The sequence below is a fragment of the Wyeomyia smithii genome, chromosome 1, assembly GCF_029784165.1.
Source record: "Wyeomyia smithii strain HCP4-BCI-WySm-NY-G18 chromosome 1, ASM2978416v1, whole genome shotgun sequence".
In the NCBI taxonomy this organism is placed as follows: domain Eukaryota; kingdom Metazoa; phylum Arthropoda; class Insecta; order Diptera; family Culicidae; genus Wyeomyia; species Wyeomyia smithii.
In genome coordinates, this window is record NC_073694.1 from 79,030,025 (window position 1) to 79,246,041 (window position 216,017).

Consider the following 216,017-nt stretch of genomic DNA (forward strand, 5'->3'; position numbering starts at 1 on the left):
TATTATTATTATTATTATTATTATTATTATTATTATTATTATTATTATTATTATTATTATTATTATTATTATTATTATTATTATTATTATTATTATTATTATTATTATTATTATTATTATTATTATTATTATTATTATTATTATTATTATTATTATTATTATTATTATTATTATTATTATTATTATTATTATTATTATTATTATTATTATTATTATTATTATTATTATTATTATTATTATTATTATTATTATTATTATTATTATTATTATTATTATTATTATTATTATTATTATTATTATTATTATTATTATTATTATTATTATTATTATTATTATTATTATTATTATTATTATTATTATTATTATTATTATTATTATTATTATTATTATTATTATTATTATTATTATTATTATTATTATTATTATTATTATTATTATTATTATTATTATTATTATTATTATTATTATTATTATTATTATTATTATTATTATTATTATTATTATTATTATTATTATTATTATTATTATTATTATTATTATTATTATTATTATTATTATTATTATTATTATTATTATTATTATTATTATTATTATTATTATTATTATTATTATTATTATTATTATTATTATTATTATTATTATTATTATTATTATTATTATTATTATTATTATTATTATTATTATTATTATTATTATTATTATTATTATTATTATTATTATTATTATTATTATTATTATTATTATTATTATTATTATTATTATTATTATTATTATTATTATTATTATTATTATTATTATTATTATTATTATTATTATTATTATTATTATTATTATTATTATTATTATTATTATTATTATTACTATTATCATTATAATTATAATTATAATTATAATTATTATTATTATTATTATTATTATTATTATTATTATTATTATTATTATTATTATTATTAGTACTATTACTATTACTATTACTTTTATTTTTACTATTACTATTACTATTACTATTACTATTACTATTACTATTACTATTACTATTACTATTACTATTACTATTACTATTACTATTACTATTACTATTACTATTACTATTACTATTACTATTACTATTACTATTATTATTATTATTATTATTATTATTATTATTACTATTATTTCTATTAATATTATTTTTTTTTCCAAGTGGAAAAACGCTTGTGTAAGACGACTTGAAACTTTCATCTTAAATTGAATCTAATGACCTTTTATTTATTCAAGGAATTATAATTGCCATGTCCATTGATGTGAGTGGTTCCCTTGGTTCTGTGGTTAGCGATGTCGGTCGGCTAACACTCCCACACGGTTGTGATATCGGGTTCGATTCCCGATCGAGTCGAGAATCTTTTCGAGCTGGAAATTTTCTCGACTCAGCACTGGGGCACTTATCCTACACAAGCAAAATGTGCCAAAAACAATATCGATAACGAATTCTCTCAACTAATCTAGTTGAATTAGCCCCAAGGCTAAGCGTGCGATATTGTTTGTTGTCCATTGATGTGAACTTTTGTAATAATTCTAATGACCCTATGGTTCCTGTAGCTTTTGAAGGCTTTTGAAAATACGGGTGCTCATAGACAAATTTTGAATAGTGATAAAAGTTGTACATGATAGTTCTGGTATTTTGTCATTTAATTTGGAATAGCATATTGTAACCAATGCTTCTACGCGATTTGTCTACCTTTTTGAGCTTTGAATGCATGAACTTTGCCAAGTTTTGAATTGAATAGGTATATTTTATTGCATTGCGTTGACCATGAATAACACAGTGCAACAAAAATTGACTTGTTTTCTGCCTTGGCTTCTATATATATTTTTTTGTGTATTTTTATGCAAAACTGAATTTCCCTGAGTTTGAACTTATTTCAACTTAAGGGGGAACAATGGCGCCATTTTGAATTTTTGAGAAACCGGTAATTTTTGTGGTTTTTTCGACGCCATTTTGTTTTGAGGCCAAATATCAAAATTCTAAGAGTTTGTCCACATATTAGCATCTTTTTACCCATCTTTTGAAAACAAAAAAAACAGATCTTAAATCGGACAAAAACTGAGCTCAAAACGGTGATTCTACGAAACCGGGTTTGGCATAGTTTTAGTATATTTTTCACAAAGCGAAATAATATCGATTATATTTGAGCATTAATGGTAATTCGCTAATATCCTAAAGTGGTAGTCAAATTATATCTTATTTTGAGTAAATAAGTCTCAGAAATCGAATGTAGGTGTCTGATCTACGTAAAATGTCAGCAGATAAATCTATTTTAGTATTGTAGGGGAATTGGGGAAAAATCGACATTTTGCTGACATTTTACGTTGATCAGACACCTACCATTCGATTTCTGAGACTTTTTTACTCAAATTAAGATATAATTTGACTACCACTTTAAGATATTTGCGAATTACCATTAATACTCAGAAATAATCGATATTAATTTGCTTTGTGAAATATACTAAAACTATGGCAAAACCGGTTTCGTAGAATCATCGTTTTAAGCTCAGTTTTTGTCCGATTTAAGATCTGTTTTTTTTTCGAAAGATGGGCAAAAGGATGCTTATATGTGGACAAACTCTTAGAATTTTGATATTTGGCCTCAAAACAAAATGGCGTCGAAAAAACCAAAAAATTACCGGTTTCTCAAAAATTCAAAATGACGCCATTGTTGCCCCTTAAGTTGAAATATGTTCAAACTCAGGAAAATTTATTTTCGCATCAAACTTCATCAAAAAATCATACATAGGAGCCAAGGCAAAAAAAATTGTTGCACTGTGTAATACTCGCGCTATTTTATTCCATTATCGCGTCTGTAAATTCGAGTTAGGTTGCGTCGTTACGGTCAAACTACTCTATATCGTAGACGGAACGGTTTTTTGGAAAGCATGTTATTTTCGTATCTTGTACAAAAATTCACACGTTTGACAGCTTTCGTCTCGGTCCAATGAACATTTATTCGAGCTAATCTTAGTACAACTGCAAGGGACTATGTTATAATAACGAAGGATAGAGGAAGTACAGTTTTCACCGTGTCGCAATTCGAAATGGCTTACCAAACGTTATTGATAACGTATGCCAATACAAAAAAGTGGATTCATATGCCAAGAGATCGTGAGAAGAAATTATCATCCATTATGATAATTTAAATCAACAATAATTGGCATCGGATTCAAACTTCCTTTCGCTTAGATTGGTTCGGTTGCGACTATTCTAAAATACTAGCATTAGTTTTATCGAAGATTCCACAGTTATCGTGAATGTCGACGTCGTCGGTGTATGTCGAAACAGGCGTGTTACGATAAGAGAAGAAATTATCATACATTATGTTAATTCAAATCAACAATAATTAGCATCGGAATCAAACTTCCTTTCGCTCAGGTAGGTTCGGGTCTACTACGATAGGCTGAAACACATAAGGCTGAAACTCGAAAGGCTGAAATCACGAAAGGCTAGAAACTACAAAAGGCTGAAAAACACGAAAGGCTGAAAATTCGAAAAGTTTCTTATTTCCGATTTCATCATTTGTATGAACTATTCAGAGATGCCAGATGTTTTTGAAAAATGTCTGCGACTGCTCGAAAAACCGGAAAAATCTGCTTGAAATCTGAAAAAAATCTATTCGTGATTCGAAAAAATTTCGCTCGCGCTGGTAAAAGTCTGTAAAAATCTGCACACATTTTGAGAAAAACTGCGCAAATATAAGGAGACTCTGACAAAAATCTGCAGAAACTATGGAAAGTCTGTGAATATCTGCAAATCAATAAAAATTTGCACACGAACTCTAAAAATCTGCATTTTGCAGACAAATCTGCACATCTGGTATCCCTGGAACTATTTGTGTTGATTATCAGACTGTCGCCACATACATAAGACATACGTAACACTGGCGTTTTTTGCCTTTCTCCTAGAAAGGTATAGCAATCACTTGCAAAATTGAAGATATAAAAGGGCTCCAAAGGGCCGAATGGCATATATCACTCGACTCAGCTCGACGAGCTGAGCATTTTCTGTATGTGTGTGTGTATGTGTGTGTGTGTGTATGTGCAGATTTTTATTCTCACTCACTTTTCTCGGAGATGGCTGGACCGATTTTCATGAAATTAATTGCAAATGAAAGGTCTTGTTGCCCCATAAGACCCTATTGAATTTCATTGTAATCGGATTTTTAGTTTAGAGGTTATGTTTAAACATGTGAAAACCATGAAACATCAATATCTCAGAAACTACACAACTGAACAAAATTGGTCTCAAAATAACGGGCTACCTAGAAAACCCTTAAGTTTTGAATTTCATAAAGATTGAACTTGTGGTTCAAAAGTTATGAAAAGAAACGTGTTCTGAAGACTGTTTAATCTCACTCATGTTTCTCAGAGATGGCTGTACCGATTTTCATAAAATCAGTGTCAAATGGAAGGTCTAATTGCCCCATAAGACCCTATTGATTTGTTTTGCAATCGGACTATTACTTTGCCTGTTATGTTTATAAATGTGAAATCCAGCTATGCAAAGGAACATATTCCTACTTGGACTCACTCACTTTTCTAAGAGATGGCTGACCCGATTTCCAAAAAATTAGTGTCAAATGAATGGTCTAGCTGCTTCAGAAGACCCTATTGAATTTTACTGTAATCGAACTGTGACTTCATTTGTAATGTGCCGACTTGTGAAAATCACGAAACTTCATTATCTCAGAAACTACACAACCGATTTGATTATTATTATCAGATGAGCGGGCTAGTTAAGGGTTAACTGATGAATTATGATTGAACACGTGGTTTCAAAGTTTGGCTGCCCTACACGTTCCCATTTCATTTGATTATAATCGAACTTAAGCAACCGTTATGTATTAAATTGTTAATAAAACAACGAAAGTCTATTATCTCAAAGATTACATGACTTATTTAAACATAACTAGTGTCATACGAACGAGTCATCTCTCAAACTTACAACTAACAAACTTCATAACAATTTGATATGTGGCTCAAAAGTTATGGAAAGAAGAGAAATTCAAAGACTATTTAAAACTATACCTGCTTTGATCGATATATGTGGCCTCAACATAATTTAAATGTAGTGTCGTACTATTTGAACGTTCCAAGGTCATTGATTCCTTGCGGTTTGTTTGAAGTCTGCAAATGCACGACGAATCGGCCATAGGATAAGATCAAAGTCAAATAACAAATCGTTTAAAATGATTGGTTTTATCGTAATGACAACATCCTCGTCTTTTGGCATGTGTACATCGCCTTAATTCTGAATATATTCATATTGGGTGGTATTCTGTCATTATCAGCAGACTTTCTGGCATCAATCTGACACCGGAAATACCCATATTGGGAGGTATTTAGTTATTTTGGTTGTTTTCCAGAAACTAAAAGTGGTCGTCTTCAAATTCAAAATAGTGTCCAGGGTCAATGTTTGGTTTCTATGCATCATCTCGATTACGGAAATATCCATATTGAGTATTATTCGGTCATTTCCAACTGTTGCCTATAAGTTGCCATTTAGCAATTCAAAATGGTGCCTGAGGTCAATTGTTAGCTCCTTGCATCATTCTGGTTCCACAGATACTCATATTGGATAGTATTTGTTTATTTTAGGCTGTTTTTCACAAACCGGTAGTCGCCATCTTGGATTTCAAAATGGTATTTAGGATACTGGTTAAAAAAAACTCATATTGGGTGATATTTGGTCACTTTGGACTGTTTTTCAGAAGCCGAAAGTCGTCATTTTGGACTTTAAAATTGCCTGTGAAATCAATTTCTGTCATCTGGGCGTAATTCTGGTTCCGAAAACATTCATATTGAATGGTATTTGGTCATTTCCGGCTGTTTGCCAGACACCGGAAGTCACCATCTTAAAATTCAAGATTGTGTCTGTGATCAATTTTTAGCTTCTGTGCATCTTTCTGGTTCCAGAAATACTAATTTTTAATGGGAATCGTCCATTTCATGCTGTTTACCATAAACCGGAAGTTGCCATCTTACAATTCAAAATGTTGTCTGAAGTCGATTTGTGGCTCCAGTGCATCATTACGGTTCCGGAAATACCCATATTGGGTGGTATTTGGTCATTTGCCGCTGTTTTTCCGACACCGGAAGTCGCCATTTTGGATTTCATGTGGTCGATTTTAGCTCCTGTGTATTATTCTAGATCCGGATATTATTATATTGGGTGGAAATCGGCCATTTTCGGCTGTTTTCCAGAAACCGGAAGTTGCCATCTTACAATCCAAAATGTTGTCTGAGGTCGATTATGGAACATATTTGTTACCATTAAAAACATTCACCTGCCAATATGGTTCCATTTAGTTGATTAGTTCGCGAGATGTGCAAAAATTTGTGAAGAAACATGTACTTCTAGAAGAGGGAGGGGCGTCAAACCATTATGGACATATTTGTTACCTCTAAAAACATTCACATACCAAATTTGGTTGTATTTTCTTGATTGGTTCTTGAGCTGTGCGAAATTTGTGTTTCATTTTTATGGGATCCCTCCCTTATAGAAGAGGGAGTCGGGTTTCAAACCATTATGTACATATTTGTTACCACTAAAAACATTTACCTGCCAAATTTTGTTCCATTTGGTTGATTAGTTCTCGAGATGTGCACAAATTTGTGTTTCATCCAACTATTATGGACATATTAGTTACCCCTTAAAACATCCACATGCCAAATTCGGTTTCATTTGCTTGGTTCTTGAGTTGTGCAGAAATTTATGTTTCATTTGTATGGGACCCCTCCCTTCCAGAAGAGGGAGGGGTCTCAAACTATCATAGGAACCTTTATCGGCAGCAAAAACCCCTACATACAAGTTTTCACCTCGATAGGTTCGGTAGACAGACAGACAGACTTGAAAGCATTTTTAAATGTAAAGATTACAACATCAATATTTTAGAACCTAAAGAGTGAATATGCATTTATTGGATTGAAGCGTTCATGTAAATCTATTTTTACAAATAAAAAATTGAATGAGAAAGGCTGGGTCTGACCGCTAGGTGGATTGATTTAGGTTTTTATGATACACGTTGCGCCATTGGCCCTGACACAAGTAAAAGAGATTTTTAAGGCTGTTCGCACCTACGCGAATTTTCATATGCAATTGTCAAAGCAAAAATATTTCCTTCCTTCACTTTCGCAAGTAAAAACCAAACCAATATCAACAGAGTCGTCAGGGCCAATAGTACTTCGTACCTCGTCTTGTCCAACTGCTCGACAAATAATGAACAAAATGAATTTTCTTTTTCTCGGCTTTATCGAGCCCCAAAGAAAATCCCATAAGGAACTGTCAAAAAGTTATTTACAAAATCAATGCAGCAATTTTCAAGTAGGAACTGTTGCACCATTTTTGTATGCCACCAGTCTGTGTGCGAAATCACCCCTGCAGAGAAACAACACTTTCAAGAAGTGTCCTTTTGACTACTCTATACTACGGAGTAGTTTAACCATAATAAAAACGCGTTGTTCAGATTACACAGTTGAGTTCTTTGCTTCGTAATTCCCTTATAAATACCCGGGTTTGATCCGGTTTCGTCGTTGTCCGCCCAGAGGTTATGGGCAAAGACCACGTAAGAAAGGTGGAATAGTTGAAATCCGCGTGAAAAGTCACGGAATGGTTCGTGTTTTCGGCGGTTGATTGCGTCGTGAACGGTAGGCTGGATTCCTGTGAGTAGCAAAATGGTGGACTCGTAACGTTTTGCACTGCAGAAGTTAAACAACCACAACTACCAGTCGTGGAAGTTTAAGACGGAGATGATGCTGATTCGGGATTAATTTGGCATGTAATCTCAGCGGCGGCACCGAACCCAGTGACAGAAGCTTGGACGGAGGCTGATTTAAAAGCTCGAGCGACAATCGGACTCTGTATTGAAGATGATCAAACCAGCTTGGTGCGAAATTGTGCTACGGCAAAAGCAGCTTGGGATGTTTTAAAGGCATACCACGATAAGGGATCTGAGGTGTATTTACTAAAGAAATTAACAAATCTGGAACTGGGTGAAAGCGACGATATGGAACTGCATTTACAAACGTTTTCGGATCTTTTACAACGGATCGTGGATGTTGGTGATGCAATTCCGGAAAAGTTGCAAGTTGCTATGTAGCTTTGTTCACTGCCAGATTCTTCCGATTATTTGACAACGGCGCTAGAGCAGTGGCCACGGGAAGAGTTAACGCTGCAGCTAGTTAAATCGAAATTGTTAGCGGAATCAGAAAAGCGACGGGAACGAAGCAGTGCCGCTGGTTCGAGTAGCGGACAAGCACTGTGAATAGAACATGGAAGGAAGCCGACTGCGAATATTAGTAAACAAAATGTTGAAACACGTTCTTGTTTCCATTGTAAGTAGCTGGGACATCTGAAAAAGGATTGTCCAAATCTCGCAATGGATTCGGGTATGTCGAACCAGTGAAAAAGAAAGCGGACGAGCCAAAAGTCAAGCTAGTGCAGGCGGTATCGGAGTGCCCGCTAGTCTGGATGGTAGCGCAGGGTGATCCGAACAGTTGGTTTGTTGATAGTGGTGCATCGCGGCACATGATGGGTAATGAACAGTTTTTCACAGTGCTTCAGAAAACAAGCGGAACGAGCGTGATGCTAGCCGACGGAGAAAAGGTTGAAGTGGCAGGATTAGGTCACGGGACAATAATAGTCGTGACTGATACTGGCGATTCCATTAACATTGAACTGAGCGAAGTGTTATACGTGCCGAAATTGACAAGTGGTCTTGTGTCGGTGAGTGTCCTTGCCAAGAAAAGTTTTGACCTAGTTTTTAGCGAAGACAGATGTGAAATTCGTAGCCGTAACGGAGCGGTACGTGCATTAGCCGGGCGAAATGGATCCCTGTATCGTTTATGCGTTCCGGAACAGGCAAGGCTTGCTGTCCAGTCATCGCATACGTCGAATTGTTTGCACACATGGCACAGACGCCTTGGACATTGGGATCCAGACGTTGTACGAGCCATATATCGTAACCACCAAGCTGAGGGGATGGTGTTGGTGGATTGTGGACTACGTAAAGTTTGCCAATGTTGTTTCGAGGGAAAGATGTCACGAACACCGTTTCCAAAACAGGGCGACAGAGGTTCGAATGAAAAGCTGGACATAAGTACATGCTGATCTGAGTGGTCCAATGCAACGCACGCCGAGCGGAAACCAGTATTTCTTTTGTTTAGTTGACGACTATACCCGCATGGCTTTTATTTACCTTCTGAGGAAGAAATCGGATACGGCAGCGAAGATTAAGGACTTTTTTGTTTTTGCAAGACCCAAATCGGAAAAACGCCCAAGGTGCTGCAATCTGATGGAGGTGGAGAGTTCACAAAGAACGATCTGCAGAATTTCCTGAGAGCAGAAGGGATTGTTAGTCAGTTTAGTGCCCCCTACTAGCCACAGCAGAATGGCGTTGTGGAAAGAAGAAACCGGTATTTAAAGGAGATGGCACTCTGCATGCTATTGGAGGCGAAGCTTAATTAACAGTACTGGGGAGAGGCAATCCTTACGGCAACATACATCCAGAATCGAGTTCCCTCTAGAAGTATTGGAATGAGTCCGTATGAAAAGTGGTACGGGAAACTACCGTCGTATGAGCATTTTCAAATATTTGGTTGCGACGCATGGGTTCAAATTCCAGCTCAAAGGCGCAAGAAGATGGAACCCAAAGCACAAAAATTAGTTTTCATAGGATAGTCCAATGAACATAAGGCGTATAGACTGCTAGACAAAGACTCCGGACGTATTAGAATCAGTCGAGACGTAAAATTCCTCGAGGATTGGGGCATGGATCGTAAACCAGAATTCGAACAGAATCGAGAAGCAATGAAATCTGATGTTGAACTGGAGCCGTTATCCCCCTCAACTGCTGCGCCAGAGACATTGAATGAGATTGAACAGGATGACGAAGAAGAGGATTTGGCCGGGTATCAATCTGCTGAGGAACTTTATAACGGTGAAGAAGAAGAAACAGCTGATAGTGATCACCGCCAGAATCCACGAAGATCGACAAGGGGGACGTTGCCCGCACGCCTCGAAGGCTATTTTGTTGGTGTGGTAACGGTTGAGCAAGTGGAGCCCTCAACGTACAATGAAGCGATTACCTGTGCCGAGAAGGACGAATGGATTGATGCGATGAATGCTGAGTATGACTCTAGTATCAAATGATACGTGGGAGCTCGTTGACCCACCAGCTTCCCGTAACATTGTCGGTAGCAAATGGGTATACAAGAAGAAAATCGATGCAGATGGCAACATCGAAAGAATGAAGGCCAGACTCGTGGCTCAGGGTTGCAGTCAACGATACGGATCCGATTTCGGAGAAATCTTTGCTCCGGTTGCAATGTGTTCTACCTTTCGTGTGCTGCTGACTTTCGCAGGTTACCGAAAGATGCACGTTAAGCATTTAGATATTAAGTCAGCATATCCCTACGGAAAGTTGGATGAGGAAGTGTATATGCAGCAGCCTCCAGGATACGCAATAGCGGAGAGTGAACGAAAAGTATGCAGATTGAAGCGGAGTATATACGGTTTGAAACAGGCCGCAAGAGTTTGGCACAAGACGCTGACGGATATCCTGAAGCAGCTGGTATTTGAACAGTGTGGTTCTGACTCGTGTCGGTACAAGAAGCAGTGCGGAAAGCGGGAGTGGGTGTATCTGCTAATTTATGTGGATGACCTGCTTGTGGTATGTGCTCAGGAGGAGGAGATACGTAAGGTTGAGATAGGATTACAGGAGCTGCTGGAAATCACTAGGTTGGGGGACATTAGAAGTTTCCTTGGCATACGCGTGCGGAAAAATTCAGAGGGCTTTTTCGTGATTTCTCAAAGTGCCTTCATCAAAAGAGTCGTGACACGTTTCGGGATGGAGAACGCGAAAGCATCGAGATACCCTATGGACCCAGGGTATTACAAGGTTACTACGGATAGTCCGAAGCTAGATAGCAATGAAAATTACCATAAGTTGATTGGATGCACATTGTACCTGTCAGTTCACAGTCGCCCTGATATCTCAGCCACCGTTGGAATCCTAAGCAGAAAAGTTAGCTGTCCATCTATGGCCGATTGGACTGAAGCCAAACGATTGGTTCGTTATTTGATATATACTATAGATTACGGGTTGGTTCTTGGTAGAAACGGTACAGATTTACAATTAATAGAATCCTGTAGTGGTAATTTGTTTCATCTGAGAGGAGCAACCGTAACATGGGTGAGTCGCAAACAAAGCTGTGTGGCTGTCTCCACCATGGAGGCCGAATACGTCGCCGCCCTGTCTGAGGCTACGCAAGAGACCATTTGGTTGCGACGTTTGTTGAGTAAATTGAACGTTAAGCAAAAACGAGCTACTGTCTTCTTCGAAGACAACAGAAGTTGCTTGGATTTTATCGAATTAGATCAGCAGAAAAAGAGGTCTAAGCACATAGAAACACGGTATCATTACACAAAGAACTGTTGTATGTCTGGTGATATCGAGCTTCAATTCTGTGCGTCGGAGTTTATGATAGCTGATATCTTGACTAAGCCACTGGGATCTACCAAGGTCAAGAAGTTTGCTGCAAAGATGGGGTTGGTAAACATACCAAACGAGGAAAAGATTCGGGGTTAAATTCGCGAAGAGGAGTGATGCGCCATTTTTGTATGCCACCAGTCTGTGCGCGAAATCACCCCTGCAGAGAAACAACACTTTCACGAAGTGTCCTTTTGACTACTCTATACTACGGATGAGTTTAACCATAATAAAAACGCGTTGTTCAGATTACGAAGTTGAGTTTTTCTTTGCTTCGTAATTCCCTTATAAATACCCGGGTTTGATCCGGTTTCGTCGTTGTCCGCCCAGAGGAACGAGACAAATGCGGGGCTGCGCAGGTACGCTGCCTTGAAAAACAACTCATACAGTGATTTTATTTGGAGCGTGGTGCCATTCTAGTAGTTCATTTTGTACCAACTTTTTTGGAAGATAAAAAGATCCTGAGTGTTACGTATGTCTTATGTATGTGCTGTCGCCAACACCTGTATATTTTCATGCGATGATTACCGCTGAAAATCTTCCGGTCTATCTGCATTTAAATATAAGTTTATATTAAAAATACATATAATATCTGCATTTAAATATAAGTTTATATTAAAAACTACATATAATGCAACACACTCGTGGCCTTTGGCCAACTCGATTGTTCGGGGAGAATGCTGTCCTTACTCGCTACCGCTCGTTCGGACGTAAACTAGGGGATCACCCCTATGTTTGGAATAGACCTAGGAAATCCAACAGATCAGTTGTTTTAGTGCACGTTTAGTGCAGGCCTTGGGGGCCGCCACAGTCCATTGCCCTCGATTATGCGGTAGAGCCGCATCCGGTATAACACCTGTGGGTACGAGAATACGAATACCTATGGGTATGGGCATACGAAGTGGTCTAGGGGTTGTGAGGTTTGAAGACTAGGCCGTCGATTACAAAACTGTCAGCCTTTTATGATTCAGCCTTTCGTACATTCAGCCTTTTGTGCATTCAGCCTTTCGTATATGATACATACTTTTCAGCCTTTCGAGTTTCAGCCTTTTGTGTTTCAGCCTTTTGAGTTTCAGCCTTCCGTTACTAACCCGGTAGGTTCGGTTGCGAATATTTTAAAATACTAGCATTAATCTCATCGAAGATTCCAGTTATCGTGAACGTCGACGTCGTCGGTGGATGTCGAAACAGGCGTATTACGATACGAGAAGTCCGGCGGCAGCGCATCGTTTACCAAAGCGAACCATGCTGTAAACCCCATCCTTTTATCCAACATCCCAGTGATTTCTTGGAGCAAAATATTATCTAGTAAGGGATTGTAGGCGTCTTGTCGTATCTGTAGTATATTATTTTTATGTGTAAAATTGACACTCGATTCAATAAAATTTAAGGAAACCTATCCCAAGCAGAATTTTAGGGCGGGAATAAGATTTGCCTTTTCAAATTCTCATGATATTAGTTGCAAACAAGCAGTTGCAAACATTTTTCAAAAACAACTGGCATCTCTGCTTTGTTCCGACAAACACAGGTATACTAAATGTGCAGATTCGTCTGCAAAACACAGATTTTTGGAGTCCGTGTGCAGATTTTTATTGATTTGCAGATATTTGCGGTTTTTCCACGGTTTCTGCAGATTTTTTTCAGAGTCTCCTTATTTTTTTTCTTCATAAATTGTCTCCTTATATTTGCACAGATTTTTTTAAAATGTGTGCAGATTTTAACAGACTGTTGCCTGCGCGAGCGAAATTTTTTCGGATCACGGAGATTTTTTCCAGATTTCGAGCACATTTTTATAATTTTTCGAGCAGTTGTAGACATTTTTCAAAAATATCTGGCATCTCTGGACTAGTGATGGGAAATATGAAATATTAGAGATTGTGTTATAAAGTGGTCCCCGTGGCTCTGTGGTTGGCGATGTCGGTCGGCTAGCTCTTCCACACGGTTTTGATATCGGGTTCGATTCCCGATCGAGTCGAGGATCTTTTCGAGCTGGAAATTTTCTCGACTCAGCACTGGGGCACGGTGTATCGTTGTACTTATCCTACACATACAAAATGTGCCAAAAACAATATCGATAACGAATTCTCTCAACTAATCTAGTTGATCGAGACCGCTATTAGCCCCAAGGCTAAGCGTGCGATATTGTTATTGTTATAAAGCGAGCCTATGGCACCCCTATACCGAGTAAAAGTGAATGACAATGAACTCATGTCCTGGGCTCAAATTAATTTGTGCCCGCTGTCAGCAGAAAGATTAAGATGTATGAAAAGAAGCGGTGATATGCTATCTCGCTTTTACATATGTTGAGATGTTAGCCCTTGAAACATGGCGTAATGCCAAAGGGGTGTTATAAAAAAAAACGCATAGAGAAAAGCAGTAAATATGGCAACCCTTTGCTAATATTTTATTTTGAACAATTCTGGCTACCACATTTATTTTCGCATGACTTCATTCGCACTAGAAAGTGTAATGAAATTTCGAAATTCTGTAATGATATATTACTGAGTTTTAATGCTTTTTCATACAATTATAATAATTTCCAATGCATCACTCATAACATGAGCATAACGAACACATTTTTCGTGGGAACCATAATTGCACGTGATTCACAGAATTTAAACTGATCGCAACACACATTCTGTACGAAAAGTAACACGCATGAGTTTGTTTACTTTGCACACTTGGAGCCTCGATTTGACGGTTCACTTGGAATTTTCGACCTCACTCTTTGCGTATCTGTTCATAACACCGTCTGTAGGAAATATCAAGAGGATGGCAGCCCTATCTAAACTCTACACGTTTGACAGTAGGCAACATATCGGGGCTTTATTTAAAAATAAAGCCCCGAGCAGGGTAAAGTCCTAGAGATAAAGTTTGGACGACTGTCACTGAAAAGCTCCAATCGATCTGTCAAAACTCGTTCCAATCGAACATAAGAATGTTTGATATGTCAAGTTTGTCTTAGTAGATGGGAAGTATTGTGATTTAGCAATATCAAAATGCGAAAAAAGAGATGAAACTCTAATATAACAAAAAACAAAACATGGAATTCCAAAAATCTTCACGATATTTTATTTTTTGAATGGTTACAAAAATCATAACGCCATAGACCTCCTTTCTATTGTAGCTGATCTTTTGCTTCTGATTGATTTTTAATTTTGTTTTTCCTCACTGTTGACAACTGGATGACATTCTGAGTTACTACGGCTGTTGGTGATAGAAATTTGGAACGGACATTGGGTAGCTTGTTTGGAGTGAGTGTGATCAATCGACATATTATCCGGTGTCTCACTGAGCCACAAACTTATACACAGGTCCCGGTAACTTTTAGTCCTTTTTCATTCTCCGACGCGAAGCATAAATCATCGTGATTAAAGTGGAACTGCAAAACATTTTTTTTATTCGGATTGATATTTTCAAAACGCCAAACTTATGCTACAAAGACGTGTCGTTTCTGTTATTAAAAAATCCTCCGGTAATTTACAAAACTCAAGACATTTTCGGCGATGATTTTTATTGGTGGGGAATCAAAAAACAGCTTATGTTTTCAAAATTTCGTGATGTTCGATTTGAACACAATAGAAAACAGCACTTCATTTTTTCACTGCTATATGTAGCGAAACAAACTGAAACAAAAAACTATGAAACTGAAAATACGACATAGTCATGTAATGACTTTTATTTTTTGCAATGTTGCTAGTTCTTTGGAATTTTAGAATGGCTGCCAGATCGACGAAAATTCAGTCGGCCAAACTTTACCTCTAGGCCTTTAGAGCAGGGGGGATCTATCTGTCAAACATCGTGTAACCAACATATTCGGCAACATGGCTTTTGTTTCGGTTTTTGTTCTTTTTGGTCATGAAATTGATCGATGTGAAATATTATAGATTGGAACGTTTTTTTCATCAAAACTCGAGAAACTGCGGAAAAAAACAAAATCGGAGCGGAGCAATAGCGTTAACAATAACATCGATAGTTTCCGAGCCATTATCGATAATTTCTGCAGAAGGTGCGAGGTCGCAAAAGCAAGGATAATGTTTGTTCACTTGTAAATTTTACCGAAGTCTGTTCGGCCAGTAGAGAATTGGGAACAATAATTGGCCATTTTGGATAACTACTATATGATATTTTGCAAGTGCAAGAAATAATTCGCATACTTTGTACCACCTGAACTGCCGCCTGTGACTTAGGGCATCCTTAACGGTGCGCTTCTATACCCCGTTTGGCAGCGCTCTATCATCACTTCATACCGTACTAGAGGTGGGCAATCCGCTCACGAACTGATCTAAAGAGCTGGTTCTTCAAAGTGAGTGAGTGATCTATCGCTCTTTTTTAAAGAGCGGTAACTCACCCCTTACTTCAAGCAAAAAGCTGAAGCTGATTTTGCAAGCGAGAGCCATATGAATGCTTTACACCCCAAGCGCAAAGCGGCGTGCGACACTGCAATAGAACTCCCAGAAAATAGCTGCCGCCGGCTGCCTGCTCTCCTATGCATAACCATCCACCAGCCGCGGGAATAAAAAATAAAATCCACTTGCCACAGTTCACACACAGCACACGGGCTGGCTAACGCCGGGACGCACACGAAAAGTGGAACGAAAAGACGAAAGAACTGGTTCACTGATCTTTTGAATCTATGCAGACAATCCGCTCGCGAGCTGATCAGAAAATCAGTTCTTTAAAAGAGCTGAACAAAAAAGCCATCGAACGAATCAGTTCTTCTGAGAGCGAAAGATTTCGCTCTTTCAAAGAACTGAATCTTTTGATCAGCCTGCGAGCGGATTGCTAGATGAGTGAATCAGTTCTTTCGTTCTTTTCGTTCCACATCCATTCGTGTGCGTACTCGGCGTTAGCCAACCCGTGTACCTGTGTATGGACCGTTGCAAGTTGTTTTTTTTTGCATGCTCTTGCGGCTGGCTGGTGACTAAGTGATGAGAAATGCAGGTCATGCATATCAGGGCAGACGTTTGGTGGCAGCTTGTTTCTGGGAGTTCTATTGTAATTTTGCGCGCGACCTTGCGCTTGGCAAATCGGGTGTAAAGCTTTCACCTGGCTCTCGCTTGCGGTGTCTGATAATTAGCTACACTGATAAAAAAACAAAAATTATGGAGGAACGAAAAGAGCGAGTGAGCTGTTGAAAAGAACTAGTTCATCTTAGTGAGCGGAACCGCTCTGATCCGCTCACTATAGTGAACCATTTTTCCCACCTCTATACCGTACCGGTCGCTGCTAAACGCGCTAGAGAAATAGCAATGAGAATAAAAGAGAGGTGAGGAGGAGAGTAAATTTTTCTAGTATTAGTAAATGCTTCAAATGTAAACAACTAGACGAACTCAATGGGAAACCCAAATAGCTACGTCACTATTTGGCATCAACTATGTGCAGAGGGGGTCGAGGAGAGGAACGCGTACAAGTGTTGGTAAGTTTCCTTTTCACCTCTCTTTTATACTCATTGGAGAAATAGTAGCCGGACCTCCGGGAAGCATCATGCTCTTAAAATTTGGCAGCCCGGTAACAGCGCTGCTAAAGGTTTATGCTGGATGAAACGTCAAACAGAGACGATAGCAACGACCGATGTGAAAACTGGTGAGTGCGTAAAATAACCGCGCTGTACACAGTCGCCATAACAACTTATTGCTGATTGCATCTGAAACGCGAATTACAGACAACTTGCAAGCAAAATGCAGATAACGTGCACGCTAGATTGATCGTATACCAGTCAACTAGAGCAAACGCGACAGAATGCCTTCGTTAATCGTATCTATACATCGCGTTCACTCTCGTATGCTGGTATACGACAAATTTGACGTACAAGTTGTTTGCATTTTGCTTGCAAGTTGTCTGTAATTCGCGTTTCAGCGGAAATTTGCAATAAATAGTAGCGCACTGTTAAGGATGCCCTTATCGATAACTATCGCTAGCGCTAAAATTCAACGATATCATCGATATGGAGCATTTATCGATATTAACGATAAATATCGATAACTTTTCCATCACTACTCTGGACTAGTGATGGGAAATATCGCCCAGAAAGGACATCGATAACAATCGATAATTCCGGGACTTTTATCGATATTATCGATAAGTATCGATAATTTGACAGCTAACGTTTGCGGTGAAAAAAATTTTTTCAGATGATGAAAAAAAACTATTTCAGATGGCGATGAAAAAAAAAACTATGACAGATAATTGAGTTGGATAAATTTCCCATGGAAGGTTGTCATGTTAGCTTCCTCACAAAAAATATAACGTCCTTGCGTGCAGCCTTCCGACAGTTAACCGGAACATTCGCCATGGCGGACGAAAACATGCGTGTAGCCATGTTTTTAAGCTGTTTCTTCGTTTTTTTTATTTCCTCCTCCGTTTTCGAGACAAAATTGTTGGAATAGATCTTGCGCTTCAAATTTGCCCAGAAATTCTCGATGGGAAGCAGCTGGGGGACATTGAGCGGATTCGCCGACTTCGGTACCACATCAATATTCAGCCGCTCCAACTTCTCCAACGATCGCTTCGAATAGTTGGCCGACGTCAAATCTGGCCAGAACACCGTGTCTTCGCGCTTATGGTATTTCTTGATGAACGACGCAACTTCTGTCAGGCACTTCGTACTCAGGGATGCCACATGTACAGATTAATCTGTATTTTACAGATTTTTGGCCGAAGTAACGGTACAGAATCTGTATATACAGATATACAGATTTTCGTCGAAAAGTACAGATTTACAGATTTTTCGAAATTGACATTAATTTTAAAAAACAATCCAAATCGAACATATTTTCAACTCCTCACACGTTTTAAGCTAAAAATTTCGTTTATGTACCATAAAAACTCAAAAAATACAAAGTTCTTTGTGTTTAAACAACACAGATTTTTTTTACAGATATTTTTGTTCCAGATACAGATGTTCAGATTTTTTCAAGGGAAAACACAGATTTAAATGTGGCAACCCTGTTCGTACTATAAATTTCCCCGTTCACGGCCAGCCCGGAGCGAAAGAAGAGCAATTTTGACATCCCTTTCTCGCTGATTGACAGCAACAGCCGCACCTTCTTGGGGAACTTGGTCTGTGAAATAAACCTTACCTCGATGCTCACTTCCTTCGTGGGGGAGGTAAAATACGAAGAGCCCTGCTAGTCGTTGCCATCCAGGGTGAGATAGGTCTAGTCGTCCAATACCACTGCCGCGTCGCGATTCGCCGGGAAAATTGACTTGACCATCTTCAACCGCTGTCGCTGCGTCATTGCCTGCAGCTCCAAGACCAGTGGACGGGACTGCCGCTTCCTACATGTATGTCCATGTTCTCCAGATGCTTTTTCACTGTTTTAAAGCACGCACCAATCTCTCTGCCAAGTGCACGCAGCGATTAAGCTACTTTTCCCTCGGTCTTCCTCTTCAGCATCCTTGGAAGCTTCTTGTCGCTCAGGGTCGTTGGCCATCCGGAATCGGGCTTTCTTTCGATGCTCTGATCGTTGTCCAATAGTGTCAAGATGTTGTAGATGCCAAAACCGACATACCCGGGGTCCACAAAGTGTCGCACGATGACCGTTTTTGACGCGGCGGGGTACCGTTCTTTGAACGCGCACACTTCTGAACGGAGTAGCTTCACTTTTTTCGCCATCACAGTTAGAGTTTGACTGATAGGGCTGTCAATTTTTTTTTGCTAACTCATGGGTTACTATGTTTGATTTTTTTTACCGCAAACGTTATTCGACAAATGCAATTTTGCTATATAAATTTGTTAAAAACAGAGACAGTGATGGCTCAAACAGAATGGATACGTTGCGTTGCGTTGACGTCAATGTGACAGTAAATGTATGGGCTAACTGTCAAATTGCCGCAAACGCAGCCGCAACGTATCCATTGTGTTAAGGCCTTGAATGACAAATCTTACGATACTGCAAATGAAAATTCAAACAACCGGACGAGTTAAACAGTTTGTTTTGGAAAGTCTTCGGGTTTTACGCCGAGAGTGCTTTCTACGGAGTAGTTTCAAGCTGAAGTTTATTTTGAAGGTTGTATAATAAGGGAAATAATTGGAGCAGGCAAAATTCTGTCAATTTTTAAATGGCCAAAACTACACGAAAAATGAATCAATTCTGACAAAACAGGTTTCATTTTACTGGAAAACTGTCCTAGTTTCCTAGTGTTACTTGAGAACTGGACGTGACCAAGGTTCACTGGAAATGTTTCGGATTTCCGGAGTGTGTGCCAAAGTGTACATTTTTGCAACGCGTAGAACTTTTTATGATATTCTGTTTCACTTAGGTTTATATGTTGTCAATAAATAAGAATTTATTTCGGGTTCATTGGTAGCCAAAGATTGGAAATTCGCCAAGGAATCATCGAGGTATGAATTTATTAAGTATGGGTGTTGATTTTGGCGGTTTTTTCCCTGTTGGGTACTAATTTTCTTTGAGCTTGCAGCACTCTAGCAGAATTCAATCGAACATTGTGGGTGTGTAGGTCATAGAGCAATTTATCTGGATTAACATTTAAATAGATCAGATTATTTTCACACGGATTTTCTCTAAAAGGTTATTTATGCAGATTTTCAAATTAACGTGGTTTTTACGCGAATTTTTGAATTAAAGCGGTTTATCAAGCGGATTTTTGAATTAACATGGTTTTTTCACGAGGCATGTATCCCCCGCGTAAGAAAACCTAACTGTATTTGAACCTTTTTCTTATGAATCAATATATCTTAGTAAAAGTTATCTGAACTTTCCTTCGAAAATATAAAAAAATGAGTTTAAGATCCTACTCTGAAAACAATATAATTTTAAGAACAAAAAAGGATTTTAGAAAATATCGGTGATCTCAGATTTTTTTGAATGAAGTATTTTAGATAGACAATTTAGTTGCCTAAAACGCTCTATGCGTTGCAAAAATGTACACTTTGACACACACTCTTGAAATCCGAAACATTTTCGGTGTAGGTAGGTCATACCAAGTTCCCAAGTAATACTAATATAATACTGTTTTCCAGCGAAATGAAACCAGTTATCAAAATTGATTCATTTTTCGTAAAGTTCTGGCCATTTAAAATCCGAGAGAATTCTATTTATCTCAATTATTTTGTTTACCTCCTGTATACATCAGGATACTTTTTTGGCGCAACAATTTCGTTGATTTGGATTTTTAGTGGAACTAAAAATTGTTTGTTGGGTAACAGATACTTTAAACTTAAACAGTTCCAAGTTAAACTAAACAATTACCAATAGACTGCCGCTATGCATGTCCATCATATTATAAGAGTTGGCGAGCCAAAAAAAAATGCATTTTATTACAATTTCGTATCATTGCTTTTTATGAGATAGTGCAAAAAGTTTGGATATTTTTTCAAAGTTCTCCAGTACTATGTTGTCGAATTCATCTGTTCTTAGGAAACTAAAAACTATCAATACCTATTTAGTTACCTATATTTCTCAGAAACTCAGTGACACCCGGGGCGAACCGTTACACCACCCCCAACAATGCTAAATCTTGTCGAATAGCAGCACCCAACAAATACCTAGCGGCAAAAGCAACTCCTGGGGTAGGGTAGGTGAGGTCTCCTTCTTTTGGGTCTCCTCCAGTAACCAGCCGCACTGACTTGTGCTCACCCTTATAATATCGATAATTATCGTTAACGTCAAAAAATTAACGATAATATCGATGACCAGCATTTATCGATATTATCGATAAGTTTCCCATCACTACTCTGGACTCTGGACAAATAAAAACGTCGTCGAATCAAACGGATGTTTTATTTACATGTTTAAGATTTTCAACTTTTCGTGTTTCAGCCTTTTGTATGTTTAAATTCTGTAGCTGAAACTTCTATGTTTGTCAGGTGATTTGTGGATTCATGTTTGATTTTCATCATCATTCAGTAATATTGCAAAAAAGCATCTACTATGTTGAAACAGTTCAAATAGTATATATCAGTTTGAAATTAACCAATGCGTCTTGCAAGACAAGAGTCAAATTTTGTCGATTGATAAAATGCTACCTAAAATTTAAAAATTTTTCGCCAAATTCAAACAATCTGGGAAATTACGAAATCTTCACAAGCAGTGTTAAAATCGAATGTTTACTGTAATGAACCACAGATTAAAAAAGAGCGGCACTTCAATGATTGTTGAAATCGTAGTCGAGGTTTTCTTTTGCATACTCAGTTTTATCTGATTCTCATCAAAACAATTACAATTAGGTACACTTGCATGTTCAATCAAACACGAATAATAACTGTATTTTTGACCTAATCAAATTTATCATTCTGTGTTATACAGCAGGTAAAACTTGTTGGAAACTGTCATAATGGTCATAATCGTGTCGGTGCGTATTGTTATCTGTGATACGTAAGCGCTTGCAGGATTAGATGTTTATTGGAATCTAACGTTTATTAGGCGTGTTGCTATAATTAATAGTTTATAGAATTATTTTCGTTATTTGAGATTAGTAGAAGGCTTTTGCATTTCGTTCCATACAATGGCAAAAACTAAAGCGAGTGAATCCGAGAACGGTGAAAAAATCGCGGAAGCAATGCCAGCCCCTAGTTCATTGTCGAGTAATATGACACAGGATAATGATAACATTTCTACCAGAGTTGGAACCAGAACGAAGGTAAATATACGATAAAATTATAATTGCAACTAAACGCAATACATCTTCCAGAAAGCCAAAGTGGTATTTGATCCTTCGGATCATTATATCCCACGAAAGCGAGTTAGGAAACCTGAATCAAGTCTCAACGATCATCCAGGACCTACTGTTTTAGGCAGCAGAATTGATGGCAATCCCTCAAAGTCGCCAATAAAAGCAGATAAAAATGGTGAGAGTAGTTTGGGAACAAAATCGCGCCTGTCACTTAGTCCCTCGGTAGCGCCGAAGTCTAACATCGTTAGTACGTACAAACCGAAAGTATTTGGCCCAACTCCACCAACAGAAGGAAGCAGCCGTCCGCACGTTGCTTCCAGCGGAATGGGTTCAACTCGAAAGCAGGAATTTAAACGTGAACCTGTATGCGATATGTGTCATAAGGCTGAACAACAACGACGTGGCTTTAAATTAATTGATTGTTCGAATTGTGCTTTCAGAGGTACATATTTCTTTTAAATATGACACACTTATTGATGTAATTTGTTTCATTGATATTTGCAGCTCATTCGAAATGTCTCTGTGCTCATCCGGTTTATTCGAAGTTTCCAATTAAGCTTAATTTTCGCTGCTTTCAGTGCATTGAATGCGTTGTGTGTGAAAAATCTTTACGTGGCGTAAGTAAATGCGAACCGATATTAAGAAAAAAAATCATTATTTTACCAAAAACCATTGCAGGGTAATCTATTATTTTGTTGCGACTGTCAGAACGCTTTTCATCAAAATTGTCATGGTCTATCAAGGCATGATATCAGCACGAATGGGAGGTGGATTTGTAAGCGTTGTACTGACGAAAGATACCAATATACTAGCAAACATCCACTTTTACCGTGTCAAGAGAAACGTTCTACTACGGTGCAACATATTGAACCGGAAATGCAGGAGGCTGTAGACGATGAAGGTCATCAGGAATTTGCTGGGTTCACTGATAATGAAATACGAAAAGATTCATTTTCCTTATCAGATGGGACGGTAAACGAAAACTGCAATAATCTCGAAACTATTAAAGATGAATCCAGTGATTTTCAACAAAAGTTGGTTAATGAGCTGAATGTGAACGACGAAAACACTCAAACTACGACAAATAAACTTGATCCTCGTCTCGAAAACTTTGAAAACGTTGAAAGTTGGAGTTGTGACGATGTTTTCCAGTATTTCCAATATTACTTTCCTGACTATGCTTATCTTTTCAAAGAACAGGTACTTTTGTTGATAGTTCATTGTAGTTATTATACCGTTTTAGCTTATTTGGTTAGTTTCCCATAAAATACACTGCCTAAATTGTTATTCGTTCTGTCTATTTTGCAGGAAATTGATGGTCCTTCATTAGTGCTGATGCGAAAATCTGATGTCATCACAGGATTTGGGTTGAAACTTGGACCAGCAATATCACTGTACCAACGCATTGTTATGATTCAAAATAAGGATACAGATTTTAGATTAACGTGGCTTTAAGCCTTTCATTTGTCGTACGTAATACAGCTCAATAGCAACAGGTAAGCATTTTGCTTCTTCAATTTTGTGACCTGTAATTTTGTTTGCTTCCATCAAAATAATACAATAAAAAAGTAACAAATAATTGTTTTCTATAAAAATTTTGCAAAGAGAGAAGTTTTCTATGAAGAGTTACATTGCTGGTTGAATAGTTTTCTCATGTGAGATATCGCAAAAAGGAAACTGGTTATATTAAAATAAATTATCAATGCGCGGGAATACGTAACGCGTAAAAAACGCATAATTTCATCCATGATGAGTAGAATATGGTGTAACGGTTTAATCAAACAGTAGGCGCGGGATGAGGGAGCGGTTTTTTGCTTAGGAAGGTTGGAAACGAAGTATCACTATGCAACAGGAAAAAATTCCTAGCGTATTTACGTTTCCTTGCTCATGTAAAAAAGAAATGTCCTAATTTTCAGTGTTTAACTTGTGAGGTGCTTTTGAGAAGCACAAATATTGATAGCAAGGTATGTAGCATTGTTATATTTACAACACAAATGCATCTAAATGATAAATAAGTTGATGCAATTTTTTTACAGAAGCTGTTTATAAACAAACTTCTTCGCAATCAAATCTGTTTCCGTTTTTTTTATACATCATGGTTTAATCGTCGTTTTCCTCGTTTCCAGTCGATATTCGAGCATACTACGATGGGAAAAAATCGAGCAAAAAAAATGGCTAGAACAAAAAAACTCCAGAAATCGCGTGTAAGATTTCAAATTCTTATTCGTTTGGAATGCTAACGACATCTTTCTGCAACTTGCGACTTTCACCACTTTAGTGATGACAGCGCTGGATTATAGTCGAAGCTGCCAGATGCATGAAAATTCTCACAAATAGTAGAGTTGCTGTTTTTGCAACGATTTTTGTGAGGTTTGTGTGTTTTTTCATATCAACACTAAAACAAACAAATTTATCGCAAATATAAACTGGGATTGAATAAAATTGTCGATTTTGTACAAATTACGACTGCTCTAAAAAAACATTAAAAAACGGCAACGCTTCTTATTGCAATAATGTCGATAAGAGCTGGAAAACTATCGATTTTATCGAATCATTGATCACTAAGTGTTCTTAGCGCCACCATACTGCGTATTGCGACAGGCTAAAAAACAGTTGCGTCTTTTTACACATGAAGCAAAATTAGCTTGAATGTCTGTTATCTGTGATTAAACTAAGCGTTTCACGTCTGTTGTAGTGAGGTTGAATCGCAGTGGAAAGATCCTTATAGAACAAGCTGGCCAACCATTACGGATGTGTTTAGCAATAGTTTGTAGAGTTGTGTTTATTAACGTAGCCTTGCGCAATGCTGCGAATGACACCGGAACCACAGACAAACAAACGTGCCACTCGATGACGATCTCATCGACCAGAAAAATAACGATAATTTTGAAATTTTGCTTAGTGGGCAATAATGCCGCTAGTGTCGCTATAAGCAAGCGTGCACATTCATTATCAAAGACAAAAACCATCAGTTGCTATTTGATGAAATGTCAAACTGTTGTTTTTTTTGTGCTCGATGGTGAATGTTCGTAATAATATTACGAAGATGATGAGTGTTTCGAATGCGGACTCAATTGGTCGGCCTCGGAAGACGAAGCGTTTTGCCTCGCTTGTTAAACACGTCGTAGGACGCAAGTGTCGGCGTGAACCACTACTCAATTTTATTTCCGATTGACCTGAAATTTTGGACAGGGTGTTTTTTCGGGCAGGTAAACATTTTGTATAGGTTTTTTATTGAGATGACCATTTTGGTTTGCAACCTACACGATGCGGAAAGCTCAAATTCTCACAAGATTGGCCAATATTATTCAATAAACCTGGAAGGTTTGAGCAAGTCTGCTCGGGAGTATTACCAACTATTTTCTCGTTTCATTCGGTCGTTTATAAAAAAACATTTTCTCCTTGCGGGACGTGCCCAGTTTTACGGAATTACAAATAAATAAACATATAAGGATGAAAAAAATCAATGTACGCACAAGTAAACAAAACCTGCAAAAGAATTATGTTATCGATAACTTGGGAAAACAGAAACAAAGTTAAAACAAAGTTTCGTGAAATGGAGGGAACATTTTATGAAGTAGAAAGAACGTAGCTCATTCCGGAAACGATTGACTGACGGATAAGTTGGTTATTACTAAATTCGAAAAAAATATGCGAAATACATCACAAACAAACATTTTGCCAACGCTGGCTAGTGACGGTCTCCAGAAATTGGCAACTGCCGGTGTGAAAAAGGAATAGTGGAATTGGTAATCCCCATTAGCAACGACCGGTGCGAAACTCGGTTGCTATCCAAAATGGCAACGGCCAGCGTTGTGAAAATAGCAACTCAAATGGCAACTCACCGGTGCGCTTGCTCTTAGTGGTCAATGATTTGATTAAATCGATAGTTTGTCCAGCTCTTATCGATATTATTGCAATAAGAAGCGTTGCCGTTTCTAATGTAGAAATTTTGGGCAGTCGTAATTTGTACATAATCGACAATTTTATTCAATCTCAGTTTATATTTGCGATGAATTTGTTTGTTTTAGTGTTGATTTTAAAACAAAATACACAAACCTCACAAAACAGTGTTATATCGCTGCAAAAACAGCGACTCTATTATCTGTGAGAATTTTCATGCGTCTGGCAGCTTTGACTATAATCCAGCGCTGCCATCACTAAAGTTATTAAAGTCGCAAGTTGCAGAAAGATGTCGTTAGCATTCCAAACGAGTAAGAATTTGAATCTTACACGCGGTTTCTGGAGTTTTTTGTTCTAGCTTGGATATCTGTTATCTGTGCTTGTAAGATCTTCTTCTAGATTTAGTGCTGCTATCACAAATTTTTCCTTCGGTTGTTTGGTTCGATCAATCAGTCGGGACAACAGATCTGCACAACCGAATTCGTTTGTTGGTATGTACTGGATGTCAAAATTGTTATTCAACATTGTCAATGCCAAGCGTTGTAGTCGGTTTGCAGTGTGTATTGGAATGCCTTTCTTGGATTCGAAAATAGAGAGTAACGGCTTGTGGTCAGTCAACAGCGTAAAATGACGTCCCAATAAATATTTATGAAATTTCGTCACGGCATGGACTAGCGCGAGTGCCTCCTTTTCAGGTTGTCCATAGTTACATTCTGCGGGTGTAAGCGTCCTCGAAGCATGTTGAACAGCCTTCAGTGTGCCATTGGAAAACTGATGAAAGATGACCGCACCTATCAAGGTGTTCGATGCATCTGCAGCTACAATGATTGGTAGTTTCAGTGCATAGTATGTTAACAATAAGTTTGATTGAAGTGTTAACTTAAACCACAGATAACAGACATCCAAGCTAGTTTCGCTTCATGTGTAAAACGATTCAACGGATTTTTAGCATGTCGCAATACGCAGTATGGTGGCGCTAAGAACACTTAGTAGTCAACGATTCAGTAAAATCGATAGTTTTACAGCTTTTATCGATATTATCGCAAAAAGAAGGGTTGTGGTTTTTAATGTAGAAATTTCGAGCAGTCGTAATTTGTACACAATCGACAATTTTATTCCTTCCCAGCTTATATTTACGATAAATATATTTGTTTTAATGTTGATTTGAAAAAAAAACCCACCTTACAAAATCAGTGTTATATCATTGCAAAAACAGCGACTCTATAACCTGTGATAATGTTCATGCGTCTGGCAGCTTTGACTGTAATCCAGCGCTGCCATCTCTAAACTGGTAAGAGTCGCAAGTTGCAGAAAGATGTCGTTAGCATTCCAAACGAGTAAAAGTTTGAAATCTTACACACGATTTCTGGAGTTTTTTGTTCTAGCTTGGATGTCTGTTATCTGTGCTTAAACTAATCGAAGGCTTTCTGGCATTCTGAAGATCACTGCCATTTCGTTTCTTCAGTTTTTGGCCCATAGGATGACGCAGTACGTGTAAGTTACGCACAAATCTTCCGTAAAAATTGATGGTGCCTAAATACGATTGCAACTCGGCAATGTTGGTTGAAGGTGGAATTGCTGCGATGTTCTTTACTTTCTCTGGATCTGGACAAAAACCTTAATTGTCCACAATGTGTCCCAGGTAACATAGTTGTGATTGAAAAAAATGGCATTTTTCAGCTTTAACATGGAATCCATACTCCTTTAGTCGAAGAAAAAGTTGATTGAGTGATGCTGCATGCGACTTCGTATCTCTTCCAAATACGATGACATCGTCGATGAAAGATCTGAGACCGGGTATGTTTGCAATCATTCCATCCACTAGGCGCTGGAATGCACCTGATGCTGATTTTACCCCAGGAGCAAGGCGATTGAATCGAAACAAACCACGATGCGTATTGATAGTAAGCCGTTGTTTTGATTCATCATCAACTTCGAGTTGCAAGTACGCATCAGAAAGATCAATGACGCTGAAGATGGTGCTGCCATTAAGCTGAGCAAATATTTTTTCCGGGGTCGGTAGCGGATAATGATATGGTTCTAATCAAAGATAACTAGAACAAGATACATGACTTTCATATTTTTCATACATTTTGAACACAACCGATTTCCGACGGTTAGTGCTGCCATCTGATGACTTAAATTCTCATAAAATTGTCGCTATGAGCAAAACCGATTTTCGTGCATAGGAACCATTCAAATATTACATAACGCGGAATTTGGCAATTTTCAATACCCACCCACCCCCATGTAACGCAATTTTACATGTTGGCCACATGCAATATAACGCTCCGCTGAATATCCCTCCCACCCCCTAGAGCGTTATGTATTATTTGAATCATCCCATAGTCCGTCATCGATCGTTGAGCTTATCAAGATTGTATATGAAAAAGGTATAGCAGTTTGGTCAGCTCAACGCTCAAAAACTAAGTAAATGCAATTCCAACACGCTATGTACCTACCAACTCCTGTAAAAACCTCAAATAAGAAACTAAACCGGATCTCATATATTTGCAATTTCATATGTATTTTCTTGACAGTAAGCAGTCTACTAGGTGCTGCTGAAAGTTACTAGCCAGCTTTTTCTTTTTGACGCCAAGAACATTTATTTTACGCTTATATCGCACGAAATTAAGTCTCCTGTGTATCCCACCAAATAATTTTGTTGTATAACAGTTTGTTAAGTTTTAGTTCAGCCGAAATCTGCGTAATTGCAGCTTAACAAGCTATTCGCGGCTATGAAGGTGCTGATATTTGTTTGGTTTTTGCATGAGGAAAAGAAGGAAGGAAATATTTTTGCTTTTGTCATCACAAACATTTTGACAATTGCATATGAGATTTCGCCTAGGTGCGAACAGCCTTTAAGGTGGAAGTGTGTTGAAGTCAAAAATGGCTGACTTCGAGGCACCACGTGGTCGACTTCGAATTTTCAAATGCATACCACTCGGTAATAGTTAATGCGTCACTTGTGAAAACTTATCATCATGTTTGTTATGGTAACGAAAACATAAGGTAGTGTTTTCGTAGATAACGCATTAACTATTCCCGAGTCTAGTGGCACTGAAAATTCGTAGTCGACGACGTGGTGACCACGTGGTGTCTTCTACACATTACCACCTTAAAATCTCTTTCAACTTCGTAGTCGCGAATAAATCAACAAAAATGTCTGATGGGATATCAGCCTTGGCTAAAAATTGGATCTATCATAATTTTCCTAGTTCTGAAGTTCAAATCCAGAAGTCGCACAGTCGTTTTTAGTTTTGCGTTAAAGCCACTGTCTTACACGGCAGACTAAAAAAAAATAACAATGCCGATGCCACCTGGTTGCCTAAATCACATGAAACAAATAAGCTATTTCTTAATTAAATAGAACCAAGCGCATAACTCTGTACAACATATATTATGCTTCGTTAGACACGCTCACACTTTGCTGTGTGGACAAACCATCAAAAACATGAATGAGACTAGCGCCACTACACTGTAAAAAATCGACAAGTTACTGCGAAGTGAATTCCGCTTACAGCTGTGCTAATAGATGAAACATTGCATGCATATATACGTGGAATACATTTGCGTTTCAGTTCACAGTACAAAGGTGCTTATTACGGGAGTCACTTCACGGTGAAATCAGAGTGAAGTGAACAAAATCCTATTACGGGACTCACGTAAGTGAGAAAAACGTCGCAAAGCGACATCTGCCGTGGAATCTGGGTTATTATGAGAGTCATATCAGTGAAGTGAGAACGGAAAAAGCGACGTTTCGCGTGGAATTATTTCACGACCATTTTTAACGGTGAAATGATTCCACGAAGATGCCATAAGTCTTGAAGTTGATTGATTTGTGATCTAATGGTAAATATTGGATTTATTATTCAGTAACGAAGCAAATCAGAGTTTGATCCGTGCCTTAAAGCGGTCAATTTTTAATTTTTTTGCCCGATGAAAAAAATGCAAACTAGTTCAGGAAATTTTCGATACCGAAAAAACATTTTTTTTATGCCGAATGTCTTAGAAATGCAGAACACGTCAAGATGGTGTTATCTAAAAAAACGACTTTCTGGGACTTAGAGATTTTTGAGCTGGGAAACAATCTCATTTCACTTGTCCTATTCTCAATTTCACTTCACTGTCAATCTCACCCCACGGAGGTGGAATCGGGAATAGGTCTAAAAAAGTAAAGTGAGCGTGAGAGTGAAATATATTTCACCGTGAAGTGATTCCCGTAATAAGCACCAAAATCAAATATTTTACACTTCAGTTTGCTATGTCATGCATACCGAAATCAATCTTCTTACATTCAGATTTCAATACTTACACATGTCAAATACCAAAACACGTTAAAATACTGTGGATTCCAATAAAAATCTATATGGTTCGACATAATAGAATGATTAGGCTCCTTTATTCATATGTAAAAAGCATTAGAGATTAACGTGCGATTCATTTTCGGTGTGTCTTTCACGGCGGCTTCATGGAAATAAGCCCGATACCACCGGGTTGGGTGTAGCACCATCGCAAAAACGAATTCAACGTTAGTGTAGAGATAAGTGACTTTTCACCTACGCACACTAGGAAACGAGTAAACCCGTGTAAAGTTACTTTTGCTTCCTCCAAACTGTAAATCATCGCATCTCGTTGCTTCGACTTTTATCACTTTTTAACATTTTTGGTCGATTATGTTCAGCAGCTTCTTCCGATTTCCGATCACAAATGAAAAAAATCATTCAGAAACAAGTTTAAAATATATAATGAGTGTTCAACTGAATATTTGTCCAGCTGCTTAAAACATAGCATTGCAAACAAAACAGCTATTTGTAAATATTTTCCTCAACTAGTGGCACTAATACATTCGTACCAAAGATAACTAGAACAAGATACCTAACTTCCATATTTTTCATACATTTTGAACACGACCCATTTCCGACGGTTCGATCGTTGAGCTGTTCAAGATTGTATATGAAAAAGGTTAGCAGTTTGGTCAGCTCGACGCTTAAGATAACATGCAGATTATTGCGACTTTTACCCCAAATTGGACTACCCCGAAATACACGATTATCACAGTCGAATCTCGCACACGATTTCGCAGTTTGGGTGATGGGTATCGATACGGCGTTATCTAAACGCTTGACAGAAATATTTTATTATATAGGCAAACAAAATCTCTATCATGACTGCTACCTTGGTAGGTTAATGAAAAATCACTCCAGCAATGGTTAGTGCTTGAAACCTATATATATTAATAAAGTATCCAGCTTTTTACGAGCCATAATGGCGGATGCTATAATGCAAAGTTCGTAATAAATTACTCACCCTTTTGACAACTTTGCTTACGTCAATTTGAAGTCTTCATACAATTTATCGAAAGAAAAATATATCTGGCAACAGTTGTGTTGCCAATTTTTCAGAAATCGCAAATCTGACGTAAGCAGAGAGGTTCGCATATTACGAACACGCATTATAGAGGCCGCCATTATTCGGGTTATTCGCGTTGAAAGAGATTTTGAAGGCTATTCGCACCTACGTGAACACTCATATGTAATTGTCAAAATGTGCGTGATGACAAAAGCAAAAATATTTCCTTCCTTCTTTATCGCATGCAAAAACCAAACAAATATCAGCAACACCGTCAACGCGAATGGTGCGTAAAAAGCTGGATACTTGAAACCGTGAGGTCTGGTATCGATACAATGACAATTGAGAAAGTATCGATACTCAGTATCACCCAATCAATCATGTAACACTTAGTTTTGTTTCGATATTCAACCTAATTTTCAACTAGAGCTGCTCAAAAATATATACTTAATGTTGCAAATGAAAAACAAAACAAACAATGAACCCAAAAAAACTGCCACTGCGCTACTGAGGTGTCAATTTGATAGAGCGAAATAAGAAATTGGGCAATGAATGATTATCACAGAAGTCCAAATAGTCATGCAAGGGGCAATAATGATATTGTCATTTTATGCACCTAATGCCAGAGTAGGGGTATATATTGAGCGAAAGCAAAGCCTTGGTGCTACATTCCGATTCGGGACTTTACCTTCTGATTATTTATACACAGACTTCGCAGCCGACTGTTTAGTGTACAGGACAATTGCGGGGCTAGCGCTACGATCCTACTGACACTAACAGTCTCTCCCGAGTCGAGACTCGAACCTACGACGACTGGCTTGTTAGGCCAGCATCGTACCTCGAGACCATCTGGGAGAGTTACTATATATATTGAGCGGTTATATTTATTTTCAGGTCCCATTCTACCAAAACCTAAAGTTTGATATATCTCAATCCAAGGTTTCAGAACCATTGTGCATTTGGTCAGGTTAATCGGGGCACCCGATTTTTGCTTTATTAACCTCGGCAAGAGTGCAAAACTTGGCTGTAGAACGTGCTCTTAGCGGTTATCAGGAAGTTCTAATGGTACGCTTAATTTTAAATGATGCGCCCATAATTCTTGATTCTTCCGGAAAGTTTCATGTTTGAGAACTAAACATTTGTACACATTTTTATCATTTTTCGGATGGTAGCATCGTACAGTCGTCCACATGGATACTGAAAAAATTGTTTCACCCTTCAGCAGCCATGTCTTGCCCTTGTCGTCAGTTGATTTTGACGTTAAGTATACATTATATTAACAGTGTATAAATTAGTTCGACTTTTGCTCACGCGCAGGGTTTAGCGTACGATTTATTTTCAGTGTATAGCGGGTATTTGTTTTTAGCAGCTGGACAATTATTCAGTTGAACACTCATTATATGTTTAAACTTGTTTCTAAATAAATTTTGACGTGGGACTTCGTCTTTGTTTACTATGCTGAGATGCATTCTGTAAAATTTGAAATTAAACTGGCAAATGTTGCGTCAGATTTCAAACGTTAATAACAGCATAACTACATGATGGATAACAATATCCAATATGTTGTTGGATAGATGAAATGTGTAACAATTTTATAACACGCTAGTTATCATTATTATTTCACTGCTCAACGGTGAAAATCGATAAAAAGTTACAGAGAAACTTACGCGAACCAATTACATGCGAGCATTCCTAGCACAGACGACGTGAATGGACACCACTCGTTCCCCGTGTTATTCTCTGTATCGATATCGATATAAAAATTGACAGAGTCTCCCCGTCCCAATAGGTCAATTTATTTTTGCTTCCATGAGCTTAGACTAAAATGATGTCTCGAAGGTAAAAGTTTTCCGAAAAGTTTGAAACCATCCCCAGTCTTGAGCAATTTCTAAACCTGCTTTCAAAACCTAATAAAAACTGATGTCTTGAAAGAAAACATGCCGGTAAAAGCAGTACCAGTACCAGTGGAGTAAGGAACCGCAGGTCTCTCGTCGTCTATGATTGCAGCGGTACTCTTCTATTCGTACATTTCAGCGGTACACTTCTATTCATACTGCAGCGGTACTATTCGTATTGCAGTGGTACACTTTTGTTCGTACATTTCTATTCGTGTGCAATCCAGGAAAAACTGCAATGCTGCTGTTGATGGTGATTGAAAGTTTATCTCATGAATATGATTACCACATTCAACAAGAATTGTAAATTTTCGCAACGCATATTTATTCAATTTCATCTTCGATATTCACTAAATAATCGTGACCGGATAGTATCGAAAGAGTAAATTCCACATATACACATTTATAGAAGAGTAAGAGCCGGCGAATGCTTGTGAATTTTTGGTTTATTTACTAAGATTCATTAGAATCTCTTTTAACATTTCTAAATTGTTAGAAGATATATCATTATTCAAAGCTTTACCATAATAAACGTATGTATATTAGCCGTCTTCGTAATACAGCGAATGTAGTTGTAAATAAATGCAAAAAACTGTCAAGCAAAAAACAAAAATGGAATTGTTGATTGTTACATTTTTTTGCTGGAACTGAATAATTTTGTTAGACATATCTTCTTATGTTTGCCAATGTAAGGGCTTCTATATTATTTTGGAAGAAAGAACCATATTATAGATTCGATTTAATCAGAGTTAAATAAGACAAAACCATTTATTATAATAACGTAAGCATTATTGGATTTGGTTTTAGAGGATATAGAGTTAATTCTGACTTTGACGCATTACGAGAAATTCTTGGTGCTTTTTCAACAAGAATGATATGCTTGTGCCTTGTCAAATACATGTTGTTTGTACAAAAATACAGGCTAATACTAATATCGCCAAATGTATACGATATTCTTTCGAGTGTTGTTGAATATATTTAAAAAAAATGATTTTCAGGGGAGGCTGAAAATAAAAATACGTACAGTCGCTAAGCAAACACCTTGATTCTGTCTGCAGGCTCTGTATTTTTTGTAACAAAAAATCCCCTAATTACAGTGTTTAGTCCCACATCACCATTTCATACAACCCTAGGGCTGTATACCTTGTAGTATTTTCATTCGTGATCAGAAATCGGAAGAAGCTGCTAAACATAATCGACCAAATATGGTAAAAAGTGATAAAAGTCGAAGCAACGAGATGCGATGATTTTCAGTTTGGAAAAACAAAAGCTTACACGAGCTTACACGTTTACTAGTGTGCGTAGGTGAAAAGTCTCTTATCTCTATAGCGGGAAACAGGAGGGACTTTTATCAGTTGAAAATCATTGTGATAAAGCCATTTTGGAGCATTCTTAATTCATTGTTTAAAAATCAAACATGAAAAACGTGTGAAAATAAATATATCCCTTATAATACCTGATTGCAATACCTCTCAATGTCTTACCTTTCTTGTCCGTTTGGCTCGGATTTTGACAAGGGGATGGCAACATGCTATCTCTTTCTTTGTTTAATTAGTGAAGTCCCAAGTAACAATCTGGCTGCATTTAGAAAACCTCATGTCGAATAAATGTTGCACAGCGGCAACCGATGCTGAATAAACATAATGCTGATATACGTGTTGAACAAACATTGTAAACATTTGTTGTCGTCGCTTCTAATCAACAACAACATTCTTCACTTAATGGTCGCTGTTTAATTGCCTTCGCGGAAGCGAGTGGGGAATATGCATTGGTTAAAGGTAACTAATAACAAATGAACATGCATTAAAATTCATATGCTATTATATAAAAGAGAAGTTTTGTATGTATGTATGTATGTATGTTCCAGCATAACTCTCGGAGGCATGAGCCGATTTAAACCAAACTTGGCATACGTGTTCTTTGTACAAAGGAAGTGGTCATAGAAATATTGAATAGGGGGAGGGGTCACCCTTAAAGAAGGAGGGGGTAAAATATAATAAATTTCCATACATAATGGAAACATTTCATTGAAATTTGGTGATTTTCGGGTTTTTGGTCATATTTGGAGGCCGGAAGTAGATGTCCAGAGACCGAAACATGATGTTCGATGCCATTTTCAATCCAAGATGGTGACTTCCGGTTTCTGGGAAGCCATTTAAAACTGTGGAAAACGCTCACAAACCCCCCAATGTTGGTATTTTTGGAGCAAAAATGTCTCTTAAGAACCGGTTGTCGGTGTCTGACGATACTTTGAAACTTGGGTTGCCGACTTCCGGTTTCTGGAAATCTGCGAAAATAATAATTGAATTATATACAGAAAGGTCGCTTTTTACGCGGGTTGCTTTCCTTCATTACTCAAAAACGGTACAAGATATCGACCTCATTTCAATCACGTTTTCCGTTTTAGGCCTCGAGTGATCATATATCAGTTTTCAAAAAAAATCAGAATTTTTGGTGTGTATACTCAAAATTTAAAATACTGAGTTTTGGTCTCTAGATTGGACACTATCATGTTCAAACGAGGTTTTAACGTTTTATGACGGTTTACTTTGTTATATTTGCAACTCAAAAAAGTCGTTTTTTACGCGGGCCCATACAAATTTGGAACGCATCCCCCGCGTAAAAAACGACCTTAGTGTACTTGGCAATATGGGTATTTTTGTAATCGGAATGACGTCGTCATACGAAAATCGATCATATATTTCCAAATATTGGCCTTTTTTTGAAACGTAGTGACGTGTGTTTGCAGCCGAAAATCGGCTTTCGTGCTATCTCTTTCTTTGTTTAATTAGTGAAGTCCCAAGTAACAATCTGGCTGCATTTAGAAAACCTCATGTCGAATAAATGTTGCACAGCGGCAACCGATGCTGAATAAACATAATGCTGATATACGTGTTGAACAAACATTGTAAACATTTGTTGTCGTCGCTTCTAATCAACAACAACATTCTTCACTTAATGGTCGCTCTTTAATTGCCTTCGCGGAAGCGAGTGGGGAATATGCATTGGTTAAAGGTAACTAATAACAAATGAACATGCATTAAAATTCATATGCTATTATATAAAAGAGAAGTTTTGTATGTATGTATGTATGTATGTTCCAGCATAACTCTCGGAAGCATGAGCCGATTTAAACCAAACTTGGCATACGTGTTCTTTGTACAAAGGAAGTGGTCATAGAAATATTGAATAGGGGGAGGGGTCACCCTTAAAGAAGGAGGGGGTAAAATATAATAAATTTCCATACATAATGGAAACATTTCATTGAAATTTGGTGATTTTCGGATTTTTGGTCATATTTGGAGGCCGGAAGTAGATGTCCAGAGACCGAAACATGATATTCGATGCCATTTTCAATCCAAGATGGTGACTTCCGGTTTCTGGGAAGCCATTTAAAACTGTGGAAAACGCTCACAAACCCCCCAATGTTGGTATTTTTGGAGCAAAAATGTCTCTTAAGAACCGGTTGTCGGTGTCTGACGATACTTTGAAACTTGGGTTGCCGACTTCCGGTTTCTGGAAATCTGCGAAAATAATAATTGAATTATATACAGAAAGGTCGCTTTTTACGCGGGTTGCTTTCCTTCATTACTCAAAAACGGTACAAGATATCGACCTCATTTCAATCACGTTTTCCGTTTTAGGCCTCGAGTGATCATATATCAGTTTTCAAAAAAAATCAGAATTTTTGGTGTGTATACTCAAAATTTAAAATACTGAGTTTTGGTCTCTAGATTGGACACTATCATGTTCAAACGAGGTTTTAACGTTTTATGACGGTTTACTTTGTTATATTTGCAACTCAAAAAAGTCGTTTTTTACGCGGGCCCATACAAATTTGGAACGCATCCCCCGCGTAAAAAACGACCTTAGTGTACTTGGCAATATGGGTATTTTTGTAATCGGAATGACGTCGTCATACGAAAATCGATCATATATTTCCAAATATTGGCCTTTTTTTGAAACGTAGTGACGTGTGTTTGCAGCCGAAAATCGGCTTTCGTGCAAATGTTTATAGAGAAGTATTTCAAAACATCCAACCTGCTTTGATCCGTTTTGGTACGATTTCTTGACATATTTCTTGCATAATTTGATAACGGAGAGTCCAATCTAGCGTTTTGGATAAAAAATATGTTTGAAAAAATTGCTGAAGCTCAACTATTACCGAATAAAAATTTGGTTAAGAGCTTCGATCAAATAAGATAAGAGCTACTTAAATCCAGCTATTTATTTAAAAAAAAGTTTTGTATGTATGTATGTATGTTCCAACATAACTCTCGAATGACTGTACCGATTTAACCCAAACTTGACATACGTGTTCTTTGTACAGAGGAAGTGGTCATAACTATCAGAAATATTGGGAAGAGGAAGAAGCAACCCCCAAAGAAGGAGGGGGTCTTAATTGGTCAGAAAATCAAGTTTTTTCATGCATTATGGGAACTTTCTGAATGAAAGCGACAGTTCTTAGGCCTTTGGTCATGTCTGGAGACCGGAAATTGATTTTCAGAGACCGGAACATGATGTCGAAAAGAGAAAGGGGCAGCTATCAAAGAGGGAGGGGTCTTAATTTATAAGACAATCAGGTCTTTTAGTGCCCTGTGGGAACTTTTTGAAAAGGTATGATAACCTTCATGCCCTCGATCGGTCATGACCAGAAGTTAATGTCTAGGGACCGGAATATGATGTCCGATGTTTTTCTAAAACAAAGGCGGCGACTTTTGGTTTCTGGAAAGCTGTATACAACTGTAGAAAACGTTTACAAACCTCCAAACATAGGTATTTCTGGAACCAGGATGACCTTTAGGAAGCAGAAATAAAAGTCCAACGACATTTTTTAAATTCAATATGGCGACTTCCGGTTTCAGAATTTTATGAAAAACGAATATATGTTCTGCAATAGGTATATTTTCGATATCAAAATGACGTCCAGAATCTAAAATTTTTAAATCGTGCATGGCGGATTACATTTTCTGGAAAGGTTACTAGAATACAGAAGAAGGCTTGGACGTAATATTGAAAGTGTAAAACTGAGTAAAATGGTTAATGTCAATATCAGAGCTGACTCCCCAAAACCGAAAATTGGTGTACGAACGTTTGGTATAGTGAGGGTTGTTTTTCCGCATTGGAAGTTATTCAAAACTTGAGGAAAATGTGGAGATAGTGCCCGTATATCTCCAAATTGTTAATTAATTCATGAAGACTTCTGTTCAACTATAAGGATGATATTGATATTGTTCACATAAAAAAGTAAAACGAGAAGACATAGCAAGCAATAATTTTAACTATCAGAAATGAGCTTGGGCTATTGATTATGTAATTTGGGTAATTTGAGTTTATTGTAAGTTAATCGATACCGTCGAAGATGCTGATGAGGCTATCCATTTTCCACCGGAATTTTTGAATTCACTCGACCCAGCTGGAGTGCCTCCGCATCGATTGTTAATCAACGAAAAAGGTGGTATATAAGCAAGTTTATAACTAGAATAGAAATATTATTTGAAATGATGGGTGGGAAAAAATATATGGAGATATAGAAAATTATAGAAAAAGCAGAAACTTTTACACGAGCAAGGCCGGGTACATTCAGCTAATATGCTATAAACGTGCTATAAATGCTGTATCAATTCAAGAACAACTCAGTAACACTCAAAAGAGTGAGTGTATAATAAATGTTGCACAGTAGCAACGGATACTGGATAAACAACGTTAAGTATGCGCTTAAGCTGTCATTATTTTCTCTGATTTTCTACAAGCAGCTAAAAAGTTAAGTTTATACATCTTTTGAGCACTGTTTAATTTTTTGTGACATTTTAGGGTACCATTAAATAATACAATTGTATAATATCCGACTACCAACGAAAAAATTATGTTCAATAAATCTGATTTTAAAAATACTACAAGGTATACAGCCCTAGGGGTTGTATGAAATGGTGACGTAGGACTAAATGTATATATTACACTAAGGTCGCTTTTTACGCGGTTTTATTACGCGGGTTTTTTTACGCGGCTTTTTTCACGCGGATTCCGGAATTGACGCGGTTTTTTTTACGCAGATTCCGGAATTTACGCGGTTTTTTACGGGGATTCCGGAATTTACGCGGTATTTTTTTGCGCGGATTTCGGTTTTCCTTCACTCGGAATGCAGAATTAACGCAGGTATTTTTACGCGGATTCCGGAATTTACGCGGTTTTTTTAGGCGGATTCCGGAATTTACGCGGTTTTTTCACGCGGATTCCGGAATTTACGCGTTTTTTTTACGCGGCACGTATCCCTCGCGTAAACGTTACTTGAAAATTTTACCCTAATAGTAGTTGTGAAAATTCTCATAACTCTTATCTTCAAGCATCTATAGTTCTGAAAAGAACCGATACCATAATCTTAAGAATGAAATTTGTGCTATAGAACGCTGATGATCGCACCACCACCGGTAGTATTAAATATTTTGTTGGCCGCGCATAAAATTTGCTCTCCGCTGTGCCCTTCAGTAGCTGTGCCAGTAAAATATCCTGCAGCGTACGATGGTAACTGTTGCTGCCGTATGAAAAATAAAGTTAACATGCTCCGCACTGCTTGGAAGTTGACTCGTATGCAGCTCTCGTTTTTCAATTCCGCGTACCTCTAACAGCTATACTCCACTCGCTGTTGTGTGACAAACTAAACTGAAGCTGAATTTTCTACACGCAGTCTTTTGTATCGAGCTCAGAGTAGATTTTTGCAAATAGGGCGGGGCTACGTAGCTTATAGAAAGAAAGAGGAACAAACCAAAACACCTTCGATACTACTGAGTGATTTTCATAAGCATCAAAAGAAAGTTTTGGTCTCCCGATGCGAAAATCACTCTGGTTCTTAGATGAACTAATTTTCGTTTCTTATGTTTGACTGATAACGGTGTTCGAGTCTGCACAAACATACAATTAAACCGGAAAATCACTCATTTTAGCAGTGAAAATTTTTGAAATGATGGTTATGTCTTGTTGTGATAAACTATTCATAGGCAACACTACCGTTTATCTTTGGTGCGCCCTGGTCGTTATTGTAAAAATGATTATTGAGAAATAGATGGACATTTCACACTAGTAGTAGTTGTGAAAATTCTCATAAGTCTTATCTTCATCATCTTATAGTTCTGAAAAGAACCGATTTCATTATCTTCAGCTCGAAATGTATGCTACAGAATGCTGATGATCACACCGCCACCGGTAGCATCGATTATTTTGTTGGCCGCGTATAAAATTTGCTCTCCGCTGTACCCTCCAGCAGCTGTGTCAGCAAAATATCCTGCAGCGTACAATGGTTATTGTTGCTGCCGTGTGCAAAATAAAGGTAACATGCTCCGCGGTGCCTGGAAGTTGACTCGTATGCAGCTCTCGTTTCTCAATGTCGTGAAGCTTTAACAGCTGCACCGCACTCGCTATTGTGGAACAAACTAAACTGAAGCTGAATTTTCCACACGCAGTCTTTTGTATCGAGTTCAGCGTGGATTTTTACCATTAAGGCGTGGCCACATAGCTTATAGAAAGAAAGAGAAACAAACCAAAACATCTTCAATACTACTGAGTGATTTTCATAAGCATCAAAAGATAGTTTTTGCTTTCCCGATGCGAAAATCACTCTGGTTCTTAGATTAACTAATTTTCGTTGCTTATATTTGACTGATAACGGTGTTCGAGTGAACACAAACAAATTAAACCGGAAAATCACTCAATTTAACAGTACAAACTCTTGAAATGAGGGTTATATCTTGTGACAAACTATTCATAGGTAACACTACCGTTTATCTTTGGTGCGTCCTGGTCGTTATTGTAAAAATTATTTAGAGATAGATGAACATTTCACACTAGTAGTAGTTGTGAAAATTCTCATAACTCTTATCTTCATCATCTTATAGTTCTGAAAAGACCCGATTTCATTATCTTCAGCTCGAAATGTATGCTACAGAATGCTGATGATCACAGCACACCGATAGCATCGATTATTTTGTTGGCCGCGTATAAAATTTGCCCTCCGCTGTGCCCTCCAGCAGCTGTGCCAGCGAAATATTCTGCAGCGTACGATGGTAACTGTTGCTGCCGTGTGCAGAATAAAGGTAACATGCTCCGCAGTGCCTGGAAGTTGACTCGTATACAGCTCTCGTTTCTCAATGTCGCGAAGCTTTAACAGCTGCACCGCACTCGCTATTGTGGAACAACCTAAACTGAAGCTGAATTTTCCACACGCAGTCTTCTGTATCGAGTTCAGCGTAGATTTTTACCATTAAGGCGTGGCCACGCAGCTTAGACAAAGACAAACAAACCAAAACACTTTGTTGAGTCAAAATATGTAAGCAGTGGAATTTATTTTGTCCATGTTATTGTTATCTGTGCTTGGGAAGCAAGCCAATAACGAGGGAAATGTATGGGAAAGCTTGACCTTGGAACTTTTCACCTCTTTCCACCATTAAGCAGTAAAGCAACAATGTTGAACATAATATCAAATAATTGTTACACATTTTATCTATCCACCGACATATAAATGACTAAGATGCATTAAGTCGTTCGCTTGCTATAACCGTTTGAAATCTGACGCAACATTTGCCAGTTTCATTTTCATTTTCACAAAGTGTAATCAGTATAGAAAACAAAGACGTAGTCCTACGTCAATATAAGAAAAGTGGCACATTTCATAGACGAGTTAAACAAAATCGTGAGGAATGGGAGCTTAAACTCAAACAGCTCTTCACCTCTTCTGCTGTTCATACACAGGAGTTTTCTAAAGGGCCAACAGTTAATAATAACAAGGTGAGTGTTTTGTTTTCATAAGCAAGAAAACTAATCATAACTAAAAATGTAAATGTTTTAGCAAATCGCTACAACAGTTATTGGCACAGCAGAACTCGATGAGGACCAGGCTGATAATTTTATGTTTCCCGGAAATAATGATTCCTTTTTGGACAATCAAACTAGTGATGGGAAACTTATCGATAATATCGATAAATGCTGGTCATCGATATTATCGTTAATTTTTTGACGTTAACGATAATTATCGATATTATAAGGGTGAGCACAAGTCAGTGCGGCTGGTTACTGGAGGAGACCCAAAAGAAGGAGACCTCACCTACCCTACCCCAGGAGTTGCTTTTGCCGCTAGGTATTTGTTGGGTGCTGCTATTCGACAAGATTTAGCATTGTTGGGGGTGGTGTAACGGTTCGCCCCGGGTGTCACTGAGTTTCTGAGAAATATAGGTAACTAAAAAGGTATTGATAGTTTTTAGTTTCCTAAGAACAGATGAATTCGACAACTAAGTACTGGAGAACTTCGAAAAAATATCCAAACTTTTTGCACTATCTCATCAAAAGCAATGATACGAAATTGTAATAAAATGCATTTTCTTTGGCTCGCCAACTCTTATAATATGATGGACATGCATAGCGGCAGTCTATTGGTAATTGTTTAGTTTAACTTGGAACTGTTTAAGTTTAAAGTATCTGTTACCCAACAAACAATTTTTAGTTCCACTAAAAATCCAAATCAACGAAATTGTTGCGCCAAATAAGTATCCTGATTTATACAGGAGGTAGACAAAATAATTGAGATAAATAGAATTCTCTCGGATTTTAAATGGCCAGAACTTTACGAAAAATGAATCAATTTTGATAACTGGTTTCATTTCACTGGAAAACAGTATTATATTAGTATTACTTGGGAACTTGGTGTGACCAACCTACACCGAAAATGTTTCGGATTTCAAGAGTGTGTGTCAAAGTGTACATTTTTGCAACGCAAAGAACGTTTTAGGCAACTAAATTGTCTATCTAAAATACTTCATTCAAAAAAATCTGAGATAACCGATATTTTCTAAAATCCTTTTTTGTTCTTAAAATTATATTTTTTTCAGAGTAGGATCTTAAACTCATTTTTTTATATTTTTGAAGGAAAGTTCAGATAATTTTTACTAAGATATATTGATTCATAAGAAAAAGGTTCAAATACAGTTAGGTTTTCTTACGCGGGGGATACATGCCTCGTGAAAAAACCATGTTAATTCAAAAATCCGCTTGATAAACCGCTTTAATTCAAAAATTCGCGTAAAAACCACGTTAATTTGAAAATCTGCATAAATAACCTTTTAGAGAAAATCCGTGTGAAAATAATCTGATCTATTTAAATGTTAATCCAGATAAATTGCTCTATGACCTACACACCCACAATGTTCGATTGAATTCTGCTAGAGTGCTGCAAGCTACCAATGAACCCGAAATAAATTCTTATTTTTTGACAACATATAAACCTAAGTGAAACAGAATATCATAAAAAGTTCTACGCGTTGCAAAAATGTACACTTTGGCACACACTCCGGAAATCCGAAACATTTCCAGTGAACCTTGGTCACGTCCAGTTCTCAAGTAACACTAGGAAACTAGGACAGTTTTCCAGTAAAATGAAACCTGTTTTGTCAGAATTGATTCATTTTTCGTGGAGTTTTGGCATTTAAAAATTGACAGAGTTTTGCCTGCTTCAATTATTTCCCTTATTATACAACCTTCAAAATAAACTTCGGCTTGAAACTACTCCGTAGAAAGCACTCTCGGCGTAAAACCCGAAGACTTTCCAAAACAAACTGTTTAACTCGTCCGGTTGTTTGAATTTTCATTTGCAGTATCGTAAGATTTGTCATTCAAGGCCTTAACACAATGGATACGTTGCGGCTGCGTTTGCGGCAATTTGACAGTTAGCCCATACATTTACTGTGACATTGACGTCAACGCAACGCAACGTATCCATTCTGTTTGGGCCATCACTGTCTCTGTTTTTAACAAATTTATATAGCAAAATTGCATTTGTCGAACAACGTTTGCGGTAAGAAAAATGGACAAAAATTGCCGATTTTTCATGGGTTTACCTTCAATCGCACTAACGAAACTACTCATGCATCATCAATCATAGTAACCCATGAGTTAGCAAAAAAAAAATTGACAGCCCTATCAGTCAAACTCTAACTGTGATGGCGAAAAAAGTGAAGCTACTCCGTTCAGAAGTGTGCGCGTTCAAAGAACGGTACCCCGCCGCGTCAAAAACGGACATCGTGCGGCACTTTGTGGACCCCGGGTATGTCGGTTTTGGCATCTACAACATCTTGACACTATTGGACAACGATCAGAGCATCGAAAGAAAGCCCGATTACGGACGGCCAACGACCCTGAGCGACAAGAAGCTTCCAAGGATGCTGAAGAGGAAGACCGAAGGAAAAGTGGCTAAATCGCTGCGTGCACTTGGCAGAGAGATTGGTGCGTGCTCTAAAACAGTGAAAAAGCATCTGTAGAACATGGACATACATGCAGGAAGCGGCAGTCCCGTCCACTGGTCTTGGAGCTGCAGGCAATGACGCAGCGACAGCGGTTGAAGATGGTCAAGTCAATTTTCCCGGCGAATCGCGACGCGGCAGTGGTATTGGACGACTAGACCTATCTCACCCTGGATGGCAACGACTGGCAGGGCTCTCCGTATTTTACCTCCCTCACGAAGGAAGTGAGCATCGAGGTAAGGTTTATTTCACAGACCAAGTTCACCAAGAAGCTGCGGCTGTTGCTGTCAATCAGCGAGAAAGGGATGTCAAAATTGCTCTTCTTTCGCTCCGGGCTGGCCGTGAACGGGGAAATTTATAGTACGAACAGGGTTGCCACATTTAAATCTGTGTTTTCCCTTGAAAAAATCTGAACATCTGTATCTGGAACAAAAATATCTGTAAAAAAAATCTGTGTTGTTTAAACACAAAGAACTTTGTATTTTTTGAGTTTTTATGGTACATAAACGAAATTTCCAGCTTAAAACGTGTGATGAGTTGAAAATATGTTCAATTCGCTCAATATTTAATGAAATAAAATTTGGATTGTTTTTAAAAATTAATGTCAATTTCGAAAAATCTGTAAATCTGTACTTTTCGACGAAAATCTGTATATCTGTATATACAGATTCTGTACCGTTACTTTGGCCAAAAATCTGTAAAATACAGATTAATCTGTACATGTGGCATTTCTGAGTACGAAGTGCCTGACAGAAGTTGCGTCGTTCATCAAGAAATACCACAAGCGCGAAGACACGGTGTTCTGGCCAGATTTGACGTCGGCCAACTATTCGAAGCGATCGTTGGAGAAGATGGAGCGGCTGAATATTGATGTGGTACCGAAGTCGGCGAATCCGCTCAATGTCCCCCAGCTGCTTCCCATCGAGAATTTCTGGGCAAATTTGAAGCGCAAGATCTATTCCAACAATTTTGTCTCGAAAACGGAGGAGGAAATAAAAAAAACGAAGAATGAGCTTAAAAACATGGCTACACGCATGTTTTCGTCCGCCATGGCGAATGTTCCGGTTAACTGTCGGAAGGCTGCACGCAAGGACGTAATATTTTTTGTGAGGAAGCTATCATGACAACCTTCCATGGGAAATTCATCCAACTCAATTATCTGTCATAGTTTTTTTTTTCATCGCCATCTGAAATAGTTTTTTTTTCATCATCTGAAAAAAATTTTTCACCGCAAACGTTAGCTGTCAAATTATCGATACTTATCGATAATATCGATAAAAGTCTCGGAATTATCGATTGTTATCGATGTCCGTTCTGGGCGATATTTCCCATCACTAAATCAAACCGATACAGACTTTTCTGATGAAGAGAACGTGCATGATGTCACTGAAGAATGTGGTCAGCTGTGGAAAATAACTGAAATGGGTCTGCGAGAATGGGCTTTTAGGTTCAACATAAGACACACCGCTCTAAAAGAACTACTTAGTCTGTTGCGATGTCAATATAATGATTCTAGTCTTCCAATCGATCCAAGAACTTTACTTGAAACACCTAGAAAGGCCAGTGCGTTTTGCTCGGATTTAGCTGGTGGTAAATATTGGCATCAAGGGCTTGAAACGTGTCTAAGAACATATTTCTATGACCTATCAAATAACATATCACTTAAACTCAATATAAATATGGACGGTTTGCCTATTCACAAAAGCTCAAATTACCAGTTTTGGCCGATACTTGGAAACATATACGGAATGGAGCATATTCCTCCGATGCTAATAGGAATATTCTATGGAAAAAGTAAACCATCTGATATTCAAGAATATCTAACACCATTCGTTGATGAAATGATTCCACTTTTGAAACACGGACTAAAAATTGGTGGATACATCGTTAACATACAGATAAGATGCTTCATTTGTGATTCTCCTGCTCGTGCTTTTGTCAAAGGTAATGTTGCGCAATTTGCACCCTTTTAGATATATGCGCAGAAAATTTATGCACAGTGATTTTTGCTCACTCTCTTCCAACACTCACACAGACGAAGCAGACGAATGCCATGGATGCGCATCGATAGCAGACAGATACATGTGCTTGGCAAAAGTGAACAAACATTGTGCTCCGGTATTATGAAAGATTATTTCTATAAAATCAAGCTTATTACATGCAATTAGCTGCAACAAGTAAGTAATCAAACACGTATTATCGTTGGAACAAATTTCTTACTGTTTCTGCTTAAAAAATCTGATAGGAGATAGGATACGTTTCTGAAATGAGCTCCGAATCAACAAATCAACGATACCATCTGGAAGAAGACGAAAATGATTCTTCGTGTTCGAACGTAGAATATTTTAATTCACCCGATGGAAGCATTGACTGCGATCCTCGTTGTGATCTGCTTGGTGGTGCTGAAGAGGTGGACTACGATCTAGATCTGGATTCGGAAAATTCGTGTAACGATGCTCCGGTAGTTGGTGGGAGTATTTCGCAAGATAAACTGCCCGATGATCTTTACGGATGCTGGTTGCTTGTTGCTGTTCGAGATTTTAATGGACACTCTTCTGGGAGGGAAATCGGCAAGTGGGGTGTTGCAGGCAACACACCCGGAGAATTTCTTCATCAGTGCTGGCTGATTGCACAAAAATTTCTGAAACGAGAAGTGATATTCAGATGCAACGAAAGGGGTGAAGCTGTACCCGCGTGGGGTAAGGAAAATCCGCAGGAAAAGGATTTCGGACGATTTGCGTTGTTCTACGATAAAGCTAATCATCGATATTATCCCGTTGAGAAAGTAACAGCCAACATTTTACAGCATTGGAAGAAGAAGGAGATGCATTTTTTTTGCACGTTTCTTCCCTCTCCGTAGTAAACAGAACTGTTTTTAAAACAGTGAAGAATGTTCTTCTGGAACCTGAATCTAAGGACCGAGCTGGAACCGCATCGAACAGAATAATTGACGATTTCGCAAAAAAAAACTGCTCCCATGCTTATGGGAGCTCTTGGCAGGCTCAAGGTATTGCTTGGATGATGTGGGCTAATGCCCTATACGTTGCCGAACCGTGTCGACGAGAAAGTTTAATCGAAGAGGTGCCACTGGTACACAAAATTAAACTCTATTCTGCCAAAGAACAACCGACAATCCGAGCGCTGAAACGGAGTTTTTCCATGGCTAATAGTCTGAACGCCGGTTACCATGACGAGGTTGTCTTCACTCGTAGTGCATTTAACGAAATGCAGACAATTTTTCAAACTCTTTGGACTAAATTGGAGCAGCTGAATTGAAGCATTAGAAATGCGCGACACTATGTTAGAATCATTTATTTCTGCAGCAGAGGAAGCAGTCCGTACGGAAGAGACCAGCTTTTCAGATCAGCTTGCAGCCCGTGTTGGAGAACAAGATGACGTTGATCATGTTTAAAATTGATCAACTCTGAACTTCCTTTCAGTTTGTCGTTTGAGTCTTTCAGTATAATAAGTGATGTTCACATGGGCGTAGCCAGAATTTCAAATAGGGGGGGGGGGCAAGCTCTTCAAAATTTTATAAGTAAAAAAATGGTACACTAAGGTCGCTTTTTACGCGGTTGTTTTTACGCGGTTTTTTACGCGGCTTTTTTTACATGGATTCCGAAATTTACGCGTTTTTTTTCGCGGATTCCGGAATTTACGCGTTTTTTAAGCGGCACGTATCCCCCGCGTAAAAAGCGACGTTAGTGTGTTTTGAAAAATAGAAATAAATACTAGTTTTTAGTGATTGTTACATCAAGGCAACCAGTGAAAAGTTGTCCTTGACATTAGAGTGGAACATCATCGAGTTTGTCTTCGACGAAGAAAACGGAGTTACGTTCGGACGTTGTTGTTTAACCGCTACCAGGACCTCTGAACCGATACCAGGGCTGAATGATGCGGCGAAGGTAAGTTTACTCCTCCGGAAGCTGGTCACCCATTAGCACAGCCGCTATCTCAACTACATCCTGTCAAAGTTTCCCAAGGACGTGAAGATTGAAGACACAGTCAAGATTCTCAATAAAATCTTCGGGCATCAAACGTCAAACGTTCCGGAAGCGGTTCATGTGTCTTTTCACGATTGTCGTTGACCATCTGCCGATGAACACTCAGCAAGCAGAGAGCACTCAACCGCTGTTCAAATATTGTTGACCTCAGCCAGGTTTTCAGCCGACGTAATGTGCTGAACGAGCGTTCAATCGTGCATGTTTCCATAGTAGTGCACTTTTAACGGCTTTCTCAGTCGCAGGGAAGAAAGAACGGGCTTTAGCTAGCAGGTCTATAAGATCCAACTCTTCCAAGTTCTTACGGTTTGCTCTCATACTGCTACAATGCTAATACAAAACTTCCACCTCTCCAACAAAATTGTCAACTTCATAAAAAATTACAAAATTTTCGGTTTTGCGCGTGAATTCTTCCAACGACATGCGTATTACATTAGCGGGATGCAGCAAGGACAACGCGTAGGTAGGTGCATTATTTTCATCGAACCGTGTTTCCAGTGAGGTTACAAGAGAATCAAAGTAAGGAATTGTCACAGCTTGGTTCCAGTACTCCAAGCTAGTTGATGCAGGCGGATTTGGCCGGTACTTTTGCCGCTGCAATATCCTTGGTGGATCAACTGAAAATCCTGTGCACTTCCACACAACATAGCGCAAGCATTTCAATCAATTATTTTTGATCTGGCTGGTACTTCACACAGATGTTTCTATGGGCTAAAGATGTCGTTTTGTGCTATTAGAGTTACTGAAAACTAAATTCTGCACCAATGTCAACATTTAAGGGGGGGCTACCGCCCACCCACCCCTGCCCCCCTCTGGCTACGCCTATGGATGTTCAAACTCAATAATAATAAAAATTTTATAAGCATTATGTGTTTATAATTTTATTCTCTCAAATGTACATTTTCCACCTTTTATCAGATAGTGTGTCGCGTCGCTTTTCCGAATTTTCTTCAAACTCAAGAAACTTTAAATCTCTTTCAATCTCAACAGTAGGGTCGAAACGTCCACCCTAAATATAACCACATTTTCGGAACAAATTTCCCATCGGATAGTCAGAGAATTGTTGCATGATACCCGCTACACTCAAGGCCAAATCCTGATTTGAGCATTCGATGTAGGATCTTCTAAGGTGCTGCTCAACGATGCCAAAAACAACCTCTATCGGATTGTAAAATGTACAATAAGCTGGTAAAAAAATTGGGATTATACCTAGGGATCGCAGATAGTAAACGATCATGTGGTCGCAGTGTGTGCGAGCGCCATCAAGTATCCTAATAGAGTAGGTCCAAGGGTATTTTTTCACATCCGTTGAATTGGCAATGAATTTTCAATCATTCTGTGCTGAAGACCTCTTTCATGCCGTCATGGCCAATGAAGCATAGAAGGGATACTCTTGGTTTCCTTATAAACTCTCCTCGAAAAATCAAACGTTCTCCTCGTACTCCATAGCCACGTGTCCTCAATATCCCCTGATTATCACAACTGAACTCGTCAAGGAACACCAAGTTTTGATAGTCCCACTTAATCTTTTGAAGCTCCTCGCAAAACCTCAAAACGTCGTCTGTCCGGATCTGAAAAGCTCTACGCTCCAAAGCTTTCCAGGAAAGTCCCTCTTGATGCAGGATACGGCACACAGATGATGTTGATATGGGGATGCGGAAAGTTTTTTCGAATTCTTTTTTGGTTTCATCCAAGTAAAGAGTTGGTTCTCGGAGATAAAGTTGGACAAGCCGTTGTCGTTTGTCCACTCCAAATTTTTTTGAGTCTCGAGTGTACTGCTTTCGAGAAAAGCATCCGCTTTCTTGGTAGTTGGAAATCCAGTTAGTTGAGTTAGTTGAGCTGTTTCTTGATAAATATCCATGCTCAAAATACATGGGAAATTGTTATCAAATTTATTAGTATTGTAGAATGTAGTTTTACCATATGTACTGAAAAGTCACTATTTGACAGATAATTCAGTAGTATTAGTGAGAGCGGAAAGTTAACTGTCATTCAAATTTCTTCTAAATAATCTAAGAATTGCTGCAAGGGACAATACTTCAAAGAAATTACATATCTTTACATCCGAAAACATAGTTTCGAGTAAATGCAACTCATACTGTATTAACGATATACAATGTAAACTAGTAGTAATCAAATATAGGGAATCAAAATTGGTTTATGTTCCATTGCAACATACGTTGCCCCAAAAAAGATATGTATAATGTAATCAATGAAAAAATAAATAAAACTGTAATTATAACCATTGGAATCAAATTTATTAATTGAAAAAATAACTTTCTAACCTATAACATTCGATTTTTTCAGCCGAATTGTTTCTCAAAATAAATAGTGTACTTTTTTCATTGAAAATTATTTTTATTAATTTATTATTTCCATTCAAACTTTTTGTCATTTTTCCATGTTTATTATTTTTATCAAAGAAGTATGATATATGCTTCAAAAACTCGCTGGGATTCTGGCTAGAATCCGAAAGGTGCCAACAATTTCAATATAATCCTACTTGTATCTCTTTTTTTCAGAACGTCACAAATACTTAAAAATATATATTTTTGTCTCAGTATCCATTTTAAAAGAATTGATGATTGCGTCGCTCATTACAATAACTAATCAATCATGAAATCAAAAGATAACATATAAACAGCAACATTTATTAAGGTCTAAAATCCTAACTAAATCTAAATCCTAACGACCAGAAAAAAGTGTAATTGGGAAACTATTTAAAACATTGCAAAACATTGCTGCTGTTTGTTTAGTTCAATTGCCTTTGATCTCGGTTCTATTCTTACATTTGTGTAATCTTAAATCGTTTTGTTATGCTTGTTATCTTATGCATATAAAGAAAAAAAATTAATTGTGTCGAAAAAATATTCAAAATAGGAATGTTTTCATATCACGGTCTTTTAACTGAAAGACTCTTCTGAGTCACTCTTTGGAAGCTTCGATGTTTCGTAACCTTCTTCGAATTCGTTTCCATTACCTAAAAATGAAAAAAAAAAAATAACAGGAGGGTTGTGTGCAAAGCCACGACCGCAAGGATGAAGTAGAATACTTTTACAAGAAATATAACCCGGCTGCTTGCGTATCAGTCATTTTTTCATTTGGTGTTCAATATCGAATAAGATACCGATCATATCTTGGCGTTATCACTGACAGTGCGAATAAAATATTCTTTGTGATGAAATAAACAGTGAAAAGCATGGTGTGTTGTCGAAATGAGTCAACTTTTCATTGACGGTATTTACGCCCGCTATCGCACAGAAACTGCATTTCACTAAAGTGCCTCACTGCATCAGCTGCTATCGATGCTGCAACTGCTACGCTATCCGCAGCCATTCTTATTTTTTGGCCGCTAAAAACGCTGCTATTGGTATCCGCTGTCCCTGCAACAGCTGGCCCAGCTGCTATGGATGTTGAGATTCGCTGCAACTAGTGCGTTATCCATTGCTATGCCACAGCTGTGGCCGCTATCCGCCTGGTATCCACTGCACTGCTACTGCTGTTGCTAAGGGAGGACTGCTGTTGTCGCTGTCTAGAACTATTATAAGCGGCTTCGACTGAAACAGGCTCTTATATAGGGATGAAAAAGCTATCGATAGTTATCGATAGCGGTAAGAAATCATTGATAACTATCGATAGCCATTTTAATCGATATTTCCTATCCTTACTCTTATACAGACAAACAGCACATTCAAATTGCAAGGTCTATGTTTCTGTCGACTGTGCTTGGGAAGCAATCATATTAACGACCAATCAGATCAATCAGATTTTAAATTTTGGTTATGTGAAAAATTAATTTTTATGCTGATAATAAAAGCTTTCCGGATGTCGTGCTCATGACTGAAGGAAAAGATAATTCAGTACGTTCTGATACACGGAGATGAAGCCAAATATATATCTGCTCCAAATTTCACCAGGTATCCAGAACGTTCTGCTCAAAATTTCGCTAGGTTTCCAGAACGTTCTTTTCATTGGATGCATTACTAGTGTGCCCGCTATCACTCAGAGACAGCATTTCATTAAAATGCCTCACTGCATCAGCTGGCCCTGGTGCTATCGATGGTGATATCCGTTGCCGCAGCTGTGGTCGCTATTCGCTGCCATTTGTATCTACTGCCCTGCATCAGCTGGCCCTACTAAGATTGATGCTGAGACCAACTGCAACCGCTGCGCTATCCCCGTTGCCATTGGTATCCGCTGCCCTGCATCAGCTGGCCCTGCTATCGATGCTGAGACGCGCTGCACTATTGGTTGTCATACCAGAGCTGTGACCGCTATCCGCTGCTAGCGATGCTGGTTTTTTTATTTTTTTTTATTTTATTTATTTTTTTTTTTAAGGGGGGATTTGTTAGTAGCTTAAGTATTTATGATAAATATTAGTAAATAATGAGTATGTGTGTCCAATCACAAATGGTGACTTCTCAACACTGTTAGAAATTTGTAATTTTAATTGTTAGGATTTGTTTGCTTTCGCAATTAGGACTTATCATTCGTAGGGATTTAAACCTACTTGTCAGAAAAGGGGAAGTAAACTTACAACTAACTTAATTGCTAACTTATTGGCTATAAAGAGAGCTTATCGTAGCAATTGAGGATTGCAACGATTTTTGTCGAAAATTGTTAATAATTTTATTTGACATAGCTTCTAATGGTTCAACACCATTAAGTCTATGTAATTCGAGTGTACCAAACCAAGGAGGACGCTTCAAAATCATTTTCAGAATTTAATTCTGAATCCTTTGGAGCGTTTTCTTCCTTGTTGAACAGCAACTTGACCAGATCGGTACAGCATAAAGCATTGCTGGTCTAAAAATTTGTTTGTAAATCAAAAGTTTGTTCTTTAAACAAAGTTTAGAATTCCTGTTAATGAGAGGATATAAACATCTCGTATATTTCATGCACTTGGTTTGTATACTCTCAATGTGCTCTTTGAAAATAAGTTTTTTATCATAAATTAGTCCCAAGTACTTAACCTTGTCGGGCCAACTTAAAATAACCCCATTCATCTTGACAACGTGATTATTGTTTGGCTTGAGGAAAGAAGCCCTAGGCTTATGCGGAAAAATTATCATTTGAGTTTTAGAAGCATTGGGAGAGATTTTCCACTTTTGCAAGTAGGAAGAAAAAATATCTAAACTTTTCTGCAATCGACTGCATATGACACGAAGACTTTTTCCTTTTACGGAAATGCTTGTGTCATCGCAGAACAATGACTTTGTGCATCCTGGAGGCAAATCAGGAAGATCTGAAGTGAATATGTTGTACAGGACTGGACCCAAGACTGAACCTTGAGGCACACCTGCTCTGACAGGAAATCTATCAGATTTTGAATTCTGCTGGACAACCTGCAGAGTTCGATCAGTAAGATAATTTTTTAAAATTTTGATTAGGAAAATTGGAAAATTAAAAGTTTGCAATTTCGCAATCAAACCTTTGTGCCAAACACTGTCGAATGCTTTTTCTATGTCTAAAAGAGCAGCTCCAGTGGAATAACCTTCAGATTTGTTAGCTCGTATCATATTAGTAACTCTGAGCAATTAATGAGTTGTGGAATGCCCATGGCGAAATCCAAACTGTTCATTTGCAAAAATTGAATTTTCGTTGATGTGTGACATCATTCTGTTAAGAATAACTCTCTCAAACAGTTTACTTATTGAAGAAAGCAAACTGATTGGTCGATAACTTGAAACTTCAGCTGGGTTCTTATCCGGTTTTAAAATGGGAGTAATTTTTGCATTTTTCCATAATTTGGGAAAATATGCAATTTTGAAGCAGCAATTGAAAATTTTCACTAAAAAATCCATTGTGCTCTCAGGGAGATGTTTGATTAGTATATTAAAGATTCCATCGTCACCAGGTGCCTTCATATTTTTGAAATTTTTAATAATTAATTCAATCTCATTCAAGTTAGTTTCAATTATTTCTGCAGGTAAAAAATTCTGGGAAGAAATTAAATCAAATTGACGTGTGACTTCATTTTCAATTGGACTCACAAAATTCAAATTTGAGTTATGAACACTCTCAAACTGCTGAGCAAGTCTTTGAGCCTTTTGTTCATTGGATACAAGAAAACGTTCACCATCTTTTAAAACTGGAATAGGCTTTGAAGGTTTCTTAAGAATCTTCGACAGCTTCCAAAATGGTTTTGAATATGGTTTCAATTTTTCAACTTTAGTCTCAAAATTTTGATTTCTCAGAAGAGTAAATCTATGTTTAATCTCTTTCTGTAAATCTTTATAAATAGTTTTAAAAACAGGGTCACGAGAACGTTGATATTGACGTCTGCGGACATTTTTCAAACGAATTAGAAGTTGAAGATTTTCGTCAATTATTGGTGAATCAAATTTCACTTGAGCCTTTGGAACAGAATAATTCCTGGCATCAACAATTGCACATTTTAATGCTTCCAAAGCGGAATCAATATTCACTTCGTTTTGCAAATCAAGCTCATTATTGAAATTTCTCTCAATATAATTTTTGTATCTTTCCCAATTAACCTTGTTATAATTAAAAACTGAGCTCATAGGGTTTAAAACTGATTCATGTGATAAAGAAAAAGTTATTGGAAGATGGTCAGAATCAAAGTCAGCATGTGTGATCAAATCACTACATACATGACTTTGATCTGTCAGCACCAAATCAATTGTTGAAGGGTTTCTTACAGAAGAAAAGCATGTAGGACTATTCGGAGACAAAATAGAATAGTATCCTGAAGAACAATCATTGAATAAAATTTTGCCATTGGAATTACTTTGAGAATTATTCCATGAACGATGTTTAGCGTTAAAATCGCCGATTATGAAAAATTTCGAACGATTTCTGGTGAGTTTTTGTAAATCACCTTTAGAATAATTTTTGAGCTCGCGTGTGCATTGAAATGGTAAATATGCTGCGGCAATAAATAAAATCCCAAGTTCAGTTTGAACTTCAATTCCCAAAGTTTCAATAACTTTCGTCTCAAGATGGGGAAGAGCACGATGTTTGATTCGGCGATGAATAACAATTGCAACTCCACCGCCGGAACCCTGAATCCTATCATATCTATGAACCACGTAATTGGGATCATATTTTAATTTTATGTTAGGTTTCAAAAATGTTTCAGTAATAATTGCAATATGCACATTATTTACTGTTAAAAAATTAAAAAGCTCATTCTCATTGGCCTTCAATGAGCGAGCATTCCAATTTAATATTTAATTGTTTTATTTAAAATCAAAGCTAAATTTTAAATTAGAAACAATTTTAATAGTAAAATTTGTGCCTATTTGAATGGCTTCAAACATTGATTTTGCCTGCAACATGGCGTTCATAAGATCGAACATTGCCTGTTGCAAAAAAGAAAGTTTACCTGCCGTAATAGGCCCCAGGCAGTTGACATTAGAAAAAATATTTTCGGCAGCAATATTAGCTGGAGTAATAGGTGTACAATTATTTTCTAGCGTGTTTTGCTTACCCATATTAACGGTCATTTTCGAACTACCAACACTAGGCGGTATAATGTTCGAACTACCTGTAACCTGTGCATAAGTTAAACGGGTATGCAAAGGAGTAGGTAAACTATGCGTCACTGGTACGCTTGGAGAATTTTGTTTTGAAGTTGGTTTTAATTGAGAAATTGAATTTTGTTTACCTTGCCTTGCCTTAACAATTGCTAAACGGACTGGGCATTGATAAAAATTTGACATATGGTTGCCGTTACAATTCGCACAGCGAAAATTTTTACTCTCTTTCACAGGACATGTGTCCTTTTTGTGAGAAGAGTCTCCACAATTAAGACATTTTTGGTCCATGTTACAGAATTTGGAACCATGGCCATAACATTGGCAAGTACGGCATTGGGTGATATGCTTTTCACCTCCGCCATACTTCCTATAAGTTTCCCACTTTACACGCACATTATACAAAGCATGTGCTTTTTCAAAAAATTTTAAGTTGTTAACCTCATTGCGGTTAAAATGAATTAAATAATTAACAAGGGAAATTCCAGTTCTCTGACTGTTTTCGCCTCGTGATTTTTGTTTCATTAGAATTACTTGGGTAGGGGCTATGCCAAGTAATTCTGTTAAAGTAAGTTTGATCTCATCAACGGTTTGATCGTTGGTGAGACCTTTCAAGACAACCTTGAACGGCTTGGCGTTCTTGGTGTCATATGTAAAAAATTTGTACATCTTGTCAGTTAAATACTGAACAAGACGATCACGACCCTTTACTAATAATATAATAATATAATAAGCGGCATTCACCTCTACGGCCAATTTGATAGGTAACTTTAACGTCAGAAACAAACGTTGAAAGTTCCTTTTTGAATATATTAAATTCAGAAGAAATAGTTACCACAATAGGTGGAATTTTCTCCTTTTTTAAAGATTTTATATTTTGTATAGTTTCATTATTGGTAACTTCCATTTCACCAGCTTCTTGCTCAGGCAAAATATCAAAAGGATTGTCACTACAGACACTCGATGTGTCAGAAAGAGATGCCTCTCTTTTCCTCCCCGCAGCGATGCGAGGTTTCTTTTTCCGTCCAGCCATTTCAGGTGATACGAAAAAAGTTAAAACAAATGTTAAATTCAAAAGTAGGTAGTCTTGAGAAAGACTGATGGGAAATAACTTTCAGGTAGTCTTTAAAAGACACACTGACAAAACACAAACTTTGAAGCTATAGGCAGTCAAAGACCAGTCCACAAGCAACCGAAAAAACGTCTGATCTGTAGGACAGTTCAAGACGCACTCATAGCGATGCTGGTACTGCTGCTGTATCCACTGCACTGCTACTGCTGCTGCTAAGGGAGGACTGGTTGCAGTCTAGAATTATAATGAGCGGCTTCGGGTGAAGCAGGCTCTTTTATAAGCCAAATTGCACATTTCAAATGGCAAGGTCTATGATTCTGTCGACCGTGCTTGGGAAGCAATCATATAACGATCAATCAGAGGCCGAATTTTTCGTTTTGACAATGCTTGACTATTTTCAATAGTACAATAGTTTGAATAATAAAATTACAATTATCTGCATTTGGGAAGAATCTTAGAAGATTTTCCAATCTATTGCTGCCAGAACGAAGGAAATCCGTCGAAAACTAATCGATTTATTAGCATTTGAAATTGGACATATTTTTCACTTTTTTTCGGTTTTAGATTTTCATTTTGCATCCCTATGTATCCGAACTTACTGAGAGAAGTATTCTACTTCAAAAAGTAATTTACATTGACCACTCACAACAACAAGATATCATTACCATGAAGTGAAGCGTTGTTTTTTTTTCGTCCTTCGATGGACGGTTGAGGATCGCAAGCCTTTTGCTTCACATCTTTTTTTAGAGTTCCGTGTGATGGACTTGAAAAAATTTTCCATTAATTTGATGTTAAAGCTAGGATTGATGCTTTTGACGATTTCAAAATATATTTGCAGTACGTTTTTATACAAACGTAAAGCGTATTTAGGTTTTTCGTTCTTACTCGCGCCCGTCCATGAAAATTCCAGCATCAATTTTCTATCGAATAAATAATCGACGAGCTCATAACACGAGTTTTGACCGTTAACTGTGTCCGAGACTGACCGAAAGTCAGTCCCGATTTACAAAAAAAACATGCATAATACAACAGTAAAATGAATGGGGAGTAAAAAAGAGTTCGATACGACCGTTTAGATGAAAATAAGTTATCTAGTAATAATTATCAATTATTGGGATTATTTTTTAGTTTGAATTGGTGATGAATTTATGTGGAGCGATTTTCTGCTAATACGAATTCAAGTCAATTTTTTTTCTTGGTTCGCTTCTTCGTAAATCTATCCGCAAAATCTTGAGTATCGAAAAAACTTCCATCAGAATCCAGGAAATCGTTCCAAGAAATCTCCAAAGGTGATGCTCGAACCTCAAATGGATTTGGATCATCTTGACATTTGTCGTCGGATGAACCAACTGCAGTCCCGGTTTCAGTTTCTTTATCCGAGTCCTCACCGGATAAGCTCTCATCGGTTCCGTACATCATGAGATTTTCCAACGTCGACATTTCTTAAAAGGTTCTCATGGACATACACTTCCTAACAGCGAAGGATTGACAGTTTTCCACGGCAACGAATAACAACACGTCAACACGCACTATAGTTTCAACATGGCAATGTGGCTGACTTGCGGTTACTTTTCTCTTCGGTGTATCATAAAAGGTATATATATATATATATATATATATATATATATATATATATATATATATATATATATATATATATATATATATATATATATATATATATATATATATATATATATATATATATATATATATATATATATATATATATATATATATATATATATATACCCGGTACTGCGTGTATCTATAGATATCAGTAGCAATACTCAGAGAGAGAGATATGCGAAGAGAATGTTGTGCGCCAAACGAAAATATCAAAATTCGAGCCAAACGAACAAGAAAGGTAACACATTGAAAGGCATTGCAATGAGGTTTAATGAGGAATATATTTATTTTTACCTTTTTACACGTTTTTAATGTTCTATTACTAAAACATGAATTGAGAATACTCCAAAGTTGCTTCATCACAGTGATTTTAACTGGTGGTTCACAAACCCTTTGGGGACCATCCATAATGATGTCACGCGTTAAGGGGGGGGGGGGGAGGGGGTTTCAATTATTGTGACATTTTGTGACATATGGGGGAGGGGGGGTTATCTTGAGTGTGACATCACATTTAAACTCAAAAAAAATAAATAAATAAAAAAGTCACATGCCTAACCGCAGAGTTCAACTCAAAACTATTTATGATATTTTCATCATTCATTTATAGTTTTTTTTTACTCTCGCTTATTTTCCGTCGGTCTTGTTCCGCCCCTTTTATTGTGCCAATCACCAACGCCCAGGGAGGCGGCTCCACTCAGGACCCTAACTTACGACCCGTTGATTAACGGACTGGCGCTAACGCCAACTCTCTCATGCGATTGAAGGCGTGATCCTAGAGATTTTTCGCCTCAGAAAATCTCCCGGTGTCGGCTAGAATTGAATCTAGACTAGTTGGGTTGGTTGTGAGTGGATCACGCCACCCCACAACCATCGACACCTATGTCGGCGTTGGGATTCGAACTTAGGCGTCGAGCGTGGTTGGCGGAGACGTTACCAACCATGCTAGGCCCCCGCCTGTTCATTTATAGTTCAACGATCCCTTTTTTTGCTTAGGATTTGCTTTAGATAAAATAAATGACAGTTTTTTTTTCACGTTAAAAATCATAATGTTCGTTAATTCTGTTTTACCGTGCATGTTCGTTTATGAATGACAGCGCAATTTCATTAATTTTCAGTGTCTCTCAATCCAATCAATACCAAAATTGTGACAAAACGTAAATAAAAATGCTTGGCTTTTGTAACATGTGGAGAAGATTTGGATTGCGAATTGATTGAAGAAGAGGAACTAAATATTGATGGTCTTTCAAAAATCAGCAATGATGCTGCAGTTACAGTCTCGGCTTTCTCTGTCGTCGATATGCGTCTCCATCAACAGCATCCTTTTCTAGTTATCTTTTATAATCTTTTTTTTTTTAGTTTCAGTTTTTCTTTCAGTAAAATCGTTCTCATCAAGAAAAAGTAGGAGGTTGTATCCAAGACACGACCGCATGATGACGTAGAACTACGTACACTATTAACAGATGCATTGAGTGTTTCATTACCTAGTTACACAACTGTTTTTATCAAAGTTTTATAGCGCTTTTTTGGCTGTATTGAGCGCTATAAAACTTTGATAAAACCAATATTTTTACTTAGGTAATGAGTTATAATGTCTACTAATGAAGGGTTGTGAATTTCTTGAACCGGATTCAGCAGTTAGCAGATCGTGCCGAGTTGAAAACCATACACAGCACACACACACACAAATCATACCATATCATAGACACACACACATCATACCATATCATTATACCATACACACATACACAAATGATATCATAACATTTTTTTAAATCACAATTTGCACAACTGCACTTTGTTTTGTCATTTAGTTTCTTTGCTTATCTGATTAGATCACCCATATAACAAATTTTTTTTTTATATAAATGATATGTGAAAATAAAACACAGTTTTTTCGATGCGTTGGTTTGATGTAATCCTCATTGACCAACTAACCCCGTAACCAACTAGCCCTGTTCTACCCTATCTTCTTCCCCGCCGATGTTGTGAGAAAAACTATCTTACTCATAAAGCCATTACCACGTGGCTTGAATGATGACTATATTGAATATCACTCACAAACTCTACTGCTAAGCAATATTCGACGCAGATGATTGAAGTAAGCGTTGGTTAATTCATTACGAATGAGGTCCCGGTTAGTAAAAATTGGCACTGTAGGTGCAACAATATACCACCAGCACATGAGCCTCAAACGTAAGAATGCTTCAAACTGATTGACTGTTTTTTCGGTCGATCATGAATGCAAACGAAAAATGGTACGTGACTGCCGACAGAAGATTGTACGGCGGACTTGAACGCCGAAGCGGCGGTCCTTTTGCGGAAAGCAACGTTGCACGCAGCTCGTTTCTTATTCGCTCTGCTTTCAACCGTTCGTTGAAATTGAACGTGCTGCAGGTACAAGTTGAAATTGAGCGAAGGATCGCACAAAAAGGAGAGCTTGTAACTGACCGAGAAAACGTTCAAGCGTCTTTATTGAAAAGGATTTTTCAAAGCCCTGCTCCCAAGTAAGAGTGAAATCACTGTGGACAGATTCTGACGCATGCTGCTGAAGTAACCGCAACATAATTTGAAATAAACTTTTTACTGCCAGATTATATTAGCTTTATTAAAATAAAGAACTTAGGCCCTCTTCAAAGCTTTGGATTGTTTTATCATTATACAAATAGCGTATCGGCAGGCAAACCATCTATTCCTATAAAGTTTCATAAAAAACAAAGAGGCTAAGACTAATTACTGGTGGAGTTGGTACGAATTTTCTAAGGATATCGGATATTTTGACATAAAATGGACATAACTCAAAAATGCCACCAACGATTTTTTTCAAAATTTACCCATCATAACGAAGAAACTGGCATTTACCGTTTTCATGGTACTTTTTTTGATAAAAACGTTCTCAGGAGCACCGTGTCATTTTTTGAGGAAAAAACTGATTTCTCTCCGCCGGGATCGGGTTAAGCTATTGGTCATTATTTTATTGGAGGTTTTGAAATGTGAACGTATAAACGACAAACCGGAAGAGGTTTGACGCTACAGATTTATGTAATGTATATCCATTTCAAACATCTTTTCAAGGGGCGGAGAGAAGCTTCTCAGTAATACGGCGATTGAAAACGGAGCTCTGTAAGGTCAGCACGCAGGATCAATTTTCATGTCTAGTTCTCCTCAATATTTTTTGCTTGTATAGTTTTTTTCTTTTAAAAAATTCATTGGAAAAAATCAAAAAAACAATCCGCACCACGGAAAGATGTTTGAAATGTAATAAAAATCGAATTATCATAGTTTGTGTAATCAAAAATATGAATATTATATACCATTTTGTTCCTTTAATGTTCTTTACCCAATGATGTGTAACCATAGGCGCCAACTTTGGCAAGTGCAAGAAGTAACATTATAGCTTATTTGCTCAAAACTTGATGCAATACGGTATATTGAATACAACTATTCTCTGGAAAATTCTTGGAGTCTAAAAAAACTTGTGTGAAATGGGATCGCTCTTTGCGACATTTGAAAGCTTTTGTATTCGAAAGCGAAATAAAACAATTTTGGGCGATGATTTAATGTTATTAAAATGAGCAATACAGCAATGGACTAAAAACATTTTGTTTTGCTTCGCTGAAAGAGGTTTGCGTTGAGGCTGTGGTTAAGATTTTCAACACATTAGGAGAGTCAATCTCGCTTGAAGTGATCTTTTTAGTTGTATTTGTTTTTTTTTTTTGTTACGATACTATACTACACAGTTAAAAAAAAATAAGCGTTAACCGCTTTGGATATTTTTTTCAATGAAAAATTAAGAAGAATAGAGCTCCCCTAAGATTTTTCTTAGTTGCGCCTATGTTAAAATTATATGACTGTAGAGTATCTCATCTACGAAAAAAAGTGCAAACAATATCAGCAAAAGAAAAACTTTACTAACAGTTAATGATAGTTTTCCTCACTGATAACTATAAGTAGTTACTGGTGGTATTCCCATCCCAAGCATAGTGCATTCTTCATTTCGCTTACGCCCATTACCAACGTGGCTTCAGTCGCTGCTGGTGATGCGACATGCAAATAGTCGCAAGATAGTTCTGATGGTGCACCTCGAGTGCCAACTTTTACTAACCTGGACTTCACCCTAAACGAATCAAACTAAGCAGCTAATTGAAATCGTATATATATATTTTTATATATTTATATATATATATATTTATATATATATATATATATATATATATATATATATATATATATATATATATATATATATATATATATATATATATATATATATATATATATATATATATATATATATATATATATATGTATACATATATATATGTATACATATATATATATATGTATACATATATATATATATGTATACATATATATATATATGTATACATATATATATATATATATATATATATATATATATATATATACTAGCTGACCCGGCAAACTTCGTCCTGCCTATTTTAGTGTTTAATTTAATAATTTTAAACATTTCAAATTTATTGATTCCTTGCGATTGGATTATATCGTTTAAAAATAATTGGTTTTAGCGGAATGGTGAATCCTCAACTTTTGGCTTTATACATGACCTCTATTCCGGATATATTGGGTGCTTTTCAGTTATTTTCGTTGTTTTCCAGAAGCTGAAAGTGGTCATCTTCTAATTCAAAATGGTGTCCAGGGTCAGTGCTTGGGTTCTTTACATCATTTCGATTACGGACTTATCCATATGTAGTAGTATTCGGTTATTTTCGGCTGTTTTCCAGAAGTTGCCATTTTTCACTTCAAACTGTTGTCTAAGGTCAATTTATAGCTCCTTGCATCATTCTGGATCCGGTGATCCGGAACCGTAAGTCGCCATCTTGGATTAAAAATGGCACTTGGAAACAATTTCTAGCCCCTGAGCGCCATTCTGGTTTAAGAAACACCCATATTGGGTATTATTTGGTCATTTTCGGCTGTTCTCTAGAAAATGGTTGTCACCATCCTCGAATTCAAAAGGGTGTCTGTGGTCGATGCTAGCTCCTGTGTATCATTCTGGTTTTGAAGATACTCATTTTGTTTGGAAATCGGCAATTTTTGGCTGTTTTTTAGAAACCGGAAGTTGCCATCTTACAATTCATAATGGTGTCTGAGGTCAATTTTCAGCTTCATTCTCGTTCCAGAGATACTTATATTGGTACTTTAGGCTGTTTCCAGACACCGGAAGTCGCCATTCCACAATTCAAAATAATGTCTGAGGTCGATTTGTGGCTTCAGTGCATCATAACAATCCCGGAAATACCCATATTGGGTGGTATTTGGTCAATTGCAGCTGTTTCTCAGAAACCGGAAGTCGCCTTCTTACAATTCAAAATGTTGTCTGAGGTTAATAGGTCGATTTGTGGCTTCAGTGCATCATAGCAATTCCGGAAATACGCATATTGAGGGGTATTTGGTCATTTGCCGCTGTTTTTCGGGAACCGGAAGTCGCCATCTTGGATTTCAAAATGGCATTTGGGAACAATTTCTGGCCTCCGTGCGTCAATCTGATTAAAGAAACGCTCATATTAAGTGGTATTTGATAATTTTCGGCTGTTTTTCAGACACCGGAACTTGCCAGCTAACAATTCAAAATGTTGTCTGAAGTCGATTTGTGGCTTCAGTCGTCGATTTGTGGCTTCAGTGCATCAACAATCCCGGAAATACCCATATGGCGTCGTTACAAATTACGTAACGCTAAAAACCTAGATTTCAGACCCCCTCCCCCCTCTATGTTAGATATGACTCCCCCCCCCCCCTAAAGTTACGTAACACTGGACAACCTGTCCCCCCGTCCAAATTTGCAATTTTGAGCAAACATCTCAGTTACGTAACGGGCTCTACTACCCCCCCTCCCCCCTTTGTAACAATAAGTAACGCAGACTTATCCCCCCCCCCCCTTCATGCGTTACGTAATTTGTGTACGACGCCTATTGGGTGGTATTTGGTCATTTGCCGCTGTTTTTCAGAAACCGGAAGTCGCCATCTTGGATTTCAGAATTAGTCCTGTGCGCCGCCGCCGACACTTTTACGCACGCCGACGATTTTGAGTCTGCGCGCCGCCGAGAAAATTTTTTACGCGCCGATAATAATTATGCAGACTGGATTTTTTCACGATTCGAGAGATACCATGAATCACAGCCAATGAGTGTAAATTATCCTGAATTGTGAATATTCGATACAGCATTTCACATCAAGAGTATTAAGTTGCATCAAACATTATACGCAATATTTTAGAGGTGGTAATTAGAGACTCGCCGATACACGCCGCCGCCGATGAAAGCCGACGGCGTCACGCCGGCGCGCCGACCGCCGCCGCCGATGATTTGATCGGCGCACAGCACTATTCAGAATGGCATTGAAAGACAATTTTTGGCCTCTGAGCGTCATTCTGGTTGAAATGGTCTGGTTCTAGTCTGAGGTCAATTTGTGGCTTCAGTGCATCATAACAATCCCGGAAATACCCATATTGGGTGGTATTTGGTCATTTTCGGCTGTTTTCCAGACACCGGAAATCGCCATCTTACAACTCAAATTGTTGTTTGAGGTCGATTTGTGGCTTCAGTGCATCATAACAATTCCGGGAATACCCATGTTGGGTGGTATAAGGTCATTTGCCGCTATTTTTCAGAAACGGAAAGTCGCCATCTTGGATTTCGAAATGGTATTTGGAGACATGCCAAAAGAAGGAAGGGTGTCGAAACATTATGGACATGTTTGTTACATCTAAGAACATTCACCTGCTAAATTTGGTTATAGTTGCTTGATTGGTTCTCGAGCTGTGCGTAATTTGAGTTTCATTTGTATGGGACCCCTCCCTAATAGAAGAGAGAGGGATGTCAAACCACTATATTTGTTACCCCTAAAAACAATCACCCGTCAAATTTGGTTCCATTTAGTTGGCTAATTCTCGAGATAAGCAGAAATTTGTGTTTCATTTGTTATGAACCCCTCCCTCACAGAAGAGGGAGGGGAGTCGAACCACTATGGACATACTTGTAACCTCTAAAAACATTCACATACCAAATTTGGTTGTATTTGGTTGATTGGTTCTCGAGCTGTGCGAAATTCGTATTTCATTTGTATGGGACCCCTCCCTTGTAGAAGAGGGAGGGGTGTCAAACCATTTTGTATATATATGTTTCCCCTAAAAACATCTACCTACCAAATTTGGTTCTATTTGCTTGGTTAGTTCTCAAGGGGTGCAGAAATTTGTATGGGACCCCTCCCTTACAGAAGAGAGAAGGGTGTCGAATCAACATGGACATATTTGCTACTCTTTAAAACATCCACATGCCAAATTTGGTTCCATTTACTTGGTTAGTTCTCAAGATGTGCAGAAATTTGTGTTTCATTTGTATGGGACCCCTCACTTCCAGAGGAGGGAAGGGTGTCGAACCAACATGGACATATTTGTTACTCCTGAAAACATCCACTTGCCAAATTTGGTTCCATTTGCTTGGTTAGTTTTCGAGATGTGCAGAAGTTTGTGTTTCATTTGTATGAAACCCCTCCCTTACAGAAGAGAGAAGGGTGTCGAATCAACATGGACGTATTTGTTACTTCTAAAAACATCCACATGCCAAATTTGGTTCCATTTGCTTGGTTAGTTTTCGAGATGTGCAGAAGTTTGTATTTCATTTGTATGGGATATAACTACAATATTACAGTTATGTTACCCCAATGTAACATTGTAATGTTACAATGTTATGTAAAAAAGTGGGAAATAGAAACCTTCCACTTACTTCCAGCTAACGTATAACTAACATAACATCATAACACTGTTGCGTAATAATCTATAATCTGTTTAGTTCATTCATTTTGTAAGTTTAGTTTAAAGATAACATATGTTACATCAAACAATTGAGAAAATCAACTATTATTCAAGTTATGAAATTAAAAAAACTAAATCGTTAGAAAACAATTTTTCGAAAATAATCAAATAATGGAGAAAAAGTCTTTAGATATTAGAGAAAACAGCTGTGCAGTGGATCCGTATAAGAAGCGAGATGCATATTTGTTTTCGAATAAGCAATCAATCCACGCGTTTTCATGATCTACTGAACGAGTTTTTATGGCAGTTTAGATAGTTAATTAGTGTCTTAGTTACATCTTGAACTTCAACTCGATATTTCAAAAAACAACTTATTAGATTAAATACCAACTTCAAACAGTCCAAAATGCATTTGAAAGTAGCTATGGGCCAACTAGTTGTATTAAATAGTTTCGTTGTTCAAAACTGCTAGGATAATTGTTAGGCTACAATACAATTTTACTGCCGCTTCAAGCACAACTGTCCCATATTCTGTGCAAACCTTATGGACGCTGGGACAGTTATGCTTGGAGTGGCAGTTTAGGTGTCAGGTGAAGCCATATAAATGTTCCACAGAGCAAATCGCTTTATATTACTGCTGCGTAATACTGTCCCTGGTAGGCATAGACAGGCTTAGGGGGGCCATGGCCCCCGGGTTCCCACACTTTGAGGGCCCCATAAAGCTTCACTTCTCATGACTCAAGCTTATAGGTTTATGTAAAGGTCTACGCACATTAATTGGAAAACTCACTCGTGAAGCGGAATAATAGCATTTTCGTAAGGAAAGCTAGACACTAGACAGTAGACAGGACTCGTATTTATCATAAAAATAATAACTTACCAATTCTAAAACGCAGATTTTGTCCAACACGAACAACCACCAACGGTAAGTCGAACTCTATCTGCGCAATACCATTTTCATCTGTTGATAATGGTTGTTGTTCTGGAGGTGTGCAAACTAGCTGCGTCAACGCTAAGCTTGTGACGTTGCATTGCATAATACCAATGGTAACGTTCACGTCAGACTCGTCACTAGCTATGTTTAAATTTTCGCCTTCTATCACTAAAGTATCACCTTTATAAAATTTTTTAAAACTAGGAAACGAGAAGTAGACAGGATCTTCGACATACACAATTGAGGATCTTAAATTTTGAAAATGCTTGTTGAGATTTTTAACAGATAGCACGTTGTCCATTACAAAACTGAGTTGGAAGGATATCTGGTTTTCATGCAGCTTCGTTGCAAACATGGACTTAAGTCCATTTGCCGTAGTATGTAACAACGATGCAGTTGTGTGTAATTCATCGGCTTGCAAAAACTGTGAAGATGAAAAAAGGGAATCAGTGGTTTGATATAACGCCTTTGCTGTCGATAATAATGCTGATTCTGTCGTTATTGCGTTCCGATGATTTTTAGATCTACTTTGATTGAAACTCGCAATATTTCTGTTCATTTGATCAACATGTTTTATGTACGACAACAATCTCATATTCACTGCCGGTGAAGGACACTCCATTTGATTCGTATTCAGAACAGTGCAGATGGATTTATTTATTCGTTCATCTTCATAATAAATCTCCACTTCCGGTTTTTTAATAGAATCCAAGTTTGTTCCATGCACTGTCATCATTCTGCCTCCGCTAATAAAACTTTTGAGCGGTTTTATCTGCAAAATTTTTGGATCGACAGTATAGTTGAAAACGCTGCATGTTTCATAGTAGCTATGGTAATGAAAGTTTTTGCGGTGTATACTATTTTGCTGACTCTCATCACTGCATTGTAATGTCCGATTTGCTCCATCTATAATTAAAGTCAACATACGTATATGTTCGGGGGAGCGTGCTGCGGATGTTATACACGTTAAACGCCCAGAAGAAGCTTGAGTAATATTGATGTGGCATGTATAGTCGTCCAGGAAGGCGGTGATTTTTGACCCAATATTGAGAAATTTACCGATAATTGATACTGTCGTTCCTCCTGATTGCGGTCCCATGGTAGGATATAATCCAGAGAGTTGAACGTTTTTGTATTGAAACTGAACACTCGATTCAGTATACCCAGCTTCATTCCCTACTCTAATCGAAGCTGTTATTTCTTCTTGAACAGCACCTGTGCGACACTCAATTTTAACAGAAATCTCATAGTTGACCAGTTCACATGGAATATTTCCAATCCTGATTTTTCCTTGCACATCTTCTTCTCGAATGCCCAAATTGCTTCCTTCGATTGTCAATAATGTTCCACCTTCTATTGGACCACTTAAAGGCTTAATAAGATCAATTCTAGGTTTCGGGCATTCGTTTGAATGTGTATCGTAAGAACACGTCTCATTATAAGCACACTGATTGTTACACCAGGTGCATTGGTATTTTTTGCTTCGTGTCACACATAAACTACAATCTGCATGATCCCTATGAGACCCAAGAACGTCGCACTTGTATAAAATAATTGAAACAGTATCGATGTAATGGTTTCGATTCCAGTTAACATCAACTTTTGCTTCATACTCGTTTATGTTTGCTTCATAGGAATACTGAAAATAGAGAATGAAAAACATTAAAAAAGATTAGTAGTACATTTCTCGAGAAATTTATACATTTTTGAGGAATTTGTGTCTTGGAAATATCTCATATATTTTATTAAAATGAGATAGAAAATATTAATATCTTTTATAATTTCGGAAATACTTTTAAAACTTTATAATATGACTTTCCAATGTTTTGGAATTGAGCTTGAGCTTGAGCTTGAACGACCGTACATTTCGTAGTTGCTCCTCCGTGATGGATCTGAGCTAGTGAAATTGCACAGGGAACCACGTATATGGCAACTTGGGATTAGTTTACCATCTTCATCAAAACGAACAAACGATTTAAACATCGCGACTGCGCGCAAAAATATCTACCACCCTAAGCATCTAAGTATCTATATAAATTTTGCAATCCCAAATACCTTCGAGAAAGCAAACGCACTAAAGTAAAAGCGGTTTTTTGGAAGGTATACATTGCGTAGCAATGAGATTAATCAAGATATTTATCGAACGAATGAAACCTACTCTGGTTTGCAACGTGCTTTGACAGAACTAACGAAAGAGCAGTCTCCTCGCTATATTCCTCAACGCAGACGCGCAAGAAAACGACGTTTCGCACCGATAATCTCATACCTGTCAAATTTTTGAACCAAAACAATTACTGAGTAAAAAACTGGCAAAGTTCCATGCATTCTTACCCAGAAAACTTAGAAAAATGCGAATATGCATAACGAACAAATAGAGTTCTAAGTTTATTTACACAACGCCAAAACAATCGCAATAAAATTTTAGTTGTTATGGTCTATTGTCCCGTCTACCAACAAGATTGTGTAGATGTGTGTAGCCAAATTTCTCCAAAAGCTAAGAAAATCACAAAACAACAGCATATAGTTGGGTAAAATATCCGTAACCAGACTTTCTATGGTAGGAAGCGGTTAGATACCTGTCACGAGAATGTTTATACAAGAAAAAGTCCAATTGGTTTCATAACGGCCAACTTAAAACACCGGGTGCATAGAATATGCAACACAATTCAATCCATTTCCCATACCGATACGAGCCCACCGCGCACACGGGACAATTAGATATAATGAAAAAATAGAATAAAAAACTTATACTACACTCAAAAAACAAGACACATGATCTTCATAAACTGTTGATGATTCGTTGTTTTGCTTTCGTCTTGATTAGAAGCAAATTGTTTATCTCCGTTTGATTCGCAAAATAACAATACACGAGTTATCGTACGGGTGTTTTTTTTTTAGATCAGTTCTTGAGCTGCGCGATAACAATAGCCTGCAGTTTATAGGCAGAAACATCTTCTGCACACTGGTAGGGGCAGGCTACCCCGCCAGTGATCTGATACGCAGCTGATATATCAGCAAGAATAATTCTCCCGCACCGCTGTTACCCCGTTAGCAGCACGGACAATCATACGATCGAGCGAGTGGAAGTCAACTACAAGTGGCATCTACAAGGTCGAGTGTAAGATACGGCCACTGTGTCACAACACGAAGCTGGATCGTCATTGTTTGTTCTGCGGACACACTCGATTAATCCAACTATCAGCCGTGAGGTCGTGACTTAGACGTTCGGTGAAGTATTCACTTTAGAATTTTTATCATTATTATTAATATTATTATTATTATTGTTATTATTATAATTATTATAATTATTATTGTTATTATTATTATTATTGTTATAATTATTATTATTATTACTATTATTACTATTGTTATTAGTATTAGTATTACTGTCTTTTTTTTATTTTGATCCATTGTAGTTTGAAAAATTGTTTTTAAAATTTAATATCAACTACTTGATCCCCCCACCCCCCCACATTCGAATATTTATCGTTTGTGTGCGGTAGAGCGTAACGCTCCCGCAAAATGGACGACATGCAGGTGCAACTATTCCTGGATGTGGAAACAAATGGGGAAGAGATTGAGATCTCCCCCATCAATTCCCCTCTACCTTCCCCGCTACCTAGCCCCGTATCAAGGGTACCGGCAACACGGGTGAAAGCTTACCCAGATGCTTCGAAGTTTCGTAGTTTTCTTTAGGCCCATGAAGAAGCCTCTTAACATTATACAAATAGGCAAGGACCTGGCAAAACATTTTTCGGACGTAACCGAAATTACAAAGGTTAGACCGAACAAACTGCGAGTTGTCGTGAGTAGCTTGAAGCAAGCAAACGCAATTGCTAGCTACGAGCTCTTCACGAGAGAGTACCGCGTGTACATCCCTGCCAAGGACGTGGAGATCGACGGTGTGGTTACCGAAGGAAGCCTCACGGTCGATGACATTTTGCGTCACGGGGTTGGCTGCTTCAAGAACCCCCTGATTCAAGATGTAAAGACACTGGATGTCAAGCAATTGCATTCAGTATCCATCGAAGAAGGGAAGAAGAAATTCTTTCCTTCGGGTTCCTTCCGTGTAACATTCGCCGGATCCGCACTGCCGAACTACATCTCTTTGGACAGGGTTCGTCTGCCTGTACGCCTGTTCGTACCGCGGGCCATGCATTGCCAAAATTGCAAGCAGTTAGGTCATACAGCCACCTACTGCTGCAACAAGGCACGCTGCAGCAAGTGCGGAGGCAATCATGCTGAGACCGCTTGCAGTGAGGATACTGAAAAGTGTCTTTACTGCGAGGGAACTCGGCATGACCTTTCGGCGTGTCCCGCGTACAAACAGCGCGAGGAAAAAATTAAGCGTTCCCTCAAGGAACGATCAAAGCGCTCTTTTGCAGAAATGCTTAAGAGGGCTGAGCCACCCTCGACAGGAAACATCTCTTCCTTTTTGCCGACCGATGAGGGTACATCTGACGATCTCGTCGAAGGGTGTTCTTATGCCTTGCCTGAGGGGTCTAGGAAGAGGAGAATGCTCAACTCTCCTAATCTTTCTCGCAAAGGTCGTAAGATAACCCCTAGCGGAATGACCAATAAGACAACACAAAAAGGAAGCGGTGAAGAAAAACCGAAGCAAGTGCCCCCCGGTTTTAATTTCAAATTAAACCAGGAGTACCCACCGCTTCCTGGGGCACCAAAAACCCCTCGTGCACCCATTTCTCGATCAGAAGACATAAAAAAAACAGGGTTCATAAAATTCTCTGATATTGTGGACTGGATATTTAAAACATTCAACATACCAGATCCCCTACAAAATATTCTTCTTGCCCTTCTCCCTACAGTGAAAACCTATTTGAAGCAACTCACAGCAACTTGGCCCCTCATTTCAGCTATCGTATCTTTCGATGACTAATACGTCGAAAGAGGTTAGGAATTTTTTCACTGTGTTACAGTGGAACTGCAGAAGTATCATCCCCAAATTCGATTTATTTTCACATTTGATAAACACATACAATTGTGATGCGTTCGCGCTCTGTGAAACTTTTCTCAATTCAAATGACCAACTTAATTTCCACGATTTCAACATCATTCGTCGAGATCGAGACTCACACGGTGGAGGGGTACTTTTAGGGATCAAAAAGTGCTATTCTTTTTTCAGAATCGACCTCCCCTCGATCTCGAATATTGAAGTTGTTGCCATTCAAACGAATATGAATGGAAAAGACCTTTGCCTTGTTTCATTATATATTCCCCCATCCGCGCGGATTGAACAGAAGCAATTCCTTGATATAGCAGAATTGCTTCCCGCACCTTTTTTGATTTTGGGAGATTTTAATTCTCACTGTTCGCTATGGGGGTCGCTGTAAGACGACAACCGATCCTCTTTAATCTGTAACTTAATCAACGACTTCAATATGACACTTTTGAATACTGGGGAAGCGACACGTGTACCTAATCCTCCAGCACGTAAAAGCGTGCTTGATCTATCCCTCTGCTCGACATCACTAGCGTTAGATTGCCAGTGGAAAGTAATCAACGATCCCCACGGTAGTGATCATCTTCCAATCGTTATATCAATTGCTAATGGTTCAACTCCCCCGAACCCAATCAATATTTCCTACGACCTTACACGTAATATTGATTGGAAGCGTTATGAGTCTATTATAGCGCAATCTATCGAGACTCACGAGGAACTTCCTCCGGAGGAAGAATACGCGTTCTTAGCTGGCTTGATAATCGACGCCGCGACTCTAGCTCAGACGAAACCGATACCCGGGGTAACGATTAGACAGCGCCCTCCCAACAAATGGTGGGACAAAGAGTGCTCTGAGCTGTACGCGCGAAGGTCCGCGGCGTATAAGGACTACCGGGAGTACGGCACTATCAACCTGCTTCGAAAGTACGAGGCACTGGGCAGGCAGATGAAGAGCTTAGTAAAGGCGAAAAAACGCGGGTACTGGCGGCGGTTCGTAAACGCGTTGTCGAGGGAAACAGCGATGAGCACTCTTTGGGATACCGCCGGGCGCATGCGGAACCGTGACGTTTCGAATGAGAGTGAGGAGTATTCAGATCGCTGGATACTCGATTTTGCCAAAAAGGTCTGTCCAGACTCTGTACCGGAACAGAAAACCTTTCGCGACGCGTTATTAGTAACTACGGAAGAGCCTCCATTTTCGATGTTGGAATTTTCAATGGCTCTCCTGTCGTTCAACAATAAGGCTCCAGGGTTAGATAGAATAAAATTCAACCTGTTGAAGAATCTACCCGACTCTGCAAAAAGACGCTTGTTGAATTTATTCAACAAGTTCCTTGAGCTAAACATTGTTCAGCACGACTGGAGGGAGGTTAAAGTCATCGCTATTTAAAAACCCGGAAAACCTGCCTCTGATCACAATTCATATAGGCCGATTGCGATGCTCTCTTGCCTCCGGAAACTAATGGAGAAAATGATCCTCTTACGGTTAGACAAATGGGTCGAAACAAACGGGTTACTTTCAGATACTCAATTTGGCTTTCGCCGGGGCAAAGGGACGAACGATTGCCTAGCGTTGCTTTCTACTGAAATTCAACTAGCCTTTGCTCGAAAAGAGCAAATGGCTTCTGCGTTCATGGATATTAAGGGGGCTTTTGACTCTGTCTCTGTAGAAGTTTTAAGCGCGAAACTTCATTCGCAGGGACTTTCACCAAATTTGAATAACTTTTTGCTCAATTTGTTGTCAGAAAAGCATATGTATTTCTCACATGGCGATTCGACAACTTCCCGAATTAGTTACATGGGCCTCCCCCAGGGCTCATGTTTAAATCCTCTCTTATATAATTTTTACGTCAATGACATCGATGAATGTCTTGCAAATTCATGCACGCTAAGGCAACTTGCAGACGATAGCGTTGTATCCATTACTGGTAGCGAGGCTAGCGATCTGCAAGGACCATTGCAAGATACCTTAGACAATTTGTCTGAATGGGCTCTTAAGCTGGGTATCGAATTCTCTCCGGAGAAAACTGAGTTGGTCGTTTTTTCTAGGAAGCATAACCCAGCTCAGCTGCAGCTCCTACTAACGGGTAAAACGATCTCTCAGGTTTTAGTTGCTAAATACCTCGGGGTCTGGCTCGACTCTAAATGCACCTGGGCTTGTCATATTAGGTATCTGACACAAAAATGCCAACAGAGGATTAATTTTCTTCGTACGATTACCGGAACTTGGTGGGGTGCTCACCCAGGAGACCTTCTAAGGTTATACCAAACAACGATATTGTCAGTTCTTGAGTACGGCTGTTTCTGCTTTCGCTCCGCCGCGAACACGCACATTATAACATTCGCCGGATCCGCACTGCCGAACTACATCTCTTTGGACAGGGTTCGTCTGCCTGTACGCCTGTTCGTACCGCGGGCCATGCATTGCCAAAATTGCAAGCAGTTAGGTCATACAGCCACCTACTGCTGCAACAAGGCACGCTGCAGCAAGTGCGGAGGCAATCATGCTGAGACCGCTTGCAGTGAGGATACTGAAAAGTGTCTTTACTGCGAGGGAACTCGGCATGACCTTTCGGCGTGTCCCGCGTACAAACAGCGCGAGGAAAAAATTAAGCGTTCCCTCAAGGAACGATCAAAGCGCTCTTTTGCAGAAATGCTTAAGAGGGCTGAGCCACCCTCGACAGGAAACATCTTTTCCTTTTTGCCGACCGATGAGGGTACATCTGACGATCTCGTCGAAGGGTGTTCTTATGCCTTGCCTGAGGGGTCTAGGAAGAGGAGAATGCTCAACTCTCCTAATCTTTCTCGCAAAGGTCGTAAGATAACCCCTAGCGGAATGACCAATAAGACAACACAAAAAGGAAGCGGTGAAGAAAAACCGAAGCAAGTGCCCCCCGGTTTTAATTTCAAATTAAACCAGGAGTACCCACCGCTTCCTGGGGCACCAAAAACCCCTCGTGCACCCATTTCTCGATCAGAAGACATAAAAAAAACAGGGTTCATAAAATTCTCTGATATTGTGGACTGGATATTTAAAACATTCAACATACCAGATCCCCTACAAAATATTCTTCTTGCCCTTCTCCCTACAGTGAAAACCTATTTGAAGCAACTCACAGCAACTTGGCCCCTCATTTCAGCTATCGTATCTTTCGATGACTAATACGTCGAAAGAGGTTAGGAATTTTTTCACTGTGTTACAGTGGAACTGCAGAAGTATCATCCCCAAATTCGATTTATTTTCACATTTGATAAACACATACAATTGTGATGCGTTCGCGCTCTGTGAAACTTTTCTCAATTCAAATGACCAACTTAATTTCCACGATTTCAACATCATTCGTCGAGATCGAGACTCACACGGTGGAGGGGTACTTTTAGGGATCAAAAAGTGCTATTCTTTTTTCAGAATCGACCTCCCCTCGATCTCGAATATTGAAGTTGTTGCCATTCAAACGAATATGAATGGAAAAGACCTTTGCCTTGTTTCATTATATATTCCCCCATCCGCGCGGATTGAACAGAAGCAATTCCTTGATATAGCAGAATTGCTTCCCGCACCTTTTTTGATTTTGGGAGATTTTAATTCTCACTGTTCGCTATGGGGGTCGCTGTAAGACGACAACCGATCCTCTTTAATCTGTAACTTAATCGACGACTTCAATATGACACTTTTGAATACTGGGGAAGCGACACGTGTACCTAATCCTCCAGCACGTAAAAGCGTGCTTGATCTATCCCTCTGCTCGACATCACTAGCGTTAGATTGCCAGTGGAAAGTAATCAACGATCCCCACGGTAGTGATCATCTTCCAATCGTTATATCAATTGCTAATGGTTCAACTCCCCCGAACCCAATCAATATTTCCTACGACCTTACACGTAATATTGATTGGAAGCGTTATGAGTCTATTATAGCGCAATCTATCGAGACTCACGAGGAACTTCCTCCGGAGGAAGAATACGCGTTCTTAGCTGGCTTGATAATCGACGCCGCGACTCTAGCTCAGACGAAACCGATACCCGGGGTAACGATTAGACAGCGCCCTCCCAACAAATGGTGGGACAAGGAGTGCACTGAGCTGTACGCGCGAAGGTCCGCGGCGTATAAGGACTACCGGGAGTACGGCACTATCAACCTGCTTCGCAAGTACGAGGCACTGGGCAGGCAGATGAAGAGCTTAGTAAAGGCGAAAAAACGCGGGTACTGGCGGCGGTTCGTAAACGCGTTGTCGAGGGAAACAGCGATGAGCACTCTTTGGGATACCGCCGGGCGCATGCGGAACCGTGACGTTTCGAATGAGAGTGAGGAGTATTCAGATCGCTGGATACTCGATTTTGCCAAAAAGGTCTGTCCAGACTCTGTACCGGAACAGAAAACCTTTCGCGACGCGTTATTAGTAACTACGGAAGAGCCTCCATTTTCGATGTTGGAATTTTCAATGGCTCTCCTGTCGTTCAACAATAAGGCTCCAGGGTTAGATAGAATAAAATTCAACCTGTTGAAGAATCTACCCGACTCTGCAAAAAGACGCTTGTTGAATTTATTCAACAAGTTCCTTGAGCTAAACATTGTTCAGCACGACTGGAGGGAGGTTAAAGTCATCGCTATTTAAAAACCCGGAAAACCTGCCTCTGATCACAATTCATATAGGCCGATTGCGATGCTCTCTTGCCTCCGGAAACTAATGGAGAAAATGATCCTCTTACGGTTAGACAAATGGGTCGAAACAAACGGGTTACTTTCAGATACTCAATTTGGCTTTCGCCGGGGCAAAGGGACGAACGATTGCCTAGCGTTGCTTTCTACTGAAATTCAACTAGCCTTTGCTCGAAAAGAGCAAATGGCTTCTGCGTTCATGGATATTAAGGGGGCTTTTGACTCTGTCTCTGTAGAAGTTTTAAGCGCGAAACTTCATTCGCAGGGACTTTCACCAAATTTGAATAACTTTTTGCTCAATTTGTTGTCAGAAAAGCATATGTATTTCTCACATGGCGATTCGACAACTTCCCGAATTAGTTACATGGGCCTCCCCCAGGGCTCATGTTTAAGTCCTCTCTTATATAATTTTTACGTCAATACAGCAAGCAAGCGACCAATCAGAGGACGTTATTTTTATTTCAACAAGGCTTGATAATTTTCAATAGTGCAATAGTTCGTAGATTCAAACAACATTTTTCTGCATTTGGGGAGATGCGTGTATAATTTTCCAATCGATTGCTGCAAGAATGAAGAAAATCGGTTGAAAACCAACCGACCTATAAGCATTTGAAAAGGGACAAATTTCGTCCCAGTTTTTCAGTTTGCATCCCTGTGTGGTATGCTAAAGTAAAACGTAGCTCTACGTCAAAAATGCATTCCTAACAAATTTCTCGATTTTCCATCAATTATTTCCAGGGGGTGGGGGGGTTTTAAAAACATGTAATTAAGGGGGGGGATCAAGAAAGTTGTGACAGCTTGTGACAAGGGGGAGGGGGGGAGTTAATTTTTTCCAAATTTTGCGTGACATCATTAATAGATCGTCCCTTGTATGGTCTACAGAATAATGATGAAAGTATATAAAATTAAACATAAACATTGCATTTAACACCTTCACGGTTTTTGTGATGCACTTTATTATTCCCCCCCCCCCCCAGGACTTCGACCATCACCATCAGTTATACGAGCTAGAGATCCTCAGAGAGGATCTAAGCCGAATAAAATAGTTAGTCAAAATTGCGCTTTGAGAAAAGATCTGGCACCTCTGATATGTGAAACCTACTTGCCAAATCAGCGGTTTTTTCATCGCTTATCTCTCTCTCTGAGGATCTCTAGATATCAGTCATGTTTACTGTCATCAATGTCAGCTATTGTCATGTCGAATGTGTCGACTATACTACATGTTTTAATCGTTTTAATTATGGTGGATAGTGATCAGTGCATATTAATCTGATAAGTTGTGCAAAAATATATAAAAATATATACATATATATTATAGATTTCCTTCGTATTTTAAACGCTAACAAAAATGTGTTTACTTATGTGAATACTAATTGTTAACTAGTTTGTTTTGTATTAGTATCGCGAGTTATTTTATTTGTTATCCCTAAAACATTTGTTTTTTTTTTGTATTTGTATAAGAGATTAAGGTATTCATTATATAAATATTATGGTTCAAAATAACTAAGTAGCTTTTGTGTTTCGTTTTCAGGGGTTTCTAATCTAAAATAGTTTTTTCGCAACTTTAAAGTCTTATAATGTCTAAACGTCGAATCAAAGGCCCTGGACTTAAAATTCAGGTTGAAGAAGCATCAAACTCCAACCCTGTGTAAGTGTTGTATCTTTACTTGAAACATTTTTTGCAACTGTTTATTTTATAGGACACCGCCAAGAAATTTGGATAAAACGGCTACTATTACAATAGGCAGCAATACTTTTGTCGTTGAAGCAGATAATTTAGAAAAAATCTGCGATCTCGGTCGCGGGGCTTACGGAATTGTGGAAAAAATGCGCCACAAACAGACAAACACAATCATGGCGGTGAAACGAATAACAGCCACTGGACAAACACAGGAACAGAAGAGACTGCTGATGGACTTGGACATTTCCATGCGAGCCAGTGACTGTCAATACACAGTTCATTTTTATGGGGCCTTGTTTCGCGAAGGTGATGTTTGGATTTGCATGGAGGTAATGGATACTAGCATAGACAAGTTTTACCCTATCGTGTTCAAGAACGGAAGAAAAATGCCTGAGGACATACTCGGCAAGGTACGTAGAACGATACTTATAGCTTTAAGCATATTTGACAACAAGTTAATTACAGATCGCGGTTGCAGTTGTTAATGCACTTAATTATCTTTACACCAAACTGCGTGTTATTCATAGAGATGTCAAACCGTCCAATATTTTGATCAACAGAGCAGGGGATGTGAAAATGTGTGATTTTGGTATTTCAGGTTAGTGGAATATTTAATGACCAACAAGCAACATGAGTAACATGAGTTGGTTCTATTAGGTATAATTATTTCTAATGAAGAATGAATTGAAAGTGAAGTGAAAAGGGTCTTTTGAAGTGTTGTAAAACAGAGGTTTTTTGAAGCCTTTTTTAAATCCAATTTATGCGGGTCATCATCCTACAAGGTCAATGATGTTATTGGTAGTTTATCTAGTGACAAATACAATCATTTTATGATATTCTGTGGGTCAGGGATTTGAGGCTAAGCTGCCATTTCAAAAAGTGATGTAAAACATTTAGAAGCCTAGACCAAGGGGCGCGTGTGGCTGTCAAACTCCATACATTTTCCATCTACCACTCATTGATTCTGGTACCAGCGTTTCTGGCACCCACTTTTTATTCGGTTTGCCCTAAAACTAGTGAAATAGAGTAAATGTCTCGAATTGTCGGAAAACTTATTCTCGACTAAATATCGTTATAGATAGAAAAAATAAGAACTTGTTGTTTTCAGAACAATGTGCACCTTCAATGAATAAGATAGGTTTTGTAAGCATTTGAAATGAAATATTGACGCCGTGATGAATTGATGATTGGTAGGCAAAATGTTGACGTTTATAGTCCCCTGGCCTAGACCCATTGTTGAACAAGAATAACGACATACCATGTCTAGTAAAACGCCGAATCTCTTTTAGTTCAGATTGAATATATTGTCAAAGATGACTCGTTTAAAAAAGTCGGCAACAACTCGAAAATATTTTTTTACCAGGTTTGATGCTTTTCTTGATAAAATCTAGTGAAAAAATCGGGAAAAACTTTAGTCCTTTTTAGTAAGTTTCCAACTCTTGACTGTTTTCTGTAGAGAAAATAGCACCCCGAAAATCGCCAAGTATTTTCCAAGAAAAATTTTTTTTGCGTCATGTAAATCTATTTGTCACTTTTATCATCTTGCCCTTAACTTCGTATTTAACCAGATTGATAATCTAAATTTTTATTAAATCTGCCAAGTGCAACCGAAGTTCTTGCAGTTTAGGTGATTTTGATGGCATTTTTCGAAAAAATTCTTCAAGGAACGTTTAACCCCAAATGGCGTATCTTCTGGTGAAGTAGATAGTTCTGGTAAGGTAGCGTGATTATCCCAATTTTCAACAAAATCTATTAAGTCTAGCAGGAAATATTGTGATTTTAATGATTTTGATGTTATTTTGAAAAAAACACACACTCGGCTTATACGTGGCATTAAAGCTCTTGAGTTGCTCTACAAAACCCTATATTCAGATATTTTTTCTAGTGATGTTGAGAAGAGTAGGATGACCCTGAAAATAGACAATTTTCAAAATGCAGTTTTTTCGTCATGTTACCTCTTTGCTATATATTGTGACCATGCGTTTTGAAATACTCTTAGGGTAAATGTACCCTTAGTGGAGGTAGTACCAATAGTGGAGGTAGTGCGATATAGAGAGTTTTTTCTTTTATTTTGAGTAAGACTGGCAAAAAAAGTATAATGCAACATGTTTGTATGGGTTTTATGTAATGTTTAAGGGAAAAAATCCCATTTTACAGCGAAACATGAAAGAGAAAAAACATTTTTCCAAATCACTAGCTGAATACCGCTTGATTTTTAGTGTTTTCTTAAGCTGCATTCGATTTTATTTAAGGGATATTTATTAAGTTAAACCAAAGTCTCATATAATTTTTAGTACTTATTATGTAGAAAACTCATCAATTTAAAGATTCATTAGCACTCAAATCGTTTTTGTTTGATTTAACCCCGTTTTTTTCAACTGCGCCATTATTGGTACACAGAAACACCGTTGCTCCCATAGTGGAGGCATTCGAATGTTTACAAGTGTCAAACGAAAACAAATCGTTTACAGTTCAGATTTTTGAATATTCAGCGCATATACATTGTTTGCGCAGCGAACAGGTTTCGAGCTATATCATTGGACCTCAGCTCACCAGTGTGTCCATTCGCGCCTCGCCGTGTGTGCGATTGTCGCATCTTTGCTTGCTTCGTCCTCCGCTTTGTGCCGTGTTACACTCCGAACGCAAAACGATCAGCGACGATCCTATTTTCCGTTTTTTTAGAGATACCACTCGCTTACCCGCCTCTACGCGTTGACGAAGGCGTCCACATATAGGTAAAAACTCTAGAATTCTTGTATTAAAAAAACGTTTTAGCTTCATAACTCATTTCAAAATGGATTCTGCAGCGAAAAAAACACATAAACACGATGAAGGAGCTATCACCCGCTGCATGGAGTTGGTCCTCTCTAAGAAAAAGTCACTGTACGCAGCATGCAAAGCTTATGGCATCCCTCAGTCTACCGTTCGTTACCGACTTAGTGGCAAGTGGACCAGAAAAGCCCGGAAACGGCCACCTACTGTTCTAACAGGAGACGAAGAACAGAAACTCGTGCAATATTTGAAAACGATGGAGAAGAAAGGATTTCCGGTAGTTAAGGAATTACTTCTGCATAAAGTGAAGACATTCTTCGGAACGAATTCTCGACCCAATCCGTTCACGAACAATGTCCCAGGTTTGTATTCATTATAATGAAAATCAGTCAAAAAATTGTTAACATCTTATCGGTTATAGGTCGAAAATGGCTGGAAGGATTCCTTCGCCGGCATCGTGAAATCACTTTCCGCACGCCAGAAACTGTGTCTTCCGCAAGTTCTAAAGAAAAAGAGGCAGACATTCGCGGATGGTTCACGAACGTAACATCATATCTCGAGGAAATCAACCTTATGTCAGCCGCATCGGATGCAAGCCGCATACACAACGGCGATGAAACGTCATTCTACCTACACCCACAAACGAAAGCCGTGCTAGCTAGCCGTGGCACTAAGAATGTGTATGAATGCGAGCATGCAGACGGGCACAAAAACAACAGTAATGTTTACCTTCGGAGCAGACGGATCAGTTGTACCTCCAGGAGTTGTTCTTCCTATGCAGCGCCTATCTGTGGAAGTATTGCAGAAGTTCCCCGGAGAGTGGGTATTGGCAAAAGTGCAAAGGGGTGGATGGATACTGCCAACTTTATGCTATACATCAGGAACGTTTTCTACCCTCATCTTCAAAGGAAAAAAGTGCAGTTCCCAGTGCTGTATTTCGTGGATGGTCACTCTTCACACACGACTGCGGAGGTGGCCGATCTGTGCTTGGATTTGGGTATTGTGCTGATTGCTTTATATCCAAACAATACGAGAATAACTCAGCCAGCAGACGTCGCCATTTTTAAACCATTGAAAAGTGCCTGGAAGACTGCCGTATCGGGGTGGTGGCTGGAAAATGGAGGTGAAAATCTATTGCTGTAACACTTTCCTGACGTACTGCAAAAGGCTATGAACAAAGGAATCAAAACGGCCAGTGTTAAGAACGGGTTAAGAGTTTGCGGATTATTCCCTTTTGGTCCTGAAAATGTGGATAACGACAAATGTATTGCCAAGTCAACTAGCGAAAACCCTAATAAACCAGTAGCTCAAGAAACAGACAAGGAACTTTCCACCTTCAATTCAGTAGAGGTCAATCCTGAATTGAATGAGGAAAAAGAAGATGTAATTATTGAAGATTCGGTTATCATTCAAACTTCAATAATCAAAGCTACTATAGATTGCATTGGTAGGGAGCGCATTAACAGCTTTAGTAGCGGTTCTGTCTTATCTGCAGAAGGAGAAATCATCCGGCAGCTATATGAGATGTTGTTGATGCCTATTGATTCGCAGTTATTGAACAGTACAACTCCAGAGATGACTGTGTCAAGTGACTACATATCTGAGGATAATCCAACATATATTGAGGAGGTAGGTGACGATAGTTTCATATCAGATGACAGTATTCCACTCAGTGTCATGAAAGAGAAGACTGGACACAACATTCCGAGCCGTAAAATAAGCATAACCGAATTGCTTCAAACTCCGCCAACTCCTCGTCGGAGCAACCTTTACAGGAATTATAAAAGAAAATTCCACCCGGTACTGACGGCCTCAGAGCGGCTTGAAGAAATCCGACGACACGAACAAGAAAAAAAAAAGGTGCAGCCAGGAAAAAAGCCAGAGTAGCTTGCTAAAATAAAAAAAGAACAACTGAAGAAAGAAAAAAACAAAAATTCGTGAGCGAAAACAAGAGGAAGCTGAGCAACGTAAGAATAAAAGAGAAGAACTTCGAAAAAGAAACAGAAAAAAGCTGAGCTACGAAAAAAAGAGAGAGAGGAGAAAAACCGTAAAAAGCTAATGGAAAATAATCGAGAAAAAAAGCAAAAGATCGAGTTACTCGAGGCACTGAAGCTAAAACGTCAGAGATAATTCTCGTCTGATGATTTTTTTCAGGTTATTTTTTTGTTATATCATTTTAACTGACTTTTAATATAAGCTATCTTTTGAATACATTGACTTTGTATTCAATGCATTTGAAATGCTCCATGGTTACTGGTTAATAAATCCCATATTTTCATTAAATGTTGTTAATTTTCAATTGCATAGAAAATGAGCGAAAATGAAAATGAGTCCAGTCAACTCGATTTTCTAGTTTGAATTATATCTAAACTCAACCTATTATAATATTACCAAAATTTCATAGATTCTTCTTAGTTTCATTCACAATTCTAAATGAAATGTTCAGCAGAGTTATAGACAGTGGACTGTAGATTATATAAAAAATGACGGACCTATGTCCCATTTTTTGTGTAATAAAATATTCACATTGATTTCCATATTTATTTTAAACTCATCGTTTTTTGTTTTCTATACTTGTGACTGTTCAACAAACTTCAAAAGATACAATCTTCATCCATTTCATTTATAGAAATTTCAAGTTTTTAAAACTACCTCCACTATAGGTACATGGTACCACCATTATAGGAACAGTACCTCCACTAAAGGTACAAAAGCTATGATAACAATTGTTGATTTTTTTCAAATTCATTAGTTTTAAAAATGCACAACGAGTTATTTATTAGCAAAACAACTAAATTGTCTTTAAAATCATATGTTCATACATCCAAAGTTAACTAAGTCTCAATTGGATTCGTTAAAATTTCTCAGAAGTAGCTACTATTTGCGCCACTATTGGTACATTTACCCTAGTTTAGAATAATACTACACATTTTTAGAAAAATCCATCAAGTCTTTAAGGCAGGAGTTATTGCATTTTTTGTATTTGGACATTTTTGGACATATCATTTTCAAGGGCCGTTTTACCCCACTTAACCTCAATGAAAAAATTGAAATTTTGCAAAACTTCCTACCTTGATTGGAGAAACAAACGCTGAAAATTTCAGAGATGTATGTAAATCACGAACGACAAACTTTTTTGATCATCGCCAGCTGTTTCAAACATTGTAAAACCGTCAACCATATCCAAATATTTCCGATTGAATCCGTTGCATGATTTCAATGGACCATTTTCAATGTAACGATCCGAAGTATCCTTACAAATTTAATTACTACACAACCAATCGTCCAAACCAAATTGCACGAAATGTTTTTTGCGTATTTTATGTAACATGCTATCAGTTTTATTCTCTGATATCACTTCCAAAGTTCCAAAAACTATTAAACCGATCATTGTGAGAACCGCGGAACTTAATGCGTTTCCTTTCTACAACATGCTGCATCCCTTAACGAAAATGCAATTTATCGAACAATGATACCCACTGATATATCTCACTTAGATTAGAATACTTTGTACAATATTTTCAAATGAAATTCAATTCGTTTTCGTATTCAGTAACAAGGATGTAGATTACAAGTGATAAACTGCCTTGGCAAAGCCTTGGTGCTACATTCCGATTCGGAACTTGACCTTCTGTTTATTTATACACAGACTTCGCAGCCGACTATTTAGTGTACAGAACAATTGCGAGGCTAGCGCTACGATCCTACTGACACTAACAGTCTCTCCCGAGCCGAGACTCGAACCTACGACGACTGGCTTGTTGGGCCAGCATCGTACCTCGAGACCATCTGGGAGATGACCTATGTTTTCTTGTTTTGAAGTAGAATACTTCTCTCAGGAAGTTCGGCTACATAGGGATGTAAAATGAAAATCTATAACCGAAAAAAGTTAAAAATATGTCCAATTTCAAATGCTAAAAAATCGGTTAGTATTCGATGGATTTCCTTCGTTCTTGCAGCAGTAGATTGGAAAATCTTCTAAGATTCATCCCAAATGAAGATGATTGTAATTTTATTATTCAAACTATTGTATTATTGAAAATAGTCAAGCCTTGTCAAAACGCAAAATTCGACCTCTGATTGGTCGTTACATGATTGCTTCCCAAGCACGGTCTACAGAATCATATACCTTGCAATTGAAAATATGCTGGTTGGCCTATATAAGAGCCTGTTTCAGCCGAAGCCGCTTATAATAGTTCTAGACAGCGAAAACAGCAGTCATCCCTTAGCAGTAGCAGTGCAGTGGATACCAGCGATAGCGGATAGCGGTGGAGCAATGGATGGCGAATGGCTGCTGCAAATACACAACAGTGTGATGTTTATTACGATTTGTTGATACTGTGCTTAACAAACGGTATATACGAAACCAATCCGATTTCAAAATGACTGACACGCAAACAGCCGGGTTATCTTCCTTGTAAAAGTATTCTACTTCAACCTTGCGGTCGTGGCTTTGCACACAACCCTCCTGTGATGTTTCTGCGAAATGGGTCCATTTTGGCATGCTCTTCAAGAATAGCCATTAAAATCGAGGTTGTGAGAATCAAACCTTACTTTCTTAATGGCTATTCTTGAAAAGCATGCCAAAATAGTCCCGTTATCGCAAAAAATAAGAAAACCCTCAATTTTTACGTAGGACTTTTATGAGAATAGAAGCAGCATAGCAAAAGCATGGCGAAATGGATATTAGATACTTTCAAGCTCAAAAGACAAACCGTTTAAAATGATTGGAAACATGGAAAGGAGACCATCCTCGTCCTTGGAACCAGCATAAAGTATCATTGCTTGTCATACATTGGTTTTTAGATGCATTACGTCAAATATTGTCTCACTACGTAATTATGGTTGGTTCAGGTATCAAAGCATGATTCGTGATTATTCTACTGATTTGACTGGCTACAAAGGCCAGCATCGAGACCATCTGGGAGATGATTCAACTAACTACGGAACAAAATATTTCATTTTTTTCACTTCAGGGAGTTGGATCAATAAACCTTTTAAACAAGTCGTTGTTGTTGTTTTATTTGTCTCATAACAATATGTTTGTTTCTAAACTCTTTCGGGGTTTCATTCACTACACTTTCACATTACATCATCACATGGTTTGAAGATGATTTACGTGAAGGATATCCAGAAGGTACACAACAGTAGGAACCTTTTCTAAAATACAACAAATAGTTCTAGCAGAACGAGCTTTAAGCTAGAGAGATTCAGTAAAAGCCCTCGTATTCCTGATCGAAATTTGACGCTTTGTACATACTTGGAATTATCCGATTTAAGTCAAATATGCGTAATTTTGTTCGCAAACTTGTTGCCATTTAGAAGTCAACTTCATTATTCCCTTTTTACAAAACTCCCCTTATTTGCAAAAAAAAACTCAGACAGCCAGTTTTCTTTCGCAAGCCTCTTTTGAGGCCAACTTAGTATCACCAAGAGCGTTTTGCATGGACCGGAAGAGATGATAATCACTCGGTGTCAAGTCCGGACTGGGTGGGTACGATAGGATATCCCATCCGAGCTCCCGTAGCTTTTGGCTGGTCATCAAAAATGTGTGAGGCCGAGCGTTTTCCTAGTGGAAAACAACACCATTCCTATTGACCAATTCTAGCCGCTTATGGTCAATCGCCTGCTTCAAACGGTCGAGCTGCTCACAATAGAGAACCGAATTGAGGATCTGGCCATAGTTGAGCAGCTCATAGTGAATGATTCCCATCCAATCCCACCAAACACACAGCAAAACCTTCTTGGCCGTCAACCCGATGGTTTGGGCCGGTTCACCGCACTTTGACCAAGATTTTTTTCGCTTGAGGTTGTCGTACGTGATCCACTTTTCATCACCAGTCACCTCCACTCCAAAAATGGGTCGAGCTCGTTCCGTTTCAGCAGTGCATCGCAGGCGTTGATTCGGTCTAAGAGCTTTTTTTTTGCGTCAACTCGTGTGGCACCCAAACATCCAGCTTTTTTTGGAATCCAATCTGCAAATGGTTCCAAATAGTTTTATGGTCTATACCCAGTTCCTGGGCAATCGAGCGAATGCTCACATGCCGGTCTACTTGGATGATTTCCACGATTTTATCGGTTTCTATGATGATTGACCTACCAGTAGGGGGTGTATCTTCGACAGCCACTACCCCAGAATAAAATCGATCAAACCAACGCTGTGCTGTGCGAATCGTTACAGTATCGGACCCATAAACTTCACAATTTTTTTTTGCCGCCTTTGTTGCATTTTCACCTCTCAGGTAGTAAAAACGTAAAACATGACGAATTTCTTGCTTGGTGGACTCCATCTTTGGCGCTCTATAACTTGAGACTGGAACGTACGATCACAACACTGTCAAAGCGTCACTTGTAGCACAGATTGTCGTCTCTAAATAGCCGTATAATATGACCCGACACGACATATGTTTAAGTGTTGCCATCTATTGACGATATACGACATTTCTTTTTCCCCAACCCAATATCTCTGTTAAATAATTGTTTTTCCTTTGGCCCTCGCCGGAATTCATTGTGCAGTATGAATTACACTAAGGTCGCTTTTTACGCGGGGGATGCGTTCCAAATTTGTATGGGCCCGCGTAAAAAACGACTTTTATGAGTTGCAAATATAACAAAGAAAACCGTTTTAAAACGTTCAAATCTTGTTTGAATATGATAGTAGCCAATCTAGAGACCAAAATGCAATATTTTAAATTTTGAGTATTTACACCAAAAATTGTGAATTTTTTGAAAACTGATATATGATCACTCGTGGTCTAAAACGGAGAACGTGATTGAAATGAGGTCGATATCTTGTACCGTTTTTATGTAATGGAGGAAAGCAACCCGCGTAAAAAAACCGCGTAAAAAGCGACCTTACTGTAAAACTGAATATTTTCTGTTTTGCAAGACTTTATCGTTGCTAACAAAATAACCAAAAAACATGTCGAATCTGAATGTCTAGAAGAGTTTGTTATTTATTTCCAAGCTTGGAGTTCATGCGAAAGTTCCTAAAACTCATGGAAATATATAATGTACTACCTAATGAACATACAGATGAGTAAAACATACTTTCAATTAAACCATAGTTATTTTCCTTCAGTTCAAGATTAGAACTTCATTTGCAATTTTCTGAATTAAGGACGTTTCCATATAGGACTCGTATGCTTTTATGGGCAGTAAATTGATTTCACATGCTTCCAAAGATTGACTTTGCGATTTGCTTATACTACCGCTATTCGCATAACAGTCCAATGTTAAAGTCCTATGTTTTCTTGCTTTTTTTCGAAATGGGTCCATTTTGGCATGCTCTTCAAGAATAGCCATTAAAATCGAGGTTGTAGGAATCAAACCTTACTTTTTTAATGGCTATTCTTGAAAAGCATGCCAAAATGGACCCATTATCGTAAAAAAAACATTCAAATTTTACATAGGACTATTATGAGAATAGAGGCAGTATAGCAAAAGCATGGCGAAAAGGATATTAGATACTTTCAAGCTCTACTGGTTCTACTGATTTATTTGTACAATATGTTGATTTCCAAAAATTTGGCTTTAAGATGTAGAAGTCAAATAGTTTTTGTTTGTCGCCGCCAGGATTGCAAGTGCACTCAATCATGTTTTATATGATTTAGAACAATATTCGGAAACACATTCGATATTTGTTTATTTGAAAATTACATCAACAGGCCTTGTGACCCAAATGATTTGCTTACACTGGAAATTCTTGACTTAAGAAGCGGGTCTTCAGCATCCTGCGGCTGGTGTCGAAATCAAAGCATGTAGCATAACGATTGGAATGGCACTGGAAACTGGTTATCGTGCTGAAGCTGCTGTAGTTCGTTCGCCTACTCGGAACGTGAAGAAGGAGGCTATTTCGCAAAATGCGTGGTCGAACATAAATCAGAGGCGTCTCGTCCACCTGTTCAACCTGTTCATAGGACAGGTAGACAATCTCAGAAAAAAAGTGATTTTTTCACATTTGAGAGTGGATGAAAAATCATCGGAGTAATTTATTTGTAATTTCAATGTTATCCCGAACATCCTTATTTTATTTTCTACATAGTGGAAATGTATGCACCGTGGAGAATGTAACCTGATGGGCTACATTTCAGACTACGCCATACAACTCATACGCAACGCAACCCACACGCAATAATGACTACCGTTTGTTCAGACCTTTCACCTGAACTAACCGTCGTTCAACACTTCTCTGCACCTTCAAGTGCGGCAGGGTAGACGCAGTCATTTATGCTCACCACTACTAATACGACGCCTCGCGTAAAAATGACATTTTTGGTTCAAACTTTCTGCTGAACAAAACCGATGTCAGCGAGAGAAAACATTCATTACACACCACCTCTCTTTAGTGTCTGGTAATCTGTTTCGTTAAGGCGGCTTTCTGTTTCTTCTCTCGACGTCATTAAAATTTGAGAGAGACCACGTGGCCGCGAGAGTTCGCAGATCCATCTTCAGAGCTTTCGTAGTGCAAATGAAAAACGAGCAAATTCATCCATTATTTCTGTCAATGTGATGGAATTCTTCCGTCGATGTATAGTTTCATTTAAACCTCTACACCCATTGTGTTCATTCGAAAACTTGAACCTTGCATAGTCCGCATAGTATACGTTTGTCTTCTTACGCGCTGCTTTCATTTAGTTTAAAATTTCAACATCGTCAAAGGAAACGCTTTAGCATTGAACAAAGATAGGTTTTTTACTCATGGCAAATAGATCATAAACATAATTTTAATTATCGTTGGACAAAACCTGAATGATACTGACATTGCATATCACAACGCCATCCGTCGAGCGAACTTTTCTAGTTCTTCGACGGATCCAGAGTTATTTACGACTAAAACCGATCATTGAGAATTATGATGTGATAAATGTGGATATAGTTTTCCTCTATGAAATGATGCAGATATCATTATTCTACGAGAAAATTATCGGAAAACTCGCGGTCATAATAGACCGTAGAATTTCTTTGCCATACAGATAAATGTAGAGAGATAAAAATGTAGAGAGTTAAAAGTTTTCGAAACTATTATCACGATACTGTTGTTTCAGTGTTGCAAATGTTGATTGAACAGGTAGCCCACTTGGTCACACGTCGCCTCTGACATAAATACATATTGAGTTCAAGAATCGAGAGTTGCCGGACAATCAACACATGTGGTCAATACGTTGGAGAGGACACGCAAAAGTTTAAGCTTTATTTATCCAATGTGCTCGGCAATTCATAAACACAAAAATCGTATTGTTTCGGTGAACTTTGGTTTCGGGCGAACGATCAGTTTCGATGCGCTCTAAAAACCGCTCTTTACTTTCGCGAACCGGTGCGTATCAACGGCTCGTGCATCCTTAAAAATCGTCAGCAACCGAAACAGCCAATAGCGAGCCTTGTTGTCGCAGAAGCTATTGACGCTGGTGCCAGTAATGCGAAACCGAATGCATGTGTTTGTACGATACGCTCTTCGGATGCTTCCCTGGCAGCAGCCCATGCGTGACACCAGATACGAGGACCGGTGCCAGCTCCTCCAGATCGATACTCTTCAATTACGCAGAGAAACAGCTCGCGCTATGCTAGTTTCTGATATCCTGACATCACGGATCTACTGCCCTGTCATCCTCCGTCAAATCAACCTGAACGCTCCTACTAGAACCCTACGAAGGACTCCAGCCTTGCACTTACCCTTTCGTCGAACCAAATACAGCTCAAATAGTGCCATCTTGGGTATCCAGCGTGCTTTCAACAGAGTGTCACTAGTTTTTGATTTTCATTTATCTTATAGAGTCTTACGATCGAAATTTTTGTCATTGTTCCGAAGACTGTTTTATTAGAAGCCATTAGGACAAGTTATTTTATGTCTGTTGGTAGTAGTTAAATAAATAAATAAATGTGAAAAAACCGGCGTCATAGTTAAATGCAAAATGTTATGTTAATGATTGAATGAATGTATGTAATGATTAAATGATGTTTTCAAATTACCTGATTCATGTAAGTGAATCGACCAGACAATAGTTTCTTTATTTTGTCAGTACCCAACTTATCAGTATTGGTTGCTGGTTGCACTGTTTCAACGATGCCAGCCTTCTGAACATCGGTTGATGCTTTATGAGTGGTGGTTTGGAGCTGCGTAATACATTCAAAATTTGCTAGAGCATCAAATGCATTATGCCCAACGTACATGCGTTGTACTGGTTCCAAATTTAATCAGTAAATGCGTTAATTTCGCTCATAATTGATCTGGTTACGCACACTCCAACTATTGCTGGAAAATTTGGAAATTTGGGTCTAGAGCTCTATAACAATATTTTAGAGAAAAACTTTCTTCTACAAAGTTGTTACATATGCTAAAGCGCTTATAGAAAAAATTATCAAAATTAGGGTGACTAGAATTTTCGATGAAGTTAAGTATCTCACTTTTTTATCTTTGTAAATAGAAGAAAAAGTTATTCTACAATATTATAGCACCATAAATTTTAAGTAACTTCGTGAAAAAAAGTTTTTCTCTATCTTTGCGAACAACCGATTTATATTGAAAAAACACATTTTGCGCACTTTTTAGTTTTGATTTTCATCTTAAAACTGTTTTTGAAAGACTTTTAGGGCTTTTTGAGAGAAACAGTTTGCAATGCTGACATCGTGAATAATTAAATTCTACTCAAAGTTATTAATGTTTTTCATTAAAAAATATGCGTTTTTCTTGGGTTTGTCTTTCTTTTTGGGGCAAACATCAAAAATATCAAATCTAGAAAATCTATAACGAGCGTCTTAGCAGAGTGATTGAGATCAATCAAAGGAAACCGATAACTATTTCTTTGATTGATCAAAAATATCTTGGTTTCAATTTAAAGGGCACATTTGATTCTATGAATGAAGATAATATGTTATTTTTTTAAATTTGAGTAAACTCAATTTAAAAACATGACAGAAATTTCAATATTTTCATATATTGTGCATATACAGGCGAACTTCGATATAAGGAACCCTCGTTATAACGTACCTTCGATATAGCGTCACTCGATATAAGGTACATTTTACCTCGATATAAGGTACATATTTTTAAAATGTTACAAATAACTCCGAAATTGGTTTGAAAACTTCTATGAACAATATATTGGTTATCTTGTCAACGTCTCTGGTTACTATTGATCATTTAGGAAATTTCCATAAAATACGTCACCTTAGCGAAAGTTTGAAAACACGTCCAAAAGATATAATGTTGCTGAAAAAACATGATATAGCGTGGTTGACATGGGGACCCGGGAAAAAATTTACGATATATTTTGTGATGAGAACAGTAAACGGACTAAATTTTTTTATTGTTCCATAAAAAACATGATATTTTCATTGTAAGCTTGCAAACGTTTTTTGTTATAACTGTGTTTTAATAATGTTTTTTGTTCTTGAATCTACCACCGACAATAATTTTACCATGAAAAACATTGTCAGTGACTTCTAAATATATGGGAAAAGAGCCAGGAAAAATGCTGTTAAAATATATAACAACCCCTCTGTTTCATGGTAAAAATGGCTAAAAATACTGTTCTAGGCAATAATATTTAATGTAAAAATGATTATTTACAATGAAAAACATAGTTAAATTATGGTTAAACTACGTACAATTACAGCAACTTTTAAGGTTTTTCTGATGTCATTTTTTCGGGAACAGAGGAGCTTATAAAAAAAATAACTCAAAGTTTAATCCCTAGAGAATCGGGTCGAAATTTTAAAAATACAAAATTTTATTAAAATTTGAATTCCTAGAATTGTTAAAAAAATGTTCCATAACCAGTATTTTTTTTCAAAAACCGCACTTGTACACCCTAAGCAGAAGCAAAAAATTTTGATTTGAAAAGTGCATTTTTTATAAAAAACATCATAAAACCTATAAAAAGGTGGAAACATGCTTAAGGTATGTTCAGCAGGATAATGTATTTCTCAAATATGGAAAAATGTTCAGAATATAGTAGGCCTCTGAAATCACAACAGAAAAAGTTGATTGGTATTTTTTGATTTTCAAACATTTTAGGAATGTGTGTGTAAAACTACCTGTATGTTGTCGATTTTCAAGAGATAGAAGCGTCTTCAGCAAAAATTTTCTACATAAGATTACCTACAACTTTGCTAAAGACTTAACATTGATTTGACAAGTAATAAAAAAAAATTCATCTCACTTTTAGGCAGATTAATCAAAAATCGTTTTGCATCAATATTTCTTCTTAAGATATACAAAAACTTTGTCCAATACACTTTATACCAGTGTGCAAAGTGCAATTTTGGGCGTTCAAGCCGTCACTTTGAAATGCAATGAAGAAAATACAGATTCTGAAATCCTGAAGGACGAGGAAATTATTGAAAAAGTTCTCAACCCGTAAGCAGATATTCATGGTTCTTATTCATCGGATCAAAAAATAAATAACAACGAGAAGAAAAAAAGAAGTAGTTTCAATAAAAACTCGTATGAATGCACAATGGTCCAGAAACCAGATTTAAGGGGAAATTTGGGTCTAGAGCTCTACACACTAAACACACTTTGCGCTCTAACTTTTTTATTTCAAGTTTCATCTCAAAACTGTCTTTGAGCGACTTTCAGAACTTATTAAGAGAAACAATTTGCAATGCTGACATCGTAAATATCTCAATTTTACTCAAAGTTATTAACATTTTTCATCAAAAAATATGCGTTTTTCATTTGTTTGTCATTCTTTTTGGGCCAAAAAAAAATTTCTTGGTCTCATTTTGAAGGGCATACTTGACTCTACAAATGGAGGAATTTTAAAAAATATGTTATTTTTTAAATTTGAGTAAATTCAATTTAACAACAAGACGAAAATTTCAATAATTTTATACATTATGCATATAAAAGAACCAAGATTTATTTTTTGGTATTTTTTCATATAACTAGGAATAATTACCTTTGATTTGATCCAAAAAGATTGAAAATCGATCAACTGGTTCAAATATTATGAATTTTTTTAAAAATGAAATACATCGAACACAGTTGTTTTTTATATTGCAAATTGTTTCTCTTAAAAAGCTCTAAAAGTCGTTCAAAGACGTTCAAAAGTCGAGATGAAACTTGAAATAAAAAAGTCAGAGCGCAAAATGTGTTTTTTTCAATAAATCGGTTGTTTTCAAAGATAGAGAAAAACTTGTTTTTACAAAGTTACTTAAAATTAATGGAGCTAAAACATTGTAGAACAAGTTTTTCTTCTATCTACAAAAATAAGAAAAGTTAGATACTTGATTGCATCGAAAATGTTGGTCACCCTAATTTTTGATAATTTTTCAATAAGAGCTTTATCATATGTAACAACTTTGTAGAAGAAAGTTTTTCTCTAAAATGTTGCTATAGAATGTAAATAGGTGGTGAAAAAAAAGTAATGATAACATAACGGCTTGAATTTTTTTTCTAGATGACATACTTTTTGGAAACAAACTATCACACTAAAGGTCTCCTAAAAAGCCAAAAAAAACTGTGTGATTCAAATTGTACTTAAAACGAGTTGATTCACATTTATAGTTGGATACTATTTCCAAAATAAACTATACGTAGATAAATGACAACTAAAAAACTGTAAAAGCTCACAGGGCTATTTTTTGGTATTTTTTCTTAAAATCAAAAGTAGACTTTTAATTTGATCCTTAAAGATCGAAAATCGATCAATTGGTTCAAAAGTTATGAATTTTTGAAAAAAAATACATCGAATAAAGCCGTTTTCTATGGTCACCCAAAAAATTTCGGAGCTAGTCCCCCTAACGACTCAACAAAAGACTAGGGGTTTAATTATTTTCAACATAGATACATCCATGCAAGTTTGAGTACAATTGAAGAACTTTGCGTGACCAATTCCGAAAGAGGGTGACCTTAATTAACGGCTGTATTCGATGTATGTTATTTTCAAAAATATTCATAACTTTTGAACCAGTTGATCGATTTTCGATCTTTTTGGATCAAATTGAAGGTTATTACTTCTAGTTTTAAGAAAAAATACCAAAAAATAAACCTGTGTGCTTTTATATGCATAATGTATGGAAAATATTAAAATTCTTGTCATGTTTTTAAATTAAATTTACTCAAATTAAAAAAATAATATATTTTTAAAAATTTCTTCATTTATAGAGTCCAATGTGCCCTTTAAATTGAAACCAAAAGATATTTTTTATGTTTACGCCGAAAAGAAAGATAAACCTAAGAAAAACGCATATTTTTTTATGAAAAACATTAATAACCTTGAGTAGAATTCAAATATTCACGATGTCAGCATTGCAAGCTGTTTCTCTTAAAAAGCCCTAAATGTCGTTTAAAAACAGTTTCAAGATGAAAATCAAAATTAAAAAGTTAGAGCGCAAAATGTGTTTTTTTAATATAAATCGGTTGCTTGTAAAGATAGAGAAAAACATTTTTTACCAAAGTTACTTAAAATTAATGGAGCTATAACATTGTAGAATAACTTTTTCTTCTATTTTCAAAGATAAAAAAGTTAGATACTTAACTTCATCGAAAATTTTGGTTACCCTAATTTTGATAATTTTTCTATAAGCGCTTTATCATATGTAACAACTTTGTAAAAGAAAGTTTTTCTCTAAAATATTGCTATAGAACTCTATCCCTAAATTTCCCCCTAAATTTGGTTTCTGGACCATTGTGCGAAATCAAATAACTCAAATAATCACATATCCATAACAGTTGATTTTTTTTCAAGGGGAAATGCAAAACTTGGAATTGCAGGGTTGTTTAAAAGAGATTACTCTGGTTGTTTTTCTACATCAAAAACCAACAATACCAATATCACATAAAACACTACTAGGTTTGCAGCCCTTACGACTCATTTCAACTTGCCGCCTAAGGCGGGGCAAGGTGAAATACTAAATTTTGATGTGTTAAATACTCGTTTAGGCCTCTGTAACTTAATGATTTCGATTGCATTGAGCTGACTCACTTAATTGTGCATCATATACCAAACCCTCAGATAAACAGACGTGCCTTTTATGAGTGTGTGTGAACGCTGCTTATAGCGAGGGGCAAGACAGCTTTTATCTGAGTTAGTCTTATGCTTGCTTGAGAAAAAGAAAAAAATATATATGAACGGTGAGACCGAGCAACATTTTGAGGATGGATATTCAGCGATACGAGATTTACTCAGATTTGCTCTTTATTTTTCAGGTTTTTTCACAAAAACTGAAAAACTCAAATTTACTTACTGTCTTACCCCTCGGCTTATAGCAACACCAGCGGCGTTACTGCCCAATTACCAAAATTTCAAAATAATCGATATTTATCTGGACGAAGAAACCGCCATCGATCATGTTGTATGAACAAAAAAAAACGTTAACGACATCTGTTTGTCTCTGCCGAAGCTGTAGCCAAAAATCCATATCGGTAGGACCCCGTTCTTGCAAAATCGACATATATGACGTTGTTCTAACGTAAATTCGGTTTATAGTAAATTCTGGATGATAATAACCAATTCCGATGTAAAAATAGTCGATTCGAATCTTCATTTCAACTTGCCCCAGAGGCGAGAATGTGGCGAGCTGAAATGCCTAAAAATTCATGCCAAAATAGATACTTACTGTGTCTTTTTTAAATTATTACACTTAATTAACACAAAATGTTTTTCGGGAGCTTCGTAGCCGCAAGGTTAGAGTCCGCTTTGGTGAGCGGATGGTCGTGTCGTGTCGAATCTTAGTAGAATCAGACCATTTGGTTGTCAAAGGACTTTAGCATGGGTTTATTCTCAGGCTCCCCACCACATACCCTTCCTTCAATCTGAATTCTACAGAACCCCTGTTGACTCTCCTTCTAACATAAATAAGTCCCTATTATAATAAAACTGGTGTGATTAACGTATGAAAGTTCTCTCCAGGGAATTGTAACTAGGCGATATTGTTAGGATGGACAGAGGCTCGGTATAGTAGAGCTTGAAACGGAAAGGTAAAAATTACACAGACGGATATGAATGATAAGCGCATCACTTACTTCAATAATGATACTGCCAATAATATGAAGTGCGGAGTACAGAAAACACCTGGGCAATATCACAATAGATTTAATCTCTGGTCGCAGTGATGAGTCCACACAGAAAAAAACACTAAATGTTTACCTGACAACCAGCTTTGCTATAATAATTTATGAAAGAATATTTTCACCAACAAATCCAATCTTGAAAAATGTTTGAACTGAATTGACTGACATGATTCTAATGTTGTGGTTTTGATCACCTCCCTGATACCGTAATCTCATTACCTATAGTTTGACAGTACCCCCATTATGACGAACCCCTCGATGCCCTCAGGGGAGTATCTTGGGCCCAATCTTAAATAACATTTTTACTTCTGGTCTTCCTGATTCACCACCAGGTTGTGAGAAATCTCTGTTTTGTGACGATACAAGCATTTCCGCAAAAGGAAAAAGCCTTCGTGTTATATGCAGTCGGCTACAAAAAAGTTTAGATATATTTTCTTCATATTTGCAGAAATGGAAGATTTCCCCTAATGCTTCTAAAACACAGTTAATTATTTTTCCTCATAAGCCAAGAGTTTCATTCTCAAACCCACCAATAACCACGTTATTAAGTTGAACGGTGTGGTCTTAAATTGGTCTGATCAAGTTAAATACTTAGGGCTAATTTATGATAAGAATCTTACTTTCAAGGAGCACATTGAACACATCAACAGGAATTCTAGACTTTGTTTCAAGAATAAACTGTTAATTTACAAACAAATTTTTAGGCCAGCAATGTTATATGCAGTTTCCATCTGGACAAGTTGTTGTGCAACCAGGAAGAAGACACTTCAAAGGATTCATAATAAACTTTTGAAAATGATTTTGAAGCGTCCTCACCATTTGTGGCAGAACACACAATATTAATTCTGAATAGATATTAGTACATAAAGAAATCATTACAAACAAACAACAAACTATTCAAAAAAACCCTCGATGCCGAGCCCCAAACAACAATGGCCGCAAAGGAAAGACATCTGACGTATAAAAAGTGATCAAAATATGACCACGTGGCTTAGGAATGGCCCCTTATTATTGTATACCGCTGGTATCCGATATTCGTCCGAAAAAAGCGCCCGAATAAATTTGAAAACTATTTTCCTAATTTCTATTGAACTAAATAAAACTTAGTAAAATAAGTTCTTCGAATAATCAATGATAGAACTTAGTATTAACTTAATTCGGCTTCCATTTTTTTTTTCTCATAATTGTTTCGATTGTCCAGGTTATTTGGTAGACTCAGTAGCAAAAACCATAGATGCTGGATGTAAACCTTATATGGCACCAGAAAGGATAGATCCTCAAGGTTAGTAGCTAGTTGATTGATGTCGAAGATACTTCAACGAATTGTTTATATTTTAGGTAATCCTGGTGAGTATAACATCAAATCCGACGTGTGGTCACTAGGTATAAGCATGATTGAAATGGCTACCGGAAATTTCCCCTATAGTACGTGGGGTTCTCCATTCGAACAATTGAAACAGGTAAAATCCTTTAAACTACATTCAATTTTTACTAATGTACATCAAGGTTTTGGTCCTTATACAGGTTGTTAAAGACGAACCGCCGCGATTAAAATCAGATGAGTTTACTGACGTATTCAAAAATTTCATCATTGCTTGCCTGCAAAAGAATTTTCAAACTCGATTCAACTACGAACAGCTACTTGATCACCCATTTATTCAGGAGCACACGGAAAAAACTACAGATGTTGCGTCTTTCGTTAGCGAAATACTGGATATAATAAGCACAGCTTAGCGATCGATCCTGGTGATAAATCAACGTTTAGTTAGAAGTTTTATTGCGGTTAAAATATTACTGCTACATAAAAGGATTTTTTCTTTACGATTTAATTTGCCACAACTAAATGCCATATATTTGTGTTTTACTCTTCACTTATCGTGCGATTAAATTAGATTCACAAAAGAACCGATGAAAGTATATCCAATGCCTGTTAAAAACATAAAATGAAGAAAATATTTTCACAAATCCCAGTTATCGTGTATTTTGTACAAATTTGTCAATTCTAACAATGTTAGCAATTACTCTTCCACCCGTCATAGGTAAAATTAAATTATATATAATTTGTTTTATTACACGAAATAAATTGGAATGCTCTGTAGAATGGAAGGGGCTTTCTTCATCGTTCCGTTCGCCAAATATCACATACCTCTACTATAATAGAAACGATATCTAGGATAACGCTAAGTCTTTTATTCGCGGAATAAATTATCACCAATGAATGCTGCTATAAATGGTCTATCGTTCGAGATTTGTTTATCTCATCGAATGATCGCAATTCTACATTTGTTTTCCAGAAGCACATTTCCGAAAGAAGTTTAGTATAAGCGTGCCTAAAATGAAAAAAAAAAGCTTTTATTTAGAAATATATTTTAGCTTCTTGGTTTCTTTGATGTAAGTATCGAATTAAAAACAACTTTACGTAGAAACACGTGGATGCAACCAAAATAAACAAAAGCTGCAATTCTAAAAGAAATCGGTACAATATTTATCATTAGATCACGAATCAATCAATTTTCAAGACATCCCATCGCTGTGGAATCATTTTACTGTTCAAAATGGTCGTGAAATATTTCCACGCGAAACGTCGCTTATTCCGTTTTCACTTCAGTGATATTACCAGCGTTGTTAAACTCGCTCGCAAATAGCATGCGATACTCCAAGTGGCGTTCTCGCCGCTACCAAAATCTCACACTAGAGATACTCCTGTCGTACTGTTTCTCGTTCTCTTTTACTTTTTTTATTTCACACTACCGAGCGTTGATGCTTGCGAGTTTTCTCACACACACTCGCTCGTGTACTTTCCCACTCGCGAGTACCTCCCTTTCTCGCGAGCACAACCAGCGGAGGTGATTATTAAGACCGTCAAAACGCATTATGACGATACGGAGTGACAAGGCACGACGAAGCGGAGTGGCAAAAAGAATATTTCGACGAGTAGGCAGGGATGCCACATATACAGATTTATCAGTTCTTATACAGATTTTTTGTGTATTTTTCATACAGACATCTGTATATACAAATTACAGATTTTCTAGAAATAGTACAGAACTATACAGTTTTTTTTTTGATTTTCATGAGGTCGCGAAATGAACTTTTCGATATAGTTGAAAATCGAAAATTAACTCAAATGCTATTGAGCGTGTTAGAGTTTTCATTATATTTATATGTTACGCGTAAACGTGTGCATAAATGAGTCAATGAACAAACTATGTTGCGTTTTTTTCTTCTAAGGGATATGTTGAGTAAATATGCAGAATTTTATACAGATTGAAATATCACCAAGGAGATTTCCTGAGATTCGAAATACAGATAAAAATGTGGCATCACTGCGAGTAGGTATTCCGATACCCTACACGTTCAAGCATGCGATTCTATATAGATTTATCACCCCACTTTCGGCTGTCGGTGCACGATGCAAAACTGCTTGGCATCAGTTCAGCGATTGACAAACCGCATGCGTGAGTCGGTGAACGAAGCATTTTCGTTTTCGGGCACATTTTTTCAAGCACTCCTAGTCAAGTACTCTTATTCGAGTACTCGCGTACTCGGCGTGAGTAAAAAGATAGAAGAGAATTTGCGAGCGGTTGTATGCTGGCTGCTGCTCTGGCAAGTGCGTGAATAATAAAGAGTGTCTCGAAGGTGTGTGTGCGAACGACTGGAGAAGCGTAGCACACATCTAATTCTCAAGCAGAAAGGAGTGGATATGTTATGCTTCTCGCTCGTTTAGCAACGCTGGATATTACACTCATGATAACCCAGATTTCACGGCAGATGCCACTTTGCGACGTGTTTCCCACTTAGGTTAGGCCCTTTAATAGGGCTTTATTCACTTCACTCTGATTTCACCCGTAATAAGCACCAATGCTAATCAGTATTTTGAACAACTCTTCCGAAGACACCAAAACCCAAAAATGTAAAAAAAAAGTGAGAAAAGACTTTTGACCGCCTTTTTTTAAAACGGCTTCACTGTACGATGGCCCTTTACTGACATGAAGCATGGACGCTGAAGGAAGCTGATCGAAGAGTGCTCGGAGCTTTTGAGCGTAAAGTTCTGCGGTCGATATTTCGCGGTAAATTGGAAGATGGTGTGTGGCGCAGACGCTTGAATCACGAATTGTACCAGGTAAACAAACATGCTGATATAGTGAAGGCAATACAGCGGGGCAGGCTTCAGTGGGCTGGACATGTAGCCAGAATGCCTGATGAGAGAGCCGCCAAAACTATCTTCAGTAGAGAAACAGGAAGAGGCCGCCGACTCCGTGGTAAGCCTCGCACGCGATGGACGGCGCGGTGGAAGAAGATGCATGATCTGCTGGTGTATGAGGAGACTAAAGAACGGCTGCCCAAGACAGAAGAAGCTGGACATCTCTAATTCGCTTGGCCCTAGACCGGTAAACGGACGTTAGCCAACAAAGTAAGGAAGTTCATGTGAAAATGCAATTGCTATGTATTTATTGCATGGAATACACGGTCCACTGCTCTGATACTCTATCCAATCGATTTGCAGTCTTCAGCAAAGTTTCTCGGTGTAGTAAGACCTTCAATTTGACGTTTAGTTAAGTTCGTGATTTGGCCGCAGAGGTGGCACTTCAACGCTAACTTTTTATTCTTACACGCTAAAGCTTTGCAATTTTCGACAAAGTTTTAGATCATAAAATTTTATGGAACTTCATAGAAGACAAAAAAATCTGTCTCTTTAAATTTTGGAAATACACAAGTTTTTGTTGAATATGTCTGAATTCACGTTTTTTGGTTATTATTTTGTGATTCAGGAATTTGCGTATTCTTTGGTGAGTGTAATGTTGAATGAAAATCAAATAATCTCCGACTTCTAGAAAACATAACGTCTGAAAAAGTGCCGTTTTAAAAATTCTGCCAAAAGGCTTGAGAAACGTAATAAAGCGAAAAGCCCATAACAGAAATTGATTCCAGATTGAAAAAAACAGTTCGAAGGATTAGAGAAATGCCCAGAAAAATAGCTAAAAAATTATTTCTAATCTTATAACTTAAATACCAGAAAAATACCAAACTGAAGAAAATTTCATATTTCAGTTTAAAATGCCCTCGTAAATATAGTTTAAAACATCTGAAAACACTTTCGAAGACTTGAAAGAATGAAAAAGAGCAAAAAAAAAAGAAAAAGAAAGAAAACTCTTGAATTTGGTTCGAATTTACAAAAAGGAAAGGCGAAAAGAAAAAGATTGTAGTTCAGCCTAATGGTTGAACAACGCTTCCTAATGAAAGAAAAGGGCAAAGTAGAGGGGCCGTTCCTAAGCCACGTGGTCATAAAGAGGGGGACGGGGGGGTTTGTCAAAAGACCACGAAAGACCACGCACGGGGGTGGAGGGGGTTAACGAAATGACCACGTGGTCTTTTTTCCTGACTTATAATTTATTGTTGCCACCAAGTCAAGAATGAAGCTTTTGCATTTTAGAAATATCGAATGTACTGAAAGTTTAATAATAAAAATGTAAAAAATTTAAGAGAATTTTTGGCACTTGACAAAAGAAAAGACCACGTGGTTAAAGTTGTCAGGGGGGGGGGGGGGTGCCAAAAGACCACGAAAGACCACGGGAGGGGGGGTACGGGGGGTATAAAAAGCGATCAAAATATGACCACGTGGTTTAGGAACGGCCCCGAGATTGATTCCAAATTTGGCGAAATGTAACTCTTAAGTTGAATGCGACTAAAAACAAAACTGATTTCAAATTAAGCCCACAACTTAAAAAAGCTCCGAAGTTTATATATACCTTATTTGATCAGAAACTCCATAAGGCTCTCAAAATGTGCTCAACATGTTTAAAGAAACTTTCCAAAAAGACGAAGAGGTTAAAAAAGACATGATTACTAATTCATCTCAAATATAGCTCACAATGACCCTATAACCAGAAAAGGTGTAGAATTTTTTTTATGGGCCAATACATTTTTTGGGAGGTTTCCCCTTTTCTGGAAAAAAATAACGTGTTCACGTAGACATTATCAGGACCCCCCCTTACCTCCTTTCTTCTTATTACAATGAAAAATCCCTTTGAGGTGCGTTGCACACAAACTTTCAAGTTTTGTTAAACGAATATATCAAGCGATAAAACAAGTTTATAATCACAAAAGGAAAGATATAAGGAACCGCGAACTATTACAATACTCACCTATAGTTTTGGCTCCCAATAGCGTAAATAAATGGATTAATAACTGCCGACATCCAGGCGAGAACGGATGCGAACACATGGAGATTTGCATGTGATCCATCGTCGTCGATGACATTTGCAAGCATCAACGGTAAGAAGCATATTAGAAAGCAGAGGTATATTGTTAATAATGTTAAAGTTAACCGACAGTCTTCCTTGTTGCGGAAAAACGATTCGATCCTGCCCGATGCGTTTGCACTGTGAGAAGAAAATGGTATGTAATGTATCTGCGGGGGTAGTCAACTCTTATTTAACGTACTTGTGAGCTTTTAGTTTAGACCTCTGCTTGTGCACAGTATAAAAAATGCAAGAGTATGAGATGGATATTACGATACATGGAACCAACACTCCAAATAGAAATATGAATTTTTTCGGTGAACTGTCGTTTTTCTTAAGAATGGTGCAAGAGAATGTTTCTTCGTCTAGACCTAATCGGCCCCACACTTCGAATAATGGTAGTAGCTATAGCAAAACAAAAAATAGAAAAGTTGATTCACATTTATGTAATAGAATGTTATGACCACATACCATTATTCCGAAAGAAAAACCCCAAATCAGAAGTAGTTGAAAGAACAAACTAACTGGAGTATATATCTTAGAATATCGACTAGGATGAAGTATCAGCGTGTATCGATTGATAGTGAGGCCAACCATACTGAGTACTGACACAGCCACATTACCGTAGAAAAACACGGGGAAGACTTTACACAAATCCTCACCTAGTGTCCATTGCTTAAATAAAAAATAGATGGATTTTTAGTGCTGTTTGTGTAAAAATTGAAAAGTATAAAATTACCTGATTAAGGAACCGAATTGCCGTGAGTGGCATGTTAACCGCACAGAAAAAGAGATCTGACATGGCAAGAGATAGGACAAAAACGGTTGTCGGATGCTTCCGTAGCTTTTGATACTTCAAAAGAGCTATCACGGTGAGGAGATTGCCTGCAAAGAGTTGAAGATACATACTATTAAGATAGAATTGCAGTTTGACTTATTAATTTTTGGATTTACTTAACAATTTAACAAGAGTTAGATGCTTGGTGTTAAAGAACAACTTGTAGAGTAGACTTCAAAGTTTAATTTGATTAACAACAAAACCTATGTTTATCACACATTTCAGAGAGAAAATTGCAGTTTAGTTCTCATAAAACATTTGATTTCACATTTGTTCCTTTCTAAGTTCTTATTCTCTCTAATTCGACCAGTGCATCAGTAGTAGAGCAGAATCGCGCCAAATGATCTGGAAACACGCGAAAATTTAATCGATCATTTTTGATTTGAATGAAATTTTGCACACGTATTTGGCTTAGCAAACTGAGCATTTTTCACAGATGGAGAGATTTTTTACACCCATGAGTTATATTCTAATAGGCCGTTTGGCATAGGTTTTATTCGAAGCACTGTAGCCCAGAATCCGTTGGTTGTATAGAAAAACTGTCTGAGATTGAGTTGTAGGAAATTGAAAATGCATCATAAAAAAATATACACTGTACAAAAAAATTTCTGACAGAAAAAACTAAAAATAAATATTTAATTTCAATTTAAAAAAAAAAGATTTTTTTTTAATTTTTTTAAAGTAACTCGACGTTGATACGCAACTTTGAAAAAATAAGTCCAGGATGGAGAAATGAAAAATATTTTTTTATGGTAGATTAATTTTTTTATAAAACTTTTAATTCAAACATTTTTCAAAATATTTGGATTTTGAAGATTTTAAAAGATGCAGAGAGTCATTTTGAATCAAAAAGCTCTTGGTAGTTAACATTCTAAAGGCATCGGTTTTTGAGTTATTTTGAATTTAAGCTCGAAAAATTATTAATATTTCGGAAATACACGTTTTTCTTAATTTGTCCGTGGTTCTCCAGCAAAAACCATACGTTCATTGGAATGCTTAATCAAAAATATACAATTCATTCTTTGACAACAAAACGATTGGATAAATAACTCAGGCGCTGTACCTTAGCCTACCTACACGTTCCCCCTTGCCGAATGTTTTATAAAAAAATATGTTTGTCGTGCAACACTACCTTCAATAATAACTGTTTGTAAAGTACGCTACCAATAACTACTGGGTTACCTATAATATCTGTTTTCGTATATAAATACGATTGTTTTCTCCAGAAGTGTTAATAACAGTTTGCATTTTGTGAAGATGAATAAAGTGAAAATGGAATACACCAAGCCCAAGTGCTGTAAACCCTTTCCTGATCGTCGATGCTCATTAAGCTTACGCAAATTAAACGAAAACGTTATTGCAAAATTAAAAATATGGAACAGTCGAGCTCATTTTAATACGTCTGTATCAATTTGTGATTCGTGTTGATTATATTGTATCAAAGTGAAAAATGAATTTGATCCTGAAGAGCATCCACCGATATCACTGGTAAAGCTCAATCAGGAAAAATATCCCAAAAAATAGTATCTGAATATTACTGACATTAAATCTACTAAACTCAAAACACGCCTCAATAAATTTCACCGTTGAAAAAGAAAAAGATAAAAAACTGCCTTTCCTGGATTTGCTAATCACAAAAAAGAAGACGGCACTTTGACACTCGGCATCTATAGAAAACCGACGTCTACAGACCGCTACATAACCGTGGACTCCAACCACTTTGGCGCCCAGAAACAATCGGCCTTTCATGCCATGGCGCATAGACTCTTTAACATTCCTTTGGAGAAAGATGAATATCAAGCGGAAAAGGACAGAATCTACGAAGCAGCCGAACAGAATGGTTTTAACAAGATATTTGTTCAAAAAATACTCCGGAAACATGAACGGAAGAAACACCGACAAGATGCTACCACACTTCAACCGGAAAAAGAAATCCCCACCAGAATCAGCCTGCCGTTCTACCCAGTTCTAACAAACCCAATCAAAAATGTTCTAGAACAACAAGGTCTCGCAGTAGCACACAAAAGTGGCAACACACTGCGGGAAATTCTATGTAACCTGAAAGATAAGGTCCCCAGCGATGAGCAGTCTGGAATCTACCAGATTCCATGCAAAGATTGCACTACTGTATATATTCGACAAACACGCCGCAAATGCAAAACTCGTCTGAAGGAGCCTAGAAGAGCAGTGGAACACAATAAATTTTGCGAATCAAGTGTAGCGGCACACACGATCAGCCAAAACCATGAAATTTATTGGGAGAGTGCAGAACTGGTAAAACCAGTGCGAAAGGTGTCATTGTTAAATGCCTGGGAGTCGATGTATATCGCCAATGCTGAAAACACCTTTGATGAATGAGGATGATGCACCGATAATATCGTCTCTCTTCAACCTGATAAGGCAAAGAGCGTAGGTCACCACATTCCTCTCCAGACATTTGGTTAGCCGTAAGAAAATATAGTAATCAGTTGGACATTGGGCCTCGTCCTGGATGATGAGCAGAATTTTGCTCGAAACCGGTCGACGGTACAGGTAAATTTTAATTTGTTCACTTGTTAGATTTAGTAAGAGTGATAAGTATTGGTGTCTGGTCCTTGATATCGTTCGTCTCGTGTAAACTATTAATTTGAAGAATTCGATGAGGTTTTGTTTAGTTTTGAGCAGTGCTGGGATGTATGTATAAATAAACCACACAGACTTGACCTGTCCTAGCTTTTATGGACTTTCGCCCATACACTTTTTTTGAAAACTTAATAAGAGTGCAGATTCAGGTCTAAAAGCCCCTCCAACTTCCTATATGTCAACGTTTACGAAATTATTTCATAAATTTACGTAGGTACTGGACATTACCAAAAATCTATGTCTCTTCTTCTCATTCAAAATGTTGGTATCATACTTTAGCCTATGAATATTCCGTCGCAGGCGCATAGTTGAGAGTGTATGTGTGAATCGTGTATCGACACACTTCGAGTCCAGAATAGCTGTCCATTAACTTTCCCTGATTTATCGACGGAATATTAGGCTCCGAACATTCGGAAAATGGTAACTTCCTGAAAACGTTGAACAAAGTAGAAACGAGAGTCTGGAAGAGCTTTGTTTCTTTGTGCGAATGGTTTCTAGGCAACAAAAGAAGCACGATGGTGCACGAATTTCTAAACTCTTATTTATACCAATCGTTTCATGATCGGTAACTTTTAACTTAAAATTCACTATTGCCGAAACGGAGTCAAAAATAAGAAAAAGGTGGTCAATCAAAGTCCCCACCATGTCTGGAAATACGGGTATACTCATTAATTATTTGTTCCAAATTGAAGAGTTCCGCTTATCGCTCCAAATAATTTGTATTGAAGATATCGCGTATTAGTTTCGGTAAGAGCTCCGGTAATACGGTTAAAATGACTACAATCCAAAAAAAAAACTTCAAACCAGGTTTCCAAAATCGCCATCGTAATGCCCAAACGTAATGCGCAAGAACCAGTTTCCAACAATTGTTTCGTTGTGATAAAGATTGAGGAGCCAGTTCGCGAGAACCGCAACCGCATGTTGTTTTGATGTTCTCCGATTTGGCTGAAATTTTCAGTGACTGTTTCAAGGTAGGAAGTTTTGCAAAATTTGATTTTTTTTTCATTAAGGTTAAGGGTGGTAAAACGGCCCTCAAAGATGATGTGTCCAAAAACGTCCAGTTTACAAAAAGTTCAATTACTTCTGCTAGACATGATGGATTATTTTTTTAAATTTGTGATATTATTCTACGCTAATAGTACTTCAAAATGCATGGTCACAATATATGGCAAAGAGGCAACATGACGAAAAAAATTCATTTTTCGTTGAATTTTCAGGACCACCCCACTTAAATTTTCAGGGTCACCCCACTCTTCTCAACATTGCTAGAAAAATATCTGAATATAGCGTTTTGTAGAGCAACTCAAGAGCCTTGATTTCATGTATAAGCCAAGTGTGCCAAATGGAGTAAAACGGCCCTTGAAGGTTTTTATCAAAAACCGTCAAAATCACTCAATGAAATGACAATAGCTCCGGCTAGAGAGATTTTGTTGAGAATCACGAAAATTTCATAAAAATAAGATTTTTTGTTGTCGTTTGGTATTTTTGTTATCATTTTTTATGACACGAAACAAAAAAAAAAATAGTAACCTTTTGAATGCAAAAATACTGAATAACACGTCGCGGTATGTCGACAAAACTAACCCGACATTTTTTTTCCTCTTTTTGGCCATCGACGTTCGTAGTAGTAGGTAGTAGTACTGTCAATTTAATCTGTTTGAACCTGATTTAATGTTTTCTATTACCATCACCAAGTTGTGAATCAATTTGAATGTCAAATTCATCAGATGCATGAATTGCCGATTGGTTATCGGTTATCGACAAACTGGACCTTTCTTCGTTTAATGAACCGGTGAGTAAACTCTCGATTCGTAGTCGATTACCATTTCGAACATATGTAACTCAAGGGATGACTAAACTGTTCAATCGTAAACTATCACCACCCGAAAGTTTTGTATAGTACACAGCACCGAAAATCGCCAATTCTTATCCAAAAAAATAGTTATTCATCATGTAAATATATATGTAACGTTTGTCACCTTGCCTTTAAGAATTCTTATTTAGCTAGAGCAATAATCTTAGTGATTTTGACAGTATTATGAAATAAAATCTTCAAGGCACGTTTTATCCCAAATGGCATATCTTATAATAAGGCAGAGAGTTCTGGTAAGATAGAGTGATTATCCAAATTATCAACAAAATCTATCAAGTCTACATGAAAACATTCTAATTTTAGTGATTTTGACGGTTTTTGAAAAAACCTTCAAGGGCCGTTTTACTCCATTCGGCACACTTGGCTTATACATTGTATCAAAGCTCTCGTAGTTGCTCTATAAAACGCTATATTCAGATATTTTTTCTAGCGATGTTGACAAGAGTAGGGTGGTCCTGAAAATTGACAATTTTTAAACAAAAAAGCATTTTTTCGGCATATTGCCTCTTTGTTATATTTCACGACCATGCGATCAATTTTCAAAAAAAATCCATCATGTCTAACAGGAGTAATTCATTCGTTGTTTTGCTTTCGTCTCGATTAGACGCAAATTGTTTATCTGAAAATATTTTACGATTTCTTAATTGACGACTGGGTGCATAAAAATTTAGTTGTGATAATAATTGAGTAGATTGCACGCGTTGAGAAATAATGTCATTGATAAAATAAAGCATTGAAAGACCGCGGCGTTCTTTAAGTGCTTGTATGTCTATAAGCATGCAGCGTGCTTCATATGATGGTAAGGGAAATGATGTCCAATTTAGCTTACGAAGCGCGTACAAAAGAAATTGTTTTTGGACAGATTCAATGCGTTCTTCATGTGTGGCAATATAGGGATTCCATACAATGCTACAGTATTCCAGAATTGGTCGGACGTATGTAATATATAATAGTTTGATTGTATATGGGTCTTGAAAATTGTGGCCGAAGCGTTTCATAAAGCCCAGCATACTATTTGGTTTGTTGATAATTGTATTATAATGTTCTATGAATGTAAGTTTGGAGTCTAAGATTACGCCTAGGTCCCTTACGATTTTGCATTTTTCTACTGGTTGGTTTCCTAAGAAAATGTTTGTAGGTGGTGTTACTGTTTTTCTGCTAAAGGCTATTGAATTACATTTCTTGATGTTGAGTTGTAATAGGCTTTTGTTGCACCAAGTGTAGAATACATTAATTTCATTCTGGAATATTTCGAAGTCTTCTGCATTGGTTATTTCTATAAAGAGCTTCATGTCATCAGCATATACAAGCACATGTATTGACTTAAGAAGAAAGGAAATGTCATTTACGTATAATATAAATAGAAGAGGGCCCAGGTGGGAACCTTGAGGAACCCTAGAAGTTACTTCTATTGGGTTTGAAAAGGAATTTTGAAAGCGGACTATTTGTGTTCGTTTTGTTAAGTATGACTGCAGCCATTCCAAAAATTTTGTTTCAGTTCCGTATTTTTCGAGCTTGAAGAGCAATAATGGTATGTCGATTCTGTCAAATGCCTTGCTAAAGTCCGTATAAAGAGCTTCTACGTGGTTACCGTTGTCCATTACAGTCAGAGTGAAAGTTATGAATTCCAAAAGATTTGTGGTAGTTGATCGGCCTTTGTAAAAGCCGTGCTATTGAGTTGTAATTTGGTGTTTTACTTGTTGAAAGATTTTTTCATTAATTATTGATTCAAATAATTTTGGAATGCATGAAATAATGGCAATTCCACGATAAATACGAATGTCAGATTTAGCGCCAGATTTGAAAATTGGCACTATATATGAAGTTTTCTAGAGTTCTGGGAAAATTCCATTCTTCAGGGACATGTTAAAAAGGTGTTGTAAGGGTGTAGATAGTTCTTCTGCCAAGTTTTTGAGAAAAATTGGAGCTATTCTGTCAGGTCTAGGACCTTTCGTAGCGTCTAAATTTTTAAGTGCGTTTTGAATTTCGAATTCAGATATTTGATTGACAGATAAAGAATTCGAAAATTCAGGAAAATACGAGAAGTATTCGCGGTCGCGATCTGTTTCTTCATATGTGGTGTAAATTTCTTGAAAAAAAGTGGCAAAAAGACTACATATTTCATTACTAGTTTGTCCTACATTACTGTCAAGATGCATTCGTGATGGAAAGTTGTTACTTTTTAGTTTGGTTTTTACGTAGTTAAAGAAGTTCTTAGGGCAAGACTTGATTTGATGTTCGATTTCACGATTATGTTCTTCATGTGCAATTTTATTGGCTGCGTCAAGTTGACAACAAATTTCTTGGTAATTTTGAAGATTTTCACTATTGTTGTCTTTTTTGTATATTTTATGTGCTTTTTGTTTTCTATTTTTTAGGTTCTTCAATTGTGGATTAAACCACACTGGATATTTGTTGGTGTTCGTTCGTCTTCTTTTTTTTAGAGGTACATTTTCTGATATAATTTGATTATTTATTTCATAAAATTTTGTTACTTCTTCGTTGACATTTCCTTCTTTACAAATTATACTACGCCAATTTATTATGCGAAGTCTACGTTTTACTTGTTCGAAGTCAGTTTTGTGGTATTCCGGTACATCCTCGTACTCGCAGTCGCTGGGGTACGAAGTGTTATTAATTACTATTGAATATTCAATTGCTGTGTGGAATGCTTCATTTTTCCAGATGGGAGTCAATGATGCATCTACACAGAAGTCTTCAGTGCAGTTTGTGAATAATAGGTCTAAGCATTTTGTTTGTGAGGGAGGCTGGCATCACGGCTAACTAATAATACGTGCCCCGAAAGCTATCCGTTTAATTAATTAATTTATAAGTGAATTAGGTGGCCAAACTTGTTAAAAATTGTCAAGTTGTGATCTGTGATGCTTTGTCTAAGTGAGAAAAGTGAAGGTTTTGTGAAAAACACAGTGTTCCTTGCGTGAAAGTGATAATTTTTCCTCGAATATCAATTGAAAATTGTAAGGCCAGCTAAGTTGCGTGAGTGTGAGTGCCTACTTTGTGCGTCGCGCTAACTAGCGGTTCGTTATTAACATGCGAAAATTGAATGCATGGCGGTGTGAGCGAAGAGAACGATAATATCTGGAGAGAGAGCGAAGAGAGTAGTGTTGCGCTGTGTTTGTCGGCTTTTGTTTCGCTGGCATAGGCATAACCAAAATAAAACAGATGAGTATAAGTTTTTGTATCAAATATTTTAAGAATGCATAGGCTCTGTGTGTAGTGGTTTTTAGCGGGTTTTGGACTTTTACAGAAGTGTAAATGTGTCATCTGTTGGGTGCACAAAGTGTGGTAGCTTTTCGGTTGCGGGTAGCGTTTTTTTTTTATATTTACAAACCAGATTGTGCGATGCACTCTCACAGGTCAAAATTGACAGTTTTACAATATAGTTTCAAAATTTATCATTCGAGCATGACAATGCGGCATGCGATTGATGCATCGTCTACAATTGTGGGTCCTGGCAGGGCGGTGACATTTTATTCAGTTCTATGTTCTTGTTTTATGATTTTCCTAGCTTTTGGACAAATGTTGATGTACATAAGTAACTTTTATTTAATTATGTTGAAATCGTTTTGGGCGTGAAAATAGTTCACGACAACTGAACTTTGATTGCAATTATTTTGGCATTTTTATAATAAACTTGGAACTCTGTTTTGTTTAATATGCTTATTTGCATTTTTTTTTTAATTTTTGGGCTATGAATGCATGGAGCTTTGTCAGTTTTTATACTCAGTAGGTCTTTGGTTCAAAATGTCGTGTCGCGTATGCGTCGGTAGGAGAAAATGGAGCGGTCGTGCATTATGCCCCGGTGAAACGCATCATCGGCCCGGGTGAGTTTTGTTTATCTAAGGGTTTCCGGAGTGTAGTGGGCACGCTATTGTTTGCTTCGGGGAGGTCAGCTCAGTTTCGCGCACGTTATTTTGACAGCGCTCAGTGTAACTATCTTAATACAGCGGTTTCGGAGTTCAATGACCATTACATCGTATAATGCTCGGGTGTGCCTTGTGGGTTTTTTTTTACTCGCTCTAACGGTTCTTTGAGCTGGTACCAGTAGTTTGCGTTCGGCGTGCGGTGCGTTTTACGAAATTCATTCGTTTCGAGGTAAATTTTAATAGTTCACGGGATGAAACGCGAAGTTTGGTGTGATACAGACTGTTAACGATTGGTTGCCGGTGATACCTAGAAACTTCGATTCTCCTATATGCCGATACAGCGATCGTGATGCGGTTATTTATATCGTCTTCTGATGGCCGGTTGCGCAGAGACCGAGAAATATCCATATCGGGCGCGAATTTGTGTAGAAAAGATCGCACCATCAACCTCGATGGATCCAGATCAATTCCTTTCCACTAACACTAATACCTTCCTTTGATACTTGTGGATGATGCAGAGGATTCCTCGGTCTCTAGTAGCAACAAGTATTAAACTAACACTCCCGATATCCCTTCCTCTATTGATCTGCATGGGGCGTGGCCAGCTACGTTATTGACCAGTGAAAAGAAAAATCACCAGGAATTGTACACTGAAAATGGCTTGCTACTCCTAGGCACCATTTTGACGGTTCTTTGTGCAATTTCAGCTGATTCTGGTCAATCGCGGGCAACACACGGGCGATCAAATATGCTATGCTATGCTATGCTAATAGGTCTAAGCATTTTGTTTGTTTTTGACATGATTGATTTGATATAGACCGAGTTCTGAGGATTTGCCAAAAAGATACTGCAGTGTTTCGTTTTCGCCTACGACTGGGAGTAAGATAGATTCATTTCCAATGTCTACAATAAAGTCTGCATTACGTTGGTTGAAGTCGCCATAGACATGCAGTTTTACTTCTGGTTTCATGTTAGACATAATAGATTCTAGAGTTTTGAAAAATAATTCATACGAATGTTTATGAGCATGTTCCGGTGGAAAGTACACGGAACAGAAGATATGTTCTTCGCCAGCAATATATGCTTTGGCCCATACGTGTTCAAATTCTTTATATTTGTCGGATATTATTTCTTCAGAAGTAAAGTCTACATTAATGGCAATGAGGACTCCACCGCCTGACTTTTTTTGACTGGTAGACAAATTCCGATCGTGCCGGAATACATTATAATTGTTTCCAAATACTTCTTCGCTTCTTACGCTTTCGTCCCAGCTACTTTCAGTTCCTAAAATTATTTTAAAAGATGACGACAATAGATTTTGTTGAATTTCTTTCGTTTTGCTTGGGCTTTTCATGCGATTGAAATTCTGACAATAGATAAGAATTTCAGTCGCGTTCTGTCGAGGAAGCGAAGAAGTGTTAGTCAAGTTATTACTTATTTTTAAATATAATGGTTCTGCCTCAGAAGAGGGCGTCCTTACTTGCGAAAATTTGTACTAAATTTATTTACAATTTCGCGAAGTTGTTGAAGACGGTGCGTGCGTTCATTTGATAGAAAATGACTATATGATTCCTGATGGACTTCAATAAAGACGCGTTGGAGTTGTTCTGGAGATGTCGGCAGTCCTTCGGATGCGAGAAGCATTCTTATACTGGTTGGTGTCATTTCTTCTACGCATACAGATGATGGTTGGTCCTTCATGTATGCGAGATATAGGCGTGTAATATGCATTACTTTTGGGTCGCGGAGTCTAGCCTTCAAGAAGCGCTCGTCGCCATTCGATGATTGCTGCGTAAGTCGGACGATTGGTGGACGCATGGGGTCAAGTTAAAATTGGCTGTCTTGCGGTGCTGATTGTATGCTGGCGTTGCCGGCAGGAGCCGGTGCAGAATTTTCATTGTTAGTTGCATTTTTTCTGTCCGATATGGGTTGATAGTTTCGCCTTTTTGGAAATTCATAAATTTTGATGTTTTGTCTGAATTCGGTGGCCCAGCAAATTGAACGCGTGCAGCTGCCAGGAGGTCTTTGTCCGAGGGTAGTGGTTGTTTTGGCATTTCAGCAATTTGAGTTTTCTTTGAGTTGCAGGCGAAATGGTTTATTCCGTGTTTATAGGTGTTGTTACTTATGCTGATAGGGTTTGAGTTTTCCTGCTGACGTTTGCGTTGCTGCATACGTTTACGAGCGGCTTTTCCTGCATGCGTCTTTTACGCTGTCTGGCGTCATATTCAGTCCAGTCGCGTTTCCATACTTTTTTATTGCCAATTAGGCGCCAGCCTGATGTGAAATTTGGAGTACGGTGTTCTCCTGAGTCCGATTCTGGAAGTGGCAATGAAAGGCGAAGTTCTTCAGCCAGACTGGGATGATTGTCTGTTTTTGGCTGGAGTGAATTCGATTCGTTGAGCGCTTTTAATTCATTGATTAGTTCCTGCGCCGTTGTGCTGCAGTTTGTATTCTTATTTTGTATAGCTTCTAATTGGTGTTCCATATTGTCAATTGATTGATTCTATATTAGTAAATGCTTTTTCCAGGTGCTGTTGTATGTTCTTTGTGTGCTGCCGATTTTCTTTGCTAATGTCCGATATGTCCGATATGGAGTCATGGCCAAGTTCGCCAAACAGCGTCGAAATGCGATTTATGGTTTTTGCCGACGCATTGTTTGTGTTGATATTTACTTTTTTAATTTCCGTCTTCAATTCAGAAAGCAGTGTATTGATACTGTCCAGTGTGTCGTGCGTTACAGTCAGTTTAGGAAGTTGACTGATTATTGAATGATTTGATTTGATTTGTGATTCAATACTTTCTGTTAAAATTTTCTGGTGCTGGATGAGCTTCTTCAGTTGGAGTTGGTCCATGAATTGTTCCTGGCATTCTATGCATAAGGGCAGCATAAATGAACGCAGTAGTTCTTCTTGGTTTCTACGGGTTCCTACGCAGGCAGCGTGGAAGTGCCTTTTGCATATTCCTTCGCATTTCCACAGGAAACGGTTGTCGGTCGAAGTACAGTTGGTTATGCCACACTTTTCCATAGCACTGATTAAAAATTGTTACGCGGCGAGTACGAATTGTCGAGAAAAGGTTAGATACACGCGGTAGCACGACGGTCAAAGATTGTTTATAAATAAATAAATTGTTGCTTACGTGCACTCGCGACGCCGTCAAGGTGTAAAAAAATAAATAAAAATACAAGTTAATTGCGGAGCGAAATGAAAACGCGTTCGCGCCCGATGACTGTTCGTGGCGAAAAAAAAATCTCCGTTTGATTCGCAAAATAACAATACACGAGTTATCGTACGGGTGTTTTTGTTTCGATTAGTTCTTGTGCTGTGCGATAACAATAGTCTGCAGTTTATCGGCAGAAACATCTTCTGCACACTGGTAGGGGCAGGCTACCCCGCCAGTGATCTGATACGCAGCTGATATATCAGCAAGAATAATTCTCCCGCACCGCTGTTACCCCGCTAGCAGCACGGACCACCATACGATCGAGCGAGTGGAAGTCAACTACAAGTGGTATCTACAAGGTCGCGTGTAGGATACGGCCACTGTGTCACAACACGAAGCTGGATCGTCATTGTTTGTTCTGCGGAGACACTCGATTGATCCTACTATCAGCCGCGAGGTCGTGACTTAGACGTTCGGTGAAGTATTCACTTTAGAATTTTCATCATTATTATTAATATCATTACTATCAATATTATTATTATCAATATTATTATTATTATTATTATTACAATTATCGTTATTATTATTATAATTATTATTATTATTACTATTATTACTATTGTTATTAGTATTAGTATTACTGTCTTTTTTTTTTTATTTTGATCCATTGTAGTTTGAAAAATTGTTTTTAAAATTTAATATCAACTACTTAATCGCCCCCCCCCCCACATTCGAATATTTATCGTTTGTGTGCGGTAGAGTGTAACGCTCCCGCAAAATGGACGACATGCAGGTGCAACTATTCCTGGATGTGGAAACAAATGGGGAAGAGATTGAGATCTCCCCCATCAATTCCCCTCTACCTTCCCCGCTACCTAGCCCCGTACCAAGGGTACCGGCAACCGGCAACACGGGTGAAAGCCTACCCAAATGCTTCGAAAGGTCCGTTCATAGTTTTTTTAGGCCCATAATGAAGCCTCTTAATATTATACAAATAGGTAAGGACCTGGCAAAACAGTTTTTGGACGTAACCGAAATTACAAAGGTTAGACCGAACAAACTGCGAGTTGTCGTGAGTAGCTTGAAGCAAGCAAAAGCAATTGCTAGCTACGAGCTCTTCACGAGAGAGTACCGCGTGTACATCCCAGCCAAGGACGTGGAGATCGACGGTGTGGTTACCGAAGGAAGCCTCAAGAACCCCCTGATTCAAGATGTAAAGATACTGGATGTCAAGCAATTGCATTCAGTATCCATCGAAGAAGGGAAGAAGAAATTCCTCCCTTCGGACTCCTTCCGTGTAACATTCGCCGGATCCGCACTGCAGAACTACATCTCTTTGGACAGGGTTCGTCTGCCTGTACGCCTGTTCGTACCGCGGGTCATGCATTGCCAAAACTGCAAGCAGTTAGGTCATACAGCCACCTACTGCTGCAACAAGGCACGCTGCAGCAAGTGCGGAGGCAATCATGCTGAGACCGCTTGCAGTGAGGATACTGAAAAGTGTCTTTACTGCGAGGGAACTCGGCATGACCTTTCGGTGTGTCCCGCGTACAAACAGCGCGAGGAAAAAATTAAGCGTTCCCTCAAGGAACGATCAAAGCGCTCTTTTGCAGAAATGCTGAAGAGTGCTGAGCCACCCTCGACAGGAAACATCTTTTCCTTTTTGCCAACCGATGAGGGTACATCTGACGATCCCGTCGAAGGGTGTTCTTATGCCATGCCAGAAGGATCTAGGAAGAGGAGAATGATCAACTCTCCTAATCTTTCTCGCAAAGGTCGCAAGATAACCCCTAGCGGAATGACCAATAAGCCAACACTAAAAGGAAGTGGTGAAGAAAAACCGAAGCAAGTACCTCCCGGTTTTAATTTTAAATCAAACCAGGAGTACCCACCGCTTCCTGAGGCACCAAAAACCCCTCGTGCACCCATTTCTCGATCAGAAGATAAAAAAGAAACAGGGTTCATAAAATTTTCTGATATTGTGGACTGGATATTTAAAACATTCAAAATACCAGATCCCCTACAAAATATTCTTCTTGCCCTTCTTCCTACAGTGAAAACCTTTTTGAAACAACTCACAGCAACTTGGCCCCTCATTTCAGCTATCATATCTTTCGATGACTTATACGGCGAAAGAGGTTAGGAATTTTATCACTGTATTACAGTGGAATTGCAGAAGTATCATCCCCAAATTCGATCTATTTTCTCATTTGATAAATACATACAATTGTGACCCATTTGCGCTTTGTGAAACCTTTCTCAATTCAAACGATCAACTCAATTTCCACGATTTTACATTATTCGTCGAGATCGAGACTCACACGGTGGAGGGGTACTTTTAGGGATTAAAAAGTGCTATTCCTTCTTCAGAATCGATCTCCCCTCGATCTCGAATATTGAAGTCGTTGCCATTCAAACGAATATGAATGGAAAAGACCTATGCCTTGTTTCGGTATATATCCCTCAATCCGCGCGGATTGAACAGAGGCATCTCACTGATATAGCAGAGTTGCTTCCCGCGCCTTTTTTTGATATTGGGAGATTTTAATTCTCACTGTTCGCTATGGGGGTCGCTGTACGACGACAACCGATCTTCTTTAATCTGTAACTTGATCGACGACTTCAATATGACACTTTTGAATACTGGGAAAGCGACACGTGTACCTAATCCTCCAGCACGCGAAAGCGTGCTTGACCTATCCATTTGCTCGACATCACTAGCGTTAGATTGCCAGTGGAAAGTAATCAATGATCCCCACGGTAGTGATCACCTACCAATCGTTATCTCAATTGCTAATGGGTCAACTCCAACGGAACCAATCAATATTGCGTATGACCTCACACGTAACATTGATTGGAAGTCCTATGAGACCATAATATCGCAAAGAATCGAGTCCCACGTGGAATTCCCTCCGGAGGAAGAATACGCGTTCCTTTCTGGCTTGATCATCGACGCCGCGACTCAAGCTCAGACGAAACCGATACCCGGGGTAACGATTAGACGGCGCCCTCCCTCCAAGTGGTGGGGCAAAGAGTGCTCAGACCTGTACGCGCGGAGGTCCTCGGTGTATTTGGCCTTCCGAGAACAAGGCACTATCGATTTGCTCCGAAAGTACGATGTACTGGATAGACAAATGAAGAGCTTGATAAAAGCAAAAAAACGCGGATACTGGCGGCGGTTTGTGAACGCGTTGTCGAGGGAAACATCGATGAGCACTCTTTGGGATACCGCCAGGCGCATGCGGAATCTTAACGTTTCGAATGAGTCCGAGGAGTATTCAGATCGCTGGATACTCGATTTCGCCAAAAAGGTCTGTCCGGACTCTGTCCCCGAACAGAAGACCTTTCGCGACGCGTTTTTAGTAGCTACGGAAGAGCCTCCATTTTCGATGTTGGAATTTTCAATGGCTCTCCTCTCGTGCAACAATAAAGCTCCAGGGTTGGATAGAATAAAATTCAACTTGTTGAAGAATCTTCCCGACACTGCAAAAAGACGCTTGTTGGACTTGTTCAACAAGTTTCTTGAGCTAAACATTGTTCCGCACGACTGGAGGGAGGTAAAAGTCATTGCTATTCGAAAACCCGGAAAACCTGCCTCTGATCACAATTCTTATAGGCCGATTGCTATGCTCTCCTGCCTCCGGAAATTAATGGAGAAAATGATCCTCTTACGGTTAGACAAATGGGTCGAAACAAATGGTTTAATTTCAGATACTCAATTTGGCTTCCGCCGGGGCAAAGGAACGAACGATTGCCTAGCGTTGCTTCTACTGAAATTCAACTCGCATTTGCTCGAAAAGAGCAAATACCCGCTAACACTTCAAGGCTTCTGCGTTCTTGGATATTAAGGGGGCTTTTGACTCTGTCTCTGTAGAAGTTTTAAGCGCGAAACTTCATTCGCAGGGACTTTCACCAAATTTGAATAACTTTTTGCTCAATTTGTTGTCAGAAAAGCATATGTATTTCTCACATGGCGATTCGACAACTTCCCGAATTAGTTACATGGGCCTTCCCCAGGGCTCATGTTCAAGTCCTCTCTTATATAATTTTTACGTCAATGACATCGATGAATGTCTTGCAAATTCATGCACGCTAAGGCAACTTGCAGACGATAGCGTTGTATCCATTACTGGTAGCGAGGCTAGCGATCTGCAAGGACCATTGCAAGATACCTTAGACAATTTGTCTGAATGGGCTCTTAAGCTGGGTATCGAATTCTCTCCGGAGAAAACTGAGCTGGTCGTTTTTTCGAGGAAGCATAACCCAGCTCAGCTGCAGCTCCTACTAACGGGTAAAACGATCACTCAGGTTTTAGTCGCTAAATATCTCGGGGTCTGGTTCGACTCTAAATGCACCTGGGCTTGTCATATTAGGTATCTGACACAAAAATGCCAACAGAGGATTAATTTTCTTCGTACGATTACCGGAACCTGGTGGGGTGCCCACCCAGGAGACCTTCTAAGGTTATACCAAACAACGATATTGTCAGTTCTTGAATACGGCTGTTTCTGCTTTCGCTCCGCCGCGAACACGCACATTATAAAATTAGAGAGAATACAATATCGTTGTTTGCGTATTGCCTTGGGTTGCATGCAGTCGACCCATACGATGAGTCTTGAAGTGTTAGCGGGTATTCTTCCGTTGAAACATCGTTTTTGGAATCTCTCTTACCGGTTGCTAATTCGATGCACAGTTATGAATCCAGATTTATGACTTTATATTTTGACTATATGGCTCAAGATATTAATCCTTCTTCATACGATTCCTCCAATGTCGCACTTTTAGATACTTCTAATAATGCTATATTCTTCGACACCACCATGAAACAAGACATTTCTGGTATCCCGGATCAATTGCGACACCAAGAGATCCCTAAGATTTTTTCCAATAAGTTTAAACATGTTACTCTATTAATTTTCTTGTGCCAACGTAAGAACAATCACATACCACGACGACGCGAGACAGGACATAACACTTATTATTCTTACAAAACATAAAAAGGAGTAAATAAACCTTTTTCGTCGACCGGTTTCGGGCTACGATCTTGCCCATCAGCTGGACGATGTCCGACTAGTTACTTGTGGTAGTTTCCGATCCGGATACGCAGAGAGTTGTACTGTATTTACAGCTTCGTTAGATGGAAGAGAGGGGACGATATTGGGGGGTCGTCCTCATTCATTAGTGGGTGGTCAGTGGTGGCTTCATGTATTCTATTTCTTTCGGTTACAAAGTTTTCGCTCTCCATCGGTATGCTGAAGAGACGGTGTACCATCGAATGGAAGGCTGCTTGTTTTTGAGCACCGTGATGGTTGGAATCTGAGGTAATGTATCTGTCTGTGGATGTCGGTTTTCTATATATTTCGTACTTTAGTGTATCATTTTCTTTTCTGTTAATTATAAGATCCAGGAATGGTAGCTTCCCGTCGGATTCTTTTTCTACCGTAAATTTAATTGTACTATGGCGGGAGTTTATTAAGTCTAGCGTTTGTGAAAGAAATCGTTCTTTTACCACTGAAAAGATGTCGTCGACATAGCGCCTCCAAACTCGCGGGAAATATTTTTCCTTGAGCAATCCCATTTCAAAGTCGCTCATAAAAGCTTCTGCCAAAAGTGGTGACAAAACATCTTTTCAGTGGTAAAAGAACGATATCTTTCACAAACGCTAGACTTATAAAACTCCCGCCATAGTACAATTAAATTTACGGTAGAAGAAGAATCCGACGGGAAGCTACCATTCCTGAATCTTATAATTAACAGAAAAGAAAATGATACACTAAAGTACGAAATATATAGAAAACCGATATCCACAGACAGATACATTACCTCAGATTCCAACCATCACGGTGCTCAAAAACAAGCAGCCTTCCATTCGATGGTACACCGTCTCTTCAGCATACCGATGGAGAGCGAAAACTTTGTAACCGAAAGAAATAGAATACATGAAGCTGCCGAACTGAATGGATACGATAAAACTTTCGTTGACAAAATTCTCCGGAAACACGAAAGGAAAAAACACAGACAGAACTGCACAACACTACAGCCAGAGAAAGAGGAAAAGCGTTGGATCAGCCTCCCGTTTTATCCAAAATTGACAAATTCTATCCAATCCGTACTTCAAAAACATGGTTTCCACGCTGCATATAAAAGCAATAACAATTTAAAAGATCTGCTGGTTAATCTTGAAGACAAAGTGCCTCCGGAGGAAAAAACAGGCATATACAAAATCCCCTGCGAAAACTGCCCCGCTGTTTACATTGGCCAAACTCGGCGTAAACTTAAAGCTAGACTGCGAGAACATAAAACTGCAGTAGAAAACGATCGAGTCAATGACTCAAGTGTGGCAGCACACACTACATCCCAAAAACATAGTGTTGATTGGGAAAAGGTTAAACTGATAAAAAATGTACAAAAAACCGCACACTTAAATGCATGGGAATCCATGTACATCACTACCACTGACCACCCACTAATGAATGAGGACGACCCCCCAATATCGTCCCCTCTCTTCCATCTAACGAAGCTGTAAATACAGTACAACTTTCTGCGTATCAGGATCGGAAACTACCACAAGTAACTAGTCGGACATCGTCCAGCTGATGGGCAAGATCGTAGCCCGAAACCGGTCGACGAAAAAGGTAAATTTACTATTTTTATGTTTTGTAAGAATAATAAGTGTTATGTCCTGTCTCGCGTCGTCGCGGTATTAAACATGTTAGTTATGATGAAAGGTTTAACACTGACGGATCTAATCTAGATGAGTCCACTGGCTTCGGTGTTTTCCACGAAAATTTTACCGCCTCCTACAAACTCGATGCTCCTGCTCCCGTGTACGTCGCAGAACTTGCTGCTATTCAGTACTCTCTTGGGATCATCGAAACCCTACCCATAGACCACTACTTCATCTTCACAGACAGTCTCAGTGCCATTGAGGCTCTGCGATCAATGAAACCTATGAAGCACACCCCGTATTTCCTGGGGAAAATACGGCGGTTTTTAAGTGCTCTAACAGATAAAAATTACCGGGTTACCTTAGCCTGGGTCCCTTCTCATTGCTCGATTCCGGGTAATGAAAAGGCTGACTCTTTAGCTAAGGTGGGTGCTATCGATGGCGATATTTATGAAAGACCAATTGCTTATGATGAATTTTATAGCATTTTGCGTCAGAGGACACTCAACAGTTGGCAATCATCATGGAATTCAGATGAACTGGGACGGTGGCTACATTCCATTTTCCTAAGGTATGGACGAAAGCATGGTTCAAGGGGTTGGATGTAGGTCGGGACTTCATTCGCGTGATGTCCAGACTTATGTCCAATCACTACACGTTAAACACGCATCTCTTTCGTATAGGGCTTGTAGACAGTAATCACTGCGTTTGTGGCGATGGCTACCATGATATCGAGCATGTTGTTTGGTCGTGTGCCGAATTCTGTGGTGTTAGGTCCGAGCTTATAGATTTCCTTCGGGCCCTAGGAAAACAACCGAACGTACCCGTTAGAGACATTCTGGGAAGCGGTGATCTCCAGTACATGACACAGCTATACCGGTTTATAAAAAATGCTGACATTAAAATTTGAATTTTTTATCTTCTTGTTAGATTACAATTCCCGTCACAAACTGAAAGAAAATGACACACCATGCTGGAGACACTAAGACGAAGACTCGGCATCTTTATGTTCACGCAGACACCTCAGACAAAACTGCTCAAATAGAACATCACTGGTTAGCCACGTACAAATGAGTACATTCTGTAATATAAAATAGTTAAAAACAAAATTGTAACTCCCCTCCTCTCACCTTAAATCCCCACTAGCTCGTAGTCGGCCACGAGATATAAGTAACTTGGACGTTTTTGGACACATCATCTTTGAGGGCCGTTTTAGCCCACTTTTTTTCGGCATGTTGCCACTTAGTTATATATCATGACCATGCATTCAATTTTCAAAAAAAAACCTAAATTAATCCACCTAGCGGTCAGACCCAGCCTTTCTCATTCAAACTTATTATTTGTAAGAATAGATTTACATGAGCGCTTCAATCCAAGAAATTTATATTCACTTTCAAGGGGCAAATTTGGCAGGTGAATATTTTTAGAGGTAACAAATATGTGCATAATGGTTTGACACCCCTCTCTTTTCTATGAAGGAGAGGTCCCATACAAATGAAACACAATTTTCGCACAGCTCAAGAACCAATCAAGAATATACAACCAAATTTGGTATGAGAATGTTTTGAGAGGTAAAAAATATGTCCATAATAGTTCGTCGCCCCTCCCTCTTCTGGAAGCATATGTTTCTGCACAAATTTCTACACATCTCGCGAACTAATCAACTAAATGGAACCATATTTGGTGATTGAAAGTTTTCAGTGGTAACAAATATGTTCCATAATTGACCTAAGGTAACATTTTGGAATGTAAAATGGCAACATACGGTTTCTGAAAAACAGCCAAAAATGGCCGATTTCCACCCGATATAATAATATCCGGATTTAGAATGATACACAGGAGCTCAAATCGACCACAGATACCATTTTGAATTCTAAGATGGCGACTTCCGGTTTCTGAAAAACAGCTGAAAATGACCAAATACCACCCAATATGAATATTTCCGGAGCCAGAATGTTGCGAGAAGCTAAAAATTGACTTCAGACACCATTATGAATTGTAGGATGGCATCTTCTGGTTTCTGGAAAACAGCCAAAAATGGCCGATTTCCGCCTAACATGATTATCTCCGGAACTAGAACGATACACAGCAGATGAAATCGACCACACACCCCATTTTGGATTCTAGGTTGGCAACTTCCGGTTCCTGGGAAACAGGCGAAAATGATCGAATAACATCCAATATGGGTGTTTCTTCAATCAGAATGACGCTCAGAGGCCAGAAATTATCTTAAATACCATTTTGAAATCCGAGACGGCGACTTCCGGTTTGTGAAAAACAGCCTAAAATAACCAATCAGGCACCATTTTGAATTGCTTAATGGCAACTTCTAGGAAACAGTCGAAAATGACCGAATAATACTCAATATGGATATAGAGATGATGTATAGAAACCAAACATTGACCCTGTACACCATTTTGAAATTAAAGACGATCGCTTTTAGTTTTTGGAAAATAACCTACGTAACTAAATACCTCCCAATATGCGTATCTTCGGTGTCAGATTGATGCCAGAAAATCTGCTGAAAATGACCGAATACCCGAAAAAAACCCAAGATGAATGTATTCAGAATTAAAGCGTTGTACAGAAGCCAAATGTCGAGGATGTTGTCATTTCGATAAAACCAATTTCCATTTCCATTTCAAACGATTTGTTATTTGACTTTGATCATATCCTATGGCTGATTCGTCGTGCATTTGCAAACTTTAAACACATCGCAAGAAATCAATGACTTTGGAACATTTCAATTATGTTGAGGCCACATATATCGATCAAAGCAGGTATAGTTTTGAATAGTCTGAATAGTCTTTGAATTTCTTTTCTTTTCATAACTTTTGGGACACTTATCAAAATTGTTATGAAGTTTGTTATTTGTTTTATCGTATGACACTAACTATGTTCAAATAAGTTATGTAATCTTTGAGATAATAGACTTTCGTTGTTTTAATAACAATTTAATACATAACGGTTGCTTAAGTTCGATTATAATGAAATGAAATGGGAACGTATAGGGCAGCCAAACTTCGAAACCACGTGTTCAATCATAATTCATCAGTTAACCCTTAACTAGCCCGCTCATCTGATAATTATATTGACCAAATCGGTTGGGTGGTTTCTGAGATAATGAAGTTTCGTGATTTTCACATTTCTATACATTACAGACGAAGTTACAGTTCGATTACAGTAAAATTGAATAGGGTGTTATGAGGCAGCTAGACTTATTATTTGACACTATGTTTGTGGAAATCGGTTCAGCCATCTCTGATAAAAGTGAGTGAGTCCAAGTAGTCGTCGGAATATGTTCCTTTTCATAGTTGGATTTCACATTTTTCAACATAACAGTCAAAGTAATAGTCCGATTGCAAAACAAATCAATAGGGTCTAATGGGGCAACTGGACCTTCCATTTGACACTGATTTTATGAAAATCGGTCCAGCCATCTCTGAGAAACATGAGTGAGATTAAACTGTCTTCAGAACACGTTTCTTTTCGTTATTTTTGAACCACAAGTTCAATCTTTATAAAATTCAAAAGTTAAGGGTTTTTCAGGTAGCCCGTTCATTTGAAACCAATTTTGCTCAAATCGGTTGCGTGGTTTTAGAGATAATGATGTTTCATGATTTTTACATTTTGATACATAACCTCAAAACTTAACATCCGATTACAATAGAATTTAATAGGGTTTTATGGGACAACAAGACCTTTCATTTGCAATTAATTTCATGAAAATCGGTCGAGCCATCTCTGAGAAAAGTGAGTGAGAATAAAAATCTGCACATACACACACACACATACACACACACATACACACACATACAGAAAATGCTCAGCTCGTTGAGCTGAGTCGAGTGATTTATGCCATTCGGCCCTTTTATATCTTCGGTTTTGCAAGTGATTGCTATACCTTTCTAGGAGAAAGGCAAAAATCCATTATGTCTAACAGGAGTAATTGAACTTCTATTAACTTGGACGTTTTTGGACACATCATCTTTGAGGGCCGTTTTACCTTACTTAACCTTAATAGAAAAATTTCAAATTTTGCAAACTTTCTACCTTGAATAAATGAATAAACGCTGAAATTTTCAGCTAAATCAGAGAACATCAAAACAACGTTACTCAGAAAGGCGATTGCGGTTTTCGCGAACTGGCTCTTGAGTGGTCTGTGTGATACTTTTGATGGTTTGAAATAAAATTATCAGAAATTTCTAATTGATAGTTCATACTTTTAATCGCGAATATAACACAAATACATCAAATTTAAAACAGATAAGATCAAAAATGTGGGTTCGCCACAGAAGGCAGAATCACATAAGGCAGAAGCACGAAAGGCAGAATCATGAAAGGCAGAACTCTATGACCGTTCACACAAGGCAGAATATTTCAAAAGGCAGAATTTCGAAGGGCACGAAAGGCAGAATCACTGGTAGTAAAACCTGACTCACGATAGCCAAGTGCGTGATGGCAAATTGGTGCCACAATCCTGGCCACGGTAACAAAGCTGCTACTCTACATTTATTATTTAACATTATTTGGTAACCAGATATAATAACTGGTCGCAACCAGTTTTGATGGGAGCTGCAAATTAAGCCTAATTATTAGATCCGAAACGCGCAGACTGTTTTGGCTCAGGTCCTCAAGGCTCTCACGGCATCGCGGAGAGTAATTTTTCGATGTTTGGTATAACTTACACCAGTCTAGTTGGTTATAATTAACATAAAACCATTCATGCGGCGAAGACGCATAATCGAGGGCAAGGGACCGAGGCGGCACAAAGCCGCCGTGGTTTCCGCGGTCCGAGCCGGCCGCCGACCCGCCGTCGGAAGCGGCGGCCTCTCGCATACAAACGACTGATCTACTGGTTTTCAAGGATTATTCTTGGACTTGGACAGCACTTGGACAATAGAGTCGGCCAAAGGCCGCGAGTGTGTGTTGTTAAAAAGAAAATAGACCGTTTTTTGATTCTGCCATTCGTGCTCTTTGTGATTCTGCCATTCGTTATTCTGCCTTATGAAATATTCTGCCTTTCGTAATTCTGCTTTTCGTGATTCTGCCTTTCGTGGTTCTGCCTTTTGATTTTCTGCCTTTCGTAGGAGACCCAAAAATGTATTGACTGATTTTTTAAGATTCAATCTGTACCCCCAAAGCGTTCGACTATCAGTCCTTCTTGCTAATACATTGGTGAAATAGTATTAGTATAGTATATGTCAGCAATCCTACGTCGGTAATGTACTGTGTCAATATTAACTAATGCACACAAATCTTGATAGGCAGGTAGTTGTTCACCATTGCATCTAAGGTTCCGTAAGGCAAAACGCACGAACTTTTTTTAAATTCCTGCAATTCGTTGAATATGTGTTGCATATTGGGGGCGCCGCTCCGCACTAGCGCTTTGTAAATGGCTAATATAGAATAAGGGTCTTTGAGATCCCTTCCGTACCGTCTCACAAGAGAAAACAATTTCAAGCTGTCTGTAACTACATTGTCAATATGATTTGTGAACGAAAGCTGTTGGTCAAATGTAACGCCTAGGTCGCGAACTTCTTCTTTACGTGGTAGCTCAGTTTCATTGAAATGATATTTAAACTCGATAGGAGATATTTTACGAGAAAATGTCATAAATGAACTTTTTCAGCGTTAACGTTTAGACCACTATCCGAACAGAATTGTCCAAAACTTTACATGTCCAGTTGTAATTTAAGACAATCGTCATTTGTTTTGACGGGCAAGAAAATTTTCACATCATCAGCATAAATCAGAATCATGGCATTAGTCAATTTGTTTGGAAGCTTGTTCATCGCGAGTACGAATAACAGTGGTGCTAAGTGGCTTCTATGAGGTACTTCCAAATTCACAGTGAACGAAGCAGAGACGTGTCCCTTTATTTTAGCATACTGAGCTCTTCTCCCCAAATATGTTTGCAACCAATTGTAGAGTGGACCGCTAATGACGAAGTCACTAATCGAATCCGTCTTAACCGCATCAAATGCCTTGTTCATATCTGTGTAAATACAGTCGACTTGAAATCCTTTGTATATATAATCGGTTACTAGAGAAGTAAACTCGCAAAGATTCGTGGTAACGAATTTTTTCTTTAAAAATCCATGTTGCACAGAAGAAATGCGTTCAGCTACTACCTCGTAAAGAGAATCGTACACTAGCCGTTCAAAAAGTTTAGGAATATCAGATTGGATTGGATCTAAAATAGAAACGACCTATCTACCAAAGCTTTGATAAATTAAATTAACCCTTAAATGCGCAATGTTGTTTTAAAACAACATAACTAAAAACGTTTTAAAATATATGTATTTTAGTTTTTTTTAGAAATATAATTCATTAGAACAGCTCTCTAGGCTCTAACGAAGAGAACTTAATAGCTGGAAGTACTGTATTTGAATGTTTTGTTTTTATTTTCGCTGTCAAAATCTCGGAAACGGAAAAAACATGGTGAGATTTCCGACTGGTGCTGACTGTCTCTGAAAATAAATTTTAAAATAAGGTTAGTAGTAAGTGAAAATGTCTGAATTATCAGAAATTATACTGAAAAAGATCAATTTCAAAGTTACTGTTAACAAAAGTAATTGTTTCGACTTTATTCTGCGATAAAGTCGCAGTGTTGTTTTAAAACAACATGGTAATATTTTCACATTGTAAAGTAAATCGCATATTGATTAGTTTTAGAGCAGTAAACCTGTTAAACAAAGATTTTATGTTTTTAGATGATTTTTCAACGTCGTGAGCATTTAAGGGTTAAGGAAGCACATACTTGATAAATCAATTTGTTTCTTTATTAAATTCACTGATTATTTATATTCTAAACTATAGTTTCCGGTGAAATATTGAATCTCCCAGTTGGTCTCGAGGTACGATGCTGTCGTATGTTCAAGTCCCGGCTCGGGAGAGCCTGTTAGTGTCAGTATGATCGTAGCGCTAGCTCCGCAAATGCCCTGTACACTTAAAACAGAAGGTTCCGATTCCAGTTCCGATACGGAATGTAGCACCAAGGCTTTGCTTTTTTACTGACTCTAAGTAGTATTATTTTGGATTTTGTTCACGAATATTCAAACCCATGCCAAAGTCAACCCGAAGTCTAGTGGAGGTGGTAGCATTCAACTCAATTTCCGAAAGCTGTTGAAAAAATATGTATGCTTTTGAAACAATTCATTGTTGTAGTAACATCAATAAAATATCATAGAAACCGTTTTTATATTCTAACAAGTTGAAAAAAAGTTCAAATAATAGTTTACGGCATGGTCGAATTATGTTTGTCTCTGTCTGAAGTGGACATATTCTGGCCATGCCAAGTTTTGACCACTCTTTGTTAACCATGTGCCCAACGGCCGCACTGAACGAAGAAGCAACTTGTAGTTATTTCTTGAGTTATTACATTCAGTGATATGAAACTGGCTGCAAATGCCTGCAAAACTGGTATGAGCCCGATCTTTCAGTTTTCAGTCACCTTGAAGTTTCGAAAACTTCACGACAGATGAACGTTCATGTCAAATCATCTATGTATTTCTACTATAAAAAGATCGATGATGATCTGAAATATGATCAGTCAAAAATATTTCAACACACGGTTCTAAATATAGAGGTGGTCCAAAATATAGACTCGGTGGTGTAAAATATGTTCTAAACATTTCGTAGAAGTTTTTATATTCCTCCAAGATTTTCCAATAAATTAAATTGTCGAACGATGTACAACAAAGTAGACACATTGCTCCTAACAATGGTATGATAGAGCAGGTATTTATGTTGAAAAAAATCATGTTTTTTTTGATAAATTGTGCAAACACTTGAACCGTGCCAGGAGCCGCATGCTCACTGCGGCTACGCGTCAGAACAGAGAGAGGTACAGGGTGGCAAGAGCTGCCGAAAATAGAACCCACCGTCGGAAGAAGCGCGAGTACGAGGAGCAGGTACTCGCCAGCGCAGAGGACAGCTATGCTCAAAACGACGTGCGGAGATTCTATAGAACTGTCAACAGAGTCAGAAGCAGGAATTTCCCTGTGCCGGTCATGTGTAATGACAAGGACGGCAACCTGATTACTGATAAACCGACGGTTGCAGCCAGGTGGACGGAGCATTTTCAGGCGCTATTGAACGGTGAGGAGCCGGATGAGCAGAGCAGGAACAGGATGACGATTTTGAGTGACGAACAAGCTGTGGAGCCACCAACACAGGAGGAGGTGAAAAAGACGATTACTGAGCTGAAAACGGCAAGGCCGCTGGGAAGGACGGTATCCCGGCCGAACTTCTAAAAGCGAAAAAGCGAGCGGCTGTACTAGGCGATCCACCAGATAATACTAAGAATCTGGGCGGACGAACAAATACCGAACGACTGGTTGGAAGGCCTCATATGCTCTATCTATAAGAAGGGCCATCGATTGGATTGTGGCAACTATCGAGGGATAACGTTGCTCAACTCCGCATATAAAGTGCTCTTCCGTATCCTGTTCTTCAGATTGAGACCGTTAACGGAATCCATTGTTGGCGAATACCAGGCTGGTTTCCGACAAGGGCGTTCCACGACGGATCAAATCTTAACCCTGCGACAGATCCTCGATAAGCTCCGGGAGTACAACTTACCGACTCACCATTTGTTTGTGGACTTCAGGGCGTCATACGACTCAGTGAAAAGAAACGAGCTGTGGCAGATCATGCTAGAACACGGTTTCCCTACGAAACTAATTAAGCTGAGTCGTATGACACTGGAGGGATCAAAATCGTGCGTGCGGATAACTGGCGAGATATCAGCCGCGTTCGTAACGTTGGATGGACTAAAGCAGGGGGATGCGCTCTCCAACCTACTGTTTAACATCGCTCTTGAGGGTGCAGTACGAAAAGCAAACGTCGAAAAAAACGGTACGACCATCACGAAATCTCACATGCTTCTTGGTTTTGCGGACGACATCGAAGTACATGGTAGCTGGCAGAGAGCGTGGGAGTCCCCGTGGTGTTGGTGCTGAGGTGGAGATAGATGGGGAACGATTTGAAGTGATTGACGAATTCGTTTATCCTGGTACGCTTGTGACATGTGACAACGATATGAGCCGTGAAGTGAAACGATATATGATCGACGAGTGCTCGGAGTTTTTGAGCGTTGTACCAGGTATACAAACATGCTGATATAGTGAAGGTAATACAGCGGGGCAGGCTTCAGTGGGCTGGACATGTAGCCAGGATGCCTGACGAGAGAGCCGCCAAAACTATCTTCAGTAGAGAACCAGGAAGAGGCTATCGACTCCCTGGTAGGCCTCGCACGCGGTGGATGTGCGCGGTGGAAGAAGATGCACGATCTGCTGGTGTACGGGGAGACTGGAGAACGGCTGCCCAAGACAGAAGAAGCTGGACATCTCTAATTCGTTCGGCCCTCGACCGGTGAACGGTCCGTCAGCCAAAAAAGTAAAGTAAGTAAGTGCAAACACTTTCTAAAGTGGGCCATAATACCCCCGTTACCCTACTGAAGTGAAAATAATCCTGAGTGTGCTGTTGAAATCTCCGTAATTTATTTTAGCGTACTTTTTGTTGACATATAAGTGTGTACCTTGAGATAAGTGACTTTTCACCTACGCACACTAGTGAACGTGTAAACTCGTGTAGAGTTGCTTTTTTTTCCTCCAAACTGTAAATAATCGCATCTCGTTGCTTCAACTTTTTATCACTTTTCACTGCTAAAAACATAGCATTGCAAACAAAACAGCGATTTGTAAATATTTTCCTCAATGAGTGGCACTAACACATTCGTATGTGATTAGGTCTATTAGTAGAGATACTCAGAGAGAGAGAGAGAGAGAGATAGAGAGAGAGAGAGATAAGCTATGAGAAAAACCGCCAATTTGGCAACTAGGTTTCACATGTCAGAGGTGCCAGATCTATTCTCAAAACTGGGGAATAATATAGAGTATCGCAAAAGCCGTGAAAGTGTTGAATTTTATGGCTATGTTTAGTTGATCATTATTTTGTTGACCTTATAAAAGGTTTGTGAACCACTAGGTGACAGTCACTGTGATAAAGCAATTTGGAGCATTCTCAATTCATTGTTTAGCAATAGAACATTAAAAACGTGTGAAAATAAATATATCCTTTATTGTAGCGGATTGCAATACCTCTCAATGTGTTCTTGTCCGTTTGGCTCGGATTTTAACATGTTCGTTTGGCTCACAACATTAGGGGTCTTCACATCGAGCTCGTATACGAATACCCAGCCGTAAACTGTGTATCTTCCATTACTCGTCAATGGAGGTGAGTATTTTTACGGCTGGGTATTTGCTTACGAGTTCGACATGAATACCCATATTCTCTTCGCATATCTTTCCCTCTGAGTATCGCTTCTTATTAGTACGCAACAAGTGAAAAAATAAAACAAATTGTGCAGAACCATGTTACCGCGCAATAGGCTGTTTGTTTACTTTCTTATAAAAAATTGTTATACACTAAAGTCGCTTTTTACGCGGGGGTTACATGCCGCGTAAAAAAAACCGCGTAAGTTCCGGAATCCGGGTAAATTCCGGAATCCGCGTAAAAAACAATCGCATAATTTCCGGACCTCGTAAAAACCTCGTAAATTCTGCAATCCGAGTGAAGAGAAACCGAAATCCGCGCAAAAAAAAAATGCCGCGTAAATTCCGGAATCCGCGTATAAAAACCGCGTAAATTACGGAATCCGTGTATATGTATATATATATATATATATATATATATATATATATATATATATATATATATATATATATATATATATATATATATATATATATATATATATATATATATATATATATATATATATATATATATATATATATATATATATATATATATATATATATATATATATATATATATATATATATACATTGAATTAAAATGTTGTTTCCTAGCCTCACTTCTTCAACTCACACACAAAGCATTTTCTTAATCTAGACGACATTCACTATTCCTGGTACTTGTCGTTCGTGATTCAATGAATCGATGAATGATTTAACATTGCTATGACTCAGCTCTGGTTTCAAGACGATCGCAGCCGCTATATAAAGCAAAAATTCCAAACATACAGATTCATTTGTATTAAACACTGTGCGTATACTATGGATTAAAAATATTTTTACCAAATAATAAAAAAAAATTAGTTTTCCTCTAGTGCCCAATGCCGCCTTTAGACCGTCATTAGTCAAACCTCTGAAAAGCTTCAATCAACACTTAAAAAATGTTTATAAAGTTTCATAGTGATTTTTTCGAAATCCGTCTGAGGATTAACTTGGGCACTGTAGGATTCTTCATTAGTAGATAAAATCTGCTCAAGGATGAAAATTATCACTCACGCTCGTTTTTTTCACGCAAGCCGATAGTTCATTTGATATGCACATTTTTGAACAACTTTGTATGACGAACTTGAAGTCCTCAAGTAGTACTACAACTTTGTCGCAGAGAGTATTGCTCGTACTCGAACACCGGGGCCATGAGAGCAGATTTAAGAAAATTATCGCGATCGCGATAATTTGCCAGAATGTTCTGTTACAGCTCCGGTGTTTGAGTACGAGCAATACTCTCTTCGACAATGTTGTAGTACTACTTGAGAACTCTAAATTCGTCATACATAATTGCTCAAAATTGTGGTTATTAAATGAGCTATCGGCTTGCGAAAAAAATGAACGTGAGTGATATCTTCATCCTTGAATATGCTTTGCATGAAAACAATACGTGGAGTCAAAAACAATAGGCAACAGGTCTGCGCAAATCTGAAAATAATCAAACAAAAATTTACAAAAAATTAGAAAATCTGTGAAAATGTATACCTTTCAATCCAAATTTGCAAGCGCTTTCCATCAATGTGCGTTTTATAGACAAATCCGCACATATGGTATCCCTGATCTGTACTATAAAGTGTCATATTAGTTCTTTGGTTTAAAACTTGTCTTGTAACGTCCTCAGCTGTCTCAAACTGACGTCCAAAAATGAAGTTGCGGACCCCCAGAAAAAAGGATAAATCAGACATATAACTTAAAGAGCAGTAAGTCAAGCCACATAGATGAACATAGGTCATGTTATAGTCTATTTCTTGTCGGCCGACCAACTCTCAAACAACCTGACTTGAATTTCTTCAAATAAAAAAAACCTTGCCTTTGGTCGGGAATCTGAAAACACAAACACACCGGTTATTAAAAGCGCTATTTTGGTTTTTGACGAAAATATCATTGGAAAAACTCCTGCAAAAATTCACACTACAAACAAGTCGGAACACTATTAAGAGCTTTTTTTTGAAAATGTATGTTTTGTATAGTATGAAAAGCAATGCCTTGGTGCTATATTCCGATTCGGAACTTGACCTTCTGTTCATTATGCACAGAAATCGCGGCAAACTGTTTAGTGTACAGGGCAATTGGGTCCGAAAGCTATACCAGTTTTCATATGAGCCGTTGAGAGCAAAAGTGGTACATGTGCCATTAAGTAAATTTTTCAGGAGACGCGATAAACGAAAACACTCAAATAGTAAATTATTTCCAACAATTGTTTCAAACATAACTGCACTAAATCATTGCTGGAAAGGTTTCAAAAGACGGTACATGAAAGCATAACGAGCTCTGGTTGAGAAACTTACACAAACTTTAATGGAAAAACATGTACCACTTTTGTTCTATGGGAAAAATAATGACAACCAGAAAACGTTGAGAGCAAAAGTGGTACATGTCCAGTCTAAGCATGAAGGATGCATTATAGCTCGCTAATCTCAAAACATAGATCATTCATGTCTTCAGCAGAGTTGTTCAAGTGATTGAGTACTACAGAATGATGATCTGTTTGTTGAGGAATTCTGTCACTTTGTGGCGCTAGTGTATATGTAACAGCAGACATTTTAAATAATCTAGATCGACTGAAGCCAATTCAAAGGAAAATACCCTGGTATCTTTAGAATTGCTATTTGGTCGATAATAACTACACGATGGACCCAGGTTCAACTTTCGGTAGACTACCGGTTGCCCTCCGGATCCAGAAATACCGTAGAAGAGGAAAACTGAAAATTATTTTGGCTATAACTCTGGTATAAGTTATCAGATCTCGGCTTTTCTTTGATATTATGGTATATTTTTGCATGTGATAGTTTCTAAAAAAAAAACACGGAAAATACTAGGATTTGTTCAATAAAGCAGACAGTGTATGTAGTTAGAGGAGCGACAAATGAGTGAACTGAAAATATGATACAGCCTTGGAAAAATATACACCGTATCCAGATGGGACTAGGACCTGTTTTTCAAAATTAATCTCGTTTACGGTAACTCCGGATCTTTCGGAGGGCTATCTGATAATAAATTTGAGTAACATTCTGTCAGGAGATCATTTTTTTTCGTCTGGGAGTGGTTTAGAAAAAAAGTGGGACTGTTCTTAGAAATTAATCTCTTTTATGGTTCATGTGGTGGCCATCTTGGAGCATATTTCGTTCCTTCTAGAATTGGTCTCGAAAAACAACAGGAAGCTTTAGGAACACTTTTGAAAATTTTGAAAATTGACATTTTACGCTAGTTCCGGATCTTTCGGTGAAATCATTTCGTTTCTAGTCAATCCCGCAGAAAAAATCCCAATCCCGTTTCGAAAAAATTAGGAAGCTATAGGATCACTTTAGAAAATTGACCTCAATTACGGTATTTCTGGATCTCCCGGAAGGCTATCGGTGGCCTGCCTAGAGCCAAACCTAGGTCCAGTGTGTAAATATATATCTATATCAAACGCCTCAGAGAGTTATCTTCTAAATTGGCCACAGCATACGAGTTGATACTGAAATAGATAAAGCTCTTTCTGTTACAAAATAGTCACGGGTACACTAGCGCCACGTAGTGAGAAAATTCCAAAACAGACAGATCTTCATCTGAAAGTACTCAATCACTTGACCAACTTTGCTGAAGACATGATTGTTCTATATCCTAAGATCTTCGGCTTACAATTCATCTATTATGCACAGACTAGACATGTACCACTTTTGCTCTCAACGAAATGGTGATTATGTTAATGGGGTCCTAAAGTTTTAAACGGTTTTCTGATTTTTATATATCAGCTGGAAGAGTGCAATTTTCTGAGCAAAACGTGATTTTTAAGAAATGTTTATCATTTTCCTTTGATTTTTAAATGAAGGATAAAAATCTGCTCGAAATGCCTTAAATGACAGTTCTCTCATATACCGTACATGGGCGAAACGTCATCTTAGACCTTTCAAGCAGTTTTTTTATTCTTCATTTAAAAATCGAAGGAAAACGATAAACGTTTTCTAAAAATCACGTTTTGCTCAGAAAACGCGGCTTTTTCGAATGATATATAAAAACCGGTATAGCTTTAGGACCCAATTACCAAAAATTGTTCTGGCTATAACTTTGGTTTGGGCTATCAGATCTCGGTTTATCTTGGATATTCTAGTACGTTATTGCGTTCTGCATCAATTTATGCAAAAAACCCAAAAAGTGTAAAAATGGCACATGTACCACTTTTGCTCTCAACGGCTCATATATCATTTGAAAAAGTCGCTTTTTCTGTTTATCGTTTTCCTTTGATTTTTAAATGAAGAATAAAAAAACTACTCGAAAGGTCTTAGATGACGTTTCGCCCATGTACGGTATATGAGAGAGCTGAACATTATCCAATCGCTTGAGCGCCTAAAACTTTCTTCATTTAAGCTCATCCGCAATAAATATTTGAAATGATAGGTTGGTAAAAAATATGTAAAATATAGAAAATAATAGAAAAAGCAGACAGTAGTAGAATAAACTATGCGAGTTGTCATGAATGTTGACTTTTGTACATTATCAGAGATACGCACGAGATACAATATTCATCTATTATTAGGTAGATTATGTTGGTAAATATTTCCTTCCATCAGCAGTAATGATATAACTCCCTTCCCACAATGATGAAGTTTGATACAGCCTCAAATAAAAAAAACGTATACACATACGGTGCGGGGTGCATCTGTTCCATTTGATAGTAGGCTTAAAACTGAAAATCCGGGATGTGTTATATCGGTCACATCACAGAGGTCTTCTGCTAACCTATTGAGCGATATATTAAATCTAATTTGTTTACATTCGCAATCTGCACCCTAGTTTCGCGAGCACATCAATATAACCAAAATGTGAATGGCTGAAGTATATATTTAAAGCAATACTATGGACAGTAAACCCCATGCCACAGCATCCAGTATGTCTGCTTTGAATTCATCTAAAACGCATGGGGGAAACTGAACTCGCGCTCTCGCTTTATTGTGATAAGTGGTTTTTCATTCGCGCGCACTCGCAACTGTTTTAGGCGCTCAAGCGATGGGATAATTTTCTATCCAGCCGCTGTTAGTCCGAATTCAAATGGTTTTCCTTGGCATCGGATCGCTACGGAAATCAAACGCGGTGCTATGGAACACAGTCGCTTTCTTTGTATTTTGTCTCTGTTTACTACATCATCAAGGGTAGCCTGCGAGTCCGCTTAAACGTTTTCCAGTGTAATCATAGCCGGGATACCGCCACAATTCGGGGAAAATTCTAAAATTACGTAAACCGGTATTGCCTCTTCTTTACGGTTTAATGTTAAAATGTTGCTCTGCTATATATACATGTGTGTCACGTTATTTGTGCACAGCACATTACATGTCTGTGTATTAAGACTATATGATTCATATGACCCTCTTACGTTTTAATTTGTTGAGTGATGCACTATTTACATTGTACGTTTCTGTCGCGTCAGACTGCTGAAGTATTTAATTTCAAAGAAACTTAATTCCACCATTTCCATTACGAGGGTGAGCAAGCGCGGACTTATAGTGTTCTGGCACACTACGGATAAATTATGTCACGAATTTGATATCAAACGTAGGGTTCATCTGTTCTCTCTTGTTTCCCCCCTATGACTCTGTATGTACACACAGTTTAAAAATACCCATCAATTAATTAATTATTAATTTATTATTGGCACTTGACCCACCGGTCGCATTCATAAAATGTGTATACATGCTCAGCCATATAACAGAATACAGCTCAGCCATTTGAAACATACAACCAACACAAACCAACTATTCGTGAATCATATTTCTAAATAACACCGGAGATCGCTAAAAAATAAATTAGTACTTTTTTCATCAATGTACGTTGATTTGTTTTGTTAGTTCGATCCATTTTATACGTTCAACACAGAAGTTACAAAATTTGGACTTGAAAGTTTAAATCATAGAGAGCTAATCTCGAGTTAACGATCGTGGCTTTGCTTAACATGGTCTTACTGTAGTTGGACATGTTCACCAATTAATAGCTTCGTACTCGAATTGTATATTTGTCTCTCAACGAATAGTTAGTGATTCGATGACGATGAAGAATAGTTAGTGATTTTTACATTACAAAATACGTTGTAAAATGTTCGTTATTTTTCTGTAGTTAATTAACGTCGAAGAAAATTTTATTTATTGCAGGCAAAATAGCCATTTTAAAACGAAAGCTATACGATACGAAAAATGCTACAAGCTATTTCTCCCCTAGAGGTTGTATGAAATGTTGAAGAAGTACCACAAAAAACAGACGTACCAAAAATATTCTTTACGCAAACCAAAATAGCGGTCAATTTAAAAAGTCACGCGGAATATTGCCACGTACAGCGGTTGTAGCACTGTTGTACTTTTTCCTTTCAAACAAAATTGACAGTTGTCGCGCGTCGTGGTGAAAAAAAACCGCTGATGAGGGGTATGGTTACCAGAAATGCTGAAATTTTTTCTTTTGTGGAATATACCCAATACTATTAACCGGGGCCACATTATTTAGAAGTTGGTATGGTACGTCTGTTTGTCTCTGGTAGTGCTAATTTTGCGTAATTAGAGCGCTTTTACTTATAAAGTTATAAACAGTCCTCTTTTATTAGCACGTAAGTTCCTATCTTAATAGAACAAGGTAAGTCGATGTCCAGTGACTTACGTATCTTCATTCTCGGGTTTCCTAAAAATCTTGCCTTCTTATGTATCCTACAATTCCTGAATGAATTTTATTCACACTTTTTAATATTGTCATGCTAGCTGAATTAGTACCAGGGAAAAGAAAATTCAACTTCTTCGCCTTGGCAATTATTTTAGTCTTTAAACTTCTAGTTTACCGTTGTTTTGCTTTCGTCTCGATTAGACGCAAATTGTTCATCTCCGTTCGAGTTCGCAAAATAACAATACACGAGTTATCGTACGGGTGTTTTTTTTGTCGATTAGTTCTTGTGCTGCGCGATAACAATAGCCGGCAGTTTATCGGCAGAAACATCTTCTGCACACTGGTAGGGGCAGGCTACCCCGCCAGTGATCTGATACGCAGCTGATATATCAGCAAGAATAATTCTCCCGCACCGCTGTCACCCCGCTAGCAGCACGGACCACCATACGATCGAGCGAGTGGAAGTCAACTACAAGTGGCATCTACAAGGTCACGTGTAGGATACGGCCACTGTGTCACAACACGAAGCTGGATCGTCATTGTTTGTTCTGCGGAGACGCTCGATTAATCCTACTATCAGCCGTGAGGTCGTGACTTAGACGTTCGGTGAAGTATTCACTTTAGAATTTTTATCATTATTATTAATAGTATTATTATTATTGTTATTATTATAATTATTATTATTATTATTATTATTATTATTATTATTATTATTATTATTATTATTATTATTATTATTATTATTATTATTATTATTATTATTATTATTATTATTATTATTGTTGTGGCGGAATATAGCGACCCTCCCAGACTCCCAGATCAGATCAGCAAAATAAGGGCAAATAAAAGTCAAACTTCTATTCTCTCCACTTTGATACAATATCATTTATTGTTCTTGTTTTTGGAATATTCAGGCTATAAGAGAACACACAATTTAAAAAGATCAGTCAGTTAAAATAAATAGTTCGAATCGTTAACATCGTTTTTTAATCGCATTTCGCCCGTTCACTGTCGCTGTTGGAACCCACACTAACATATGGTCCTTCGAGCCGGATTCGCGAGAATAGTCGCCTTGAACCGTGCCAGTTTGATAAGTTTTGCGTCGCGTAGTTTGGCCTCGTTTCCTGCCGTACCGGCAATTGTGATTCTGCCTAATCGTGATAAAATTATCAGACATTCCCGCAGTGGGGACATAGTGACCGAGTGAACGTTATCGAACATAATCACGATGCTGAAGAAACTAATCCGTGAGCAAAAGTCGCTTGAACCGCGTATCAAGCGAGTTTCTGATGTGGTGATGAAGTTAGAGCCAGAAGCGGCTGAAGAAATAGACGTTCAAATGGAGATCGAAACGCTAAATGATATATGGGCTAGTTATTGTTCAGTGCATAAAAGAATTTTGGATGTGAGTGAAGAAGATGAAATGTACAATGATGCCGTCGATCAGCAACGAAATTTTGAAGCAACGTACCTCGCGCTAAAAGGCCGCTTGTTGAAAATTTTGAAACTGGTTAAAAATCGGGACAGTAGAGAAGAAAACCATCCACAGCCGCAAAACGATATAATAGCTCAGCTAGCAAGCCAACAAGCCGAGTTCTTTCGTATAATGTCCACTCGATTGAATCCCGTCGGCATCGATGCGACTGCACCAGTTGAGCCGCACCAATTGGATGCCCCCAATATGCCGCTTTCGGATCTAAAATTACCTCGTGTGAATTTGCCAGCGTTTTGTGGTGATTATTTAGAGTGGCAATCATTTATTGATTTGTTCAAAAGCATGGTCGATCAAAATCCTTTGTTAAAGGATAGCCAGAAACTATATTTTCTGAAAACCAATCTTTCTGGCGAAGCAGCATCACTCATCTCGCACTTGAAGATTGAGGATGCCAATTACACTTTGGCATTAGAGAAATTAAAATCTCGATATGATAAGCCGCTTGAAATTGCGCACAAACATATTCAGCGTTTTCTGAACCAGCCAGCCCTGACGTCATCGTCTGCTCCCGGACTGCGTTCTCTTCATGACGTCTCTGATGAAGTGGTGCGCGCTCTTCGAGCGATGGAGAGAGAGGATCGCGACACATGGCTAATATTCATCCTTAGTGAAAAATTTGATCCAGCAACTAGGCAGTTGTGGTATCAACGTGTTGCTGACATGCAGGAAAATGAAATCACTTTGCAATGTATGCTAAAGTTTCTCGATTCGCGTTGTTTTGCATTACAATCGGCTCAAACGGATAAGCAGCGAAACGCCGTCCTCTCCAAGCCGCAATTGAAGCAACCGTATAAGAGTACCGCATTCGTCGCTACTAACTCATCGTCATATTGCTATATCTGTTCCAAATCAGCGCATATGCCCTTTCAGTGTGGTAAGTTCATTCATATGAGCCCTGATGAACGTTTAGCTGCTATTAATCGGCATAGGCTGTGTCGAAACTGTTTTAAGAAGCATCCCGGTGAAACATGCAAATCAAGTAATTGCCGAAAATGCGGTCTACGTCACCACACATTACTGCATGCTGCTCTCGAAGCCCCCAACCTCCACCACACACCCTCTACGTCGTTTGCTGCCTCTACTGGTGGCAATCCAGCCGCTCAATCGTTACTCTCTGCTCTCGAGACAAATTCTCCTATAGATGCGTCCAGTGTCCTTCTAGCAACAGTGGCAATCAATGTTTTGGATAAGAAAGGTCGACCCCATGCTTGTCGAGCTGTCTTAGATTGCGCATCTCAGGTTAGCTTCATCAGCGAAAGTTTTTGCAATGAACTCGGTCTTGAAATGATGGATGCAGATATGGACCTCGAAGGTATATCTTCCACACCAGCACATGCTGATAAGTGCGTGCAAATTATTATAGCATCCCGATGTACGGATTATCGCACCTCGGTTCCGTGCATGGTGCTTGAGAAAATAACAAAAACACTCCCAGCAAAACCGGCAGACATCGATGGTTGGTCTATCCCAGAGTCTATTAAACTGGCAGACCCTCTCTTCCATCGACCAGGTAAAATCAATATCCTGATTGGAAATGAGCTAGTTTTTCAGCTTCTTGAGCCAGGAAAAATTAGTCTCAGTTCTGATGATAATTTACCTACGCTTCAAAACACAAAGTTTGGATGGGTGGTTGCCGGACGGTACAAAAATACCACACCAGCGCGTGCAAGCGCTTCAACATGCTTAATAGCATCAGTAGATGATTCACTCGATCAACAGTTGCGACGATTTTGGGAGCTTGAGGAGTACGTGCCTCCTACAGCCCATCTTAGTGAAGAAGAAAAACAGTGTGAAGACCATTTTGCAAGGCACACTGTTAGAAATGCCGACGGACAGTTCACCGTTCGCTTACCGTTCTTGCACAGCCCGAGTCAACTTGGCGACTCGCGCCAGATAGCTGCAAGGCGCTTAGAACACATTGAGCGAAAGCTGCAGAAAAATCCCCATTTGAAACAGGAGTATCATGCTTTCCTACGTGAGTACATTGAACTAGGACATATGACTCGTGCTGGGTCTCCCGCTACCAATCACACCGTTTACCTTCCCCATCACTGCGTGATAAAGGAAGCAAGCTCTACTACAAAATGTAGAGTCGTTTTCGACGCTTCGGCAAAAACCACTAGCGGAAAATCTCTCAATGATGTACTCATGGCTGGCCCAGTCCTACAGGACTCGCTAATTAATATTTTGCTTCGCTTCCGTATTCCGGCCTTTGTGGTTGCGGGAGATATTAAACAAATGTACCGCATGGTAAAGATCCATGATTGTGATCGCGACTTCCAGAGGATTCTTTGGCGATGGTCCAGCAGCGAGCCAGTTAGTGAATTTGTATTAAACACGGTGACGTTTGGAACCAAAAGTGCATCTTACCTGGCAACGAAGTGTGTGCAACAGCTTTTGAATGCACATCGGCAGCGATATCCAGCAGCGGTAGAAAAGGCGGAAAAGGGAATGTACGTGGACGACGTTTTGACTGGTGCTGACACCGAGCAAGAAGCAGTGCTACTTCGCGAACAGCTGTCTACTATTTTTGCTTCCGGTGGTTTTCATCTGCGTAAATGGGCGTCTAATAGTGCAGCGGTGCTAAAAGGTGTTCCGGTTGCGGATCGGGAGATAGAAATTTCGATTGGAATAAGCGATGAACAAGTCATCAAGGCCCTCGGCATCCACTGGCAGCCGTGCAGCGACATGTTCCAGTTTTCCTATATCCGAACAAAGATCCTTCAGCACACAAAGCGGACCATACTATCACAAATCGCCAGCCTCTTCGACCCGCTTGGTTTACTGGCCCCTGTCATCGTGAAGGCAAAACTGGTCATGCAACAGATGTGGGAGCTGAAGGTGGCATGGGATGAAACTCCCCCCGGTGAGTTACTCGATATTTGGTTAAAGTTGGTCCAAAGTCTTTCCGATCTCAACTTCTTACAGGTACCACGACGCGTGATCGACTCATCTGGAACCCTCCGTATGTTTCTGCACGGCTACAGTGATGCCTCCGAGCGGGCCATGGGAGCATGCATCTACTTACGAGTCTGTTACAACGACGATAGGAAATCATCACATTTGCTCTGTGCAAAATCGAGAATAGCACAGGTTGGTAACGGAAGGACAACACTGCCTCGGTTGGAGTTGGAAGCAGCACGGATTCTGGCCAGATTAATGGCAAACGTTCAAGCGGCACTCTCCTTGGCGTTCCACGAAATACGAGCATTCTCCGACTCAACAGTGGCCCTGGCGTGGATAAAGGGTGGCGCTTCGCGATGGAAAACTTTCGTCGCCATTCGAGTAGCTGAAATCGTGAACCACCTTCCTGCCATCAACTGGTACCATGTCGACACGCATAGCAACCCAGCAGACTTAATTTCACGTGGAGCACTTCCCGCTCAAATATCAACTAACCCGTTATGGTGGAACGGGCCGATTTGGAACGAGAATTCTAACATCCAACACCATGACATATCCGATAGTCTTAACGCCATACAAAAACGATAGGTGGAGAAAGAGCAGCGCGTGGTGGCTGTTGCGTGCTTAACCGTATATGAAAATCAGTTTCTCGACAAGATTATGTCAAGATATTACCCGAACTTAATGTTTCTTCTGCGTATTACAGCTCGAATGCTGCGATTTAAATACCGTGATCATAGGCAGTCCCGACGCCTCACATCACACGAAATCGACAGGGCTCTACACGTCTACTTGCAACATGTTCAGAATCAGCATTTCTGGAAGGAGATTAACCAGCTTAATCACGGTCAAGATGTCAGCCGATCCAGTTGTCTTCATCAGCTGAAACCCTTCCTGGATGAAAATCATCTTCTCAGGGTGGGCGGAAGATTACAGCAGTCAGACCTGAGCTACGATACGAAACACCCGATTCTGCTACCGCACAAGTCGATACTCTCATCGTACATCCTACACCATGAACATTACGAACAATTACATTGTGGACCTCAAATGTTGTTGGCAGGAATCCGCCAACGTTATTGGATTATTCGAGGAGTAAGCGCTGCCAGAAAGGTTTGTCGTGCCTGCGTTCATTGTGCTCGTGCAAGGCCCGCATCGGTGCGTCAACAAATGGGACAGCTACCAGCAGATCGTGTGAAGCCTCTACCTCCATTCTCTATTACCGGCATCGATTACGCTGGTCCAATCAACGTGATTGGTCGCCGTACACGCGGTGCAACCATTGCAAAGGGATATATCGCGCTGTTCGTCTGTTTTTCAACTCGAGCCGTTCACCTCGAAGCAGTTTCGGATCTAAGCACGTCTTCATTCATCGCTGCCTTCACTCGGTTCATCAGTCGTTATGGCTTGCCGAATAAAGTTTATTCTGACAACGCTACCAACCTCCGAGGAGCAGCGAAAAAGTTTCGTGATCTGTACGAGCACATTAATGCTACTGAACATGACGATCAGGTAATTGATTTTTTCACAACTAAAGGGATTGAGTGGTTATTTACCCCGGCTAGATCTCCTCATCATGGTGGTTTGTGGGAAGCCGGCATCAAGGTTGCCAAGAGCTTTTTGAGCAAATTAGGAGGAGATAATCGCTTTACCTTTGAAGAGTTGAGCACAGTTCTTGCCCAGATATCTGCATGCATGAACTCGCGTCCTATTTCTCCCTTATCAAATGATCCCAGTGAGCCTCAACCCCTCACACCCGCACATTTCTTGATTGGAAGGCCGCTTCATATTATCCCGGAGATAAACCAACTAGACGATAAAATTGACTCGTTAGGCAGATGGCAGTATGTACAGCGCGTTACGCAGGAGTTCAGATCACGCTGGCAATCCGAATATGTTTCGCTACTTCAACGCATGGTCAAATGGCAACGTAGCGCACCCAACATTATGGTAGGAGATTTCGTATTGCTTGTCAGCGATAATGAGAAGCCGAAGCAGTGGCCAATGGGCCGAGTCGTCGAACTATTTCCTGGGACCGATGGTATTGTCAGAGTGGTGGCGGTAAAAACGTTGAACGGAATTTCCAAACGAGATGTGAGAAGAATTCGGCGTATTCCATTGGAGGCTGATGAATATGTTCCTGGACGTAACTGTGCGGAAATTTCTAGCCGCAATTTGGTGGGCGGATTATGTTGTGGCGGAATATAGCGACCCTCCCAGACTCCCAGATCAGATCAGCAAAATAAGGGCAAATAAAAGTCAAACTTCTATTCTCTCCACTTTGATACAATATCATTTATTGTTCTTGTTTTTGGAATATTCAGGCTATAAGAGAACACACAATTTAAAAAGATCAGTCAGTTAAAATAAATAGTTCGAATCGTTAACATCGTTTTTTAATCGCATTTCGCCCGTTCACTGTCGCTGTTGGAACCCACACTAACAATTATTATTATTATTATTATTATTATTATTATTATTATTATTATTATTATTATTATTATTATTATTATTATTATTATTATTGTTATTATTATTATTATTATTACTATTATTATTATTATTATTATTATTACTATTGTTATCAGTATTAGTATTACTGCATTTTTTTTAATTTTGATCCATTGTAGTTTGAAAAATTGTTTTTAAAATTTAATAGCAACTACTTGACCCCCCCCCCCCCCCCCACATTCGAATATTTATCGTTTGTGTGCGGTAGAGCGTAACGCTCCCGCAAAATGGACGACATGCAGGTGCAACTGTTCCTGGATGTGGAAACAAATGGGGAAGAGATTGAGATCTCCCCCATCAATTCCCCTCTACCTTCCCCGCTACCTAGCCCCGTACCAAGGGTACCGGCAACACGGGTGAAAGCTTACCCAGATGCTTCGAAAGGTCCGTTCGTAGTTTACTTCAGGCCCATAAAGAAGCCTCTAAATATTATTCAAATCGGCAAGGACCTGGAAAAACAGTTTTCGGACGTAACCGAAATTACAAAGGTTAGACCGAACAAACTGCGAGTTGTTGTGAGTAGCTTGAAGCAAGCAAACGCAATTGCTAGCTACGAGCTCTTCACGAGAGAGTACCGCGTGTACATCCCTGCCAAGGACGTGGAGATCGACGGTGTGGTTACCGAAGGAAGCCTCACGATCGATGACATTTTGCGTCACGGGGTTGGCTGCTTCAAGAACCCCCTGATTCAAGATGTAAAGATACTGGATGTCAAGCAATTGCATTCAGTATCCATCGAAGAAGGGAAGAAGAAATTCTTCCCTTCGGATTCCTTCCGTGTAACATTCGCCGGATCCGCACTGCCGAACTACATCTCTTTGGACAGGGTTCGTCTGCCTGTACGCCTGTTCGTACCGCGGGTCATGCATTGCCAAAACTGCAAGCAGTTAGGTCATACAGCCACCTACTGCTGCAACAAGGCACGCTGCAGCAAATGCGGAGGCAATCATGCTGAGACCGCTTGCAGTGAGGATACTGAAAAGTGTCTTTACTGCGAGGGAACTCGGCATGACCTTTCGGCGTGTCCCGCGTACAAACAGCGCGAGGAAAAAATTAAGCGTTCCCTCAAGGAACGCAAGCCACCCTCGACAGGAAACATCTTTTCCTTTTTGCCAACCGATGAGGGTACATCTGACGATCCCGTCGAAGGGTGTTCTTATGCCATGCCAGAAGGATCTAGGAAGAGGAGAATGATCAACTCTCCTAATCTTTCTCGCAAAGGTCGCAAGATAACCCCTAGCGGAACGACCAACAAACCAACACAAAAAGGAAGCGGTGAAGAAAAACCGAAGCAAGTACCTCCCGGTTTTAATTTTAAATCAAACCAGGAGTACCCACCGCTTCCTGGGGCACCAAAAACCCCTCGTGCACCCATTTCTCGATCAGAAGATAAAAAAGAAACAGGGTTCATAAAATTTTCTGATATTGTGGACTGGATATTCAAAACATTCAACATACCAGATCCCCTACAAAATATTCTTCTTGCCCTTCTTCCTACAGTGAAAACCTTTTTGAAGCAACTAGCAGCAACTCGGCCCCTCATTTCAGCTATCATATCTTTCGATGACTAATACGGCGAAAGAGGTTAGGAATTTTATCACTGTATTACAGTGGAATTGCAGAAGTATCATCCCCAAATTCGATCTATTTTCTCATTTAATAAATTCATACAATTGTGACGCATTTGAGCTCTGTGAAACCTTTCTCAATTCAAACGATCAACTCAATTTCCACGATTTTAACATTATTCGTCGAGATCGAGACTCACACGGTGGAGGGGTACTTTTAGGGATTAAAAAGTGCTATTCCTTCTTCCGAATCGACCTCCCCTCGATCTCGCATATTGAAGTCGTTGCCATTCAAACGAATATGAATGGAAAAGACCTATGCCTTGTTTCGTTATATATCCCTCCATCCGCGCGGATTGAACAGAGGCATCTCACTGATATAGCAGAGTTGCTTCCCGCGCCTTTTTTGATATTGGGAGATTTTAATTCTCACTGTTCGCTATGGGGGTCGCTGTACGACGACAACCGATCTACTTTAATCTGTAACTTGATCGACGACTTCAATATGACAGTTTTGAATACTGGGGAAGCGACACGTGTACCTAATCCTCCAGCACGTGAAAGCGTGCTTGACCTATCCCTCTGCTCGACATCACTAGCGCTAGATTGCCAGTGGAAAGTAATCAACGATCCCCACGGTAGTGATCATCTTCCAATCGTTATATCAATTGCTAATGGTTCAACTCCCCCGAACCCAATCAATATTTCCTACGACCTTACACGTAATATTGATTGGAAGTGTTATGAGTCTATTATAGCGCAATCTATCGAGACTCACGAGGAACTTCCTCCGGAGGAAGAATACGCGTTCTTAGCTGGCTTGATAATCGACGCCGCGACTCAAGCTCAGACGAAACCGATACCCGGGGTAACGATTAGACAGCGCCCTCCCAACAAATGGTGGGACAAAGAGTGCTCTGAGCTGTACGCGCGAAGGTCCGCGGCGTATAAGGACTACCGGGAGTACGGCACTGTCAACCTGCTTCGAAAGTACGAGGCACTGGGCAGGCAGATGAAGAGCTTAGTAAAGGCGAAAAAACGCGGGTACTGGCGGCGGTTCGTAAACGCATTGTCGAGGGAAACAGCGTTGAGCACTCTTTGGGATACCGCCAGGCGCATGCGGAACCGTGACGTTTCGAATGAAAGTGAGGAGTATTCAGATCGCTGGATACTCGATTTTGCCAAAAAGGTCTGTCCGGACTCTGTACCGGAACAGAAAACCTTTCGCGACGCGTTATTAGTAACTACGGAAGAACCTCCATTTTCGATGTTGGAATTTTCAATGGCTCTCCTGTCGTGCAACAATAAGGCTCCAGGGTTAGATAGAATAAAATTTAACCTGTTGAAGAATCTACCCGACACTGCAAAAAGACGCTTGTTGAATTTGTTCAACAAGTTTCTTGAGCTAAATATTGTTCCGCATGACTGGAGGGAGGTAAAAGTCATTGCTATTCGGAAACCCGGGAAACCTGCCTCTGATCACAATTCATATAGGCCGATTGCGATGCTCTCTTGCCTCCGGAAATTAATGGAGAAAATGATCCTCTTACGGTTAGACAAATGGGTCGACACAAACGGGTTACTTTCAGATACTCAATTTGGCTTTCGCCGGGGCAAAGGGACGAACGATTGCCTAGCGTTGCTTTCTACTGAAATTCAACTAGCCTTTGCTCGAAAAGAGCAAATGGCTTCTGCGTTCATGGATATTAAGGGGGCTTTTGACTCTGTTTCTGTAGAAGTTTTAATAGCGAAACTTCATTCGCAGGGACTTTCACCAAATTTGAATAACTTTTTGCTCAATTTGTTGTCAGAAAAGCATATGTATTTCTCACATGGCGATTCGACAACTTCCCGAATTAGTTACATGTTTAAGTCTTCTCTTATATAATTTTTACGTCAATGACATCGATGAATGTCTTGCAAATTCATGCACGCTAAGGCAACTTGCAGACGATAGCGTTGTATCCATTACTGGTAGCGAGGCTAGCGATCTGCAAGGACCATTGCAAGATACCTTAGACAATTTGTCTGAATGGGCTCTTAAGCTGGGTATCGAATTCTCTCCGGAGAAAACTGAGCTGGTCTTTTTTTCTAGGAAGCATAACCCAGCTCAGCTGCAGCTCCTACTAACGGGTAAAACGATCTCTCAGGTTTTAGTCGCTAAATATCTCGGGGTCTGGTTCGACTCTAAATGCACCTGGGCTTGTCATATTAGGTATCTGACACAAAAATGCCAACAGAGGATTAATTTTCTTCGTACGATTACCGGAACTTGGTGGGGTGCTCACCCAGGAGACCTTCTAAGGTTATACCAAACAACGATATTGTCAGTTCTTGAGTACGGCTGTTTCTGCTTTCGCTCCGCCGCGAACACACACATTATAAAATTAGAGAGAATACAATATCGTTGTTTGCGTATTGCCTTGGGTTGCATGCAGTCGACCCATACGATGAGTCTTGAAGTGTTAGCGGGTATTCTTCCGTTGAAACATCGTTTTTGGAATCTCTCTTACCGGTTGCTAATTCGATGCACAGTTATGAACCCATTAGTAATTGAAAATTTCGAGAGGTTGGTCGACCTTCAATCTCAATCCAGATTTATGACTTTATATTTTGACTATATGGCTCAAGATATTAATTCTTCTTCATACGATTCCTCCAATGTCGCACTTTTAGATACTTCTAATAATGCTATATTCTTCGACACCACCATGAAACAAGACATTTCTGGTATCCCGGATCAATTGCGACCCAAATAGATCCCTAAGATTTTTTCCAATAAGTTAAAACATGTTAGTTATGATAAAAGGTTTAACACTGACGGATCTAATCTAGATGAGTCCACTGGCTTCGGTGTTTTCCACGAAAATTTTACCGCCTCCTACAAACTCGATGCTCCTGCTTCCGTGTACGTCGCAGAACTTGCTGCTATTCAATACTCTCTTGGGATCATCGAAACCCTACCCATAGACCACTACTTCATCTTCACAGACAGTCTCAGTGCCATTGAGGCTCTGCGATCAATGAAACCTATTAAGCACACTCCGTATTTCCTGGGGAAAATACGGCGGTTTTTAAGTGCTCTAACAGATAAAAATTACCGGGTTACCTTAGCCTGGGTCCCTTCTCATTGCTCGATTCCGGGTAATGAAAAGGCTGACTCTTTAGCTAAGGTGGGTGCTATCGATGGCGATATTTATGAAAGACCAATTGCTTATGATGAATTTTATAGCATTTTGCGTCAGAGAACACTCAACAGTTGGCAATCATCATGGAACTCAGATGAACTGGGACGGTGGCTACATTCCATTAAGGTATCGACGAAAGCATGGTTCAAGGGGTTGGATGTAGGTCGGGACTTCATTCGCGTGATGTCCAGACTTATGTCCAATCACTACACGTTAAACACGCATCTCTTTCGTATAGGGCTTGTAGACAGTAATCACTGCGTTTGTGGCGATGGCTACCATGACATCGAGCATGTTGTTTGGTCGTGTACCGAATACTGTGGTGTTAGGTCTGAGCTTATAGATTCCCTTCGGGCCCGAGGAAAACAACCGAACGTACCCGTTAGAGACATTCTGGGAAGCGGTGATCTCCAGTACATGACACAGCTATACGGGTTTATAAAAAATGCTGGCATTAAAATTTGATTTCTTTTATCTATTTGCTAGAATACAATTTCTGTCACAAACTGAAAGAGAATGATACACCCGGCTGGAGACACTAAAACGAAGACTCGGCATCTCTATGTTTACGCAGACACCTCAGACCAAAACTGCTCAAATAGAACATCACTGGTTAGCCACGTACAAATGAATACATTCTGTAATATAAAATAGTTAAAAACAAAATTGTAACACCCCTCCTCTCACCTTAAATCCCCACTAGCTCGTAGTCGGCCGCGAGAATAAAGAAAAGGCCTCCCTCTTTTCCCTGCTAATTTAGAATTTAAAAAAAATGTACTTGGCTCAGTTAAACATAAATTGTATCGTGCCGTGTCAAATAAACTATTTAAAAAAAAAAAAACTTCTAGTTTAAAGTTTTGTTTTTTTTTTCCCTGTAGGAGCTTGAGACCGTTAGTTAGATATATTGTGGTATACATACTCTGCGTTACTTTTTATGCACTGTCAGTTCGTTTCATCACTATGGGTATCAGTGATAGTCGCACCAGGGCCTTGCATTTCACTTCTAGAAGGAATGACTTCTTTGATGAAGTTTCTTACTTTCATTAGTTCAGCAGACCATATCTCGTTAGGCGCAAGGACACCTTTTCCGTGGATACGTAGTCTTCGCTGAAACAATGTGCTGCATTCACACAGAAAGTGTTCCGAAGTTTCTACTTCGAAATTACAGAAACGACAAATGTCATCTGTTAGTTTACTTATTTTTTAAGGTGATACCCAGGCTTCGAAATGGTCACGGTAGAACCACTTTTCACTGCGATAATCGTCTTCTTCTTCCTCTGACGCTACCAAGGCTCGCTGTCTGAATACATTCTTAAACAAACATGTCAAATGAGTATCGCCATCACGACGTTATTTTCCTCAAACGTGTTTTGACATTTTTTCTAGAAATGAGAATTACGCACGTTGAAAGCGTGTATTCTGGAAATTATGTATATTATTGATCTTGTAATCATATTTCTTAACATAAATGAACGAAGTAGACAGAAAGAGACCGAAATAGCATCGCTAAACGATTGACAGTGTGCATTTCTTTAATACGCGAGTGTCGTTTGACTATCCTTTTCTTTCTGTGAGCTGAGCGGCGATGGTTTGGTTATTTTACATTTACGAGCGAAAGCCGACTGTGACGCACGCTAAGGAAGCGAGATCAAATGAAAATGGTGACCGTTTACAAGCCTGGTAATACCTAATCGGACAGTGTCCAGTAAGTAGGCCTGTTAAAGTTCAACCTACAACGAACAAAAGGTAGATTTTCCGTCATAAAATATATTTGCGAAAGTTTGCAGCCATTTGTTTTTTTAGTTAAGAAGCTTTTAATTTCATTGCAGTCATTCAACTCATGGCGGCAGCGGCCGTTTAGCAGTAAACATTACATTCAATTACTTAGGTTCTAACTTCACATGGAGCTCGTATACCCTCCTTAAACTGTGTATCTTCCATTGCACGTCAATGGAGGTGATTATTTTTTCGACTGGGTATTTGTATACGAGCTTTATATGAATATTTATTTTCTTTTCATATAATTTACATTTTGAGTATAACGCAATTTCGCAAAATTTCCATGTGCAGTTTCGTACCCCAGTTCTAACTTAGAGATGACATCAGAGCTTTGAAGAGCGTCTTTTATTTTTGTTTTGTTTTTGGTTTCATTTCCTTCAATTTTGCTTAGACCTAAAGTTTGATGCCTTTTTTCATGCCATATCTTTTGAAGACCTTGAGTTAAACCTATGAGTTATAAAGCTCTTCTAAAATAGATGATATGAACACAGTGACTGAAGATACCAACTCAAGAAAAACTGCAAATTTAAATAGCACCAGGCATTTGATCGTGCCGGTTTTTGATAAAACTGACTTCATATTTAATAACAGTACATCAACAACCTGTGTTTAGAGGGTCACTGACAATGTTTTTCTTGGAAAACTATTTTAGGTGGATTCAAGAACAAAAAACGTTGTTAAAATATGGTAAGACATGAACCGTTTGCAAGCTTACAGTAAAAATATCATGTTTTTTATGGTTACAAAAAAAATATCCATTTACTGTTCTCATCACAAAATGCATCGTGAAATTTTTCCCGGGTATAGTTACATATTTTTCGTAGACATTTTATTGATTGGAAAAATTTCAATTTTGGTACACTACAAAAGGATTCGAGTTGTTTGGTATATACACAAGGGGTAGACAAAATGATTGAGACAGGCAAAACTTTCTAAATTTTAAAATAACCAGAATTTAATGAAAAATTAATCAATTTGATGAAACCGGTTTAATTTTACTGGAAAACTATCATGGTTTCCTAGTATAACTTGAGAACTTGACGTGGCCAATGAACACCGGAAATGTTCCGGATTTTAGGACACCCCCTTTTATAGAAAAAATGGCAAAAACAATGTTTTTTATTTTATTTTACTGGATAATTATATTTAATGTAAAATAGATGTATTTACAATCAAAAACAAAACTCATAATAAGTTAATTCATTATAAAACCCAGAGATAGGTTTTGTTTTAGTTGTGTATACAAGTATACAAACATTAGCATAAGGAATATCTCATTGCTGTCCGTTTGAAGAGGGTACGTAAAAATAACCCGAAATGTTTATATTTACACGAACTTGTAATGAGTGGTGCCAATTCATGTGGCACTCAGCTGGAGTTCAGCATAGGCACTGGATATATAATCCAAAATTGAAAAATCCGCATCATGTACACAAAACATTCGTTCTGCATATGTGCTAGTTACATCCCGAAATGAATTGCTTGTACAATTCATCGCTTTTTAAAAAGTCACTCCGTTTTTCTTATCAGTTGATTGATAATAGCTATTGCTTGGTATTAACTCGACGTTTCTCATGGAACACATTTTGTAAACATTTCAATGATTACCTATGATTCCGAACACGAACACCAATCCGGCGCTGATGGTTGCGAATATCGAGATACTGTACGAATACACCACCTTCATTGTAGATTTTCTTTGGTTTAACCACTTCACATAACTTGTTAGATTAAAACACGATCAAAATTCGTGTGGATACGATTTTCAGCTATTCACAATATTGATAGGAAACAACACACCACTCAACAAAAGGCTCGTGGTTACTGCCGTCCAGTACTGTTTTCTTCTTCACATGATAACCGATCGCAGTGAACTGAGCTGCGCGCGTTCGTTGTCGTTAGTCACCACAAACATCCCCAATCACACTAAACTATAGCGCTTTACACTGGCACACTGTAGCAAATCCAGGCAGGCGTGTTTTCCCTCACGACGGACACTACAATTCAACCCGGGTTTACTGACGCTGCTGGTGACGACACGATTTCTTCGTATGTGCTCAAAGAAACATTGCTTGATGATGACTGTTGCGGACTGGAACGACAGGCAAATGTTTCTGATGAACGGCGTTCTTGATGACACTACCTAACCACCAATCGAAACTGACTAGCCGCTACTGGAGTTGAAAGTGTAATGCAATGTACGCTCGTATTAGGTCCGCCACGATAGCCACCACGGACCAACAATAAGTAAACTCAGTAAATCCTCACTGCCGGGCAGCACCCAGATCAAAAGGGACGTTTCATTCACGAGAATCAGCTCAAAACGCGTGCATAAGTTTAAAAAGCTGACTGCCACCATGTGTAGCTCAGTAAATACAGTGATAGGCCGCTTTTACCTCATCCCTCATGAAATATCACGCATATTCGAAACAATTTAGCTTTTATATGTCGTTTCTCTTCAATGGAAAAACTGCCTGTACTGTCTGAGAAACAAACAAAAGAGAAATATAGGTAGAAAAGCGAAATAACGTAGCATAAAAACAGCAGGACCCTGTTGCATAGAATTAACAAGTTAGAAATTCGCATACCTGAAGATACATCCACAGTGTAAATTATTTTGTTAACACTTGCGCAGCTGCTTCCTGCCTTGATATGCTATAGGGTGAATTTTTTATTTTTAATAACCACTGAGGATCCGAATTGCAGTAATTTAACGCTGAAATTCAACGTACTACCATCACATTCTTAATTTAAAAAAATGGTTTCTCATCTTCTATTTTACAATCTAATTAAAAATGTTGATCGTTATTTAAGTTTATTTGAGGTAAAATGTCACTGTCTTATTAAACCTACAATGATACACGGTGCCCCGCTGGACCGTTATTATAAAAACAAATTGTCCATCATATCCAAGTATAAGGGTCAAGTCGTGAGGTCATTTTACACCTCTGGTTAAATTTTTAAAAAAATCTGCCGACCGGATCTCGAGAAATCTGGATTTTAGGGTGTTAGTTAACAAAATTTCAAAATAATTCATATTCGATTCATGCAATATCACTGAAATTCATCCAAAAACATACCCAAATCATTTTATACCAAAATATACTTGTTGGTGTTGTTACAATTATGATTATGATCACCACTGACTTAACTGTCCAAATTGACTTAAGTATGTTATTTGTATAGCTTTTTATGCAAGATTTGGACCACTGCGACCAGTATTTTGATCTTTTGTGATATTTGTATGGCTTAATGACTTTAGTTTAACTTAAATGTTACGTTCTGTGAAGTGAATGGGGAAAATGAATTTAAATTTCATACACAAATATTCACACACGTATACACGTATACATACACACAAATTTTGAAAATTATGTATTATATTTTCTCAGTTAGAAAGAGTGATTGTAAAAAGGTTTATATACAATAAGAGAATTTAATCCCCTTTTCCTGGATTATGTATCGAATAATACAATTTTTTTAAACAATTGCATTCCGTATGGAGTAAACCGATTGGTAGTAACTATTTTTCATATTTCTCGAATGTTTCAGAACAAAAAAGTTTCTTTTAGTGTGTATTATTGTATTAATCTTAGAACAAGAAAGTCGAATCAACAAAAAAGTGCTTTTTGGACATATTGGCTCTTACGTCAACCATGCAAGAAGGGCCGTATAGGCTAACACATGTGATTACTGTTATATTCAATCACAGCACTTAATAAGCGATCGTTGTAAATCTGGGGTGATTTCGGAGCCTTGTACAGTTGCCAAATCACGTTGAAGTCTGCATGAATAGGCTCGGAAGCTTGTTCATTGTGATGGCCAAGACCTCTTCCATTGTCTCTGCAGAACTCTGGTACAGTACCTCTACAATTATGGGTCAGTTAACGAGTTGTCTGAATGTTCAAAATTAGATATAAAATTGTAAAAATTATCAACTACGAATGTTTTACTATCTATCTCTGTGTTCTGATGTGTACTTTCGATCAACAATTAGTTTCACTGCAGTTGATGCGTGTAAATCGGTTAGGAAGAAAAATATCACTTACATAGCAAAAGACACAATTATGGGTCACTTTTGGCATTCAAAATCATTTAGTCTATAAAATCGTCAAAATACATAACACAAGTTATTTTATTGTTGTAAATGCCTGAACATAAGTTGTTTTATACAGTCTTGATGAATCATCATGTAAAAGTAATAGAAATAGCCAAAGTATGGACTGACCCACTATTGTGCACCGTAAAATGTAACTTTACTACAATTATGGGTCACTTAACTTATTGCACCGAGCAGAATTATAGCTTTTAGTGACATCATCAACTTTAAGTTATTTTATTCGTATAAATGAGGTTACAAGTGAGTTACAAAAAATACCACTGCTAATGGAAATTGTTCAGTTTCGTGAGAATAGACGTATTTGCGTAAAAGTGACCCATAATTGTAGCTGACCCATAACTGTGGAGGCACTGTACATGGTACTTACTTAGCCCTGGAAAGATAATCTTATTTTGATGTGAAATTGATGAATGAATTTTCAATCATTTGAAATGCAAGTTTTTATTTAAAATTTAATAATGATCATTACGGTGGTAACACATCCATACATAACAAATACTAGAATTCAGTTTTTTGAAAAACGTGAACGTTTCCGCATTATTTGAAAACGAAGAGGGCAATGTCACTAGGAGCGAGGAGTCAAATTGACGCAGACTATCTTTCTACGGTTAGCGATGTGGTATTTTAAAGTGAACGGAAGTTGTAGCTCTTTCCAGCTGCTGGTAAAATCAGAAATTAGCTCTTCGAACCCATGCTTGAGTCAAAAAGAAAAGCATTTATCTTACATCAAAGTTCTCCATAACCTACATATCGCACCAATACTTAAAAATTTGATAAAGTTTGTTTAGTAGAATAACCAACCGTGACGTAGTCCAAAAGATCTAGATTGTTTGCCAAACATTTAGCAGCGCCCAAAAGTGCTTGTCTCTCTAATACAGCGGTTCTCAACCTTTTTTTGTCCGCGTACCCCTTAGCGATATTTTTTATATCGATCGTACCCCCTCGCTCGGAATGTTCTCGAAAAGTGGTAGAGAGTAGTGGTACACACTTAAAACTGCATCTCGAGCTCGGTTGAAAAACATCCGAGTTCACTCGGCAAATCGGGATTCAGCCGATATTTTAGCAAAAAAATGCCGGTTGCCGAAACTTCGCCGAAAGAAACTTGCTTGACGAAGCTCGTCTTTATATTTTGCCGAATTTATCGTGAAACACTGTTGATGCCGAGGTCAGCGTTTCAGCAATTACATTACTGACATCTCGACACAAATTTTACTCATTGCCGTATTTCGGCAACACAACTGTCATTCTCATGAACGACTTGCCGCCATTCTTTTAGTGCAAATTTGTGCGTGTTACGGGCGAGCAAACAGGAAGCAGATACCACCTACAAACATTTTCTTAGGAAACCAACCAGTAGAAAAACGCAAAATCGTAAGGGACCTAGGCGTAATCTTAGACTCCAAACTTACATTCATAGAACATTATAATACAATTATCAACAAAGCAAATAGTATGCTGGGCTTTATAAAACGCTTCGGCCACGATTTTCAAGACCCATATACAATCAAACTATTATATATTACATACGTCCGACCAATTCTGGAATACTGTAGCATTGTATGGAGTCCCTATATTGCCACACATGAAGAACGCATTGAATCTGTCCAAAAACAATTTCTTTTGTACGCGCTCCGTAAGCTAAATTGGACATAATTTCCCTTACCATCATATGAAGCACGCTGCATGCTTATAGACATACAAGCACTTAAAGAACGCCGCGATCTTTCAATGCTTTATTTTATCAATGACATTATTTCTCAACGCGTGCAATCTACTCAATTATTATCACAACTAAATTTTTATGCACCCAGTCGTCAATTAAGAAATCGTAAAATATTTTCGGAAAATTCTCACAGAACAAACTACTCAAAAAAATGGCCCAATAAATCACATGATGCGTCACTATAATCAGCACTGCGAAAATATCGACATCACCATAGGCAGAAATCAAATAAAAAAACGACTAACTACTGGAAATAATGTATAGAATATAAGAAAACATTGTATTATTATAACTGTAGTCTACATTTGCTTGACGAAATAAATAAATAAATAAATAAATAAAAATTTGACTGAAATTTGTCCAAACTACAGATGTCAACAATCAGGCAGCCTAAAAAATGTAGTACAGATTCGTACAAAGTGGCTGGTACTCGAAAAAGTGTAGTTTAAAATCGTGTTAATGCAATATCATTATAATCGTTTTAAGGCAAAGCATTAGACGTAGTTTTAGACTAAATGTTTCGCAGTAGAGCGACCAAGATAAAGACAAACATTAAAATCTCAATATGAATAAATTTATTTACTTCCTAGAAATTATCGAGCGTATAATTTATCTCTTGAAAGAAAACTATCGGATTTTCAGCAAAATTATTCTCTGTGGTTGGACTCCACTAAAAAAACGGATCTTTACTGTGCTGAAACATTCAGCTTATATAACCGAAAAGCGTTAAACTGGCTGCCTCTCAGCTGGATTTGCCGAGAGCACAGTAAAATGTGTACCGCGATTTTCGGCATAAAATGACATCTGTCAAATATTCAGCCAAGATGGTTGCCGAGTACTCGACTGTCTAAATCTCGGCAGAAACGATTCTGAGATTCGGCGAAATTTTCTAAATGTGTAGATCATGTTGTGTTGTGTTGATTGCTACAGTCATATTTTAAGAGCGAGATTGAATAATAAACAAGTATTATAGAGAAAAATAGCTTTGTCCGCCATTACTGATTTTTCTTTCGCGTACCCCCTGAAGGCTTTCGAGTACCTCCAGGGGTACGCGTACCCCAGGTTGAGAACCGCTGCTCTAATCACCGAAAGTAACATTTAAATTGAACGAGAGCTACTAAGTCATACAACTAACATACTTAAGTCAATTTGGAGAGTTAAGTCAGTGGTGAATTATCATAATTTTAACAACATCAACAAGTATATTTTGGTATAAAATGATTTGGGCAAGTTTTTGGATAAATTTCGGTGAGATTGCATTAATCGAATATGGACTATTTTGAAATTTATTAACTAACACACTAAAATTGAGATTTCTCGAGATCCGGTCGGTGGATTTTTTTACAATATTAACCAGAGGTGTAAAATGACCTCGAGAATTGATCCTTATACTTGGATTTGATGGACAATTTTTTTTATAACAACGGTCCAGTGAGACAACGTGGATAGTTTGCCCTATTCAGTCGTTTTCTCTTCAAGTTTATCCGGTTCATTGGAGATTTAAAAGACAGTAGTAAGACTGAAAAAAGTATATCAAATAATTCAAATAACATAAACATGATTTCGTAGTGACCCATTTTCATCATTATCACAGCATGTAAGTGGCAATAACGTTCACAGAAATATTCATTGTTTTTACACTATGTAGATACTCGAAAAAGTTTTAATTACCTTGCCAATTGCCAATTTTGTTTTTTTTTTATTTTCTTCAAGAGTATTAAATTTGTGTAGTATGTTGCTCACAATTAGTTTATCTAGTGATGTAAGAATTTTCTTTCATACTTTTATGTTTTTATCCTTTTTTTAAAGCTTTTATATGAAGCATTTATTATAAAACCAATTAACACATCAGACTTATTTTGTAAATCTGGCTTGTTCGAGTAACAACTTGTTTTAATTTTATTATTTTCGGGTATTGAATTGTTTTTCTATACCAGACGGTTTCACGTGAGGGCATTGTTTTTTACCCGTCATTTTTGCATTTGCTTAAGAAAAAGTTCCGTGGATGTTATGTGTTTGTTGTCCAATATTCTAGAAAATTGTACCCTTTTTCACAACTTAAAGTTATTATACGGAAAGTCAATACTATGTACATATGGCTTGGCAAACCACTAAAAAGTTTTGAAGCATAGGAGCCAATGAATCTAAAAGCGAGCTATGTAAAAAAAGTATTGATGATTACAATTCTTTTTAGAGCCAAAACGGCTTGTTTGATTGACGTGACGTCTAAGACGAAGTTGTACAAAACGAAATTATTTTTTTAAACTATTTTCCTGTGTATATTTTTTTCTTGGGAGTACAAAATTATTATCTACCGCTTTACCGATCAAACAAACAGTTTAGATGCTAGAAATAATTTTTTTAATTAATAAACCCTCAGGACTATTTTTTAAAACCTATTTTTAACTAGCTTTTTATGTGTACTTTTCGTAGGAAGAATTCAGATTAATGGCAAGTGTGATTTTTAAGATATTTAATTTATAATTATAAAAACATATTCAATTTATAATTACATTTTTGTCTTTTTGTCTCGTGGAGTATATTTTTTCTGGAAGATTAAAATTATTCTCTTTGCTGAAGACGTTATATCAATCAAACCAAACGTTATGGCTTTAAGTTTTTAAGTTTTTCTATTATTACTTTTCATTTCTCTTTTCTCAATGACGGACAGCCATCAATGTTTAGCTATTTTTTTGTAGTGTTGTAATAAAAAAAAGATTTAAAAAGAAAACTTTTTTATTCAGGCAATTGATAGTTTTTTTTTTTTACTTTTTTTCTAGCTCAACATACATAGCTTCATAGCTACATAAAAGTGAGTCGCGAATAAAAAAAAAACAAGAGCACGAAAAGGCATCTTTTACGCATAGAAACATCTACGTAAAGTTTCAACCTAATCAAAAATGAGAAATGAAAAAAATAAAACTGGGCTATTTTTTGTGCAATTACCTTCAAATATAATACGAATAACCCAGTCAAAATTAATTGAGAGCAAATAATTGACAAATAGCAACCAGCAGTAAAACAAGAAAAGAGCACATTGTGAACTGCAAATTTTCAACTTTTCTGAAAATTATTTCCAATATGTTAGCTAGAATTGCATGCTCTAATTTTATCGAGAAGCGTCAAAGCGATTAATGAAATCAAGTTAAAACGTGAAAAATGTATGAAAATTATTTATTATTGATATGTTAATACATATGCGCTTAATTTACATTAAGGTTTTTTTATATTTTCTAATATCAATCAATGATCATTAAAAAAGGGTTCCTTAAACAAGAAATCACTATCAAACACAGCTATATATCATTTGCAGTCTGAGGCAAAGCGGCATAAAAACCCCAAAGTGCACGCGGTCGACCAGATGTGTACACTCTTCTACTGATTATGATGTTTGTTAGAAATCTTCGTCATTTCATTTAGCCTTACTCATGCTACTAACAAGCACCACATAGGCATATACGATGAACGTTTTTCAATATAACACAAGCATGTTGCAGTGTTTTACAGGATGGCCATACTTCAATTGCATATACATGGCTTGGAGGGAATATTACATAGCCGTCACTATAATACAACCTATGACCAAACAAACAAAAAATACTCGATATAAGCGACAGCAACCGTTGAATATGAACACCGTAATCTGTAAATAATGGTCGTGGTGTCTTATCTTTTACCGACTACAAACAAAAATACATCTGCTTTAAAATAAATTTTATAACTGATCTCTGTTGGTCTATTACAATAAGACAGATTGAAGTCCAGTATGTTGTTGATGTTCCTTCTGCACGTGTTATTTTTATTGTTCACACAAAAAGTTTTCGACACGGTACAATACAAAATGATGTTTAGAGGAACCAGTTATATATAGTGTCTTACTTTATGAACTATTGCATAAACTAAGAGCATTTATTTTATCCTCACTGCAGACTCCTAGCGAAAATTTTAAATTATAACTGGTATGTGTTTTAAAATCAGCGGTTTATTGTTTTCCTTCAAACAGCCACAAATAATGAGCAGCATGTGTAGTATGTTCAGCTGCACTAGGATATCACAAACAGGAAAATATCGTGCCTCGGGCCGAATCCGGGATCTAATGGTGTTCTTGAGACAAATCGCGCGAAATGACCGATGGTCGAATATCGACCATTTTTGATTTGAATGAAACTTTGCACACGTATTTGGCTTAGCAAACTGAGCATTTTTCACAGGTGGAGAGATTTTTTACACCCATGAGTTACATTCTAAAAGGGAGTATGCCTTTTGGCAAGGGTTTTATTCGAAGCATTGTAGCCCAGAAACCGTTGGTTGTATAGAAAAACTGTCTGAGGATGAGTTGTAGGGAATTAAAAATGCACCATAAAAAATATACACTGTACAAAAAATTTTTTTTTGACCAAAAAAAATTAAAAATAAGCATTAAATTTCAATTTAAAAAAAAAGAGTTGAATTTTTTTTTTATTTTTTCTTTAAAGAAACTTGACGTTAATAGGCAACTTTTTAAAAAAGTCCAGGATGGAGAAATGAAAAATAATTTTTTTATGGTAGATTATTTGTTTTATAAAAATTCTAATTCGAACACTTTTCAAAATATTTGTATTCTGATGATTTTAAAAGATGCAGAGAGTCATTTTAAATCAAAAAGCTCTTGGTATTAAACATTCTAAAGGCATCGGTTTCCGAGTTATTTTTATTTTAATTTCGAAAAATTATTGATATTTCGGAAAATACACGTTTTTCTTAATTTGTCCATGGTTCTCCAGCAAAAACCATACGTTCATTGGAATGCTTGTTCAAAAATATACAAGTTACAAAATGTAAACACCTCATAGATACTCTTATCAATTTGGCGAAGGTGACGAAAAGAAAAATAAAACTTTACATTCTTTTTATTTGCTGAACTATAAAAAAGTGCAGAAAATATTTAAGTTCACAGAAGATTTCAGTAATGTTATTTGCTGAGCTCGTCTAGTGAACTGTATTTTGGCAAAAAAGTAAACCGACATCAGCATTCTTTAATGAAATTACAGAATTGCCAGTTAAATTTCAAATTTACTGATTGTTTCCAGTTGATAAACAGGTCATTCTATACCAGCGGTTCTCAAACTTTTTTTGTCCGCGTACCCCTTAGCGATATTTTTTATATCGATCGTACCCCCTGGCTCGGAATGTTCTCGAAAAGTGGTAGAGAGTAGTGGTACACACTTAAAACTGCATCTCGAGCTCGGCTGAAAAACATCCGAGTTCACTCGGCAAATCGGGATTCAGCCGATATTTCAGCAAAAAATGCCGGTTGCCGAAACTTCGCCGAAAGAAACTTGCTTGACGGAAGCTCGTCTTTATATTTTGCCGAATTTATCGTTAAACACTGTTGATGCCGAGGTCAGCATTTCAGCAATAACATTACTGACATCTCGACACAAATTTTACTCATTGCCGTGATTCGGCAACACAACTGTCATTCTCATGAACGACTTGCCGCTATTTTCTTAGTGCAAATTTGTGCGTGTTACGGGCGAGCAAACAGGAAGCAGATAAAAATTTGGCTGAAATTTGGCTGAAATTTGTCCAAACTACAGGTGTCAACAATCAGGCAGCCTAAAAAATGTAGTACAGATTCGTGAAAAGTTGCAGGTACTCGAAAAAGTGTAGTTTAAAATCGTGTTAATGCAATGTTATTATAATCGTTTTAAGGCAAAGTATTAGACGTAGTTTTAGACTAAATGTTTTGCAGTAGAGCATGACGACCAAGATAAAGACAAACATTAAAATCTCAATATGAATAAATTTATTTACTTCCTAGAAATTATCGAGCGTATAATTTATCTCTTGAAAGAAAACTATCGGATTTTCAGCAAAATTATTCTCTGCGGTTGGACTCCACTAAAAAAACGGCTCTTTACTGTGCTGAAACATTAAGCTTATATAACCGAAAAGCGTTAAACTGGCTGCCTCTCAGCTGGATTTGCCGAGAGCACAGTAAAATGTGTACCGCGATTTTCGGCATGAAATGACATCTGTCAAATATTCAGCCAAGATGGTTGCCGAGGACTCGGCTGTCCAAATCTCGGCAGAAACGATTCTGAGATTCGGCGAAACTTTCTAAGTGTGTAGATCATGTTGTGTTGTGTTGATTGCGACAGTCATGTTTTAAGAGCGAGATTGCACAATAAACACAAGTATTATAGAGAAAAATAGCTTTGTCCGCCATTACTGATTTTTCTTTCGCGTACCCCCTGAAGGCTTTCGAGTACCCCCAGGGGTACGCGTACCCCAGTTTGAGAACCGCTGTTCTATACTATCAGTTCTTCATGTAGACTCACGACTGCTGTTTCAAAAGGGCACATCTAAAAATGTGACTGATGAATGAAATATTTTGTATCAGAAAAACGACTTGTTTGATTGGAATGGTGTCTTCAGCAAGTGCGATTCTAAAAAAAATATAAACACTGTGAAAATATTTTTTTTCTGGGCCAAATATTCCAAATTGTCACAAAATCTAAAATATCTCAAAAAGTACCTTTTTAAAAATCTAATTTTTTTAACATTTAAGACGACAATATTTATTACTATCTGTCAAAATTTGGTGTTGGTAAAATTAAAAACAAAGAAGTTATGGACGTTTGAATATTTTGTCATTTTCACTCAGATTTTGTTTTGGGTGTTTTTTCTGTTGTTGTTATAAATTATCGCTAAGACCATGATACAAATCCAACGGCCGTATTGAAATCTAATATGCGTAACTCAGCGACGATTTTCCGCTATCAGACGGTTTCAAAAATAAGACGCGGTAGATTAAGTACTATGGCCAAATAAGGAGTGCAATAAAAATTCATGATTTTCTTTGTTCTTTTATGTAATATTTATTTTTCCATAAACTGAAAAATAGGATAAGACATATACACTACTCTAAGCACTATGCGATATATATTTCCATGTCTCTAAATTTACATCACTTTTTTCACTATATCGAGTATTTAAGTGTCATCACAGTTTGAATACAATTTTGCTTTAATTTTAGTTTCTGATACAGGAATGAATGAATGAAATTTTTGAGTTCCTTTAATTGCTTTTGCACTACTATTGAGTTCATTGAGCTGTGAAGCTAAGCTTCATAGTCTTCAGTTGAAACGAAACTAAAATCTAGTTTGGTTAACTCTTGTTCTTTTCGGGTATTTGCCCAACTAAAAAGCTCCTTGGCAATCTTTATTGAATGCTCACGTTGTTTTGCCAAACTTGCTCCACTAGCCATACGTTTTATTGTACCTCCAATAGCGTCGCTAGGACCCTTACCATGCGATGTTGCGAAAAAATGCCACTCGGCTTCAATCTTATAATTTGAATTAAATTCACACAGACTTGCAATTTTTTTTCTGTTTTTGTACTGTGACGCAGTACCATCAGACATAAAATATATCTTATTGATTTTTTCACATTGTTTTGTTCTTAAAAAAGAAGTCATCTTAGAAATAAACAAATTAACTGCCACTGAGTGATGTCTTAAATCTTTTGAAATTATTATAAAACTGAAAAGTTTACTCTGCATGTTTTTGCCTTTCTCCTAGAAAGCTATAGCAATCACTGCAAAAACTATAGGTATAAAAGTGCTCAAAAGAGCCGAATGTCGTATATCACTCGACTCAGTTCGATGAGCTGAGCATTTTCTGTATGTGTGTATGTGTGTGTTGTGTGTGTGTGTGTGTGTGTGTGTGTGTGTAACGCTCTCCCAATTTCACTCGATTTTCTCAGAGATGGCTGAACCGATTTCAATGAAATTAATTGCAAATGAAAGGTCTAGTTGTCCCATGGGACCCTATTGAATTTTATTATAATCGGATTTCTAGTTTAGAGGTTATCCCGAAAAAAAATAACATTAACAAAACATTAAAAAAACCTTAAAAATTACTGTAACTGTACATAGTTATACCATAATTTAACTATGTTTTTCATTGTAGATACATCAATTTTACATTAAATATCATTGTCCAGAACAATAAAAAACATCGTTTTTGCCATTTTTACAATGAAAAAGGGGGGTCGTTATGTATCTTAACAGCATTTTTTCAGGCATTTTTCCCATACATTTAGAAGTCACTGACAATGTTTTTCATGGTAAAATTATTGTCGGTGGTAGATTCAATAACCAAAAACGTTGTTAAAACATGGTAATGACAACAATCGCTTACAAGCTTATACAGTATGGGACCCCTCTATTATAGAAAAGGGAGGGGTGTCAAACCATTATGCACATATTTGTTACCTCTAAAAATATTCACCTGCCAAATTTGGTTCCTTTTAGTTGATTAGTTCTCGAGATGTGCAGAAATTTGTGTTTAATTTGTATGGCACCCCTCCCTTCCAAAAGAAGAAGGGGTGTCGAATCATTATGAACATATTATTTATCACTAAAAACATGTACCTGCCAAATTTGGTTCCATTTAGTTGATTAGTTCTCGAGATGTGCAGAAATTTGTGTTTCATTTGTATGGAACCCCTCCCTTTCAGAAAAGGGAGGGGCGTCCAACTATTATAGACATATTTGTTACTCCTTAAAACATCCACATGGCAAATTCGGTTTTACCTGCTTGGTTTGTTCTTGAGTTGTGCAGCAATTTATGTTTCATTTGTATGGGACCCCTCCCTTCCATAAGAGGAAGGGGTCTCAAACTATCATAGGATCCTTTACCGGTACCAAAAACCCCTACACACAAATTTTCACGTCGATCGGGTCGGTAGTTTTTGAGCCAATATGGATCAGACAGACAGATAGATAGACCGGACTGCATTTTTATATGTATAGATAACAACATCAATTTTTTTAGAACCTAAAGAGTGAATATACATTTATTGGATCGAAGCGTGCATGTAAATCTATTTTCACAAATAATAAGTTTGAATGAGAAAGGCTGGGTCTGACCGCTAGGTGGATCAATTTAGGTTTTTCTATTTCAAAAATAATACCTGGCATATATTTTTTATTGAACTATTTCGGATCCAGCCCGAAAAAGTAACATCAGAAAAACCTTAAAAGTTGCTGTAACTGTACATAGTTGTACATACATAAGACATACGTAACACTCAGGAAGAAATCTTCCAAAAAAGTTGGTGCAAAATTAACTAATCGAATGGTACCACACTATAAAATCACTGTTTGAGTTGTTTTTGAAGGCAGTGTACCTACGCAGCCCTGCATTTGTCTCGCTCCTACTCGAAAAATGCTGCAAATAACTTTTTGACAGTTTCTTATGGGATTTTCTTTGAGGCTGGATAAAGCCGAGAAAAAGAAAATTCATTTTGTTTATTATTTGTCGAGCAGTTGGACAGGACGGGGTACGGAGTACTATGGGGCAAAGTGTACCAGAAAAAACGCGATTGTTACGTATGTCCTCTGTATGTGGTGTAATTTTCTGAGCACAACGTGATTTTTTTTTAAATTCTATATCATTGTCTTTCGATTTTAAATGAAGAATAAAAGTCGCTCCAAAATCGCTACAATGATAGTAGCGAGCAGGTATCGAGCAGTTTTAATTCGTGATTTAAAAATTGAAAGACAGCGATAGAAATTTTTTGAAAATCACGTTTTGCTTTGAAAATGAAGCACTTTTAGATGTTATAAAAAACTGATATAGCTATACAACGAAATTTATCGAAATTAAGAACACATCCCAACAAACAATTTTGTTGGATAACGGCTTGTTAAGCTATAGTTCAGCTGAAATCCACTGAATAGTAGCTTATTAAGCTGTAAATCAACAAAAATGTTCGTTGGGATTTTTTCATTAGATATTATCAACTTTCTCAACCAATTTTTCTGCTGTTATAAGCTCTAATTTAGGTCTGGAATTGTTTCTAAGTATCAGACCTTAAAAAATTTTAAAAAATCTAGGGTTTACTATATTTTTCCGGATTTATCGTTAAAAATTTTTACTTCAGTAGACTCTCAATATCTCTAAACATTCCTTTAAACACGAATCAACGAAAAAATTGACCTGAAATTAATAAATTTTAGTTATTTTTTGAAGATTTTCGAGAAAAATTTCGTTTAATTGGGTCCTAAAGTTTTACACGGTTTTCTGATTTTTATATTTATCAGCTGAAAGAGTGCAATTTTCTGAGCAAAGCGTGATTTTAAAAAAATGTTCATCGTTTTCCATCGATTTTCAAATGAAGAATAAAAAACTGCTCGAAATGCCTGCTTAAGACCTTTCGAACAGTTATTTTACTCTTCGTTTAAAAATCGAAGGAAAATGATAAACATTTTTAAAAAATCACATTTTGATCAAAAAACGTGGCTTTTTTAAATGATATATAAAAACTGGTATACACTCAAAATAATTTTCACGTTATGATTACCGGAAAAGTTATGTGAATATTTTCCACTGTCATTTTCCCGTCGATTTTACGTGATTGTCATTTGAGTTCATCATGATCTGGTGAGATGATTTATCCTGTGAATATTATTCAGTACACATATGCGTTTCATGTGATTTTCACGTAGAATTTAACTACCGGTAAAGTGAAAAGCATAACGGATAGCTACTACGTTTTATAAAACGTATAAATTTCGATTGTGGTTTCCCAAATTCTCAAGAGAGAAATTAGATTTCAGAATTTTTTGAAATATGTTGCTAGATAAATCGCACGGGCATGCAAAATTTCCAATTTGAAAATGGATTGACAAATATTAAGACATTCACCGTCGATAATTACTGTTTGCTGCTACTGTTTATGTTCAGGTAACTCCTGGATCTTTGAACTGAATCTGTGCAAAATCTGTAAGCTAAAGATTCCATGTCGAATTCTTATGGTTTTTCTAAATCTCACTCATTGGCAAGCCATCCATGAAATCAATTTCAATCAGACCGAATTACACAACAGCTTCGCCATTTTGATTCTTGTATATTTTCGCACGGAGAGTTCATTCTGTTTGACGTTGCCAAGTTCACGTAGATACTACGTGATAAAACATAGTATGCATGTGATTTTCACGTAGATGTTATGTTTGTCACATAAATCATGAAAAATGACAGAAAATGAATAAGCACAGGAAATTTCACGTAACAATAACGTGAAAAATATTTTGAGTGTAGCTTTAGGACGCAATTTCGGAAACCTCGAAATTTCGCACAGCCTTAAGGCACAAACACAATGGATACGTTGCGGCTGCGTTTGCGGCAGTTTGACAGTTAGCCCATACATTTGCTGTCAAATTACCGTCAATCTATTGTGCTTGGGCCTTTACACTAAGGGGAGACAACTGGGTATAGATTTGCATCCACTTTGGGAACCACTCGCTGATTGGTTGAAATTTCAAACCCCGAGTGCGTTAAAATTTATCATCAGGCTCGCTGGCAGTGTTGCTGAACAACATGTTTCGTTGTTTTGATTTATGTTTTTTTTTATTATGTCACCTGTTATAATCTAAAATATTTTCAAGTTAGCATTCAAAATAAAGTACACAGCGTACAAATACGGGTGTAGTAAGAGATCCGACTTGGATCATCACTGATATTATTGACCAGAAGATCTAAAAGTGCGCAGGGAATTAATACGGTTTTGCGTGAAGCATAAGAACAGCACCGCTGCTCAATGTCGAAAGTAAATAGTGTAGTGTAAGCTTATTTCTACTTTTGAGTCCGTTCTGGATTAGGTTTGGATCATACCAGGCATATTGCTTGTGCGGAGAGTACAATTCAGATGGGTCAATGAATGAATCATAATCATTGATGGATGACACGTTTGATTCAAAGGATATTAAAGATGCAGATCCTCCGGTAATCCCCAGACGGTAAAACTATCACCTGCAGGGGGAATTGTGCATAATGCTGATAAAAAGCATCAAAAACATTCAAGTATTTTCCGAGTGAAAGGCATCACTTATGAAAAAAAAAACAACAGGGATCATCGAGGTGGATGAGGAAGAAGAGTAAGAAGCCAGATGTCTCCCCTTAGCCTTTACACGGAGAGATTTTTTCAGACTTCATGCAGATTTTCCGGCTTTTCGAGCAGTTGCAAACATTTTTCAAAAGTATCTGGCATCTTTAGTTTTACCTTTTAAATGATGGTGCTATAACACTCTGGAAAAAAACAATCAAAAAAATAAACTGATGCATTCCAGGACATATTCTTAATAATACAAGCAGTAAGTAGCATTATAAGTATATGCTTTATATCTTATTTTCGCAGTTCTCTACAGTTACAAAAGTAAACAGTAATGTGCACAGTACAATAATGCCTGCATCTAAACAAATATAAATAATTGTCATTTCTCAATTGTGCAATCTGTGACCCTGTGCCCTGAAATGCCTTTTTTTATCGACATTAAGGATAGTTTATATTTCAAATACCATCTTGTCAAAGTTGAAAATCAAGACACCTTGTTTCAGCACAAATTTGACCTAAGCCATTTCTATTCTTCGAGGTATGAACATAATATATGTGTGATATGTACTTTAAAACCTGCGTACTCATTCCTTTATTTAACGTATTTCTCTGACGATCCAACTTTATTTAGCGACTTGAGTGTTGTGCTCCGGAGTTGGAAAAAGTACTGAGCAATTTTCAAAAATTCTGTATATCCGTCAGTATTTAGCTGTAAAATTGCATGCCTTAAGAAGATCAAATGCTAGAACATAAAAAATAAATCAAGACGCTCAAACAGAATCTTGAAATCAGTACATGTCCTGAATCAGGACATATGGTATCCATACTTCGTATGCCTCAAACAACATTCATTTTTTATTGATCTTATTATAGAACTTCAGGGTAATAATATTTTCCTTTTAATTAATATTTCAGGTTCAACATTGTGATATTAGTCATATAGAATAAGTATGTCAGTCGTACGAGGGTTTTTAAAAAAATATCCTCTGATAAAGGGTATGGCAACTTATGCCATTATATGGCCCACAGGGAGTTTAATTCAGCAAACAATCGAAGGAAAAGATTGGCGTAAGATATATAACATTTTATGAAAAGAAAAAATTGTCTTATGAAAATGTTGCAGGTACGTTTAACTATAAACAAAGTTTTAATTTTGCACTCTTTGGAACATTTTTTGTTGCACCTACATTATACGGATGGGTGAAAATCTCGAGTCAAATGTGGCCAACGATGAATTTAAAAACAGGAATTATTAAAGTAAGTCAAAGCTTCATATTGATTTTTTTATTTATATATGGTTCGCTTGATACATTTGTTTAAATTTTACAGGCAATTGTTGAACAGTTTAGTTACGGTCCGTTTGCTGGTACAAGTTTCTTCTTCGGTATGAGTTTGTTGGAGCGAAAAACTATTGGAGAAGCTGTACAGGAAGTGAAGACCAAATTTCCTGATACCTATAAGGTAAAACAAAAGATCGTTTATGTAATTCTTCACACACACCTATTTAAATATTTCTAGGTTGGAATTTGTGTCTGGCCGGTGATTCAAACTATTAATTTTTCACTCATACCCGAGCACAATCGTGTACCATTCGTTAGTATATGTAGTCTCTTGTGGACAACCTTTTTAGCTTACATGAAACAACGAAATATCCCAAATGAATCCCAAGTGTTGGATGGTGCCAATATTCTACATTACTTAGATGCCTAAAAAACTCATAATATAACAAAAGAGAAGACCAAAGAACCATGTTGACCCGTTAACAAAAATATAGAAATGTTTTTTTGAACTATCATACAAAATTTTACGTAGGTAGCCGAATTTAACTGCTAATATAAATGTTTATAAAACTATGTATATTTTAATCATCAATCAATATATATTTCAATCATCTGTGTATATCGGTTTATCACCTTTAGCACAAATACTGTTTAACCTAATTATTAGTTTCTATCGAATCAAGTTAATATACCAAGAGAATTCGCAGACCGACATTTAATGGGATGCCAATGAAAACATTAGTAAGACGCTTATTCCTGCTTTCGTACGAATTACATTCGAACAACAAACTCGTGTTTCCATTTTTATTCGAATCAAGTCAAAGTCGAATTCCAATTTATTTAGCTCAATCGAAATCGGAAATACTTTTCGTATCAATATCGGATACGGCCTTTACAAGATAGTAAATCCGTTATCGTAAATTTCAATCTACTCGGCAACGTAATAAAACTTTTCTCATGTCAGTCATTAAAATTTTTGCACCATTTGGGAAAAAACATAGGTATATGAAATGATACGCGGCTTAAGACTATTTCTAATTATTTTGATGTTGAAAACATGGCACGTGCAACTGCAGCTAGTTCGCATGTGCAGAACACAAGCACGCGAGCATGATCGTTCACAAACGACCAGCCTGGTCAGTAGTGTATACAACAGATCGGCGATCACTATTTTTCGAAGATCTTATTTCAATTTTATGTGTCACAGTAGATTGTTTCCAATTTACGTAACTTAATAAAATTTTATTCCAGAGTATTAGATTCTAGTCCGTGATTAGTGAAAACATCTATGATGATATCTGTTTGGATTAAAAGTGCGCGAATATTTTTTACCCGATACCCAGTGGCCCGGGGAATGTTGACTTACAGTTTGATGTGGCCAACTGGATGCTTGGTGCAACAGAGTGTAGCTGGAACCGATTGGAGTATGTTCGTTATATACTTCTCAGAAAAATTATGTCCAAAATTTATCAACATTTTTTTTTTGATTTGTGCCTCATAATTTTACTTTATTTCTGAAGGACAGCATGAAACGGAAATAACCTACTCACTACAACAGAATATTCATTCAATACAATCAACCATGGCAATGAACTTGGCATGCTGCCAAACTAGGCGACAGCACATCTGCGAGAAAATATTATCTAGAGCAGTGGTTCCCAACCTGTTAGGCTTCTCGGCCCCTTTTGCTAAACACAGAGAGCTTTGCAGCCCTCCAAAAGATTTTCAGATACAACTTTTGCTATACGAGGCTGCGTTCGTCAGTCTTATATCGTCTTACAAGTCTGCTTTGTTTTACATATTGGTCCTAATACGCAGAAGTGTTGAAAATCCGCTCTCGCTGAGATATGCAGAAAGAAATTTTAATCACTTGTCAAATTTACCAAGAGCATTCGCGGTCCTCCTAGATAAGCCTCGCGGCACCCTTGCCGGTCGCGGACCCCCGGTTAGAAACCACTGATCTAGAGCTAACGATGGTGATGCACACCCATTGCAGATTTTCTATTGCCGAAAAAATGTTTTGCACCAAATCGTTCCGTTATATCGCATTGCCGTCGTTTCTTTGAGCTATCTTCAGCGTGTAACAATAATACTACCTCCCTGTTTATATACCTACTACTTGCATGATTTCAAGGTTGAGATGAAATCAGTGACATCCAAACAATTTTATTCACTTTTATGTTGCGATCTAACTCAAATGTTTTCACATTAAGTAGGTATTAAGAATGAAGGCTTTCTCTCTCATTTATTGTCAATATATAATAGTTGAATTACTATTTTGGAATTTCTCACATGATGGTGGATGATTCGAGATCATATTTTATTCCTAATATAATCAGGTAGAAATATTTTTCAATTCAGAATCTGTACAGAAAAAAAGAACATTGCTTTAGTTACGATAATACTTATTTCAACGTCATTTTGAATGTCGAATACATTTGATTCAATATACCAATACAGGACACTACGATTGGCACAAATGTTTTCGGTTTTTTATATACGGTGGCTTCATTGTTGCTCCGTCTCTATATTGCTGGATTCGATTAGCTTCAATTATGTGGCCGGCGCAAAATCTCAAATCGGCTATAGCAAAGGTTTGGTCTTTGAATGTTATTCTGCATAGACTTGAATCAAATAGATAATCTTTGTTAGGCATTAACTGAACAAGTGAGTTATACTCCGATGGCGATGACGTGTTTTTATTTCGGCATGAGCTTATTGGAATCTAAAACTGTAGAAGAAGCGTTCAACGAAGTAAAAGCAAAAGTTCCTCCAACATATAAGGTATGAATAAGTGTAACGTCAGTATCGGTGTCTGCTAACAGTAGACTCTTATTTTTGATTTTAGGTCGCACTATGCATTTGGCCATTATTGCAAACTTTTAACTTTGCAGTTATACCGGAAAAAAACCGTGTTCCCTTTGTAAGTATGTGTAGTCTTCTGTGGACCATTTTCCTTGCTTATATGAAACAACTGGAATTGGAAAAATTGCAACAAAGTGAAGCTCATTAAATCAGATTCTTGGTTGTAAAATAGGTCCAAACACAAATACAAGAGTTGTTTAATTGTATAAGAGTGAAAATCAAGATTCTTTCAGCACTGAAGAACTTCCTTTAACAATTACTTTACGGACTTGAATGTCTTCCAATTCAACAAGCAGGTTTGAAATGTTGGTTGTGCAAACCCCTAAAAGTGTTCCTTTTTTCATTATTCTCTGTCCAACTGCCATTCTGTACTGTAAATGTTGATCGATGAACAGATATTTTCTAATATTCATGGTTTCCTTACAAAACTCAGTGAAACAGATGAAAGTTTTCTCTGTATCCCTGTGAATGCCCCAAAGCATTGAGGGCAACTCGACCTCATACACATCATCATAGAGCAGTTCAAATTCAGGGTGCACTAATTGTTCTACTTCAATAATAGTATTGTGCTCATCTTTTTGATCGTTTGTCGGACCGGGGATAGTCTGTGATGCTAATTCAACCGCATCATCTCTCACAGCGCATGTGTCCATATCCGATTGGAAAATTTTGACCTTCTAAAATTTTAGTAGTATTGTATATATACTGCCAATGTTGTATTCAAACGTAACATACCTTTGTTTGTGGTGCCTCTGTTAATATTTGAAACTGCTTATTAGAAACTGAACTTTTCAAAAACGAATCAGTTGATTTATCGTCTACAGAAACTGAATCAACATAGACTGGTATGGCATTAGCTTTCAGCGCTGTTTTTTTTCGTTCCATTCGTTCTACCTTGCCATTGATTGTATGCTCCCAGCACCGTAATATATCCTCTTCAGCAAAATGATTTTCACATATCCTATCGAATTCTTTTAAAGGTCGATGTTTCGGAAGGACTGCCTGCCATTGAGCAAATAAAATAGGATCCTAAATAACAAAAACCTGCTGTAATGAATAATTACTTGAAATATATCAACATTCTATAAACACCTTAATTGGAACGTTGAACATAGCTCGTTTCGGGTTGTGCTTGTTGATAAGATCACATTTAGGAATGAAACAGTTCCTCATTGCTGCAATCGTATTTACTGTAAACAATTATGATGTGCTGAATAGCATACGTTGCTCCACGAATTAGTTTTTGCATTCAAACCGTATTTTTGCAGTTAAACTCAATCCATCTAATCTGTTACGAATATGGATGATTAGATTAAAAGTAGGGATGGGAAACCTATCGATAATTATCGATAATATCGATAGTTGCCGGCTATCGATAGAATCGTTAAGCTTTCAGCGTTATCGATAGTTATTGATAATTCTCTCGCGGTGGCATGCATCCAAGTATGATGACAGTTCTACAAGGTATGCTACATTTTTGTTTATCCACGCACACAAACAAATCTCGTTATGAAAAATTTCGCGTCTTGTATGGAATTCAGAACATTTTTGGAAATTTCTCGTTTTATGTTGTTTTATATCTGATTTCTTTGGTAGGAGAGTGAATCTCCAGTTGAAACACACTAGAAATTGATATTAATTTAGATTTAGTGTGAAAAATTGCGACAATATGTCGAAATAAATATATAAAAATGCTATATTTCTAATAGTTCGAGCATGATCTTAGTCATTGTCATAGCTCATGGCTTTTTTTACTGTATGAAACATAAGCGACTCTATTTAGAAGCGCTATTAGAGCACAAGAAAAAAACGAAAAGTGCGAAAAGGTTACCGGTAAATTGATGAAAATCAGCATATTTTACCTAAACCGCAGCATGTTTATGTATTCCCCACAAATAAAACATGTTTCAACATCATTTCTATAACTTCTCAGGAAAGTATGTTTTATAAGTTTTGTTTAATATGCAAAATCATTTCAAATTTCATACAAAATTGAGAAAAGTTCATAACGATCACTAATACTTTTTTTTTGTATGCCTGAAGGGCATTGGGTAGAAAGCGCCACTTCGACAGGAATGTTTGTCTTTTGTGGCTGGTCCCGATTACTTTACACAGATTACAAGATGCTCGACCTCATTGATGGAGTTGAGCTAGTTGGTTGTAAGCCTGTGCCCCAATCCGGAACTACATGGTTGATGAAACCTGTGACCGTTTTGGGATTGGTGCTCCATACCTGGTATGGAGTTGAGAGGTAACTTCCAAAGAAGTTAAACCTCGATGAAGCAAGAGCCCCGCAAAAGCAAAGCAAATGCGCTGAGCTCTCAGGTTCAGCGTTGCAAAAGCGACAATAGTCGGTTAGGACTTTGCCGATTTTCTTTAAATGATAAAGAGCAGGACAGTGTCCAGTGAGAAGTCCCGTGATGATGCGTAGTTCACTACGAGTTAAACTAAGTAGCCGTTTGGTAACCGTAGGGTTAGGGTAGATAAACTGTTTAGCTTGCCTGCAACCCTGCGCATGTTGCCATTGAGATGCTATCTTTAGCTTTTCCCATGTACTTAGTTCGCCTTTAATGGCGGATGTGGAAGTACCCAAAAACGGTTCCGGTCCAATGAATTGCTGAGCAGATCCTTGTCTTGCGAGGCTGTCGGCATGTTCATTTCCCTCGATTCCGCAGTGACCGGGTACCCAAAGTAGCATAACTTTGTTGAGGCGGGAGAGTTCCCTGAGTGTTGCGATGCACTCCCAGACTAGTCTGGAGACACATGTAGCAGACTTTAATGCCTTTAGTGCCACCTGACTGTCCGAAAAGATTCCGATTTTCGCATGTCTATATTTGCGATGTAGACATGTTATAGCACAGATATATATTGCGTATACCTCCGCCTGAAAGACGGTTGGCCACTTACCCATTGAGATAGTGGCCTTTATACCTGGTCCGTAGATCCCTGAACCAGTCTGGGGTCCGATTTTTGAGCCATCCGTGTAGAAGCGGATTGTGCCCGATGGGAGACTCGGCCCTCCATTGTTCCACATGGAGCGATCTGTGTCGATCACTATATATGGAACGTTCATGTTTGGCTTCGCTTCCATCCAGTCCGAGACTGTTGTTACTAAAGGTGTCAGCTTAAACTCCTTTAGGATGCTTAGGTGACCCGTTAGGTCACCTTCGAGCATCGTTGTATTTCTTTGCAGCCTTAGTGCGCCAAGCTCTGCTTCCTTCTTCACATGGAGATGTAGAGGAAGTAAGCAAAGCAAGGCCTCCAAGGCTGCTGTCGGTGTTGTGCGCAGGGCATTGGTAACTGAGAGACAGGCCAATCGTTGGACTTTGGTAAGTTTCACCTGAGCTGTCTTTTCATTTACTTTAGGCCACCATGCGAGGGCTGCGTAGGTTATACGTGGCCGAGCAATGGTGATGTAAGACCAGAGCGCTAATTGTGGTTTTAGCCCCCAGGTCTTGCCAAACAGTGTACTGCAAGCCCAGATAGCTGAAGTTGCCTTCTTGATAGCGTAGTCTAGGTGAGCAGTCCAGTTCAGCTTTTTATCCAGAATGATTCCAAGATATTTGGTCTCATTGCTGAAACATAGTCTTACCCCATTCAGTAGCGGAGGAATGATTGTGTGCATTCTTTGCTTGGTAAATGGTATAATGACCGTTTTAGCGGGGTTAATGTTCAGCCCTTCTTCTGAGCACCACTGAGAGGTGGTGTTAAGTGCCGTTTGCATACGACTAGATAGAGTTGCATCACATTTTCCCCGAACAATAAGGACTATATCATCAGCATATCCAATGACTTCGAAGCCCAGCTGTGATAGCTTGGTTAGGAGAACGTCTACCACCAGTGACCATAGCAGTGGAGAGAGAACTTCTCCTTGAGGACACCCTTTCACTGCCCCTACTGTGACAGACGTATCCCCCAATGCAGCTGTGATCTTCCTGCTCGAAAGCATTGCTTGGATCCAGCTAATTGTAGTATCATCGACTCTTTTATTTTGTAGAGCCGTGTAAATTGATGCAAAGGACGTGTTATCGAAAGCTCCCTCAATATCAAGAAAAGCGCAGACTGCTGTCTCTTTATATTTCAAGGACTTCTCGATCTTCGTCACTAGGCAATGCAAACCGGTTTCAGTAGATTTACCCTGTTGATAAGCATATTGATGCTTGTGTTAGGGTAACTCCTTCAGAAACTCACTGCGGATGTAGTTGTCCGTAATTTTCTCCATCAACTTGAGAAGAGTTGACGTCAGACTTATAGGTCTGAAAGCTTTGGGCAATGTTTTGTCTTTTTTGCCCGGCTTTGGTATAAACACCACCTTAACGTTCCGCCAGTTGACCGGGATATGTCCCATAGTAAAGCTGGCTCGAAAGAGGCTGATGAGTTCGGACATAACGACTCCGTCCGATTTTTGTAGAAAGATTGGTAGAATGCCATCCGGTCCTGGTGACTTCATAGGCTCAAAAGAGCTTAGTGCCCAGTTGATAGAAGTCTCCGTGAAAATTCTACGAGCGAGCGCTGCGGAGTCACGTGACGTTATGCGTCTGGATTCGAGGCTCTGTAACTCTTCGACGTTCGAACCGGAGATTGCTGTCGATCCAGGAAAGTGAATGTTCATAAGAACATCCAGCGTTTCCTTGGTGGTGACAGACTACCATCTTCCTTTTTCAACTGCCCAAGACCATTCGTGTGATCTTTGGACATCGCTTTTTGCAGTCGCGTTGCCTTAGGTAGAGTCTGAATGTCTTCACAGAATCGAATTCTAGACCTCCTTTTGGCTTTGCGTAGCTCAGCGTTGTATTCTGTAAGGGATGCTCTATAGGCTACCCAGTTGGACGTGAATTTAGCCCTGTTGAACAAGCGTCTAGCTTCCCGACGAAGGTTGCTGAGAGTTTCATTCCACCAGGGCACATCACGGCAGTCTGTTCGATTTGTTAACGGACAGTTTGACATAAAAGCTTCCGTGATCTTGTGCTGTAGGTCACTTGCTGCGATGTCCAGTTCACCTGGAGTTCGAATATTTTGGTGGCAGGATGTTCTCGAATTGACCAAATGTTCCTTAAAAGAGTTCCAGTTGGTTTTCTTAGGATTCCTGGAATGTTCTCTTCTCAGAGAAGTAGCCTCGACGTCAAATCTGATGTGTCTATGGTCTGATAAACTGGGTTCATCAGAGACATGCCAGTTCTTGACTTTCTCCGTTATCGAGGCGCTACATAGAGTGAGATCTAGGACCTCTTGTCTAATAGCATTACTGAAAGTTGGCTCGTTTCCCACATTGCATACATTAACATTGTTAGAAGTAAGGTATTCAAGTAGGTACTCACCTCGAGTGTTGACATCCGAGCTGCCCCAGACTGTGTGATGCGCGTTGGCATCGCAGCCGACGATGAGTGGCTTGTTGATGCTTCGGCAGTATCGCACAAGTGCTGCGACTTCGGATGGCGGTATATCGGCCTCGTCCCCCGAGAAGTAAGCGGAGGCAACAACCACTTCTTGAGTGCCGTTGGTTGTCGGGACTTCCACCGCAATGGCAACCAAATCCCGTTGGATGAACTCTGTAATGGGAACAAATTTGATGTTTCTGTTCAGCAGAATTGCAGTCCTGGGATTTGACTGTTGATTACAATAGACCAACTTACTGTTTGTGTTGGCTAAGCCAAGGATCCTGGTGTCGTGGACCCATGGTTCCTGGATCAGCGCCACAGATAGCTGATCCTTGGTGAACCTCCGGCAAAGAACACCAGAGGCGCCTTTTGCGTGATGGAGGTTCACCTGAACGCAGCGTATGCTGCTCATTTTGTTGGCAGCGCGTCCTTCGTCGGATCTGGTTGAGATCCGATTGGCGGACGGTTGCCATCAGCGGTGACGCTGGGATGGGTAGTCTGCATACCCTCAGCAACAGGCTCCCGTTGCAGCAGACAGTAGGTGACAGAAGTGCTACTCTCACGTTTAGGCGGCGGAATTTGGCCCTGAGGGTCGCGACTGTTCAGATGCTCACGCTTACTCCTCTTTCGATTTTTCGGCGGAACCTTCTTCGCTATCGCGGGAGTGCGTCGAGCAGGTGGTAGCGGTACACTCCCTGAGGGAGTCTCCGAACGTACCGTTCCTGCCTTCGCACCAGAACCTTTCGCGCCTGTGTTTGAGGACTTTCTGCCAACCTGCCGCATGCGTGCTTTGCCGTACTTGTAGTTCAGCAGGAAGCTCTGTGCCGCTATGAGGTTAGCAGACTGTTGGTCCAGCTCCACCATCAATTCGACAGTCTTTCCAGTAACGTTGCGATGACATACTCGCCATGCACGTGTGGAGAAACCGTCGTTCTGATTTTGGAGAAGACGGAGAATTCTCTCATTTGTGGTGTCCACACTGTCCTGGAAGTACCCTACAAATTTTAGGGCCTTCGGCAGGTCCTTCGTGCGAAAGACACTAAGGTGTGCTCCCTCCCACGGTATGAGAGAAGACGCCGTGGTCTCCAGCCATCTAACTGTGTCGTTGTCGGCACAGTCAAGTTGTAGGGTACCGTTTTTTAGGCGGCAGCTCCTAAACTTGGGCCTGATGGCCGGTGACTCCTGGTCCGCAATGCAGTCCAGAATGGCATCTCGAACAGTTTTTAACTGTTCAGGGGTAAGTAGGGAGGCTGGATAGTCTACCGTTGTGATAGTCAGGCTCGTGGCCTCCAGCATCTCCCTATATGTTACCCCTGACGTTTGTCGCGGTGCAGGGGGCTCCGCGCAAGCCAAGTCCCGGGGCTTTTTGCTGCTCGGGCCCTTAGCGCTTGTGTTTGGCGACGCTGTCTCAGTCGACCGCTGTCGCTTGGTTGCGACCTGACCTGAGCGGTCAGCTTGGTCGACTGGTTGACGAACTATGCCTATGGCCTCCTCGCGTGAGTGACCCAGGCTTAGCAGTCTTTTAAGACGCCGCCGTTGCGATTGGGAGAGCCGTTTGACATCAGCACGAGGTGACTTAGGTTTCCCCTTGTCAATCGGCTGTGTCTCCGCATCGGGAAGACTGTCCGTCGGGCTCTCTTCTTTCCCGCTTGGCGAACCGAGGATTAGTGATGAAACTGAAGGTCCTCCGTCCAGCGATTCGCTGTCGAGGTTGAAATCCATCTCCAGTTCCATCTCCTCGGTTCTGCCTGTAGCGTGCAGCCTTGTGGGGCTGCACGCCATGGAGTGTGTTGGCTCCATTTGTTCCGACAGGTTGAGGTTGCCGGGGCCCTTTTTTGAAAATTTGTTAAACTCCAGTTTTTAGTCCCACGAGTTTGCCACGAAAGAAGGGGTCATCTGCGTGTCACGATAGCCTAACGCAGAAGGCTAGGTTACTGTGGAAGGGCGCCAGGTATTCCACAGGCTCCGTTAGCGGCTGGGAATTTATTAAACCCCCCCCCCCACCATTCATCTCTCGGCACGGGTCGCGTCACACCTTAGCTTAGGGGTTTAACCATTATTTTACGTAACAGTCATGGTTAAGAGCTGTTACAACCATCCTCCTTTCCAGGGGCTTTGGACCCTCAGCGCCAGTTCTCAATAATTTAAGTCTATTCGTACAGGCTACACTAAACTAAAGAGAACCGTCACAGGCGGAGTTAATCACTAATACTTATGCATCGACGTGAATAGCATACCTTTTAGAACTGTCATCTATACTTGGGGCATGCATACTCCACAATGATGCCAGAACTGAAAACAATAAATTGACCTTGCCAGTGTTGAAAGACAATTTGATGCTTGTTCGCTCTCACACGAAATCCTCTTAAAAATTGTTAGAAAATTGAAAGATAATCTTTTTCGCTCACTTTAACTCGTACGGACAACGGCAAAATTTCGCATAAGTGTGAACGATGTGTGCGAATAAACTATTAAATATTGTTCCTGTCCACAACGGAAGCAACATTTTGTTGTTTTTCTGCATCTGATACTACACTGAAATAATCTCACCTGTTCATATTATATGGGAGTGTTATAAATTTGCACTATTAGAACTTCCAATCAAAACGAAGTGATCGAAAATGTGTCATGCATTCTTCATAGGATCGTCTGATAGACTCACATTACTACCAAGCTTTTAAAAAAGATAAAAAAACCCTTTAAAAACTAAAGAACATATAATCCATTAGACTCATTGGAAATACCATAATTTATATCTTGACATACACTAACATTTTCATAGGATAATCTCATGCATTCTTTGTTACTGTTTCTTTCATATGATATGTACATGAAAACAAATCGAAGTGTTTGTTTATGAAATGTACTAGAATTTATTATAAAAATATAAAATATATAATATTTAGCAAATGTGTACTTGGTTGTTGACTGTTAAACGGCAATCCTAAAAATTAAGGCAAAAATGAATTTCGTCGGTTATTCCTGACAAATGATTAATAAAAAAGAAATTACCGGTTCAACGTTGGCCACTTGATCCCAGTTCCAATTATCTGTTCGTTGTTTGTCCTACGATTTGATAAGTGCCAATTTCTTCGGTGCGATCTATAGTTGTGAATATCTATGTAAGTTTGAACTCAAATGAAGTATAGAAAAATAACTTACCCATTGGAGATAAGCAAATATCCTTCCAATCGCCCAATAAGACGCCGTCTTTTCGTGGTGTAGCCATTTTGATAACCATCTGGATTATTCGATACCAAATCCAAACGTCAAAACAAAATTTCACAAGTAAACTGACAAGAAGTGCGGCGACGTGTGTTTTTCATTAGATTTATCAATAAGATTTATGTTGGTTTCGAAACATGGCGGTTTTATATATTTACTTTATAAAATGTATTCCGCAATATTTCCGTAAATTCAAATTTTTGCGGCACATGTTAGACGTAAATGAATATCAAATAAAATGGATGTGAAAATCCGATAATAATTATTTCATTGTGTGATTCGTAAAATTCATTGTATCACATTCAATTTATAAATGGATTTCTAATGGAATCATATAAAATTGAGAGATCTTTTGGTACGTGAAATTCATTGGACAAATTCAATGGAGAATATATGTCGACTTGTTTCAGTGAGCTGTCAAACTCTTGATAATTATCGATAGTTATCGATAGAATTGGGACATTATCGATAATTATCGATAGCGATTTTAGTCGATATTTCCCATCCCTAAAGCCTGTAGTACACTCTTTGACCGAGCGTCAAATATTTGTCTCCTTTTGACAGATTAAAATTTGGTCAAAGATAATTATTTGTCACTCTCCGATGTTAACATGGGGCAAACACGGGCAAACAACAACCATGATATCAAATAAATTTAACCATTATGTCAGAAGGTCAAATATTTGACCATTAGACAAAGAGTGTACTACAGGCTTAATGAAAAGCAAATTTCTTTTAGAAATGGGAAACCTATCGATGATAAACGATAGTATCGAAAAGTTCCAGCTATCGATAGAATCATTTAGCTGTCTGAGCCCAATGGAATATAGAAAGGTACGGAGATGATTTGAGTCTCGGGTTTAAAGGGCTTCTCTTTTGTTACCAGTGATGACGTAAAAGTCAAAAAACAATGCCCAAAAATCAATGTTCGGTACATTTTTTCAAGAAATTTTTACAAGTTATGACAGTTTACGGCTGAAAACACTTACCTGCGTCGTTAAGCAATGGGGAACACAATTCTAAATGGCATATTCGTGTTTTTGGAGATCTACGTCACAACCCCAAAACACGTGTTTCTGTTTACCCTTTTTTTCATTACTAATGTCGTTTTCGTTTTTGCGGTGTAGCTACCCCGCGGACTACACTTTGTCCTATCACTGTTTTTTTTTTACATTTTCCGGACTATCCCGGACTACCCTTTTTCTGTCCCGGACAGTCCGCGCAAGAAACAGAGTGCAATTTTGAAGACACCGTGTTGGTTCACACGTATGTGTCAAAATAAAAAAAAAAAAGTGTCAAAATCGGTTTGCTTTGTTTATCGTTCTTCGCGTGTCAAACATCAGGTTGAATTTTATTTATTTTATTTTGTTATTTTGTAATTTTTCAGTAAATTGGTAAATTTTTCGTACAGTAGCACAAATGCGATAAAAGACAATGGCGATAATGACCAAAACAAAAGTGACAGTTACCTCTGGTATTACGCACACCATTGCAACTGCTCGGAAAGTGTTTTTTTTTTCAGCTGCAAGGCGTAGTCCGGGACGGGATAGTCCGGCCGTAAAAACGAATTCGACATAAGCAGGCATATGTCTTCTTCTTCCTCACCTTTGAAAACCTCATTGGTCTGAGCCAGCTGTTTTTTCCCCGCGTTCATGCCAATGAAATATAGAAAGGTACGGAGGTGGCTTGAGTCCCAGGTTTAAAGGGCTTCTATTCTTTTAACAGCAGAGATGCCAGATGTTTTTGAAAAATGTCTGCAACTGCTCGAAAAAACGTAAAAATCTGCTTGAAATCTGAAAAAAAACTATCCTAATTCGAACAAATTTCACTCGCGAAGGCAAAGTCTGCAAAAATCTACACACAGTTTGAAATTCTGACAAAAATCTGCAGATACTATGGAAAATCTGCAAATATCTGCAAATTAACAAAAATCTGCACACGGACATTAACAGGGGGGATCTATCTGTCAAATATCGTGTAACCAACATATTCGGCAACATGGCATTTGTTTTGGATTTTGTTCTCTTCGGTCATAAATTGATCGATGTGAAATATTATAGAATTGGAACGTTGTTTTTATTAAAACTCGAGAAATCGCGGATAACTTTTATGAATGTGTTGTGTAGTGATTTTTTACCCCATTATTGTTCTATTATTGCCAGTTATCCAGATTTTTCTGGATTATTCCGATTTTTTAACATGCACCCAGATAGCCAGATTTGATTTGATTTGATGTTCAATCTTCTTTATTTCCTAAATAATCCAGGTTTTATTTTCTCTGTATCGCAAAGAGGTCATCACTTCAAATTTTGCAATTTATCACTTCAAATGTTGCGTAAATTTTTTACCGAAAAAAGGATTTTTTTGTCTCCAGGCATGACTGCCAGATTTTATCCAGGTTTTTTGTATACTTTTTCGGTTTGTAGCTTCCGTTGCAGATAATTGTTTGTGATCTCATACATTATCAATTTCACTATTCCTTGCTTAAATTTTCAAATCGATTCAGCAATATTTGCAAAGAACTGAGAAAATCAAATTTGGAAACTTTCACTCATCCTTTTAAGTTTTAATGAAAAACGAAACAATATTTAATTTGGTGAATACTGCTAAACGCTAATTGTAACCAAGGTTTTACATTGCTGCGTTGAATATTCTAGTTATGTTTAAAATTAAATGAGTTTTTAGCAAAAGTAAAGTATTGACCAAGGTTTTGTGTTAGACTGAAAATCATTGTTTTTATGTCTCTTAATATCCTCAAAATTCACTTACAGAGAGTAGCAAAGCATAGCCTAACATATTTCGTCAAACTTCACGTACGTCAAGTACAACATAAACAATGTTAAAATAATTTAAGTGAATGTGAAGCTTTTTTTTCTCTTCGTCACCTTCGCCAATTTGATGAGAGTATCTATGAGATGTTTACATTTTGTGACTCACGCTAATTTGTGAAATAACGCGAGATTTAATTTTTAGTATTGTTGTAATAAATTGAAATTGCAAATCATCTAGACCATATAGGCTAGTCGATTGAAAACCACTGTACAAATTTGATTGAAAGCACCATAATATTTTTCTGGGTGTGCGAATCTGGTCAAGTTCACACTCAAAATATTTTTCACGTTATTGTTACGTGAAATTTCCTGTACTTATTCATTTTCTGTCATTTTGCATGATTTATGTGACATACATAACATCTACGTGAAAATCACATGCATACTATGTTTTATCACGTAGCATCTATGTCAACTTGGCAACGTCAAACAGAATGAAGTATCGCGTGAACTCTTCGTGCGAAAATACACAGAAATCAAAATGACGAAGGACGAAGCTGTTGTAGGATTGGTCGATCTTGGATCGATCTAAAGAGAATCGATCTTTTCCGCTCCGATCTTCGATTTTTTTGATCGATTTTTCAGCCCTGCAAAAATCGAAAAGATCGTTTACTTTTCGATTTGATCTTTTCGATCTTTTAAAAATTTAATTTATGTTTCAGCATGCAGCAATTTTTTTAGATCCAATTTTGAGTCATTGTCAGTGATCGTGTTTCGTTGTTTTATCGGGTTTTGAATGGTTGCGTGCGATTATGACATTATTATGCCTCCATATAGTCCATTCCATTCCTGCAAAAAAATGCAACTGGTGACGAACTAGCAAATATGATATGATCGGCGTGCATTCAAATCGAACCAAGCTCCAAAAACATTATTTCGAGTAATCGGCGCTCAAAGTTCTAGGAAATTTTGGTTATACAGTCGAATTTCGCTAGTTGCACTGAACCCGCAGCTCATCTAGTGAAAAACTTTCAGTCGTCGGGCTGAGCTGTCAAAGTTGCAAATCGATCAAAGAGCACACCGATTGTTTCTTGTTGTTAGGACTACAACTGGGAACGCAGAAAAGTTCTATAACACCGTTGAGTTGGTTGACAAACCGCAAAAGTTCAAAACCATTCGTTGAGAATGATCTTGCTTGTACTAATTTCTCTCCTACTTTTTTGGATTTTCTTCAATGTTTTCCATATTAATAGAGCTTCATTTGATGCCATGCAAAAGGTCAAATTTGCAAAGAAATACGAAAAGTGCAGCATAGGGCCAAATTCGAAATTGGCTCGTTTAAGCCACACATCACACATTTGAAGCCAAAAATGAGTGCTCAATAATAACGTGTTCTCAAATACTTTCAAAAATACGCATAGCTCTACGTTGCATTATTACGCCAGAAAACTTATATTGTTTTTCTAACAATTGATTAAAATATTGTTTGTTTACATTTATACTCAGCTTCATTTGTTTTTATTTGAATAAATTCTACTTTCTGCGTTAAAATGCATCCACAAACCCCTCAAACGAAAATCAACGTTATCAGAAATGATGTTTGGCTTCGATTCAGTTGGGCTATAGCCCAACGAGCGGGAGCCCAACTAAAACGTAACTCAACTAAACATAACCCAACGAGCGAAATTCGACTTTTTTCTGGCGTATCACAGAAAACGAGGCGAGCGGCGAGTTACTCGCCTGACCAATTTTGGTATTACAGATGGCGACTCGGCTGGGTTTTGGACAAATAGCTCGCCTGCGAAACTGTTCGACTCAGTTGTCAGCAGCCAAGTTTCACTTGCGATCCCTAATACAACATTTTACCCGCCTCGTCAGTGACTTAATTTTCAAAAAAAAATGGGGCTTGGTCCGGACTGGTCGCACACCGACCATCTCATAATCATTGCTATCCTGTATCACATTCCACACGCAATAGAGAAAAAGTGTGATATTTTGACGTATGATTCTGCAATGTATTTTGAATGATGTTCCGACACGCTAACAAACACATAACCAAAGTTTTCAAATGATGTAAACTTTTAGGTATATTTCTTCAACAACCTTTCGAACTTGATAAAACAATCTATTCTATCTCCTGTGCATTATAACCACGGACGGTGCTATAACATCATAAACTTTAGTTCCAATCAGTTATGTCGTTTTCGTTTTTGCGGTGTAGCTACCCCGCGGACTACACTTTGTCCTATCACTGTTTTTTTTTACATTTTCCGGACTATCCCGGACTACCCTTTTTCTGTCCCGGACAGTCCGCGCAAGAAACAGAGTGCAGTTTTGAAGACACCAACACATTCACACGTATGTGTCAAAATAAAAAAAAATGTGTCAAAATCGGTTTGCTTTGATTATCGTTCTTCGCGTGTCTAACATCAGGTTGAATTTTATTTATTTTATTTTGTCATTTTTCAGTAAATTGGCAAATTTTTCGTACAGCAGCACAAACGCGATAAAAGACAATGGCGATAATGACCAAAACAAAAGTGACAGCTACCTCTGGTATTATACGCACACCATTGCAACTGCTCGGAAAGTGTTTTTTTTTTTAAGCTGCAAAGCGTAGTCCGGGACGGGATAGTCCTGCCGTAAAAACGAATTCGACATTAGTATGAATTTCACAGCGCCGCAAAAAAGTGCTATAAAAGATCGATCCAGTTAAGATCGATTCCGCAGCTCCGATCTTTTGGGTGGATCGATCCAAGGAACGTTTGAATGAATCGATTCTCAAAATCGATCTTTCCCTGAAGATCGCCCAATCCTAAGCTGTTGTCTGATGTTGTCTTTGAACATGAAAGGAATTCCTCGATGACTTCCCAATAAGTGAGCTTGAGAAAAACCATAAGAATCCGGCATCGAGATTTCACACAGATTCAGTTCAAATTGCGAGGAAATTCCTGAACATAAACAGTTGCAGCTAACAGTGATTATCGCGAGCGAATGTCTCAATATCATTTTGCCATTTTGTATGTCGTTTAATTCATCTCTCAAGAATTTGGGAAACCACAATTCTCGCTAAACATGTGAAAAGGGCCCATGTGCCATATGTAAACAAGCCACAATTTCACGTTTTTCAATGGATACAAGCTTATTCTACTCGTACAAATAAGATTTTTTGATAAAGAGTGAATTCTTTTATCAATAAATCTTATTGGTAAGAGCAGATTTCACTTGTATTAATCAAAAAAAGAGAAAATTTGGCTTGTTTACATATGGCACATGGGCCCTTTTCACATGTTTGGCGAGAATTGAAAATTATACGTTGTATGAAGCGCACTGTAAAATTTGTCAGCTTCAACCCACCACCGCACGTGCTAAGTTCGTAAACAATTATCTGCCATCTCTGTCTTACTTGCGTCTTAAACGGCGATGACGTTTCATTATTCCTCGAAAGTTTTGCCCGCACACAGCGGAATGAAGAAATTCGCTTTTAGTTTCACCCAACGCACACTGGGAAAAAGTGAGCCCAAATTCCCACTAATTAGAAGCCGCTGGGCTGGCAACCTTAAATATAGCATTTCTTATGTAAAATTGGTCAATAAATCGATTGGTGGTAATTTCATCCTGTGCAGGGCACGGGAAAAGGTCTATACAGTCATACCTCGATATAAGGCAACCTCGGTATAAGGCAACCTCGATATAACGTAACTCGATATAACGTAACTTTTACCTCGATATAACGTAACTATTTAAGATGTATGGAAACTGAAAATAAATGATACAGCAACTGTTTTTGGGGTATAAATTGCTTTAGGAAAATGTTTGTAGTAAGTTTTGAAACCAATGAAACCAATGCGAAAATTTTCCTAAATGGGCAAAAGAAAGGTTTAAAAATACTAATAGGTAATAGGAAACATAGCTAATACTAATAGGTAATGGGAAACATCTCCAAGCTGGTCTCGAGGTACGATGCTGGCCTAACAAGCCAGTCGTCGTATGTTCGAGTCCCGGCTCGGGAGAGACTGTTAGTGTCAGTAGGATCGTAGCGCTAGCCCCGCAATTGTCCTGTACACTAAACAGTCGGCTGCGAAGTCTGTGTATAGTAAAACAGAAGGTCGAATTCCGATACGGAATGTAGCACCAAGGCTTTGCTTTGCTTTAGGTAATGGGAAATAGGTTCTCACGCATCCTTCAGCAACAATTCACAGTCTTGCATCAATTTAAAAAAAAATTTTTTTTTTGCTTGTTGAAATTTTCTTTAAATCGGTATAAGAAAGGTTTAAAAATACTGATAGGTGATGAGAAATTTTCGCGCCTCTTTGAGTAACCATCAACAGTCTTGCATCAATTAAAAAAATTTTTTTTGCTGGTTGAAAATTGTCCTAAATGGGCATAAGAAAGGTTTAAAAATACTGATAGGTGATGTGAAATAGGTTTTCGCGCATCTTTGAGTATCCATTAACATTCTTGAATAAATTTTAAACAAAAATTTTTTTTTGCTTCGATATAACGTAACGAAAATAAAAATAAAGCCTTATATCGAGGTATGACTGAATTTCCAGAAATGCGCAAAACTAGGGTGAAAAGGGGCAAAATAGACCATTTTCCGTGCCCTGCACAAAATGAAACCATCACCAATCGATTTATCGACCAATTTTACATAAGAAATGATATATTTCAGGTTGTTAGTCCAGCGGCGATTATTCAGTGGAAATGTGGGTTCCGTTTTTTTCTCATATCAGTGTGGGTTCCGGTTATGCGCGTAGGTTGCTTCAGTCGCGCGAGATCTAACCGGAGTGGGCGTCGGTACCGAAAGTTGTGAACAACGGAGAGTTTCGGGCGCATCTTAACCATCACCAGGTAGAGGTCCGACTCGGACGTTAGCGCTCCTGTAGGATCTGACGTCGATGAGTGCGACAATCAATCAGAACGTGATCGATTTGTGTTTCCGTCTGATTTGGTGACCTCCAGGTGTACTTATGTAGGAGGTTGTGCTGGAAGCAAGTACTACGCCCGGCCAATTTCTTGGGGGCGGCAAAGTCGATGAGTCTTAGGCCCATCTCGTTGGTCCGCTGGTGCGCGCTTAACCCTCCAATCACCGGTTTGTATTCCTCCTCCTAGCCGACCTGAGCGTTGAAATCCCTGATGACGATCTTGATATCATGTTTATTTATATATTTATTTATTTAATAAATTACATCATCTGGCAGTGGTCTTAATGAATTGAAAGTTAAAAAGAACTTAGCCTAGCAATTTTCTGTTTAAATATGTGCGCTGGCTCGCCGAAGTTGAACACTTGTTCAACACTTATAAAAATTCTGATCATGTACGCAGCAGGCTCGAAGTAACCGTAGTCCGTCGGGTGGAACGGATTTTGTAGCATTGAAGTTAACCTCAGCATGCGTTGTGAAGCTCAAAAACTAATTGTAGATAGCAATTTCAGAGAATCTGTTTCACCTTTTAAAATTTTAGCAACGAATAATGCCTGCTGAGTCTTGCGGCGTTTCAACGTTTTCCGAACGAAGGGGTCCGGCAAGCGCAAGCACGATGTTACCGGTTGTTGGGTAGCGACGATGATGACGAGGTCCGAAGAGTGTTGTTGTTGTGTATGTTCGCGCCAAAACTTTCGTCTAGGCTGGGCATTACTTTCATCCGTGAGTGACCAGCTGAGGCCCGAGCGACGCCGACTTGCGCGCACTTATTTTGCGGCTTTGTTTGCCGCTCGACAATGCTGCCCACTGCCCGGCAGCCTATAAAAGCGCTCTTCACAGCAGCGCCAGTGTTAGTCATTTCAGTGAGTCGATAAACGTACTGCGGCAGCGCCGTCACGCTGCCAGTTTGTAAATAGCGTTTAGAATAAATCCGAAGTTAGCAATCGGTAGTTGGCAAATATGATCGCGCACGGCCCTACGTTGTGTGTTAATTTCGCCCTTTGGCATCACGATGGGCAATTAAGGCCCAGAGACAAGTTTCCTTTCCCACGACAAAGGCAACGCACATATTCACTAGTTATACTGTACAATTTATTCTAGACGGAAAATATTTACAACTGAGCAGCGTGCCGGCGCTGTCGCCGGACGCAAATTGACTAATTACAATGAACCCTGGCGCTGCTGTGGAGAGCGCTTTTATAGGCTGCCTCTCGGACGGCAGCATTGTCGAGCCAGAACAAAGCTTGAAATAAGCGCGCGCAAACCAGCGTCGCTTGGGCCTCAGCTGGTCACTCACGGATAACAGTAATACCCAGCTGAGGTTTTGGCGCAAACATACTCCCCCCCCCTTGAAACCGCATAGGTTTTAACGTTTTCCGAAACGAGACATCGCTCCGAAGAATGGAGGCACGGCTCCGACTATTTACACGAGGAGGCAGGGCTCCGAATATCAACTCAAGGAGGCAGGGCTCCTGGAGGCATCGCTCCGATTGGGTGGAGGCACGGCTCCGACTATGTGCACAAGGAGGCAAGGCTCCGGAAGGTGGAGGTACTACTCCGAATATTTACACAAAGGAGGCTAAGCTCCTGGAGGCATCGCTTCGAAAAGATGGAGGCAGGGCTCCGAAAACAGCTTGGACGCTGAGGTCCGCCAATGGAGGCACTGTTCCATAAACATCACTTTGTACAGACGCGTTAGTCCGGGATGACTAAACAGCTTCATCGAAAGCAGGCACAGCTGCTAACCATTCCATAGCGGGGACGCATGGATCCAAGGGGAGGCCATGTTCCAAACACACATAATGACGCAGAGGTCCAAGCGAAGGTTCGACTCCAAAAATTCGTGGACGCAGCGGACCGGGTGGAGGTTTGACTCCGTTGAAAACAGTCAGGTAACTGACGCGAACTAAAAATTGTCACAGCGTAAACGTACTGCATTGTTGCATATAAAATAAATACTTAACTAAACAGGGTTGTGGGGCAGCAGTTTTCGGTCGCCGCGGTTGACCTAAACGCGCTAACCCTAGAGGCATCGGTTACTGGAACCACCCGCCCACTTCTAGCTTGTGACTGCCCATGATGAAACGGATGAGTGTCGATTCGTTCCGTTGATCAGCATTCCTTAAAATTAGCGAACAGCATGCTCCGCGAATTGTTGGAGGCAACTTTATACTTTTTGTTCGTCGTTGGCTCAGCACTGAGCGGCACACGAGAATCATTGTCCGAAAATGTTCACTTCTAATTTTCATTTTGTTGCTTGCGATTTATTGCAAAACGATCGGTTTGACGACTCAAAACACTTTTGCAGTTCATTCCACTCACAGCGGCGAACGTAACTTTCTACTGCTTTTGCATGGCGGAATCGAAAACACTCGCGGGTGATGCCAAACTGGCGCGATCCTGGTCACGGCACGGCACCAAATATGATCGCGCACGACCCTACGTTGTGTTTAATTTCGCCCTTTGGCATCACGATGGGCAATAACGGCCCAGGGAGAAGATTTCTTTCACCACAACGACACAACACAAATGTTCACTAGTCAAAGTCAAGTGTATTTTATTCGACGGATGTTTACAACGGGGCAGCGTGATTCCCAATGTTGTTTTATGAAAACACGGCCATAAAACACCACACGCAAACTTCTCTCACCAAACACAAATATTACTGCCAGAGTTAAACAAACGGTTCGAGCTTGCATTTGGGCATTTATTCGTCAGTTACAGTCGAAGTAGAAGCTGTGTACCGGATATGTCGGCATACAGCATAAACAAATGGAGGTTCTCATGGTCGAACTTTCCAACATTTCAGTCAGGTTTTTCATACACAAAATTCCATTGAGTTAACCGCCAATCTCACAACTACTCCCAAGCGTAAACCCGCAATCTCGCACATATTGTTATGCTCTTGAATCATGCGGCTCATATGTCTTTTATGGCTGACTGATTCTAGTTCATACCTTTGAGTCGGTCTGATTGCTTGTGTGTGTGGAGGAAACAAAGTTTTATGTGTGCTTTACAGTTCTGAAGTGTTATTCAAGTGTTTTACGAAGAAGCGAGCAATGTCTTACGAGGAAGTTAATAAGATCGATTTAGTGACTTTGTTTAGAACTAGAACAGAAAATGTTATAAATGATTGAATTTTTATCAAGCGAATTGATCAAGCGCCGTTTTAAAACAGTTTTTTACAAACAAGACCATAGAAAACTGTATCAACATTTGGTGGCTCTACAATCGAGATTTGCTAAATCGTTTCGTCTTCAGTAGTTTTGTTTGAATTGAATAGCTTTACAACTTTGCTGAAGAAACCATATCTCTTGGATGTTCCTATCAAAAGTTAGATTCGTGCGCCATCTCTGCGGACAAATCGTGAACTAACTCTCAAAGCCATAAGAAGCGTTTTACTATTATGTGCATCTTTGCTGAAAACAGTAATCGTTTATCTCGTTCCACTAACGAGTCATTTACGTTTATTCGAAAACACAAGACATTTGCCTCAGTTTACGTGGTTTATAGACAGCCCCTTGTCAGTACAAAACTTTTCTTATATGTCATAATTATCTGCAATGGAGAACCAACAATTTGACACAAAAAATGAATTTTGGCCGGAAATTTCAATTTTCCGACCATTGTGCAATGGTAACAGACGTGGCGATATTTGGAGCTTCGTGTTCGCCAACCCAATCGCAATACGTGAAAAACTTGAACGCGACCGAACATGAGCGACAGCATCCCAGAGCGGCGGAAGCAATTAAGAATAGACATAACGTCAATGACCTTCTGGAAAGCGTGGACACTGTGGAGGAAGCTGTTGAGTTAGCTCTAGACGTTACCAACGTGCATGCCAAAGCGAGGTTTCAAATCTGTAATTGGCTTTCCAACGATCACTCAAAACAACAACAACAATATCGCACGCTAGCCTGGGGGGCTAATGCGGTCTCGATCAACTAGGTTAGTTGAGAGAATTCGTTATCGATATTGTTTTCGGCACATATCGCATGTTGTAGGATAAGTACAACGATACACCGTGCCCCAGTGCTGAGTCGAGAAAATTTCCAGCTCGAAAAGATCCTCGACCTGATCGGGAATCGAACCTCATATCACAACCGTGTGGGAGAGCTAGTCGACCGACATCGCTAACCACAGAACCACGGGGACCACGCCAACGATCACTCAGTATTGGAAAAAATCGGCGAATTCAACGCGACTGCAGTTAAATATGTATTCACCGACAAAGAACTGAAACATGAACGGCTGCTAGGGATGATTTGGCAACCAGAAAAGGATGTGTTTTCCTTCTCACTAAGCTTACGGGATGACATTCAACGGATAGTACTGGGAGAAGTCATTCCAACAAAAAGAGAGCTATTGCAGGTAGTATGAGCATCTACGAACCTCTGGGGCTTGTCGCTGCCTTTGTGATTTACGGAAAAGTTCTCATACAAGAGGTCTGGCGTGCAAATACTGGTTGGGATGAGAAAATACCAGAAGGAACATATTTTCGTTGGAAAAAATGGCTCGCGGTGCTACAGAGTTTGGAAAAGGTGTAAATATCACGTTGCTAGTTCCCAGCATACCACGTTGAAAGTTTCGAGACGTTGAAACTCCATATATTTGTGGATGCCAGTGAGGAGGCATTTGCTGCTGTTGCATATTTCAGAATCCTAGATCGAGGTCAAGTACGATGCACCTTAGTCGCTTCCAAGACCAAAGTAGCGCCTCTAGAACCACTTTCGATCTCTAGACTCGAGCTCATGGCAGCCGTAATCGGAGCTCGCTTGAGAAAAACAATCGAGGAAAGTCACACCCTTTGTATCATGCGTACCTGTTTTTGGAGCGATTCTAGCACTGTTAGAGCGTGAATTGAATCGGATTTAAGGCGCTATCGACCATACGTAGCCTTTCGAGTGAACGAAATTTTGACCCTATCAAGCCCTGACGAATGGAGGTGGGTTCCGACGCATCTCAACTCTTCTGATGAAGCCACTAAGTGGAGAAAAGATCCGATTTTTGAAAGCAATGGAAGGTGGTTCAACGGTCCACAGTTTCTATACGACACAGAAGATGAGTGGCCCAAAGATTCGCGAGAAGTAAACCAAACTACAGAAGAGCTACGACCTGCAAACGTCTTTGCACACTTTTTGTTGCAACCAATAGTAAAATTTGAGAGGTTTTCAAAATGGGAACGTTTGCTTCGAAGCTTAGCGTACGTGCACCGTTTTACGAACCAGTTTCTGAATAAGGGATTTAATAAGCGTCATGGAATTGTAGATTTTCAAAGGGATGAACTACAAAGAGCTGAACGCACTTTATGGCGTTTGGCACAAGCAGAAGAGTTTCCGGATGAAGTAGCTGCGTTGAAGCATAATGCGGAGGTGGACAAACAGGAGCAGCAAATTGAGAAGAGTAGTCCAATTGCGTCAGCGACACCTATGATCGATGAATACGGTGTTCTGCGAGTAGGTGGGCGAATGGAGAATGCTGATTGCATTTCGTTTGAGGTAAAATATCCCGGAATATTACCAAAAAATCACAGAGTGACAAAACTGTTGTTGGATTGGTATCATCGGAAATACTGCCACGCCAACGAAGAAACTATAGCGAATGAGATTAAACAGAAGTTTTACATCCCTAGGCTCAGAGTAATGATTAAACTGGCTAAACCTAAATTAATCCACCTAGCGGTCAGACCAAGCCTTTCTCATTCGTACTCATTATTTAACACTTCATTTTAGAAAAAATACCCCTTGATAATATTTGGTGGATTTATTTATCACTCTAAAATAACAAATCTTTAGTAGCAGTGAAACCATACCGAAAATTTAAAACATAATCTTCAAACATATATTAACATACATTAACACATGCGAATAACATGAAATAAATATATTTCAAATATATGACGCGAAATTTTTTTTTTGATCGTGGTATAATCGAAAAGTAACTGTACTCATATATAGGTTGGTCTCGTGCTCATCTTCCAACCAGAACAGACGCATGTGCTTCCAACCGCGAGAACAATAGACATTCGATACCCTTTGTTCAATCGAGTTTGCCGTACGTTGTACTTTTGCTGATTCGCAGTGTTTTTTTCTCGTCGCGTGAATAATGGAAACTAATAACGCTATTCCAAAAATGCGTGAGGACACGGTTTGTGTTGATTTCCGTGTTTGCCCAATACGGCCTCCAATTCAAGAGGTGGAAAAACTCCTCAGAGACCGCATGAAACTGGACTTTAGTTTGTGTAAGGCGATACAGATGCACCACGTGCGGCATTGCGTCCTTATAACCTTTCACGAGGGCCGTGAGATAGCTGAACAATTCGTTAAGCAAAACAGTTCCAACACGCGATTTGCCATGAGCAGAAGCGTTACACTATCCCAGTGCACATAGAAGATGATGCAATTGAAGTACGGGTACACGATCTGCCTATCCAGGTAGAATCGAATGCGATCTGCACGCATATGCAGGCATACGGAGAAGTCGTATCCATTAGACACGACAAATGGAAAAAAATTTTCGGCGGTGTGTATAGCGGCGTACGCATCTTGCGAATGCGCTTGCATCGACCGGTTCCCAGCTACATAAAATTTGAGCTGGGAAATTTTTCGGAACCCCTTATGAGCCGCGTTTCGTACAATAACCAAAAAGCAACATGCCAAAACTGCACTAAGGAAGTGCATTTCGGAATGTCTTGCACTGAAGCAGCGAAGCGCAATGCTTCACCACCAGCCGAGATGCACCCAAACACCACCGCCGTTCAACAACCCGGTACAAACAGTCAAGCTGAGACTTCAACCCCCAAATCGGTAGCAGAGACAACAGCAAAGACACGAGCAACAACGGACGCAGTAGAAGCAGCACCATCTCTTTCAACTAGAGCAAACACGTTACCAGCGCCCGAAGAGTTCACTATCGTAGCGAAAAAAAACAGGCAAGAAGCAGAAGACAAGTGATCACGAGCAATCCCTAAAGCAGAACGTTTCGGACAGCAGCGAAGATAAGATGAGCATGGACTCGGAGGCCCCACTTTCGAAGGAGGCAAGGACAGAGGTTACCTCGCCACCACGGAAGAAAATAATTGCTCGCGCCAGCAAACAGCAGCAGTAGTTCTTTTGTTTTTTTTTGTATCTGGCACTGTAAAACTGAACGGTACTGTGCCGTGTCAAATATGTAGATTCGATATATCATTCGTTAAAATATAATTTTTGCTTCGATTGTTTATAATGAGATTTTTTTTTCTATATCGAATATGACTTGCTTTTCATAACTTTTGAACCACGTGTACAAACATAATAATTCGTCAGTTAACCATTAACTAGCCCGTTCATCTGAAATCAGTATTGTTCAATTCGGTTGTGTAGTTTCTTAGATAATGAAGTTTCGTGATTTTCACATTTTTATTCATTACAGACCATGTTAAAGTCCGATTACAGTAAAATTCAACAGGGTGTTATGAGGAAGCTAGACCTTTCATTTGACACTAATTTTCTGGAAATCGGTTTAACATTCTCTGAGAAAAGTGAGTGAGTTTGAGTAGTCTTCGGAATATTTTTTTCTTTTAATAGCTGGGTTTAACATTTTAAAACACAACAGGCAAAGTAATAGTTCGATTGCAGAAAAAATCAATAGGGTATCATGGGGCAACTGTACCTTCAATATGACACTGATTTTATGAATGGCATCTAGCTGAGAAACATGAGTGAGATTCAATAGTCTTCAGAACACGCTTCTGTCCATAGCTTTTTAACTACAAGTTCAATCTTTATAAAATTCAAAAGTTAAGGGTTTTTAGGTAGCCCGTTTATTCATTTTGTTCAAATCGGTTGTGTAGTTTCTGAGAAAATGAAGTTTCATAATTTTTACATTTTTCAATAGAGACTTATGAGGCAACTAGAACTTTCATTTGCATTATTAGTTTCATGAAAAGCGGTCTGGTCATCTCTGAGCAAATCGAGTGAGATTGGGAGAGCGTTACATACATACATTAGACTGGGACACGGTTATATGGGAAAAAAGCGATGGTGTTATTTTTTCGCTCTCATGCACTTTTCGTGTTCCTTATGAGACCCATAACAACTGTGTAACTTTTCAGATCGATCGGTGAAACACCGATGCGACCGATTTTTAAAGCTTTTATACGGTTTTATATGGGAAAAAGCACTTTTTCAAACTTTTTCTATAGAGATGTCCAGTTGGCTCCTAAAAATATATCAATACATGATATAAGAAATTTTCCTGGGAAACACTCTTCTGAAGACCGCAAGGCGCTACCTTGCTTGTGAAAACAGATATTCACCCCAGACTGATTGAATATCTGACGAACGGCTCACCATTGAATTTTACTAGCAATACTGCTGCAGCATGCTGCTGTTGCAAATTCAACCATGTGATGAGAAATGATATCGCTTAAATTTATCTTGGAGGCTTCTCCGCAGATACTATGAGCAAAAAACACACTTTGAAAATTAATTCCACGCGAAATTATTTCTCATACTTAAACAAATTGCAAAAGCAGCATGCTGTAGCAGTGTTGCTGGAAATTTTTAATGGTGAGCCGTCCGTCAGACATTCAATCAGTTTGGGGTGAATAGCTATTTCTACAATCAATAAACAATCTACAATAAAATCGTATGGAGATGAAGATTGACCATCGTCCAAATCCTCCGACGGTTCGTTCTGATGTGATACTGGTTCAATCGTGTGTCCAGGAACCCTTTTCAAGTGTGTGACGTTGCGTCTGAGTTCCGTACTCGATAATGTCGAGCGAATGATTACATCCGATCCTGTTTTCTTTACTACCTGGAATTCTTCGGGCGAATAGTCGGCTTGCAGCTTATGATCTCTCCTCATCCTTTTTACGAAGACTCGATCACCTTCACGAATTTCACTGTATTCTGCCCGGCTTTTCATGTCTGTGTACTCCTTCCCCTTCTGTTTTCGAAGTTTGTCGAAATCCCTCACCGCTTCATCATCGGCATGAACGGGAACACGAGGTAGTTTGGTCTTAACGCGTCTGCCAAACATCAACATAGATGGCGCTTGTCCGGTGACCGAATGATTTGTCGCGTGATAGATCAGCAAGTAGTTGTAAAGTTCTTCCCTCCAATTTTTGCCAAGCTCCTGGGTGATTCGTAATCGTTTAAGAATAGAACGATTCTGTCGCTCTACTTGTCCGTTCATCTGCGGCCAATATGGAATGGTGTTAACCAGATGTATGTCGCGTGTCGTGCAATAATCCCTGAACTCTTGACTGGCGAATTGAGGACCATTATCCGCCTTGATCAGAGTCGGAATCCCGAAGCAGCTAAATATCATTCGTAGACTGTCAATCGTATTCTGCGTATCAATACACGTCATCTCGCATACTTCTAAAAATCGACTATAACAATCGACTACAACGAGTAGATATTGTCCCTCCGGAAGCGGTCCTAGGTAATCAATGGCTATGTCTTCCCATGGTCCGGTAGGAAGTTCCTTACGAACGAGTGGCTCGGGAACATTGGGAGCTGACACTAAAGTACATCCTCTGCAACCTGCCACGAACGATTCCACATTCGCGTCTGGCTTCGGCCACCATACCGACGTACGTAGATGCGACTTCATCATATTCACGCCAGGATCACCATCATGGGCTGTGTCAAGAACGCGTTGGCGTAAAGTAGTTGGCACCACTATGCGATCTCCTCGCAGGAGTACTCCTCCAACGTTGCAGAGCTCTACAGAAACGATACGATATTCAATAGGTAGTAAATCTAAGCAATCATTTTCCAAGCAATTGAGAACATTTGAAATTTCTTCATCATCTCGTGAAGCTTCCGCTAATTCGGACCACGAAACTGCGACAGTTGAGGCACTCACAGTAGCGATATGTTTGACAATGATTTCTTCTGCAGAATCAAAGGCTCAGCAGCTGTATTCGAAAGTCGCGAGAGGGCATCAGCCGCATTTTCATCCCCACGAATATGGACAACATCGTAATCAAAACATTGTAGCCTCAGGACCCATCTTTCTATTCTGGGGCATGGGCGCGACCTAGGAGTAAACAAATATGAAAGAGCCTTACAATCTGTTACTAGATCAAACTTTTGACGTAGGACTACGTCTAACCGCACTATATCGAGATACATTCTGCGGAAACTAAAACCAAGGTGTAACGTTGGAATGAAAGATTTCAAACGGTAATGCTGGTGTAACCACATAATGGATTACAATAATCAATATGTCGTTGGATTGATAAAATGATGGACAATTTTGTGATTCCTCAGTTATCATTATCATTTCATTGTTTAACAGTGAAAATTTAATAAAAGTTTCAAGGTCGAATTTTTACGAACAATATACCAATCACATGCGAGCACCTCTGGCACAGACTTCATGAATAGACACCAACTGGTTGCTGTGATATCCCGTATAGCAGTGGCAAAAAAAAATTTGACAGAATCCCCCCGTCCCAATAGGTCAACTAACGTTTGCTTCTATGAGCCTAGACTATATTGATGTCTTGAAGGTGAAGCTTTTTCGGAAAGTTCGTAACCACCTCCACTATCAGACAGTTTCACGTTCTGCTGTCAGAATGTTATTAAAACTGATGTCTTGATGGAAAACATGCTGGCACAGACAACAGTACTGCACCTAGCAATGTATGAATAGAGCGCTGGTTGGTCACTCGTCGTCTATCAGTACAGTAGAACTCGATATCCATTTGTGTGCAACCAAGCCAAGTTAAGACTACATTGCCGTTGTCGACGCACAATGGGGCGTGTTGGGTTAATGCGTAGGTATCGTTTGGCGATCTGGAATACAATCGAATTGCCGTTTAAATTGTCTTCTTCGTCTTTTTGTTTCGTATATGTAGTAGCAAATATCAGAATTCAATATGATTATTCGGGTACCGCAAAATACGCTGCGCCACCGGGGACAGCAAAATTCTGAACGTGTCGGTAGAGGCAGATAGCAGAGTATATAAATTAGGTTCATTGTACAGATAATCGCGTTGTTTATTTTTAAACTCTACACTCTGTTTTTCTCATGTCCATTTTAAGTTTTCTGTGAATAACATTTTGGTTCAAAAACTGTAATTTTTTATCGTTATTTTTTCCACGAACTTGTAATTGCAGGAAAATTTTATTATGTGACATCTTTGCCGCTTGGTGATTGGAGAGTGAGCCATAACAACAAATAAATATTGTTTAATTTCTACTAAATCATACTCAATTTAGGTCTGTATAGAAGCTTGCCTTTTCGCGTATCAAAGAAAATTGACTGTATTAGAATGAAAGATATTCATCAATGTTAAGGAGAACATTTTTTCTTTTAAAATAGAGTGCTGCAAATAAATAATTAAAACAGACGCCGTTTGATTTTGCCAAACACGACATGGCAAAATTTGCCAAAAATGAACGGTTCTCTTTTCATAACGTTTTTTCATGGATATTTCCTCCAATGAACTAGTTTTAGTTCAAGTCGTTTGAGGTGTCGCTTGATGAATTAAGGCTGATGACCTAGATACTTGATATTACTACCCGAATAATTAGAGGCTTAGTACTGCTTAGATCATGATCATTATACAATTCAGGGTTGATATTTGTTGACACTCTTGAGTGAAAGTGAAAAAAAGCATCCATAAACGTTATTGTTTTTCAATCCTTTCAGAGTTCTCCCTCTTCGCTTTTTGCATGGAAGTGAACTGTCAAAACACCTCATTATATTTTATGCGATGAAAGCAAGACAACAAAATCAGTTTATCAGTTAACGAAGATTGTCAAGGCATCGGTCAGTGTCAGTGAAAAAGTGTTTCGGTGAGGTTTATTTTGGTTGAGTGGACTGTTTGTTTTTCTTTTTCGCTTTGAAGTGAAGATCATTTGGTTGGATTTGTCGTCAAACTTTATTCCGTAACCGTGAACGATGCGCGCGATCTATTTCATCTGAGTATAACAGCACGTTACTAGGACGAAAATCTAGTGTATCTGAAAGAGTGCTGCGAACATTGGAAGTGAAAATTGAAAATGATTGGCTGTAATTTTCGAAGAATTTTGCTGGGGAAAATGACTTTTATCAGCACTGTTATACATATAACCGGCACATGTTCCGGTCATGTTCCAGGAACCGTTTTACCAATTCCGGTCATTCGCTTTGGCAATATAAAGAACCAAAATACCTTTCTTTTGGAGGATGTTGAGCTTAAATTTGTTGAAATTATCAAGAAGACTAAGAAATGTGTTTAGACATAATCGCTCGTTTTGGCACATGTGTGCCAAAATCGAATCGTGCTAGAAGTAAAACGAGCTCAAATCAAACAGAGCCTCAAAGGGAAATATAAAACTATTGTAGTCCTACGTCAACTACGCGGTCGTATCACGGATACCACCCTCCTACTATTTTCCGAGTAAGTAAAATTGAAACTTCTCAACTGCCCAGACCAATGCTAGTGCCTCCTTTTCGGTCTGACAGTAGCGTTTTTCGGTCTCCGTTAAAGACTTGGAAGCAAAACTGATGACCCTCTGGACTCCGAACTTATCTGTTTGTACCAGCATGGCTCCGAGCCCCGTAGGACTGGCATCCGCAATCACTGCTGTTTGTGATCTTGCATCATAGAACCCTAGCTTTCGCACATTTGCCATGGTACGCCTAATCGTTTGAAATGCCTCTTCGTGGCGCTCTTCCCAAGAAAACCTTGCACCCTCCCTGGTTAGTTCTCGTAACGGTTCATCTTTTGATGCAAGATCCGGAATGTACTGATTAAGATAGTTCGCCAGCCCTAAAAAGCTACGGACTTCGGCATCGTTAGATGGCCGACGAAAAGATAAGATTGCAGCTACTTTTGTGTCCGATGGAGCTATGCCAGTTTGGCTAATTTTATGACCCAGAAATTCAACTTCTTCAGACCTGAACAAACATTTGTCCCAGTTGAGCTGGACTCCCCTATTCTCTAGCCTATCCATAACTTGTTTGAGTCTAGCATTATGCTCCTCCAGGTTTTTTCCTACTACGAAAATATCGTCTAAATACCAATGTGTCCCATAACAACCACATAAGATTTCATCAACCACTTTTTGAAATATTTCTGGTGCGGTGACAAGGCCAAAAGGAAGGCGTTTAAATCTGAACAGGCCTTTCGTAGTTATGAATGTAAGAATATCTCGAGACTCCTCATCAACTAGCACCTGAAGGAAGGAGTCTTTTATGTCTAACTAACTCCAAATGTTGCCACCTCCCAGCCTAGCAAGTATCTGTTCGATGACTGGCATTGGATGATGCTCACGTAGTACCGCTTGGTTCACTCTTCGGAAATCTACACATAGGCGGAGCCCTCCAGTGGCTTTAGCGACCACCACCAATGGAGACACCCACGTTGTTGGACCATTTTTAGGTTCAATAATGTCTCGGTTAAGCATCTCGGCAAGTTTACGGTTTACCTCTGCTTCAAGCGGTATTGGGAGTCGACGGACAGGTTGCACCACGGGTTTAACGTTTGGTTGCATGTGAACATGGACTTCTACATCTTTAATGCAGGCAAAAGGATGCACTGTGTTCACTTGGTTCACATATACTCCCACCTTCAATACCGCAAGCTGTTTCGCAGTTTTGTCGCCGAGTAAACATTTTTGTCCTTTTTCCACAATATAAAATTCAGCGATTGCCGATTCATCATTTATCCGGATCTCTGCTGTGAATTTACCACGGATATTTAAAGGTGTATCGTTACCATATGCAAGGAATGTGCGATCTGACTTTTTGGAAGATGATAAAACTCGAACTTCTGCCCTTTTCAGACGCTCCCAAGCATCCACGGTCAGCATATTGGCATCTGCCCCTGAGTCAACAAGCATTTCTAACTTAACTCCTCCTACAACGAACTCAAGAACGTTGGACTGATTCCCAGAGAAGAACGCGTAGTATACCTTGTTGTCTTCTGTTGATTTATCGCAGGCTTCATCGCTGACTTCTTCGACTGCGCGAATTTTCTTACTGGGGGAAGGACGAGTGTGAGGATCCTCGTGAATGCCTCTGTCTCTACGCGAAAGTTTGCATTTGAATTCAAAGTGCCCAATACGCTTACAAAATCTGCACCGCTTTCCACTTGCAGGACAATCTTCCGAAGATGAGTAGTGACCGGTCTTGCCGCAGTTGAAGCAGACAACATTTGAAAAATCTCTGGCCGGAGGACGTTTGGGGCCGAAGGCTTCCGAGATACCCCTGTTTCTACCGAATCTCTGCGTAAACTTTTCCTTCACCGGATACAATGTCTTCTCACCAACGGTTTTGGACTCAGTTTTCAAATCATTCAACTGAGAATCGACTCCTTCCAGACTATTAGCAATTTCCACGATTTCATCTAACGTACGATCTTTCTGCAACAACCTGCGGCGAAGTTCATTCGATTGACACCCCTCCACTATAACATCCGAGTAAAGGCGCTATATCCTTGGTTTCGAAACCCGAACATAAGGAGGAAATACCTATGTTCCATCCCAGGAGATTGGTCAACAAAGGAGTGTACTTTCTTAGCTTTATCACTCTCAACGAATTAGGCATATTACTTCTTACACACGGATCGGTTGGTACGGATTGTCCCCGATCTTAGATTATATTGTATTATATTGCGCTACACAGTGGGCCTGGCCGTTGACAAGAAAAATGTATGGAAATCATTTTTTAAATGGTTGATATCATTTTCCAGGATCCTTTCAAGTACTGGCTGTGTTAGTGTAGACTAGACTAGACTATAACATATGAAATAAAAATCCGATTGCGAAGGCTTCCGAGATACCCCTGTTTCTTCCGAATCTCTGCGTAAACTTTTCCTTCACCGGATACAATGTCTTCTCACCAACGGTTTTGGACTCAGTTTTCAAATCATTCAACTGAGAATCGACTCCTTCCAGACTATTAGCAATTTCCACGATTTCATCTAACGTACGATCTTTCTGCAACAACCTGCGGCGAAGTTCATTCGATTGACACCCCTCCACTATAACATCCGTAATCATAAGATCCATTAGTACACGCCTTGTCGACTCAGAGTACTTCTCAAACCCGCAATATGCTGCTTGTTGCCGTAGACGAACCATGTAATGAGCAAAACTTTCCTCTGGCAACTGTCTTGTTTGCCGAAGACGATGACGTTCCAATATATCTTGTCTTGTTGGCTGAAAGTAGTTATCCAATGCCGAAATAGCCACATCATAGTACTGCTTCTTGGTTGCAATCACCGGAAAATTGCTTGCCTCCGGAAGGTTGCAAGAAACCTTGTCCAACTGTGGACCTCCCAAGTACAATAGCTTAGCGCGCTTCTTGAACTGGTCATCGATGTCATTCGCTTCGAAATATCGTTCGAGTGAACTTTTCCAATCTCGCCACTCATGGTGGAGTCGAGACTTCGCAATGTCCTCGCAACGGAATTGTTGTACTGGTCTTGAATTGTCCATCTGAAATAAAACATAATAAATTGAATTTTCACCAAATTCGAAACATTTGCCCCATGTATCTTCTTGTTGCCCCTTGCATAATCATTTGCCCCATGCATTATCACAGCTTGCCCCATGCATTATCACAATTTGCCCCATGCATTATCACAATTTGCCCCATGCATCATCATTTGCCCCATGCATCATCATTTGCCCCATGCATTACCATTTGCCCCATGCATTATCATTTGCCCCGTGCATCATCATTTGCCCCATGCATAATCACTAACTCTAAACAGAAACATTCAACTACCTCCCTAAACTCATCATGCAACTTCTGCAAACAACAACCCCTTTCTCTCCTTACAAAAACAACAGAGTGTCATCTTCAAATGCAACTGAAACCAATTTTCAACGCCAAGGTCATGAGCAACGAAAAGCAACTCAACGCATCTTTTAACACCAATACAAATGTTCCAAGTCGGCCATCGCTATGTGTGCTCACTCTCATTTTTTTAGTTCTATTCTCTCACCATGATCAAGTAGAGAAAAAAACGCCAGAGCTCTCACTCAGCCACGCAAATGTACTGGCCGAAACCTCCATCTTATTTTTTTTTAGAACGGATTTTAAAATTAACAATTTAACAACATTTCCCTAATGTATTCTAATTCTAATAGCTCACACTGATTCACCGTCGTCGCCAAGTTGTAGTGAACATGAAACTAGCTTTAAATTACTGTTTTAAATGTACGTTTATTATTATTCCTTACAGACCGTTATTTTCATCGCCCGACCGATATCAACGCTCACTTTCCAATCCCCCTCTTTGTCTCGTTCCCTCTTCTTTCTGCTGAGCAATGTTGCCAGAGCATAAGACCCCTACAGAGAGGGAGAAAGGCGGGTATTTTGGTTTTAGTAATTATCAGCTTTTTGCTGAACAATTCTTTTGTTTCTTTTAAAATGATTATGTTTTCGCACAAATCTGTTACGAAAAGGGTTGGACCGGTAACAAGGCTAGCTGGATGATGTGCGTGGTTTTGCTCTAAATTAGATTTTCGTTAAAAAGTTGTTTTCTTGCCAGAAATATTAGTGTATTTGGTCAAGATTCTTAGTTCAGGTTCTGCTGCTAGATAAGTAGTATTTTTATTCGAAGTGTTTCGAAATGTTTTGTTTTTTGTTTGTGTTAAAACCGTAATTGAGAAAAATTGAAAAAAGTGGGATGGGCCTTTCGTTCATTTGAACCAGCTAACGAAAATGACCAACAGTTTTTTAAGCGCCTCAAAACTGATCGTCCGCTCGAAACCGAACTTAACCAAAACATAACGAGTTTTCATCTTCAATGTGTAAGGAAATTAGTTTTTAAAAAAGTAACTTTTTGAGATATTTAATTTTATGACTTCTCTGGCTTTTGAATAAAATTTTAGCTCCTAAACAAATTTTACATAATTATTCTAAATTTTCAAAGCTCAGCCACTTTGAAACAATAATGTTTATTTCGGCATTTTTTAAATAGACTAAAAATGTTGTATTGTTACTTATACTTATAAGGTTTTTATCGAATTTTCGGGCTTGATGGGAATATTATTATTTTTCCTTTTTCAATAACAAAAAACAATACCACATTCATTTCAGAGAGCGAGTAATGGCGCTATAACCATAAGCTAGAAATGCTAGGACTAGAGTTAATACTCAAGTTCCAACCGTAACAGTGGAAGCGAGTAAAGGCGCTATATCCTTGGTTTTGAAACCCGAACATAAGGAGGAAATACCTATGTTCCATCTCAGGAGATTGGTCAACAAAGGAGTGTACTTTCTTAGCTTTATCACTCTCAACGAATTAGGCATATTACTTCTTACACACGGATCGGTTGGTACAGATTGTCCCCGATCTTAGATTATATTGTATTATATTGCGCTACACAGTAGGCCTGGCCGTTGACAAGAAAAATGTATGGAAATCATTTTTTAAATGGTGGATATCATTTTCTAGGATCCTTTCAAGTACTGGCTGTGTTAGTGTAGACTAGACTAGACTAGAACATATAAACTAAAAATCCGATTACAATATAATTTAATAAGGCTTTATGGGGCAACTAGACCTTTCATTTGAAAATAACTTTTTGAAAATCGGTCCAGTCATCTCTGTGAAAATCGAGTGAGGTTGAAAATTTGCACATACACACACACATACACACATACAGAAAATGCTCAGCTCATGGAATTGAGTCGAGTGATATATGCCATTCGACCGTTTGGAGCACTTTTATACCTTCGGTTTTGCCAGTGATAGTGATACCTTCCTTGAAGAAAGGCAAGAACTAGTGAATGATATAAACTCATCGGAAAACATTTATATTTATAACTTTTGGACAACATGTTTATTCATTGTAACAATCATCGATGGTTTTGAAGACAGCATGTTCATTTGATACCTGTTTTGTTCCAATCGGTTGTATAGTTTCTGAGATAATGAAGTTTCGTGATTTTAACATTTCGTTACATAAAAGACAACGTTACAGTCCGATTATAATAAAATTTAATAGGGTATTATGAGACAACTAGACCTTTTATTTGCAACTTATTTCGTAAAAATCGGCTCAGCCATCTGTGAGAAAAGTGGGTGAGTTCAAGCAGTCTCAGGATAATGTTTCTTTTCATAGCCTGATTTCACATTATTATACTTAACGAACAAAGTTAAAGTCCAATCACAATAAAATTCAATAGGGTCTTATGGGGCAACTAGACCTTCCAAATGACACTAATTTTGTGAAAATCGGTCTTGCCATCTCTGAGAAAAGTGAGTGAGATCAAATAGTCTTCGAAACACGTTTCTTTGTATAACTTTTGAACTACATGTCCAAACACTGAAAAGTTAATTTACAAATGGTTCAAAAAACAAGCCCGTTTTTTTATACCAATTTTGTTCAAATCGATTGTGTAGTTACTGAGATATTGAAGTTTTGTGATTTTCACATTTTGATTAGGGTGGTTTACCGGTAAAACAAAAACCGGTAAAACCGATTTATTTTTCAATACCGAAATACCGGTATTGGAGAGACGAAAAAACCGGTATTTTCGGTATTTTTCTTAAAATGGAAAAAAAAACTTCCCACAATATTCATAAAGTTTTGTTAGGCTAATGAATGCCTCTTACTTAGGTATAATCGTTACAAATCACATGACGATGTATACAGGGTGTAAGGTAGCTCACTTTTAATCAAATCCTTCAAGGGATAGAGGACCCTATTTGATGAAAAAAATTCTACGCATATGGTCAAAATTTAACTACTGCAGAGTTATTCTCTTCTTCTAGTTTTCGGTTATGTTTACCTTTAACGAGGTCTATCACAAGAAGAAAGATAGCTAGCTCAATTCTGTTGGTTTTCTTGAAAAGCTGAGAAAATTTCGTAATCAATAGTGTCTCAAAAATGTCGAATTAGGAAGAACAAGAAGCCTTTAGAAAGGAATAAATATGAAATCAAATGTTTCTGAGAACTTAACAGCAATTTTCTCTCTGAAATGTGTGATAAACATGGAGTTTGTTGTTAACCAAATTAAACATTAATGTCTACTCTACTAGTTGTTCTCTGACACCAAGCACCTAATTCTTTTAGTTTAGATACTATTTCACTTTAAAAGCAATCAGCCGCGCCTTCGTTTAGTGTGGTAGAATTCACAATTTTCTGCTCGTTCAAGGCAAACAAAACCAAAAACTGAAATTAGTGAATAACTCTGCAGTAGTTGACTTTTGACCATATGAGTAGAAGGATTTTTTTCATCAAACATGGTCCTCTATCGCCCCTTGAAGGATTTTAAGTGAGCTCCCCAATATAATAAATACATTTAGACAGAAGCAACATTATACATATTAATTTTCCCTCACCTATTTACCAATTTTTGTTATCTTTTTGTTCGTTCTGCTCGGATTCAGACAATGTGTTTGTGTGTATCGATAATATGTCAAAAAACAAAGACGTAGTCCTACGTCAAAACTTCAATAAAGCATTTATTTTTTAAGTATAACAGCTTATCTCTTCACACACTCATACTCACAGAGGCAACGCGTGTGTAGGTTCAAAACCTACCAGTTTAACTACAAAATATGAGGCAGTAATTACAATTATGTCAGCGAAAAAACGCAAGACATTATTCATTTTGTGCTATTTAAAAGTAAAACTAAAAAAAATATAAATTTGGATTAGAAATTTATTTTTTGTTGAGACAAAGTGTTATAATCAACCAATAAAGATTTTATCCTAAAAATTACTGCTCCTTGAAAAAGTGAAATTTAAATAGCTGTAGCATGGTCAAAGCTTCGTCGCCCGTACCGCAGCGGGCTTTTATTAGCAACTAGCTGAATGTACCCGGCCTCACTCGTGTACAAGTTTCTGCTTTTTCTATTTTAAATATTAATTTCTATTTCAGTTATTTCAAATATTTATTTCTATTTCAGTTACAAACTTGTTCATATGCCACATTTTTCGTTTCTCCATTAGAAGCTAAAGTTAATAAAATAATAATAATAGTAATGAATAATTTGGACGAATTGTTTAAAGAGCATCGAACAGAATAAAGAAGTATTTACCTTCGATTCATTCGGATTCGTAAAAAGTAAATTCTGGTCTGATCGTGATTTCTTTTTTTTATTTCATTCATATATACTCTTCTCAACAGTTTCAAATATTGTTTTTCTACGAAATTTATTGTTGTTCACTAATTTGAAACTAAGTTTTGCGATGTGAAAGAAAATTTAAATAAAAATCTGCATGTTTTTTTTCGTTATTACATTAGTTTCGAAATTATGTTCTTCGTAATCATATCACTAGATTCATTCATTGGAGTTTTTCAAACACTGTTATCCAGTGTTGTATCTGGATCGTATACCACAAGAGATCAAAATAATGGTCGCAAAGGTCCTAATCTTAGAAAAAAATCTGGATCGTAATGAAGCAGAGGTACTCATAAATGCAAAAACATAATCATGCAGCGTCACGTCCATACATAGATGCAACCTGAGACGCTAAGCAAAAAATAAATTTCAAATCCAAATTTATGTAGGTAACGTTTTCGGCAGTGGCTTACTTCGGCAGGTTTTTGCATAAGACTGCGGCAGAAAACCACTACCGAAGACGTTCGACACCCCATATCTTTAATTATTTTTCAGTTTTATTTTTAAATAGTACAGGGAAAATGACTTGCGTTTTTTTTTCGCGGACAATCATCATTACTTCCCCGAACTATGATTTTAAGAACTTTGTAGTTGAAAAAGTAGGTTTAAAGACCACGAGTCACCCCTGGTTTGTATTAATCCGAAAGAAATAAAAATTCCGGTTTTTACCGGTTTTTACCGGTTTCATCGGTTTTTAATTTTATGAATACCGAAATACCGGTTTTTCGAAAAGTCGGTAATACCGACCACCCTAGTTGACTTCTTTTAGAGCTTAGAAACCTAAGCATTTTAAATTACTTGGAAGCTCAGGATCTCATAATATTTGTGTTAATACTGATCACGAGAATACTGAATTGATGATACACAGTCTAAAGAAATATTCATTCCAAAATGATTCTGAATTTTGCTTTGAACAACTATTATGTAGCTCAACTACACGATCCAAATATTGTTATATCCGCAAATGTGAACATTGCCCAAGCCGTTTAGATTTTGAAAACAGTTTTTTCAAAGAACTTGAGGAACGTTGTGTGAGAGAAATACCTGTCGAACAGTCGATTGCAACAGATCGATGTAATATAGAGTAGAGACACTTGTGAAATCAATTGTTGAATTTGTATCTTATTTTTGTGAAAAGTTGAAAATGTTGATAACCCACGATCATATAAAAACTCAACAGTCGACTTACATGAGAGAAGCAAAAAAATAATTTGAAAGATGGTGAAGTTGTTATAGTGTGTGATTTCTCAGAGCACTATGCTTGAGAACCGTTCGCCCAATCGTCTTGTTGTCAAAGTATGAATTGTATATATTTGATCAAATAATGGACAAATTAAGATAAACGTGTATTTTCCTAAATTTTAATAATTTTTCGAGCTTAAATTAGAAATAACTCGAAAACCAATGCCTTTAGAATGGTAACTATCAAGAGCTTTTTGGTGTAAAATAACTCTACGCATCTTTTAAAATCATCAGAATAATTTTTTTTTGAAATGTTTGAATTAGAATTTTTATAAAAAAATCAATCTACCATAAAAATCCTGGACTTTTTTTTTTAAAGTTTCGTTTTAACGTCAAGTTTATTTAAAAAATAATATAAAAAAAATTCAACTCTTTTTTTCAAATTGATATTTAATGTTTATTTTTAATTTTTTTTGTACAAAAAAAATTCTTTTGTACAGTGTATAATTTTTTAATGATACATTTTTGTTCCCTACAACTCATTCTCAGACAGTTTTTCTATACAACCAACGGTTTCTGGACTACAATGTTTCGAATAAAACCTATGCCAAAAGACATACCCCCTTTTAGAATGTAACTCATGGGTGTAAAAAGTCTCTCCATCTGTGAAAAATGCTCAGTTTGCTAAGCCAAATAGGTGTGCAAAGTTTCATTCAAATAAAAAATGGTCGATTAAATTTTCGCGTATTTCCAGGTCATTTGAAATGATTTTGCTCATTTGGCCTTTATAAGAGCCTGTTTCAGCCGAAGCCGCTCATAATAGTTCTAGACAGCGACAACTGCAATCCCTTAGCAGCAGTATTAGCAGTGCGGTGGATACCAGCGATAGCGGATAGCGGCCACAGCTGTGGCGTAGCAATGGATAGCGTATCAGTTGCAGCGGGAGTGTCAACATCGAAAGCAGCTGGGCCAGCTGATGCAGGAGCAGCGTTACCAATGGCAGCGTATACAACTGTGGCATGGCTACGAATAGCGTGACAGTTGCAGCGGGTATAATTGACCATGAAGCATTTATGCAATAATTCAATGAAAACTGCAATTGCAGCAATCGGCCTTTTTCAAGGCTACTGAATCTTTTCGGAAGAGCATAATGAATGGTTAATATAAAACTGCAACTGAGGTTTGATGCTGCTGCAAATGCACAGCAGTGTGATGTTTATTACGATTTGTTGATACTGTGCCTAACAAGCGGTATATACGAAACAAATCCGATTTCAAAATGACTGACACGCAAGCAGCCGGGTTATCTTTCTTGTAAAAGTATTCTACTTCAACCATGCGGTCGTGGCTTTGCACACAACCCTCCTGTGATTTTTTTGAGCGAAATTGGTTGGATTACGCGAAAGCCATCGGAATGAACCGGTGGCCTGCCGATGACAATGCACAAAAAGTGAGCTTCCTTTTGTCGGTAATCGGTGAAAGTGCTCGAAAAAAATATTTTCATTTCGAACTTACCGCGGAAGATCAGGTGAGCCCTGAAGTTGACCATTGCGGATATTACCCTGGTCAAAGCCTAAGACAAGACGTGACAGCTGGCTTCTTATTTTTCTTTTCGTAACGGCCGTCATCCCCGTCGAAATTTTTTTGAACGTTCCATACCGTTGATGCCAGAATGATTATTTTTAACAACTTCTGCAGGTCAATGAAAATAATACAAATTAAAATTGCAATATATAGGCGAATAATTCTCAATTCTTATTTATTATTTTATGTTCAATAAAGCATATTTCTATTATCAATTTTTTTCTTCTCAAGTTTTTTGGTACCCAAATTTTTTCTTTCTAAGTTTCTTGGACTTCAACCGAAATAGTAATAAACGATTAATCAATGCATTTTTAAAGTTATAACAGTGAAATACATTACTCGGTAATATCATGTACCTTGCATACTTTTGCATCATTATTTATGAACAATTATAATAGCTAAATTATGACTCTCCAGCATCACTGCTTTACAGTGAAAAGTAACCTCGTTGTATTTTCTACGTGACGATTGCGTTATCGAATTCAGCCAATCAGCAGCCGGTTCAAATTGGTTGAATGTAACGGTGACCAGCTGTCACGTCTTGTCTTAGGTCGAAGCAATCGATATGTGTCGAGCGGAGGAAATCGCAACGAAACGTGCACTGGAGCTTTCTGTCCCACCACTCGAATCTGAGGTTAACAAGGTGAGTGCGAAATTTTCCAAAGCAAAAAACCTTTTTTGTAAGTTTTGTGGTGACTACTGTGAGGGACAAATTAGAGCTACTAAATATAACGCGGTACAACTTGTTATGAACTAGTATTACATATATTTCTCGCATCACCAAAAGAGGTCCTTTCACTCGTATCGCCTATACGCTTCTTTCCGCTTATTCTCTCTCTCCTGCTTATCCTACTTCTTACTCCAGGGATAGGACACCTGTAATGCGAGGGATAGGATACAAATTATCTTTTGTCAATGCGTGAGACATTTATGTAGACCCTACAACTCTCCCTTGTTTTTATTAAGATTAGCAAGACTCAGTGCGGCACATAGTCAACAAACTTTCTAGGTTCTGTTCGCGTACGCTTTAAACTTGGTGGTGTTTCTTTCAACGGCACTGATTCAGCAGGAGCCTCTTGCGAACCTATTTTGTCTACTTGTGGTAAGTATTCATTACGAGGTTCAACTTTCCCTAATTGATGATTGTTATCAGGCTCAATCCGTTTAAGATCAGCCACATTTCGACGATATTCTTTTCCATCCTCCGTTGAGCGCACCGATGTATCTGCACCAGTCTTCCGAATAACGACGAATTCTTCGTGAGCGAATCTAGAGCTATGTTTATTCTCCTTGCGCTTACGTTTTAATAGCACTCTATCTCCTACGTCAATTTCGCTAGGGCGTGCTCTACGTTTCACATCGGCGGCTACCCGTCCCTTTTTCTTCTGGACTTCATCCTGATCTCGCACATCTTCATCTGTATGACAATTCAACTGAATGCGTGGCAGCTTGGAGCGTATCCGTCGATTAAACATTAACTCGGATGGTGATCGACCTGTTGTAGGATGCGGCGTGGCGTGATAAGATAGCAAATATTGACACAAAACATGTCTCCAATTTTGGCCTAGCTCTTGAGCAATTCTCATTCGTTTTAAAAATAGAGCGGTTTTGTCTTTCGACCTCGCCATTTTGTTGGGGCCAGTAAGGGATAGTGTTAATCAATCTAATATTGAACTCATTGCAGAAGGTTGTAAATTCTTCGCAATTGCAATTGAACTGTGGCCCATTGT

General features: G+C 38.4%; 7 protein-coding genes and 1 long non-coding RNA gene across 15 annotated transcripts; 4 read left to right on the top strand and 4 right to left on the bottom strand.

Annotated features, from left to right (window-relative positions):
- The first annotated feature begins 21,199 nt into the window (after positions 1-21,199).
- Positions 21,200-99,708, top strand: LOC129718881 (dual specificity mitogen-activated protein kinase kinase 6). 4 transcript variants are annotated; one of them, XM_055670074.1, is made up of 7 exons: positions 21,200-21,351; positions 21,791-22,124; positions 22,176-22,599; positions 22,662-22,774; positions 22,836-23,357; positions 23,466-23,653; positions 78,668-78,863. In XM_055670074.1, exons 2-6 carry the CDS (start codon positions 21,990-21,992, stop codon positions 23,610-23,612), a joined length of 1,341 nt encoding a protein of 446 aa, XP_055526049.1. In that variant the 5' UTR covers positions 21,200-21,351; positions 21,791-21,989; the 3' UTR covers positions 23,613-23,653; positions 78,668-78,863. The 4 variants fall into 4 exon arrangements, with proteins under 4 accessions (XP_055526049.1, XP_055526048.1, XP_055526051.1 ...); XM_055670073.1 differs by having other exon boundaries at positions 21,255-21,711; XM_055670076.1 differs by lacking the exons at positions 21,200-21,351; positions 21,791-22,124; positions 22,176-22,599; positions 22,662-22,774; positions 22,836-23,357 and adding exons at positions 79,283-79,415; positions 98,809-98,889; positions 98,946-99,067; positions 99,132-99,708 and having other exon boundaries at positions 23,631-23,653; positions 78,668-78,784; positions 78,837-79,227.
- Positions 81,612-82,732, top strand: LOC129718882 (uncharacterized). The gene is made up of 2 exons (XM_055670078.1): positions 81,612-81,951; positions 82,011-82,732. The coding sequence occupies exons 1-2, from the start codon at positions 81,612-81,614 to the stop codon at positions 82,730-82,732; spliced, it is 1,062 nt and encodes a 353-aa protein (XP_055526053.1).
- On the bottom strand, positions 99,452-155,538 carry LOC129718883 (protein trapped in endoderm-1). Of its 2 annotated transcripts, XM_055670080.1 has the most exons (7): positions 154,883-155,538; positions 104,589-104,734; positions 104,321-104,524; positions 104,052-104,254; positions 103,754-103,990; positions 99,820-99,937; positions 99,452-99,758 (listed from the first exon to the last, which is right to left on the bottom strand). In XM_055670080.1, exons 1-6 carry the CDS (start codon positions 154,959-154,961, stop codon positions 99,832-99,834), a joined length of 975 nt encoding a protein of 324 aa, XP_055526055.1. In that variant the 5' UTR covers positions 154,962-155,538; the 3' UTR covers positions 99,452-99,758; positions 99,820-99,831. The 2 variants fall into 2 exon arrangements, with proteins under 2 accessions (XP_055526055.1, XP_055526054.1); XM_055670079.1 differs by having other exon boundaries at positions 99,757-99,937.
- A 14,967-nt stretch (positions 155,539-170,505) lies between these two features.
- Positions 170,506-174,875, top strand: LOC129716718 (mpv17-like protein). Of its 3 annotated transcripts, none has more exons than XM_055666556.1 (6): positions 170,506-170,715; positions 171,916-172,068; positions 172,124-172,257; positions 172,330-172,461; positions 172,519-172,808; positions 174,741-174,875. In XM_055666556.1, exons 2-5 carry the CDS (start codon positions 171,951-171,953, stop codon positions 172,708-172,710), a joined length of 576 nt encoding a protein of 191 aa, XP_055522531.1. In that variant the 5' UTR covers positions 170,506-170,715; positions 171,916-171,950; the 3' UTR covers positions 172,711-172,808; positions 174,741-174,875. The 3 variants fall into 3 exon arrangements, with proteins under 3 accessions (XP_055522531.1, XP_055522529.1, XP_055522530.1); XM_055666554.1 differs by having other exon boundaries at positions 170,508-171,259; XM_055666555.1 differs by lacking the exon at positions 170,506-170,715 and adding an exon at positions 171,304-171,538.
- Positions 172,820-175,293, top strand: LOC129716719 (mpv17-like protein). Its single transcript, XM_055666557.1, has 4 exons — positions 172,820-173,704; positions 174,741-174,874; positions 174,933-175,064; positions 175,129-175,293. Exons 1-4 carry the CDS (start codon positions 173,569-173,571, stop codon positions 175,291-175,293), a joined length of 567 nt encoding a protein of 188 aa, XP_055522532.1. The 5' UTR covers positions 172,820-173,568.
- On the bottom strand, positions 174,546-176,490 carry LOC129716717 (uncharacterized). Of its 2 annotated transcripts, XM_055666552.1 has the most exons (4): positions 176,238-176,490; positions 175,881-176,174; positions 175,570-175,822; positions 174,546-175,516 (listed from the first exon to the last, which is right to left on the bottom strand). In XM_055666552.1, the coding sequence occupies exons 1-4, from the start codon at positions 176,316-176,318 to the stop codon at positions 175,431-175,433; spliced, it is 714 nt and encodes a 237-aa protein (XP_055522527.1). In that variant the 5' UTR covers positions 176,319-176,490; the 3' UTR covers positions 174,546-175,430. The 2 variants fall into 2 exon arrangements, with proteins under 2 accessions (XP_055522527.1, XP_055522526.1); XM_055666551.1 differs by having other exon boundaries at positions 174,546-175,822; positions 176,238-176,489.
- A 6,946-nt stretch (positions 176,491-183,436) lies between these two features.
- Positions 183,437-184,130, bottom strand: LOC129719117 (uncharacterized). Its single transcript, XR_008727132.1, has 3 exons — positions 183,686-184,130; positions 183,536-183,625; positions 183,437-183,467 (listed from the first exon to the last, which is right to left on the bottom strand). It is a non-coding gene; the product is annotated as an uncharacterized LOC129719117 (long non-coding RNA).
- A 21,700-nt stretch (positions 184,131-205,830) lies between these two features.
- On the bottom strand, positions 205,831-207,497 carry LOC129733850 (uncharacterized). Its single transcript, XM_055695395.1, has 2 exons — positions 207,385-207,497; positions 205,831-206,872 (listed from the first exon to the last, which is right to left on the bottom strand). Exons 1-2 carry the CDS (start codon positions 207,385-207,387, stop codon positions 206,168-206,170), a joined length of 708 nt encoding a protein of 235 aa, XP_055551370.1. The 5' UTR covers positions 207,388-207,497; the 3' UTR covers positions 205,831-206,167.
- Positions 207,498-216,017: the final 8,520 nt, after the last annotated feature.

Bases quoted from the DNA above. Each gene is read 5' to 3' on its own strand.
- LOC129718881 (XM_055670074.1), top strand. From the start codon at position 21,990: ATGGCAAAAACTAAAGCGAGTGAATCCGAGAACGGTGAAAAAATCGCG. The intron at 22,600-22,661 runs GTACATATTTCT...TGATATTTGCAG, and splicing joins TTCGAATTGTGCTTTCAGAG to CTCATTCGAAATGTCTCTGT. The intron at 22,775-22,835 runs GTAAGTAAATGC...AAACCATTGCAG, and splicing joins GTGAAAAATCTTTACGTGGC to GGTAATCTATTATTTTGTTG.
- LOC129716718 (XM_055666556.1), top strand. From the start codon at position 171,951: ATGTCAGTCGTACGAGGGTTTTTAAAAAAATATCCTCTGATAAAGGGT. The intron at 172,069-172,123 runs GTAAGATATATA...AAAATGTTGCAG, and splicing joins AATCGAAGGAAAAGATTGGC to GTACGTTTAACTATAAACAA. The intron at 172,462-172,518 runs GTAAAACAAAAG...AAATATTTCTAG, and splicing joins AATTTCCTGATACCTATAAG to GTTGGAATTTGTGTCTGGCC.
- LOC129718883 (XM_055670080.1), bottom strand. From the start codon at position 154,961: ATGAAGGTGGTGTATTCGTACAGTATCTCGATATTCGCAACCATCAGC. The intron at 104,525-104,588 runs GTAATTTTATAC...TTTTTATTTAAG, and splicing joins CAATTCGGTTCCTTAATCAG to CAATGGACACTAGGTGAGGA. The intron at 104,255-104,320 runs GTATGTGGTCAT...GTTTTGCTATAG, and splicing joins GTTTTTCTTTCGGAATAATG to CTACTACCATTATTCGAAGT.
- LOC129718882 (XM_055670078.1), top strand. From the start codon at position 81,612: ATGGATTCTGCAGCGAAAAAAACACATAAACACGATGAAGGAGCTATC. The intron at 81,952-82,010 runs GTTTGTATTCAT...TATCGGTTATAG, and splicing joins GTTCACGAACAATGTCCCAG to GTCGAAAATGGCTGGAAGGA.
- LOC129716719 (XM_055666557.1), top strand. From the start codon at position 173,569: ATGATGATATCTGTTTGGATTAAAAGTGCGCGAATATTTTTTACCCGA. The intron at 174,875-174,932 runs GTTTGGTCTTTG...AATCTTTGTTAG, and splicing joins TCAAATCGGCTATAGCAAAG to GCATTAACTGAACAAGTGAG. The intron at 175,065-175,128 runs GTATGAATAAGT...TTTTGATTTTAG, and splicing joins AAGTTCCTCCAACATATAAG to GTCGCACTATGCATTTGGCC.
- LOC129716717 (XM_055666551.1), bottom strand. From the start codon at position 176,318: ATGAGGAACTGTTTCATTCCTAAATGTGATCTTATCAACAAGCACAAC. The intron at 176,175-176,237 runs GTGTTTATAGAA...TTTGTTATTTAG, and splicing joins TGTTCAACGTTCCAATTAAG to GATCCTATTTTATTTGCTCA. The intron at 175,823-175,880 runs GTATGTTACGTT...CTAAAATTTTAG, and splicing joins CAGAGGCACCACAAACAAAG to AAGGTCAAAATTTTCCAATC.